The sequence below is a fragment of the Camelus ferus genome, chromosome 5, assembly GCF_009834535.1.
Source record: "Camelus ferus isolate YT-003-E chromosome 5, BCGSAC_Cfer_1.0, whole genome shotgun sequence".
NCBI classification, from domain to species: Eukaryota; Metazoa; Chordata; class Mammalia; order Artiodactyla; family Camelidae; genus Camelus; species Camelus ferus.
The window spans coordinates 95,198,669-95,479,161 of NC_045700.1; the positions used below are offsets into that span (position 1 = coordinate 95,198,669).

Genomic DNA, 280,493 nt, shown 5'->3' on the forward strand with positions numbered 1-280,493 from the left:
GCTATTTTGTGATAAAAAATTATTTTAATAGAACACAGACCCAACAAAGGGCAAGATGTAGATTTTAGAGAATCTATTTTGCATGATGGCCAAAGATTCTTTCAAAGACCTTTTATAAAAGCCATTGTAATGGCAAGTAAATTCACTATGAGTGGGTTATTTATACCAAACAATTGTCTTTTTCATGTATATTTTCCACAATAATACAACAGAACAGAATTTTTTCAACCATAAAAAAGGGTTCAAATATTAAAAAAAAATTTAAACAGAATCTGTAACCTTGAAAATTTGATGTATCATTGTGATGTTCTCTAAAGTGAAGGTGTTTTTAAAAAATATTCAAGCTGACATTTTAATAGGTGATGCTTTGCAGATGATAAAATCAAAGAAACAAAAATGAGAATATTTTGAGTGATTTTAGGTGTTACACTTTGAACAAAAATAAAAGTATCTTAGATATCTTAGAGAATCACAAGAAATTATTGGAAGTCCATGTGTCTTACCTAATAAAATTCAAAACAAATGCATAATGCTACAAGCAAATCACACCAGATCTGAAATACTATTAATAAAGGAAGCAAATACTTTTTACTTGTTGATTGTACACCAGATGTAGTCCACTGTGAACAAGTGTGTCAGACTATTAGGTCTGCTCACATTAAGAACAATGTCGTAACAACAAAATAAGTTTTATTGACTTTATTGACATGAAAGAAAAAACTTCCCAGGTCTAGCTTATGAAATTAGAGGTTGGGAAAAAATATTGACATAAAAAATGCTTGTGGCCAGGGATATACTAATGGAGGAAATATGGCAGGTTATACAAGAGTGTGTAAAAGACACTATTTTTCCCCAAATATAATTATGCCAAATTTGTGCCTTCCTCCGCTCATAATCTTAATATGCAAAAATGCTGCTTCTGTGAAATGAAATTTGATAACCTATTTTTAGCATTCTACAAAGGACATATGTATATACATTTTTGTGTGTGCGTGAATTTTTAAAAATGGGTGAGCAGATGGATATTCTTATGTCTGATCTAAAACCTATATTAAAAACACACCCGTACCACAATAAAGGTGTTTAAAAAAAAATCCAGACACCCCATGAGGATCAAAATTAAATGCAGTCAAGGCACTTCACATAGAAAGACATTTATAAATATTGAAATGTATATATATATCAAATGAAAAATATGCTAACATCAAAAGCTTCTTGATGTAAATAGATTACATAATTTTATGTAATCTGTGTGGGATGACCTTCCAAACCAAGTAGAAAAAATAATGCTATACAATTAAAAAAATGACTAGGCATAAAACTATATACTTAACAGGTTTTATTTGCTTACAACAATTAATAGTAACTTTGGAAGTATGCTTGATGAATGTAAAATTTTAGCAAAAGATATGAATATATTGCTTGAATTTTAAAATGAAAGTATAGAAATTGGAAATGAATCACTCGATGAGTGTCAATTATGAGAAACATGCATATCAAATGGAAACTAAGATTATAGATGCCAGATGCCCTGATTTCACATTTGAAATAAATATATGGAAAATTAAAGTGTCTTTAGATTTTGAATTTTTAACCACAGAAGTTATTTTCTATGGATACATTTGATTTACACAAAGCAGCCACTTATTTGATGCAAATATTCTGATTTAAGTCCTTTAGAAATGTCATCTGATATAGTTTAAAACAGCATTCAGTATCAGTAATTTATAACGTAAAATTAACACTGTGTTTGGATCTTCTAAAGCTGATTCAAAAGTTTGCTTAGCGCAATCCTAATTTGGAAGCGATCTTGAGAAGGTAGTTAGCACTGCCAGTCACATGGCATCTTACGTTTGTCTGCAGTTAATGAAAGGTTATTTAAGATTACTTGGTCAAAAGAAATTAACACAGCAATTCTCTCCATTAAAAACGACTAGTAGACTTTGGAAACACTGATGAGTTTGTTTTCATTAAAACCAGGAGGCAAAATTATCAATTTTTTAATATAAAATAAACAAAATATTTTTAATAAATCTTTTCATTTTTCAGTGGGTTTTCACCTACTTTAATGTTGTTAAAACGAAACCCTTAAAAATATTTTTTTTCCCTTTGCTTTAGGCTGTAGTATCACTAGGCAGGGCACTGAGTGGTTCTCTCTCAGTGGGGGTAGGACTGAGTGGGGGACAAGAACTTTCTGGGGTGATGGGAACGCTCAGTATCTTTTTTGATAAGGGTCTGAGTTACAAAAACGTATAATTTGTCAAAACTCAGCAAATACTCACTTACAGGCAGGGCATTTCAGTGTACGTTTTACATTAAAAGAAAAGGACTGTGAATAATGAACTCTACTTGGTGAACACACTGAAGTAATTAGCGGAAAGCACACTGAAGGCTAAAACTGACTCTAAATGCATCAAAAATAAAATGGACAGATGGATGGCTGCCCAGACGTGACAAAGTGATAATCTAGTAAAATGTAAGCGGTACAGTTGGTGGTGGGTATGCATACAGCTGTGCAAAATCCTTCGTTGCCATGTGTTTGCAAATTTCCCTAATAAGGTGTTGGGGAAAAGGGAGCTGTTGTCCTCTATTTCGCTCCAAATGCTGGTCCCCTGAGGGCTGGCATGGTCCTGGAGAGGTTCCCACTCACTGAAGTCTCTCCAGGGGGCGTGGCGGGGACAGATCTGGGCTCAAGATCGTGGGGGAGAAGTGTTCAAGCCTTAAGGGGCTGGATCAAGCCTTGGAGGGCAGGGCTAGCAAGCATTATCTGGCACCGGGCAGGGGTAGATGTGGAGAAACCAGGTGGCCTGGGCCTCCCCTCACTTCCATTCTCTTCAGCCAAGGCCGACAGATTTGCTGGTAAAGAAAGAGCGAGTCCTTTTTAGATTCCGTTTATTACACAGCTTATAAAAGGAAGAGCAGCCAAGTGCCAGCCCCCTGTGACCCTGCACAGGTGACACCAGAAAGTGACCAGATGACTGCAGCATCAATGGCGGGGCGCCCTGGTGCTGGGGGCAAGCGCCCTGGGGTCGCTAAGCTCTTCCCGCACAGCCCCAGGCCACGTCACAACCCCGAGGCTACGGGCAAGGGGGTCAGCCCAGCCTCCCGGGAGATGAGGGGGCTCAGACTTGGAGCAGCTGCTCCCACACTCCTGAGTTCCAGGAGGACCGAGAGGCGTTCGGCCAAGACACAGATTTTGCTGTGGTTCAAGCTTTGCCTGTGTGGCCTGTGTGGGTTCGTGTGAGAGTGTCACGGCCCCTGCACCTCTGCCTGGGACTTTCCTTGATGCACCGTCAGGGTCCTCGGGAAGGATAGATTGGGGGCCCAACCTCGCTCTGAGGAAAGTTCAAATAATTGGTAAGCTTAAGAAAAGATGCTCTATGTCACTCAGGGAGTGGGAATTACAAGTCAGCAGAGGCCTTGGAAAGGCTTAAGTAGGGAAGGATGTAGACAGAACGCTGTGGATGAGCGCCCGTCTGTCGCGGCCTGTGCTCTCTGGGTGCATCTATCTCACGAGGTAACAATTCCACGCACTGTATTCTAAAACAGGGAAACACAAAAACAACACCCTGCGCACAGCGTTCCCAGCTCCAGGGAGACCCACTCCTGCAGGCCCGGGGGCAGCAGGAAGAGCACAGCAGTGGGGTGGGGGTGGCCCACGATGATCCCGTCTCCTGGTATTACTCCCCAGCGCCGCGCAGTCCGCGACCCCTGCCGAAGTGACAGGGTGCTGCTTCTGAAATGAGGCTACAGGAGCCGCCTCCCGCCGCGGCGGTCCTCCCGTTTGCTCCCTCAGACGGGAGCCGCCTGCCCCGTTGTGAGCTGCCCTGTGAAGAGGCCCACATGGCAAAGAACGGAGTAAGGCCTCCAGCCAAAAAGCAGAGAAGAACGAGGCGCCCCGTGTAGTAGCCCGCGAGGACCCGAATCCTGCCGACAACCTGGTGAATAAGCTCGGATGCGGACCCGGCGGGGGGCTTCCGCACAGGGCCACGGTCCCAGCTGACACCCCGACTGCAGGCTTGTAAGACACCTTGAGGCAGAAGCACACCCCAGCTGTGCCTGGGTCCCTGACCCACAGAGACTGTGAGATAATAAAGGTTTGTGTTAAGCCGCTAAGTTGCGGGGTGATTTGTTACACAGCAACAGACAACTTTCCCGTTATCCACTTTTGCGATTTTTCTTCTCTGGGGTACGGAGTCCAGGGAGCTCCGGTCCTGGCAGCTCTGGCTCTGCACACCCCTGGGGGGCGCCCAACTGGCCCTCCCTACTCTGGCTCTGCCCCCCAGAGTCCAGGGAGGGCAGGGAGCGTGGCTGGACCGCTTGGAGCCCGATCATCCTTCTGGTTCCAACTGCCAGGAGGCTGCTGCCCCGAAGCTGCTGAAGAAGATGAGATGCCAGGGGGTGGGGATGGGGGTGGCGGGAGGCTGGGGATGGGGATGGGAGTTGGGGTAGTGGGAGTGGGGGGGTGGGGGGTGGGGGGTGGGAGGGTAGGAGCTGAGTGCAGGCTCTGCCCTGATGGGAAGGAGGGGAGAGGAGAGACAGGAGCCCCAGAGGCAGCACCTCCCCAGGCTGATCCCCGGCCATCCCCCGGCCATCCCCTGCCACCCAGGCCCCTTGTGCTTTTACTCCTGCCCTGTCAGACCCTCCTGGTTTCCCCGTCCAGATGTGGTAGACAACTTTATTTCCAGAACCAGGGCTTTCCACAGGAAATTCTTAAGTCAAAGCTGGGAGCATGGTGACCCTTGGGGCCTGAAAGGCAAGTCCTCCTCCTCTGCTCAACCTCCTGCCTCCACTGGTCAAGAGCACCCCTCCCTGTCCTGCGGGGCTCACAGGCCACCTCCTCCAGGAACCCTTGCTTCAGGAGCCTGCTTGAAGACCTGCTTGGGAGGTCACCTCACCTTTTCCTCAGCCCCCAGCCTATTTATTTTTCTCCTCTCGTGGCCTTTTTTTCTTACACATTAATGATGGGGGAAGTGCCTGTCTCCTCTAAAATTACATTTTCCTTAAGGTGGAGGCTCTGCTCCCCCAGGAGATGCTGAAATTCTCTGCTGGAACTCCTTCTGGTTACAGGGGTGCACACGCTATCCCCCGAGATTTGCTCTCTGCTTCCCAAAGGCAGGGTGTGCACCCCCCTCTGCCCTCTACTCCTGACCTCAGAGCTCATTCAGGACCCAGCAGAGGTGTCCGCACCCGGGCTGCGCTTGGAGAGCACTCAGGGATGGCCAAGCCTCAGGGATGAGATGCCAGGGGGTGGGGATGGGGGTGGTGGGAGGCTGGGGATGGGGATGGGAGTTGGGGTAGTGGGAGGGGCCCAGGGACACAGGGCCTTGGGACAGACTGGGTCTTAAGGCAAAGCCAGAAGACAAGAAACCAAGAGCTCGGACCTGCAGGACTCCTGGATGACGAACAACTGGCGGCCAGGCTCCTCTGAGAGGCCCAAGGTGTGCGAGGAGCTCCCCGCAGCCCCTGTGAGAAAACTAGAGCCTGGGCTCACAGCCTGGAGCCACCCCCTTACATGTCTCCTGGGCCGCTTCCTGGGAGAGGTCCGCTCCTCCCTCCCAGTTGCCCCAGCATCCCCAGCCGAGCCCACGGGCCTTTACTGAACACCCCTCCGCTGCGCTGGTCCTCAGCTGCGTCGACTGGGTTGCCCCTTTTTAACTAACAGGGTCAAGACCAGCAGGGGCTGTCTGTGGGCAGCAGAGGAAGAACAGAGGAAGGGGAGCTGGCCTCCCACCCTGGCCCGCCTTCCCTCTGTCAGCCTGCCTCCCCGAGGACTCACCTGGGCACAGCTGGCGCTTCCTCGCCCCGCAGCTAGCAGCTCTCTGGGCAGGAAGAATACGGAGCCCAGGTCCCGCCTGGAAGGTGAGGCGCTCAGAGCCTGCAGGGGAGTGACAGGGAGGAAGGGTCACCTGCCCTGCAGGAGCTGGACTGTCCCTATTCCACACCCACTGCCGGGAGGTTGGGGGGAAGTGGAATGGAGAAGAGGTGAGGAAAAGACAGACAAAGGGAGGCAGAGAGAGGGGCAGAGACAGAGAGGGGAACTGAGGAAGGGGAGAGATGAGCAAGCCAGCAGAGGAGGGAACGAGGCGGGGACAAGAAAGGGATTCGAACCAACACCAGGCGCTGAGAAGGGCTTTGCTCACACTGCCCCACCTCATGCTCTAAACAAGGCTGGTCCTGCTATCTTGAACATTTTACAGATGGAGAGACAAAGGTGTGCAGGTAACGGAGGCGGGAGAGAGGAAGTGGGTGGGAGGAGGCCAAAGGAGAGAGAAAGTAGAAGAGGCAGGAAAAGAGAAGGGACAGAAATTGCCTCTTCAAGGATGGAGACACACACACACGTGGCCTGGAAGACACGGGCAAACGTGGCGGAATGGGGTAGCAGCGCCAGGCCCCGGCGACTTCGAGGTGGATGCTTTCAGAACTTAAGGACCATACTCTCCTAGCGCCACTTCAGCTGTTCCGGAGCCCAGAGGAGCAGAAGCAAAGCTCCCATCTCTCCATAAAGGCAGCAAAACACGGGCACCCAAACCAGACAGCACATGGAAGAAAACTACACAACAGCGTCTCTCAGGAATTTTGATGAAAAAATCCTACACAACATTTTGGAAAAGGCAAAACTATGGAGATAGGAAAAAGATCAGGGATTGTCAGGGCTGCAGGGAGGGAGGAATGGGAGAGCACAGAGAATTTTTAAGGCGGTGAAACCACTGCGTATGAGCTAGTGAAGGACACTTGTTGTAGAGTTGTCCAAGTCCACAGAACACACAACAAACACCAAGAGTGAACCTTAATGTAAACTATAAACCCTGGGCGATGACGACTCTCAGTGCAGGTTCACTGACTGCAGCAAAGGCCCCACCCTGGCCGGGGGTGTTGATGCCATGGGAGGCTGTGCAGCTGCGCCCATGTTTGGACAGGGCCGGGGTGGCGGGATGGATGGGAAATGTCAGTGCCTTCTTCTCAGTTTTGCTGTGAACCTAAAACTGCTCTAAAAAAAAACCTATTATTAAAAATCCCACACAAAATGACAGACAAACCAAATTCAGCAGGACCTTGACCCCACCATGACCATTGGGGTTCATAACAAAAATACAAGCATGGCTCATTATTGAGAAATCCCAGTCACAAAATATCTCATGTTGATAGGCCAAAGGACAAACCTGTAATTACTCAAAAGCTGCCACAAGGCACCCCCTAAATTTAATCTCTTTCCCTTAAAAAACGTTTTAGTAGTAGTAAATCAGTGACCTAGGAATGCCTGCTACTAATGAGAGTTTGGAAAACCGCCACCCTCATCTGCTGAAGGTGGAAGTATAAAGCAAGACAATTTTTTAGGGCATCAATCTGATGTTATTTACAGATTCTTCAATAACATGCCATTTTCCCACCATTTTAATTCTAGAAATTCACGTGGCGTCTTAATATAGCACACGGGATGCTGGCCCGGTATTGACCTCAGCAAAGCCCTGGACGCCCTCTCTCCGTGCTTTCTGCATGCTGGGGCGGGGGGTGAGGGGACACCCTGTAGGGTGAGATGCATGAGGAGGGTCTGCGTGTACTGACGTGGTGCGCGGGCAGCACCCATCAGGGAGGGGCTTTTCTTCATCAACACTGTCCCTGGTGCCTGAGACAGTGCTTGGCGTGCAGCAGGTACACGATCTATACTGCTGAATAAGCAATTCTATTGTTGGGTTAAAAAAAAAAACCCTGCAGAATGGTATGTACAAAATGATCCTATCTGCAGAAAAAGAAAGACATTTACCTACATAGATTTGCTTCTAAGTGCATGGAAAGCACCACAGCCGACACCTAAGAAATTGTCAACTGTGGAGACTCCCGGAGAGAGGGACAAAGGTGTGGAGCAAGCGAGGGGAGGACCTGGACCTTCCTCTGCAGGTCCTCTGTGATGCCTGGCTTTTCCTGGGAGTGTGTGCTCCTTTTTTAACCAAACTCTAGTTTAAGAAAAGGTTACTTAACCTATCCGAGCCTCAGTTTCCTCATTTGTGAAATTAAGAATAGTAATACCGATCTTAGAGGGACATTGTGGCGTTGAAGGAAGAGGCAAGATCACATGACTAGAGGGTTTTACATGCAGTCCTTTGGTACCTGGTACATGTCAACAAATACAGAAAACACAATACTTTTTAAGAGACTCCAGGGACCGAGGTGCAGTCCTTGAACAGGCCCCGCATGGTCCTCCCTCCAGGCCTGTGCAGTTAGTCCTCTACCTGGAACACTCCCTCCCAGGAGAGCAGCTTGCTTGGTCCCTCAGCTGTTCTCTGCTCAAAGAAAACCTACCGGACAAATCATCTCCATAAACAACTTACTTAAGCCTGCACCCTGCTTCCGCACCACCACTCCCTGTCCCCTTGACCTGATTCTCCTTTCTTCAGGGCACGTCAATACCGTCTGCCACTGCATATATTTATTGTCTGTTCCCCTCATTACAGTAAAAGCTTGAGAAGAAACTATCTCCAGCAACTAGAATAGTGCACGACAAAGAGCAAGCATGCAATAAATGTTGTAGAATGAGTGAATGAATGAACAGTCTGAAATACAGCATCCGAGAGAGGCAAGAGAGAAACCTTGGACGTTGCATAAAACCAGGGGTGACCAGGAAATGCTTCCCACAGAAGGTGGCATCTCAGCCGACCTTGATAGTGAGCAGAGAGGAGAGCAGTGAGCCCGCAGTGCAGGGGGACAAACACTCGGCAAGGGGATGGGAACAGGAGAGGCGCTCAGAGGCGAAGCTCTGAAGTTCTGAGCTGACCCACAGGACTTATGGGCCTACCACACCTGCTAATCTGCAGTGTCCGGCTTTTGGAGGACGTAAGTTCAGGAGATAATACTAGATGTAGAGAATTTTCTTAATGACCACTGTCATTCTCCAGGTGAGTGATGAGAACCTGAACTAAGAATGTAGAAGCAGGGACAAAGGGAAAGGGACACGGTGTAAACTGTAAACCCATTCCCTCATTCCTTCATTCTGCCTGTTAAAGAGGTGGAAATGACAGCTCCTGGACACTGCCTGCAGGGAGGGGCTGAAGGGGAAGGGGGTGTCTCCCTGTCGAGTCTCTGCCCTGAGAGGCTGACAATGGCCGTGCTGCTCTCGGATTCAGAACAGGAAAGGAGGTGCAGGCTTTGCAGGAAAGCTAAGTTAAGCTTTGAGTTTGCTGCATGTGAAGACCCCGTGGGGTATCTGAGAGGCAACAACCAGGGTCATTTGGATAAACGCAACTAGTGCCCCAGACAGGACTGGGCTGGAGGTCCTTTTGGAGTCAGGGACGCGGTGGGCGAAGCCATGGAGGTCATCTAGGCTGTAGTGTAGAGGAAGAAGTCCAAGGAAAGAAACGTGGGACACAGCGATATTTCTACGGTGGGCTGAGGAGAGGAGCCCTGTCTAGAATCTAGAAGGAAAGGCTGAAGAAGCAGCAAGAAAACTAGACAGAGAACAGCATTTTAAGAAGCACAAAATTACTGACAATGTAAGATGCCGTAGCACTTAGGTAAGATGAAACCTAAAGGGTCTACCTGGCATCGGGACTTCATCGGAGACAAGCTTTCAGGAGGATGGTGGGAAACAGGTGGCCATACTGAAACTTGTGATGAACAAGCAGATGAGGAAATGAAGAATGGAGACTATTCTCGAGAAACTTGACTGTGAAGGCAACGGGAGGACAATGACTAGGAGACCCCGAAGAGGTCTGAACAAGGTTCCTGGGACAGGGTGGACAGGAGGCAGGAGCTTAAGGTTTGGCAGCTCGTTCAGCTGTCAGGGCTGACAAAGCCCATGATACAGGTACTGCCTTAGGTGTCTAAGGTGCCCACGAGATTTTCCCAGGCCGAGGTGGGGCGGGATCTGGAGGGGAGAGGAAGATGGACGGCGGAGGGCCAGCATGCCAACAACTGGGAACGGAACAGCAACAGCCAGAGTGCACAGTCTTCAGGGAGGGCAATTTTCTACACGAGGGTGTTGGAGCAAAACTCCGGGGAGCTCTCGTGAAGGCCTAGAAGGTGCTGGGTCATAGGTTTAACCTTATCCCTCCTCCCTTCAGACCCATGCAAACCCAAGGACTGTCTTTAACAACCTAATAAACTCCGGGCTTCTCTGACTACTCTCTACCGAGCGCGGCCTTGGTCACCCTCCGGGCAGTCTGTGGTGGCCTATGGCTCTCTGCAGGCTCTTGAGCGTCTTAAGAGAAGGCAAGTTCCACGACAGCAAGCGTCTGGTCAGTCTCGTCTCTGTGCTCCCAGCACAGAACAGGTGCTCACCGCGTTTGTAGAGTGAATGCCGAGCAAAGCCCAGGCGTGCTCTCCGGAACGGTCAGTGAGGTCAGCAAGGCTCGTGTTCCCTCCTGGAGAAACCAACTTCCATTCCACAGCCTGAAACAACCCCCTCCTTCCTCGACGCCAGTCGCTGTTAGCTTTGGCTGCGCTTTCGAACCGTCGGGGGAGCGTCTAGTCTCCCCGACGTCCAGGCTTCCTGGTGACCCGAGGTGGTCAGCGGCCCTGCAACGCCCGGCCGGCCGGGGAGCGCTCTAGCCTTCGCTTCCACACGGAAGGCGGGCGCCCCAGCGGCGGAGGGCCCAAGCGCCTTCCTCGCTTCCTCTCCCGCTCCCAGGGACGTCGGAGAGACCGAAGCCCGGCCTCGGCCGGCCGCAGAGCCGCTCAACGGACGGCGCGTGGCCCAGGGAGCCGTCGGACTCCGCTGGGTTCCCTCGGGCTAGGGCGGGGCCTCCGGGCCGGGGAGGCCTCTGGGAAAGGAAGCTCAAAGGACGGGGACTACATTTCCCAGGACTCACCGCGGCTCCCCTTTGGCCGGGGCGAGGGCGTGGCCAAGGCCTCGGCAACTCCCAACGCTCCGAGAGCCTCCGAGCGCCTCCGGGCGTCTCTGGGTGCTTCCCGAATGCCTCCGAGGATCTCTGAGCGTCTCCAGCGCCCGAGCGCAGGGCGCCTCCAGACGCCTTTCAGGGGAGAATCAGTTTGTGCTTTGCCTGTCGTTTGTGATGCCCATCTCACTTCTAAATGAAGACACTGAGCAGACAGAAGGCTCTAGGGAGGCCAACGAGGATGGAGGTGGGCAAATTTAGCTCGAGGGCACGTGGATGTAACAAGCCAAATGGACCAAATGGGGTTACTGGGCAGGGGTGACAGGAAAGGGCCGAGCCCAGAGCCTGCCCACATTCGGAGGCTGGCAGGAGAGGAGCCTCTAACAAGAGACTGAAGACAGTCAGTAAGGTAGGACAACCCGGAAAGTGGGCGTTCTTGAGGGGGAGCTGGAGGGCATTCCAGGAGGGAGAGTGATGACCCCTGAGGAGTGCGTCACTGGAAGGCTGAGTAAATCGAAACAGAGACACAACCACTGGGTTTGGAGACATGGACGTCACTGGAGATCTTGACAAGGGCAGTTTCAGTGCAGGGCGGGGACAATAGCCTGACTAGAGAGAAGGAAGGGGACGGAAAGGTGCAGGAGTGGAGACAGTAAGTACAGACCATGCTTTCAGGTAATTTTGCTTTAAAGCAGAGAAAGGCAGAGGCTGTTAGGTACCTCGGGCCCAGGGAGATTTTCTCTCTCCTCTTTCCAAATGGAGATATTACAGCTTGTTTGTAGGTCGGTGAGAATGATCCAGAAGGGAGGAGAGATTAATGATGCAGCGGAGAGAGCAAGGTCAGCGAGCAAGTCAGAGGGTACGGAACACCGTGCCCACGTGGAGTCTGGCACCACTGCGTTGCCATGGAAGGCAGAATGCCTGGGCAGAGGCACAGGTGTAGTTGGCAGAGTGATGGCCCCCGAAGATGGCCCTGTCCTCATTTCCACAACCTGAGACTATGTTACCTTACATGGCAAAAGAGGCTTTGCAAATCTCATTGAGGCTTAAGGACCTTGAGGTAGGGAGATTATCCTGGATTATCCAGGTGGCCTCAAAGTCATCACAAGGGTCCTTAAAAGTAGAAAGAAGAGGGAAGCAGAAGAGGAGGATGAGAAGGAGATGTGACTATGGAAAAGACGGTCAGATAGATGCAACATTGCTTACTTTGAAGATGGAGGCAGGGTACCACCAGCCAAGGAATGTGGGGAGACTTCTGTAGTAGGAAATAGAAAAGAAATGCATTCACCCTCAAGCCCCCAGAAAGGAACGCATCTGTGCCTTGACTTGAGCCCAGCGAATCATGTCAGACATCTAACTTAACGGAACTGCAAGATAATACATTTGTGTTGCTTTGAGACACCGAGTTTGTAGCAATTTTTGGCATTCAGAGAAGACTAATACAGTGGGCCTGGGATTTGAAGTGCAAAGGAGGCAATTCTCAGGCAGTGATGAAGCGAGGCTATTAAATGCCTAGAGGAAGGTTTGCGAGGATGCCTAGGGAATTTTGGAGAGAGGAGGTGGTGCGAGGTAGTTGTCTGCAGGCAGGAAACTCGTGGTCCCAGGCTGCAAAACAGGCAAAAGCAGCTCTCTCCCCATGGAGGCAGACAGTGGTCTCTGTTCTGGGAGCCATTTACATTTGTGAGAAAGAAGAGAGGCTGCTCTGAGGGATTCTGGAGAAGCTGGCTCATAGGTGGGAGGGGGCACCGGACCAGAGCTTAGGGTTAGTGGCTTCTGACCGAGGGAGGGTCCCGGACCCAGCAACATCTGTCCCCCCAGGTCAGCCTCCTGCACCTCAAAATCCTGTGTCCTGGGTTCCACTTGGCCCCTTTCTAGGGCCTCTGGGAGGACGTGACATGTGTGGATATGAGAGGAACGAGTGGGTCTTTCTGACAGGTCAGCAAGCAAGTCAGAGGGTATGGAACCTCTGGCTGATGCTCCCCACCTGGCAGCAGAGCTCATCGCAGTGGCCTTGAAGTGCTACTGGGAGCCACATGGGACAGAGGTCTTACAGGTGGGTGCCCTCCATCTGCGTCCCTGTGGACACATCCTACATCAATCTGTCTGGGGCAATTAAAAGAATCCCAGGAAACGTATCAATCTCTCTTGAGCTCTCCTTTATGGGCCTGTCTCTCCCACCCCAACTCCTCAATAACTCATCCCCAGTGGCTAAAATTAAGCTGCATCAGGTTACAGCCCGGTTGCTGAGGTGTAAGACTGAATCACAGGGGAGCCAGGGTGAAGTAACCCTGGTGACCAGGACCTGCCTGGGGGGCTTTTGTAAAAGGGCTCCTGGGAGAGATGTTGTTCATGCAGAGGCACCCACTGGAGAGGAGACCCAGGTGTCAACCCTCAATTGTCACACCTTGACCTGGCCTGGGCACTGCAACCCAAAGTGAGAACCAGAACAAGCTGCATGGGGTCCTGGAGCAGGAGATGCGTGGCTGGCTCCCCGTGGCAGTGACTGCTGTCACCTGACCACATGCTGTCATCTGCAGGCCCTGACCCAGCCTAGAAGGGCAGTCTCCCTATATTCCAGCTGCCCATCCTGTCACCCTCCTTCCAGGGTTTCTGACCTCCTGGGCCCACTCTGCTCTCAAGTCCAGGCTGCCTGGACCATGAACTGGGTGGGCTCCATGTCCCTGAGGTCACTGGCAATGGGGAAGCTCCCTCTTCAGTCAAGAAAAGTGACGACCTAAGTAGACCGACATCTGCCTTGCACTCATGGCCCCCTAAAACAGATTTTTGAAAGAAACTTCCAAACCACATGGCTAGCAATCAGGCATTAGTTTTATTTCCTGAAGCTCACAAACAAGAGAATGGTCCAGGGACAGGCCATTTCCCTATTGCTTGTTTACTTGGGAGACAACCTCCATCCAGGGGTATCCATCTCCAGGATGCACACAATTCCTAGGGAGAGCAGGCTGGGCCCGAGGATCTGAAGGGCAAACCCATGTGGAGCCACCTGGCAATAGGGAGGTGGAACCAGTGTTCCCCGTGAGATGTGCCATGGGGTATCCCGTCTCCACTGCCATGACACTACTCACTCTGCGGACAAAGAGTGGCAAGTTTTAAAAAACACTCACAGCACTACATACAGGAAAAAATGTGCTTGCTTTAGTACTTATGCACAGCATTTGGCAAAACTTCAGAAGGGTGGCTAACTCTCCAAAATCCTTTATTTAACAGAATTGGAACATCTGACGGCAACATAATACACAAACTCGTGTGTTAACCGCAAGACATACAGAGAGCCTTGCTTCTGCAGCCAAGGCTGCAGAAAGCCTCCCCTGAGTCCTGGCCAAAGGGCAAGTAGGCGCTTCTGCTCAGGCCAGGGCTGCCAGGGCCTGAGGTGTCCTTCTGCCTGACACTAGTGCCCAGCACGGAGAAGAGGCTCAGCACCACTGTCACCTCTGCCCCTACACCCACACAGTGCCTGAGAAGTGTGGCACAGGTGAACCCCAGAAAGCCTGGTAGGCCTGCGTGATTCTTCCTCCTGCCTGGAGCTCCCTCCACCTCCCAGGGAGTTGTGGGCGGTGGGATGTCCATAAAAATTACTTCCTTAAGAAGAAGGGCTAGGGTCCTTGCTGGGCTGATTATCTGGAACTGCCCTGCAAACCATCCACTGGAGGAGGGCGGGAGAACTGGGAGACCCCGCCACATCTGGACGCCAGGGAGGAGGGAACAAAGGGAAGTGCGACCCCAGGCTGGCGTTGGTCACCAAGGCCTCCAGATACTCTGGGCTATGCGGGCAGCAGTCAGGCTGCCCAAGGCTGCGGTCACCAAGTCCGGCCCCTCGGAAGGCGCCCGGCTCAGTTCAGTCTCGGGGGCCTCCTCGAGGTCGGAGGACTGGTCGTCCCCTGAGCCCCGGGGGCTGGGCAGCGGGGACCCCAGGGCGCCTCCTACTGGCCAGTTGCTCCGCGCATGGGCTCCCGGCGGTCCGGACAGGGCGTCCCCCAACAGATCCCGGAAGCTGCTGCCCTCGCGTAGTGGCATGGACTCAAGCAGGTGGTTCAAAAGCTCGGCGGCGACGGTGGCGTCGATTGCCTGGCATGTGGACACGAACGTATGCACCTCGTGCATGCACTGGATGTAGCCGGCGGCGAAGCGCTCGCTCGCTTCCGCTTGCAGCTGTTCGCGCTCTGCGCTCAGGGGTAAAGGGGAGAGAGCCGCGCCAGGCCGGGTGAGCGGCGACTGCCGTGACCCGGTCCGCCAGGCCCGCGGGTACGAGGCTCACCCAGGAGACGCGCGGGGAGCGCCCTGCCCCGGGCGGGGAAGTCATCGGTCCCGGGCAGGTCCAGGCCTGGCGAACGCAACCCCGCGACCCCGCCCGCGCGCCCCGCCGCCACTCACCGCGTGCCCGGCTCCGCAGCGCGCCCTGCACGCGCCGCACCGTCAGCTCCAGCACCTCGGCGTTCTCCAGCTTGGCCTGCACCTGCGCCGGCGGGAGCGCCCGGTGGGGAGGAGGGGGGATGAGGCGAGACCCGACCGGGACCCCCGCCCGCCCACCCGCCCGCAGCTCCTGGGAGCCCTCCCACCTCACCTCGGCGCCCGCCAACAGCAGCCGCAGCTCCTGCAGGCTCTCGTTGATCCGCGCGCGCCGTTTCTTCTCCACCAGGGGCTTCCGCGCCTGCGGGAAGCGAGCAACTGAGCCCCCGCGCTGCGCGGCCCCAGCCCACCCGCCCACCCGCGGCTACAGCCAGCACCTTGCGGTTGCCCCGCGCCTCACAGCCGTCCTCAGCCTCCCGGCCCGCACGGTCCCGGCTGGGCGCCAGGAGCGGAGCCATCACCCGCACCTCCCCGAGCGCGGTGAGCGCAAGAAGCGCCCGCGCCCCTCGCAGCGCAGCGGCCCCCAGCCGCCGCCCACCCGCCCGCGCGTCTTACGCCGCTTCCCTAAGCCTGCAGAGCGCCCGCCCCTTTTATGGAGCCTTATTTGCATCTCAATACGCCGATTGGCCGTGCGGGCCAATGGAAGCGGCCCGCTTTGTCTGGCCCCGCCGCCGGGGTCGGCCGGCAGCTGGCGAGGCGTGGCCTGCTGGCGGTGGGAGGAGGACAGCCCCGCCTCCGCGCGACCCAGCGCTGGGGGGCACCCGAAGGCTCGATGCCCCGGAGAGCTGTGGCCCGGGGTGCACTTGTTTCTCTTCCTCCCCTGAGTAAGGCGCCCAGGTCGGCTGTGCGTGCGAGCAGGAGCTTATCAATCTATTCGTACATTCGCGCTTGACTTCGTTCACCGAAGGTGCAGCAGGACAGCGACGCTCCTGCGCGAGTGCCAGGGTCCTGGGGGCCAGAGCCATAGCAAAGGCTGCGGTCTCCTGACCTGGAGGGGTCGACGGGTCTAGGCGGCGGTGGCTTCAGCGTCCCAGGGAAGTGGGGGCCCATGGGGCAGCGGGGGTGGGAGCGGGCCTGCGGCCTCCTGCGTTTCTTGCGGACTCGTGGGTCCTGACACCATACCCTCGACGCCGCCTTCCGTCGGCTCAGGGATTTCAGTGGGGCGGGGTCCTCCGGCCTGCCGGCACTGCTCGTTTTCTAGGCTCTCCGTCTCTGGTCATTCCCCCATCGCCGCTTGTCCTTCCCTCGTCCGCCCCACCCCCCACCCCTCTCCGCAGACCGTCTTTTCTTTCCTGGTCATCATCGCCCTCACCTGAGCCCATCTCCTTCCAGTTCCCTTCGCTCCCCTGATCCCGCTTTTACCTCCCTTTCCCCCTCAGCACCCACCGCCGCCCGCCTTTCCCTGGTCCCTGCCCTCCCTGCCCACCCTTCCCTGGTCCGCCCCCCACCTCGCGTCTTTCCCTAGTCCCCCACGCCTGTTCATTCGCTCCGGCCCCCCTCCCCGCCTGTCCCCTTCGTCCTCCTCCCTGTCGCCCCTCGGCTCCCTTTACCCCCAGCCCTCCCCCGCGCCCAGCTGGCGGAGGCCGCCGTCTGGTCCCCGTAACTTGATGCCCGTGACAGTTGGCAGCTGCAGCCGTTTCGGCAGAGAAAAGAGGAGGCCTAGCCAAGAGCGACAGGTGTTGGCCGCGTCTTTGTCTCCTCCGGCTTTGTCCCTCGGGCGGGCGGGCGGGCGGGCACGGGCGGTGGGTGCGCTTATGTCCGCCAGACGACCGCTACCCATGGCGGGCCGCCCATCTGCCCGCCCAGCCTCCCCGAGGGTGGGATGCATGGGCGGTGGGGCCGCGTCCTGGGGACCCCAGCCTGGTCCCTGCTTCACGGGCCTTGGTTTATGCCACCTTCCAGCAGAACCAGAAGACCCATTTGCCTTCTGGCCACCAGGCCTTTACACACATAGAGCCTTACACCTGAAACAAGCTGGCAACCCTCTTAAATGGCTGTTTCTTCACTGTTCAGGGACAGCTTCCGTATCCGTCTACCCGGTGGGAGCACACCTGCCCTGCAGCAGCACTGCACCCTCACCCAGTCCTCTGCTTCTCTCCCGGGACCTGGATTGTCAGGGTCTGGTCTGTGCCCCTCCAGGCTACAAGCATCCCTGGTCAGGGGTACAGTCTGACCTAGGGCCCCTTCTCTAGCCCCAGCACAGAGCCTGGCCTAGCAGAAGCACTGGGTAGGTAGGGAAGGTGAGAAGTTGCCCTAAGCCGAGTGGGAAGGCAGCAGGTGATAGAAAAATCCAGGGACTGCAGTGTGGTGGGGTACTGGGACTAGATCAGAGACACCCACACGTGCCCCCAGCTGCCTGAAGATGACTATTTCACTTCAGGCTCCCCTAAGAGGGACCTCTGAAGGTAGGGAAAGTTCAGTGAAAGGCTTGATGGTTCCCAAAGTCACCTCACGGACCTCTGTAACTGCCTGGGAACCCCTTCTGCTGACCCTCCCCTGCTGTCTCTTTGCTTTTCTGTGCACAGGGTGCTGAGATGTCCCAGGCCTGCATTGCTCACCCAGGAATGAACCTGGTCCTCTCCTTCAATCACACCCTGTTTTCCTCAGTCTCCCCCACAAACCAGAAAGCTCAGCTCTCCTCTTCCTCCCGTCCTCTGCCTGGTGCAAGACCCAACTGCCCTTCCCCCTCTACTAGTGGTGAGGCCTATAGAGAGGGAGAGGGGCTTGAGTGGTGGACCCCAAGAGAGCCAATAGCTGGCCATTGATTTTACTTTTCTTCACCATTTAGATGTCACCCCAGGGAAGGAGATCTCCATCCACCCCCAAGTTTCCACTATTTGAGAAACTCAGATATGGAAAAATAAACTCAGTGTTGTTTCTTGTGCTCTCATTCATACCCGTCCATTATTGATTGCATTTGAATAAGATCCAACAAGTATTTTAGAATGATCTCTGTGAAAGGCAGTTCACATTAGAACAGGGCCCTGGGGGAGGCCTCTGGGAAAAGATTATTGCTCTTTTCCTGATTGGATGGGGAACTGAATGTGGGAAGGGAGGAAGAATAATATAGGCAAATAATGTGAGCAAAAAATGAAAGGCAACTAGGAACTCCAGGAAAAACAAAAAGCAACTCAAGAAGAGAAATGTAATCTTAGCTCATTACTTCGCCCACTAGCCAATCCTTTCAGAGTCACAACAATGTAACACTGTTCATAGGGTTTCAACGTTTAGACTCAATCTATAGAAAAGGCAAGGAAGGCTTAATTATGGTTACAGGATATAAAGTTGACTTGGTAAAAACAAAAGGACAGGTGACAGTTGCCAGGAGAAGGGAGGAGGCTGAAGCAAGGGTTAGGGACCTCAAAAGCCTTGTCTTACATAGGGTAGGGAGATTGAGGAATGTTGTCTAGAACTGAAGGAAGGAGACATTAAGTCTGGGATACGCCTCGGTGTGACCAAGCACCCCTGGGAAAAGAAGCATAAGGACAGAGCAGGGTGTGTGAGTCAGCAAAACCCTCCTTGGTTAGACTGGGAGTTGCCCAGGGTCCCACCCTGAAGTCAGTCGCTGTAAGATTTCCTTTAGTGGGCCCGTTGGCTGGCTGGCTTGGCCTTTTCCTCCTAGAAGACTGGCTACTCTATCTCAGGGCCACCCATCCTCCCTCCCCTAGTGGACCCACTTCCTGCCATTTGTCCCTTGGACTGATCCCACCTTCAAAGTTTGCCTGAACACAGACTTCCTGAGCATTTGGGCTCTTTGATCGCCTCATATCCAAAAACAGAGGCCAGCAGAAGCTGGGAAGGGCTGCAGTGGCCGCAGGGAGACCAGTTATCAGCAGGGGTGGCAGGCCATAAATCCCCAGGAAACAAAGGCAGTGGCCAACCTATGGGTGTCCAGGATCCTTGTAAGCAATCAGCCCACAGGCTTGCAGAAGCTCCTTTTGGTTTGGAAATAAAGGGGAGGGGGTGACTTTGGGGATGTATGGTGAATAAAAATGCAGTTAAGAGCCCCTAAAGGCATTCAGAAGTTCAGCTATATATATGAAACAGCTGTATTTGGCCATTTAGGAAGTTCGCAGAGGACTCCATGGTCACTGGGAGGACTTTGCCTTTTGTGTGCCCCACCGTCACCCCACCCCCAATCACTACTTGAATTTAGGTGGCCAGGCCAGGAGGCAGTCGAGCCCTCCCTCCTGCTCAGGGAACTTCTGGAGGACTGGGCACTGGGTTCAGGATCCATTCATCTCCCTGCTCCGACCCTCATGGTCCTGGTGTGAAAAGTGGTCCCCTGCATGGCTTCATCACTGAGGAAGGAGAGGGGGTGGGAGGAGGCTGCGCCATACTCCCTGTATTGCCTCAGGGACACGAGGCTCTTCTGGCCCCGGATCCTTCAGACCTCTCTGCCTTCAGCCCTGTGACCAGCACACAGGCAGCCAGCCCAGGTGGGACAGACTGCCCTGGATGGGGTGGGAACGGAATGGAGTAGTGCCCGGAATCACCGCAGAGTGGACAGGAGCGAGGGGGCGGAGCTGAGTGGCCTCACTCTCCATCGGTGAGTGACAGACTGTGGGAGGACTGGACTCGAGGATTAGATCTGCATCACAGAGAGCTCACTGGGCTGGGGGCTGCATGTCAGAGCACACACGCAGACAGGAAGGGGCCGGTGAGAAGCCGCTTGGGCAAAGGAAGAGGTGATGGGGGCCTTTGCGACAGAAGAGTCCTGAGCCTGGAATTTCTAGGGTTCTTAAAAAAATCTTTTGATAATCTTTGATCTCTATTCAGTTTTCTTCTGTGTTATAATAAAAATCCACACAAATAAAAATAAAAATATACTTGCTTTATTTACCAATTTTCTAAAAGGCAAAAAAGTCATAAAAAGACACAAGCAGTCCAACCAACACATTGCACTGGGTGAAGAAAGGGGTTTGCGCGTGAACAAACCACTTGTCCGGCAAGGCTTCACACGTCGTTACACAGACTCTGAGAGCTTATTTACATATCTTTTTAGGAATATATTAAAAAGAAGGCTCAGTTTAAAATCGAGAAAAAGTCTTTATAACACCCGTGTAAGCACACGTACTAAAGAAAACGTAAGACTCGATGCGTGGCACCGTGTAAACAACTTCACAAAATGCTCCTATTGGCAACGTCTCGGCACACGTTGCAGCTACGCAGTTAACAACCAACGAGTAGACATAACTAGTAAGACGATGCTGATGGTAAACATTCAGAACATAGAGAAGGTTTTGGCAGTTTTCTTTAGGTAACGTAAATGCAACTTCGACTACCTACAGTCTACCCCCTTAATGCTCTGACTTTAGAGGCAGGAAGCAGTAATTGCCACACAGACGCACAGACTACATACACCTCAGACGCACAGACTACATACACCTTGTCTTGAGTATCTGAAGGTGATGTTACTTTGTAAATTAAAAAAAAAATTAAACACTGTTTTTGTGCTTGAATTTATGAGAAATAGGATTGATATTCAGGCATAAAATGGTTTTACTCTGAAAATCAACTGGATTGCAGGGAGACTTCACCTATTCCAGCAGCCGCTTCTCCACCAAAGAGCAAGGGAAAAGCTGCATGCTTTGAAGCTTCTATAGACTCAGCCCAATTGTGAGTCAACCGTTCCATCGCTGGTACCTTCTCACACACTCCAGGGGCCAATGTAACATTTTCCCAAACAATCTTTGGCATATAGGACGCAATGTCAGGTTTTGCAAAAAGTTGGGCAGTCTGGTCTCACTCTTTTCCAAGTGTCCCATTCGCCTGAAGGTGCCAGTGACACTAGCGGACATCACTGCAGAGACCGGACAGCTGCCCCGATGCGGTCGGGCTCATGAAAAGGACCAGGGTCAGTGTCTCAGCCCAGGGTGCGGGGAGAGGGGTGAGCTTACAGCCCCCTGGAAAACACAGACTCAGCCACCAGCTCAGCAGCTGCTGTCTGCCAGGAGAACGCACCGGGAGGTGCCAACTCAAGAAGAAACACGAGTGGGTCCCAAATGCAACAATCAAAGCCTGGTTTGTGGAGAGAAGACACCATCAGAGGATGACAGCAACCTATTTTTATCTACATTTTGGCTGACCCGGTCTGAACAGGATACGAGAGTGATGTAGAAATATACCGAGGGGTCTGTATACTTCTGACGGTGCGTATTTCTATGCTGCAGTTGGTCACACAGAACACCAGGCTTCTTCAGTCCAGAGCGAGCATTTCAACCTTGTTCACCTCAAACTTAAGCTACATCAAGTTGAAATGTTTGCCACGTACGTGAAGCTGAAGCTGCTGGTTGGCTGAACTATGCTTCACACTATTTAATGCAAAAGACTTTGAAAGAAAACTGGGAGACCCCATGGTCTCCACTTGGCATGTTTTCAAAACGCCTAGTCTGACTAAATGATTTAGATAAAAAGCAGCCCCCTGGCAAAGACAGAATTTGATCTGATCCAAACACACCCTGGGGAAGTTCTGGAAGGCTGGTCCCTCAGCTCGGAGTCACCTGCAGCATCCGAGCTGTTAGGCACAGCCTCATGCGATGCCCCCAGACAGCCCACGGGGAAGCCCGCGGACACCGGGCACCGGACAGAGGCCCCCGGAGCACGCGCAGCCCCTCCCTGACGCTTCCGGAGGGGGGCCAGTCTTTCTCAAGTTAAACAACGATGAATATCTCTTCCCTGTCCCAGAAAACTCCATCTTTACATTATAAATATATAAAAAAATTCTTCTCAAACCTTTCCTACCCTCCATAGTTTTAAGTCACCCCTTCAGAAAAGTAAGGGTTTTTTTTTCTAAAGCAAAAAAAGCCATTGTAAGTGTATGTGTCCATTTGATTAGAAAACGGGGTGAAGACCCTTCCTCTCTTCAGAGCACCATCCAGGGTGGACCGCTGGCTGTCGGGCTGGGGGTTTACGTCTGCTCTCTGTTCCTGTGACTCGGGGCAGGGCCAGTTTCCTCTTCTTTGGTGTCTCCTGTCTCGCCGAGCCCCAGCGCAGGGACACCCTCCTCATACGGTGCACACTTTGGTGTCTGCCGTCTCGCCGAGCCCCAGCGTGGGGACACCCTCCTCACACGGCACACAGATACTGCCCTGTCCCTGGTTTTCACAGTAAACACATTCCTTAAAAGAAAAAAAATGTAAATCAGTAACAAAAAATGAGATCTTTGGCACAAAAACGTAGCTCAATTTGAGTGGGGTGCAGGTGTTCAGGTGTCGGCCGTGAGGCTCCTGGAGGAGGAAGAGGAGGGCCGCAGGCCCCCCCCCCCGCTCTCCCTGGAGGGGTGCCCACTCCCAGCTTCTGGGGCCAGGCGAGGGGTCAGTGTCCACCAGATGCTCAGTTTCCCATCCCTGCTCCTCCTCTTTCTGCCTGTGGGACCTGGAGTTGCTACCTACCCTCTCTAACTTCAGTTTTCTCATCTGTAAAATGCGATATCAACAATGTGCTATCCCATTCATTCATTCCTCAGCTGTCCATTAAGCACCGGGCATGTTCCAGGCATGTTCCAAGTGCTGGGATGCAGCAGTGAGCGAGGGAGAAAACCCATGTCCCAGGGGAGGTGACATCCTAGTAGAGGGAGGGATGACAAGCTGAATGAGGAGTGGTCCACAGTGTATCAGAAGATGAAAAGTGCGAGGCTGACGTGGAAGGAGGCGTGCGAAGACGTTCAGAAAAGGCCACAGAGAGAGTGACTGCAGTGGTTCTGAAGTACACCCACCGATTCTTTGGCACTCCTTTCTCAAGGGTGGAGGCCTGGACTTAGGGACTGGCCTCTAGCAAAGAGGATGCAATGGAGGTGACTCAGTGACTTCTGAGACTGAGACGTGACAGACACTGCAGCTCCTCTAGCTCTCTCTGGGGAAGCTGCCATCATGTCATGAGGACACCCAAGCAGCCTATGGGGGGACGCACATGGCCAGGAACTGAGGCCTCGCGCCCGCAGCCAGTACCAGCCCGACAGGCGTGCGAGAGCTCCTCCTTGGACGCGGATCCTCCAGCCTCAGTCCTGCCTTCCATGGCGGAAGCCCCACCAGAATCTCTTCAACTTTGGGGGAGACCCGAACAGAACCACGTGGCTAAGGTGTTTTTCAATTCCCAACCCAAAGAAACAGTAGGGGGCGATACGTATTCATCATCTTAAGCCACTAATCTCTGGCCCTGTTTGCCAGGCGGCAGCAGGCAACCACCGCAGCAGCGTGTGCGAGAAGACTCGACGGAAGCCGGGGGGAGTCGTGCGTCTGTCTGAGGGAAGAGGATGCCACGCAGAGGGAAGGGCAGGCGCAGAGGCCCTGGGCAGACGCCTGCCTGCTGGGTTCAGGGGCCAGCCAAGAGGCCAGCACAGCTGGAAAGGAGAGAGTGAGGGGAGACGGGAGCTGTGGGGAAGGAGTGTCACATTTTTATGGCTTTGCAGCAATTTATTCTGAGTGAGACGGGGCACCACTGGGAGGGATCAGAGCTGAGGGCTGATGTGATCTGACTGTAGGGGACAAGGGTGACAGAGTGCAGCTGGGAGGCTACTGTGATAATCCAGGTGAGGCAGCATCATGGCTGGGACCAGGGTGGCGGTACTGGAGGGGATGGGAAGTGGCTGTCTATTCACCTTGAAGGTCAAACCAGCATGACTTGCCAGTGGACAGGCTAGGGTGAGAGGGGAGGGTCGTCCACACCGACGCCCATGTTTGTGTCCTGAGCAGGCTGGGCAGTGGAGTCACCCTGAGCGGTGGGAAGGGTGGCTGGGCAGGTTCCCTCTGAGGATAATCAGGACTGCAGATGAAGTTCAAGGGGGTGGACGTCAGGGAGTCTAGGCACGCAGAAGCTATTTCCAGTCGGGAGGCAGGAGCAGACAGCACGGAGGGAGGGCAGACAGGGAAGCAGGCTGCCAACCCTGGGCCTGGGGCACTTCAACACTGGGCATGGAGAAGGGAGGGGGACCAGGAGCCGAGCAGACAACCCTTGACGGAGCAGCCTCCTGGGTCGTGGGGCTCAGAGGGAGTGGGAGAGAGGAGCTGGAGACATCTCTGGAACCCTCGGAGGGACCGGAGACAGGAGGGGCAGCTGGGGGGGTGCACAGACTGATGAAATGGCGGGGGGTGGGGGGACTTGCTGCTCCCACCTTCTCTTAATGGTCTCCGTGGGTGCTGAGGGTTTAAGACAGGAGAGATCTTTTTTTAAATTTTCAATTGGAAACAAAATTGAAAGAAAAAAGATTCAAATTCCAGCATATGGTTGAGGTTATTTAGGAGACCTTTGGGGAAACAATGCTGAAAAGCCACTGGAAGAAAGATCTTTAAAGGAGACCTAACGGTGTCAAGGTATCTTTTTTTTCTTAAATGAACTTTTAATTTGAGCAGTTTTAAATTTAGAAAACAGCTGCAAAGGTAGTACCCAGCATTCTCATCACAGCACCTTCAGCGTCGGAAAAACAAGTTCCATGAGCTCACCGCCACGTCGAGGGCCGCGGGGAGGCCGCCTGACCGCATCCATGGGTGGACGTCCTGCAGCTCCTGCCTCTGCCCCTCCGTGAACCGGGGCTGGAACCTCTGCAGCGCCTTCAGCCTCGCCCTGTCCTCCTGCAGAACTGCTTCGAAGTTTCTTCACAAAGTATTCAGAAAACACAGGGAAGAGTGAGCATGTCTCAAGGGCTTTCGATCTTAGAGACGACGCTCATTCTCTACCAGCACCTCCTGTATTAACCACGTAATGTTACATGATTTTGTTTAATGTAAGTTTCCTTCTCATTTAGATAAATTACCCTATTTAAGCGAACTTAATCTCCTTAGTAAATAACCTGTAGTCTTTCTGTTAAAATGATAGACCAAGTTGCAATTTTAATTTTAGATTAGCTGTGGGAGCTGGGTATCTGTGGGCAGTTGGTTCTGGACCGGGTGGTTAATCTGGGAGATTCTCACTGGCGTGGTGGTTGGTGGAAAACCCTCCCTGACACCTGCCAACAGTGGTCTGACTCGCAGCTGCCCCAGGGAAGGAGGCCTGTCTGTTTGGAACCTTGGGGTCTCATTAGTCCTTCCTCCTCTTACTCCAGCTCCCCCCACCAAGGGGTCACTCTGCAGAGGCGGGGACCACGATGGGTTCCAGGTTCCCTGGAGCAGTCAGAGCTGAGGCACAGACCCCGGGTCCCTACTGAGTAGCTGGTGGCCTTGGGCTGGTAACCCACCTCAACTGTTGGTTTCTGCATCTCTAAGACACACACAAACACACACACACACCATTTACCCCCCAGGGTTGTTGAATAACTGAGTAAAAGAGAAGGCGTTGGCACACGTGATTCATAAATGTCAAGTGTGACACCTGGGGGGTTGTCAGGAGCCTGCCCCCTCTCCAGGCCTGTAGCAGGTTACTCCGCAGGGCCCCGGGCCACCCCGTCCACACTGCAGGACTCTGCGAGGCCAGCGGAACCACTGAGAGGGGCCCTGCACTCGACTTAATCTGAGATATGACTCCCTGAGGGAGGTCCTCTGGCCCTGCTGCTTGGGGGAATCCTGAGCCCCAGCCCCTCACGCGTCCCTAGGGAGAGGCCGAGCGGTTACCGGGAGGGCATCTGGTATGTCATCATGACGCTGTCGTCGGTGTTGGCCATCAGGAGCCAGACAGGGTCCTGGAGGACGTACTTGGTGAAGTGCTGACTTCCTTCCAAGTCTGCCTTCACTTCCACTTTGTGGTTATTCTCTGAAGAGTCAATGCTTCCAAAATATTTGCTGGTGTGACTTGTGTCACTGCTGCCTTTAAAACACAGAATGTGGCAGGTCAAAACCTTTCATGCTAAGTTAACCCTTGCACCGTGTGCTTGTGTAAAGGACTGGCAGTTTTTGGAGCTGAAGAGTTTTGTTTGGTAACAAGAGCCTGTGTTGGTGGATTTTCCCTTCTCTTTCCAAGTCTTGAATTGCCTGGATAATATAAAAATAGGGTACCAGCTAGTACCATGGAGGGGATCCTCTCCTGGGGAGGCCCCGAGGAGTCCAGGTGGGGCCGCATCTTAAGAAGTGTGGTCTTCTTTCCCAAGCTCACCATCTCCTGACGAAGCCAAACCACAGGCAGGTGGCTTTGTAAGTAGGAGGCAGCTGGCCCGAGAGAGGCCTGCTCACTTCAGGGGAGGAGGGGGTCTCCCAGTTTTGGGAGAGTGGGTGCATTTCCCGTTATGGTGGTTCCAGGTCACATCTGAACAATCCTTGTTGGTGAAGCACGTAGTCCACACACTAGGTTCTCACAACAGGGAACTAACTCGGGAAGGTGAACCACCACCTCCTGGCACACCTACCTCCTGGCACACCTGGCGAGCTCAAGGGACAGTCCAACCAGGGCCAGCTGGGGTGTGGGGCCTGCGGTCCAGTGACATCAAAAGTGACAGGTGAGGAAACCTGCACTGGCCAGGGCCTGCTGTCCACACAGGCCGAGCCCGGGCAGGAACAGCCCTGCCCGCCTGTCTGCACTGCTGGGGGCTCTGAGCAGCCGGTTAGGCTGCTGGATGCCTGGCGGGACCCAGTCTGCCCCTGATGCTGGACACCGAACACCTGTCAGCCTGCGGCTCTGGTGCAGCTGGTTCCCCAGGTGCGGAAAAGTCACGGAGACCCAGGTACCTTATGTGAGAATCTTCCAAACACACACCTCCCAGGACGCGGGTGCTCCTAGTGCCCTCAACATACCTGTCCCACTACCGGACGCATCGCAGCCCAGCGAGCCGGAGCCCAGGGAGCAGGAGGTGGCGGAAGCCCCACTTCCGGACAGAGCTGAGCCGGTGGCGGAGCAGAGGTCCTCGTGCAGCAGGAGGTGAAGCAGGCCGCTGGACGTGGACAGGGCGTCACTGTTCTGGGCGTCCGCGGGCTCGTCGCCCTTTGGGAACAGGGAGGAGACGCAGTCAAGTCTCATCACACAGAGTGAGGTGGGGGTGCGGGGTCAGAGAGGCTGGTCTGCACGGACCCCCCAGGACACAGCAAGCGTGTCCGTCCTGGGGTCGCTGGCCCCTCCCTCATGTGCCAACAAAGAAGGTCCAATGCACAGACCACTGCGTGGTTACTGGGGCTACAGCGAGAATCTCGGAGGTGGTGTGAATGCCATCTAATTACATTTAACTCTGGGAGGGTCCCACTAAAGGTGGCACTACTTGGATTCTTGGGGAAGACTCTTATGCGTGCTCTTCCACCAAAGTGGACACGGGAAGCGCCCGCCCCCCCACTGTTTCCACGTCCTCTCCCAGGAGCACAGGCAGGGGCGCCGTGCAGCTCCCTCCCCAGAGCGCCTACTGGGCGGCACCGCCTCAGGTGATGCTCCCACGGGCCTGAGCTCCCAGAGCACAGATGCATTTCAGTGGAAATCAAACTACAACTGCATTAACCACGTAGGAGTACACACTAGCGTCCCTTAAGAGCGGTAGGGTGGGAACCCACGGTGCTGGGCTCACGCTCCCTCCTGGCCCCGCCCCTCCCCCGTGAGGGCCTGCGCTGCCAGCGTCCCTCCCAGGAGCCTTCCACCTGGCACGTAAGTAACCCCGCCTCCATCCTTGAAGTACGCAGTTCAACTTCCGAGGGGCTGTTCCACCCGCATTTACCCTCAGACAAGCAGCTTCTCTTTCTTCCTTCAGATCCCAAGACAACGAAAACTCTGGCTTGTGTACTCTGACAGGGTCTTTTAACTGGGAAACATTCATTTCTAGCACGTGTTTATGTCAGAATCAAATGGTTTGGTAGTAACCTCAGGGTGGGAACTACCCACGTCTCAGATGAGGATGTGCGCGTGACCCGCCCGAGGCCGTGCTGCTGCGGCCCTAGAGAAAGAGCATCCGGGAGCCTTTACCGTGGGCAGTGCCGGCAGTGGCTGGTCCCAGGACGCGCCAGGCTTGCAGTCCGGCCCCGCACTCATTGTCCCTGGGGTCCCTGTGGTCCCTGTGGTCCCTGCAGCCACAGTGCTGCCCTCGGGGGCCTCCTCCAGCTGCAGCAGGTTGAGCTGCAGGGGTGAACTTCCACGGGATTGGAAGAGGGGCGGGGAGGTCCTGCCCGTGGGCCCAGCAGCTGATGGTGGGGTGGCCACGCGGGACGCTGGTGGCCCACACTCTGCCCGAGGACAAGGGTACGGTTGTTTGAGGGGTGAGGTCCGACCAGGGAAGTCAGGCTGTGAGGCAGGGGTCATCCCGGAGGGAAAGTTAGGCTGGCCAGGGAAGAAAGCCTGGGGCGGGTTCGGGGTCACCGGGGGCAAGGAGTAACTGGGTAACACCAAGGCCATGATGGGGGCCAAGGGGCTGGCGAGCGGCGGGGGCTGGACCACAAACTCGTGCTGGGCATCCATGGGCACCGTGAAGCCGGCGTGGGGAGCCACGGGCACTGCTGCGACGGTCCCGGGTGCTGGCACTATTCCTGGGGCGGGGAACAGGGGCAGGGAGTAAGCTGGCACTGGGGCAGGGAAGGGCACCACGGGGCAGCTGGACTGGGACGTGTCTGACGGCGACCAGGCTGTGGCGCTGAGGCCCACCAGTGGGGGCCGGTGCGGCGCGGGGCCCCCAGACCCGGTGCTCTCTGAGGAGTCTCGAGGCTTGACCCGTTTGGACTTCAGTTTTCTGTTCTTCCCGGTTTTTTTCCAAGAGGAATCTATTCCAGAGGTATTTCTTAGTCCGGGAGCAGCTAAAATAATGGGAAAATGACAAGAGTTGAGATATAAAAATTATGTGACTCCTGTTATGTCAATTCTCAGACTTGTCGAACCGCAGAAACTTGAAAAACCTCAGAAACTCCCAGTTCAACAGTCCCCTGCTCCCAATGCCAGCCTGGGGCTCGTCTGGCCACCATCCTGTCTTCCTGGATCCTCAGGAAGGTGAGAAAAATCAGGGAAAATGTTAGGTTTGCATAAAACTAGATTCAATCAATTTAAAGCACTGCCCTTCACTGCAAGATAACATTCCTTGTTTGCTTCTGATATTAAAATGTCCTTTCTTTTATGAAGTAATAGTGATAAGTGGTATTACAGAGGTTTTATTTATCCAAAGCAATAAGCAAGCTGGCGAGTTGGCACTGCTCCCCGATGGTGGTTTGTGAAATCCGAAAGGCAGAACCACTATCTCATCTAACCTTGTTCGTAGTTTTACAAGCTTTATTACTACCATTTCATAAAAAGAGATGGTTGCTGCTTCACTGGCCAAATAAGCCTTTGATTCCATCCCACTGAGTCACAGGGTTAAAGGAGCACTCATCCTTGGACCAAGTTCCTCCTCTCCGATGACAAGCGGGCTTTCTTCAGGAGGCTGGAGGAGCTCAGCAGGGACATAAGGGGCTTTGGGCATGTCCCCTCGCCCCCCATCCTGGGCATCAGCCAGCATTGGAGGTACTGTGCGCTGGAGGGTCATGCTGAGCCTGGGATGGGATGGGCACTGGGATGGGTCCCAGGAACCTCAGTCTTTCCTCTGACATCACTGAGGGTGACTTGGAGCTCTCGTGGCAGGTGTGTGGGGATGTCCCCTGCCAGTTGTGCTACATTCAGGAAGAGGGGCCAGCCCAAGGCCAACTGCTAAGTGGGTGGAGATTTTGCAATTCAGCCTCTCTGTCTGGTGTTCTTCCTACAGGAAATCTGTCCCCTGGTGGGACTAGTGGCAAGGCACTGGGCTCCTGGGATACCACATCAGGGTCTGGGCAGGGCTGCTGTGGACAGCTGTGCAGTTTGTGCACTGCACAAACTGCTGGGCCAAGGGGGCAGGAGGGGGCTGGAATTCTGTACTAAGTCAGGCCTATGGTCGGGGTGGGGCACCTTTTTCTAATTTCCACAGAGGTTCCCTATGTACTGGCAGTAACCCTGAGTCTGGGGAGGAAGGAGAAAAGGAGAAGGGAAAAGATATGATCCTTAGGGAGAGTGTCAGCCTCTTGCTTCCTAGACATCTGTTTCAGTGTGCCGCCCAGAGACCCAGGGGAGCCAGGTCCTCATGCTGTGTCTGTCTCGGGCTCACTAGCTCTTAGCTCTGACCCCTGTGTCAGAGCCTGGGAGCCAGGGAAGAGGTGGTACCTCTGATCAGCTCAGCCTTGTCCATGGGGTCTGGGAAGGTGGCTGGGGGTCGGGAGCCAGGCTCCTGGACCAGAAAAGGGAGAAGGAAGCTAGTCTACCCCACTTAATCCCTTACCCTTTGACCACCTAGTGGCTCTCAGCCTAAAGGGCAGCTTCCTGCACCCATGGGCTCTGTCTGGCTTTGGAGTCTACAGCCCAGCCCCGAGGCCACCCCGGCAGGAGGGCACATGGTCTGGGGAGAACGGTGCCATTCCCTCCTGTGGTGTCATCCGGGGCTCCCTCCTTCCTCAGGAGCCTGACACCAAATGCTCCGGCGCCACTGGCTCATTCTCTGTGGGGACAATCAGCCCACCTGGTTCACTGAGGGTCCTGACTGGGTGGGCAGGTCAGGGGGGTCTGCTGCCCCTCGAAGTCACCCAGGCAAGAAATGTCCAACATGGCAGCTGCGACTGCCCCTGCCCCGCATCCCACAGGGGGCTGGGCCGGACTGTCACCACTATTTACAACACTGCTCCCTTGGGAGCATGAGGCGGTGTCTTTGCACGTGTCCTGGCACAGAGGGCATAACTGGTGAAGTCCCCACAGCTCTCCTGCAAGCGTGTGCGCCCTAAACTGGGGGCCTCCGGCACTCTGGAGCCCGGGGCTCAGTGCTGCTCAGACTGAGTTTAAAAACACCCCCGCTCAGTTCAGGTACTGCCACTTACTTCTTTCACTCGACGGCCCCTTGCATCTTTCTTGTAAGTAATGATGGCAGCGAGACTGGAAAATATGGAGTTTCCTCATTTCTTTGAACTTCAGCAGGAAGCTCTGCTCCTCCTTCTGGGTGTGAGCGGCCAGCACCTCCTTGGTGAGGCCCAGCTTCCTGAAGGGCTCCTTGTCCTGGCCGAGGCTGCAGGGCACAGCAGGGCCCGCCCGGCAATCCAGAGACTCGGGCCCGCTTGCAGCATCTTCAGCTGTCTCTGCAACGGAAGAGCAGACCTCTCATCGACTGAGAAACGCAGACTGCACCCAGGACAAGAGATCCCCGCAAGGGAGATCCCCACACAGTGCTCCCAGCGCGGGGGTGAAACTCACGATGTATCTGTTCAGCTTTCGGAGAAAGTCAACAATAAAGGGCAGTGGCAGAAAGCCCCATCACACGGGGGCCTGGGGGTCAGTGTTCTGAGCAGGGGAACTTTGGGGCACCTCGGGGTTTCAGCCTCTGACATTAAAGAGACTGTGGGCTGTCCTGCTTCCGGAGCACAACAGGTGCCCGGCCCCCGTTCTGGTTCAGGACCATGGTTCCAGACAGTGTGGTCAGTGGAACTACGGGTGCAGACAGGAGTGGTCGGCGGGGCCCGCAGACCATCCTGAAAGAGGGGTTTGGACCCTGACTCTCTGACCTGGGCTTTTCCCCTCATCATCTCCCTCTTCCCAGCAAGGAACACATTCAGGATCGTTTTCCTCCTGGGTGTCTGAAGAACCACTCAGCCCGACCCCCTTGGTCAAACAGCAGAGGGCAAGGCAGGCAGGGAAAGGCTCGCAGCCCCATCTATGGAAACGGGAGGAGGGGGCCCTTGTGCTCTGGTTCTCTTGGCACCAACCAAGGGGAGTCCTGAGACCCTTGCTCTGTCCCAGGAGGCCCCCTCCGTATTGACACCTGAGCAGACACCTGTCACAGGTGAAGCCAGAGAGCAGCGGGGATCAGGACAGGTGTGGGCACCCCCACTCTGCATTTCCTGGGCCTGGATTCCCTGGACCCCTCTGACTGGGCCATGGTAGGTTCTTCCGCACTTGGATAAACTTAAAACAAAACCCCCAGACAGCAGTCCAAACTTCTCAGTTCTATGGCTACAATCAGCTTGCTCTCAGCATCTTCCAAGAAGCGACAAGCGCACCTAGCTCGGGCTGGGGCTTCTTGTCGCCCACGTGGACGATCGTGCTGCTGTAGCTGCACTGGCTGGTGAGGGACACCACGCTCTCCGCCTTGCCGGGCAGCGTCAGCGAGGTCAAGTGTGCGCTGACGTCCGTGTGGCTGTTCACCTTGGAGGGCGACGCCGTCTCTTTATAAGAGAAAATGGGAGCAAACACAAAAAGGTGATAAAAAAGAGCTGTTTGGTTAAGAAGTACAGATGCCTAGGTTCGCTCCAGGACCCGAGGGACTGCATTGTCTGGGCACATCCTGGCAGGTGACGTTGTGTCCTCTGGTGTGTGTTCACAGGCGGGAACAGTGGAGAAGAGGAAATTCTGAAATGGGAACAACACACTCTCCCAACCTGAGGCCCCTGGGAAGAGGCAGGTGCCCTGGGTCAGGGCCTCTGCCTCAGGCTGGAGCCCAGAACCCTTCTGTAGGCTCATGGGGAGGTGCCCGGGGGGGCCAGAAGCCCACATGGTGAGTGTAGGCATGCCCCTGGCTCTCCCTCCCTGTGGGCGGGACGCAGATTCCACCGCAGAGACTGTCCAATTGTCTGTGCTTCCGTCACCCATGGGAGACCCTATTTCTGATCCTGGGGGTGACCACTAGGAACACACACACGTTTGAGGGGCCTGAGATTTCACCCGACCTGCAGGCTGCTAACACTCAGAAGCCAGTCCTCCTCTGAGATCCCATGGAAACAGGCCTGCCCAAGCATGCCACCTGACTGGCCCCAGGCCTCCAGCTGCCCCAAGGGATCCTGTCCTCAGAGTCCAGAATCACCTTTACCTTCAGTGAGGAAGGACATTTTGAGCTACTTTGGTCATTTAAATACAGCCCACACCACCACACTGTGTCCCTGAGGCCACTCAGAATTCACATGGGAGGAAGAAGGGGGCTGCAGGCCTTCAAATGATGCCTGATCCCAGCAGAGAGGATCTCAGTGTGCACAGTTCACAGCTCAGACCAACAAGGCACCTGCAGAACGTGGCCCGGGGCTGGCGGTGGCCTTCCGCTTGTCGCTGGCCTTTGGGGTGGGGAGGTTGGCCGGGAACTCACACTTGCGCTTCAGGGTGGTGGCCTCGCTGCAGCTCTCCAGGTACCTGCGGGGGTCAGAAAGGGCTCCGTGTAACAGAGGAAGCGGGTGGCAGGAACAGAACAGTGGGGAGGGAGGCCAGAAGGGCCGCACCTGATGACGCTGTCCAAGCAGCTGATCTGCTGGTAGGAGCCAGCGGGCTGGTTTCTGCAGGCCAGCTCCTCGGGCAGGCCAGCCTCGGGCAGGCTGGCACCAGAGCTGTCCTTTTCCACAGCCGGGACAGCTTTTATCTGAGCCGGGGAACTGCTCTGCATTTCTGGAAAAATGACAACATTGTTCCTTCAGTTAATATTTGTTGTCCCCAGAGAACACTTCTATATTAATATAAAGCATTTTAATTCTACCTAAAGATCAGACTGGGGGTTCAGAATATGCTTCACAGATATGGAAACCCAGTGACAGCTGGTGCTCAGGCAGCCCTGCTGGGCCAATGCGGCTGTGCCATCCTCAGGGGTGGCTGGAGGGAGCCTCTCTCTGCAGGTTCTGTGGTGCTCTGGCCAGGTTGTTCCCAAGGTCAGGGACTCAGCACTGGGAAAGGCCAGTTCTTATTTGAACTCCTGAAACTTTCAGGGCCAGTGAGCTCACAGGTGCTTTCTGGTCAACCAGTACTCCCTACCTCGGAGAGGGTGGGTCTCTTCAAACGTGACTTAGTGGTGATAACAATTGTAACAAGTGCCTTGGCACAGCCTGCTGCGGGCATTTCTGTTCTGCCCTCACCACACGCCACGTGCCGCTCCCCTGAGGGGCCCTCAAGGGCAGAGCCACGTCCTGCTCATTAATGTCCCCAACACCCAGCACAGTGTGTCAGGCAGCGCGTCTCCCAGGCAATGTGCATGCCCACGTGTCCTGATGGCCAAGACGTGGGGTAGCCCACTGGAGGCTTCCTGGAGGAGGTGAGGGCTGCGGCCAAGGAGGAGCGAGGGTGCATGTGCACATGTGCATACTTGCACAGGGCAGCGTGAGGGTGTGAAGCCACAGCGTGGTGAGTGGGAGCAGGCTGGGGGGAGGAGTGGGGTTGACGATGGCCCAGGAGCAAAGCTGGCACCTCCCACCTCAGCCAGTTCAGCCTGGACTCTCTGAGGACAGCTGGGCAGCCCCTGAGGCCGGCGTGTGCTCACGTGACCAACTGCCACTCTGCACAGTGGGAACAAAGCGCAGAGACCCTCGCCTGGCCACACCGTGGCGGGCCTGCAGGGCCAGGGGCCTGCTGGGAAACGAGGGCCTGCAGGGTGGACCGAGGGCCCTGCATCCGCACAGAAGTGCACGGCCCAGCACAGAGGGGAAATTCCCTGCATCCAGAGTTAAAGTTGCACCCCGTCCCCCCACCTCGCCGCACTGAAGGCTCATTAAGGAAATGCTGGATCATCTGTTACCTGAAGCAGACTTGCTCGTTTGTCCTCCTGGTTCATCAGGATAATGACTTTTGGTTTTGACCTTGTTACCATTTTTACTGATTTTCTTGGAGAAAAACAAAATGAACACGTTATTTACCCTGGGAGACCCTCCAGGAACGGTAGCCTGTCCCCCACAGCAGGAAGAGAAAGCTGAATTAATCCCAGTAAGTTCTGAATAAGACCTGAGAGGCAGAACTAGATAAAACAGACTTGGGATGACTCTGAAGAAAATAAGAAATAAAGTGAACGGCAAGGTACTTTTTCTTCTTTCTAACGCTAACACTAAATGTTCACTTTTGCTTAATTTGCCAGCTTTAAATAATTTTCACCCAAACCTTTAGCCACAGTTTGTAGCTGCTCCCACCCTTTTGAGATTACAGTCCCAAGTGAGCAGAGTTCAGAGCAACCAGAAGCAGCTGAGGTCGGAAAGGCTGGGTTCTGGGAGGGCAGTAACTTCCACGTCACAGCAGATGGACAGAGGGGGACAGAGAGAGACAGAGGGACAGAAGAGGATGGGAGGACAGAGAGGGTTGGAGGGATGGGGAACAGAAGGGGATGAAGGGGGACTGAGGGGGGCAGAGAGGGATGGAGGGGGACAGGGAGGGACAGAGGGGGACGGAAGGGGATGGGGGACGCACAGCTCTCCTGTGGCGGGAGTCCTCCTGGCCGTTGCTGTCGCTGGAGGAGGTCTGGCTCATGAGGTGCTCGTGGGACCCGTTGCTGCCCAGGCTCCCGTAGCCACTGGAGCCGCTGTGGGGGATGGGCTGGGGAGACAGTGGACAGGAGGACTAGGGACAGGCCAGGGGCATGGCCTCCTACATGCTGTTTCTCTGAGTGGCTGTGACCTGCCCAGGGCCCTCGGTGAGGACCAGGTAGGGCTGGGGTCAGGCTGCGGTGGGCTCCCAGCCTCCACCCCCAGGACTGGTCTTCGGATCCCAGTCGCCAGGAGACTCCACCAACAGGGAATTCACTCAACCCTCCCCTCAGCTCACAGGGCCAGGGGTTCAGAAAGAGAACGAGGTGTGAGTTTCCTACAGTCCCTGGAGGCAGAAAAGCAGGAAGCCGCTCCTCATGGGGCCCCTGGGCTCATCGAGTGCTGTGTCCCCAAGGACGGGGGCGCCCTTCTCCAGTCCCCGCGGGGCCAGTGTGGCATCCTGGATTGGAGGGACATCCCACTGCCTCCTACCCCCAGGGCCACCCTGGGACTCGGGGGCTGAGTTGGGGTGCAGGGGTCTGGCTGCATCCTTCAGCCGCTCGCCCAGGGCTGACGCCCGACTGTGTGAGGCTGGGGCTGTCCCCGCTTGGGCTAGCTGCAGGTGCGCCCGACTGTCTGAGCCTGGCGCAGGCTCCACCCAAACCAGCCCATGTGCGTGGTACCGAGAGTGCACCACGGGGGCCAGGGTGCAGGGCGGAGCGAAGGAGCAAGAAGAGCTTGAGACAGAAGGATGGTGGCCCCAGGACTCAGGGGTTTCCGAGCTGCTAGCGGGGGGTGGGGGACGAGCAGGCCATGCACCCACCTGCAGCAGCAGCCGGTGGATCTGCTCCGTGAGCTCCTGAATGCTGGGGTGCACGGCCTTCTCCTCCATGCGTGGCGGGGCTGAGAATACATCCTCGTTCAAAGGCCCCCTGCATGGTTTTCATTTGTCTCTGTGAGTCGGGGCCCCACGCAGCATGCCATACCAGGCCCCACCTCCTCCCTGCAGACCCCCAGGCTGCCACCTGCCTGCTCACCACCTCCCCCCTCCCCGTCACCACTCTGCCTGAATGAGGCCCTGGAACAAGGCCCCTGACACCTGGGGGCAGGGGGCAGCCATCACAGGTATGTGGTGGGAGGTGACTTGGGTCCTGGTCTCCCAGCCATGCCCTCTGTCACCATGGGTGGGGACACGAGGACCCCTGGCCCCCAGGCACTGAGAGTACTCACACCCTGACTCTGTGTCTCCCGATGATGAAGGAGATCTTCCGGCTCCACGGGTTGACAAAGCTGGACCAGCTGGTGTCCAGGGTGACGTACTCCCCGTTGCGGGTGCGGAACCGAATCGGGGAGCAGTCGAAAGGCTGTCCGCCGGACTGCACGACTAGGAGGGAGAAAGCAGAGCTCAAGGCGCGGGGTGTCATCGGTGCTCATGGCCGGAGGGAAGACCCTTCGGGGTGCCCTTGACGTTGGAGTCATGTGAAAACTTAAGAGATGCTGATAGCCCCTCAAAGCCACCACTTCCAATCCCACTTTGCTTTTGACTGTGACAAGGGATGCTCTTGGTGGTGTCACTACACGTGTTAGGACACACATCTCTGTTAGCCTCACTGCTCTCCACCCGCGGGATGCCTGGAGTCGCCTGTGTCTGTGAGGCCTGGGCTTGGTAGGGACACGTGCCGTCCACTCCCCTGGCCTGGGCAGACTGCCAACCCACCGCAGCTGACCCTGTCCCCCCTCTCCTGCCTGCTGGCATAGCCAACAGGAAAAATGAGATACCAAGGACTCAGGCCATGGGCCACTCTCGACCGACTGACAGGACTCAGGCAGGGAGGGGCATCCCTCCCAGACACGTTGTTAGTCCATCCGACCTGTCCCAGTGGGCGCTGGGAAGACACCCCCGGAACGTGCTAGCTTTGGCCAAGCCCCCAGGATGGACCGTGAGGAGGCAACCTACTCTTTTTGTGGACGGCCAGCATCAGGGGCCTGTCACTGGGATGCAGCTGCAACAGTACGGGGGTATCGACCAGGTCCTGAGGCAGGTGGCCCAGGAGGGGGACTGCCCTGCAAGACAAGCACACACAGGGGCATGGCCGAGCTCAGGACGCCTGCCAGGACACAGCCTCCAGGAACAAGTCAGGCTCCAAATTCCCCGAAGAGCAGAGCTGGGAACCACGCTAACAGAAAGTCACTCTATTAACTAACAAACAACAGATGACAACATTGCCAAAGGTCCGCGACAGGGGGCAAGGCCCAGCCAGGCCCCGGTTACAGGCTCCGTGTTTCAGCTCTGTGCCTGATTTCCTGAAAGGGCAAATAGTGACAATGGTTTTGTTTTCCTCTTGTAAGGTCTCTCTGTGTGTGTGTGGTGTGTGTGTGTGTGTGTGTGTGTGGTGTGTGTGTGGTGTGTGTGTGTGTGTGTGTGGTGTGTGTGGTGTGTGTGGTGTGTGTGTGTGTGTGGTGTGTGTGTGTGTGTGGTGTGTGTGTGGTGTGTGTGTGTGTGGTGTGTGTGTGTGTGTGGTGTGTGTGTGTGGTGTGTGTGTGTGGTGTGTGTGTGGTGTGTGTGTGGTGTGTGTGTGTGTGTGGTGTGTGTGTGTGTGTGTGTGTGTGTGTGTGTGTGTGTGTGTGTGGTGTGTGTGTGTGTGTGTGGTGTGTGTGTGTGTGTGTGTGTGTGTGTGTGTGGGTGTGTGTGTGTGTGTGTGTGGTGTGTGTGTGTGGTGTGTGTGTGTGTGTGTGTGGTGTGTGTGTGGTGTGGTGTGTGTGTGGTGTGTGGTGTGTGTGTGGTGTGTGTGTGTGTGTGGTGTGTGTGGTGTGTGTGTGTGTGTGTGTGTGTGTGTGTGTGTGTGTGATTCGTAAGTTTGGCTAGATGGGCTTTTTTTTTAACAAGTCTTCCTGGACCAGGAAAACTGCCTATGTGTGTCTTTTCCAGCTCCAGGTGGTCTCCTCTGTGCTCACTCGGCCACTGTGTCTGGTCCTGTTTGTTGTGGCTCCCGGAGTCGCCATCGTTGGCTGGGACAGTTGCTCTGCCCATCAGGTCCTCTCTGGGAGCTGTCATTTTGCTTTTCCGGGAAACGTTCTGCATTGAACTCTGTAGTGCCCCTTCCGCCTCTGTTGTATCTGGTCCCCTCTGTTGTGTCCAGTGCCCTCTGTGGTGTCCAGCACCCTCGGCTGGCTCAGGCCAGTCTTCTCACATCCCAACGGATGTTTTCTCAAACTCCTGCTCGGGGGGAGGAAGTCGTCCTTAGAGCCTTTACAGAGAAGCCTCCCTGCTCTGCAAGGGGCAGAGCTTCCTCGGGGCCTGGCGCCACTTGGGTTTTCTCCTCCTTGTCTGAGGCCCACTCCTTCTGGGCACTGTGTTTCCCTCTGGACAGGATGTACAGGATGGCCCTGGCCAAGGCCTGGCCAGAGGAAGAGGAAGAGGAGGAATGGAGGCAGGGAGTGGGGGAGGGGAGGCTGGAGCCCCAGCCCCTGCCCTGGCGCACCCGGGCTTCACGGGCCGGGCTGCCCGCCAGCCGCTGCTAAGGATCTGCAGGATACCGGCCCATAACCGCCAGCTCAGCAGTTCTCCTGCTCACAGACGTGTGGGCACCTGGGGTGGCTGTGGACAAAAGTTCTTATGCCTTTGGAGGAATAAAAATTATCCTGGGGTTGCTTCACGAATGCTGCTTCCAGGCTCCACCTAGGACAGGGCTGGGTGGGGCCCAGAACCCGTACTTTGAAGCTGTCTCCATGGAGATTCTGCCATAGGTGGTCGGCAGCGCACATCTGAGCGGCCTGGGGCCGGATGGAGGCTGGTGGTCCGGGGCTGCCCACGAGCAGAACTTTCCCAGCAGGCCCTGTGGCCTGCACCTGCTATCCCCGGGCCAGGTGAAGGCTGTGGGGAGGTCCTGATCATAGGTCCACTTCCCGTGTGTCTTCCGAGGAGACCTCTCCCCGACCACTGCCAGCAGCCTGTCACATTTTCTGCGTCTTCAGGCACCTGTGCAGGAAGAGCTGGAGAAGTCACACTGGGTCCCTGACCCAACGCCAGCTAACCCAGAGCCCTCAGAATGGTCAGTGCTCCCAACTCCAGCAAGGCCATTTGCACCAGCTACAGCCCCCTGGGTGGGAGACCCAGGAGGGGTGTGGGAGTGGCCCCGGGCAGAGGTAGGGAGGTGACCCCACCCTGCGGCAGCCTGTGGCATGGCGGGGGGCAGAGGCACTTCTGCTGGGATCTTGCTGACGGCGTCTTCAGGTCCACTTCCAGCGCTGTCCCAGGCACGCAGCCTGGGCTTGGCCATCCTTCACTCGTGGGCCCAATTTTTGAAGTAAGTTTAAACAAGGTAATAAAGACAGGCTCAATTAGAACGACCGCCAGGCCCCGAGTGTCCCATCTGCATGGTGTTCGTAGCTTCGGAGGTTTCAGTGTGATTCCATAGTCATTTCACTGTCTATGTTCAGGTAAACGTTTTGTTGATCATCACACGTAACGTTCACTCTTAGCTTTAGCCAAACAGCTTCAGTGTCAAAGACATGAAAATCCACGGAGCTTCATTTAGTTATTAAGTAACTACCAAGATAATGATGAAACACAAACTATCTGGTGGGGAGTCTGCTGATGAGAAGGACACAGGATTGACTCCAGGACCGCGAGTGCGAGGCGGGAGCCAGCGGAGGGGCGGTGCTACACCACTTACCTTTCATCCACGTCCTGGAACAAACAGTTTGGCGAATGTGTGGTGGTAAAAATCCTCTTTTCAGGAGGGATTCTAGGGGCTGAAAGAAAAGAATTTCACACATATTTCTGATTCTGACATACATAAGAAGGCTGCAGTGCCCCTGCACCCCAGAGGCCCCAGGGGCACGAGAGTGGGAGGGACATGGGCCCCGGGCCCATCAGAGCAGGTCTCACCACGTGGACAGAAGGTGTGGCCAGGGAAATGGGACGGCATCCCTGGGCTAGCGACGGTCTGGACACAGGTGGGAGAGGGCGGTGCCCAGTGCCTTTAACTGACAAAGGGAGATGCTGTGGATGGAGCCACAGGGAGTGCCAGGCGACAAAGGTGGGTGCTGAGTCTGGAGGGGGACGGGGACTCAGCCAAGGGCTGGGGAGGGGCCGGGGCCAGAAGCTACCCTCACAGACACGCCTGGGCTGCGGGCGGCGGGGAGGGGCGAGCGGGTGGGCTGCTACCTTCGTAGCCCGAGTGCACTCTCTCGGCCAGCAGCACGCAGCACAGCTGGCCCTCGGCGCCCTGCGGGCCCCGCACCCTGACCAGGTAGGGCGTCATGCGGAATGGGTGGTAGCGGACCTCAGTCTCATGGTTTTTCCCGGCGCTGCGGAGGAGGATGAGACAAGAGGCTTGGAATTACGATAGAAGGACTCATCCTTTGCTGCTGGTCACCTCACCCCAGCAGTGGCCGTGATGGCTCAGCAGTCCTCTTCTGTACGGACATCCGCAGAGCCAGGCGCCTCACTTGGGGACCCACACCAAGCTGGACGCACTCCCTCGGCCTGCGGTCTGTCCTCTGCCCTGCCCGTGGGTTGGGGACCCACCACCCTGCTCCTCTGTCCCCAGTGGACGTCTGGTGACAGTGAAGGTAAATCAGAGTCACCAGCCTGAGCGACAGGGGCTCATCCTGGGGCTTCTCTAGAGCAGTTGGTGTTTTAACTGGGGAAAGGGTTGCTGCTCCAACAGTGGAGTCCCAGCCCCAACTCCTGAGGGCGCCAGTGTCTGGCCAGGGATCACTCCTGACACCGCAGCTGGATGCTCAATCCGTCACTCTATTTTGGGCCAAAAACCTGTTGGGAAAGCTATGGGGCTTTCCCCGAAAAAATGAACACAAACCAGAGGCTGCATGTGCTCCCGGGGTCCTCACAGACCCTGGACACACACCTTGCCCAGCAGGGGCACGCCGGCCAGTTTTCCTGGTGACAGACGGCAAGCCCGGCTCCCCAGGCTGACTCTTCCAGGAGGAGCGGGTAGGTCACTCCAGGGCTGACCTGCCGTCTCAACTCCTTGTGCATGTACCAGACACAGCCCCCAGAAGTGTGTCTCCCCGCAGACGTTCAGGAATCTGTGCGGCAGGGCTGCTGCTGCTGCAGAGCCTCCAGCCCCAGGGAACAGGGCAGGAGCGCTTAGGATGAAACGCCTGCGCCACCAAATTCAGGAAAACCAGGAGCTGGGCTTACCTGACGCGGCAGAAGAAAGATTTCTCCTCCATGTATTCTTGAGTAAAAGAATCTGAAAGAAAAAGCCCCCAGTCACTCCTCCAGGTGAACCACGACCGCGGGCAGCGCTCCTGCACAGGCCAGGCACAGGCAGCGGGGTCAGCAGCCCAGGTGTGCGTGTAAACGGGCCCGGGCGCCGGCGGAGCCCTGAGCTCAGACTCCTTTCATCACAGTTCTGACTAAAGCAAAATATCCCACGAGCGCGGCGCACACCAGGTTACGCAGTGCTAGGGGTGGCAGCCCGGAGCTGAGTGCTTCTGAAATGGCGTGTGACACGGCCAGACGCACCAGCCAGGAACAACCTGACTCTGGAAGACACACTGATGTGCACAATTCTTGCATATAAAGCCTGAACGTTTCACCCTCTGTATTTTGGGGAATAGTCAATTCTTACAGAAGCAATTTAAGGCACTGCAAAGTTACATTAATCCTTTTGCTAAATATTAACTTAGTTTAAAATAAGCGACAACATGAGGTCAATGGGGTGACCTCACCAGAGATGATGGACCGGTGGTTGCATAATAAACTCATTTAGAAGAAAAAATCTTAGACTTTGGTCTTTCACATAAAGTTTCCTCCACTTGAAAGAAGCGAGGAAAGGTGGACAATGACTGGTTGGGGAAAATGATATAAAGTGACCGGCCTGGAAAGGCCTCTGAGAAGCCATTCGGTCCTTTTGTATTCAGCCAAAGATGAATCACACCGTCCTGGGAGAGAGTGCCAGCCTGTTCACGCAGAGGGAGCTCCCTCCCAGGCCTGGACTGAGCGCTGAGCGGCCCTCGTAACGTCCGCTGCAGACTTCAGTGCCCTGACTGCCCGGTCCTCGGGCTGGGGCTCTGGGAGAATCCTGCAGCCCAAGCGAGCATCTCCTCCTTTTATGCGTCAATCCTAAAGCAAACTGCGCCTCTGGCCCTTGTTGGTTGTTGTTGGGGAGGGACAGCTGTGGGACAGTGGCTGTGACAGAGTGACGCCCCCGCTGCCCGAGCGCAGGGGAGGCGGGAAGCACCATGGACGTGAGGGACCTGGGATCCGGGAGGTGGCGCGGTGGGCTGAGGAGCGTTTGGATGTGAGCAGGTAGGCGGACCGAGGAGCCAAGGATGAACCAGAGTCGGTGTTGGGTGACGTGGCCGGGGCGGCTCTCAGTCAAGTTCATGACTGAGGTTTGTCTGGTGTGACTCCCAGCCCCGTCTGCTTCCTTCCTGCCTGCCTCTCCTGGCTCCTTCGTGCTTCTCTTCAGCTCCATCTCAGCTCCAAGCAGTCAGAGCCCACGAGGGGCTCACGACCGTCCAGGTGCAGGGAGACAGATGCTGTAGGACTTATGCTGTTGGCCGCCCTGGTCACTGAGAGGCCTGATCTGGTTGGGACCCTGCCCTCTCCACTGCCTTCTGCAGGACCCTGAGCTGCATTTCCACTGGGACTGTCTTGTCAACTAGGCCCCTCCTGCACCCACTTTTGTGAAGGTCTGTGCGGGTCACGAGAGAGCTTCCAAGCCTCCCAGACTCAGTCTCCCCAACCACGCTGGAGGAGGACAAGGACACACTGCAAGAGCCCTGTGGCCAGGAGCAGGGGGCGGGGGCGCTGCAGATCAGACGGCAGACACACCCCACATGCCCCACGCCCCAGGAGGCAGCTGCCTGGGCGCAGATGGGAGCCTGAAGTGCCTGGAAAGCCCGCAGTCTGAGCCCAGGAGGACACGTGGTTGGCATTCCCGCAGCTGCCTCCCCTTCCCGCTGACATCCTCCCACCCCCACGGGAGGTGGGCACCTCGCCTGTGCCCCGACTGCCTTTCAGATGCGCCCCTGTCCTTACCCAGGCCCTGCAGGCTCATGTCTAGGCTTCGGCTTCTCAGATCAACTTCTTTTCTAAAGTGCCTAACATTTCTTAAAATCATCTGAAACAGTTTTCCCTCTTGGAAATTCGTGAGAAGAATTTTCTCGCTAAATTGACTCTGAACAAGCAATGTTTTTCTTTCATCTGGGACACAGAGGCAACACTGGCCCCTCTGGGTGGGTCCACTGCGGGTCTCCTCTGGGGGGGTCCCACCTGGCCCTCACCTGGAAGGGAGGAGTCCCTGTCCCCTGCTGCCTGTGCAGAGGGACCCTCACCTGCTCCACGGCTGACACTCCAGGGCGGCAGCTTGCAGGGTGTGGTGGAGCTGTGGAACACGCTGACGTCGTGGGGCGCCAGGAACTCCACAAATTTGGCGTCGTGAAAGGTGTCCCTCTTGCAGTGAAAGATGCAGGCGACCTGGTCAGAGATGTACAGGATCTTCCCAGTAACCAGGGACACAGCCGCAGCAAACATATCCTGGAAGGGAGGACGCCGCCCTGGTGAGGCCAGGCAGGAGGGGCTGGGAGTTGGGTAGGTGGGTGTGGGGGGAGCTGGATGAGTGGAGGGTCCGGGAGGCTGTGGGCCCCTCTCCTCAGTCCTGACCAGAATAACTCTACTTTACTCTCCTACATATATTTGTGTCCAAATGGGATATTATTTGAAAAAACACATTGGGGTTCCACTGCCAAGAGGAACCCCAGCTGTGCTGGTTCCCTACATGTGTTGCTGCTCAGCCTTCTTGGGCACGGAGCTCCCTGGTGCCTGGCCTGGGTAATTCAGGAGGTGGCAGGGGCCTCTCCCTCTCTCTCTGTCGACCAAGAACCTTGCCAGCCCTTCACTCTCTGAGGATGCAGGGGCTTCCCGGGGAGCTGGAGGCCTCGGGTCCCTCTGGCCTAGCACAGGCTCTCTCCCTGCTGGCTGGCCGTCGGGGTCCAGGGCCGGGGCTCCCGGGGGTTAGGCTGCAGTGGGGGCACTGGAAGGAGGAGATGGGAAGGGGAAGGGAGCCCCATTCTCTGGGCCAGCTTTGCTGTGACTCCGGCCCCTTTGGACCCCCACTGCCCTTACATCTGCTCTCACTAATTGAGAACTGGGGGCAACTCACGCAGCCCCCCAGACCTCCGGGGGCCCCACTTTTACGGGTTACTTAAAAACGCATGAGTTTTTGGCGTCTCACGAAGCTGAGTCAAGCCCAGGCGCCTTGACCGCAAGTGAATTGACAGCCACCTAGTGCGTCCCTCCCCGTGCTGGCATCGCACGTGGTCAGGGCGGGGCTCGCTCCTACACACTGGGCGCGGGGGGTGGGCTGCAGCACGCCCACCTCTTCTGAATCACCAACTTTACATTCTTTTTTTTTTTTTTTTTAAGGGAAGGAACTAATTTCCTGAAACTCCAATCTCCGCTGCTATGAAGCTGCTGGCTGCGGGGCTCAGCCGGCTCACCTGGATGAAGACCTCGGTCACTGGAAATAAGCTTCCTGGGTGAAGACATCACTCGTGTAAGACACTCACCACATTGTTCGCTGTGAACTCAGAGGTGACACCCTCGATCTCTTCCACGGTGCAGGAGGGCACGTCGGCGCCGCAGGCGTGGCTCTCGCTGGCCCTCAGCAGCTGGTAATACTCCTCGGTGGCTGCGGGGAGACGGGGCAGGGACTGAAGGTGCTTCCTAACTGACGTGTGGGGGCACGACTTTTCTCATGAAAAGTGGGCAATGGAGACCCCCTCCTGGGACACTGAGAGCACAGGACACAGACTGTGAAGGCTAAACAAACAGACATTGGGATTTCTTTCCTGGAAAATCAGAAGGTCTTTGACTACAGAACTGTTTAAATGATAAAAACACATTATTTTAAATAATACGGCCACAGAGTTCTACCCAACCCTCACTCTCCCCACAAGGCCTGTAAACGTGATGCAGTAGCAGCGTTTCCACGGAGGACGGCTGTGGCAACCCCTGCTCCTGCCCTGCTGGTGGCCGGATACTCCCGTCCGGGCAGAATCGGCTCTTAGAAACGCTCGGCACAAGAAACAGCCCTGGGAACAAACTGAAGACGAGGGCCACTCGTTGTAGGACATCTTGCGCCGGTGACAAGGCCGGGGCTGAGCTGGCCCCAGCAGAGGTGAGGGGTGAGGGGAGCCCAGGCTGACGGACTCCTGCGGCTAAACTGTCCTGAGAGACCCCAGGCGCAGGGGCCCTGGGCCTGAACTCCTGGAGATGGGCTATTTGCAGAAGAGTTCGCTAGGAGCGCCAGTGCCTCTTCCAGGGCAGGAGGCTCCTTGCCTGTCCTGGAGACAGAGGCCCCTGCGGCCACCTGAGACCCAGGAGGGGGCGCCAGCTCTGCGGAGGGCGCAGTCACAGTAGCAACTGAAGGCAGACTAGACGCTACCGGACGTTACTGAAGCGTAAAGCACCCGAGCTTGGCGGTGCAACCACTTTGGAAGCTGCAGGGTTTGTTCGGATTCCCGCGGCACGCCTAGCAAGTTCTGCACGTGAATCTCAGGGAACAGCCTTAGCCTGGCCCACCGACCCGTTCTAGGACGCTTACGTGGTCTTCCCTCTAACAACAAAACCCAGACGTACTCACAGTTGGAAGCTGAATCTGGGTCACGGAGGTCCCGTTAGGGCGTGCCTGGGGTGGAGGGGGTGCCCGGCCCTGCCTGCCTGCCTGCCTGGTGGAAAGACTTCCAGGACGGACATTCACACATTTTTAGAAAAATAAGAAATGAAGCGCCCGGCGTCTGGAGCAGATCTAAAATACTGCCCCTGAGGGATACAGTGTGCTAACGCTCTCCTCGAATCTCCTCATGTTGCTCTTACAGGAGGGCCCAGCCCTCAGGGGCTGTCTCGGTTCAACTCTACCAAGCCGCTCGTGCCCCAGCCCCGCCGCATCACAGCTCTCGGGCCAGAGCCTGGAAGATGCTGGACATCCCCGGGGGCGCATGGCCTGACCCCAGCCCAGAGCACAGACCTCCACATTGTTGATAGCTTTCTCTTATCAGCTGGCTTTCCACTTGCTTTTTTTCCTCTAGAAGTACGATAGAAGATTCCAATGAACTGAGGTTTCCAACCAACTGAGATTTCATCAGACTTCTAGAATTTCCTTCCGCTATTCAGGGTTGAATTCTAGAAAATCAGCACACCCCAAGCTCTGACTTGGGGAGGCCTGAAACCCACTCCTCCAGGCGGGAGCGAGCGCGGGGACGCACCTTTCACCTGCCGCACGCTCCTCAGGGCGTGCTTCAGGGTCGCCAGGGTGCTGGCCTTCCCCTTGGCCTTCTTGTCCGCAGGGAGGTGGACCTTCAGCTCCCGCAGGGTTTTGATCAGCTCTCTGTGGGCGTCCGCCTTGGTGGACTGCTCGCTGCTGCGGAGTGAAAGACAGAGACACCTGATGGCAGGGCCCCAAGTGCCCTTTTCTGAAGGAACGTGTCTCTGGCCCAGTTTCTTCACCAGGTCACTAGGACACCTGAGTCCCCGTGTTCTTGGTGGGACACGCAGGACAGTCAGCAGCTCCCCTGCCAGTTGTGACAACCAAAAGTGTCTCCAGACACTGCCTGGCGTCTGTTGCAGGGAGAAGAGCCACCCGGCGAGAACCGGGGCTCTGCCCAGGTGGCTGCTGCAGGCGCCCCTCCAGCTATAGGCTCTTCTCCCTCCAGGGCGAGAGCTGGCTTCGCCCAGCAAGGCCAGCTGGCCCACCCGCAGTCTGGGGACTGCACTGCTGGGCCGCGCCTTCCTTCCCCATCTCACATACAGAAGGGCTGACGTGGAGACCCTGGAGGACAGCAGAATGGCTTCCTGGGGCAAGGACGTGAACAACGCAGGAAGACCTCGGAGGGGAAAGAAGATTTCTAAGAAGGATCTTCAAACTCAAGGATACAGAGATGGGAGGAAGGCAGGACAGTGGGCACTTGAAGATGGAGGTGTGCCTGCTTAGAGCAAAGGACACAGAGAGACGGATGGGGCTGGTCTCTGGGGTGGTGGCCAGGTGCCCACATGCCCAGGACTAAGACCTGGATTTTGTTATGAAAGTGTCTGTGGATATGAAATTAAGGATACGTTTGTTACAAGCACCCAAGGAAAAGTAAGGAATGTTCCAGATGCATGTCTAAGATGCAGGCTTACAGTTAACGCACAACTATACGTATCATACGTCATGGACAGTATAATATCCACGTACAAATGCATGTGGGAATATATAAAGTGCAGGATTCACAGCCATTTTGATGAAAGGGTGCAATTCTAACGCTTAGACAGTACCAGAGGGCTGTGTAAACGTCCCGTAACAAAAACTCAGGGAATAGTTAGGCAGAACCTCAGCTTTGGGTGCTGAGGATGGGGCTGAAGGTTCTTCCTTGAATCTCCTTTTCTGGTTTTCCATTTACTACCAGGGTAACAAACACACTACACAGACGCTTTGAGTCAGGAGACTGTTTTCGATAATGCTTGCTGCTGGTATTGGCACTGCCATTAAGAGGAAGTGTAAGACAGATGCTGTCTGATGAAAATAAACAGGTGTCCGCGGGCTGTCCTCCACTGCCGGGTGGTGTCAGCAAACCTGCTACGAGTGCTCAGAACCGGCGCTGGCTGAGGTCGAAATGCCATGCTTCGCCGTCTAGACATGTGAAGAGCTGGAATGAACACCAGGACTGAAAAGGAAAGGATGAGGGCCAGCACGCCTCCCAGTCTGCTGGGGCCCAAGCGTAGCCTGCACGTGCAAATAGGAAATACAACTGTGGGTTAATATGGGGGGCTGTGTTCAGGGGACTGGCTGGGGTGTAGCTATCTGGGCCTCCCAGCAGACTGAGCGAGGAGGACAGAACTAACATTAATAAGACCAGAACTAGTAATAAAGCACCCAAGGTGCCTTTAATTGTGTAATATGGATGGAAGGGGACCTTATCCACGTCAGATGAGATCCCTATAGGGTCATCAGACCAGTTTCGTGAAGGAACAATGGGCGGACAGCTGCTCGCGCTGCAATCATGAAAGGGAGGACAAAGTGGAAGACGAGGAGTCGTGTGAGGGCCGCTGTATGTGCTGAAAAGCCGCCCCAGACGCATTCGACTAGAGAGGTACCAATGGACGGGGCTGCTGAGAGGAGGCTGGTGATGGCTGTCGCTCCCCCGACACGAGGGACATCTGTCCTCCGGGTAACACACAACCTATGAGTGAGGGAGCTATCACTGTAGATGACAGCTGATTCCGATGTTCCGTGTCTCTAGAAACACACAGGACCTGTAATGGGAGCCTCGTCCTATGGGGGCGAACAGGCAGATAGAGAACACGGAAGCTCTGTCTGCGTGTAGCTGTTGAATGATTCACCCGTAACTTACACCTCGGCAAATACACGTTACAGGTGAGAAGGCAGTTACGGCATCTGATGCACTATGTTTCGCTAGGAATAATCCTGCCAAGCTTTGTAGAACTAAACAAATGCCCAACGAGGAGCCGGGATGTCACCAGGATGAGATGTTTGATGGGCTGGGAGACTGATGAGGGCACTGTCAATAAATTTAATCAACTGGTGTGGTTTCCGGATGTTGGTTATTAGTGTTCTTACAGTTGAAATACAATGATGATTTTTCATGTCGCTGGCCGTGGTTAGCTTCCACGTGAGAAGAATGATGACATGCATGGCATGTATTGTATTATTTTTGTAATTTGTTTCATAGATTTCTCTTCAAAACCTCCGCCTGTTTACGGTGTGCCTGGGCTGGCTGTAAGCGGTGGCGCTGGCTGTGGACCTGTGATGGGTTTTGGTGGCTCACTTGGGGGGCAACAGCACTTTCATTTATTTGGGGGCATCGGTAGGGCTTGGTTCCACAGCAGCTGTGGCCGCTGGGCAGCATCATGAGGTTTGGGTTTCTGCTAGGACTGCGTTATGCGCACATTTTTTCAGGGCTAATGGCGAGGTCTGAGTCGTGTTTTATGCTCTGAAGGATGACGAGGTGGAGACTGTTCAGTGGAGCAGGGGGCTGGGTAGTTTATGACACTGGGGACGCTGGCTTTTCGGTGGGGAGCCACGGGAGCACTGCGAAGGCACCTGGCTGGTGCCTGCTGCCGGCTGGCCCTGCTGGCCGCTGCAGCGGTTATTGCATTGCGGAGGTTACTGTGGTAACTAAGCAGTTGTGCCTGGGGCAAAGGTGATGCGGAACGAGAGGAAGCAATCTGATCAGGCCTTTCTGGTCTGAGGCTAGTGTAGAGAATGTTACTTGAATCTGGGCAGTAGACTTTGGTAAGACATTTTCTAGTCGAGTTGTGTCTGGTAATAATGCTGCTGATTTCAGGCTGCTGGTGAGTTTAAACCTGGGGAGAGACGGCGTATGATGGGGGGAAGTCATCCTAGGAAGTGAGAGAATCAGGAGAGGTTTGAAGGGTAACTGAGTTTTAGGTTCTGTGTGGTAAGGTGGATTTCCAGGGCCAGAAGGAAGCCTGAAATGGTCACGGCGAGAGCTGTTAGTTTCAAATAACGGGCAGTTACTAGTGGGACTCTTGCTGGGGGAATGCTGCTGGAGACGAGAAACCCCGCAAAAACACCTCCTGCTAACAGGTGTTTGATGGAGCCAGTTAGGACTGGGCTGCTCTCATTGATGAGGATTAGCGTGGAAAGCGAGCTGGTCCCGGGAGTGCAGGGAGCATAATGCAAGCAGCACGACAGCTGAGGGAGGCAGGGAGTCGGGCTCCGCTGCTGGTATACGGCGCGGACGCGGCTTCCCTGATAAGACCTTTGGAATAAGAGCCTGTGCAAGGCCTGCTCGGGGAGGCCGGGGGCGCTGCCGGCCCAGGGCCGCATCAGGGGCGCTGAGCAGCCTGCCGGGACTGTCATCTGAAAGGGTGCGGCCGGGTCCACGAGGGGGACAGCTGCGCGGACTAACGGGTTCCAGCAGGAGATTGAAAAAAAGGCACATGGTCCCCCAAAACTTATCTCCACGACTCCAACTCTTTCCATCTCTCTAAACGCTCTAGATCAAGGGCGCTCTGGTGGCCTCACCTGCAGCCGCTCGTGGACGCGTTGTGGTCAGACTTTGCCGTCATCAGGCTGAAGGCATCCGGACTAAAAGGACAAAAAGTACAGGCAAAACTCAGAAGAGTGTTCATTCCATCCACTTCTCCCCACTCCATCCAACCAGTGGTGACAGGCTGGATTACACCAGAGTAAGTCAATTAAGGAAAAATCCAAGCTAAGAGAATCAGGCATAAAAACCTTTGGATACCAGGAGAAGCTAAGCGCTGGGGCACGCAAACCCAAGGCCGGGGCGAGTTCGTTTTCTCGTGGGGGGTGGGGGGAGTAGCTAGGTTTCCACTTCTCTCTGAGGAAGGTACTGGGGATTGAACCCAGTGTTAGGCACGCACTCTACCAGTGAGCTACCCCTCCCCTGGCCAGCTTGCTTTCTATATAAATCACTCAGCATCCGTGTCAGCAGCGGCGGGCTGGGTTACCCGGCTCTCCTGTCCCCCAACATCTCGTGATTCTCCCTAAGTATCTACGGGCAATCTGACATCCACAATCACTCTTACAAGGAAGGACAGACCCTTGCAAATTTTAGTTATTCTGAGTTAATAAGATTTTCAAAAATCTTGAAAACCTTGGTAATCATGATTTAAAGACCACAAAAGCAACCAAATTACTACGGACTGAGACTGAGTAAGAGAGTGCCCGGCCCACCTGGTGGGGCCCAGGCTGCACCCACCCCTGGCCAGTGGCGGGCGGCTCCACCAGCATCCCCAGCTCCTTGCTGCTGTCGTCACAGTCGCTGCCCTGTGAGTCCCGCCCCGTCGAGCAGTTCTCCTGGGTCTCATTGCCGCTCATGTCCACGTCCTCCTGAAGCGGGGCTGGGCTGGGCCTGGGCTCCGGGGGCTCCTTGGAGGGGTTCCCAGGGCTGGGTGGGTAGCCCGCATAGCCGTTCATGCTGGCTCCCGAACAAAGCTGGCAAAGGAGAGAGTGTTGTCAGGCAGTAGGGGAGCAGGTGCCCTGCAGCCCTCAGGTGGGGCGCCCCATCCAAATCTTTCCCCACGTTTCGCCGAAAGAGCCGGCAGGAGGCAGGGTCAGTCGTGGGTCTCCTTTGCTCGTATTCACTGGGCTCCTACCTGCCGTGAACTATGAAGGCGGAGGGGTGAGGCAGCCCCAGCCCCAGCCCCAGACAACAACGTGCTGATGGCTTAGTCAGAAGGTGTTCAGTGTCGGTCGTCACCACCCAGCGCGCGGGGAGCTTTGGGGGAAACACAGATTTCCACTGAATAGCTGGCAGGGCCTAGGAACCCACATCTTACAGATCTCCCCAGGTGGTGTGGGGGAACAGCGGGGTTCAGAAAGCTTGGCCATCACAAGTTACAGGAGACTCCAAAACCAGGCTGCAGGTGAGGGAGACTTCAGGATGGTGCTCTGGGGAGCAGGTGGGGGGCCCTCCCAGCAGCACAGGGGCTCCAGGTCCAGGCATTCCCAGTGCTCGGTGGCTGAGGCACGTGTGAGTGGGGTGTGGAGGGGAGGGACCAGTACGAGGCCAGTGTGGAGTTTACACTTTATCCGGATCTATGAGAGGCTGGTGAAGCACTGTAAATAGCAGACTCACGTGACTTGGTTTGTGTTTGGACGAGAACTTTAACTTTGGTGCTTTGAGGGTAGGTGGGTGGAGGGGAGCTGAAATCCTGACCAGGCACAGGCTGGGACAGCGAGTGCCCGGGGCAGGAGGGGTTGACCAGAAGCCTAAGGACGGGGAGCCTCAGGTCGCAGGGTGAAGGCAGCACCGAGGACGCTGCTTCCCTGGAAGTCCTGGCAGGAGGTGGGCGCCCACTCAGACCCGGGGAGCTATCAGCGAAGGCGCTGCGCGGAAGGGTGCAGTCAGGGCTAAGGAAACTACAAAAGATGTGCAGTCCTGGGGGCCACCAGGGAGGCGGAGGGAGCTGCTATCACCCCCCGGGCCTGGGGGGACAGGAAGCGGATGCCTACTGAAACTGGGGGACCCCCGATGACCTGCGGCCTGGGGGACAGCACTGGGACATAAACCCTGGCTTCTCTCTCCTCCTGACCTTGGAGGTCAGGAAGCCAGAAGGCAAGAGGACCCACTGACACAGTCCCAAAACGCCACCCTTGGACACTAAGCCGTGGGGGAGTTCTGGAGGGCCCAAGTAGTGGTGCCTTCACCCAAAGGACCCCCAGAAGTGCCCCCACAGCGTTCCTGAGCTCAGGAACCTGGACCAGCCGCCAGGAGGAGGCTCTGGTGGATGGTGGTGACTGCGGACACTGCTGAAGACGTGACCGCACTGCCTCATGTCACGTTCACCGTCCGTGGTGCATGTAGGATCCCACTTCAGGGACGGGAAAACAGGCTGGTGACTTGCCCAAGGCCACAGCAGGCCCACCTGCCCCTGAAGACGGGACCCGTGGAGAATACAACCATGTTACTCTCCAGAAGACAGCAGGTCTGATCACATCTTGTCTTGTTCATGAACCACTAAACTAAACAGCACCAAAGTGCAGCTTTGGAAAAGGAGTGCAACTCAGACAAGGTGAACACAGCCTCCATGGCGTGAGGAAACCCACACCTACTCCATATCGTAAGTAAAAATCCAGAAATGATGGGTTCCGGGAAACACAATGAAGGATGCGCTCAAGCTGCAGACTGAGAGGAAAATGTCACATCAGAACAGAGACTCAGAGCGCGGAGGGTGCAGCTCAGTGGTAGAGCACGTGCTTAGCATACACGAGGTCCTGGGTTCAGTCCCCGGTAGCTCCATTAAAATAAATAAGTAAATAAACAAACCTAATTACCTCGCTCCTAAAAAATTAAAAAATAAATAAAATATTAAAAAGTAATTTAAAAAAAGAACAGAGGATCAGAAAGATCAGTGAGGAGGAGGAGGAGCACGAGAAACTTTCTAAACAAGCCGAGGGGAAGGGCTGACGCTGCGCTGCACCTTTACCTGCCGACGACAGCTCTGTCAGAAAAAGACACCGCAACCATGGAACAAACTGCACGGAAAGGGATACACGAAGGAAACCGTCCTGAAGACAGATTTGCCTCTGCCTGGCCACCTGTGCACGAGGCAGAGGTTTGTGAGCTACGTCCTGATGAAAATGATGTTTTCAGGAAAAGAGAAAATTCTACCTGCATCCAAACAGGACAACAAACAGCTTCCCTGCAAAGGGCGTTAGGTCGGGCTACTCTTCATGTCTCCGCTGTAATATTATACTTTCAGAAGATGAAGTCTGCACACAGCTCTGGGCCGAAAAGCTCATTGTCTCGGGGAGGAAGTCTCAGTTAGAGGATCTTACTGTGAGCCTGGACAGCTGCCATCAGTCCGCCCCGAATCACAGAGGACCCAAAACTCCAGTGCCTTCCAGGGAAAGTCAGGAATAAAACAGGCAAGTCTTCGACACGTCAGGGACGTCCTAGCTAATCTGACGAAAGAATGAAAGGTGCAAACACTTGCAAAGAGAGAGCCCGAAGACCAAGCACAGGCTGTCCCCACAAAGAGAAACACCAGGTGAGATCTACACACCTGGGAAGATGCGCGACCTCGTAAGACAGGAGGGAAGTGCAAAGGATGAGGTTTCCAAAGGTCAACAGGACCAACCGCATCCTGGGCTGGCCGGGTGGAGGCCTACAGAGGCTCTCTGGGGGGCTCTGGGCGTGTGCGGCAGCGCTCAGGCCCGGCCCCTTCCCACCCCTCGGAAGCTGCTCCCTGGGAAGGCTCGTGCTCGGACGAAGAGGCACGAGCATGGTGTGGGGGAATTAAAAACCAGGAAAGAGCCACCGGCAAGGAGGCTATCAGCGTCCTGTCCCAGGCATCCTGCCCACCACAGCCACCCCGGCCAGGCGCCAGCCTCAACACACAAACCGGGCCCCGTGCCTCATCTGGCCCCACTGGGGTCCACATGGGGCAAGTGAGATCCTCTCTCCCCGGGGCTCGGAGCACAGTCCTGCCCTGCATTGGGGTCGTGCCCCACGCAGCCTCCCGGGAACTCCTGTGCGGCCACCCCCGTGGCCCGGCCGCTGTGCTCAGACCTCAGGCCCTCGCACTTGCTGCTCCCTGGTGTCCCCAGCACTCGTTGGGCAGAGAGCCTGACCATCCTGCACAAACAGCACAGCCTTCTCCCCTCCCCCTCCCCCTGGCAGCTCTGCGTCCCCTGCTTGGCTTTCCGTCCCAAGGCACTGACGCCCAAGGCACTGACGCTGCACACTGACGCGCCGAAGCTCTGAGCTGCTCCCGCTGTACCCCAGGGCCTGGAGCAGGCTGTGGAGGCATAAAACCGGGGACATCTGCACTGTGGAATACTATGTACCCCATTAAATAGAAAGGCATCAGAGACACTGATGTGGGAAGACTCCAGGGCATAAATGGACAAATCACAGAACAGCAAGTAACAATAAAAATGCCAGGCAGTGCGAGTGCGGCGCTCAGCACGCGCCGGCATGGCCCCAGGCCTGTTTCTGTGGATTTGCTTGCTCTCACTGTGCACAGCACTGGGGGCTGGTGCTGTGGCCAAGGACAGGACGGACATTGTTCCTGTCTTCATTGGAGAGGGGAAAACAGACTATCGACAAGGGAGTGGCATTGGAGTAGCGTCTAGCTCAGTAGGAGAACACGTCCTTAGCGTGCACGGGGTTCTGGGTTCAAGCCCCAGTCTCCCCACTAAAAAACTAAGTTGCAAGAAGGTGGTGGCACGTGTAGCAGGCTAACAGTGAATGCTATGAGAAGAAGGCAGAACACAGTCTCAGAGGTGTGAGAGTGGCTGGGCGTGACCTTTCGGGAAGGGTGGCCGCTGTGCAGATGACTCTTGACCTTGTACCTGAGCCCATAAGGGGTGCTGACTCAGAGCCCCTTGCCCTCACTCTCCCCCAGGCTGGCAGCCCCCTGACCCTCCACAGCCGCCACCGGGCGCATGCCCATGTGGTCCTCCTGGCTAACACCTGAGGCTGTCTGGAGTTGCTGGCTCTGCCCGCCACATGTGACCCTGGATGAAGTACCACATCACAGGGTGGGTCCTGGCTTCCCCAGCCGCTGTAAAGGGCCTGGGGAGGCAGGGGTCCCAGTGTACCCCATGAGCTGGTGAGCTTTGATCATGGCACCTGGAAGGAGGGCAGGCCCCTCTCCACCCCTCCCTGGAAGGGACTGTTCTGGAGTTTTGTTTTTTTTTTTTTTTGTCCTTCCTTCCTTTTTCTGTATGGTTTTTTTTGATGAGGTCCCAAGGGCCTGGGTGTCTGTGAAGCAGAGCGTCATCGCGTGGGTCCCAGCCTTCTCTTCCACACCTTCCTGTCCTTCACTCCAGCTGCCCTGGGAGCACACCTCCCAGTAAAGCACTAGCATTTAAGCCTTGGTCCACACTCTGCTTTTAAGAGAACCCAAACCAAGATAGATGAAGAGAGTGAGAGAACAGGCCAGGAGGATGCCGGAGGAATATTCCAGGCAGGAGGACAGCAAGTGCAAAGGTCCAGAGGCAGGCAGGTTTGAGGAAAATGGACAAGTCTGGAGCAGAGAGGGCGAGCCAGAGGCAGGAGGGTGATATGAGGGCAGAGCCAGGCCATGTGGCATGTCGCAGGGAAGAGCCAGGACTTGGGCTTTTTTCTGAGTGGGATGGGAAGGCTGCAGAGTTCCCTGCAGCAAGACTTGACTTACACTTTAGCGGGGTGACAGGGTCCAGGCAAGGTGGAGACTAGGAGGCCTCTCAGGGGCTCCTCTATGGTTTGCTAGAGCTGCCAAGGGGGCTGCCCAGGGTGCTGGGGACACACCCTCACTCCTGTCCCCCAGCTCCCTGGACACCACCCGTCTCATCCCACAGTCCTCCCCAGACCAGCAGCCGGGCTGGTCCTTTCTGCTGAGTAAATTATGAAGGTGACAGGGCAGCGGCAGTGGCCAGAGGTCTGCTCAGACCCTGGACGGCGGGGGCTTTGGCAGGTTCTACCACTTCCTGACCGGGTGATCTTGGGCGAGTTCCTGCACTTCCTGGTGCCTTGTTTCCTCATCTGTAAGATGGGGCTAGAGCAGTACTCGCCTCCTCCTCGTTGCTAGGAGGGTTAAGTGTCTGGAATGCAGCAAGCATCCAGCAAAGGCTAGCTTTTACCATCACTGCCAATCACTAGAGGTAAACAGACAGGGTGACAAAAGGCAATTTTATTTATTTTCAAAAAGGAGATATTTCATTGTCATGAGAGCTGTCCCTGGCGGCCCCAGGCAATAAAGACATCCTGTGGAAGGAGGCATCACACTTTGCTTCCACGCACGCCTGGGGCTTGGGCTCAGCTCCCCGCAGGAGCTCCTGGTTTCTACCTGTCCTGGCCCCTGGGAGCCTGAGTAGGAGTCACCGAGCTGGGGTCACAAGATACCTTAGGTGGAAGGCAATTCTTTTTGCTAAGAGAGTAAAGCAATCATGGCAGAAACAGAAAAACCATCTGAACTTCATTATTCCAGAGACTGCGCCGACAGCTCTAATTGACCGACCTCATTTCGCCAAGTTGGCAAAATCAACGTGCCTGTCAAAGCAGACTTTGACTCCTGCCTTCCAGAAATGTTCACTGAGTGCCCACTCATGCCAGCACTGCCAGGGTCCTGCGGAAGCCTGGGGAACCTGGGTTTCCACCCAGGGGGTGGAGGTCCCTGTGAGCCCGAGGTCTGGGGCCCCTGGAGGGAAAGGTCAGCCCTACTGCAAAGGGGCTGCCGGGGAAGCCGGCGGCGGGGGGGGGGGGGGGGGCTCTGGGTGTGAGCTTGTGTGCCTGCTGCCGGAGGCCCCATCTCAGCCACGTCTAAGACGTCCACACACTGGCCCTGCCCCCGGAAAATGGTCAGGAAGGGAGCTGAGCTCAGACTCTTGACTCCGGGCCCCTGACCACACCCTCGGTAGCGAGGGTTGCCCCGGCTGGACAGAGGAACACTTGGAAAGCGCGGTCCTGGATGAGCTCAGCGTCTGGGGTGGCTTCTCAACACTTTGGGAGGGGGAGGAAGTGAGTGGGGATGCGGAAGGAGAGGGACCAAGAGCAAAAACCATTTGAAGCTGGCTGATGGGTTTGTGACGTTGTCCTCTCTACTTTCACATATATTCATGGTTTTTATAATAAATGGTTAAAAAAAATTCAGAACAAAAACACAGCCACAGCCAGGACTGGTAAAGACTTCCCGCACTCAGTGCCCCTGAGTCCAAGATGGATGTACATTTCTCTGTGGAAAACAGTAATCAGTGTATGGTTCAATTACTTACGCAATCAATTTTTGGAAACAGAAGATAAGATACTTGCAAAAGTCCCAAATGGTAAAGTCTTAATGTACATCCGCAGACTGAACACACCCAGGTACTCAGCACCCAGCTTGGGAGGCAGAACACTGCCAGCCCCCAGGACCCTGGTGGTCTTCCCTGGCACCTCGCCACCCCCTGGGCACCGTCAGCCTGGCTTCTCACAGTCTAGTTAGTTCTGCCTGTTTCCAAACTTTATGTAACAGGATCTCACAGCGTGTACTTTGTTTCTGCAAGCCCTGGGTATCTTATCCCAAATATTATAACAGGGTTGCTAGTTCCTGGTAGGAGCCAATCCCCTGAGGCCAGCCTGCTGTAATCTGGAGAAAATGTTTGTCCTGCTAAATAAACACTGGCACTCTCCATGGAAACGGTTGGGTAACCGAGGAAAATGTGACTGCAGCCGTCCAAATATGGAAGGGAAGGTGGCTGGGGAGGGCGCGTCTCCGCCTCACCAAGGCCCGTTCAAGCACCCGCAACTCTGCCTTTAAAAACCTCGACTCTGGAAAAGCACAAGATTTAAAACAACGACAATGTGAAAACGTCAGCTTTCTGGCTTCAGCATCTGGGTGCCTGGGAGGAGCCCAGCTGTCATTCTTTTGTCATCCTGGGAAGAGCATGGGGGCTCTCAAGGCCTCCAGGGGCTGGCAGGGGTCCAGCCCTTGGCCTGGAGTCTGCTCCACCTTCAGAGCTGCCCACCTCTGATAACACAGCGGCCTTGCCCCTGGCCATGACCCATCCCCGTGACCCGTCCCTGCTCACCTGCTCACTTACTGCTTCTGGCTTGTCTAGACTTAGAAATACAGTAACAAACGTGTTACAGATGTGCCTACAAAGAGCACAGAGTTGAAATGAGGGTTTAAGGGAAAAGCTCAGGGGGCCACCCATTAGGGGCCCCTGTCCAGACTTCCTGGTTCTGTGGGTTGGCAGGGGGGCCAGCTTTCCACAGAGCAGGGGCACAGAGCCTCAGCAGAGCTGCCAGGTTGTGTGTTTGAAGTTAGCTTTGCCGAATACGGTAGTTTTCAGCGTCACTCTTTCTTCTGACTAAATGCTGAGCAGTCCCGCCAGCCACTCAGTGACCTGCCAGAGCCTCTGATTTGCTGAGGTCTGGGGAGGTTACATCATCATTTAAAAACAGGCGTGCCCACCAGCATTTTTCTGAGAGTTAAGCGTGCATGAGAAATAGTACAAATGAGAGAAACTTTTCCTGTTTCCTTCTAAGTGTGGCAGACATGCCTCACAGGGTGACGCTGTGTGATCCAGAGGCAACTCGGAAACTTCTGTCTCCTGCGAAGGGGCCTGATCTGTAGAGTAACAGGAATCCAAAAAGATACGGACTGAAAGAGACCTCACAGAGCGCCTAACCCGAGCCCCCTGTACAGACAAGCCCAGGGTGGGAGCTGAGTCACCCAGCAGCAGCCTGCTGGCTGGTGACAGGCTTCCCCCTCCTCACCAGCACCCCAGCCCCCACAGAAAGCCAGGGCTGCGTTAGCTCTGCACCAGTGAATCACACCAAGATGACAGTGACAGATAACTGCGAACACCTACGGTACCACCCCTGTTGGCATAACACGTAGTTTCCTTTAAAAAAAAAAAAAAAAAGTCCCTTTCCTCATTTTACTCAGACGCCTTATAGAAAGTGACTAGCCTTGGATTTAAAAACTCAGTTTCCAGTTAAAGCCTTCAGCTGGAGTCCTGTTCCCTTCCCAGCCAAAGCAGCCCCGGGCCGGAAACTCCGGATAAGGGATGGGTATCTCCCCCTGGCAGCCAGAGAGAAGGCCAGTGGCCCTGCTGCATTAAAAGCGGGAGGCGAGAGGTATTCATGGAGCGGCTTCTGCCATGGTGCTGGTGCTCTTAACGTTTGGGGGACCTGAGGACCCTCCCCTCAAATTCCAGCCCGCTCAAGATTCAGCAGCATCCCATTTCAGACCTTAATAGAACCTCTGAAGCCCATCCAGACCCAGATCAAGACCTTCAGGATGATAGAAAGACCCTGAGGTACCCTGAGCCTGGGCCTGGCCCTGCCATGGGGTGTGCCCAGCAGGTGTCTGGGCCTCAGTTTCCTCATCTGTCAAGCTAAGCGGTTACCCTGGATGATTTCCAGGATACCTTCTGGCTCCCTATTTTCCTGTGAGTATGAATCAGCTTTCCAAACTGGTCTCTTTTGTGCAGGTTCCAGAAACCCTAGCAATTGAGTTGTCATCCCTTACTCTGGCCTTCCTGGAGGGGTTACTTGGCCACCACCCACCTCCTGGTTCTGTCCAGGACTGGCAGCCAAAGTACACCCCAGAAGGATAATCTGATTGCTGTATCACAAAGTTGGACCCCTTACCCCACAACTACTTCCACCCAACCTGGGGAGAGAGAATAAACACAGAGAGGTCCAGGGTCCAGGGTGGGCAAATGGACATCACGTTCTCAGGCCTGGCTTGGCCCTGCAGCTGTCTTGTCTCTCTGCTCACCCACTCTGGTGGACCCAAGGGCTGTCCAGGTAGGGCTCCTAGACCAGAGCCCAGCAGCAGCCCTTCCACGGCCGGAGACTTGGCTCTCTGGACTCAGAGCAGGACGCCAGCCCCCAAGGGGCCCTCCATGTTCTCAGGGACTGTGGCACTGACCCTCGGTTGCCTTGGCCTTTCCAGCCTTCCCCCGTGGGGGTGGGGGAAAAGGAGGGAGAAGAGGAAGGGTTCATAAAAGAAAATTATCTAAAGGACAGTCCAGTGTGGTGGTCACTTAATAGCTCTGTGATTTTAGACATGTGGCCTAATCTCTCTGGACCTCAGTTTCTTAGTCTGCAAAATGGGAGTAACAGTACCCCCCACCTCGCCCCCGCCCCAGCCCCAGGCCGGTGTCAAGACTAGAAGTCAAATGGTCCAGGAAGCTCTCGGAGAGCGCCTTCGAGGGCTAGAGGATCCACCGTCGCTGTCTGGAGCCCGTCCGCCGAGACTCCAGACTGCCCACCCGAGGACCGGGCCGGTGGGCGGCAGTTACGTAACCAGCCAGCCGGCGGCCGGACGCGGGTCCGCGCCCAGGCCGGCCCGCCCTGCCCGCCGCGCAGCGCCGCGCACTCACCGGAGCTGCGTCCTCGCCGGTCCGCCCGACCATCCGCGTGTAGCCCGCTGACCCCACGCCCGCCGCTTCGGCCGCCAAAAGCAGCGCGTAGCCGGCTGGGCCGCCCACCTCCGCCGCCGCCGCGGACTCGCCGCTGTCACATAGTGGAAAACGTGACCGCTCGCCGCGCCCGCCCCCAGCGCCCGCTATTGGCCGTGGTGCTGCCTCATCTGCATACCAAGGGGGCCGGGCCTGCAAGCGCCGCGCGTCCATTGGCTGCGGCGCCCATCGCTCTCTTTACATAAGACGCACATGGAACTCCATGTTCACTGCGTTGGTTTTTCAATGAAGAAGCGGCGCGGTCACCCCCCCCCCTCCTTGTCCCCCCGAGTGGTCCCTTCCACTTCCGGCCTCGGCGCCTTCCATTCAAGACAGCGCCCGTCTGCCGGTTCAGGGAGCGCGGAGTGGCGCGTACCACCGCGGGGCGGGGGAGCTGAGCGCGGGACGGGTAGTGCACCTCGGCCGGCCGGCCGCCGGGAAGCCGAACCCCCGCTGAAGCCGCGGCCCCGAGAGGCTGCCACTTGAGCAACCCGCCAGAGGCGGGCCCCCTACGGCCAAGGCCGCGGGGAACTCCCTGCAGACATCTTTCATTCATTCACTCGTTCACACTCATTCATTTACTCATTCTCATTCATTCATCCCTAGGCGCTGAAGCTGCTCAGGGCAACTAGACCAGGAGGCTCTTTAGGAGCTCCTGGTGCACGCCCACGCAGACCACCGAGATGGACACTTGACCCAGATCTGCCGGGACAGTTAGCTTCCAAGTGGCCTTTCTTATTTTTCAGACCTTATGTCTGAAAGTGTTGGTTCAGCAAATAGAGTCCTTGTTACTATGAGGATGTACAAAAGAAATAAATGATGTTGTCCCCTCCCCCAACCACATCATTAGGCAGAAAGAACCGTCTCATGAAAAGAGAACTTAGTCAAGTACTAAATTGGGCGGTGTGGATCATAAATTAACCAGGGCTAGAGTTATGCCCAGATGCTCCATGGAGGAGGCAGAACGTGAAGGGTGGGAAAGGCGTTTGGAAAAGGAGGGTTTGGAAAAAGAGGAGCCACAGAGACACATGAGCCAGATGTGGGGGTTCTGGGAGAGTGTTGTTCTCTGAGCACCTTGGCTGTGGCCAAATGTTCTTTCAGTAAGCATTGACTGGGGCATGTGAAGCCCCTGCCTTCTGTCTCAAGTGTCAGGAAAGAGTAGAACTTCCTCTCAGACCAGGTAGAGGGCCAAGACTTTCCTGTGGGCCACAGAACAGCCGGCAGGCTCCGAGGCAGCTCAGCTGCAGCGGGCTGAGACTGCGGGTCCGACAGGGGAGGTGAGACTGGTAGGGCTCTGAAGGGCTGAAGGGGTCTGTAGCATCTCCCTCCACTTGTCCATTCTCCCTGGGCTGTCCTGGGGGCTGAGGATGGGAGGGAAGGAAGACTTCCGATCTGGTGGCCTGCAGCAAACTAAGCTGCTAGTTTCCAAAGCCAAACCCACATTCAGGAATTCCTCTGTGCAAGACACTTCTTTCCCTCTCCTTGGCAAGGTGTGTGCAACATCGTGAGACACAGGTGCAAAGCGAGGCAATGCCATGTTCATCAGGACAGTCCTCACCACGTTGGTCCTGGCAGGCCTGCTTCTGGGCTCACACTTCTGGGTGAGAGGGGCCCCTCCCCCTGTTTCTCTGACATTGACACTCCCCGCCCCACTCCCTAATACACACATATACAAATGCCAAGCAAATCCAGGCCCAGCTGCACCCTGCACACACCCAAAGGCCTTTGTTTCTTCACATACATTGACGTCAATGGTGAACTCCATTGTTCTGGAAATGAGAGAAATCAGACAGTTCATTCACACCACTAAGAGGTTCTCCTCCTGCTCAACTTTTCTTTGGTCTGGCTCCATATTCAGCCTTCAACCATATATCACATTTCCTCCCTAAATTTAGCCTTTCTATTTCCACCCATGAATCTGGTTAAAAAAAAATAGTGAAATCCATTATTTTAGAAATTATCAAATACTGTGGACCACTAGAACTCTCCGGAATCAAATCTATTTTCAGGGTCCCACGGCTGGTTTCTTCATTCTTGTTGTTGGAAACTTTCACTCAGTCCGCAAACATTTGTTGACCCGAGTGTTGGAGGGGAGGGTGCAAAAATGCATCTCGTTGGATCCTGCTCTTGTAAGGAGTTTGCAGTGCAGAAGAGGGTGATGAGGCAGGTCTGGAGACCATTTCATCTAAGATGGGTTGTAAGTCCCAGGACAGCAGGACAGACTTGGGCAGAAGCCTCCACCCCAGCTCCAGCAGGAGCAAACCCCTAGAACCAGGCCAAGCCCGTGATGACATCCTCACTGAGCCAAGGTGGTGGGTGAGCACGTGTGTGCATTAGTGCCTTCAGGTTGGAAGGAGAGGAACGAATCCTTTCCTGGTCAGTCTACACTGACCTGGAAATGTGTTGGGATTAGCTGTCACCTCTGGCACAGAACTCTTGGCACTGGGGAAGGCAGTTGTGGGGATGGTAAGCCAGGCAGGGCCCCCAGCTGCCTGGGGAAGGCTGTCTGTGGAAGGAGCTGGTCTCTGGTCTCAGCCTTCACCCCGCCTCCCAGCCAAGGCTGCTCTGCCTCAGCCCCCAGCCTGTTTCCTCCAATGGGCCTGACCCAGGTCGGCCCTGCCCACTCATGTCTTTGCCCTGCCCACTCATGTCTGGGCCCTGCCCCAGGGTTCCCCTCTGCACCTTGGCTGCCGTGCCCTTGCCAGGACACCCTCTGGCTCTCTTGTTCGCCCTTGCACTTGGTCAGCCAGCTGTTTACTGGGCAGCTATCATGTGCCAGCACCGTGCTGGCCACTGCGTTGTCCTCCCCTCATGGATCACGTGGTTGGTGAGTCTGCAAGCTGGGACCAGCTGGGAAGGCAAAGGGCAGGGGGCCAGGAGGAGACTTAGGTCTGTAAATGGGGAGAGGGCCATCGTGTCCTCTCTAAGGAGATGGTGGGGACACTGTCAATCTTTCTGGCTGCAGAGCCCCTTCCTGGGTCCAGGTACACTGGGGTTGCGGACGCCTGACTCTGACCCTGACCCTCCCTCTCCAGCCTCCCTTATGCCGGACGCTGGGCAGGGAGGCAGCTCCTGTCAGGGACAGCCGGCTCCCAGAGGTGGACCCAAGGGCCTGGGCAGCTGTCCAGGGTCTGAAGACACGGGTGAGGCAAGGCCCACCTGCCCCTCATGCTTGGGAAGTTCCCTGAACTGGGCAGTGCCAAGAGGGCTGGTGTTTTTCTCTGACTGTGAGATGGTCTGGGGACCAGTGTACAGTAGGTATCTTTATTGTGCTAGCCACCTACCGAGAGGGTTTTTTTTTGGGGGGGGGGGTAAATTTTTAAAATTGAAGTATTGATTTGTGGGGAGGGCGTTGTTTTTTAAACTAAATATAGATCCAGGGAAGGTTGTCCTTTGCTTTGGGGAGACCTGTTTGGGTTGTGTGTGTACACGCACATGTGTGCGCATGGCTGGGTTCACACCTCTGCCCCCAGGAAGTCATAGATAAGCCACACACGAGGGGAGCGCAGCCTCCATCTTTTTCACCTCATCCTGGAGAAGAGACCCCAGAAAGGAACTGAGGGCATCTGCACAGTGCGGCTTGGTCTGGAGCATTCGCCTCTGCATCTCCGTTGCCCCTTCACAAAAGACATCCTCATCATCACAGTCCTGATGGCGCAGGCGGCGAGGACCTCCAGTACAGTGTCAAACAGAAGTGACAGTGGACATCTTTGCCCAGTTCCCAACTGGAGAGAAAGTGCTCTCAAAATTTCACCATGAAGTATGATGTAAGCCTTAAATATTTAGTTTTTTATAGATGTCCTTTGTCATAGAAAGTGTCATATTATATTATTATTAATATCATTATTATTATCTATTGTATTATTACTATAAATAGTATTATTTATTATAGTTTGCTGAGAGTTTATCATACATAGGTGCAATGATTTTTAATCATAGCAATTATTATTTAAAATACCTCCTCTCAAAAAAGAACATGAGAAGGAACATGTGTATGTATATGGATGACTGAAACATGCTGTGCAACAGAAACGGATGCGGCATTGGAAACTGACTAAACTTTAATTAAAAAAAATTTTATAAATCTCTTCCCAAATAAATTGAATCTATTTTTGCAGATCTGCAAATAATTTAAATCACCATAACCTTGTCTCTATTATAAAATACTCTGTATAGACTTGATCACTGTGTTATTGTATCTTAAAACAAAAAATATAAATGAATAAAAACATTAGTGCCCAAGACTCTGCCTTTTTTATGTCATAAGTGTCCTCTTTGTTGCTGTAGGAATCCAATGGTTAAATGCGTACCCAACTGAATTCTCTTATTATCAGTTTTGCAAATAAAAGGCATGGTTTCAAGTGAAGCCAAAAAAGCTGTTTGCTGTTGTGTCACTTGAGAAAGGATTAGAACCTCAGACTTCCTGGTCACGAGGCCATTAGAAGGTAACCCAAGGATTAACTGAGACGAAAACTGTATGTTGCCGAGGAAGAGGGAGGTGCCAGTGGGTCGGTTGAGTTTCCCTATCAGATTTTTGCCTTGGGACTTTGAGGGCTGATTTATGAGTCAGATGTTCTGGTCTCTGGAAGCTGGAGCCCCCTTCTAGAGCTTCTGGGCCACTAATTCCCCTCACTCTCCTGGAGAGGCCCAAAGAAAGACAGCTTGCCAGCAAGGTCCCTCATGTCCAAGGTGACCCTGATGTCCGAGCTGCCTCCTTGGCTGGCCTGCTGTCCAGCTGGTCTTCACGGCTGTGGACCTGGACCATGCCCTTGTCATCCCCTGCCTGGTGTGTGTCCCCCAGGCAGTCATCCAAGCATGGTTCTGCTAGCATCCCTGGGGTTGGTGCTCAGGGGTAGCCCAGCTGACACCCCCCCAAACATGGATATCCTGGGGCAGTGTCTGGAATGGGGGCCCTGCATGCTTTGGCCAAGAAGGCCCCTTCCTGTCAGGGTGTGTGATCCCTCAGGAGGCTGAGGTGGGCTCCACAAGCATGGATGGGCCTGGACCTCAGGATGCCCCTCACCCTGTGGACCAGCTACAATTTACACGCTCTTACTGTGTTGGCATCAGCCCTTTGCAGGCCTTCTCTTATTTAATCCTTATGACTCTGTGAGGCCCATATCCAGAGCCCTATGGGCCCTTTGCCAAAGGCACCCTGGACGTCATGACACATTAAGGAGCTGTGCAGGGCTGTGTCTGGCATCATCGAGGACAGACAAGCTTGTCTGCAGAGTGATCCTAGTGCCCCATCCCTGCAGAGCCTGGGAACGAGGCGACCGGAGTCCAAACCCCAATGTCCCTCTTGTCCCCAGAGCATCCTCCCCACCCCAACCCCCCGCTGTGCTGCGGCTGGCCAGGCACTCCCTGCGCCCTCTTGACCCCCCTCTAAATATCTAGATAGAGGCTCATGGGAGCAGGGATGGCTGGGGCGTGGGTCCCTCTCGCGGAACACCACCCGCCACTGGTCCACGCCGCTGTGACCCCGCGGCACCTCTTCTGGGTGGTGGCAGGGCCCTGCATCCCCTGGGCCTCTGCCTGTATGTTTTCCCTCCTGGAAGCTGGGTTTTATGTTTCAGCAGGTGTTTCAGCCATGCTGGTCCTTGCTCAGAGGCTTCTCCTTGGTGCCCATCATGAAAAACCGCCCCGTGTGCCTGGACCAAACCTGTATGGAAGCACAGAGGGCTTTGACTTCACTACTCTCAGGGTGGGCAGCAGCCCTTCTGACGTCATATGTGTGTCATAGATGCCGGGAAGGGGAGGGATGCTAGGCCTGGGGGCCCACGTGGTGCCCAGGAAAGGTTGCCATGGTAACATCTTTCCAGGTTCTTCCCATGTCCCTCGGTGGGACCTCTGAGCAGAACTTACACTCATCAGTGGGTGGCTGGAGGCAGGAAAGAGCCAGCTCATCAGTTCCCCACCTTTGCCCCCTGGGAGTCAAAAATCCCAGGCCAGAGGAGTCCACAGGCCGAGCACGTGAGCCTGCTGACCGTCTTGTGTGTCTCACGAGCTTCATCGGGAAGCAGGGGTCACCATAGAAATGCCTCATCTTGCATTTTCTTCCCCCTGGCCTTTCTTCACTCCCTCTGCTCTGCTCTGCTCCAGGATTGTGTCGCCTGATGAAGTGTTAGTTCTTAAAGCCCTTTCCTCAGGCTCTGTTTCCTGGGGAACCTAAAGGAAGACCCTGGAGACTGAAATTGTTCTAGAAAGCGGACCCTCAGGGTTTCATTCTGGGATGGAACTGCCCGCCCATCTTAAAGACACAGACACCCCGTTCCTGATGGTAAGTGGGATTGAAACAACCAGGGCCCAGCCATGACCTGTTTTGTATGGCCCTTGAGCTAAGATTGGGTTTTATGTTTTTTCAAAGGGAAAAAGGAAGAAAAAAAGGTGTGTATATTTTTAAAGGGAAAAAGGAGGGGAAAAAAGCCAAAGAATATGCTACAGAGATCACATGAGGCCCACAGAGCTTAGATGCCTTGTTATCTGGCCTTGTACAGAGGCTTGCTGAGCACTGGTAACAACCTACAGGCAGCGACATTGCACCTGCGTGGGCTTTTACCTGTGGTCAGTTACCATGGGGCACAGGCAGGGGGCAAGGCAGTGGGAGATGGAGCAGACGTGGGGGACAGCGGTGACGGTACCGACTGTGGGAAAGGGTGGCTCCTGATGTGATGCTGGAGACCTTGGAAAAACAAAATGTAGGCTTAGGGCAGTTCACTGTCAAATTAAGGCAATCTCTGTGAGCCTGAGGGCCTCTTGGCAGCCCAGCAGATTCAACTCCCACAGCCACTGGGTAGACTGGTGGAAATCAGGCCTCAACTCTGACTATAAGGTCCCCAGAGCTACAAAGTTGGCCAAAGTCACAGCCCTGACAGGTCCCCTATGTCAAGGTCAGGAGTTCCGGGAAAGGGAGTGGTCCTGGGCCCCAGATGCAGGCAACTGGGTGGATGAGCTGAGAATTTCAAAGCGCCAAGTTTCCAGGAGTCTCCAAGTTGGCAAAAGCCATCCCTTCCCCCTTCCAGAGAGCAGATCCTCCCCTGGAGCAGGTGCCCTGCAAGGTGACGCCTGTTCTCCTCCAGTCCTGCTCTCCCCACGCCTCTTTGAGTCCAGGTCTGCAAGGAGGACCAGCTATCAGAGCTGGAGCAGGGAAGCCAAACTCGCCCCGGGAAGAACCAGCCCAGACACTGAAGGAGTGGCAGGCTGGGCTGACACGTGCCAGAGGGACCAGAAGGGACACATGTGGCAGTGGGTCTTCAGAGTGTTGGGGGAGGGGGAGGGGGTGGTGACCACAAGACTAGATTGGTGTTTAGAGAAGAATTCACTGGCCTGGGGCACTCGTCTGTGATTTAGAGCTTACTGTTTTGGCAAGAACACCAGGAACTGGTCTAAGCCTTCCTTGGGACGAGTCCAGGGGTGTACCAGTCAAAGTCTAACGGCGGCTCTCCGGGGGCTGGGGCGCTGTCGCGGCGTGACTCTCCCCACTGCGGCCAGTTTCAAGCTAGCAATGTGACTCTCTTGTGAAAGTGGCAATGCCTACCAAGGCCGAGCCGGGGAGGGAAAAGCGCCCCCCCATCCCGGACGCAGTCCAGCTGAGGGGCCAACATAGCCATTTCTTCAGAAAAAAGAGTTCGGATTTGCTCAGTTACGAGAAGTGGGCCTTCTGAAGTTCAACACCCAAAAGACTATTTTTCAGAGCTCTTCATTTAGAAGAGTTAAAAAGAGACAGTGGTTACTGAATAATCTCAATAAAGTGTCCACTGTGAAGGTATTTCTCAGGTGGTTAAACCCTCTGGCTTCCTGTGAGGAGTCTGCTGGAGGTCGGCTGGACTTGAACCGTGCCTCTTCAGACACTGTCGGCGGCAGGGACAGGCCAGTCCTCAGCCAGGCACTCCTGCTCTTCATGGCCATAAAACCCACTGTCAGCAGAAAGGAGGCTGCAAACGTTCCCGTCCCCTGAGGGAGGGCCCAAGCACTGTCGTCAGTCAGCAGGGCTCCAGGGAAGGCGAGCTGGCTGCTGGGTACCGTGTTCACCGCCGGGAGTGAGCGCTGTCCTCTGGGACGCCTCCTCCTGCCCCCGCCTCTCACATCTGAGTCTGGACAGCCAGAAGTCTGGGCTGACCTTGGTGTTCCAGCCTCAAATCTATTCCAGCCCTCAGGGTCAAAGATCAAGAGGAGGTCACTCGAAAGTCTCAGTGTCCCTGCCAGATCGTTCCTCTGTGGCGGGGGTAGCCATGGCCGGCAGGGGATGAGCTGTGCCCAAGCCCCCCACGCTTGATGTCGAGTATTGGCCTGAGAGATGTAGACTTCCAAACTATTGGGATAAAAAATGTTTCACATTACAGATGAGGTGCATACGTTAATAGCCTACGTCTTAAGGGACGTGTATTTCTGTGAATGCATATGTAGAAGAAAAACAAAAGGAACATCAAAACTTTCACAGTGATTTTTCTCTGGGTTGTGCAATATGGAGGAATTTTTCCCTCATATTTTTCAGTGTTCTTCATATACTCTAAAAAAATTATTTATTACATGTTATATATAAATGTATACATAAATTCTAAATTCTATGTAACCTACATTTATATATTCTAATAAACATTTTTATAATTAGAAAAATAGATATAGTTTTAAATGTTATAAACTACTAAATAAAAATAAAAAATTAATTTTGAATAGGATTTTTAGTGTCAGTTTAAAATGACTTATTTATTTGGAAGTTTGAGATTTGCTAATGTTAGCCTTAAAAATAGATTTAAAAACCCCCAAGTTTCTTCTGTAGAGCACAGGGATCTATATTCAATATCGTGTAATAACCTTTAATGAAAAGGAATATGAAAACGAATATGCGTACGTATATGCATGACTGGGACATTGTGCTGTGCCCCAGAAATTGACACATTATAACTGACTATACTTTAATTTAAAAATATTGTAAAGAACCACTTAAATCAGAGGATCAACAATCAAAAAATAAAAAATAAATAAATTAAATAAAATGGCTTGTTTTGTAACCCTAGCAGAGATGAAGAATTGGGACCAGAGCAGTAAAAAGCAGAGACGCTGAATTCTTTACACTGTGAAGTTATTTTTAATCTGACTTCTATTCATTTCCCAGTTTTTGTCTTCAATAATTACACCCATAGGCGTTTCACGCAGTGTTGAACAACCACTGCTGGAGATTTACCAAGCTTCTATGTATCGTCCAAACCTTTTCAGAAATGATAAACAAATGAAAGAGCCTACAGAGCAACAGTCAGATGACAAAACAGAAACAAACACGGGAGGCTGGCGAACAGACACTGGGCAGGTGCAGCTCCAGTGCGGCAAACAAACAGCGGAGAAAGGAGCTGGGGGCTCTCGGGGGAGGCTGGACACACCTCATACGTTGGCGCTTCTAAGAGTCAGGCTGAGACACACAGGCTACAGAAAGGTCAAGAAAATAGAACGGTGAGCACGGCTACAGCGGTGAGCCCACAGGAAGCTGATGTGGCAGCACCGCGGGAAGCTGGTGCAGAGTTGGTGCTGGGGGGGTGTCTTATATGCACAACCGTATAAAACGCACATGCTGGTGGGGAGCGCGGGAGGGGAAGGGTGCAAGGAATATAATTCTGTATATGCAGAGTGAAAGTGGCTTCCTCTCTTGTTTTCCAAGTTCTGTTTTGCATGTACAGACAAATGGGGTGCTGACTCCTGTGCTGTCTTTCTCATCTAGATAAAAAAAAAAAAACCACTTGTAAGCATATTTAAAGACTAGCACTGTTTACAACAGCCAGGACAAGGAAGCAACCTAAGTGTCCATTGACAAATGATTGGATAAAGAAGATGTGGCAAATACATACAATGGAATACTACTCAGCCATAAAAAATAATGAAATAATGCAATTTGCTGCAACATGGATGGACCTGGAGATTATCATACTAAGTGTAGTCAGACAGAGAAAGACAAATATCATGTGATATTGCTTATATATGGAATCTAAAAAATAACACAAATGAACTTATTTACAAAATAGAAACAAACTCACAGACACAGAAAATAAACTTATGGTTACCAAAGGGAAAGGGGGGTATAAATTAGGAGTTTGGGATTAACAGATACATGCTACTATATATAAAATAAACAACAAGGACCTACTGTATAGTAAAGCTATATTCAAAATCTTCTAATAATGTAGAATGAAAAAGAATCCGAATAAGAACATATATACATGTATAACTGCATCACTTTTCTGTACACCTGAAACTAACACAACATTGTAAGTCAACTATACTTCAGTTAAAAAAGACCATGCACCTCTCATGAGCTGGATTTTGGACAGCTAAGTCAGAGATTTGGCGAGAGGCTCTTCCTGGAGCAGGGTGAGGGAGTGTGGGGGAGCCCTCGGGGTGGGAAGGTGGGTGGGGGCTCACCCCTGCTCTTGCCAACCGCCTGCTTATGGCTGGACCCCCCCGAGGCTTCAGCATGCCTCTGGGTCACTTTGCAGCCCCTTCCTCCTCCTTGAACCTGGGCTGCCTGCTCGTGCTCGTCCATCCGTGAAGACTAGGCATGGCCCCGGTGTATCTGGGTGAGAACATTGGCCCCAAAACAATGACGTCAGTCAGCGCGGGGCGCAGGCTGAACAGTATCTGTGGTCGCCTCCTGCAGAAAGTCCCCACCTGCCCCCAGCTCTCTCTTTCTGCGGGTTCCCGAGCCTCCCGCTCCAGTCCCCAACGTCCCCGCTCTGGTGCTCCTCTCCAGACTCACCACTCAGGACTCCAGAGTTCTTCGAAATTCAGAACTCACTGTCCAACTGCCCCTCCCGGGAAACGTTGGATGGTGTCCCTGCCTGGGATTAAGGAAGCATTTTTTTTTACTCTGAAGGACTAAAGTCTTGTTCCTTACCTTGGGCTCTAGGTTTAAGAGTGCTCTCAAGATCTGCTTGGAACTCATGCCCCTTTTTGCCAAGGATGAACTTCACCTCATCCCATCCAAGGGTTTTTGCTTTGGTTTTGTTTTACTCTTTTGTCCCCTACCCCCCCCCCCCCAATATCCTCCTCCCTCCCCCTCACTGTCCAGGTCACCAAGATTTCAGGTCACATCTGCACAACTCCAGAGATGCCCATCCTCGAAGACACCCTTCACGGGCCAGTAAAGGATCTCACCGCAGGCTTGCAGGTGGAGCTTCTGCTACTAGGATTGTCCCTCCAGGTCTGGAGGGTGCTCAGGCTGAGGCTGTGTGACACCTGCAAGAGCCAAGTCTGTCCTCGGTGGCCCTGGGCCCCAGCTGCATGGCCCAGGGTGACTGTGATTGTGTGTGTGTGTGTGTGTGTGTGTGCGCACGCGTGCACATGCGCCTGCATATACACTTACCTTCAGGGACTAGCATCTTTCACCAGCATCAAAAGACTGACCCATTTTCGGTAACTGCCTTCTTGCCATCGATGAAGCCTTTGTTTGGTTTGTATGGGAGACCTGACACGCGTCTCCAGCTGGGCTGGGCTGTGTTTAAGAGAAGTGGTGAGGGCCTAGCAGGAGGGAAGGAAGCTCGGCCACGGCTCTCCTGTGAAATCTCTCCTCCTTTCTTTCTGGGAAATTTACGAGACTCCTGGTTTCCTTTTCCTCAGGCATCATGTGAACCTCTCTTTAGACATAAAGTCAACAGTGGACAAAGGAAACAGCCTGAAAGCACAACCCCCTGTCGGCTACTGGGAGCTGAGGCCTGTGAAAGCCCGCGTTCCCGGCCGGGGCGGGCGCCATGCAGGTACCAGCCTCAGTTCTTGCACACGGCCCGGCCCTGCATTGACAGGGAGCTTCGAGGAAAGACAAGTTGGGTGCACTCAGCACTTGCCTAGAGCCTACTAAGTCCCAGGAGGGAGAATTGTTTTCCGTTTGTTTGTAAAATTTCATTGCATGCACAATAAAAACAATTGCCTTAACTCAGGCTATTCCATGCTCCTTGTGCACTGGACCTCGATCTCAAGAGTAAGCCTGGCCGCATTTAATGGCTCCACTCGTTGATGCAGCCCTGCTTTCTTCCAGACGCCGGCACTGTGCCTGGAATTACCCGCCCTAAATTTATAACAGTTGTTGGGCACATATAACATTCATCTATTTGGATTGAACAAAGTGAATGGACCAGACTAACGTCTACATTGTTAGCCAAATATTGCCTGTCTGGAGAAACACATCCTGCCTGGACCTCTGTCTCAGTTTTTTGTTTGCCTTACAAGGAACATTGGTGGAATTGATATAAATGTTATCTTCCTGTTTCTCTGGCTTGTGCTATTTTTTTTTATGGTGTTAATTTGATTTGAAGGCATATGCATCCGAGGGAAGGGAATACCAAGTCCTGTTCAGAGGGTGGTAAACAGGCTTGTTTGGAGGGACCAACTCGATGGACAAACTAAAGGAAAAAGAGAGGGTTGGTGGAGAGGGGGCAGTACAGACCAGGGGTTCAGCCTTTGGGGACGTGGTAGGAGAGGGTCAAAGGCACATCTGGGGTCTGAAGATCAAAATTTGTGGCCTGAGAAAGGGGCTGGGTGGGTGGGCTGTGGGGGCCGGCTGAGGGGGATGTTGGAGATCTCTCAGGGGACGTGACCCTGGGATCCTTTTTTTTTTTTCCACCTTATCCAAAAAAAGAAAAAACTGTTGTATATACTGTGCAGAACAGTGGCTAGAACTTCATAATTCATGTAGCCCAATTTATAGCATGTTTAAAAGGTTATTTAAGGGGGAAGGGTATATATAGCTCAGGGGTAGAGTGTGTGCTTAGCATGCACAAGGTCCTAGGTTCAATCCCCAGTATCTCCATTAGATAAAAACAAACATAAATGAATAAATCTAATTATCTACCCCCAAAACCCAGAAACATAATTTAAAAATTAAACAAAAAGGATTTTTTTAAAAAGTTTATTTAAAAAAAATTCAATAATGTTTCCAAAAGTTCCCAATCGTTTCTGCTTGGGGAGGTTAGACATCACATCGGGACCCACCTCCTGCTGGTCACTCCTTTTCTTTCCTGCTGGTCTTCTGGCACAGAGAGCCCGAAGTGACTGGTAACAGGCATGACTTACAGTTTTACTGTGCACCCTGGTGGAAGTGGTCTCCATCTGGAGACCTTTCAAATGCTGGATGGAGATAGTGCCCCCTGCTGGACTCCCACCCCTCTTCACCACTGGGGAAAGTCTTCCCAGTTGGACTAATCACTTCTGCACCAGGCCCTCAGTTCTCCCTTGGACACCAATCAGAGGGATTTCCGTTCAGGGGGCTGTGGGTGACTCAGCTTCAAAATCTCAGACCACTCTTGATAGCAATTACGTTAGGTGGAGGTCCCTGAGAAAGTGGGTTTATATCCCCAATTCGACCTGTCCTTGACCGTGGACCTAGGGAGGAGGGTGTGATGTAGGCCCCCTTGGTTGCATCTCCCCAGAGAGGAACTTAGCAAGAAGCCAACAAGGATGATACTCCTTGTGGAGCCGGCTTTGGTTCGAGAAACATCCGGGTGGCCGACCAAAGCATCCACTACGGTGGTCTAAGTCTTTGGCTCATTCAGCTGAGATTCAGCGTGTGCCTCAAGGAGACAGCAGAATTGGCTCCTGTCTTCCTGGATCTTGCGTGCTAGTGGGGAGGAGACATTGTAAAACCGGTTAGACAATTCTCATTTAAGTGCGACCAGGAGGAAGCTAACGGGGAGCCATGCGTGGGCTGCCTGACGAGGCATCACGAGGTGCAGGTCAGGGGAAACCCCCGGGGAGGGACCCATGTGTCAGTGGGGGTGGACTACAGGGCTCAGGGCGGGTCGGCTGGCATTGTTCAGGTGGGAGACTCAGTTACTGTGCAATTCAAACAGAGGCTGTGCTTAAACTCCTCTCTGAGGCCTGGTTGGTGTGGCTTTGGCTGCAAGCTTTCTGGAGGGGCTGGGCACAGAGGTGGGGCAGATGGAGAGGAGGGCTGAACTTTCTCAGGACTTGGCACCTGCCCGCCTGCCCTCCTGCTGACACTTACTCCAGCGGAAAGCTCTAAGTCCATGTGTGCACCTTGTCCTCACTTTCTGGAAAACAGTGACTGACTCTGGACTCTGGAGTTAACCAGACTTTTCTGGAAAGGGCTTGCTTGGTAACAGCAGGTGATTCTTGCCCTTTATTTGAGAACCAGCCCCTCTGTTCAAATAAGACAAAAGCCACGGACTCCCTGCTCCAGGAAAGTGCTATTAAACACTTTCATGTTTTCATGATTTAAGGGCACTCCATCAGACGCCCGGGTCCCGGGAGACCCTGGTTTAAGGGAACACTGGCGAAACGGGGCCCCGCCCTGACTCTTCTGCGGGGGCTTGTCCTTGAGGACAGGCACCGGACAGGCTTTGAGCTCATTTAGTCCAAAGCCCTCACTTTCCTGGCGAAACAGACGAGACTATAAAGGCCAGAACTGATCAAGGGCATGCAGTTGGTTACAGGTGAAGCCTGCGCACGGGGACAGCTCGCTGCTGATTCGGGGAACTCACCGCAGCGCCAGTAAACTTGTACATGATCCTGATAGAGGCGGTTATACGTGAATGGGGTGCACAGGGGCGTGCAGGACGTCTACCCGCCAGGCACCGGTATTGTGGCTTTGCCTAAGTGGGGGTGTCCTCTGACAACTTTTAACTTGTTTTTGATTGACACGTTGTTATTTATTGAGAAGTAAATCTAAATTGCGACGAGGCGTACACAAACAGGAGACCTTCCTGCACTGTTGGCAGGAGTGTAAATGGGAGCAGCCACTATGGAGAACAGCACAGAGGTTCTTTAAAAAATGAAAAATAGAGTTACTATATGGCCCAGCAATCTCACCCTGGGCATATATTTGGAGATAAATCTAAATTTGAAAAGATAAACGCACTCCAATGTTTATTGCAGCACATTTTACAATAACCAAGACGTGGAAGCAACCTAAATGTCCATTGACAGATGACTGGATAAAGAAGTTGTGGTATATATATATACAATGGGATACTACTCAGCCAGCAAAAGGAATGAAATAATGTCATTTGCAGCAACATGGATGGACCTAGAGATTATCACACTAAGTGAAGTCAGACAGAGAAAGACAAATATATGGTATCACTTATATGCAGAATCTAAAAAAGTGACACAAACTTATTTACAAAACAGAAAGAGACTCACAGACACAGAAAACAAACTTATGGTTCCCGGGGTGGGAAGGGGGAAAGGAGGGATAAAGTGAGTATTTGGGATTGGTAAATACAAACTACTATGTACAGAATAGATACACAACACGTCCTACTGTACAGCACAGGGAGCTGTGTTCAAGGGCTTGTAGCACCCTACAATGAGAAAGATGTGAAAAGAATATGTGTGTATGTGTGTATCTGCACCACCATGCTGTACACCAGAAACTAGCACAATGTGGTAGATCAGCTCTCCTTCAATTTAAAACTAGGGGGAAAAATAAGCAGAAGAAAAGCCTCCTCATCCTGACTCCAAGGGCATCTCTGAAAGCTTGAAGCTGCTGGGCTCACTCACACACTCAGACGCACCTGCATAAGTAGACGTGTAACATCCATGGGCCATATTTTCTACAGAACGTTATAGTTTGAGTTTTTAAATTTAAACCTGTGGTAGAAGCAAACCATATTATTAAGAGCCCTTAGGAAAGAGCGATTTTTATAAGAGCACAATCTATTCAGCATTCGGCAAGAAGCTATGGAGCGTCGTAAGCGTCTGGCAATGTTGATGGTACAAGGGAATTGGGGGCGAGCAAATCAACCAGGCCCCTGTGCTCATGGAATTCACCTTCTGGGGGTGACCGGGGTTGGGAGAGGAGACAGAAAACAAAAAGGCAAATATGAATAAAAATTACTTCCAGAGAGTGGTAAGTACTTCGAAGAAGATACAGATAACAGACTGGAGAATTCAGATGTGATTTGCTTTTGACATCTCTGAGGCTGTCACATGTGAGCTGAGACCCAAATGATGGCAAGGATGCCGCCAAATGGAGATCTGAGGGACCAGTGTTATTCAGCTGAAGGGACCAGCAAGTGCAAGGGTTCTGAGGCAGAAATAATCGTAGCAAGTTTATGTAGAAGATAGAAGGCTTTGTCTTCTTTTTCTCCAGGCTCGCATGGAGAGGAGGGGACGAGGCCTTCTAGGCAGGACCCTCAGGTTTCGCAGAACGATGTCAATTACCTTGTGGCATATAGCAAGGTGCTTGGCTGGCCAGAGATTGATGCCTGCCCTTCGGGCCTGTTGGAGAGCCTGGGCTGTTGGGGACAGAGGCTGTCCTCAGGCTCTGGCCACTTCTCTATCCCCCAGTACTTGCCTCCCCGTCCTTCCCTCAGGCTGACCTACATCCTGGGCTCCTCGCAGATGTGAGCTCAGGCTGGGCCACTGCAGCCTCTCTGCGCCTTTGTCTCTAGGAATGTTTGCCTCTCAGGCAAGGGGAGTAGGGCCTGGAAGCCACCTGGCTTTGTGGACTTTCTCTCCTGGGGTGAGTCATGGCCACGGTTCTATCATCCATTCATTCAGAAACTGCTGATTTCAAAAGCATCTCCTGCCAGGCTTTTATGTTTCCAATACTTTCTTCTCTGTGCTTTTCTCTAGTTATTTAATCAATCATCTTTTTTTATGTGAATGACTCTTTTTTGTGTGTTCTCTGCCTTTTCCTCTTATTCTTTCATGACTCTGGGGAGCTTAGGGGGAATTCAGGCTACAGACTCCCCACCTCCGGCAGCCAGCTCCCCAGAACTAGAGGCTGCAGGCTGGCCTCTTCGCCACCCTACCCAGGGCCCCCTGCCCCCCTTCTCCTGAGGACCTGGTTCCAGGTCTTGCAGTCAGGAATCCTCAGCTGCATCTGCTGGTTCTGCTCTCCCAGGCCCCAGAATGCCTGCCTACCCACCCTCCGTGTCGAGGCTGTGGATTTGCTTAGGGGCAGCGGTATGGATGTGACCTGCAGGGACTCATGTCCCAGACTGGTCCTCAATGGGGTCCGGCGACTCTGCTTCCTTGTCCCCTATCTTCCCAGATCTCAGACCCTCTCTCATGGCCCTGCGGTCCCCTCAGGCCTCCACTGGGCCTCTTCAGTCTAGAAGGCCCCCTGCTCTCCCCAGGTTGCGGGAGAAACTGGAGCCAGGATTCTCCCTCGTGTGGCACTGGCTGGGTCCTTGCTGGAACCTCAGGGCCAGAGGGCTCTTTACAGCCATGCCTACATCCGCCACCACTCACGGACAACCCAGTCACTGGCCACAGCTACTCTGGCTGCGCTGGGCCCAGAGGAGGATTCCGCTTGGTGTGACCTTTCTGGGCAGGAAACTGGGGAGTGTCTGTTGAGAAGGCAGGGTCCTTGGGGTCAGAGGCCAGGGGCAGTGACCTCCCCGAGTTCCTCCTCCACCCCTGCTCAGGTCAACCCCAGCCTGTGTTCAAAGCTCAGAACAGGGTGTTCCTATTGGGAGCTGCTGGGCCCCCGGTTGGCCACGTGAACACTTGGAGGAAGAGGTCTCGGTGGGACACTCCAGCTCTTGGACACCACAGCAGCCTCGGCATCAGTGCAGCCCCTGAGGGGCCTTCTTGGCCACCTTATGCCAGTAAAGTCCCCTTCCCTCTCTCCCTAACACCTGGAGGGCAGGGAGCTGGTGCCTCCTTGTCTAAGGGCTTAATCACCTCAGAGCTTTGGGTCAAACTTCATGCACGAAGGGCCCACCATGAAGAAGTACACAGTCTCACTATGGCCCCCTTTTTAAAAGACTTTTGAGGGGCCTGAGGTGGGGTCGGGTGGTGGGCGGAAGGGGAAGGAAAGGAGTTAACATCGCTCGCCATTGCAAATGTGAAGTATTACTTTCAACGTGGGTGGGGATGCTCAGAAACAACAAGGCAGCTGGGAAACTATTTAAATCTTCTTTATGGGGTTTGATGAACTGTTTAAGAATTAATGTTTATTTTTGGGAAGCAGGATATGTGGGTGATAAAGATAAGTGTAGGGGCGACCAGGAGAGTAACAGGAGCCTGGGAGCCCTGGAAGGAGCCTGTTTCACAGTGTCCACCATCACCCTGGACTGTTCCAAGGGACCAAAGTGCCGAAGGCCACAGTGGGCTGTCCTGCCAAGGTCCTGAGTTGTGAATCTGGACAGGAGAACCCAGATTCTGGGAGAAAAAGGGGATGGATGGGAAGACGAACGCTCCCATGGGTAGAGAGTGGGATTTCCAGAAAGGAAGATTTGATAAGTCAGTGGTCAGAAGATGGAAGTGCGCTGGCTGAGGGGTGGACCTGGATGCTCAGAAGCAGGGTTACTAACTGAGGCCCACGCAGGAGGGGATCTCTCTTAGGGTACAAGTTTCTGGGGGCTTTCTTCCCCAAGGACCATGGAATAGGTCTATACAGGGAGTGTTGTCAGATTCCTTCCCTCATTGATTGTCACCTCCAGACTTCTCCCAGCCTCTCAGTAAAGTCTCTCACAGCCAGCCCACCTGCACGGCAGAGTGCAGAAAGAAGTGAGGTTGACACTGCTGAAAGGAGGTGGCCCTGGCTGTTCACCTGGCCTCTGGCTAGGTACCCAATGCTCACATGGTCCCAGATGCAGTTAGCAGCAGAGAGAGTGATGGTCCCAGGAGCACTGAACAGCAGTGGATGCTGGGGAGGTTGCCTTCTAGAAGGTACGTAGTCCTGCATGAAATCCCCAGAGCCCAGATGGTTCTCAGCACATAGCAGTGATTCAATAAATGCCTGAATGATACCTTATGGGCTATCTTCACCAAATATATATGAATGTCCAAAAAGTACAAATGCTCAAGAAAAATATTCAACATCAGTAATCAACAGAGAAATGCAAATTCAAACCATAATAAGATATCAATACATACCTACTAGAATGACTAAAATTAAAAAGACTGACATCTCAGGTGTTGGCAGGGATATGGAGCCACTGGGAATCTCATATACTGTTGGTGGGAATGAAAAATGGTGCAGACACTTTAAAAACAGTATGGTAGTATCCTGTAAAGTTACGTATATTCTTATCATACAAGCAGCAATCCTATCCCTAGGTATTTATCCAAGGGAAATGAAAACTTACGTTCATCCAGAGACTTGTATGTGAATGGTCTTAGTAGTGTTATTCATAAATAATAAAAAAAAAAAAACCCAAAAGCAGGTCCAATGTCCATCAACTGGTGAACAGACAACAAAATTGTACTAGAGAATACTACTCAGCTCCAAAAAGGGAGGACACATGGAGGAATCTCTAAACATTACAAGAGAAAGAATTACACACAAAAGACGATGCACTGTATGATTCCACTTACATGAAACTCTAGAAAAGGCATGATTATAAAGACAGAAGGCATATCAGTAGTTGCCTGGGGCTGGGGTGGGGGAGGAGCTGAATTGCAAATGAACAGGAAAAATGTTTTAGGGTACAAGAACTGTTCTGTATCTTAACTGTGGTGGTGGTGGTAACATAATTGTATATTATCACCAAAATGCATCAGGCTGTGCACTTAAAATGGCTGAATTTTACTGTATGTCAATAATAATGAAATACAAGTCTTAAGTTAAAAACCCTTCACATCTAGATACATCATGGGAAAAAACACACAAAGAATAAGAGCATTGAAAACGATAAAAATGAATGTACATAAAAGTTATAAAGGTACCCATTAGAAGAACTAAAGCTTCAACATTGCCAGAAGGATCTGCAGTGAGCCTGTGCCTGGCGGCTGGAAGGCCTGTGGGACAGAACCACAGACGCCTGGCTGCACAAGGGCGCGGCGTCGTCCTGGTTACACAGCCCCGGCGCATCACTTGGTCCTCATCGCCCTGGGAGTTAGGGCGGCTGACACGTATTATCCCTGTTTTACAGGAACCGAAACAGAGTATTAGAGAAAAGGCGTTACTCGCCCAAGAAGCCATATTAAGTTACACACAGGATAGGTTTCTAGTCCGCGTCTTTCGAAAAAACTTAGTTCGGTCCCTTGACATCTGTGAGCCAGGCGGCAAGAATCTGGGAAGCTGCGCTGCTGCGAGCCAGCCCTCGGGCGCCGTCCTCCAGCGCGGGCGCACATCCTTCTCCCGCGGCTGCAGCGAGGGGAAGGAACCGGGCGCCGTCCTTCCGCGGGGAGGCGGAGGCAGCGCCGCCACAGACGCGCCCGTGTGCGCGCGCAGCCGGGCAGGGGGCGGGCGCCGCGGCGCGTCCGTTGCTAAGGCCGCGCCGCCCTGGCGACCGGGGGCCGCGGCCCCGCGCACGCGCCTTGGCGCACTCCGGTGCACTGTGGGATGGAAACGCGAGCGGCGCGTCGAGGCCGGAGCGGGCGGCGGCGGCGAGGCCGGCGGCGGCCGGGGAGCGGGGCTTAGGCTCGGGGGCCGGCCGGGCTCGGGCGGCGCCGCCATGAACGCGGCGGTGGTGAAGCGGACTCAGGAGGCTCTGGGGAAGGTGATTCGGAAGCCGCCGCTGACGGAGAAGCTGCTGAACAAGCCCCCGTTCCGCTACCTGCACGACATCATCACGGAGGTGGGCGCCGGGCCGGGGCAGGGGTCCGGGTGCGGGTCGCGGGCCCCGGCCGAGTACGGATCGGGACCAGGGTGTGGGCCAGGGTCCTGGTGTGCGGTCCGGGTGCGGGCTGAGGTGAGGGCCTCGGTCGGGGTGCGGGCCCAGGGGTCAGGGCCCATGTGGCGTTGGGGTGCGGGCCAGGGATTAGGGCCCATGTGGGGTCGGGGTGCCGGGCGGGGTTCGGGTGTGGGTCGCGATAAGGTTGTGGGCGACAGTCCGGGTGCCGGCTGTAGTGCGGGTCCAGGTCCGGGTCGGGGGTCAGTGTCGCTGTGGGAGTCGAGGGCCCCGGTGGGGGTCGGGGGTCGGGGGTCGGCAGTCAAGATCAGGTCTGGCGTCAGGGTCTGACCTAGCGTGGCTGAGCGCGGCCCCTGCCCTAGGAGCTTGGCCTGGCGGGACCGATGACCCGGCCAGATTCTGCGGTGCCACTGCTCACACTCCTGCGCTCACCTTCTCACCATATGCATGGGCTGTTTCTCCCAGGGAGTCGCCCAGTCCCTTAGGGAACATTCTTATTTCTTTCCAGCCTACCCATTTATCTCTTAGAGATCTTCTATTCTGCTTGGCAGAGCTGTTTCTGTGATTTTTTCCCCCCTGCAGTGTCTTGCAGATGAAGAGTGCTAGGAAATCCTGGAAGAATGAAATTATTCTTTTTTAATACCACCCCACCACCCGCCAAATTTCCTGCCACTTGTTCCTCATAGTGGTCACCACATATTGGATGCTTAATATACTTGGGGGTGAATTTATTGAAGGTGTTTGTACAGGGACCTGAAAAAGAAAAAAACTATAAAAAAGCAGGTTAGTGTTTGCTGATGAACAGCAGAGCCTGCCTTGAGATTGGTGGTAACTTTCCCCCACGGGATGGTGAGTTCCTGAGTGATGCAGAGCATCACTTGTTTGTTGGCATATCCTAGGTGAGCCGCACTGGGCACGTCCACAGAGGGTGCACAGCAAACATTCATTGTTGAGCGGACTTTGCCAAGGCTCCTGTAACTCAGGGTGGCAGCAGCCATTTCCATGGTGTGCCTGAGTGCGATGTTGACCTTGGGAGCTCAGCCATGCTCTGTGGGAATTAGGAATCAGTTTGAACTTGCAGGTGTTTGGGGCTCCTACTCTCGCCCCATGTTGGTCCTTAAATTTCACTTCTCACTCTTTCCAACAGGTTCGGCGTCTTACTCTCCCTCACAAACTTTGCTTTACTCGTTTTTTTTGCCATCTCAGCTTGTAACGTGTGTCTCTCTGTGTTAAAAACCCTGGTGGTGCTTACAGATCTCTAGAATCCCGCCCACATCCCAAGGGCTGTCTTGACTGGCCTCCTCCTCCTAGGCCAGTGCAGCACCTACACCTCCCTGGGCAGTGTTTGGGGAAGAGACTGCTGTGTGGAGAGCCTGCTGGGAGCTGGGCCTTGAGCTGCAGCGCCTCGGCCCTGTGCAGCAGGCAGGTAGCATCCTCCCAGGAGGATCAAGTCACTTAGCTAGGAGGTGAGTGGCCGACTACCATGATTGCTGCCCCAGCCTCATACTTTTATTCCCTGTGTGAGTCTTGTCTCCTCACTGAAAGGGAGAGCCAGGAAGGAGGCGGGAGGGGCATACCTCATCCTGTGGGTCTTGGTGTGGCCTTGAGCTCATGGTGGCTGCTGTTCCCACCTCCTGAAGGGTCAGAAGGAAGAGGAACATTCAGGCAGGAATGATTTGGTTGGCCAGGCAGCCAGGTTATGGAGAAGGAGTTTGGGTTCTCAACCAGGATCCACTGTTCTGCTCTTCCCCCCACAGGTTTTTCCTAATCTAATGTCAAAATTAATTATTCTACCTGTGTAAAGATCAGCGCAGTAATTGCCGCGCACCTGGTAAAGGTGTTAGGGTGACTGCCGTATTGGAGAGCACTTCCAGGTAATCTGTGAAGATCCGCTTGTGAACATTCTCTGCTGCCTGAGTAGTGTGCTCAGATCGCCGTGTTAGTATTTTAGCTACTGCTAAACCAACTCGGCCTCTTTCATAAATTGAAGAATTGATTCTGTGAAATTAATGTCTCTTGTTGCTTAAAATTATTGCTCACAGCTTTAACTGCCAGCACACTGGAAAAATGTTAAAAGGAGCAAAATGAAAAAGTTTCAGGAATGTTAAATGAAGGATACTGTTAATATTCCTCCTGTTTTATCAGAAAAAATAATACCACAGCTGTTAAGTAGTTTGTTGAGGAATGAAATCTAGCTTAATTGATAGCTAGCCGTATCTTGGTCTCAGAGGAGAAGCCCAATATAAGGGCGATACTGTCTTTTCTTTTTTTCTTTTAATGCATCTTATGGTAACAAATACTCTTTACATCTGACCCAGGACACACATATAGGAATAGTCAGCCTTACTGCATACAGTGCAGTGTAATATTTTCTTTTCTGTTTCATGAAAAAAAAAAGCTTATTGCTACCGATTACATGGAGTTTATAGTGACCTACCACATTTTGAAAGCCTCTGGTCCGAGAGAACCCAGGGCCCTGGCCGTGTCTAGGGGTGGCGAGGAGCAGAGAACATCACCCCAAAAGCTGGACCGAGGGGTATTGGAAGATCCAGGTTGATGGAGGAGAGGGAGAGATCGGGGGAGGACAGAAGTGATGCAGCCAGAGCACCCCCCAGTCCCAGGAAGTGAGCAGCACCGAGGTGGGGAGAAGCCCAGGCTGAGAAGCCCCTCCTCCCCAGATGCATGCCCTGCACTGCCCTGAGTGCCCCTGTAAGCCGCCGCTCCTGCTTTCGGACCTCTCGGGGCCTCCTCGTGGTCCTTAGGCTAAGTCCTTACTCCTGAATGGCTTCGAAGGCCATCTGGGTTGGGCCCTACTGACTCTCTGGTCTCAGGCTCTTGTCCAGACTTGTTCTGGTCCCTTGACAAGGACCGTCTTGGCCCCAGACCTTGTGGGGACTGATTCTTTTGTTGGCATGTGCTTCCTCGAAACCTGCCCCCCTGATTCCCCCTCTCCTGTGAGCTTCTGGTCTCAGTTTAGGTACGGTTTCTCCCGGGAAGTGCTCCCTGACACCCCCAGGCCCCTCCTGCACTTGGGTTAGGGGTGATCCTGTGCTCCCTCAGCGCCTGTCGGGGCCATAGCGTTGACCTGTCCTCACTGCCGGACTGCCTTCTGTGAGGACTAGGCGGGGCTTTGCACGGGACGATGCCTCGCATGCGGTATAGACACTCAGTTGTTCGTTGAGTGAGTGAGTGGCATCCTGGGTGTGGACAGAGGCTGACAGCCCTTCGTGTGGGGCGGTGGTGAGCAAGCTGTCCCGTGGGGTGCTGACCACGGTGTTGCTTTGTCTCTTGAAGGTGATTAGGACGACCGGTTTCATGAAGGGCCTCTACACGGATGCGGAGATGAAGTCCGATAACGTTAAGGTAGGTGTAAGCGTCCTCCCCTCGGGGGCGGGGTTTTGTGAGCTGTGCTCTGTGGCAGCGCGGGTGGCAGCGCAGGTCGGCTGGTGTGTGGCTGGAACACCAGGCTGGTTACCCCTGGAATCTCTGTGCCCCTCCCTCATTTCCTGTTCTCATTTGCAGCAACTGCATATCATGCTAATCTCATCCTGGAGGAATGGAACTAACGTTTCAAAGGTTAATGCTAGCCCAGCACCTAAAATTAAAAGCCTTATTGAACTTTTTTTTCTAAGTTGTTTTAAAAAGAGTCAGTATTTCTAAATTTGTCCTACATCTAAAAATAGCTGTTTATCTAGACAGGAACTGTGCCTGTTGAACATACTGAGGATAACGCAAACTCTTTTGCAAGTATTTTAGTATTTGTGTTTTAAATGGAAATCTTTCAGGATAAAGATGCAAAAATTAGCTTCCTTCAGAAGGCCATAGACGTGGTGGTAATGGTCTCTGGAGAGCCACTGTCGGCAAAGCCAGCTCGGATTGTGGCGGGGCACGAGCCTGAAAGAACCAACGAGCTGCTGCAGAGAATCGGGAAGTGCTGTCTCGGCAAGGTAGCGCCCCCGCCCGCCCGGGGCTGGGAACTGCCGGCTGCAGGGGGAGGACCGCCAGACCGGGAGGGCGGGCCCCCTAACGTGGCGGGAGGGGTTTAAGGACGGGGTTCTAACCCTGGGCTTGGAGTCGGCTCCCACCTCTTCTGGAGCCTCGTAGTTTAAAACCGTAAAGTGAAGCAGCTGAGGGTCGTTATGCACAAGATCTGCAGACTGTGAGTATAAAGCAGGGGCCCCATGGCGCCTTGCCTGGTCTGGGAGGCTGGAGGCCGCGTGCCCGGCCTTCCAAGCCCTTGTTCCTTCTCCTTTTGGGCCTCCTTTCAGGGCAGGCCTCCAGCAGGGCCCGGGTGGCCGGAGGAGCTGCTTTTCTTCATCTTTGGGCTTCTGGGATGTCCCTCTTTTCTGCCTGCCTTTCCAGCCTCGGGGTCGCTTCCCTCCCTCCTCCCCTCCCTCCTCCCTCCCCCCCCATTCCTCCCTCCCCAGCTGCTTGTTTGCAGAGCTGGGCCGCCTCCAAAGAAATCCAGTTTCACTTGTGCGGGGACCGGTTTTATTGCTTCCCAAGACGCTCACCGTGGGCTAGAATCTTGGCTTCTCTGGCCTCACAGCCCAGCCAGGGCCATTGGAGAGGGTTGTCCCAGAGCCTGCTTTCTCTGTGGGCTGGGAGCAGCACCCTAGGGGAGCAGAGCTGGACATTTATCAAGGCATACAGCCCTATGGCCCTGACCAGTGGTGGGCTGGGGGCTCACCTTCGATGTTACCAAAATGGCAAACGTGGGTTTCAACTCGCATGGCAGCCGTGGGAGGTGGGGAGTGGAGTCGGACTGGCTCCCAGGAGGCCTCGAGAGCACCTCGCCTTGGGCTGGGTCCAAGCTTTGGTTACGCTGAAGCTGATTTTGCCACTGTGCTGGCCTCTGTCCCCAGCCCCCACCCCCGGGTCCTTCCCGTTGCTCATCTTTCTAAAAAGCTAATCTGACTTGTCTTCCTGCAGATTCCTTTGCCCCCAGGCCTGTAGCGGCTCACGAGGCCCCTGGAGGCCGGCTGCTGCCTCCTGTGCTCTCTCCTCTGGCCCCTCCTCTGGCCCCTCCTCCGGCCCCTCCTCCGGCCCCTCCTCTGGTCCTCTCCTCTGTCCTCTCCTCTGGTCCTCTCCTCTGTCCTCTCCTCTGGTCCTCTCCTCTGGTCCTCTCCTCTGTCCCCTCCTCTGGTCCTCTCCTCTGGTCCTCTCCTCTGTCCCCTCCTCTGGTCCTCTCCTCCGGCCCCTCCTCTTTCCCCTCCTCCGGCCCCTCCTCCGGCCCCTCCTCTGGTCCTCTCCTCTGTCCTCTCCTCTGTCCCCTCCTCTGGTCCTCTCCTCTGGTCCTCTCCTCCGGCCCCTCCTCTTTCCCCTCCTCCGGCCCCTCCTCCGGCCCCTCCTCTGTCCCCTCCTCTGGTCCTTTTCCCTCATCTCCCACGTGCACCCGCACCGCGAGCGCTCCCTCCCAGTCCTGCTTCCAAACTCATGGGTCGAGCTGCCACCTCTGCAGCCCTGTGGGACTGGCTGCTCTTCCTGGAGCCCCTTCATGACAGCACACTGGCTTTTGATGGTTGTATTTGGGCGTCTTGCCCGGTGTGCGGCGTGTCCTTGGCCCGCAGTCTGGTGCCTGGCGTGTAGCGGTCACTCGGCGCGTGCTCACAGGATGAGTGACTGAGTGGACAAGGGAGATTCCTGACCAGAGGTGTTCGGAGGCCCGGATGGCAGTCAGGGAGGCTGCAGAAGGGACTTCTGCTTGTGATGGGACCTGAGTGAGATCATTCCATGAGGCTTTTTCAGTGCTGGGCCTCTGTGACCCTGTGCAAAATGTCAGGCATTTGTAGGGTTGTGTGGGTCAGCTTTGGTGTCCTTTAACAACACATAGCCACACTTGACAACTTGAGGGAGATCGAAGCAGGCTGCGTGAAACTTGGGTGGACTCTGCTGCTAATGACTGGAGTGCAGAGGGGGCAGTTACAGGAGATGCTGTGACAACATTTCCTTTTAACGTTTTATCCTTTGAATTTCATCGATAGACAATGAACCCATTTAATGAGCTGTCTTTGATTATTGACACTCGTATTTGTTAACTGTACCAATTTCATCATCATCTTGCATTTTATTTTCTCACGTTGGGACAAGCTCTCCAGTGACGATGCGGTGAAGAGAGTGTTAGCCAGAGAGAAGGGGGACACGAAACGAAGGCCCTCCCTCACATCGAAACCTCAAGAATTGGATAATAAGAACGCAAGGGAAGAAGAGCCCAGAGTCCGTAAAGACAAAGAGGTGAATGCAAGTTACACGCGTCCGAAAATGAAATAACGAGGCTTTTTGCGGTTCAGGTAGATGTTTATTAGTGATATTATTATTTGGCTTTCTTTCCCCCCAGGATAGAAGAAATTCTGAAGTCAACGAGAGAAGTACCAGCAGAGAGGGAAAACAGAAGGAGGAAGTGGGAGGAGAGAGCAAGCCGAGAGAGAGGGACCGGGACAAGGAGAAGGCCAGGGAGAGTGACCGGGAGCGACAGAGGGAACCCGAGAGAGACAAGATTCGCGAAGGGGAGAGAGAGAGAGCCAAGACCCGGGCCAGGCCGGAGAGGGACAGGGACCGGGACAGAGGCAACAGAGACCGGGACAAGGACGCGGACCGGGAGAGGGAGCGGAAGAATGAGGCAGGAAGGGAGAAAGAGCGGTGGAAAGACCGGGAGAGAGAGCGTGAGCGAGACAAGGGCAGGGACCGGGACAGGGACCGGGACCGGGACCAGCGGAGGGTGAGAAATGGGGAGCACGCCCGGGACCCCGACAGGGAGAAGAGCCACGAGCGTGAGAAACCAGAGAAAAAGGTGAGTCCTGTTTGAAAACCTGGCCTGTAACGAGGAAGAGCTTGTGTTGTGCCGGAAAATGACTTTGGTCCTCGTTGTGTGATCAGGGAACTGAATTTCTTTGTCACCAATTTAAAGCTATGACAGTCTTGGATTCCTGGCAGAAACCCAGAGAGAGATAGCAGCTTCTGCCGGGTCCCGTGAGCGCTCCCGCATTTCCTGCCTGTGCCGCGCACGTGTCTCGGGTGTGTTTCTGAGGACGGGGAGCGGTGTTAACAGGCAGCCCCGGTGGGGGTGGCTCTCAGGGCCTGGGCCTGGCTGTGTTTATTAAGGATTGGGGCTGCTTTTGAAGTCTCTGAGGCCTTAGCAGAAAAGTACAATAAGACCTCAGTTAACTGAATTTTGTTTAATTAAATTTTCAAGTAAGTTTAGGATTGTCCAAGAAATCCTTTTGGTTTCCGACAGCGTTTTCTAAATGTGCAGGTTATTTTGGACTCGCATAGATAGGATAAGTCTCTTGTCAGGGCTGGCACTACAGACACCCGGTCTCGTGGGACATCATGTAACTGTAAAGTGTCCTGGGAAGGTCACAGAAATCTGCTGGTCTCTAGCTGCTGGAAAGGAGGACGCCGAGGTCTGGAAAGGTTCACGGTCTGCCCCCGTGAGGCGGCCAGACGGTGAGGGGCCAGGCCTGGGCCCTTCCCTGCTGCCCAGGCAGCCCGCTCGTTCTGTGGCCTTGCGTGGCAGGTGTGCGGCCCCAGGAGGTGAGTGGGCCCGCTCCAGGGCGTTCCTGGGGGATGCCGGGGTTCCGAGTAGTGATGCTGACCCAGCCCGGTACCTTCATGGTTAAGTCATGAGGACACTGAGTCGCTGGACTGTGGAGCAGGTGCCTCTGCTTTTCAGTCCTCACGGAGGAGGAGCTCAGTGCTTGTAGCTCTTCTGCTCCTTGCATCGAGAGGTGTCTGAGTTAAGGTGTGAGGCTTTCTAACGGGCTGACTTAACGTGTTCACACTTTCCGCTTGGCTTGTTTTGAGAGCGCTTTCCTGATGCAGCGTCTGAAGCCTTTGCTCATGAGGAACCACTCCATCCAGAAGTTGCCCCACGCTCAGAAGCTGGGGGCAGGGCGTTTTCTCTGGGTGTCGGAGGGTTCTTTTCCCGCCTTCCCTCATTTCCAGGCTCCCTGCGTGTCACCGGAATGGGTCGGAGGAGTCTGGCCTGGCCTGGCGTAGGCGTCCCGTGTGCCTGGGAAACACTCTCCCCAGGGTTTCCTGCGAGGCCCCGCCTCTGCCGCCCTTGACCCCCTAGTCTGCCCTGAGGGGATGCGGCCTTGGAAGGGCCTTTGGGGTCCAGGCAGCGTAGCAACCACAGGGGTTGGGGCTGGAGTGGGATGTGCTCCTGCAGGGGGTGTTGTCCTCTTGTTGGTCACTGTCAGAGAACGTGGCTTGATGTGTTTTCAGACTTGAGTAATTCTAGAGTTTGAAAAAAAATTTTTTTTTTCTTCCTTATAGTCATCAAGTGCAGGAGAGATGTCTAAAAAGTTGTCAGATGGATCTTTTAAAGACTCCAAAGTTGAACCAGAGGTAAACTTTATAATTTTAAGAGAAGTAGCTGGGATAGTAACTGGTGTCCACGGAGACAGGGAGGAGCGCGTGCGTGGGTCCGTCTCTGTTGTGCCGTGAAAGTGATGATTTAAATGGGTTACTGCCTATGAAATAGACGGGTGTGTTTATCCTCTGTTTCTGTGGTGGTTCCCTGGTCTCCTTGTGCCTTTATCTGACAAGTCTGCGTGGTGTAGAGATGGAGGGTGCAGGTGGCACTTAGGATGAGTCTGGGAGGGGATTAAGTCACCAGGCAGGCCGGGAAGGGAGGGCCAGCTGGAGCGACCCCTGCAAGCTCTGCCTGGCCTGGGTGGGACCCTCAGGGTGTCTTCTGTGGCTGGGCCCTGCTGGGGAGGTTAGACTCACCCCAGCTTCATCCGGCTTGCATTTCAGAAAGCGAAGACGGGCAAGGAGTGGAGCGGAGGCTGGCGGCTGTTTGGGGACCCTCGTGGCTGCTGCGAGGTGTCGGGGTGGCAGCTGCGCCCTGGTGGGGGGCGGGGCCTGCTGTTTTCTCTGATTTTTGCGCTGTTTAAGCACATTGTGTGCGTTTTCACTCTCGGAGCTGTTTGCAAACGCACGTAAGTAATTAAGGCCCTTGCAGTGGACCTTGTTGAGTCCTTACAAACGTGTCCGAGAGAACAGCGATTCTCAAGGTATGGCCGGTGGGTTGCTGGCCTTTGCTGGGCTGTACAGAAAAGCGGAAATCTAAATTTAGAAAGAAAGAGGCTTTAGATTTCTTCTAATTCGCTCTCAGGTCTTGAGTGCTTAGCTGCACCAGGTTGGTAACAGTCACCCCGTTTGAAGGTGGATGTGAATGTGTTTCCTGCTTATTCTTCCTATAGCAGAGCTTGGATAATAAATCTGCTCATGGTATTGCTTGTGGTGCATCAATTGATTTTTTTTCATTCTCTTTTCTTTAAGACTGAGGTTTCCACTAGAGCATCCAGGTCAGTGACAACAAAGACATCAAAACGGCGATCCAAAAATTCAGTGGAAGGTACTGGAAAATCTATCATATAAGTAGCTGAAAGTGTAGATATTAGATTCTTTGCCTTAATCACAATATCTGGTAGGAAAAAGCTTCTGTGGCTCCGAAACAGATTTGCCGTGGGAAGGAGTGAACGAAGGCTGTGTGAAAATGACGATGTGTGGCTCACACACATGTGCACACGCCTGCACACGTGTGTGTGCTCACAACACCAGGGCCAGAGTAGCCCCTCTTTTAGATCTGTGTTACAACCTAAAAGATGTGACTGAATTCTGACTTTCCAGCAGCATTTATCAGCTGTCCGTGTTTCACTGACTTTCTTCTGACTGGGTAGCTAAATTCAACGCTGCTGCAGGGTGGGCCCATCAGGAGCGTCAGGCTCTTAGACGGATGGTGTTTATTTAAGATGCAGCACAAGTTATCACTGGGAATCTGAATTCAAACGGGCCTGGCCTGGGGCTCGCCCAGGGCTGGCCCCTCATGCTTACAGATCAGTAAGTGGGGAAAGGGTGTCGGCCCACCGCGGGGCAGGACAGCTGGAGGCTCTCCGTGGGAGCAGGGAGTTGCTGTGAATGGGCAGTAGGGGGTTCTGAAAAATTTTCCTTCTCCTAAATTGTACCTGTTAAAGAAGTAGTTGGAATTCTTCATTTGAAAGTTTAACCTAGATGGTTAAGTTCCACGCTTTGACAACAATAAATGCTGTAATGAACATTTTTTGTGCCAGAAACTCTCTCTTTTGGGCGATCTCTTGGAATAGGTCCCCAGAAGTGTAGTTACTGGCACAAAGGGCACAGCCGTGTTCAGGGGTTAGCTGCAGAGCACCACCACCTGTCCCCTGTCCCCCACACCCTCTCCCGGGATTTGTTTTAAAGGCTTGCTGATTTTGACAGATGGAAAACACTAGGAGTCTGAGTCCTTAAACTGCACTAGGTCCCTCTACATTAAGGGCATCTGCCAACTTTAAAATAAGTGTTTGTTTCTTATATTTTTTCCGTTTTTTTCTTACTGTATTTGGTTTCTGGCTTGCCTAGGTGTTTAATTTTTATGGACTGTAAGGTGCCAGTCTTTTACATATATATATATTTTTGGCAGTTTGTCCAGAGATTTGAGAGATGAAGATTTGTGTTTTCTCAAGCGTTTTTATATTTAATCTTTTTGGTTATCTCTCATTTTAATTCATGGTGTAAAACGAGGCTCTGAGTTTATTCATGGTTTCAGGATAGCCCACCATCCCCCCCAAGTCAGCTGCTGGTGGCTCCCTTCCCTCCTGCCCTGTGACCCCCCCCCGTGCCTTTTGGAGTCTGGAGTCTGGTTTGTTTGTTTTTGTCTTTATTTCACTGTTCCTGTTTTACTGCTTGTTCTCTGTCATTTTTCTTTTCAAAAAAACTTCTAAGCCATTTTTTTTGCTTACTCTTCCATATATATTTTACAGTCACTTCATGAGCCCACGAATCCCACCTCCCACAGAGCAAACAGACTTACTGGGGTGCGCTTGGACTTGGGTTAAACTTAGGCGTTTGTTGTTCTGGGAAGTCGGGTTCCCCTACTTTCAGGTTACACAGGGGTCCCCTCCTCTCCCGGGAGGACGTGTGTGCTGGTGCTGGGGAGTGTCTCTCAGTCAAGGGTTGCTCAGGTGTTTGTTTTGTTTTTTGGAAATGGTGTCTTTCTTCCACTCATTTATTTTTAGTGATTATTGTTGGAATGTAGAAGCTGTATTGATTTTTGTAGCTGTACCTTAAATCTAGCATTATTTTGAATCTTAAACCATAATAGTTCTGCTGATTTTTTTTTTCTAAGCCAACAGTTGTATCATCTGCTTTTGTTTTCTAATAACTCGGGATGTTCGCGTCTGAGTTACTGGTGAGCCTGTGCTGTAGCATTCCTTTTGTACAGTCTTGAAGAGCTCTGATTATTGCAGATTGCTAGATTTGTGACATTAAGATTTACTGAGCTGTCAACAAACTGGTGAACTCTTTTCTCCCCTGCTGCTCATTGAGCACTGACCTCACCCCGGGTCCCCCACCCTGTCACGCTGCCCTGCTTCAGTGGGTGGCATCTGGGGACATGTCCAGTGCCCGGGAGGTGTGAGAGATGCAGGCCTTTGTGTTCCCACCACAGAGATAAGCCTGTGTTCACCAGAGAGGGGGGTGCCACGTTTGTTAGACGTGCTTAGACTCTTAAAGCCCTTCTAGAATCTCTGTGGGATCCACAAAACATTCTACACGAGAATATGGTAATTTGTGCTCATTCTTAACTAGTGTGCTGTAGCAGAACTAAAGCACTTCGAGTCAGTGAGTGATTTTAATTTCACGTGTTTGATGCTATGCAGCGTTACAGATTAAGTTTAATGCGTATTTTCATTGTGCAATTTCATGTCAGGAAGAAGGGACTCTAGAACCAGTGAAAATAGTCTCTCCCCTGAAAAAGAGCTTGACTCTTCCTCCAGTAAAGCTAAGAAGGAACGCGCGGCAAAGCAGCTCGGTAAGACTGAGCAGCCCCGCTGGGGGCCGCGAGTGAGTGTTACACGAGGGTTGGGCCCTTGAGCTGCCAGGTCCTTTGCTTCCGTTTGATCCCTGCATGGATGGAGCTGTGGGGCGGGGCGGCCAAGACGCGGCCCTCCCGGATGCGGGGCCCAGGCTCTCGGGCTCTAGGGGAGCAGGGGCCCTGTGGTCCCAGCTGCAGGGCTGCTGTCCCCAGCCGTGTGCAGACTTAAGTCCGACATGGCCCATCTGAACTTTCTTCCCTTTGTCCTGCACATGTTTGTGGAGCCCCCGCCCCACGGAGAGGTGGTCTAGAGGGAGCACCTGGCCGACACGTTAGTTAGCGATGAGGCTTTTGAAAGAAAATGAAGCCAAGAGAAGTGGTGGGTGGGTTGCAGGCAGGGAGGGGATGTCTGGACAGAGTTGACTGGGATCAAGGAGCACGTGACCTGCGGGTGTGCAGGAGCAGCCAGAGGCCCTGTGCTGGGGACAGGCTTGCCTGTTCAAGTGACGGGAAGCCCGGTGGTGAGGCTGGAGCAGGGAGGGGGGAGGGAGAGGAGAGGGGGTTACAGGAGGGGGCAGCTGGACTTGCGGTGCCCCGTCTGCCGGGCATCTTTTGCAGTAAGTGAAGTCCCTGGAGTAAGTGAAGTTAAAACTGGAGGGGCAGGGATGGAGGCCAGAGAGCGGTTAGGTGGCTGGTGTGGCATCAGTTGAGAGGCCCTGACGGCTGGGACCCAGGTGTCACTGGTGAGACGATTGGGGGTAGGATGTTTTTTTGGAAGGGATGACAGGTGTGCTGATGGATTGGCTGGCACCAGTTAGAGAGGGGAGGAATCAAAAGTAGGATTAGTTTTGGGGCAGGATCTGATGCTTCTGTGGTGTCATTTATTGAAGTGCGGATGGCTTCAGGAGGTTGTTGATTGGGTGGCAGTGCCAGGAATTCTGTTGTAGATGCACTAATTTCAAGATGCCTGTGAAACAATCAAGTAGAGGTGTTGGGACAACAGGCTGGTTTGTGGGCCTGGAGTTCAGGGAGAGAGTTGGGGAGACTGAAGTTAAAAATGAAAAAATTGGGAGTTCTCAGCATACGACTTTCATACAGTAATTAATCTGGGGGAGCATGGAGCCCAGGATTTGAGGGCCGGACAGGAGGAGGCTCTGGCAAAGGAGACAGAAGCCAACATGTGGGAGGAGAGTTTGGGGTACAGGTGTTCCAAGCGCCAACAGAAGAGGGAGGGGTCTTGTCTTTTGAGAAGGGGTCCCGTGGAGGCTGAGAATTGACTGTTGAATTGACAGAACAGTTAGTTGATGACGCTGGTATCAACCCTGGTTAATCCCAACCAAAGCAACCAAATGCAAAAACTTCGGCAATATTTAACCTGTTGTTAACTATTTTATGTCAGGAAAAAAGGAGGATAATATTGCAACTAAAATTTTAGACTCCATAGTGTCTGGATTAAGTAATGAACCAGATCAGGAAACTACAGCTTCAGAAATAGGTAAGAAAAATATATTCTTTAGTTTAAATTCCTCACCACTTTGATACGAAACATGTACGTCTCAGTGTGGTCATAGTTGTTTTTTGTTATTCTAAGCACTGTAATGTTCATCAGAATTTTTTTGTACTGAAGAGCAAAAATGACTTGATGTTCTGTTTGCTTTAATTTGCTAAGTTTTATGATAAAGACGATTAACTCAGCTTTAAGTGAACTTTTATAGGCCTTTCTATGTGTAATGTTTTTGTGTCGAAATCAAAATGCTTTATTTATCTTGCTACTGGAATTTTCCAAGTGATGTGGATAGTTAGAGAAATTATCTTTCAGTTCTCTAGCCTGCTCTGCTGTGTTCTACTAAGAAGATGCACCACGTAAGGGTTTTCAGGTGCTTGCTCGTGGTGCCGGGGGACGTTGTCCCTGAGCACACCCTTTTACACGTGCGGCTGCAGTGTTACGTATGGGCATGTCCCTGCCCTGGGACACCGTGCGGTTAGATGTGTGTTTGCAATTTCAGTGGGATAATCCGAGATTGTAGCTGTAGTCTTCTGTGATGTCTGACTAAGTCCTTCAGAACGATTGCAATTCTTGAGTGACGCTTAAGGGAAAATATAGTGTAAATCTTGACTTCAGGGAAAGATAAAGCTTTTCCAGGCTGAAGTTGCCACATGTCTATCTGGTTTTTAAAAATGGTGTAAGCGCAGCTGGAATGACAAGCACATCTCAGCGTGTGGGGGGTGATCAGGGTTATTAGCTGATTTATTAATTAATCACAGAGGCGCTGGGATTGCGCCCAGGACCTCGTGCACGCTAAGCGCGTGCTCTGCCGCTGAGCCACGCCCCCCCAGCACGGCTTCTGTGCTCAGGTCTTCCCTTCACCGGTTTCCGCTTTTCTGAGGGGTGAGTTTGCGAGCCTTCTGCTCCGCCGTTGATTGGGCCAGCGCCGTCTGAAGGGTGACCCGTGGCGCTGCTGCTGCAGGCGGGTCAGCTCGGCGCCTGCTCTAGGTCCGCGCGGGCTGGGGCGGCCGCGCGCGGGCTGCCTGGGCTGGAGCCGGGTGGCTTCTTGCCTCCGGAACCTCTCTTCTCCGAGGCCGCGCACATCGCCGTTCAGCCACATCTTGAGATCGTTCGTTCATTTCTGCGGGAGCTTTTCTCAGGCCTTGGCAGGCTCCTGTCGGGGGGCGGCGGGGCAGCCCTGGGCTGCAGGAGACGGGTGGGCGCTGGTGAAGGCTCGGGCGAGGGGCGCCCGGGGGACGCGCCGCCCCTTGCTCCCCAGACCCGCTCGCCGTGCTGTGTTGTCTGAGCCGGCGGAGATTCCTGCCTTGACGGTAAATGAGACGGTGTCGGTGAAGTGGCTGGTTTGTCACCGGTCATTTTAGTTTACGGCGGGGTGAGTGGGCGCTCATTCTGAGATGGTGCGATGAATTTAAAATGAATTGAGATAGTTCTTTGGACGTGTTAGCACTTTCTAGATCTTTGTCTACAAGTCTGAAAATGACAGAAGCTGTGATCCTCAGGGGGGCTCTGCAGAGTGAGTCGGACGCCTCGTGCCAGCTGGTGGCCTTGAGCAGAGTCCTTTAGGCTGGCTGTCCCTGGGTGCCCAAGTGACCCCGGCCCTCCTTTCCCTCTCCGCAGACCCTGCTTCCTGAGTCCTGTCACTGCACGCACCCTAGGTCCCTGTCACCGCAGATGTCCTCTTTCCTGCAGTCACTGAACTTCTGGAATTCAGGGCTTGCCGGCACCTGTTGGGGCCCCTTAACTTCTCAGATTGATTGTGATTCCCGATCCAGTGCCGTCGTGCCTGGTGGACGAGCCTTCCCGGCCGGCCCGCGACGCTGTCAGGAGGACTTGCCGTTTCAGGTGTACTGAAGAATTCAACGAGGAATTTCTTTCTTTTTCAAAACGTGAATTCTGTCTTGCCCCGCTCGCACTGTAAGGCAGGCTGTCAGAAGTCCCGTTCTTTCTGCCGCTGCCAGGTTTCCTGGAACACGACACTGTCCCTCTGTTCGGCTTGGGTTCCCTCATTTCATTTTTATTGTTTAGACATTTTTATTGTGAAAAATATGGAAGAGCAGAAAGAACAGAATGACTAACACTCGTGTACCTTTCACCGAGTTTCAGTGGTTCTAGTATCTTCTTGTATTTGCTTCATCTGTAGTGATACACTTTTATGAACAATTTCACAGTATGTTAGAAACATCTTAATACTTGACCTCTAAATAATTCTATCTAAATAGTTCATGCAGCTGAAAAAAATAAAAAAGATACTATTGTTGTACTGAACAGAATTATCTTTCCCTGAGAGCGTCTGAAACCCAGGCTGTGTTCTAATTGTCCCCAAAATGTAGTTTTTTTAAAAACCAAGATCTGGTTAAGATGAACACATTGTATGTTTATTATTATTATTATTCTTTTTGTCCTTTTAGCTTCTTTGAATGTGGACCCCCCCCCCTTTGCTCTAGCACGGTGACGCTCTTCAGAGGTGAGGTCGCTGGTCTTGTGCAGTGTTACCTCTTCTCTGCCAATTGTTTCCTTGTGGTGTCATTTAATTTATGACACCCCTCTACCCCACCCCAGCCCCGCATTTCCATTAGCTCTAAAGCCCTGATGGGATTCAGGTTGAAGAGGTGGCTTTGCCTTCACCCCTGCGTTGGTGCTCCTGGCCCTGCGGCTTGTGCCCCTCAGGGTGCACTTGGTGTCTCTGTGTCCCATGGTGTGATGCGAGGGTCCATCACCAGGCCAGGGAGACCCCTCATTTTAACCCCGGTTATTTGCATTTACACTTAGATGCGGTCAGCAACTCTGCGCGGCTGAACTTTGCACAGAACCCCAGCGGAATGGCCAGGTGCTTGTGCTGCGCCCAGGGCCTGTTTCAGGGGTAGTAACAAATGTTCAAACGACCGTCACAGGCCTCTCAAAAAAAAATAAAGAACTTTGAGGAGATAGACTTGTGCAGAGTGTCACCGGTCTCCTTGAGCCATAGAAGCGATGTGCCTGTGACTCACTGTGCTGATGGGTCCTGCGTGGCATAGGAGATGTCTGACACTTCCAAGCGCTGTGTGACAACTGACAGCTACTGGGGCACTTCCTTCTAACCTTGCACACCTGCGGCTGCTGGGCTTGTGCTTGCTTGTCGGTCTGTTTGTCTGAGAACCTGACGGTGTTTCAGACGGGAACTTGGGCTGCTGTCTGTGGGATATCCTAAGTAATTAACTGCTTCAGTCGGGCTGTTTAAGTTGGCATCATTTTTATAGATCGAAAAAAATTTCCCTAGAAGATAACGTTGTCTGTTTTATGTGGCTCCATTACATAAAATAAAGCAGTTCTTTGACAGTTAATGACAGTTTAATTCTGACGTAAACTAGTTCTTTGAGTACTTTTAAGAAATTGTAAGATTGTGTTTCAGGAAGGGGAACATTTTCCCAATTTTATTTTAGTTTTGTCTCCCGACTCATTTTAGAGAGTTGCAGGGTGGGGGGGGGTCCTTAAGTCACAGGTCAAGTTTCCACCCTGGGTCCTGCCACAGTTCAAAATCTGTTCGTCCACCATCCTTCCTCTTGTTTTTCATAGGAAAAATATTCTATTTCTCAGGCATTAGAATTTTTTCTATTTTTATAAACATTTGCAGTTCAGTCAGTAATCGACATGCAAGGCTTTGGGAGCTTTCACCATGTCTCCGACTGTGTCCTAAGCCAGAAATCTTTTTCCTTTTCCTCCTGCTTTCCTGAGGTTGTAACCTGCTTGCAGCTCATCAGCTCCCAGGCCAGGCTGTCATGGGGAGACGAGGGGAGGCTGGCAGTGTCGATGGTTCTGGGAATGCGGGGCCAGTCTGCCTTGGCTGAGTGGGCCGGGGCCTGCTCACTGGGCGCCCCTTCCCTCTCCTGATCCCAAAGCCACGCCTGGGAGGAATGTTCTGGATGCCTGGTCACCTGGGTTGGGGGGAGCAGAGATAAGCCAGTGCTTGAGTTAACACAGCCTGCAGTGTCCGTCTTAATGACCCATTTTAACTGTCTTACGTCAGGAACGAAAGAAGCTAAAACTAACTCAGCTAGTGTTTCAGACGATAATTCGACTAGTCTGTGGCGTGACAGCACTGAGCCGGAACCCGCAGTGAAGCCCAGAGGTAAGAAGGCCCCGCCGGCCTCTCCCTTCCCGGGGGGTGACCCACAGCCCCCACCGGCACCTCTTGCCCGAAGGCCTGGCGTGGCTGCAGGTCCCAGGGTCTTTGACCCATGTGGAGTCTGGCCCCTCGTTCTTCGCGCCTTCAGGACTGAACGTGGCAGATGGCGCTCTTCTTACACAAACCAGAGTAGAACGTTCTTGTCACTGCCTGGTGGCAGCAGGCGCCCGTGTCCCCGGTGTGCTCCCTGAGACCAGGCAGCAGAGCCCCAGAAGTCGGAGCTGACCCAAAACCAGTTGCAGGCCCTACTGGGGTCCTGGAGGCCGAACTGAACACCCCCTAGATTTCATGTTCAAAGAGGACTTTTAAGCAGCTCAAAGTGCTGTCATGACCATGACTTTTCTGTCTGTAATGTTCTGTGAGGTCTTAAATCGTACCTCAGTGGGATTCTGCTTTCAGCATAATTTCCCCAGCATTCTAAAAAAATCGTGGTTAACATATACATCCAGCCTTTGCTTTTTAAGGCCCTGGAGCTCCTACCAGGCTTGGCGGGGTGCCAGCGCCTCCTGGCTGGCTCAGTATCTTGCACCCCAGCCCCACGGCTGGTGCCAGTGGCCACAGCTGGACCCAGCCTGGGGTGATGGGACTGGGGCAACAGGGCGTGTGGCCCGGTGAGGGCCAAGGTTTGTCCGTTTGTTCAAACAGGAAATATTTGTTGAAGGCCTACTGTGTGCGGGGCCCTAAGGCAGCGAGGGCATCAATGAGCAGAGGCCAAGCTGGAGAGCGGTACCATGTCTGGGATGGAGGATGATGCACCTGGGGGCACCTGGAGAGCCCTGGTGTAGGTGGAGGGGTGGGAGTTGGGGCCGGTGGCCATGTTTAGGAAGTTTAGCAGCAGGAAGCTGGTGACATTTTTAGGATAAGTGTCTTAATCATATATTTAGATCCTGTTAATTTGGGCGGCTTAGCAAGCGGAGAGGAGTGGCCTGGACTGCAGTGGAGTGCTGGGCAGGGGAGGAGCTTCGACAGTTGAGGCTGAGCTTGGAGAGGGGGTTGCTGGCACTGACTGATGGCAGGTGGGGAGCCTGGCTGTGGGTGCGCTCCCCTGGACGAGGGAAGAGGGTGAAGAGGGTGAAGAGCGCCTTGGCTCCAGGGTGTGGGAGGAGTCTGAGCTGGTGAAGGGTCTGAGGTGCAGAGCTAGAGGGCCGAGCATCCGTGAGGAAGGAGTCGGTCGTGCGGGGGGCCCGAGGGGCTGGGGACCGATCGGTGAAGTGTGTGGCTACTGTGGGCACTGGCCCTGGGCATCTGCCTTGGGACTCGGTTCCCCCATCTCTCAGTAAACTTTCTGAGCTCTGCCTGCACCCCTCATCTGGCCCCAGCACGGATGGTGTGGGCTTTGAAGGGAGATCGGGGGTTTGGAGCCCAGGGCCCCTGGCCGCACAGTGACTCGCATGCGCTGTAGGGGAGGGTCTCTCTTCCTCCTGGGCAACTGCCCCGCATCTTCTCGCCGTCCCTCCAGGGATGCTGCCCGGAGCCACGTCCTCCAGGCCTGTTCTCTGCTGTGTCCCTCTGGGGATGCCTATGTTCCCTACAGACAGGGTCCTGGAGGGCCTGTTGGCTCCTAAGCATGGCCCACTTTAGTGCAGTGTTTGTGGCTGACTGTAGCATCCCATAGGCCACAGGAAACTCTCAGGGTCCTCCTGCCTACAGGCAGACTCGGGTGTTGGAGGGGCGCTCTTTACCGAGCCCACAGGTGCGTCCTCAGGGCCACTGGGCCCATCCCTATAGGCGTGTCTGGAGGTGGCCAGGGCGACCCCCAACAGTCCTGGGCTCTGACCTGAATCCATGGAGTCTTGGCCAGTCTGCAGGTGTAACACTCAGACTGTCCACCCCACCCCATCAGTGCACCCGCCTGTCTATGTGGCCATGTTGGTCACTTTGGTGCCACAGAGCAGCCCGGGAGAGAAGGGCCCGGGGAGGAATGCCAGGGCAGCCCAGTGCGGCTTGAGAAGCTTTCTTCCTGTTTAGGAGCCGATGGAAAAATACTGCCGAGTCACGTGAGCTGGGCTGTCGTTGGTTTTGCAGTCTTAGCAACGCTGGAGGCCTGTGCGTGGTTCCCTCGCTCGACCCTCGCGCTCAGGTCCCTGCTGCTGCCTGTCTGCGCCCTTCCTCCTCCTCTGTGCTGTGCGCTCTTCTCATCCCGTTTCCTGTCCTCATGTAACAGCCTTCCACGATTCAGTGTTGTCTGTTCTTTGTCTTTTTCTCTTTGAAGCGATGATGGTAGGAAATGAGAAAAAAGCCTGTGAGGGAGTGAGCGTTTTCCCTTACAGGCATCCACAATGATTGAATGTGTGTTTTCCTCTGATCCTCTTGTGCTCATTTAATATGCTGAGCTTTACTAACCCAGAGGTTGATTTTCTGATGTACCTTTTTTTTTTTTAAGGTGACTCCCCTAGTGATGCAGGTAAGGGTGACTTCAAGTAAGTGTGTTTGGTATAAACTGTGTGGGTATAGGTAGTAACAGGCACGCTCAGAATTATGTTTTACAAATTGTATCAGTGAAGGTAACTTAAGGAAACATAAGTACGCCAATTTAAAATTTGTCATACTTTGTTTCAAAAGAATACATTTCTGGTTTTTCTCCAGAGTATAAAATATTTCCGATAATCAAATTCTGATTTATTTTCACTGTTTTTTTAAGGTATAAAGCCCTTTTACTTAGTAAATTTAATTTTCTTAATAGTTTGGGCTTACTATTTAGTGATTAAATCTTTTTATCAAAATGGAGAAAACTTTAGTCAGGTTATAAAAAGAATATGGTACAGAGCCAAAGCAAAAAACTTTAAAAATGCAGAAAAATATGAAGAAGAAAGTGCAAAGCACTGGTAATCCCACTGCTCGTGACTTGAGTGAATGTCCTCCTGGAGCCCATCGGTGTGCACGTAATTACTAGATGTAATACTTGTAGGCTATACATATATTAGAAGGATGGCATTGTTTAGACAAGGGTCTCACAGGCGACGACGCTGCAGTTTGCTGAAGCTTCGTCATGTGTCGCTGTTGTGACCATGGCAGGCGAGCATCTTGACACGTGTTTACACGTGGTAGTTTCTTTCCTTAGGCTGTATTTCCTTCAAGTTAGTTTGCCGACTTGCTAGACCTGCCTTTTCAATTCTGTTTCTTAAGAAGTTGAGCCAGTTTGTATTTCTAGGATGTGAGTGTGCCCTTTCCCCCAAATCTCCCCCAAATTTAGATATTAAGTGTCTGTTCTATTTTCATCAGAATAATAGAGGAAAACAGGCTCATGTGTGTCTGCAGTGATTTGACTGTTGTCTTCTCAGATGTTTACTAGCTGTCTGTTTCTTTCTTTGCAAATTGCTGATTGGCCCGTCCTTGGTGCAGAAGGAGAAGCTGGACCTCCTGGCCAGGAGAATTGTGAGGGGTTGGAGAGCTCGGAGCCAGCCGGCGAGCTCCCGTCTGCGGCCAGGTCCGTGTGCTCTCATCCTGCGCCCTGCCCCGCTCTGTGCCCGCCTCAGCTTACGTGATGCTAGAGCGTAATCGTGAGGAGACATTTGTGCAAAGAGAGCAAAAATGCTTTATTTAATTTTCTTGTACCTGAGGTATAACTAACCACACGAAGAATGTTTTAGGGATTATGGGAAATTTATAATGAAGGCTAAATTTTTTCGTGGTTTGAGTCCTGATGGTTACATTATTACACTTTTGCACCGTAACGTTAATGAGAATGTAAGATTAAAAGATGTGTCAGGCTGCTGGAACGTTCTTAATATTCTGTAGACTACATCCTAACTGGCATATTGATGGTGGCCTGGAAATTAGTGTTAACATTAACCTGGGTTTTCTTCTGTCCACTTTGAAATGTGCAAGTGTTTTATATCCCTTTTTTGGTTTTTGAATATATGGGTTTAGACGAATACCTCGGCCTGGGAGCGCAAGGCCAGCACCTCCCCGGGTGAGACGGCAGGAGAGCTCAGAGGCGCTGACGACAGACAGGTGAGGCCCTCGCATCGCTGTGCCCCGAGGGGCGGGGCTTCCCCTGTGCAGGTGCAGTAGGAGTTAGTACCTTGGCAGAGGGCAGCTGGCAGTGGTAGGGGGATGCTCTGCGGTGGGTGACAGTAGGCAGGGCAGTTCCCTCAGGTGGCCACTGGAGGCATGAGAGAGTTTTGGATGGAGACGGTCACCTGGGGCACCAGGACAGGGGAAGAGGAGGTGAGGGTGAGGGGGCTGGGCAGGAATGTCGGTCGATGACAGTGACTAGCAGCCAGGTGAGGGGCCTTGAGGGGGCTGCTGTGTTCCTCAGAGAGACCAAGGCACAGGGGTCTGGGCAGCCCTGGCCAGCAGGGCCACCAGTGCTACTCTTGCCCTGAGGTTTGCCACTTAGGAGACTGGGTCCCCCCTAGTGAGGGGCTGCAGGTGAACGACTGGTCTCCCAGGGAGCCCAGCGGGGAGGAGGATCAGCTCAGAGGGTGTTTGTCAGGTAGAGGCGTGGGGCTGGGGGTTGGGGCTGGGGTCTCGGGCAGAGGGCAGGGCTCACAAAGACCCAGGCTTGGGGGCCTTCAGCAGGCTTCATGATTCCAGACTTCACCTCAGCTCTGGCCTGTATTCTGAGTGGTCCTAGAGATGGTTTATGGTTAGACTTCTCTCATGTAGCTTCAGACGCAGTCCCAGGTGCGTGGGGTTGATGAGAACGTGTGGCCAGTGGAGCACTTCTCACTTAATCCAGTTTCTTTTTATTTAGGGCAGGGAGCGGTAAAACCGTGTCAAATGTGATTATAGATTCACAGAACTCTGACAACGAGGACGATGATCAGTTTGTGGTGGAGGCCGTCCCCCAGCTTTCTGAGATGTCAGAACCAGAAACGGTTAGTTAGCTGGGGGGTATGCTTTTACGATTACACTCAAACAGCATTGGAATGAATACTCCGACTTTCAGATTTATGTAGACAAAAATTTCCTCTAATTTTCCACTTAGTTTTCTGCCCTCTTTAATTTTGTCATTCCTCTGATGAGATCCAGGCAAGCATGATTTTGAGAATTCAACAGACCTGAATCTCCTTTTTCTCCTTTGGTCCTGCTCAGGTACAAGCAGTGGAATTAGAAGAAGATGAGAAGCATGGTGAGTTGCGGGCCTGTGTGCACGCATGTGTCTGCTCTGTGTGTTCTAAAAGGGTCTGGTGAGATGAGCTTTGTGTGCCGGGCTTTGGCCAGGGGTCCGAGGAGCATGAGTAGGACGGCAGGGCCTGGCTCCTCCTGGGTGTGTGGGCTTATTCTAGGGGCCGAGGGTGCTTCTGGGGCCCAGGACCCTGTGGTCAGCTGTGAGCAGCTGTGTGGATGACGTTACATCTTATCTGCGCGACCAGGTTGTGGGATTGGGTGAAAGTTCTGCAATGTTGTTTTCTTCCCAAGCACAGTGTCTTCTTTTATTTTAAACATTTATAAAAGCAGAGAGAGTGGTGTCAGGAACCCCTGCCCTCCCTGTAGCTTCTGCAGCGATCGGTCGTCTTGTTTTATCTAAGTCTCCACCCCCGTGACCCCATCTCCCCAGATGGCTTTCAAGCCCTGCAGAGCATCATTTCTTCTGTAAAGACGTTCTTTTTAAAAAACATAACCATAATTCCATTGTTTGTAAAAAAAAGCAGCCATTCCTTAATATCATCAAATGCCTGTATTTTTCTATTTTTTTTTAAACTGAAGTGTAGTTGATTCACGTTTTGTAAATTTCTGGTGTACAGCAAAGTGATTCAGTTATATATTTATATATATATTCTTTTTCAGGTTCTTTTCCGTTATAGGTTATTTTGTGTGTTTTTTTCTAGTTTGAGTCAGAATCCAAATACGGTCCCTGCATTTGCAGTTGGTTGGTTTACCTCTGAATGCTCTTCTACCTGTAGGCCCCCTCCCATCCCTTACGCCCTATAATTTACTTGTTGGAGAGGCTGGTCAGTTGTCCTGTAGAGTTTCTCAGGTTGGGTCCTGCTTATCACACCCAGTGTTCCTGTAAATTGGCTCTAGGGGCTTGATCAGGTGTTTTGGGCAAGAACACTTGGCAGGTGGGGTTGGTGCCTCATCGCACCTGCTTGTCTGTGTGCGTGGACGGCAGCCTCGGTCTGTTATTTCACGGGGCTTGTGGGACGGTGACATTCCCGTTCCGCCCCCTCCCCCAGCACATTCTGGTTGGCAGTCTCCAAGGGGTGAAGCTTCCCCTCCCAGGTGTTTCCCATTCCAGGGCGCAGCTCCACGCCTCCCCTTTGTTGATCAGTTTTCACAGTAGTGCGTTAGTTTCCCCGCACCTCTGCCCTCCCAGGTGACTGATGAGGGCGGCGGCATGGCGGTGGTGGTTTTGATGTCTGTGATGTCATGGTTGTAACACACTTGATGTGTCCCATTTCAGTCCACCTCAGTTTAATCGTTAATGGTCTGCTGTCCAGTATTTGACCGCGGGAGCCGTGCTCGTGCTACCTTCTGGGGGCCTTTAGACACATCCCAGTAGCTTCCTTGTCTCTGCTCTGACAGGTGTTTCAGGCTCGTTTCGTGTGTTTCCTGCCCCAGATCTCCAGGGAGGCTGGCTGCACCTTGCTTCTGGGTTAGTCATTGTTTCTAGGGGTTTTAGTTTTTCATAAGAAAGTAGATCCTGAGTTCGTACTGGTATTTCCAATTCAGATTTACATTGTGGAGTTCTTCCTAAGTTCCTTGATTTTTACACGTTCAGCTCTGTCTCATGCCAAAAATCTTTTCCCAGCAACATCAGCCTTTGTTTCTTCATCCTACGTTGTGCACACACAGCAGTTTCAGAGCTGTACTACCCGTGATTAACAGCAATGTGATTACTGAAAACACGTCAGGGAGTTTGTGGTAGGCCTGCTTGCCTTCCTGTTCTCAGCGTATGTCCCACTGGGGATGCAGAGCCAGTGACTCTTTTACAGTTGTGAAAAAAGTCTCTTCCATTAGGTTATGCATGCCAGTGTGATATTGCTAAGTGTATAGCTTCATTTTGTTTTCAATTTTTAGGCTTTGAAATTTTGATTTAATTTTATTTTATTTATGTAAAATATTCACGTGATTCCAGGGTCAGATGTATGAAAGTCTGTTCTGAGATGCAGGGCTCCCACCCGATTCCACTCTACACTCCGTCCCTCCATAGGTATCAGTAAAAACATGTCTTAAACTTCCATTTAAAAAAATACAAGTGAATACGTGTGAACTTGTGTGCACACATGTGAGCGCGCATGTATGAGCGTGTGTGTGAGCATTTACCAGTATCTGCACTTGTCTCCGTCTTGCCTTTTTAACTTGGCAGTGTGTGCCGGTATTCCTGCCGTAGCACGGCGGGGACAGAGTCTTGCTCCCTGTCCGTGGCTGCGTCCTCTTCTGCACGTGGACTGTACCGTAGTCAGGCAGCCAGTTTCATAGTGACGCATACATGCGTAAAATAGTATTTTAAAGAAAATAGTTTTTCATATGCTGTTTACCCTCTGGGTAATCCTTTTTTTAAAAAAAATGTTGATGAATCTTGCCCCAATATAGAAAAAGTATTAATACTTAGTCTACAATAGATTGAAAAAATTACTTCAGTCTTATATGAAGTAAAGATTACTTGGAGCTATTTCAGAATAGAAAGAGGAAGAATAAGAACTGAGTGTTCCTTCCCCACCCTCACCCCCCACCCCCGCCACATTTAGAAGAGGATGGCTTCTTAGGGCAGAGAACTGCTTTAATATAAACCACTGATTTCCAACAGGAGGACTTGTCAAAAAAATTCTGGAGACTAAGAAGGACTATGAGAAGTTGCAGCAGTCACCCCAACCTGGAGAGAAGGTAACAGCACAATTTCTGTGAACACAGGCGTTTAGCAGTCGGCTTCACACTTACTTTTAAAGATGAGAAGTGTCTTTCAAATGTTGTGATAATCAGTAATGTCTGTTCACATATTTACCAGCCTCCCCCACTGCCCATCCCGCCCCTTGGTTGGGAGGATAGAGGACTCGGGGCTTTTTCTGTGTTTGTTGCTGCCTGACACCCACGTCCAGTCCTGTCCTGCGTGGGCAGTGGCCTCATTTGGGGGCTTAGGGGTCAGGGCCAAAGGCCTGTTCTGCTCTGACCCCATGCTGACCCCTTCCTCCTGGTCTGCCCCTTCTCCCTGCTTGCAGAGAGGCAGGCTGTCTGCATGGGTCTGGGGAAGTTGTAAATACCTGTGCCGTCAGACCTGGGCCCCTAGCCATCCTCCTCACAGGTGTGTGATGTGCTTTGTGGGGACCCACGGCCTGCACCAGCCACCACCCTTGGGCACGTGACCTGCTGGCCAGGTAGTGAGACTCAGATGCCGCCGCTAGGTTTTTGTTTTAGCCGCCTGGAAAAAAGACTACATCTGTATTTTTTGGTTTTTGAACAGAACTTTCTTGGTTAGTTAACTAACCAAGAATTTATCAATAACCAACAGTTCCAATAAGTTTTGTATACACACTCTCACACAAATATCTTTTTTCCCCCAGTTGAGTTAATGGTTGTTTATTTTCCATAATTCTGCTTAAAATATCCTGGTTTGTCCTGAAACGTCTTCAGGACCGAAATCCCTCCTGATGAGAGCTGTATGAGAAAGGACCGCTAGAGGGAGCCCTTTCACAGCAGTGACAGGAGAACGGTGTTGCTGAGGCTCTGCTCACAGCACCACCACCGCTCTGCTGAGAGGAGAAAATGCTTTTCTGGTCTGTTGTGTGTTGCTGTGGAATTTTAATATGTTATAGTCCTTTTCATTTGCCTGAGGAGTTGTCCCAGTGTCCCTGGAAATGTTTCTGCGACTCTGTCGGAAACCTCTAGTGTGTGCCTCCCAGCTGTTACTATAGGTAACCTTTGAAGCTTCAGTTGGTTTAAATTTTACAGCTGTTTTTTATGCAGCGCGCACTAGGCCTGTGTTTCAAAGTTTCCTCTGAAGAGTAAATTTCAGATTAGTAGATGTTTTGACTTCAGAAGATAGAAGGGAAAAAAAGGTTCTTGTTTGGTGAACATTTACTGTTTTAAAAATGTATAGTTCGTGCTTTAAAATCAGGGTGATGTGTATTACAGTTGGGCAGGAAAAATGAGCAAGTTTCTCTGCTTTTTCTTCTTTAGTATGTTGTAAACATCAGATCTCTAACTTATTGGTCTTCTAAAAACCTTTTAATTACTTTTTTTAAATAAAAGAAATTCAAATGTATAGGAAAAGCTGTCCTCGCCCCAGTCCTGTTCTCACGGGGGCGACCACTGCGATGATACCATGTGGTCCTTACTTTCCTGTGTATTGAGCTTTGCTTTACAAGCTTGTAACCTTATCCTTTCGTTGGTACACTGCACGTTGCTTTCTTCAGGAAGTATTATATTCTTGAGACCCCCTGATTGATAGCTGTAGACCTAGTGTGTTCTAAAATTTTAATTGATGAATGATTTCCCATTGTTATTGATCAGATTCCTTTCCTGATGGACATTGAGGATCCTCAGCCTTCTGCTGTTATAAACAGCACTTCTGTGGGCTCTTGTACGTGTGTCTTGGCACAGATGTCTCTCTCAAGCAGCAGCCAGCAAACGCTTTCTGTACAAGTCCAAGTGCGGCAAGCTTCGGTGCTGTGGGTCTCTATGCTTCTCAGTCCTGCTGATGTGCCTGCGAGCGGCTGCAGCGTGGACGCTGGCCAGCCTCCTCTGAGCCGGTCACCCTCCTCTGAGCTGGTCACCCCACCTCCGTGCTGGCCAGCCCTCCTCTGAGCCGGTCACCCTCCTCTGTACCAGTCACCCCTCCCTCCTCTGTGCCGGTCACCCCACCTCTATGCTGGTCACCCCTTCTCTGTCTCTCTCGCTGGTTCTGCCTCTCCTTGCTCTTTTTTTAGTATTAGAGCCTCTGTGTTGCTGGCTTTTCTGTTCTCTCAGCTGGTCCTTTCTGTTTGTTTATTTCACCAAGGCACTTTCCTTAGTGAGTATATTTCATTTTTTTATTTCTTTTTGAGTTCATTATGGTAATTAATATTTGAATCAGTTAGTATTAGGCATACTTGTGGGTGGGGGGAAAATCTGAAATAATAGTGACTTAAATGCTGTAGAAAGTGCTTTAATTAGCTCTTGAGTCTGGAGGTGGTAGCAATCCAGACCCTTCTGCCTCATCCTCCCGGTGCATGACTTCCATTCCTCAGGGCACCACATGGGCCACGAAGGCTGTCAGCTCCAGCCTTCACGACTTGTGTTCCAGTCAGCAGGAAGGAGGAAAGGGGAAGTAGGGGAAGGGTACAGCCCTTCTCTTTTAGGCTATTTAATGGGAGTGGTGCACACCACTCTGCTTACATTATATTGGCCAGATCTTTGTCGCTAAGGGGACTCTGATGTTACATCTTTATTCCAGGCATCCATTTGCTCAGCTAACAATCAGAGGTTCCATTAATACAGACTAGAACTTGCCAAGCTTTCTCACTGCCTGGTACGGTCACAAAATGGTATTTGCAAGGCACACAGGTAAGTGGTGGAGGCCTCCTGGCTGGCTAGGGGTCGAGGTTTCTGGAGCCAGCACACCTACCACATGTGGGCTGTGCATGGTGGCAGGCAGCGTTGCTCTGGGAAGGGAGAGCGGAAGCAGGGGCGACCAGCAGTAGCTTCCGCAAGGCTTCCCTAGGAAATTGTTCATTTCATTTTACATTTTACGAAGTCATGGCAAAAAGATGCTTCAAGATACTTTTGTGATTTACAAAGTATATCTCTAGTTATAGTTGTCCTTTTCTTCCAAAAATTTTGTCTTTTTCCCCTTGATAAATCTCTGAAAAAAATCTATTGAAACAGATGCTCCCAGCAAACAGGCAGCGTTTAGTTTTGTAGATCCTCACTTTTGTTTCCATCTCACAGATCTGTGTGCTTCATTTTTCTTCATTTCTTTGAGTGTTTACTTTTTCTAGCCTCTTGAGTAAAAAACACTTAGCTCATTTATTTTTAGTGTTTATCATTTTAAACAAATATATTTAAGACTATACAGCTCTCTTTAGGCATGCTTCATCCTTAAATTTAAATTTTTTAATATTAAAAATTCCTTGAGTTTTAATATAAATTACTTGGTTGTTATTTCTTCTGTAACTTGTGGGCTATTTAGGAGTCTAGCTTTTTAGCTTTCAAACGTAAGAGTTTTTTTTTTTTTAATTTATCAAATTTATTTTTTATTACGGATATTGTTACAGCAGAATATAAAAATTAAATGATAAAAATTTCTTCTAAGAGTACAATTTAACTTCATCTTTAAAAGGTCATCTATTTTTTAAAAAACTATACATACTCAGGTAAAAAAAGACTCTAAACTTATGACTTAGAATTAAACTCTAGAAATAAATGCTATGGCCATCTTAAAGTTTATATTGACAAACTGCATACATTTTCAAATTATAATGCAATATTTGTACACATCATAACTATATATACACTTCACTTACATTGCTGATATATGATAGTTACCCAAACTGTCTTGAGAAATGAGGCTTAATATAGATTCAAACTAAGTGGAAGATCAGTCTCAATTACAATATTTCTTTCACAACTAATAAGAGATAATCCAGACATTGACTGAATATAAAAAAAGCCCCATGCTTCGTGGTGTGTTCTGGGAGTTCCAATATATTTTAGATGAGAGATGTTGACCACGAAGGAGCTCACTGCTGTGCTCACTGGTGAAGCTGGAGGGACTCTGGTCCAGAGGAGGGGACTGCCCTCCATCCACTGGCCTCGGTGCAGCTCAGGCGGAGACCTGACTGAGTGAGAGAAGGCAGCCTGACCGCTTGGGAGGCCTGCGTGGAGGGGAGGGAACAACTCGGCTTTAACACTAGGGCCCACTCCTGGGAAAGGGGCCATCCGGACTTGGTGCTCGGTCCCCTGGCTGGTGTGTAAAACCCCTTGTGATGTGCTGGTTCTCGTGACCTCCTCCAGGAACATGAGCACGTTCAGCGTCTCCGCCATCTCTTCTCGTATAGACTGCAGGGGTCTCTCTCTCTTCAGTTCTTGGGTGAGAAAACTGATTTCCTTCCTCGAGCCAGGTTGGCCGTCATCAGCTCTCTGTAGGTGTCAGCGAGGCTGGGTGTGTTTCGTGGCTCCTTCTTTAGCCCGGTGTCCTTTATAGTTGTCTCCATCCTGGCACACTCCTGTTTAGCCACACGAAGCTTGTCGATGTGGTGGCATTTCTCCTCAGTCTGTGCAGCTAGTGTTTTTGCCAGTTGCTTTTCATGTCTTCCATTAAGTTGACTTCTAACAGACTGAATAAGTCTGAAAGTAAGACATCAAGCAATAAATAAGCTGAGGACAGGTGGACTCAGTACTGCCTCCCATTGGAGGCTCTGGAACATGAGCTGAAAACACAGGCCTCTGGGCAGCAGCAACACCAGGACCGCACTGAGCGTCCTAAGGATCAGCCCAAAGCCAAGCTCCACAGAGGACAGCAGCCCCTCCATGGCACTGGCCCACCCTGGGCTCTGCCCAGTTACCGTGGAGCCACCAGCCACGCCCTGGGGGACACCCCAACATTCCACCTGAAACCCAACCAGCGGCTGACATCCTGGATTGGTCAGTTATCTGGTCAGTGTCAGTGGAGAGAAGGGGGAGTTGTCAGAGAAGAGGGTTGTAACTAAAATGTCATTTCCTCCATTATTGTCTAATGGTAATTTTTTCTTTCCTCTTCATTTTATTTTGTTTTATTTTATTGAGCTATAGTCAGTTTACAGTGTCGTGTCAATTTCATACCTCTTTTTGTGTTTGTATCTGTATACAATAAAAATATAGTGAAATGTGTCAATGTAAAGTTTATGATTTCACAAATCTTTCAAATTCCTAACCCTCGACAGTATCGGAAAAGTCCATGTATGAACCATATGTTTGAATCACATCCATTAACACAGAATGTATGCCCTCTGTCACATTTCAGTTGAAATACACACACTCTCACGACAGCATCCATCAGTTTGATGGTGGCTGAACTTGATAAAAGTGAAAAAAAATCACAATTTATGCTTTGATGTCTCTTTTGCTCTAAGTCATGTTTTTAGAGCTACATGTTTTTGTTTGAATATGCCATTCGTTCTGTTTGTAGGGCTGAATAATTTGACCTGGTAAGATTATATCCATATCCAAATATTAATCCATTCTCTTAATAATGGCCATTTGGGTGAGTTCAAGGGTAGGCTATTATGAATAAATGTATGTGTAAATATAAATATATATATATATATGCATGCATCTTTTTTTTAAATATCTGTTTTCATGTACCCTGTGAGACGAATGCCTGGGAGCAGCTCTGTGGGGTAGACCTGTGCTAAATACTCGTTTTGAAAGAGGTTTCTTGAGGTATAATTTACATGCCATAAATTTACTCATTTAAATACAAAATTCTTTGATGTTTGTGTGTGTGAATGTGGAAAGTTGTGTCTCCCTCACAATCCCATTTTAGAACATTTCTATCACGGGAAAGAAAGGTTTCTCAATCCACACTTTTCTTTATCGGCCTCATTTGACACAGTCAGTCTCTCGTTCCCTCTGACATGCTTCCGTGGTGTGGACTGCAGTTCACGGCGTTCTACCATTTTTATAATTGTTTCTGTTGTTGGTTTCTGTGTTTTTGTGGACTCACTGGCCTTTCCTTCTGTGACTGCTGATGGTTTCTACTTTTCTTCCAAACCCTTTAGCATTAGTTTGACTCGGGAATTAGTTCTTCTTTTTTTTTTTTTCATAGTTTGCATTAGGGTTCACTCTTGATGTTGTAGGTTTTGACAAACACATAATGACATGTAGCTACTATAGTATCATACAGAATAATTTCAATGCCCTAAAAGTCCTTTGTGCTCAATCTATTCATTCCTCCCTCCCTCCCCACCCCTCCAAACCCCTGGAACCATGATCTTTTTATTGTTTCTGTAGCGGTACCTTTTCCAGAATGCCATTTGGTTGGAATTGTGCAGTTTGTAGCCTCTTCAGACTGGCTCCTTTCATTTAGTAATGTCTTTTAAGTTTCTTCCATGTCTTTCATGGCTTGATAGATTTTTTTTTTTTTTGGCTGCACATATATCTTTTAACTTACATATATGTACCGTTCATTGTTTCTAAGAATGTTTAGAGATTTAGCTTTTTAAACTTATATAGTTATCAAAGGAATAAAGCCAACCACAAAATAAGAATTAACTCAAAAAGATACCTACACCCTGCTATTAACAGCAACATTATTTATAATTGCCAAGATATGGAAGCATCCTAAGTGCACATCAGTAGTTGAATAGATAATGGAGATGCAGCATATGTGTAATGGAACACAGCTCACCCATAAAAAAGGATATTTGCGGCCCTTCATTTACTTTTTATTTTCACTTCAAAAACCAGAATTTTATAATTGGCAGAGACATTTCCATTACCTCAAAAACAACAAAATACCTAGAAATAAACCTAACCAAGGAGGTTACCTATATTCTGAAAACTGAAATGACACAAAGAAATGGAAAGCTTTCTTGTGCTCTGGGACTGGAAGAATCAGCACTATCACAGTGGCCACGCTGCCCAGAGCAACCCACAGCTCCACTGCAGCCCCCAGCAAAGTGCTCGCGACGCTCCTCACAGAACCAGGACAAACAAGTCCACAGTTTATAAGGAGCCACAGAAGACCCCGAACAGCCAAAACAATTTTTTGTAGGTCTCTCTTTTTTTCCCTTCTTTTTGTTCTCTTGCGGTTTGGTGACTAGAGGAGGTCCTTTAACATTTGTTGTAAAGCTGGTTTGGTGGTGCTGAAATCTTTTAGCTCTTGTTTATCTGTGAAGCTTTTGATTTCTCCGTCGAGTCTGAACGAGAGCCTGGCTGTTAGAGTGTTCTTGGTTGTAAGTTTCCCCCTTGCATCACTTTAAATATATCGTGCCGCTCCCTTCTGGCCTGCAGAGTTTCTGCTGAAAAGTCAGCTGAAAACCTTGTGGGAGCTCCCTTGTATGTTATTCGTTGCTTTTCTCCTGCTAATTTTAATATTTTCTCTTTATCCTTAATGGTTGTCAGTTTGGTGACTGTGTGCCTTGGTGTGCTCCTCTTTGGGTTGGTCCTGTGTGGAAATCTCTGCGCTTCCAGGACTTGGGCGACTGTGTCCTCTCCCAAGTTGGGGAAGTTTTTGGTGATTATCTCTCCAAAAGTTCTCTCAGGTCCTTTCTCTTTCTTCTCTTTCTGGGACCCCTGTAATGTGAATATTAGAGCGCTTCATGTTGTCCCAGAGTTCTCTTAAACTATCCTCGTTCCTTTTTATTCGTTTTTCTGTTTTCTGTTCTGAAGTAGTGATTTCCACTAATCTGTCTTCCAGCTCACTGATCTGTTCTTCTGCCTCGTTCAGTCTATTCTTGGTTCCTTCTAGTGGACTGTTCATTTCAGTGAGTTTATTCTTCAGCTCTGTTTGAGTATTCTTTACATTTTCCAACTCTGCTAAAAACTTCACCCTGTGCATCTATACTGCTCTCGAGTTCCCTGAACATCTTGGCCATCATTACTTTAAACTCTGTCTCAGATAAATTGCCTGTCTCCTCATCACTTATTTCTTCTTCTGGGATTTTAGCTCGTGCTTTGGCCTGGGAGATACTCCTCCCCCAGGATACACCTCATATCGTCTGTCATTCAATGTGTGTGTGGACTCCTTCCACAGGCTTTGGGACTGTTGTTTTCTTTCTGGTATCTGCCCCTGGTGGGTGAGGCTGGACTAGAGGCTTATGCAGGTTTCCTGGAGGAGGTGCCAGTGCCTGCCCACTGCTGGGTGCAGCTTGGTCCTGGACCTCTGGTGAGTAGGGCTGTGTCTAGAGAGAGGCCTTTGTGGCTTAAGTCTGCTGATGGGTGGGGCTAGGTCTTGGTGCTAATGATCCCATCAAGATGTCAGCCTCCAGGAAAGCTCATGTAGATGAACACTCCTGGAATGTCCGCCACCAGCTTTTATGTCCCCCGGGTGAGCCACAGCCACCCCCCACGTCCCCAGGTGACCCTCCAGATCCAGCAGGCAGGCCTGGCCCAGGTTCCTATGAAATCACTGCCTCTGTCCTTGGACCTGGTGCACGTGAGTTTCCGTGTATGCTTCTCAAGTGAATGGAGTCTCCGTTTCACCCAGTCCCATGGGGCTCCCGGAGCCAAGCCCCCCTGGCCTTCAAAACCAGATGTCCTGGGGTCTCCTCTTCCCAATGCCAGGACCTCAGCTGGGGAGCCTGACGTGGGGCTCAAAGCTTCACTCCTGTGGGAGGGCCTCTGCGACTGAACAAATCTTTATCTTGTGGGTCACCCACCCAGGGAGGTATGGGAGGTATGGGGCCCAGTTATATCACGAGCACGCCCCTCCTACCGTCCTGCTATGGTTCCCTCTGTATGTTTCCAGTTGCAGAAGATCTGTTTTGCTAGGTTCCAGTCTTTTTTCGATGGTTGTTTAGCATTCAGTTGTGGTTTCATTGCAGTCGCAAGGAGAGGCCCAAACGTAAGAGTTTCTTAAAAAGGTTTTTTTTTTAAACAATAGCTAATATAATTGCATGGTCAAAGAATATGGTCTGTGTGATGTTGCTTCTTTGGAATTGAGACTTTGTTTGTGGCCTGGTTTGTGGTCATTTTTTATAAATGTTTCAGAGTGCTCGCAGAGTACGTCTTCTTTCTGTGTTTGGGGTCCAGGCTTCAGCGCACCCTGCCGATCTCACGGACGGGCGACTGGAAGACTGTGCGCTCAAAGCATGTCGGCCGTACCTGTCTGTGGGCGTTCTTGATTTACACATACTAATCATAATAGTAATGGTTTCTCTTCTCTTTAGAGATTCAAACGGCAGATGTTTGCTCTGCTCTCACGTAAACTGTCGTGTGCCCTTAGTTGCAGTGCTGTTTATTTTTTTGGAGGGAAGCATTTTTGCCAGTGCTAAGGAGATACATATTTGTAATCTGGGCATCTCTCCAGCTTGTCTTTGAAGTTGTGTTGGAAGAAAGGCCATTTCTCATTGTGCTAATGGACTTGAGGAATACATTATGGAATAAATATGTGAGTCAGATTGCTCTGAGCGCTTTCTTCATCCTCCTGACCGACTTGCTCTCTTTTCAAGAGGAAATATAAACTTTGTTAATAGTAAGATATAACTCCTGCCAAGCATTTTTTCCTTCATATTTATGAAATTTTTAAAACAACCAGAAAAGCAGTTTTATTACAGTGTTTCTTATGCTTTAAAAATACTTGCCTTTTAAGCTTTTAAATGAAAATGCTTTGGAGTAATAGCCAGCAGTGTCAAAGATGGTTCACGCACTTTAAAGATTTCTCACTCCTGATTTTTCTGTCTCCTTTTATATAGTCTTCTCTTGTTTTTTTTTTTTTTTATCCATTTTGCGTCTGTGCTAAGTGAATGTAAATGTCAGTGCTTTTTCTTTTCATTCGAATTCTTTATTTTGAAGTAGGCTCTCTCAGAGTATTTCTCTTTGTAGACTCCTTTCTCTTCGTTTATTTAAAGTTTCTGTGACTTCGCTCTCTTCATCTTCTCGGTCATGTAAACTGCGCTTTCCCTGGGACGGCTAGAGGTCATACATCTGTCCAGGTGACAGCCTGGGCGTGTGTGGAACTTGACCTGCAGGTGTGTGTTTTGCTGCCCTGCTGAAGGGACGCTGCCACAGGGGCCAGCGTAGCAGCCACACATCATGCGATGAGAGGTTGTGTCTTAAATTATGAAGCCCTTACTGGGGAATATGAGAAACTTTTGTATCTTGGAATGCCTCTTGGTGGATAAAAGGACCTTATCACAAACATGTTAGGTGCTAATTATGGTAAATGGAATACAGCTGATAGTGACTGGCTGCGTGCTTACGCGAGAGGGATCTCGGCTGTAGTCTCTCTTCCTTTGGTGATCTGAATAGAGCTTTGAGTTATTTCTTACTTTGGTGGCTAGATGGTGCAATTTCATCACAAAGTCCTTAACCCCGTTAGAAAAATGCTATTGCAAACCCCCGCTTCACTTAAATCCTGTACCTGGCAGATGCGTTTGTCGTTCAGACGTTTGTGGTCCCAGTATTATTAGATGCTCTGTCACTAGGAATATTGTTCCCGTTTAAATTGCTGTGAAAAAAATGGGACAGGACATGTGCTGTGGCGTTTCTCCTCTGGTGAGACTTCAGTAGCTGAACTCAGGGACCACGTGACTGATTTAATCACGAGGAGCTCTGGGGGGAGTTATTTGTTTTTATTTTTGTTTATTTTTAGGAAATAAGGTGATAGTTTTATGTTCCCAAGAAGTGCAGTGCTTTCCGGCACGCAGGCTGGGGATTTTAGGTTTTGGATGTAACATTAAATTTGTCCCCACCAAATTATCAACAATGTCAGTTAAAAATATTTACAGATCACTTAAAAATATTTGCAGATATATTGCACGGATATATTATAGCCCACAAAAATGGTTTGGAAACCATCAAAGCATTGTGTGTAGTGATGAGGACATAGGCCTTGTCTGTGTGGCCTGCGGTGTGGTTTGCGATGTGGATCCGGGAACTTCACCTGAAACCATACATGCGGCTTAGGAATTTGGATTATAAGAATGTGATCAGCTATGGGCTTATAAACATTTGCACACTGAATAGCTATCTTCTATTGAACACGTCTGTTCAGCGAATGTTGATGGGACAAACAAGCATTTTATTTTTATTCGAAGAGTCGACATTCGTATCGTCTTCATCACTTTCCTAGGTTTTAGTCGGTTTTGTCCTGCGAAGTAATTTTGGCCTTAATTCCATCAATACCCTGTTCTGTGCTTTGCATAAAAAATATCTTTATTTATTTTGATGATTTTGACAGCCTAGGTCTGTAGGTGTAAACTCAGTTACCAGGTAGCATGGACCCTGGTGTTTAAATCATGCTGACTGTGGCACATTATGCGGGTTGGAGGGGACCACAGGTGGATGTCAACTGATAAGAATTAGGATTCGGATTGAATTTAATCAGACGTGCAGGAGGTGGTCTGGAGAGCAGGAAGTAGAAGAATACGGGGCTTTGTCACAAGTTACAGGAGCGCAGCTGCCAGCGGCGGTGGCCTCCATCAGCAGGGGTGCGGTCTCCGGCTGCCCGTGGCTGGGGGGTAATTCTCACGAGTTGGAGGGGGCACAAGGACTGGAGAGCATCCATGGGACATCACAAAATTGTTTACTGAGAAAAAAGAACATTGGAAATCAAGGCTCGCCAGGAGTGGCGGGGAATGACCTGTCTGAGCGCCTTGGCCGGCCTGCCGGGCAAGTCCAGCTTGTCCTCCCGGCACAGAGCAGTGTAGCCGGGCGGGTCCTTGGGGGTCCGTCTCCCAGGGGGACCGGGGCTCCGTGGGGACAGGCAAGGGGAGCCACGTGCTCCGCACCGCCTCCCGCAGTCTCGCCACGTGCTCGAGCACAGCCCTCTGGACCTGTGGGTTCTGAATCCGTGGAGTCAGCCAACCTCAGAGGGATGGTATCTGGAGGGAAAAAATTCCAGAAAATTCCAGAAAGCAAAACTTGAATTTCCTGCACTGGCTGCTGTTAACATGGCATTTACACCGTATCGCGTATTATAAATGATCCTGAGATGATTTAGAGTCTACAGGATGATGTGCCTCAGTTATATGCAAATACCTGGCCTCCTTATGTAAGGGATTTGAGTGCCCGCAGATTTTGGTGTCCGTGGGGATCTGGACCCACCCCCCAGATACGGCGGGGTGACGGTACTGCTTTTGTGTAGTGCACTCCAGATTACAAACAAAATGTGATATGAAAGTTTTACTTGTTAGGTTTTGAAGCTGAGGAGGAATTTCTGTGTGTTATTATTTTGGGTGCCAATTAGGTTTCCAGGGAGCTTGAGAAAGTTTTATTGTATTTACTGTTACAAGTAGAGTCACTGTGGTGAAAAATGATAATTAGGTTGTAATAGTGACGGCTAAACAAAGCAAAGCAAATACTTCTAAACAATCTTAAAAGTTACTTTTGAAGAAGAGCAGGTTTGGAAGCAGATCAAACATTCAAAGTCGGGAGGGCCCCCTGTGAGGACTTTCAGGTACCTCAGAGATCGCTGATTGGACTGTTCCACGTGAGAAGGAGTGTGTGTCCTGGTCTCCCTGCCAGGGCCCCTCCGCTCTGCCCCTCCGGTTGGCCTTGGCTCACTGGGCAGCCCTCGAGGGGTGAAGCCGGCTCAGGTTCCAGGAGGAAGGCCTTCTCGAAGCCTGCCCTAGGGGGGCAGCAGTAGGAGCCACGTCCCTGAGTTCGGGCGCGTCTGTGTGTGCCAGGCCCCGAGCCACGTGCCTGGGTGTGTGGCATTGGTCTTACACTTACCGAAAGTTGTGTGTCCAGCACAAAGAGGCTTCCCCCACACACTTTGAGAACAAGTCATCAACATCACTTCTGAATACTTGCCTGAGTAATTTCTGCGCACAAAGACATTCTCCGTCACTGTGACAGGGCCACCCGACTTGGGAAGGAGCTCGGGGACACTGTCCCCCTCGTTACCGTCTTGGGTGGGAGTCGCCCAGAACTGAGGCCGTGCTCTTTTCCTGCGCCCTGTCATGTGACACATACTGTAACTCGCCCCTTTTCCGCTGGTGCTCCTGGGACCTCTTGGTTAGGGTGGTGCCTGCCAGGCTTCTTCGCTGCAGGCTGCTCCTGCTCTCTCTGTGATGAATACTGCTTTGTGGGGAAGTGCTTTGAAGCCACGTAAGCATCCTGTTCTTCGCTGATGTCACCTTAATCCTTTATGTATGTCACTACAGGCTGTTGGATTCCAGTTTCATTCTGTCACTGTTTTAATGCTCAAATTGCCTCTGATGTGGCCAGTGGGCTCCTTGAAATTGGCTTCTGTGTCCTTTCTATCTGCCTCTGTCATCCTTTGAGCTCTTCCTTCCTCTCTTGCTCACCAAGATGTTGCAGGTCTCTTGTGTACCTTCCGTGCCTCAGCCCTGGCATGAGCCATTTCTCCTGGGTCCTTTCAGTGGAGAATGGTGTTGAGAAACCAAGATCTGCTCACTGGATGTGCTCACTGCTTTTGAAGTGTTTCCGCTTTGAGGCCCTTCCAGTGCTCAGACCTCGGAAAGAAGCCACGTGTGTGTGTGCACGTGTGAACACTGCAGGGTTCATTTCAGTCTTGTGTGTGTGTCCAACAAAGTGAAACCTGGCTTGCTTATCCTTTACAGGTGAACTTATAACATGAATCCCCCAGGGGTGTCACCAGTCTCCCGTTGCTGCTGTTACCCTGGCCTGCGTGGGCGCCCTCTTCACCGACCTTGGGCTGCAGCAGCCCTCGCCAGAGCACTGGGGTGACCCCCCCTGCAGCCGAGCTCCCGCCCCTCTGGGACCAGGCTGTTTCCCTGCATGGGCGCCCCCTGCACCCTGCACTGGCTGCTGCCCCTTCCCCTCTGACCCCCCCACCCGGGTGCAGGTGCTTTCCCTGCTCCACCCACCTCACGGCTTCGGGGCCTGAGGACCCCTTGCTGACTTGCCCTTGGGAGGGAATTTCAGAAGGTGAAGACCAGTCTCATTTCCCGCTCCTGTGGCCTGATGTGTGTAGTACATGGCGTAACTGATCGTTAGCTGTTGACTGACTGAATTTCAGACCTCACTGAACAAAAGTTGGAAGAGAAGGAGGGAGACGGGAGGGAGGAGTGATAAACCAGGAGGAGCACTTTGGGTGGCGCTTCAGCCCCTCCTCTGAAGCCCCCGGTGCAGAGGCCTGGGCGGGCACAGCCCTGTCTCTCTGTGGTTTTCTGCCACAGCTTGGAAATTTGTAGTTTGGCCAGTAATACAGATTTCCAAGTACAGTGTGATAGGACTGAAGCTTAAATAGCTTTCTGACCTAGATTAATGTAATGCTGAATATAAAAATATGCTTTTTTAGAGGTGCTTTGGTATTTTCACGAAAGCAAGAAGCTTAACCTGCGGTGAGCCTGCACTTAAAAGGGCTTCTATGTTCTGGGTAAAGAGAGAACTCATAATATTGGCAGTATTGCTGGGATCAAGCTTTAAAAAAAAAACCAAAAAACTGGAAAAGTATTCTATAGGTACATTGTAGGGCGAGAAACAGTAGGTTCTTTTCAAAGGAACCAGAGTCAGATTTCCCTTTCCACTTCTCAGCAGCCGTGTGTGCCTGGAGAAAATGGAGTGGTAGCTACGGCGCTTGGAGAGAAGCAGACTGACCCAAGATTTTCATTATTTAGTCAGGATGGTGTCTCATATGTGGAAATATTTAAAGACATACCCGGATAATGCAGATAATAAAAAAAAATGCTACTCTTGGATCCTTCTTGGAAAAAAAAGATTACCTACAGTCTGTCTGGACAACTAAGGGGTCAAAAAGCCGACAGCAGCAAGCAGCCCCAGCCTACACCCGGGGGGCGGGGGACGGGGGACCCGGCCAGCGCAGGGGCCGCTCGTGGGACGTGCGTCTGGGCGACTGCGGTGCGCTGCGCGTGTGAAACGCACAGTGGGCTAGAAGCCTGGAAGGAAAAGAAGACACAAAATACCCTGTTAGTAGTTTTTATAAAGACTACCTGTTGAAACACTATTTTGGATATGTTGAGTTAAGTAAAACTTACTGAAATTAACTTCACCTATTTCTTTTTCCTTTTTTAATGAAACTAGTTAAATTGAAAATGTTAAATTATATATGTGGCTCACATGTTTCTATTGGGCAGTATTAGTATGAACAAAATAAATTAAAATTGAGCATTAAAACCAGTTAAGCAAACAGAATTTGGTATAACTGTCACTACAGAGTTGAATGCAAAAGTCCTAAACCAGTTTTCAAAAAATCAGTTTTATAGAAAAATAACACAGTAATAGATCATAGGGGTAGAGGGCTCAGGGGAGGTAAAACCACATTAAAATCATCATTTATTCAAAACTTTTTCTCTTGTCTTTCTCTAAGGTGTCTTTTGATTACTTATGCTTAATTTTAATCTAGTCAGATTTCTCAGTCTTTTACCATTAGAGCTTTTTGTGTCTTAGTTAAATTCTTCTCTATTCTAAGGTCAGAAAGATAATTTATTCTTTTTAAAAATGTAAAGCTTTGTTTTGACATTTGAGCCCTCATCCACCTGGAGCTGATTTTCCTGTGTTGTGCCGAGCTGCGTCTCCCGCCGGTTTTTCCTCCCCTCCACACTGCTCTGCGACGCTGCCTCTGCCAGGTGGGGAGGACCTTGTGCGTGGGGCCCTCGCTGGGTTCCCTGCAGCGGAGGTTAGCACACCTTTCCTGTGAAGGGCCAGGTGGGAGATGCTTGGGGCTGGGACAGCCATGGGCCAGTACTCACTGCGGCCCTTGTGGTGCGGGAGCCGCGTAGACAACACGCAGGTGTGTGTGGCTGGTCTCCAGCACACCTTTATTTATGGACACCGAAATGTGAGCTTTATAGGACTTTCGTGTGTGTCACAAAATATTATTCTCTAAATATTTTCTCAACTATTTAAAAAAGTAAAAACTATTCTTAGCTCAGGGGCTGTAGGAAAAACAGGCGATGGGCCAGCCTGCAGGCTGGAGGCTGCAGTCTCACCGGCCCTGTCTTTTGGGCAATGGTTGAGGCGACCATATATTAATAGAATTCCTAATGTTGAGCAATTCTTACTTTCCTAAAATAACCTTTGTTTGGTCATAGACTATTATTTATCCAATGCAAAATTATATTCAATTTACTAACATTTAAAAATAGCTTATATCTATGCTCAGGTGACATTAACCTGGAGTTTTCGTGCACATGTGAGTGTCTGCGTGTTGTCATTACGTGTTGGAGTCAAGATTCTGTTGGTTTTATAAAATTTACTTTTTCCTGTGCCCTAGAACAGTGTAACAGAGGAGTGATCTGGTTGCAGGAGGTCTGACGGAAACTTGAGGCTGGGTGCCCTTCCTCCCTCTTGGACAGAGGTCGGTCCCTTCTGGGGGCTCGCCTCCCCAGGGCTGCTGGTCAGAAGCAGGCAGTGTCCTCACTTCTTATTGGAGGACAACTTGAGAACCAGTGGCTGGGAGCTCACAGGGTTCCGGGGTCGGTGGCCACTGACATCCTGGGTTCCTGTGCTCTTGCCTGCAGGGCACGTAGTAGGAGGCCTGGGTGGTGGGTCCTCCTCCTCCACACAGGACTCAGCTTGCTGCTTCCGCCTGGGAAGCCCTGGGGCCAAGGCTGGGTGCAGCTGCCCTGCGGGGGGCTCGGCGGGACCCAGAGCCGTGGCTTCTCTGCACTCGCTCCTCGGCGGCTATCCATGGAGAAGAGGTCAGCAGCGCTTGTTGGTGCAAATTTAGGGGCTTGTTTCCCCCTGGCTCAGCCTCCCCGCCCTCCCCCTCCCCCGTCTGTGCGGGGGCCACAGTTAGCCGGGGCCCGGTGGGCCCCAGCGGACCCGTCACAGACAACCCCATGGCACACAGTCCGAGACCTTGCTTGTCCCTACTCAGGTTGCCTCTTCAGAGGGGACTTCCCGGCTACACTGGTCCTCCATCCAACCACCACCCGTCTGACCCGACTTTATTTTCTTCATGGCATCAACCGCTAACTGAAGTTGTAGATGTACTTGCAGCCTGAATTGGACACGGAGGAGCCCAGCTGAAGCACAGCCTCCTGGCGTCTGCCTCGGTGTGTGTGGGGCGCCCCCTGCAGGCTCTTCCCTCAGCCTCACCCCTCTAGGGCGTCTGGGACCCGACTGCCCTTTGTTTGAATTTCCCTTTGCACTTCCTTGGGCACACTCCTTACGTTCATCATTCATTCTGAGAAATTTATTTTCTGCTGAAGACCTCTGATATCCTGGCTACTTCTACTTACAGGTTCGAGTGTTTATTTTTTCTCCAGTTCACGTGCCAACCATGGAATTCAGTGGGTTTCATATTGCCCATTGACTGTCTTTTAGGATTAATGGTTAACTTGGGTGTGATTATTTTATCTGGTATTTCTAGAGCTATTAAATATGGTAAGAATTTAGAAGGCTAAATACTTAAAAAAAAAAAACTCGAGCTAGAATTATAGGGAAATTTTAGAGCAATAGACTCAATAGAAAATGATAAGTATTTTAGCAAGGCATTAAAAATAGCAAATTCAGTTAGTTAAGAGAGGGATGGAAAGGAAAAGCAAAACAATTTAATAGTCCTAATGGTCATTTCCAGAGATGATAGTGACAAGAGAAAATCACTTGTAAGGTGTATTATTAAACTCAGGCTCGTGTGCTCCGGTGCCTACAGCATGGAAGGTGATTAGAAAATGCAAGGCAAGTGAACTTTAGAACCTCGTGTCCTTCGAAATTTGCTCAAGGTCCACCTGCCCAGAGCAGTCTGTGCATGAGACCCGTCCAGAGAGTTTCTGTTAAATATCCGTGCTGGGCTTGCCCCAGATCCATAGGTTGATCTTTGGGCAGGATCCCGGCATGGGTATGTTTAAAAAGTTCCCCAGGTGACTCCAGTGCACAGCCAGCAGTGAGATGGTTCCTTAGAGCTTCTGCTCCAGGTTGTCGCTGTTCTTGGGAGAACGAAGCAGGAAGCTGCTTAACTTGTACTGCTGGTTCCTACGCACAAGGACGGATCATATCAAACCCTCAGAAGAGCTGGGTCTTAATGCCTGGGGAGGAGGGAGCCTGTCTGCTCCCCGCCCCTGGGTGGCAGCAGTGTCCTCTTGGACCTGGTTCATTTGTGCAGGGAGCTGTGGAGCAGTGGGGTTGGGCAGATCTGGAAGCGTCTTCCTAACCAATAGGAAACACGCACAGTTGCCTGCCCGGTGGCCTGCAAGCGCGCCAGCTAGAGCTTCCTCCTCTTGCTGACGTGCGAGGCGTGGGCCTGTTCACGGGGTGCGTCTGCCCAGGTGCTGTGTCAGGAGCAAGGACTGTTGCTTGTTGGCGCCGACTCCGAGTTTACCCTCTTACCTCGTGGCTCTGCCCCCTGCCCCAAGGTGAGATCATCCTAAGAGTGTATTATAAGAAATGCCTGGACATACCTTTGTAATCTTTGAGCTCCTGAAAAATCCAAGTGACAAGCAGAGAATGGTAAGGAGACTAGAGAAATGTGAGGAGTAATGAAAATGACATAAGAGGATGTTAATAACTTTGAAATTCATTGAGATTTATTAGTTGATGCTTCAATGTGCGTGCTGGAGCCTTGGAGATGCATGCATGGAGCAGGGGCCCTTCCTGGGGTGTCTTCCCTGGATTTGAGTTCCCCGGACTGCTTGATGCCGGTTTTCTCAGTCTGATGAGCCTGGTGCCTCTGGCTCTCTGAGGGAACTCCCAGAGTCGTTGGTCCTGTTTACAAAGTGGTCACTGGTTTTCTCACCACAGTGCCAGGACTCAGCAGGATGCTTGGTATGTTTTCGGAATTCTGTTGCTGTGGAACTTCTGGGCCAGGTGGGGCATCTTGAGCCCAGGAGTTTCTCTCCTTCTGTCCTGTTAGTACTTGCTTACTATATTTAGGTGCCCAGTGTTGGGGCATATGTATTTATGATTGTTATCATCGCTTGATGAATTGACCCCTTTATCATTATATAATGCTCTTTTTTGGTCTCTTACAGGGTTTGACTTAAAGTCTGTTTTGTCTGATAACAAGCATAGATCCCCCTGGTCTCTTTTGCTTCCTATTTCTGTGAAATATCTTTTCCCACCCCTTCGCTTAGAGGCTCTGTGCTTTTAAAGCTGGAGTGAGGTTCTTGTCAACAGCAGATACTTGAGCCTTGTTTTTCAGTCTACTCGGCTGCTCTGGGCCTGCCCCCCTGGCTTTATTGAGATGTAGCTGACACACAGCCCTGTGTGCTTCTAAGGGGCACCACACAGTGATTTGGCTGAAATATATTGTGAGACCATTACCAGAGGGAGTTCACACCGTCACTTCACAAAGACGCAGAAAAGGAAGACATTTTCCCCTGTGATGGGAACTCTTAGGATCGTCTGTCCTGACAACTTCCATGTACTCTGTACAGCAGTGTTAGCTGTAGTTGTCATGTGGCGCATCCCGTTCCTTGTGCTCACCTGTCTTGCAACTGGAAGTCCATGTCGTCGGACCACCTTCCTCCCAGATCCTCTTCCCTCACCCCCCCACCTCTGGTAACCACAAGTCTGACCTCTTTTTATGAGGTTTTTTTTTGAGGTTCCAGATATACGTGATAGCATATATAATATTTGTCTTTCTCTGTCTGTCATATTTCACTTAACATAATTACCACAGGGTCCATCTGTGTTGTTGCAAATGGCAGGGTTTCTTCCTTTTACATGGCTGAGTAATGTTCCACTGTCTATATATGTGTGTGTGTGTGTGTGTGTATGTGTGTATCACAACATCTTTATCCATTTGTCTGTCGATGGACACTCAGATTGTTTCTGTGTCTTGGCTGTTGTAAATAGTGCTGCTGTAAACATCGAAGTGCATGTATCTTTTCAAACTAGAATTTTTGTCTTTTCCAGATATATGCCCAGGAGTGGGATTGCTGGATCCACTCTGTGTCTTTTGATTGGGGAATTTAATCCATTTACATGTAGAGTAATTATTGATAGGCAAGGACTGTTGTTTCTGGCTGTCTTGTCGCTCCTGTTTCCACCTGCCGTTGTGAATTCATGGTTTTCCATAGTGGAATGCCTAGATTCTCTTCACTTTATTTTGTCTCTTTACTGAAGGTCTTTGCTTCATGGTTGTGAGGCTTGCATAAAACATCTTGCAGGTGTAACAGTCTGGTTTGCACTGATAACAGCTTACCTTCAATTGCATACAAATACTCTGTCCTTTTGCTCCCCGTTTTTATGTTTTTGATTTTATGATCTACCTCTTTTACGTGATGTACCATCATATTACAGTATTAGAATGTTTTGAACTTGACTGTATTCTTCCTTTACCAGTGTGTTGTAATGTTCTTATGTTTTCATGTTACTAATTAGCATCCTGAAGAACTCCTTTCAGCATTTCTTGTGAGGCAGGTCTAGTGGTGATGAACTCCCTCAGCTTTTGCGTGTCTGGGAAGTCTCAGTCTCTCCTTCATTTCTGAAGGACAGCTCTGCTGGATAGAGTGTTCTTGGTTGGCAGTTTTTTCTCCAAGCTCTTTGAACGTTTTGCCCCACTCTTTCTTGGCCTGTGAGGTTTTTGCTGATAAATCTGCTGATTGCTTTATGGGAAAGCTGGAAGTTATAAGCTGCTTTTCTCTCTTTGTCTTTGATTTTTGACAGTTTTATTATACTGTGTCTTAGAGAAGATCCCCTTAGGTTGAGTTTGTGAGGTGAGCGATGAGCTTCATGCACGTGGATGTCCAGGTCGCGTCCAGACTTGGGGCGTCCTCAGCCATTTTTTCTGTAAATAAGCTTTCTGCCCCTTCTCTTTCTTTTCTCCTGGGAGCCCAGTAACTCGTAGGCTGCTTCTCCTGATGGTTTCCAGTGGTCGCGGGGGCTTTCTTCACTTTCTCACTCTCTTCCCCCCGGGCTGGGTAATTTCTGAGGTCTTGTCGTCCTCTTTGCAGATTCTTCTCCCGCTTGAGCCGCTCTGCTGTTGACGCTCTGTCCTAGTTTTCATTTCATTCATTGTAGCCTTCAGCTGCAGAACCTGTCTGGTTCTTTTTAAAAAATGACTTCTGTCTCTGTCGCACTTCTCATTGTTCCATGTGTTATTTTCCTGATTCGTTGAGTTGTGTTTTCTTGCAGCTCATCGAACTTTAAAATCGCTTTTCTGGCTTCTTCAGCAGGTAAATCGCAGATCCCCCTGTCTTTGGAGTCGGTCACTGGAAGGCTTTTGTGATCCTTTGGTAATGTCGTGCTTTCTTGATTTTTCATGCACCTTGAGTCTTATGTTGCTGAATTCACATTTGAGGTTGCAGTCGCTTCCTCCAGTCTTTACTGACTGATTTGGGAGAGAAATGTCTCCGTCAGCCCTGCTAGGGCTTCCAAGGCTTCCGCACATGTCCTGAGGCGACGCCTGGCCCGGGCTTCTCGCTCCCTCTTGGGGCAGAATTCCTGAGCTCAGATGCCTTCTCTGGCTCCTGCAGGTGCCAGGCTGGCTGCTGACAGCCTCCCTATCTTTTCCCGAGGGCAGAGCTAATGCTGAAGGTTGTGGTCTCTCCCTGCCTGCAGACTCAGGCTGGCTTTCTGCTCACCGGCCGTCTGTCAGAACTCCCTCTGACCACCGTGGGCATTGCACACGGGGAGCCAGCCACAGGCTGGGAGTGTGCGTGGGTGAGGCACGCTGAGTGACGGGGCGCCCGTGGGCCAGCCGGAGGATCCGTGGGTGGCAGTCTTACAAATAAAATATCTTATCTCAAATAATCTAATTTTTTTGAAAGCATGTATTTTATTAAATGATTAATAGTGAAATAGAGTACACCCTAGGGTTGAAAACTCTGTCCCGGGTTGATGAGTATGTATTTATCTATTTCTGTAATCGTCAGTGTTTCTCCTTCATTTGTGCTGCCACATCCAGAAAGAGCCAGTTGTTTCAGTTAAAGAAAAAACTCGAATCAGTTGTTGTAGCATCCTGTAAACTTAGCTTGCTTACCTTATGCTTAACCAAGAAATTGTTCTTGAACCAAATAAACCACTGGTAAGTGTTACCTCTTAAGAATAAATGGTACCTATAAAATTCAGCATCCATTGTGACTAAAACCTGGCACTGAACTAGGGACACACTGGTGCTTCCTGACCACAGGAGGGGCCGCCAGAGCGCGGCGGCGGCGGCGGCGGCGGCGGCGGCAGTGGCGGCGGCGGCAAGGGGCTGTGGGCATCTCCCCGGGACTCAGGAGCAAGGACGAGAAATGGAGCCCTGCTCAGCTCCTTGGGCGGGCCCAGCCAGTGCAGGAGAAAATGAGGCTTACTTCCAGAAAGGAGGAGGCGGGGTCGTCATCATTTGAAGGTGACAGCAGTCTATCAAGTGAATCAACCCCCTAAAGGTTAAAACTATTAAAAAAATTTATGAGATGGTTAGTGACAAAGCCAATACACCAAAGTGGGTGTTCTCCCTGTGTGTCAGCAATAGCCAGTTGGAGACAGTGTGTCTCAAGTTCCCCCTCAGACCCGGAAACAAAAGCGTGCATTTAACAAGAATTTACAGTAAGTGTATTGAGAAGCCACAGAATTTTACCAAGAAATATAAAAGGCCTGGGAAAAGTCTAGAGAGACATTGTCTTTCTGGATCGAAACTCAATGAGAGAGAAAATTTCTCTCAAATTGTAAATTTAATGCAATTGCAATAAACGTTCAGTGGTTGTTTTGGAATTTGGCAAAGAATATTCTGAAGTTTATCTGAAAGAATAGATGTGTGAGAATAGTCTTTTATAAAAATGTTGGAAGGGACTAGCTCTAGGCCTGTGATGCTGAGTTCTTATTTACTTTCGTGCTCTAAGTAGAGAAGGGATCATTTTAGCAGAGAATTGAGTCTTGCATTTCCCTGTCGCTTGCTTTGATAGTGCCCAGATGATCAGTTCTCTGTGTGATGAGCTTAAAATTATCTCCGTTTTTCAGGTCGGTCAGAATGGCCAGTGCGAAGGTGTGTCTCCTCTGCTCTGTTCACTGGCCTTTGGGCCCAGCTGCAGGGACGCCACGGGGCCTCATGCCGAGCCTCCTCACTCTTCCTTGACACACGGTTCCCGGGAGTCCCTTGTTCCTTTCCGGGGACGCGAATGTTCGTAGAAGTAGCTAACATTGAATGATCTTTTGATTTCCTCTGCGCCGGGTGCTAAGTCGCTCCTTGTATGCTCTGTTTCTCCTACAGAAGTTACCCGTCGGGTATCCTTCCCCGTGGACAATGTGATAATTATAACAACAGCTGACATGAGAGAGCGCGTGTTGTCACTGAGGAGCTGCAGGCGTCACTTTATTTAACCCTCCCGATAATTTATGAGAGAGGTGTTATCCCCATTCCCTAGGTCAGGAGACTGAGGCACAAGAGTTGCTTTGTCCAAGGTTACGGAGACAGTGAGTCCCAGCGGCGGGGTGTCGCCCCTCATCTGTCTGGCCCCAGGCTGGGCAGTTAACCTCACAGTATGTAGTTTCTCACATGGACTTTCTCAGAGCTTCCTGCTCTGTTTATGTCTTATCTGTAGTTGCTGCACGAGCAGATTTTACCATCAGGAAGGTTTCCTTCTAACAGGATGCCCCTGACTTGGGGCAGCGGTTTTCTTTCTGCTGCCAGGGTTCAGCGGGTGTGACCTGCGCTTGTCGGATGGTAGAAATGCCGTGGGAGTCGGTGTTATAACTGAGACGTAAAATACTGGCTGATGAAGATTATTTGATGTAGTCGGTACAAAGCATTCTGCAAACGCGCGTGACACGTGTCACGGTTGGAGGCGCTGTGCCGTTGGACGCAGCGGTGCCACCACTTGTTGCCCACCTGGAGGAGCCTGAGCCTGGTGCCCTGGGACAGATGCGTGAGGCGATTCAAGGTTGCACTGTTTGTGGTAGCCCCAGACCAGGAGTGCCCGTGCCCGTCAGCGGCGTGAAATACCCGTCCAGCAGCGCGAACGAGCCGACACACGTGCCTGTAACCACTGCCGATTCCTGAGCACGGTGCTGAGCCGACGGGGCAGACCCGCGGCCGTGCCCCCCGCGATCCCAGCGTCCCCTGTCGGCGGGACGGGCACGCGGGTCGGCCAGCAGCGGAGCCCGTCACGCTCACCTGGACTCGGTCACCGAGGTCGGCAGCCTGACTGCGACCTCGGGCGCTGGGGACCCGGGCGCGGTTTGCTTTCCTGACCCAGGTGATGGCTGCAGTTGTCACTTCATCAGTTTGTTAAACTGTCCACTCCTGTCTTAGGTGCTTTTTTGTTATGTGTGTAAACCGTTCAAGTGCTTGGTTACAGACCGTTTCACTGTGTGTTCAGGACGCCCAGGGTGACCCACACTGGAGACGCACGCGTGGGTTACTGAGAGGTTTGACGGCGGAGTCTTCCCGGGTGAACAGGCCCCTCAGAGATCCTGTCGGCCTCTGCTCTGCCCGTGTAGCCTGGACGCGGGCGTTCCTGGGCTTCTGGCAGCGGGTCTATAGATCGCTTCCTGAGGCCGCAGGAGAGGGTGCTGTTTACAGCAGATACTCGCACTCTTGGATTTACTGTCCACCCTCCCAGGGAACCAGGCTTCTGTTTACTGGGTTTGCTGCTGGAGGCTGGGGCCCCGCATGGGGGTGTTCGTGCCCCGAGGACCTGCGGCAGGTGCGGCTGTGGGCAGGTGCCACCAGCTCCCTGTGGAACCTGAGTCCTGCTTCTGAGAGGCTGCTGGCAGTTACTGAGGGTCAGTCAGGCTTTTCAACATTATTTTAATAAAAGGAATAGTCCCTTTTCCTCCCAAAGCATTGCAATTGAAACATAAAGAAACAGACCTCTCAGGTCAATAGTTTTTATGTGTATGTGTTGTAATGAATAATTATACATTTAGAAGTCACTGTGAACATCAGCGCCCACGTTTCTGGAGACAAGTGTGTGTGTGGTAAATGTGAATAATTCAGGTCCCCCAAGTAAGTCGCTGCTCACCTGGAAAATCTTGGGAAATCGCTGCTTCTGAAGCGCACGTGAGAGGCGGCCAGCCCAATGCCAGCCCAATGCTGAAGCTCATGCCTGAGGCCTTCCCGCCGGAAACCAGCTGAGTCAATGGCCTGCAGCCTCAGGGGGAAGGCCAGCCGGGTAGGAGGCAGGAGGCGCAGGAGGGCGAACCTGTGTCCCTGTGACGCACACACAGCTGCCACCCCCTGGGTCACCTGCAGGAACTGACGTCGTGGCCAGGGTCCCCAGCGTGACCTAGTGATTTCAGATCTAGTTTCGTGGACGCACCTCCGCGTGCTTCTGCCCGTGCGCCGGATGCCCAGCGCGCCTGCCGGGCGGGGCCGTTTATGGAGGGTCACTGTGTGCGAGGTGCGGAGGTGCTTATTTTGTATTATCCCATTTAATCTCACCTGCAGGATAAATATTATTATTTCCACTTTACTGTGAGGAAGCCGAGGTGCACAGAGGTCGAGCTGAGCTCCTGAGGCTGTGAAGTGAGGAGGCGGTGAGGCTGGGCTGGCGGGCTTGTCCCTGCGGAGCACGCGTTCCCGACCGCAGGTGCTCCGGGTTCTGGGGGGTTGGGTGCGGTTTTCTATAGTGACGTAGTTTCGTTACTTTTCGGTCTTCTGTTTTCAGAAATTAAGCCTATTTCATGGGACTGAGTCCTGTGTGGTGAGCATGGTGGTAGATTCTCAAATTTTGCTGTACATACTAAGTTTGTAAAATGAGGGTTTATGATGGCTGTGTTTGCAGGGAAGTCGCTGGCGCGCAGGACGAGCTGTGCGTAAAGCGGAGCCTGCTGTCATGGGGTGCGCTCTCTAAAGCACACGGTCAGAGCTTGACTTCCCACCCCACCCGCTGCTCCAGTTTAAATGAAAGTCTGAAAAATGCCAGAATTTAGGTAATTTTGCAGCAGCGTGTTTGCAGCAACACTAAAAGCTTCTCCTGACTATCATAATCTTAGCCCAAATGTATCTTGTTTTAAATTCTTAGCCTCTTAAAAGTAAAATGAAAAACTTTAAGATTAGTGTTCCAGATTCTATGTGGTTCTGTGGCACAGAAATATGAAGGGGTTTGGCAGATGACACCTTAGTGTCTTCATCCACATTGTGACTTGCCAATTTTATAAGACATTTATGTATGTTAGTCTCCACCCTAAGTTCTATACCCTAAACAGTTTTGTGTTAGAGTCAACACGATACCAAATACATATGAATTACTTAATCATTGTGAATGGGTTTAAACAGAATTTAAAATTTATCAACTAAGTCAGTCAACATTATAAAGACAATACAGTTTTTCCTGGAAAGTAGTTTATTATTATACCAATTCTTTTAGTTATTTAGCATTTTATTTTAAAGGCATTTTTATAGCCACTACCTTTTTTTCTCTAATTAAACTTATTTTAAGATAATGGTAGATTCTGATGCAGTTGTAAGAAATAATAGAGAGATCCCAGGGACATTTGACTCAGTTTTCCCACTGCTAACATCCTGCAGAACCGAGTACGGTATCACAGCCAGAATATGACCTTGACACAGTCAAGATACAGAACTTCTCCATCATCACAAGGGTCCCTCTTGTTGCCCTTCTATAACCACACCCACTGCCTGTCTGCCAGCCCACTTCGTCCTGAACCCCTGACAGCCACTAATCTGTTCTCTGTTTTTATAATTTTATCATTTTAAGAACGTTATAAATGGAATCATGCAGCACATAAAGTTTGAGATTGGTAGCTGTCACTCAGCAAAGCTCTCTGGAGGTCTGTCCGGGTTGCTGTGTGACTCGGCAGTCCATTCCTTTTCGTCACCAAGTAGTATTCCACAATATGAAGGTAGTCTCGTTTATTTAGCTCTTCACCTGTTAAAGGGCACCTGGTTGTCGAGCTTTTGGCCGCTTTGAATAAAGATTGTACAAGCAAACCTATGCAGGTTCTTACGTGAGCGTGGCTTCACTGCTCTGGAATAAGCGCCCAGCAATGCGACTACTTGGTTGTATGACAGTTGCGCGTTTAGTTTTTAAAGAAACAGCCAAACTAGTTTCCAGAGCACCTGTGCCATTTTACATTCCCACCAGCCACAAGTGAGGGGTACAGTTTCCCTGCATCCTTACCAGCATTTGGTGTGGTCACTGCTTTTTGTTTTAGCCATTCTGATAGGTGTGGAGTGATATCTCACGTGGTTCTAGTTTGCATTTCCTTAGTAGGTAGTGATTTTGAACATCTTTTCATGTGACTGTTGGCCATCTATGTATCTTTGGTGAAATGTCTTTTTTTGGCCAATTTTCTAATTTTTTTGAATTTATTATTTTTTAATTGAAGTATAGTTGATTTACAGTGTTCTGCTAGTTGCAGGTGTACAGTAAACTGATTCCGTCTTATACACACACACACATATTCTTTTTTCAGATTTTTTTCCATTGTAGGTTATTAGAAGATACTGAATATTGTTCCCTGTGCTATATGGTAGGTCCTTATTGTTTATCTGTTTTGTGTATAGTAGTTTGTATCTGCTAATCCTGAGCTCCTAATTTATCCCTCTCCACCCCTTTCCCCTTTGGTAACCAAAATTATGTTTTCTATTTCTGAGTATGTTTCTATTTTATAAATAAGTTCATTTGTATCATTTTTTTTAGATTCTACATATAAGTGATATCATATGATATTTATCTTTTTCTCTCTGACTTACTTCACTTAGTATGATCATCTCTAGATCCATCCACGTTGCTGCAAATTACAGTATTTCGTTCTTTTTTATGGCCAAGTAGTATTCCATTGTATATACATTGCCACATCTTTATCCAGTCATCTGTTGATGGACATTTAGGCTGTTTCCATGTCTTGGCTATTGTAAATAGTGCTGCTATGAGCATTGGGGTGCAGGTGTCTTTTCAAATGACGGCATGGGAGTCGTATCTTCTCCAGATATATGCCCGGGAGTGGGACTGCTGGGTCATATGGTACCTCTATTTTTAGTTTTTAAAGGAACTTCCGTACTGTTTTCCATAGGGGCTGCACCAATTACACCCCCACCAGCAGTGCAGGAGGGCGCCCTTCTCTCCACACCCTCTCCAGCATTTGTCCTTTGCACACTTTTTGATGATGGCCATTCTGACTGCTGTGAGGTGATGCCTCACTGTAGTTTTGATTTGCATTTCTCTGATAATTAGCTGTGTAGAGCATCTTTTCATGTGCCTGTTGGCCATCTGTGTGTCTTCCTTGGAGAAATGTCTGTTTAGGTCTTCTGCTCACTTTTTGATTGGGTTTTATTTTTTATATTAAGCTGTATGAGTTGTTTGTATGTTTTGGAAATTAAGCCTTTGTATGTCGCTTCATTTGCAAATATCTTCTCCCATTTCATAGGTTATCTTTTCATTTTCTTTATGATTCCCTTTGCTGTGCAAAACCTTGCAAGTTTGATTAGGTCCCATTTGTTTATTTTTGCTTTTATGCCTTTTGCTTTGGGAGGCCGGGCTAAGAAGTCTTCACTGTGATTTATGTCAGAGAATGTTTTGCCCGTGTTCTCTGCTGGGAGTTTTATGGTGTCGTGTCTTACGTGTAAGGCTTTAAGCCACTTGGAGCTTGTTTCTGTGTGTGGTCTCATTTTCTGATCGGATTATTTGCCGTTTTGCCGTTTACCGTTGGCTTTTGAGAGTTTTGATATTCTAGACACCGGCCCTTTGTCCGATCTGTGTTTTGAGCATGCGTTCTCTCACTCTCTAGTTTGTCTTCCGCCCACTCAGCAGGGTCTCTTGTGCAGCGGACTTAATTGTGAAAGAGTCCACTTACAGTTTTCCCTTTAGGGGATCACGCTTTTGATGTCAAATCTGAGAAATCTTTGGCCCCAGATCCCAAGGATTTTCTTCCAACTTCTTTTCCTAAAAGTTTTATAGTTCTATGCTTTATATTTAAGTCTGTGATCCATTCTGAGTTGATTTTTGTATGAGGTGTGGGACATAGGTCAAGCAAGGTTCATTTTCTCCCCCCGTGGCCGTCCAGGGGCTCCCACGCCGTGTATGCTGAAAGGCTGTGTTTCCTCGGCTGGATCGCTTGGTACCTGTGTCAGAAGCCAGGGGGCGTGTTTGTGAGGATCTGTTTCTGGATTCTCTGTTCTGTTCCACTGGCCTGGGCGTCCACCCTGCCAGCGCCACTGTCTTGATTACTGTAGCCGAATGATAAGACCTGGAAGTGGGTAGCCTGATTCCGCCCTCTCATTTCTTCTTTTTCAGAGTGTTTTAGCCATGCTGGTTCCTTTGCCTTTCTGTATACATTTTAGTCTAATCGTGTCCATATCTGCAGTTTGGGATTTGGGCAGGAGTTGTGTTAAACTTGTACATCAATTTGGGCAGAAGTGACGTCTTTACTACGTTGAATCTTGCAGTGGACAAGCACGGTTTGGCTCTCGTTTAGACCCTCCTTGACTTATTTCATCCGCTTTGTGTGGTTTTCAGTGTACAAGTTACATACATATTTTGTTAGATTTACACCTAGCATTTCTCTTTTTTTAAGCAACTATAAATGGCATTGTATTTTTAATTTTTGTATTTATGTGTTTGTTGCCAGCAAATGGAAACAAAATTGGTTTTTGTAGGTTTACCTTGTATCCCGCAGCCTTGCAGCACTCACTCACTAGTTCTGTGAGTTCTGCCTGTTACTTCTAGTCCTGTTTGACACTGTGTGTCAGGCATTATGTTAAGGCTTCCCATGTGTTTGCCAAAGGCCAGGAGGTGGTGGAACTATGATCTTGACACATAAATTACTAATTCACTTCATCTGTTCATTTGGGAGATACTTACGGTGTCTACAGTCTGAAATATTCCTGCCCTCCTGGGGTCTGCAGTCTGAAACTGGAATTAGACATGACACAAGTGGTTATGCAACGTAATAAAGCAAGTGTAAAAATAAAACAAGAAGTTGATTAATTATGACTTAGCGCATCTGACTCATGCTGTAAGTGGGTAAAACAGGGGCATTCAGCCAGCCCGTGTGGCGTGGGTGCGCCGGGGGAGCTTCTGACACGGTGTTTATCCTCCCAGGAAAGGTTTCCCAGTTGAAACTGCTTGTTGATTCTGACATCAATTTTTGAAACTCAAGAGATGTCTGTATCAAAATCTCACATGAAGAGAACTCTAAATATTGCTTGTCAAGGAGCCCTGGAGCTCCTGGCCGAAACTGGATGAGGTTCCCACCTCTGTATCCTCATCGCCTTCACCTGCTGCTGTGTGCGCCCCTCCCCCGTGGCCCTGCGCCGCAGCCCCCGGCCAGCCCTCACCAGCCTGGCTGCTGCCCCGGGGGTCTGCCAGCCACGCCCTCTGCACCCTCCGCGTCCACCTCCCCAGCCCCTGCTTCTAGTGCGGGTTGCTTTCCTCCTTGGCAAACTGGGTTTCAGCGTTTGAGGTGGAAAAGGTGGGGTATTCAGGGAGCGAAGTGCAGGGTCAGGGCCCCTTTCTGCCAGGCTGCTGGGGAAAGTCATCATGGTCCTTGAGCTTCTGTAGTAACAACCGCGGTAAGTGGTCAGTTGGGAAATAACATCCTGCCGTAGAGAAGTGTGGCCCTCGGACAGCCCTCCAGGAGCAGCCTCTGGCCGGCACTGCTGACCTGCGCACCCGGCTGGGCCCCACGGCCACAGAGCTGAGACAGCGTCCTGGCCCGGGGGTCCTGAGCCGGCTCTGTCCCCACCCCTGCGCCGTCCTGCCTTAGAGTGAGGGAGTTTCTCTCTCTTCGTCCCTCCCCACTGACTATAGGACAAGTTGCTGGTCTTTGAGTCGGCGTGGAAGAAGGAGAAGGACATAGTCTCCAAGGAGATAGAGAGGCTCCGTGTGTCCACCCAGACCCTGTGCCGCAGCGCGCTCCCCCTGGGCAAGATCATGGACTACATCCAGGAGGACGTGGACGCCATGCAGAACGAGCTGCAGCTGTGGCGCGCCGAGAACACGCAGCACGCTGAGGCCCTGAAGAAGGAGCAGAGGTAGGGGGGGTGCGGGGGGCGGGGCGCGGGGCCTGGGGAGAGAGCTCCCTGGAAACCACTCCCTCTCGGCCCTCTCTTACCTCCTCCCTGGAAGGAAGCACGCTTCTTTTTCATTCAGATCATATCGTGCATTTCTTCGTAGCAATTAGAAAAGATCTGCAGTCATTGTTCAAAAACAAAATAGGGGAGGGTGTCGCTTGGTGGTAGAGCGTGTGCTTAGCATGCGCAAGGCCCTAGGTTCAATCCTCAGCACCTCCATTAAAAATAAATTAAATAAAAACCTAATTACCTCCCCCACACCCCCCAAAGAAGACTGATTAAATAAAAAACAAAGTAGATTTAGACATTTAAAAAGATAGGAACCTTTGCAGTTTGGATACCATAGTTTCTCTCAGTCTTATCGAAATCGCCCAAATTTTGTAAGTGTTTGTAATTTGAAAGTATTTTAATTTTGTGCTCTAAAAGAAATGCTGGTGAACCCATTTTAAAGAGGATGCCATAACAGAAATGTGATGGCCCCTAAAAAGAGATTTATTTTAGGAAAGTGTTTGATATTCTCTATTTTTAATCAGTGAATCTGTGGCGCATGTAACTATATCACCTGTTAACAGTTTGTTTTAGAAAACACTCGATTGGACTCAATGATACAGCTCTAAGTCCATATAATTAAAAGCACATTATGGTGAAGGTCTACTCTTTATTATTAGTCTGCTTATTCTTAAAAAGTCCCCTAAATAAGTGTTAAAATATACAGCTTGACAGAAGTAGAAAGTCACAGAGAGCTTTCGGTGCCTCTTCTGGCATGATCGTTTGTTAGCACTTCTTAAATTTTGATTTAAGGTGTTAAAAAATGCCACCGCAGACGTTTCTTCCTTACGAAACCTGATTTTGCTTTATGGTATGATGGTTGGAAACTATCTCTGTTTTTTGCTGTATTTTATTCTGTATTTATATGCTTTATGAACCCTAAAGGGAGAGGTTACTTCTGGCCTCAGCTTTCCCAAGTAATTTCTAGACTTTTCCTAGCATTTAACGCAGGAACTGAAGGGCCTCCTGACTTGTCTTGAACACGTGAGGCAGAGGGGCCTCAGCTGGAAGCCCCTGGAGCTGGTGAGCCTCTCCTGGAGGCCGGGTTCCTGCGAGGAAAGTGGGGGCCCTGCGAGGAAGGCGGGGCTCGTGGTGTCGATGGCCCCCGGGCTCTCGGCAGCATACGTGAACTAGGGACTTTCAGCCCCTCCTTTAAGAGTGTTAACCTCCTTTGTATACATTTCATGTTCGACTTGACTTTTGCTTGTGGCAGGGATTGTGAAAATAAACAGATTTTTCCCAGGTGTGAAGATTTTTCCCCTTTGTATCATTATCCTGGTATGTTTATGTTCTTACCCTTGTTCTTTGGATGCAATGAATGATTTACTCTCATTGTCTTTCACCGTTTTATTAAGAAGCAAATCTAAACAGAAAGACCCTTACGCACCCCTGCTTTTGTCTCCCGCCAGCATCACAGACGCTGCGGTGGAGCCGTTGAAGGCGGAGCTGGCGGAGCTGGAGCAGCTGGTTAGAGACCAGCAGGACAGGATCTGCGCTGTGAAGGCCAACGTTCTAAAGAATGAAGAGAAAATTCAGAAAATGGTGTACAGTATCAATTTGAGTTCCAGAAGGTGAAAGCTCCAGGTTGCAAAGACTAACGATCGTCCTCAGTCGGAAAGTGCCAGGAGCCGGGGACGCCGTGACTCCTCGAGTTCCCGTCTGAGGAGGACGAACCGTTGACGACGTTCCCCAGCGAGCTGCAGAGCTTCCCAGCGCCAGGCGTATTCGGTGTGCGAGAGGCCGCGTCTCCTCCCGTCCTCCAGCTGGAGCCCTCGCTAGTTATAAATAGCTCTTCAAAATGCCCGTGTGAGGAGTTTCTTTACAACTTGCCTGTTCTTTGTGTTTCTGCGGAGGCCTGTTCTGTTCATTCTGAACCAGAATTCTCTCGCAGGTAAGTGGTGCTGGCACGCCAAGGCAGGAGTCCTCGATTTCAGTCTCTGGCCGGGGGACAGGACTTCCGGAAGCCAAGCACTGAGTGAAGGATGGCTGTCCTTTCTGATGCGAACGTCGTAAATAGAACGAGGCCTGAAAAGGAATGAGTTGTATTTTTAGCTCCTTCCCACTTGAGAAGGGTTGATATCAGCCCATATAAGGTACATGTGAACTCTTAATCTCTTTGTAATTGCAGACACTTCTTTATGTAATTTTCTTACTGGTCCCTATTATCTTTTGCTTATGTTTCCAGCCCTTAAAGTTCATGAATTTCAAAAGGAGGTTTCATAATGGCCTTCATGGACATTGGGCATGAGATTGTCGCAGGCTGTATCCTCACTGTCTTCAGCATTTTGCCCATGGGTCTCCCCCGGGCCTATGAGTGTAGCTGGCGGGCGTCCTGGTTCCCGCGGGAGGAGGGGCTTGCTCGCCGGGGGCGTCGGCATCATGCCTTTCCCTTGCGCAGGCGTAAGCACCTGTGCACCTGAGAGACAGGTAGCTTAGGGGAAACCGCAAAGGAAGACTTAAAAGAATGCACCGATTTACAAAGTTTTTTGATGTTACTATTTTTTTGGAAGTTGTTTTTTAAAGCAGAAGTTTTTTTGTTAATTGTTTATATTTAGTTTTTCACTACGTATGATACTGTAAATACTTACTAAAATCTTAAATTTGTGTATAAAGGATTTCACAGTTTGGAGACATACTTACGGGTCTTAAGGTCTGGTTCCTGATACTTTTATTGCTAGATACCGTATTTATTATGTAACCCAAGGTGTGCCATCTTAAGTGTTAGAATTGCCTGAGAACGTGTTGTTTCCTCAAAAGACAAGCACAGGAGGCATGGTTAGGTTTTTCTTAGAGTAATTTCCAAAACAAATCCCTTACAAAGATAGTTGTAGGGTTTTCTAGGCTGAGTACGTTCAAGACCAGATCGTAAGATCTGCCGTGTTGAAGCGCTGGCTTTCCCGCCTTCCTGTGGTGCCCACGACGGTCTGTCTGGTCAGATGATCCCAAATGCACTTCAGGGGGAGAGGAGGACCCAGCCCTCTGCGCACCTTTTCGTGTCTGTGTCTCTTTTCTCCTGGCTGGAATGACTTCGCTGCAGCCCCACAGGGAGCCTGTTTCACTTCAGGTTAAGATGTCTGCCTTTTATAAATTTGTACATAAGACTAGAATTTTTATGTTGCAAAAAAATTGCATACATTGTATGTGAGTAAAATTTTGTATGAAGTAGTCTATCAAATTGTATCATAAAATTTATTTTTCTTTTATATATAAATCATTAAAAATAATCACATATTTTTTCTATTAAGTGTATGGGTTGTACAGTTCAGTTCACACCTGGAAAAAAGCATTTATAAGCATTTGGATTTTTTGTATTTTCAAATGTGTGCAGTTTGTTTTCCTTCGAAGAAAGTTCAGGGAAATTTATCTTCGCTCATATTGTGACACCCCTTTTCTGTTTGAAGGTTTATAAGACAGGCAAGCATTTGTCAGAAGTTTTAGGATCATTCATGAAGCTTTAGAAAGTCTCCGTGTGGTCACTGCTGTGTCTCATCAGAGATGCATCAAGTCCTGATGGTATTGTTTTGATAAAATACACAAATGGGATTATTCAGTTTTCCCCTCTACTTTGGTTTATATGTTTTCAGGAAGTACTGAAGTCATACTTTAGAAATTTCAGTTTAAAAGTTGAGCTGATGCTAATTTATATTTAAAAGAAATGGCATCAACCTTTGAAAACACTGACATTTCAGACTAGCATTTGTGCTTCCCACCTTGACAGTCACACTTGTTTTCTAGCGATGTTAAAAATCAGTACTAACTGGAATCTGTGAAGAGAGATGATGTTTTCTACTGACACTGAGTGCAATTCAGGATTTTGAGGGTCTGGAACTTTTCTGTTGACAAGTGCGCCTAAAATGCACCCGCCTTCTTCCCCGAGCCTCCCTGAGCGGCCCACGCTGTGTCTGCTGGCGTGGCGGCGGTGCGCGGTGCACGAGTGGGAGGGCAGGCGGTGGGACCTTTGACAGATTTTGAATAAGCGGCTTGAGGTCAGCAGTCTCGGGCTTGGACTGACCAGCTGGCTTGAGCTTCCAGCAGCATCGGGCTCCAGGGAGGCACGTGCCAGGTGCCACCGTGCAGGAGGGATTCCCACTCCCGGCTCAGGGTGCTCTGGTCCACACCCTGAGAAGCAGAGGTTGTTCCCCACCCCCGCCGTCCTGCCTCCCTGGGGCCCACCTCTGTCCGCCCTGTGCGCCTCCCGCAGAGGCTGGTGCAGAACAGCAGGCGCGGGAGGGCGAGTCCCAGAGCCGGCACCCCCACGGCACCCCCACCCGTCCGGTGCCCGGCGTGAGCCCTTGCCCCGGGGCGCTGAGCGCAGCTCTGTCCTGTGATGCACTTTGTTAATAGAAGCTCTTGTGCTTGTCTGCACAGTGTCTGGTAAGAGCAGTCATGCCGGCTTTACAGGAGGGTGGCCGGAGCCCCTGGAGGCCCCCTTGCTCCTTGTACGCGTTTTCACAGAGGGAGCGTGGGAGGGCTGGTTTTCAATTGAGAGGGAACAGGCATTTAAATGGCTTTTTAAACTGTAACACTGGTCTTCAAGTCCACATTTAAAGCTGAGTTCCAGATTGATTATCAGCTTCTTAAACCATGCAAGGTGGTCTTTCTGGTAAGAAAATGGGGTTCAGGAGAAAGTGAAGTCTATAAATCAGGGGAGGCTGCCCCGGCCAGACGGGCTTTGTGATCAAGTGTGCGGTCGAGGTGCCTACTCCCCCCGCGAGGCTCCCGGCGCCCTGGCCCTGCCCCTACTGCTGCCGGCACAGCACTCCCCGCGGTTGTGGGGTCCCCTTGCCACCGCCCCCAGTGAGTCGGGCACCTCGGGGGGCATCCTGCCTGCACCAGTTTTCTGCCGCGGACTGTCAGCTCATTCACAGCATCTGCTGTGTTCTCCGCTGCCCTCTCAGGTTTCCTGTTCTATTCTCAGGAAAACTTTTCGCATGACTATCACCACAACTTAACAAACCAAAAAACCCACCTAAGTCTGCCATTTAAAATCATCATCAAAGCCAGTGTTTTGCTAGGTGACGCCAGCAGGTGCACGCTGGGGCTCACTTGCTAGACTCCGCCGTGACCGCTGGTGTGCGGGGCTTATTGCCTCCTGTATGCGGGGCTGCGTCTCTCTCGGAAGAGGCCTCGGGTCCTGATCCGCTCAGGACAGTGGCGGCCGTGCCTTTTTATGAGGCATGATTATTAATTCACCCCCCACCCCCCACCACACACACACACACACACACACACACACACACACACACTTGCAGTCATATCCTGGTTTGGATGACAAACAACTGGGTCCCTCTCCCTATTTGACACCTATGAGTGGTGGCACGTGGCTGTGAAGGGACAATGGGGCCCCTCTGAACGAGAGGAGAGCTGTGTGGGCCCCACCGCCGCCTCAGCTCCGCCACCACGGCGAGGTGAGAGAGCCCGGCGGGGGCTTGCAGGGTGCGTCCAGCACCACGAGAAGGTTTCTGTTTCCCCGGGGCGAGACGTGGAAGCGTGTCTTGGATTTGCGTTGGAGGACCTTCCCCAAGGCTCCTCTGAACTGGCGTTGCCCGGAAGGGAACCCCAGCTGGGCCTGTTGGACATCATTCCAGCGGTTTGGATGGAGCTGCAGGAAGTGGGTCTGTGCAGTGTGCAGCGGGTGTGAACACGGCTGGGCAGGCAGAGGCACTGAAGGATTTTCTCAGGACATGGAAAGATGAAGCCAGGCTGGTCCCCACTTGAGAGGAGCAGGAGGAGGAACCCCAATGGTGCGCGTGCGTGCAGCCCAACACCTGGGTCAGGACGCGACAGGCACCTGGGCGGTCTCCGGTGAAGTGGGCCCAACGCCACCCTTCCCTCCAAAGCCGAGCGGAGGCCCCGAGGACACTCCTTGTTTGGGTGGCCCTGCTCCCTGTTGCTGGCCCCAGTGGTTCCCAGCCTTGTGCAGTCACTGACCAGTTTGCATCGTTTCCTACGTGTGCAAGTGTGTCTGGGGATGGCCGCCCAGGAGTGAGGTTGTGGGGTCGCTGGGTGAACGCGGGCACCTCAGCTGCGAGGCGCTGGTGGTGGGCTGTGTGCGGTTGGGTCTCCCACCAGCAAACGGGCCTTGTTGCCAGATGCTTGTAGCCTGGCTTTGGGGGGCACTGTCTGTGGTTTGATTCACCCCGTCTCCTGTGGCGCTGTCCTGGGGCGTGGGCGTCTCGGCGCATCCCTGCAGAGCCCCGAGGGCAGGATATCTTTGTCTCGCAGGGAATGGGGGAGAAGCTTCCCAGAGGAGGTGTTGCCCTCCCGCTACACAGCGGCTGCTGCTCTGTCTCGGGTCCACACCGCGAGGGACACTTGCTGAAAACCTGCCCAGTGCCTTCATGGGAGGTTGTGGAGAACCCCCACGGGAGGGCGGCCCCGGGCGGCCCTCTCTCTCTGCCGGGACGGCCTGCCCGCTGGGTTCTGGGCCAGTGGTTGTCCTGTGGCCCCAGCCCACTGCTCAAGAAAAGGCTCAGGCCTGTGCAGCTTTTTCCTGGTGAGAGTGAGTCCCAGGTGAAGCAGGCGCTCTCCCTCTGCCCCTCCCGACGGCTGGCTCCTGGGCCTCCCTCGAACTGCAGGCGGAAAGGCCCCTGAGGACAAAGTTGGGCCCAGGCGCTGACGGGCGTCCATCACCAGTCTCCCTGGTGTCCCCGGACTGCACCACGGCGTTTCGAAGGTCCCGCAGCAGCAGTGAGGGGCAGGTGGGCTGTAGCTGACGCCCGCGGGTGGCGTGCTGGCCTGGGGGGCACACCCCACTGACCGTGGGGTTGTGGGTGGGACGCGCTCCACGACTCTGACCTCTCACCTCGGGGAAGCAGGGGGCGGGGGCTCGAGCCTGTTCTCATCCCCGCTGGCGGAGGAGGGCCGGGGCGCAGGGCCAGACCCCACCTCCCTGGTGACCTCTGCCCTGGTCTCACCTGGTGACAGGTTCTGTTCCTTCCCTTAAACCCGCAGGTGAAGGCAAGAAACCTGGCGGGAAGGAGGCCACGAGGCCTGGGGAGAGCTCGGAGTCTGGGTCGGTGTGGCCTGACACCAGCCCCACCTCTGGGCGTCAGGTTCACCGTGGATGGGGTCACCCCTCAGCATCGGGGGCTTCTCAAGAGTGTTCTCGCTCACGTGGGGGGTCCTGGGGCCCTTGTTCACCTCCCTTAATTCTTCAGGGCTGGTTGATGTGTCCCCATCTTGGCGGAGGGCCTCACATCTCATTCCCGACTCATGGATAGAAGCCACTTACTGAATGTGCCGCAGACACACAGTTAAGTCCAGAGACGCTTCCTCCTCCGTGTTTGGATGGCTCTCATCTTCCTGTGAGAGAAACCCCTGCGGGGAGGTCTTATGGAAAGGTGCGCCCAGGCCTCGGTCCTGAGGACAGACAGGACTGGACACGAAAGGCATGGCTTTGCCTGGGCCTGCTGGCCACTGCGGGGAGGCCCTGAGAGATACCCGCCAGGGGCTTGTGGTTCCAAAGCCAGGTGTGGGACCTCTTAGGGCTCAGGGGCCTGACAGTTCTAGGAAGTACTGTTTGTTTTCACAAAGTGCATAAAAGCCTCCTGGCCTGGGCAGGGAGAAGGCAGCGCCACCCTCGCAAGCTCCGGGCTTCCCCAAGCAGAGAAGTGCCCACCTTGCCTGGTGGGCAGACACGGGGCCAGGCGGGCCCTGGTCTCCCTGGGCCCTGGCGGTTTTCCTGGTCCTGAGCCACAGGGAGTGTGGAGGAGTGGGTCACAGGCAAGGATGGGTGCTGGGCCCCCGCCCCGACCTGGGACCAGACTCCAGTGAGGATGGTGGGGTGCGTGTGTCCAGTTCTGCTTGGGGACCCTTAGCTACCCCTGCCCGGGAGATGGAGGACCGGTGCCCAGGAGGGTGGGCGAGAGTGCAGCACGGAGAAGCCCTGCCGGAGACCCCGCAGAGCCAGGGCGGTGGGCCGGACTCCCAGACCGCCCCTCTGCAGGGCCGGGGAGGAGGCAGGCTGGGAGCATGGTGGGGGCAGAGCACGTGGGACGGTGCAGACCTCAGGGACGTAAGTTGACCTTTCTCCCCCAAATCTGTAAAGTGAACAGTAAAAAAAAAAAAAAAAAAAAAAGTCCAAATGACATTACTGAAGAAATTGAAGCTGATAATATGCTGTGAAGCTACAGCAATGAAAACAAAGTGGCGCTGGTGTAGGAAACAGAAATTAGCCAACGAAACAGCACGGGAGCCCCCGTCAGAGGCACACACACACATCTGGGAGTTCTAATTCCCGATAAATGTGATGTTTCACAGCAGAAGTATTTCAGATCGTTGTCCCAGTAAGTGGCACTGGAACGCACGGTCAGCCGTACGGCTGAAATACCACGTACAGAAGTAAATCCCAGAACGAAAGGAGTTCAGAAGATACGAGGAAACTAGAAGAAAATAATTGAAGACGCTTTCATATTTACAATATTTATAAATATGTCTATATTACTGATTGACAGACTTATTATGCTATTTATACATTTGTTGTCTATGATAATTCCATTTTGTGAGAGGCAACGTTTTGTGTAGGAATATATTCCTATAAATGCATTCATACATTTGAATATATTTTAGCACTGACCATGCCCTAGTGCTTTATTCCTATACAATAGGTTGCCTCTCACAAAATAAGACTATTTTGGATGAAGAACAACTTCCTAAAAAAGACATTTTCAGAAGCCAGAAGTGAAAAGAAAAATTACAGTTAGCTCTACAAAAAATAAAATTCCCCATATAGCCAAGCAAAAGCAAATGCCTCTCTGGGAGAAATATTTGCCCTGTCTCAAACAGAGTTAATGTTCAAAAGAGGCAAAGGCTTTTTAATTAATAAGAAAAATACTTAATAAGAAAAATAGACAAGTAAGATGATGGAAAATAAAGTCAGTTCGTGGAAGATACCAGTGATCAGGTAGCCAAAAACCAATGTTTGACGTTGTCATCAGGGGATTATGGGGCAGAGAGCTTAGGAGTCCAGGCTGGAGAGCACCACCTAGGCTGGAACCCCAGCAAGTCGGGGTATCCTGCCCTCAGCCCGAGGATGGCTCATTTATTAGCTGGTGTCTTTGGGCAAGTGACCTCAAATTTCTGCCTTACTTTCCCATGTGTTTATTGGGTTAATCCACATGGGAGCTACCAATAATTGGCACATGGTGTGCTCTGTGTAAGTGTTGACTAGTATTCATGTAATTAAGTCAGTATCCCAGGGGCAAGTTTTCGACTGGCAAAAGCTGAAAAGATTAATAATACACAGTGTGGTTGAGGATGTGGTGGGTAAATTGCTCAATATTTTTAGAGAGGGTTTTGGAAGCGCTTCTCAAAATGAAAGCAGGAGTATTTTGCTAACAGAGAAAGCTGGAGCAGGGAGATGACCACTGTCTTCAAGTAAAAGGTCTGGAGAGGGGAGGAACCTTCAAATAAAAGGTTCTCTGTGTCCCTAGGACAGAGCTGTGGGTGGGACATACAGGGAGATGAGACTTTGGCCCCGTATAAGGAGGGAGTCTCCATGCAGACAGAGCGGTCTGTGGGTGATGTGGGTAGAGAGCCCCCTGTCTCAGGAGGTATGCAAGCAGAGGCTGGTTGACCACTTCTCAGGGATGCCGTGGAGGGTTTCACTGGATGCTCCCTCTGCTCCTTCAGACCTTGCCTACTCCCAACAAGGAATGAACTGTCCCATTACCCCAGATCTCACCCCACCCTCTACCTGCTGACTCCTCCAGCCTAGGCAGGGGTGACCTTCAGGAGCCCCCTGCAGGCTGAGCCGAGCTGTGGTTCCTGCTCACCTGATGGGCCCCCAGGCCCCTCTCATTGCTCAAAGTTTGCCTGGAGAAGCCTCACCTTGCCTCCCCCATCCCATGCCCCTGGCCAGGAGGTGAATGTCACCGTTCTCTCCTGAAAAGAAAGTGCCCTAGAAAATGGGGTGGGAGGTGGCGTGCAGGCAGCCTCAGTGGGATGTGACATCTCTCAGGACAGGTACCAGGGCAGCTGCATTTGCCACTTCTTCTCCTTCACTGTCCAGCAGCCCGAGACCTTTCCAAGGTTTTCCAAAATTTTCCCTTAAACCCCAGGCAGAGCTGCTGCGATCGGTGCCTGGCGCCGGCCCTCTGGGTCGGCTGCAGCTGCCCTGCGGCTTTCCAGGGCTTGGCATTCCCTCTGTTACGGAATCCCCTTCCACTCTTCTGCCAGAGCGTCAGGCAAAAAGAGCCCTCTCAGCGTGAAATTGTTTACAAAGATCCTTCGCTCCCGCCTTCCCACCTGAGCCTCTGTGGGGCCAGGAGTCAGGCCTTAGCTACCCATTCTACAGCTGAGAAAGCTGAGGCTGTGAGAGCAGGTCACAGGCCTCTGCCAGGTCTCAGTTCCAGGCACGCCGTCCAGCTGCCTTCGGGGGCACCAGATTGAGGTCGAGTTTCGGAGCGTGAGGCCGGCCCGAGGGTCAAAGGGAGCGGGCAGCTCAGGGCGGGGCCGCTGACCGCTGGGCGGAGGACACGTCGCCGCCAGTGCCTGGGGTGGGTTCCCGCTTGCTCGTTCTGTCGTCTGGGCGGGCACACAGCCAGGAAAAGGGGAGTCAGTGAGTTCTAGGAACCCCCGTTTGCTCGGGCTGGTGCCCAGGTCTGCAGGGCGAGGTCCTCTAGCTGGCTGCAGTGGCTGCAGGTCCCCTGCCCTGCCTCTGAGACCGTGGAACCTTGTCCAGCGCCCGAGGATACCGGCCCGCAGGACACCCCCCCGCACCCCCACCTCAATCCCCCCACACCGCAGGTGCAGAGCCAGGGCCCTCGGCACTTTCAGGCGCCCGCAAAAGTGTTTTACTCTCTTTTATAATGAAAAGAAAAAAAAATTAACTTTCAGATCAGAGTAAACGTTCGAATGTGTAATGTCGCTACACGGCCTCTTCAGCAGTGTGGCTGCAAAATGTGATTGTTAATATGTTTTTGTGAGAGAAGGGCCCACAAAGGCACAAGGGCCGCTTGCCGCTGGGGCTCACACCCGTCCTGTCCCTGGGGGGGGGGGGGGCTGGACCCACCACCAAGGTGACCTCACTCCCCACCCCACCTGGACGGCCCGGGAGCCGAGCCCGAGGCCTTCCGGTGGGTTTTCCATTTCCAGGGATTACAGCTCTTTAGGGAAAGCGTCTTTGGGGCAGTTTCAATGTAAACACCGGGATGCATTTAAAAATAGAACTTGCAAATAGAAACTCTTAAAGCATGGCTTTTAGGCAGGCATTAAAGGCATTCGGAGAGCTGCAAATCCAGACCTCGTATCAGCACGGGGACCCCGTAAGGAGGCTTCCCACCCCAGCGGCTGCTCCTGCCCCAATGACAGCACAGACCCCGGGCAGGACCTGTGGGCCAGCCTGCATCCCTGCACAAGCCTCCCTCCCATCACCTGTAAAACTGCACACCCACCTCAGTGTTCCCCCCATTTTCACACCTGCCAAAACAACCATTTGTGGCTTTAAAATAAAACTCCTAGACTTCTTAGCAACGGAATGAGAAGGTCACAGTTTATAAACAGCGGAGCGGTCTCTGGAGTGAGCTGGCCGGTGTTGCCCTCACTGTCCCCCCAGGGGCCCTGCCTGTGGGCACCTCCCGGCCTCCAAAGCCCCCTCCCGGACACGGGCGCCTGAGGGCACAGGCTGAGAGGGCAGGGCGGCCTGGAGCTGCTCGCACCAGCGATCGATCGATTGCTGCGCCTTTGGGAGCTCTGAGCCCTTGTATCAAAAACAAAGGTAGTGGCTCCCGGAAACTCACCCCTTCTTAAGTGTTTTATCACTTTCTACTTTCATCCGAGCCTGGGAGGCCGTCTGAGCTGTGGAAACACGATCGTGTGCTAAATCTCTTCCCGACTCAATTCGGTTCAATCACTGCTGGCCGAGGTTGGAGTATTTACCCCAGGGGAAACTGGCCAATTTGACAGAGTGAAAGTGCTAACAAAGTACATGTATCTGCAGCCGTGACATCGTGAATAACTCAAAAAATTGAGGACATTCCTTCCAGGATTCAAAAACGGCTGTTCAGTTCAGCAAAACAACCACTCGTCTCATTGCCAGACACCCGCTGCTCCTCTGCAGCAACCTGTGGTCCCTCTTTCCTCCTCTTTGCTAAAATAAGTGAGAGGATTAACCAAAGTTCAGGTCAGAACTGTGCTTGTTTGTCAGTTGCAACCGTGGGTTGTCTGTGAGTACAAGAGTTCAGCAAAAATCAGCGAAAGCGTTCTGTGAGAGTCAGTTACCTACGTATGGAGTTGGTAACAAAGGGTACTGTCTGTCTTGTTGTTTGTCAGTTGTGTGCTGCAGTATTTATATCACTAATAGTTTGAGAACCCATCGTTCTGTTTTGTATCACCGTTAGTATTTGTAACTCCCCTCCCTCAGAGCCAGGGAGGAGGTGTCTTTCAGCTGGGCCTCTGGTTCTGACTGGCAGCCGGGGCCCGCGGGCCCCCTTGAAGTTCTGGGCCTCATTCCTGCGGGGGGCAGAGGGATTTGGGCCCCTGGAAAAGTAAGAGGCCTCCACCGCAGGGCGGGTCTAGAAATCCCTTCTCAGCACCAGCAACAGGGGTGGGGGGCTGGGGGTGTCCTTCCTTCCCAGATCCTTCCAGCCCAGGGTCCGCAGGTCCTGTTCCTGCGGGTCCCCAGGCCCTTGTGAGGGGCGGTTGGCTGGCTCGGGGGCTGCGGCAGGAGCGCCCGGGAGGCGTGTCGATTGCTTTCTAAATGACTGCACCTGCCCGGCTTCCTGACAAAATAACCTCTTGAGGTTACAGCTCCTTCGGGCTCTGTTTTCTGGAACAGGCACACACAGGGGCTTTTGACGTAGCCTCCTCCGTCTTGATTTTGTGGGTTCCGGGGCACGTAGGTGCTTCCCCAGGTCTGGCACAGTCGGCTGGGGCTCCGGCATCAGAGAAGGGCCAGAGGACTGGGCGAACGTTGCAGACAGAGCAGAATTCACCTCATCACCTCCAGGGGCAGACCCAGGCTGCCCCTACCTGGGGTCCCGCCCGTGGCATCCGTCACCTGGGAGGCAGGGCGTGGAGGGAGGGGTCCTTCCCTGGCCACACAGTGCCCTGCAGTTCCTCCTGCAGCAGCAGAGTGGACCCAAAGGTGGGTGCTGGGGGTCTGGGGCTCCCTGTGCCCCGCCCACACAGCTCCCGCTGCCTTCGTCTCAACGACCTTCATTGTTTTAAACTTCCACTTACTTAGTTCACATTCGTTCAGTTAGAAAACTGCATCAAGAAGGAAATTAGCACGACGTATGAGCCCGCCTCCCAAGGCGCGGCTCAGACGCTGGTTGCTGGCGTGTGTCTGCTTTGTCATCTTGACAATTTGTTTTTACAATCTCCCCTCTTTTTCATGTGTAGGTAACACACGCACAGCCGCACGCATGTTCACGCTGTTGGGACTACGTGGCTTCCTTGGTGCGCGGTGTCGACCTCTTACTTTCAGTAAATGACGCAACTGTACTTCCCCCTTGTCACTGTGCTCCCTTAACCCGAGATTTAATAGCTGACGACTATTTCATTGAATAGACGCTTCACTTCGGTTCAGTTGCAAATGTCCTCATTCCAGACTGATTTATTCTTTGGCCTGCCGCCAAGTATGTGCCCCCCCCCTTTATCTTTTTGATCTTGGTTTGACTGCATCACGGGAGGGGAAGGGACCGCCGAGTCGGCCTTGAGCTGTGGAGGCTGCCTTATGACCTAGCATGTGACCAATTTCGTAAAATTTCAGAGAATTTTTTTCACAATTTATCTCTTTATTGAGCTTAACAAACAGCATTTTGACACATCATCATCCCCACCTTTTTTCTTATTGTGGCAAAATACACGTAATGTAAAATTTACCACGTTAACCATTTTTAAGTGCACATTTCTGTGGCCTTAAGCACATTCGCACTGCTGTGCAGCCGTCCCCACCATCTGTCTCCAGATCTTCTTCATCTTCCCAAATGGAGACCCTGTCCCCGTCAAACGCTTTCCCCGGTGCCCCTCCCCGAGCCCCTGGCAACGCCCAGCCTGCTTTCTGTCTCCATGAATTGGACGGCTCTAGGGACCTCACGTAGGTGGAGTCACACAATATTTGTCTTTCTGTGGCTGGCTTATTTCACTGAGAACCATGCCCTCAAGGGTCATCCATGCATGAGCACGGGTCAGCATCTCACTTATTTTTAAGGCTGAATAGTATTCTGCTCTAAGGATGGGCCACATTTTGTTTACCCGTTTGCCTTGTCAGTGGACACCTGGGCTGCTTTCGCCTTTTGGCTACTGTGAATAGTGCTGCCATGAACGTGGGTGTGCAAATACCTATTTGCATACTTGCTTTCCGTTCTTTTGGATACACACACAGCATCGGAACTGCTGGGCCACGTGGCAGTCCCGCCACGCTGTTTTCTGCGCCAGCTGCATCGTGCCACCTTCCCACCAGCAGTGCACAGGGCTCCAGAATTTCCCCGCAACCTCGCCCACACTTGTTATTTTCATGTTATTTTGAAAGGACTCTGTACTTTCAAATTGTTGAGTGCAATGTTATATCTATGTATGCTCATTCTGTCAAACGTATTGAGTATTTTGTCCAAATCCGTACCCTTATGGGTGTTTTTCCTACCTGATTCATCACTTACTGAGAGAGGTGTTTTGTCTGAAGTCTCCCACTCACTGTGATGACTAATTGATTTCTCCTTGATACATTTTTTCATCCTTTGCTTTTAAATCTATCTGAATTCTTGTATTTCAACTGTGTCTCTTGTAAACATTCAGTTGCGTAGCCTTTGTTTTTATCTGGGGAATTTATTCCATTTAGATTTATTATTCTATCTTATTAAGTGGTCTCTATTTTCCCCACTTTTGGGTGGTTTTTTTTTTTTTTTTTTGGCCTAATTTTAGAAAAAGAAAAATGTTTATTCTCTTTTTCTTAGAGCTGTGTGGGTCGGAAGTTCTGCATTATATGGATCTTATTTTAATTTACTAGCTTAACTACTTTAATACTTACAGTTCACAAAGTCTAAGATTGATCAGTATCTTTACTTTCTTCCAATAATACAAGGACGACTCCAACGTAAGTGCTATATCATCTGGCATTTTATTTTCATCCTGGTTTTTAGCTCACAAAGCAAATGTTTTGTTGCTGTTTAGGCAGCCAAGGTTTGTCAAAATTATTCACATATTTACCAGTATCTGCTCACCATTACTTCTTGCATCTCAGACCTTCCGTCTGGGATCATTTCCTTCTTTCTAAAACTGGTCTTTGAGAATTTCCTTTAAGGGGCCCGTGATGCAGCAGGCAGAATTGTGTGGAAATAACCCTGCAAACTCACGAAAGCTGGTCTGGAGAGGGAGTCAGTGGGAATGACCCCGCCCCCACCCGCCCTGCCTTCTTTCCACGGGGGGCGGGCTGCATGCCCACTCTCCCCCAGCGTCCCAGGCCACGACATCGCCATCTCCAGGGCTCTTGGCAGCCTTCTTGGGACCCCTGTCTTTGTAAAAAGTTGTGCTCAAAGTGGGACTTAAACTAAACAGACTTCCTCTAGGAAACACACACAATCACACTGCTGCGAAAGTTGCTTTTATGGACATTTCCCTGAGAAATATTTCTCTCTGGAAAAATAAATTTACAGGATGTAATTAAAGCCATTATGTGTGTATGTTGGCCTGGGCACTTCTTAAGTGCTTCACCAAATGGGCCACCGAATAAAGAAATGAAGGCGGGCTTTGTTCATGTCTAGTAACAATGACCTTTATTAATTGTAACCCAGGGTGTTCTTCTGGTACTTTATGGATTCAGAAGTAGCCTGTCATTGGGCCCTTGTGCAGGGCAGGCCCCCTTGGTCCTGACCCTGGTGTGACCGACCGCTGCAGGGAAAAGCAGAGAGGGCGACGTTGGTGTCACCTGGATGAAGCTGACCATCTCAGTGTCCACAGACGGTTGAATGGCATGTGTTTTCTGGCTTTCGACTTCTGAGAAAATAAAAGAAATTCACTTGTCTTCAAACATCGGGGAAATTAATTTCTGAAAACGAAAGTGACCAAAGCAATGTGCTTCTCCGAGCAGCGCGGCTAAGACGAGCTGTGTGCTTGGTTGTCTGCTTTGGCCACCTTCCCGCTCTCCTTTTTCCAGTTCTTCAGGGAACTCCTCCTTCACTCCAGGCCCTGGCAGAGGACCCAGCCATGGGCTTGCACCAGTCCTTGTGGTGGGCACATGGCCCAGCAGGACAGTGAGAGTATACTCCGGGATCGATAGGTGATGTGGACTGGGAGGTTTGTCCTGCAGTTACTAAGCTAGGAGCTTGAAGGCCTGTGGTGACGCAACACAGAAGAAACTGTCATGGTGGAGGCTGCACACAGAGGAAAGCAAGTCTGGAGATGGATGATACCTAGGGCCAGACTTTGAGCTCCTGGATCCAGCTGTTCCTGAAGACCATCCCATCCGTGACATCTCATTCTCTAGATGTCTTGGTGAGTGTGATGGTTCACTTTTATATGTCATCTTGGCTAGGTCGTGGTGCAGGTTATTGGATCAAACACCCATCTGAGTCTTGCTGTGAAGGTATTTTATAAATGGAATTAGCATCCATAATCAGTTGACTTTAATCAGTCGAAGACCTCAAACCAAAAACAGGTTTCCCTGAGAAAAAGGAATTCTGCCTCAAGACTGCAGTGTAGAAACCTTGTCTGAGTTTCCAGGTTGCTAGCCTGCCCTCCAAATTTTGGACTCAAGACTAGAGTAGAGCACCAACTCTTGCCTGAGTTTCTGGGCTGACAGCCTGGGTTTCAGGCTTGCCAGCCTTCACAATCATGGGAACCAACTCCTTGTTCCCAGAGCAGACTCGAAGGCAAGGATGTGTGTGCAAGTGATTTATTAAGGCAGTGCTCTGGGGAGAGGAGCAGGGAGTGGCTGCAGGACATGGAAGGGGCCCTGGAGCGTGAATCCCACCTCAGCTTGCCCTGCATCAGGCAAGGGACAGAACTCGCAGGCTCTTCTGTCTCACCTCCCGGCCCAGAGCCGCCGGGCGCCCGCAGCGTCTGCTCCCACAGGCCCACAGGCTCTTTTTTTTTTCTTACTGATTTGAGTAGAGCCTCTTCTGACAAACCATCCACTCACTGTGTGCGTGAGGGGAACCTCCTTATCTACAGACCATGGTCAAGGCTTTTAATTACCCCAGTGGCCAGACTCTGCCGGTCAGTGCGGCCGTTAGAGTGCAGCCTTGGAGCAGGGGCTCCTGGGCCAGAGGAACCTGCCTGCGGCCGACTGGCTGGCCAGGGCTCTGTCCCCAGGATGTGACCTGAGAGACCCAAGGGGGAGGCGGATGCCTGAGCTGGTCACTGGTCATGCAGGGTCAGGCTGGAATTTCTAACGCAGTGAGACTGATGGCCGAGGCAGAAGCTGAGAGAGAGCCAAGGATGTCCCTCTGGTCCCTCTGCAGAGAGAGGGATGGGCAAACGCACAGGGACAGGCCAAGGGGAGAGACTGGTGAGAGGAGGGGGGCAGAGAGGGAGAGGCAGGGTCAGAGAAGCACCGAGGTCCAGGGGAAAGGGTGGGAGACAGGGAAGGGGGAGAGAGAGAAAGAGAGAGCGAGAGGGAATTACCCCAAAATAGCTGCAGCAAAGGTATCTGGCCTCCATCTCACAGCCTTTCTGTGACTGGGACCTTGACAATCCTCTGCAGAGAGACGTGTGGGGCCCTCGTTGGCCCTTTGAACCCGAGCAGACCTTTGTAACTTCTTTGACCATAGAATGCAGTAGGGGTTACGTTCACAGCTTCCAAGTGTCATAGGACACGCATCCCCCTGACTCTCTCCCCCATCCCGGTGCTCCCACTGGAATCCAGCCGCTAGGTTGTGAGGAACACAGACCACATGGGGAGGCCACGTATGGGTGTCTTACTGGCAGCGCCAGCGAGGCCTCCAGCATCACCTGTGAGCATGTCCCTTCATACGACCCCGCCCCAGCCTTGGGGCTCCTGGCAGAGGTCTTGACGCTGTGAAGCAGACAAGCTGTCCTGCTGCGCCCGTCCAGACTCCTGCCGCACAGAAACGGGGGGTGACAGGAGGACACCTGAGGACTGTTGTCTGAAGCTCCTGTTGGCTTGCCTGGCCATAGGTGCCCGGGGTGGGGGTGGGGCGCAGAGGAAGAGGTGGCATCAGAGAGAGACACAGGGACAGGCTCGGCACAGCAGGTCGAGGAGAGAAGCAGAGAGTCAGAGAGGCTTCCAGTTCAGGCTGGCCTTTCTAGGTCGGCTCCACCTGATGCTCTGGCCACCCCGTGTCCCCAGACCAAACCAAAGCCTCCCTGGGCCTGAACCAGCTTCCCTGGACGTCTGGTCTGGGTTCGCCTTGCCACCTGACCACCTCTTGCAGGACCAACTCTTACCTCCCAGGGATGCAGGCACCGTCCAGGGCTGGACGTGGCAGCTGCAGCCCCACGAAGGCCGGTGTCTTCTATCTTTTCGGCTGGTGTGGTGGACTGAGGTCACCTGGGTCTCCCTGGAGTCCCCCATCCTTCCCCTCTACTAGCTCCTGCACAGAGCGGCCAGCGTGGCCCTGTCCAAACCCAGGGCTGATCACCGCGCTGCCTGCTGAAAGCCTGTGGGGTGCCTGACACAGGACAGGGCCTCACCTCCGGGGACTGTCCGGTCCCTTGGCTATGATGCCTCTGCTCTCTTTGTGGTTAGCATCTTGAGTCCAGCAGAAGCCGCCCCTCCCTGGCCCCACCCTGTCCTTCCGGGCCCAGTACTCAGTGTGACTGCATGAGAAACAGTTACAAACTGGGAGGCTTAAAACACCAGAAATGTATTCTTGCTCAGTTTGGGAGCAGAAGCCTGAAATCAAGGTGTCAGCAGGGCCACGCTCCCTCTGGAGGCTCTCGAGAAGGTCCCTCTTGTCTCTTCCAGCTTCTGGTGGCCCCAGGTCCTTAGCTTGTGGCCCTGTTCCTCCCAGGCCCTGTCTCCCCACATGACCTTCTCCCTGTGTCGGAGTCTCAGATCTCCTTCCTTTCAAATCCAGAAATACCTGTCCTTGGATTTAGGGCCACTCTGATCCAGGATGGTTGAGACCATTAGCTTAATGACATCTGCAAAAGCCCTTTTCCCAGATCAGGTCCTGCTCACAGGCTGCAGGGACTAGGAGGTGGGGCTCCCTTCTGAGGGAGCCATTCACCCCACTCCCTGGACCCCAGGCTCCACGGGCCGAGTCCGTCTGCCTCAGCCTGTGCCCTGCCCCAGGCGCCATGCTTGGCCTGGTGGCTGTCACTTCCGGCTGATGAGTGACTCGAGCCATTTGTTCAGTATCAAGGCCCGGCGAGCTGCTGTGAGCAACTTGAAATATCCGTCCGAGCAGACGCGGCTTTCGAGGAAGCGCCGTGTCTGCCAGGACAGATAAGAGCGCCTTGCGCAGCTGCGAGGTGAGAAAAGCTGGAAGCCCGGGGTGCGCGGGTGGCGGCTGGCGGGGGGGGGGGCCCAGGTGCCCGGCTGGCCTGGTGAGCTGAGGGTGGGGACGGAGGTGCCTGGTGTGCAGACGCTGGCTTCGGAGGGAGCCTTGGTTGCTTCAAGAGGAGGGGAGGTTGGCACATGTGCTGTAAAGGGCCCCAGACTCCCAGCTCAGGACCAGACAGGGGTTTCTCAGTCCGAGGTGCAGGGCGGGAGGGAGGGAAGGGGAAGCAGGGAGGCGTGGAGCAATCCCCAGGGGTGGGGAGGGTCCCGCTCACTCTCATTTTAAAACTGAGGTCTTGCGTCCTGGAACAAACTGAGGCAAACTGGGATGGCTGGCCTAGGGAGGAGGCACGACTCTCTAAGAACCTGCTGCTTCTGCTGTGAGTCACTGCTCCCCGGGGACACAGATTCAGGCCTCTCCCACCTCTGGGGGCCTGGGGCCCAGATTCCCTGCCCTGAGCCCCCTCGCCCCCGTGACGGGTGCACAGCAGGTGCCCTGTGTGGGTCTCGGATGGAGGACGGAGCAGGCCCCGGTGGAGGACACCTGGTGTCATCAGGGCTGTGGCTTCCTGACACACACCCAGAGCTCAGACGTGTGCGGGGACCCGCATGAGAGAGGGCTCCCCAAGTCCCAGCCGGCGTGCAGGATGGAGGCGAGCTCCCCTCCAGGATGGGGTGTGGGGGCGGGCCTGGCCACTGTCTGGCTCCTGGCCCCCTCAGCAGAGCGGTGCTGTCCTGGGAGCAGGCAGCTGAGTCTGTTTTGTTCCGAGGCTCTCTCCGCATGGGAAGTGCCTGGCACTTTCTGAGGAATCTTGTATCTTTACAATAACCCTGCAAGCCAGGTGTCCTCAGCCCCATTTTACAGGAGACCACGGCCTGGAGAAGCTGACCCTGGAGCTGATCACTTGGCCGGAAGGACATGGCCTCCGGGACCCCAGGCTCTGCTCCCTTTCTCAGAGGACAGACAGCTCTGCTGATACCAACCCCATGGAGAGGGGGCGGGGTCTGCAGAGCAGGGCTGGTCAAGCGTTTCCAGGGTGATGCGGGAGTGAGGGCTGCCCTTGGAAGGTAAACATGAGTCGTGGCCCTACATCAACCTTGGAGGCCAAGGGCAGGGAGAGGAGGGGGCAGAGGAGGGCAAAGGAGATCTCCAAATGAGGAGTGAGGCCGGAGGTGCCTGGGAGGAGATACCCAAACACAGGCCCACGGGGCGCAGGACCTGGAGCATGGCTCATTTCCCACCCTGTGGGGTGGCTGTCTCTGGCCTCTTCCCGGAGCTGGGCTGTGGGGGTCAAGCTGCCAGCAGCACCAGGACCCCCAAGCTAGGGCAGGAGCCCCCACCATCTGCAGCTGTGGGGCTCAGGCTTCTAGCCCTGCCAAGACCTGCAGTGTTTCCAGAGGAGGCCCCCGGCTCCCTGCAGAGGGCAGGGAACGAGGGGCTGGTTAAGAGGAGGCTTCCCAGCCCCTTCGCAGACCTCCTGAGCCAGAAAGCTACTGCTGGACATTTTTTTTGCTACAAAAATTATGCTTAATGGGCAGCACTGTAGCTAAGTCTCTCACACATCTGATTATTTCCCTAGAATACATGCTCAGCAGAGGAATTTCTGGTCAAGGATGATGAACATCTTAACCCAAACTATCCTCCAGAAAGATGAGGCTATAATCACTCCAAGGAAGGCTCTTGTGGGGACACTGGGGTTTTATTTTGGGGACACAGATGGGTGGGCTCCTGGTGGGCTGGCCTGAGCTGTCAGATGGCAACAGGAGAGGATGAGGGATTTTGGGGTGGGAGGAAGTGATGGGGGTGGGAAAATGCCAGGGTGCCCCTGGGACTTGGAGGGGGCCAGAGACAGCTCCCCGCTCTGCCTGAGGTGGCACTGGCCATGTGTCCATCCAGAGCTGGTGTGCCCCGAGACAGAGACTGGCGTGTGGGTTATGTGATCTGAATGAATTCTGTCTCTAGCATTCACTCGCTTCCCTCTGTTGGCGGGTGTTCTGTGCTTAAAGGGCCCCGGGGAGAAGGTGAAGCCTGAGGAACACAGCTGCAGGGCTGGGTGGTCCTGGGTTTGAGTCCTCGGGGGCCCCTGTGTCTGGTGGGCACCGAACTAAGCCTCCCTGATCTCAGGGTCCTGAAAAACGGGGTGAGGTCTAGTGCCACTTCTGCTGGTGTTGGGGGCACTGCCCCCCACCGAGAGCAACTAGGAGGAGGGCGTGGGGTGCCGCTGACCTAGATGTGCTTCAGGTCCTTCTAGAGAAGAGACAGGATCCCCAGGGCAACATGAGAGCCAGGCGCAGGCAGGGAGTGGCCCTCTGCTCAGGCCACTTAACCCCTTGCACTGCAGCCAAAGCCAGCTGGGACCAGGGCTCTCAACCGGCTATATTAGAACTGCTTGGAAGCCCCCAAATCCTGATGTGCAGCCCACACCCTAGACCAGCTGCATCAGCATCTCTGGAGTGGGGGTGGGGTCAGGCTTGCGGTTTTTTTTTTTTTTTTTTATAATTATGGTTAGATATCCCTAATAACTTTACCATTTTAATCTTACGCGTACAGTTCAGCAGTAAGTACATTAGCATCATCGTGCAACCATTCTCCAACTTTATCATCTTCCCAAACTGAAACTCCGTGCCCGTCAAACAACTAACTCCTCACTTTCAGTCCCCGACCCATGCGCCGCCATCTACTTTCTGTCTCTATGAATGTGACTATTCTAGGAGCCTCATGAGCAGAATCAGTGTTAGTCTTTCTGTGACTGGCTTCCTTCAGTGAGCGTAACACCCCAAGGGTCAGGCATGCTGTAGTACACGTCAGAATTTCCTTCCCCTTTAAGGCTGAATAATGTCCCACCATATGGCTAGACCACACTGTTTAGCCGTTCATCGCTGATGCACACCTGGGTTGTTTCCCGGTGTCTGTGTGTTTCAGGCTCCCAGGCCCCACGTGCAGGTCTGGTGCAGGTGGGCGGGGCACGTCCCCGGCTCCGGGCACTGCAGCGCTGGGGGCGGCACTCCGCTCCTTCAGGCCAGTGGTGCTCTCTGCCCTTATCAAATCCAAACAGAGCTGCAGGAGGCCCCTCCCCCCCACGCTCCACCTCCACGCCCGCGGGCCCGCCTGCCCTGCAGCCCAGCTGGTGCCCCCAGTGCATCTGAGCATCCTCCTGGGGACACCAGTTCCCGTCAGCGTGGCTCTCCTTACTCCAGCCTAGTCCTTACAACACAAGGCAGGCCTGCGGGTCACGCACATGATTGTTGGGGTGGGGGTGGGGTCCCATGCTGTAGCTTTAATTCCTCTACCTCGAAAGCTTGGAACCCGCTCTTCACCTGTTCTCAGTGTCCCCTCCCTGCCCGTCTGCTGGAGCCCTCCTTCACCTCGTGCAAAAGCCTTCTCTCTACTGCGTGGGGCGCATGGAAGGAGCCAAAGGAATCCATGCTTACAAACCAAAACTCAGTACAAGTGGTTTGACAACATTTTAACGAGTGTGCAAGTTATTCCTTTGTTCACGAATTTATTCAATAAACGCTTTGTGTTTTGACAGATCTTCATGGAAGGAATTTTGGGGGAGCCGTCACCTAATACCACAGTAATATACGCCCAGCCCGGCAGTGCCTCTCCAACAGAACTTGTTGCAAGGAACAGAGCTGTAAGTCCGCGCACCTTCGCGGCCACGCTCTCCCGGGGCTGCTCCTGGAAAACACCAGAGCTGAGCCATTGCTGCCGGGTGCGGGCCTCCTTTCGCCGGCACTCCCACCAGACGCCCGCCCCATCAGCCTGGATCTCCCGGGATTCGAACCCGCATGCCAACCTCCGGCGGCCCCGCCGGCGTACTCCAGGCAGAAGGCCACGCCCTTTCAGCGGGGGCGGGGCCGGCCCGCCAACCAGAGTCCTCAGGGCATGCAAATTAGGCCCCGCCCTCCAGGTGAGCGAGTTTTTCCAGACTTCTCAGTTTCTTCTGCGGAGAAAAACAGCCTTGGCGGGGGCCCGACGGCGCGCGCCCCCGAGAGCCTGCACCCTCTGCCCCCGAGCACGCGACCCCGACAGCGCGCGACCCGGCGCGGGCGTGGGTTCGTCCTCCCGCCGGGAGGAGAACCGTGAGGTGGAGGCCCGGGCGCCCGGCAAGAGACACCAGCAGCCCCTGAGGGAAGCGCGCCCGCCGGAAGCCGCGCCCCCGACGCAGCCCACCTGCCGAAGGCGCCGGAAGTGGTTGCGGCCGCGCTGCTTCCGGTCGGCGCCGCCGGGGAGGGGGCGGGCTGCTGACGGGCCGAAGGCCGGAGCGCCCATGGCGGAGGGCGGCGGGCGGGCCGGACCGGGGTCCGCAGGTAACGTGCGCTTGGCCGCCGGGCCATGGGGCCGTGAGGGGCGGGGGCCGAGGCGGCTGTGCCCGGGCCGGGCCCTGCGTCTGGGCCCGCGGCCGGCCAGGCCCGGAGCCGCGCCCCGCTGCCGCGGGTCGGGTCGGCGCGGCTCGCCGTGTTCCTCTCGGCTTCGCGCCGATTTCCTCTCCTGTGGAACTTGCACTGTGACTGCCCGCCCGTTAGCCTGTAGGGGTTCGCTGGGCCCCGAACTGTGGAAACAGGACCTCCGCCAGCTCCGAGCACACCCGTCCGGAAGGCCCCCGGAGGGCCGCCCTCGGGAGGGCGGGTGCCTTTGCTGCGGCCGGTGCATCCCCTCCCCCAGGCATAGGCGAGGGACGCGATAACGCCTCCCCAGCGAGCTGTCGGTGACACAGCATGTCCAGCGGCCCTTGCCCCCCGGCGGAGGAGGCAGTCCTGACATAGTTTGGTTTAGGCGGCTGGAAAGGCTCACAGCCGCTGCCCACAGCAGCCTTCTGACTAAGGGTCTCCACCTTGAGGTAGTCCTACTACGCAAATGTGAGTTTGCGGGGAAAGTGCGTTTGCCCGCGTTCGGGAGAGGCTTCCTCTTAACGTGTGTGTGTGTGAATTTGCCCTGTTACACTCACATCTGTGTCTCTGGAGAAGAGATACCCCACCAAAGTTAATTACTCTAACTCTTAAATATGCCATAATTTAAGCTGTAAGGTTGACTTGGAGACCCGTGCAAGTAGCGTTTTTTCATCTATCCATCCAGCCCTCCCTCCATCTATTCATTCAGCAAACATTTACTGAGGACCTACCATTGGCTGAACCTTACTGGGGCTGGAGATACCCCAGTGAACAAAAATAAGCCAGACAAAGCCCCTTCCATCCTGGGCTTTGGTTGGTATTGACTTTCATCCCAGGGACAGCCAGGACCTTGGGTCCAGGCCATCATTTCATGTGAGACTGAGAGGTGTTCAGTGGCAGAAGGAGGACTGACAGCTGCTTCTCAGTATGGAGGAGAGTCTTGTGGCAGGAAGACTGAGTCTGCCTTACATCCAGGTGCTCTTTTTAACACCCAGGCAATAGTGGTTATTTAGCAAGTTGCAGGCCTGGGAGTAGAGGAGCCACAATTAAAGCTTAAGTGCTATGTTGGGAAGTTGTGTTGTTGGAGAAGCTGGTCAGAAAAATGCAAACTTGAAATTGTCTTGGATCTGGAGCTGGGGGAGAGGAGGCTGTGCTGAGCTGGGCCAGGTGGTGGGTTGAAGAGGGGCCAGCAAAGGGAGGCCTCGAGGGCTACTTAGCAAAAGTTTCACGGCTCCCGCTTTTCTGGCAGTCTCCTTCCACCTTCTGAATCTTACTCACTCCTACTTGGAACTTTTGCACTCTGTGGAGTGAAACTGTAGGGTAGCCACAGTGGAGGCTCACTACCGAAGGCAGATTGGCATAGTGGCCCTGCCCTGTGGATCTGCTGCAGGTCTGGTTGTGGGGTTAGCTCGAGTCACCCATGTGTTTCTGAACTCTTGTTCCCCTGCTCATCTGCCTGTGGCCCTTGTGTCTTACCTCTATCAAGGAACTGTAAATCCCAGAGTCTGGGGAAGCTTACTTACCACCTCGGTTGTACTGTGGCTCAGCTTTGTTTGTATACAGTAGGCACTCAAAAGAGATTTGATTTGAATGTAAAAAACAGCTTCAGCGTTGACAAGAGTCCACCCGTGGAAGGGTGTGTTTTAAACTGTGCTTGGTCACACTCGAGGGCGGTGTGTTTCCATGGGGACTGAATGAATGCAGTCTAAGCTCCTGCTCTTCCCTGTGTCCCTGTGTGCTTGGTTATGTCTGTAAAACTCTTAATTATCTTGAGCTATTTTGGGCTCTAGTGTGAGGTGGGGAACTCAATTACAGCTGACCCTCGAGCAACACAGGGTTATGGGTGCCGACCCTCCGCACAGTCACAGGTCCCTGTCCTTGGAGTTGTCCCTCCGTGTTCACAGCTCTGTGTCAAAGGACTCAGCGAACTGCAGGTTGTGTAGGACTGTCGTGTGTACTTAGTGAGAAACATCTGTGTGTAAACGGACCTCGTAGTTTGGACCATGTTACTCAGGGGTCAGCTGTAGTTATCTCATTGTACACATTTGTTGACCACAGGTGACCCTTAAACAACTCGGGGTCGATCTGCACGTAAGTTTTCGGCAGTCCTCCACATCTGAAGTCCCTGGGCATCCACGGATTGAACCAGCCACAGGCTGTGCAGCATTGTAGTGTTTATTATTGAAAAGTATCTGCATATGAGTGTCTCCTGCAGATCAAACCTGCATTGTTCAGGGGTCACCAGTACTTGCTGTAGTCCATTCAGGATACTGAACAGAATTCCACAGACCGGGCGGCTCGTCTACAGCAGAAACGTACTTCTCATGGCTCTGGTGGCTGAGAAGTCTGAGACCAGGGCGCCAGCACATTCAGCGTCCGGTGGGGACCTGCTTCCTGCTTCACAGGCTGCCGCCTTCTTGCTCTGTCCTCATGTGGTGGAGGGGCCGGGGAGCTATCCAGGGTCTCTTCTGTTAAGGGCTCTAATCCCATTCACGGAGGCTCCAGTCTCATGACCTAATCACCTACTCAGGTCCTGCCTCTTAACACATCGCCTTGGGCTTAGGACTCCAACATTCTTGGCACACAGACATTCAGCTTATAGCAGCTGCTCCTGCCCTTCCTCGCTGATTTCCATGCCCCTTTCTGGAATGTTGAGCTATTTATAATAAGCTCTTTTCTGGGCAGTTAATTGTTTGATTTATTTATCTTTTTATTCTGAAGAGAGATAATAATGTCTATTTTCTAGTAAGGTAGCCTCTTCTCATAGATGTACTAAAAAAAAGTTACTCTTATTTATATTTCCAAATAAACTTTTAGAATATTTTTGTCACACTTCATGTAAAAACCTGAAAGAGATTTGTTAAACATCTTAATTTATTTGGTATCATTTAGCATTTTTCTAGCGTGGATTCTCATCCCAGCACATGGTGTGGTTTTCATCATTTATTTATTTATTTTTACTTTCTTTTCTTTGTTTTCCAGTTTTCCAGTCTTCATCATATAGGGCTGGCTTTCTATTTGTATGCAGATATTTAAATTTTTTTCCTTTTTACTGAGGTGCAGCTTGTATTCAGTAAAGTGCACCTACCTTAGCTTACAGTCAGATGTGTCCCTCTCGCAGACTCCCCCGTGGCGTGGCCATTACCCAGATCAGCACGGTAGAGTCATTCACGTTGCCAGTAGTAGTGTTATTTTGGCTGTTGAATTCTGCCAAATTCGTGTCTTTTTGTAATGTAGGAGATGGTTATATGGTTTTTCCCAGTATTAAAACATTTTTGCAATAGAATGATTTTATGGTGATTTTTTGATACGTATTTAAAATTTCACTTTGCTAATATTTTATTTAGAATCTTTTTTATTCTTAAGTAGTTTTGGCTCGTTATTCCCTACCCCACCAACGTTTTTATAGTTGTCAGATTTGGTGTCAGTAATGTGCTGTCTTCATTAAGGCAGACTTCCTGTATTTTTCTGTGCTCTGGAAGTTTCTGGAGCATGGGAATGATTTGTTCTTGAGAGTAGCTGTGAGAGGAAGGGCTCGCTGCCAATGGCGCCCCTTTCGTTAGGCATTGGTGAGGTTTGCCTGAGCTGACAGGTGCCCCTCTCTTCAGCGCAGGTCCTAATCTGAAGGAGTGGCTGAGGGAGCAGTTTTGTGACCATCCGCTGGAGCACTGTGAGGACACGCGGCTCCATGACGCGGCCTACGTGGGGGACCTCCAGACCCTCAGGACCCTGCTGCAAGAGGAAAGCTACCGGAGGTGAGCAGCGCGGCCCTGGACCGGCCCTGTGCTTGGTCCCCTGTGGGTCTGCACGAAGCTAAGACTGATCCGGGAGGGAGGCATGGCCGTCTCGGGTTCACTGGTGAAGACCCCGATGCTTCCCAGTGTTAGAGGACAGGGCAGAGGTGACTGAGGGACTCATGCTCAGACTTGTAGGAGATCGCCAGGTAGTGCGGGCGGGAGACCCGAGTTCAAGTCCATCCTGTCATTGAAGTTTACATTCTCCAGCAACTCCTGCTGCTCTCTGGGTGTCATCTTCCGTGATGGGTACCTCTTCTGGCTCTTTATCCTAAGCTGTATCCGTAAATTCTCCTTCCTTAATTATCTTCGTTGTCATCCCCCTGTGGGTCCAGATGTCCTGACATACCAAACCTGTACACTGTCCCTGACACACTCTCCTCTGGCTTCTCGGGTTCTCAGTCACCTGCCTCCAGGGCTTGGGGCTCAGGCCAGCTGTCTCATCCCCATGGGAGAAGCTGGGTGCCCACCTTCTTGTTCCTTTTGTTGACGATGCCCTGCCTGTCGCCTTGCCAGATCCTGCGAGTTGCTCCAAACTGGCTCAAGCGTTGGAATCTTTTACTTCTCCCCACTTGAGACACCTGCGGGAGCACAGAGAGCCTTCCTGCTCCCTGTGTGTCTAGGATGGGCACCCCAAACAGATGTGGAGCTCACCTGGAACCAGAAACTCCTCTGGGCTTTTTCTGTTTCTGTTTCCCCTTCAGGGTTGGCTGGCAGTGAGCTGATAGAAGAAATGCCTGTGTATTGACACTAAAACTAATGCCACTTTTGTGGATAGTTCCCAAAAGAAGTACTTCTAACACTACAGGAATAGATTTCTTTCTTCTTTCCCTTCTAGTGTTTTAGCACTGTTTCATCAGAACAGCTATTCCTGTTTAAATTCCAGAAAGGATTGTCATACAGAGAAATTAAAATTAGATAGATTGTGTGTGAATATTTATTTATTTATTTTAAATTGAGTTACAGTCAGTTTACAATGTTGTGTCAATTTCTGGTGTCCACAATTTTTCAGTCATACATGAACATACATATATTCATTTTCATATTCTTTTTCACCGTGAGCTACTACAAGATGTTGAATATATTTCCCTGTGCTGTACAGTATAAACTTGTTTATCTATTCTATATATACCTGTCAGTATCTGCAAATCTCGAACTCTCAGTCTGTCCTTTCCCACCCCCATCGCCAACCACAAATCTGTATTCTATGTCTGTGAGTCTGTTTCTGTTTTATATATAAGTTCATTTGTCTTTTTTTTTTTTTTCAGTTCTACATATGAATGATATCATATGGTATTTTTCTTTTTCTTTCCTGCTTACTTCACTTAGAATAACATTCTCCAGGGACATCCATGTTGCTGCAAATGGCATTATGTTGTCATTTTTTAATGACTGAGTAGTATTCCACTGTCTGAATATACCACAACTTCTTTATCCAGTCATCTGTCGGACATTTAGGTTGTTTCCATGCCTTGGCTATTGTAAATAGTGCTGCTATGAACATTGGGGTGCAGGTATCTTTTTGAAGTAGGGTTCCTTCTGGATATATGCCCAGGAGTGGGATTGCTGGATTATATGGTAAGTCTATTTTTAGTCTTTTGAGGAATCTCCATACTGCTTTCCACAATGGCTGCACCAAACTATATTCCCACTAACAGTGTAGAAGGGTTCCCTTTTCTCCACAGCCTCTCCAGCATTTTTCGTTTGTGGACTTTTGAATAATGGCCATTCTGACTGGTATGAGGTGATACCTCACTGTAGTTTTGATTTGTGTTTCTCTGATAAATAGTGATATTGAGCATTTTTTCATGTGCGTATTTGTCATTCATATGTCTTCATTGGAGAATTGCTTGTTTAGGTCTTCTGCCTGTGTGTAAATATTTAATATGAATGACTCAAGTTTAAAGGAAACCTTAAGTTTTCAGTTATAACAGTAGAACAAAGTAGAGCTCAGCTAGGTCTTAGACCAAGTATTTTCCTATAGCTGTTTCAGGTACTTTTTTTCTTCTTATCCTTGGGTTCAGTGAATCTCTGGTTTCTTAATATTTTTCTGTTGCTCTGTTTCTTTGGTGTTGAGTCCTTGGAGCGTTCCTTGGCCTCCTTGGCCAGTGGAAGCAAGTTCACAGCTGAAGGAGGAACCGGGACCCACTGTGTATTTCAGGCAGTTCGAGATCTTAGCCCTAGTGCTCAGCAGTCTACCTGTGCCTCGAGTTTCCTCATCTGTAGCGCGGGGCTCTCACTTTATCTCTTGCTTGCGGCAGGCATGGATCCAGCAGGGTAAGTATGTGAAAGCAGTTCAGGAAACAGAGCACACTGGATGCGTTAGTAAAGCAGAGGTTGCCCTCCGACTCTGTGCTTCAAAGCCCCCGCGTGGGGGGAGGCAGAGCAGCTGGTGGGTCCCCGGCACCCCCCACAGCCTGGCTCCCCGGTGTTCTCTCCTAGCCGCATCAACGAGAAGTCTGTCTGGTGCTGTGGCTGGCTCCCCTGCACACCCCTGCGCATTGCAGCCACTGCAGGCCACGGGAACTGCGTGGACTTCCTGATCCGGAAGGGGGCCGAGGTGGATCTGGTGGACGTGAAGGGACAGACGGCTCTGTACGTAGCTGTAGTGAATGGGCACCTGGAGAGTGCCCAGATCCTCCTCGAGGCTGGTGCCGACCCCAATGGAAGCCGGCACCATCGCAGCACCCCTGTGTACCACGCCTCTCGCGTGGGCAGGGCGGACATCCTGAAGGCCCTCATCAGGTCAGTACTGCACAGGCTGGCCACCATCGCCCTGAGAGGGCCACCACCGGGGACGTGCCAGGTCTGCTGGTTCCCCAGCCCCGTTCTTATTCCTTACTCTCTGTATTTGCTTTTCCCTCTCTCTCTCCAATTAGACTTGTTAGAGGATTTGTCTGGTTTCTTAGTCTTTTCAAAGAGCTGCTGCTTAGCTTTATCAGTTCTCTTATTTTTCTGCTTACTGAAGAATTTCTATTTTCATCTTGATTTTTTCCCGTTTTTCTCAATTTTATCTCCCCCCCCCCCCCCAACTTTTTGAGTTGAACGCTTACTCATTTTTTTCTTGATCGGTAACGTAAACTTTCAAGGTTGCTGATTTCTGTGCCCGTAGCTTTGGCTATGTCTGCTGAGCTTTTTCCTCATTTTTAAATAGGTATGATTGAAACTGATTTCCTCCTACAGTTATGGAGGAAAAAGTTTTAATAAGAACTTCTGTGACCTTCTAATTTTACTGTACTGTGCTCAGATAATACGAACCGTATAATTTCCATGTTGAAGTTTCTTTGATTAAAAAAAAATCTTTTTTAAAATGTCAGACTACATTGTTGTGGGTGCTTGTAACAAAGTACACGACCATGGGTGTTTTGTTTGCATATTACAAACCTCACTTAACGTTTTGCAGATTCCCTCTCTTGTTTTTTACATTTTTAACCGTTGGATCTGCCCAAAATTCAGAGAAATCTATAAATCTCCAGTCTCTGCTGTGATTTATCAGTTTCCCCTTGTATTTCTAATAATTTTGCTTAACACGTTTTGATGCTAATTTGGCTCATAGAAGTTCTTGCTTGGGGATTATGCCCTTTATCAAAACAAAAGGGAACCATTGGTTTCACTGAGGGCTCTTTGATGCAGCATTCTGTAACGTTTAGTTTTAATCTTAATGGGTCGACGTAATTCTTCACTTTTACTGTTTGACTGTCTGGGAGTTTTTTTAATACAGTTAGCTTCATCGCCATAGCTGATGTCAGATCTATTTTTGTTTTCTTTGTTTCTTGACTGTACCTTTATTTTTTGTCTGTGTTCTATGATCTGCGTTTTCTTTGCTTTCCCTTTTTATTATTTTAGATGGTTTATCGTCTTATTTTAATGGTCCTAATGGTTACCTTTTAAAAAATTTGAACCAGATTGCATTTTCATTCCCGTGTCTGCAATGACTTTTTTCTACCAAAGATGCTTTTTCCCTCCCTTCCTCTCTGGAGGCTGTCGGTTCTGCGGTTGGACCGAGTGCAGTTTAGGTAGCTGATTGTCAGTGCTGGGAAGGATCATAGCCGTTGAGGTGGTCTGACAAGCCCGGACCTGGCATTTCCCCCTGCCCAGTGCAGAACATAGATTTTAAATTAGGTGCTGAGGATGAATTTACTACATCAAAAGGTTTTATGGAATGGCTATGGACTTGGCTATTGGAAAGATAGGTGAAGGTTAATATGGTGGTTTTATTAGAGGGTGATAAAGATGTGATGCTTTTTTCCCCTTCTTTTTAAGGATTTTTAGCCTGATAATCTATGCCACCTTAGTCTTGTATCTTTGCATCTTGGAGATTGTAAGTCATCAGTTTGGAAATGGTTTTCAGTAGGGTCAATCCATGAAATTTCATCTTGGTCCAGAAATCCCATTGGGCATTTCAGTCAATTCATGATGCACAACTGCTTTGAATTAACTGCAGGCTTGACTTTCAGAAGTACACATACAGATGCCCTTCTTGAGAAAACATTAGTGAGGCTTCTTATTCTCCCGCTGGAGCACAGGACATTACTTTTATAATGAGGTACCAAGAACATATATTATTCTATTGAAAGGTTTTCTGTATTCTAAATTACCAGATAATTGACTTTTGGAAAATAGGGTTAAATTACTGAACAGATAATATAATCTAAATATAATCTAAACTCAACTCTTGCCTTCCCTAAGTCATTGACCCCTGTAGGCAGGGCTCTGCTTTGTTGTGATTTGCTGTTCCTCTGCAGGTAACCTCCACTTTGTTACTTCTGATTTCCCTTGATATATATTGCTGATTTTTTTTTAAACAGTGAGGAGTGGTATTTCTGTATGTGCAAAAGTTATACTGATTTATGGAGTTGTCCCAGTGGTTCCTTGCCAGTGATGTTAAAAGCAGTAGGGGAATTTTGGAAAATATTCAGGATTAAAATTAACTGGACCCCATCCAGTAGATTTTTATGAGTGGTTGAAGGGCTGTCTTTCCCACAGCTCAGCTAATACCAGATTGTCATTCCGCCCAAAATTACAAACATTTTGGAAGACACATTGCTAAGAATAAAGAGGGGAAAAAAAAATCACTGCTTGAAATCTAGTTCTTTTAATTGGTTGAGTGTATGAAGTGAAATACTAGTTTCTGCTTGGTTTGGTATGAGTTTTAGAATGTTCCTCTCGTCACTCCTGGAGTATCTTGGAGAATGGGTGATACTTGTATTTGCCGTGTGTGGTGATGCTGTGTGGCATCGGCGGGGAAGCAGGTTGTTGTGTGAGCTCCCTGGTTGGTGTGCCCATCCTTCCTCTTCTTCAGGTCTGTGCTGCTGGGAGGCAGGGTGTCAGTTCTAGGGGGAAGTTCCTTTGGATACTTGGAACAGTGCTGAAGAGACAGGTGATATAACGTGATTGCTGGCTGTGAGTGTTGGCCAGCCATTTTTATTAAGGCCTGGAAAACAATGCTCTTCCCTCTGCCTGGACGCCTGCATGTCAGGCCCCATCATCACTTGCTACGCGTTGTCATTTCCTAGTCCAGATGAAGTATGTGATGACAAGATTTGTGAGGCATTTCAGGTTGTAGGGCAGTGGGCACTCAAGTAAACAGGTGCCGGCTGTCTGATGTTTACTTAGACTGGAGTCAGGTAACGCACCTTGGGCCGTGGCCTCACGGAAGTGAGGCTGTGCTGTTCTCGTTACAGCCTATCAGGTTGCACAGGATTTCAGTTGGTCCCAATGCTGTTGATGTTCACTCTGATCTTTTGATTAAGATGGTGTCTGCTAGGTTTCTCTCTTACAAAGCTCTTCTTTTTCCTTCTGTAATTAGTAAATATTTGGTGGATAGGTACTTTGCAACCATGTATATCTCCTATTCCTCATCAGGATTTTAATTTATCCATTTATGTATGTTAGACTCATAGTTTCCTGTGGAGTTACAATCCATTATTATTGTTACTTATTTTGATGCTCAAACCATCTCAGATTTGGCTAGAGGGAGCCCCATCACGCCAGCTCTGTGCCCGTTTGCTGCGTCCCCATCATTCTCTGAGTGGTTCCTTTATCAAGATATTCTAGACTCATATGCACTTTACCTGATTCAGCCCTGGAATTAGTCATTCCTCCAGTGACTTTCCACGGAAAGTGGTGTTTGAAGACCAAGATCTGGACACGAGGGTGCTTATGGCTTATGAGACGCCGCTGTTCTCAGGCCCTGCTGTTGGGCGGAGCTGAGGCCGCGTGCACATGTTGCTGGCTACGTTTCTGTATCAGTTGTACGGTGACAGTTGAAGCGTTCGCCCCGATGCCTCTAATCCAGCCCAACACCACAGGGGTCATCCTATTTTCTCTCTTTCCTAATTTATTATTCTTTTCCGACATTGAGAGACGTGGTTCCCCTTACTTTTAATGTACTCATTTTGCCAACCCTCCGTGTGTAAGCAGCCTCCTGTGCTGCCGCCCCTGTGCAGGCGGCGTCCTTCGCAGGCACCCTCTTTTGGCCAGGACTCGGATACCCTGGGCCAGGCTGCCCTCCCTGCTGTGGTCAGGGGCCCTGCTTAGAGTAAAATGACCCAATGAGTAGTGTGTGCTTGGCCTGGGAGAACTCTAAATGCCTGATAGAAAGCCATATATTTGGGCGTCCCTGAGGGCAGTGACAAGAGCAGGTCCCTTGAGGGACGCCGCAGGTTGTCATTTAGTGATTGGCTCTGGTGGAGAATGAGGCTTCCTGGTCAGGCGGCTCCTGCACCCGCCCCGTGTGAGAGTCAGCCTCACTCCTGGGCTGTCTCTGGGAGTCAGAAGGCGAGCAGTCCGGGACCACTGTGGAGGTTAGCTCAGGGGCCCGGGGGAGTGCCCCCACCCCAGGGGGCTGCATGGAGCTGCCCTGCTGTGCTTCCTGTCTTAGTCTTTCTAGATGACTCTGATGCAGGGAGTGGTCTGGCTACTCTGGAGGTTCTGTTCAGTCTGCCTGAAAAGAAGAGCCATCCTGGCCGGCAGAGCACGACGGCACCAGCTGGACACACAGCTGGGTTGCACTGTTTTTTCCTTTCACTTTTTAGGGATTGCTATTTATTTAATTTTTACAATGTATATTTACATGGTTCCGAAGCCCAATCTATAAAACAAAGTATATAAAAAGAAGTCTTGCTTCTGTCCTTGACTGCTCGTCCTTGCCCTATAGATAACGACTTAAAAACTTCTGTGGTTTATCCTCCCGTTGTTAGAAAGTGAGCAGAACTGTGTATGTATCTAGGTGCGTGTCATGTACATATTCATGTTGCAGCCTCCTCCCCAGGAGAAACACTAGCGTACTTCATGCTCATGGTCCTGCTTTTCTCACTTAAACGGTGGGTCCTGGAGGTCACTCCAGAGCACTGCTAGCACTGCGCCCGTTCCTTCTCAGTGGTACCGGGCACCTTCATGTGGATGGACCACAGTTCATTCAGCCAGTCCCCTCTTGATGAACCTGGGGGTTGTCTCCTGCCTTCAGCTGTTACGAAAATGTTTTAATGAATTGCCTTGCATATGCATCTTTTCAGAGTTTTGCAGGTGTATCTTGGGAATAGATTCCAAGAAGTGTGACTGATGAGTCAGAGGTAAATGCTGTCGCCAGATTTCCCTCTGCGGGGATTGCTCCATTTTGCATGGCCCCCAGAAATGAATAACACTTCCTCTTTCTTTAAAGCCTGGTCAATAAACTTTCGGATTTTCCCCAATCTGATAGGTGAGAAGTGGTATCTCCCTGCAGTTTTAATTTGTATTTCTGTTATGAGTGAGGCTGAGCCTCCTTCCGTGTGGTTAAGAGCCCCTTGCCTGTGTCTGTATCCATCCCTGGCTCACTTGTCTGTAGGGCTACTGATCTTTTCCTTTTAGGAGATCTTTATGTATTAAGGATATTAACCCTATGTAATATTTCCCCCAATTTTTCACTTATTGTTTTACTTTACTTAAGCTGTTTTTTTTTTTTTTTTTTTTTTTTGCTGTGCCAAGGTTTTTCTTTAATTTTCATGTTAAAAATTTTTGCTTTTACATCTTTTCCTGTCTGATCTTACAAATGAACTTCATAATCAACTCATGGTAGCTCCACAGTATTTTTACTTATTTGTATTTATAATCAACTCATCTAGTTTTAGGAAAAGTTTTTTCATTTATATAATAAACTTAGGGAAAAGTGACATCTTAAGGATGTTGAGTCTTCATATCCAAGACTGTGGTGTGTGTCCTTCTATGTTCGTAGGTCTACTTTTGTAACTTTAAGTGGGGTTTTATAATTCTCCTCTTGCAGATGTTTACATTTACTGTTAAGCTTATGCTTAGATATCTCACTTTAAAATTTATTTTGCTATCAGAAATGAGGTCTTTTCATTTTTATTTTTGAATTTGTTTCTGTTTGTATACATGTAGGCTGTTGGTTTCACAAATTGCTACTTTAATAAATTGATTGCTTGTTAATTGTATTTTCATTAATTATTTAGGGCTTTCCAGACATAGTCATATGCTCTGAAAATAGGAAAAGTTTTACCTCTTCCTTTCCAGTCTTAATCAGCTAATTGCTTTCTCTTGTCTATTTGCACTAATACTTTAGAAAGAAAAAAAAAATGCCTTTAAAAGTAGTGGGCCTGCGAGTGGGAGAGTGTGTCTTGCTCCTGGCGGAGTTGCTAGCCTTTCCCCCCTCGCAGGTGAGCTCCTAACTTCTGGGTTGAGGAAATATTTTTTATCATGTTAAGGAAATATCCATCACTTTCTGTTTTATTAAATATTTTAAAATATGCATAAGTGTTGAGTTTTGTCCTAGGCCTTTTTTGCATCTGTAGAGATAATCATGGATTTTCCCCTTAGTTCTATGAATATGATGGATTATGTTAATAGTTTCTAATACAGACACTACCCTTGCATCCTTGGAGCACCCCCATGAGGTCATTGTATAGTGCTTTCTTAATGTTTTGGGATTCTCTTTGCTAACATTTTATTGAAGGTTGTTAAGTTAATACTCATAAGTGTAATTACTTGGTGGTTTTTCTTTACGATGTGGCCTCTCTCAGGTTTTGGGATTATTGTTTTGTCAATTTCATTAGATGAATTTGGAAGTTTTCCTTCTTTTTCTTTGCTCTGAAATGGTTGAAATACCCGTGGAATTATCGGATCTTCAAAGGTTTGCAAGAAATCCCCGATGAGTTACTTGTTGTGAGCACATTCCAAGCTTCCGTGGAGTTCAGACCTGTCTCCTTAGGGTGCTGCAGGGATCTGTTGCCTGCGGTTAGCCTCCGGCAAGGTCTGACTGTCCGTGTCTCCCCGCAGGTATGGGGCCGATGTAGATGTCAACCACCACCTGACTCCCGACATTCAGCCCCCCTTCTCCCGGCGCCTCACCTCCTTGGTGGTCTGCCCCTTGTACATCAGCGCGGCCTACCACAACCTCCAGTGCTTCAAGCTGCTCCTCCAGGCTGGGGCAAACCCTGACTTCAACTGCAACGGTCCTGTCAACACGCAGGGCTTCTGCAGGGGCTCCCCCGGGTGCGTCATGGATGCGGTCCTGCGTCACGGCTGCGAGGCGGCCTTCGTTAGCCTGCTCGTAGAGTTCGGAGCCAACCTGAACCTGGTGAAGTGGGAATCCTTGGGCCCAGAGTCGAGAGGCAGAAGGAAGGTGGACCCCGAGGCACTGCAGGTCTTCAAAGAGGCCAGAAGTAAGTGGCCTTAGTTCAGCTCTGATTGACGGTCTCTTTAGGTCAGTTGAATGAACCAAGTTGTAACAGTTAAGAAAAAAAAAATCTCCCGCTAAGTGCTTGGTCAAAACCTTCAGTTAGGACTAAGAATTTTCTAGAATGGTCTTCCAGATTAGTCTTCTCTTTTTAAATTCCTAGACACTAAGCGTTGATACCAAGAAATATATAAAAGTACATGTTCTCAAAGTTCCTAGAATTGTATTATCTTTACCCCTTAGCTCTGCTTTGTAATCCCAGATTCTTTCACTCATATATTTATGGCTTTTAAGTATTGGCTTTACAACAAATTGCAAGCCCTTCCTTCTCGAGGGCTCCTCACTTCCCTTTCTTGAGTTCCACTCAAATACCGTCATTTTGGATTGCGTGCTAAGTCTCATTTTTGTTAGAATAAAGCCTACAGCTTGCTTGTTTATAAAGAACGATTCTGGAAATGAATGAAATTGATGGCTGGGGGTTTGTGGTGATCCATGCCTTGGTCTTGTTGTTGTCCTCTCTCTGGGACTCAGAAGCCAACCGTGGGCCCTCTCTGTGACCTGCCCTCACCCGGCTCCAGTACCGCCTGGGTCTGAGGGCATCTGAGTGCCAGCCTTTTCCCCAGTCCCTTACCTCTTGCAGAACTTCTGTTTGTTGTGTTCTTGTTCCTGGATTTCCGTAACCCCATCAGTAGACTTGCCCCTGCTGAGCTTTCCCAGAAGAGCTGGTTAGTGTCAGTGGAGCCATGCAGGTGGAGGTAAGCTGCCTGCATCCATGCCTTTTGCACGAGGCAGAGTTGTGGCTGGGCTTTTTTGACCCAGAGCAAAATTGTCAGCCTGCCCTCTCATGTATTGCTCGGCCCGTCTCCCCAGACCCTCTTGGAGCTTCTGGGATTACCAAGAGCAGAGGCTGACAGAGCGTAAGGGTCTGTGTTTCACACTTGTCGGGGTCAGCTCTTATCTCCCTGTCAAGGGAATTAAACATAGTCAAGGACGTGCTGTTACAGTGAGCAGATGCCCCAGAAAATGAAGATCTCAGCCTTCCTGCAGCCGGGGGTGCCGCTGAGGCCTCTCCTACCAGAGCCCGCTCTCCTCTAACGTGGGGAAGTTGGCAGCGAGCAGCAGTGCAGGGCCACCTGTTGTCAGAGCCAGCTTCGGTCCTTCCAGTCGGGAGAGGAACTCAGTTAACCACCTTCCTCTGTCTCTCCCTTTCCTCCCACGGCTTCCAGGTGTCCCCAGGACCTTGTTGAGTCTGTGCCGTGTGGCCGTGAGAAGAGCGCTCGGCAAGTACCGGCTCCACCTGATCCCCTCACTGCCTCTGCCGGACGCTGTCAAGAGGTTTCTGCTCTACGAGTAGAGGAGTAGAGCGCAGGGGCGGCGGTGAGGACGAGGGCGCCGCTGCGGAGAGCATGGACTCCGACTCGTGCCCCTGGGAGCCGCATCCTGGGCTGCTGGCTAGGTCCTGTTCGGCTTTGGTAAAGCAGAATCAGCCTTGTTCTCGTGGACTGTAATCCCATCTCAGGTGCTTGGGGCTTTGGATGGTCCTTGGGTCAGTACCAGCTGAGAGGCTCCTACAAAACTTAATTTTGTTCTTCCTCAATATCTGTGTTTTGGATTTGCGCTGTTGAGCATTAATGAAATGGGCCTTGAAACGAGGGCAAGTTCGGGCTGAGGTTGGAGGCCTGCTGATACCCTAGCGGGGAGAACTAGCACTTTCCAGAACTGTGCTTCTGTGTTTGCCTCTCAATTTAATGGTTGGATTAAAGGGAGTTTGGTATAAAAGTACAGTACAGAGATGCAGCTTGTGAACTTGCTAGTCTGTTCCCCCTGCTCCTGGGGTAGACATTTGACTTTTATCATATACACAGGCTTTCCTCGCCACTTCAGTGTTACTCTCCTTGTGGTGGGAGTGTCAAATTGTCTTCATTCAGGGATGGTTTCCTACCCACGTGGGTTGGCCTTATTATCCCAAAGTCAAGGCCTGCGTTTCTTCACAGTCTCTTTAGGTAACGCTCAGAGTTCGGCAGCGCTGCACCTGTTCTGACTCCTACCTGTGCCTAGCATCACGCCAGCGGGTCTCATGAGTCCTCTGCCATCTCACTTTGCGGAGCTTCCAGACGGGTGGTTGGTTTTAGGAGGCCCACACTGAACTAGCCAGTAATTGACTGCCTACATTTGGACCAAGGACCGTCCATCAGCATTCACTGCCAGCTCTAACCAGTCCCTGCACGTCCCAGACAGGGGAAGAGTGAGCCCTCTTCTGGATGGTTCTAAGCTCTCAGTCGCTTGGTGTCCGGTGGACAAAACATCTGGTGTTTGGTTGATTGCTCTTCACTCTTTTGGACCAGATGTCTGGATAGCTGGTCCTGGAACCTAAGGAAGGGGATAGCAGTGAGGTCAGAAGTCTTCCCTGGGCCTGCTGGGGGTGGTGGTGAGTGAGAGAACTGAGCTCTGGCGACCCGGGCTGTGGGCAGGGCTCCCTCCCTCCCTGGGCTGTGCAGCCAGGTGTGGGCTGTGTCTGCAGGTGGGCCAGCAGCTGCCTCTTTAGAGCTCCTGTTTCCAGGGAAACCACGTTTGGGGTTTGAGGCCTCAGGATCGTTGTGTTGGATCCATGGTGATTCTGACCTTTAGAAGTGTTTAGAAATGGGCAGATTACAAATCTATGTTTAAATTTTCTTCAGTGAGAGAAATCTAATTTGTAACAGTTGTACTAATTATATGGGTTTATTTATTAACATCATTATGTGTCTTTGCCGACCAGACAGGCAGTGTCTGGTCACCATCTTCTGTGACTTCAGGATGGCATTCTAAACCCCACCTCATGTGTCATGTGGACTTGTGCTGGAAAGCCAGGCTGCCCGGTATATGCACGTTTGAGATCCGAGGAGAGAAGAGTCATTGGTGATTCAGGGGAAGATGCAGCCGCTGGAGGCCGCGGTGTGGGTGTGGGACAGCTTCTGAGGCCCAGGGTTGGAGAACGGGGAGCCTGGGGTGCGGCCCTGAGGTGGTCGGGAGGGGCTCCCCACACTAGGAGGGGAGTTGGGGCTGGCCGATGTGCGCCATTGCAGCCAGAGCCAGTGCTGCAGGGGCTTCTGCCCAGAGGGGGTTCAGTGTGTTCCCTGTGGCACTCGTGGTGGGACCAGACCCACAGCGAGGAGGGGGGCTGTGGCTGGGGCAGGAGCTGCAGGGAGGCAGGGCTCTCCCTGGATGTAGGGAAGGTTCGAGCCACTCATAGGTGGACTGGGCCACTGGAGGGGCTTCGGGTCCCTGGAGGTGTGTAAGTGGTGGCTTGTCACCTTGGTCGGGCTGGGAGAGGAGGGTGGGGAGTGGTGGTTAGTTCACCGTAATTCCTGTACCTCTTCTGCTGCCCTTTGTCTTCGGTTCCTTTCAGGGGAGCCAAGCTGTAGACTCGTAGGATGCTTTGGGTGTGCACTGCTGGGTATTTTCTGTAGGAGCCTGGGTAGGAGAGCGGCTCTCTTCTCAGACTTTGTGGAGAGCAGCATCTGGGAATGCTGGCGGTGCAGGGGGCCCAGCCCTGTCAGGGCCGCCCTGGGCGGTGCAGAGGCGAGGACGCCAGGCTGGTCCAGCAGAGCAGCCGTCAGGCTCCTCCGCCCAGCGAAGCAGGGCTTGTTTCCCGGGGATGGGACCCTCTTTCCAGGGTCTCTCTGGAAGGAACGGCCTGAGCTCGTCCTCACTGTGGGGCTTTGCCCAGGGCTGGCCGCGAGGTGGTGGGACTGGCGAGAGGGTGAGCCGGGGACTGGGGCCCCTTGGTGTGTCCCCAGAGCATGCTGTGCTCGGGGCCGGTCTGCAGGGGCCGGGCCTCAGCTCTCCCTTAGCAGAGACAGGTTGGCTTTCTCCTTGTCCAGCCAGCCGTAGGGATTGTTTTTCAGAATCCCAGCGACTTTGAGGTTCAGCCTCTAGTTTGAAATTTCATAGCTGCCAAACATGAATCTGAAAATAGAATAGATAGCTGCTTAGGGCCGTTCTTGTTCTGAGTGACTTCACTGTGGCTCCCTTTTCCTTTTGTTGCAGAGATGGGGTTCAGAATAGGAAGGAGTAACTCTCTCCATCAGAGCACTTTATAAAAATCATGTTTCTCAGCTGCGGGCTGCCGACGTCTCATGTGGCAAGGAAATGTGGTACCTGGTGAGGCTGTCGCCCCAGAGCACTCCCCAGGGAGGGGCATGATGGACCAGTGGGAAGGAACCCGCGTGTCCCCCCAGCCGGCTCCCATGAGTGTCCTGACTGTTGCCACTGCTGGGGTGCCTGCCAGCTGTTGAACAGAGTCCTGTGCTCTGGGCCTTGGCTGCTGTGCACAGGTGGGCGGGGGTTGGCGTGCAGTGGGGGCGGCGTTGATACCTCTGAGAATTCAGCTTTGGCATCCTGGGTGGGGTTTTTTGAGTATGTTTCCACAGCCCATCAATGTCCTACATATCTGTGCCTTCTCATGTGACTTACGTTATTGGCATATCTGCTTATTTATGCCCTGCCTTGTCACAGAAAGGCTTTAAGGCCGCGATGCTTAGTTTTGATGCTCTCTTTTACCATTTGGTAAGTTTAGTCAATGTGCACTGGTAAACAGGTAATTTTAAGAAGAAAGGACAATGAGCAGTTTTCTGCTGTTGACTGCATTTCTGTTATCAGGCCTAAGTGCTGTCATTCGTTTCTTCCCGTTTCCTCCATGAATTAATTCTTCAAATAGAAGGTTCCTGCAGAGGTAGAGAGCAGGGAACAGGTTAGGACTGAGCAAAGGGAGACCGGCCTTAGAGGTCAGCGCGCTCTGCTCCGCGTGCTTCGAGCAGGGCCCGTGGGCAGTGGGGGCTGCCCTCCTCGTCAGGGCGGGGTCCGGCCCTGCCTTTCCCACGGGGCTTTTCTGAGGACACTGGAGAACGTCTGTGAAAGCACTCTGCACTCGAGCCGTCCCTGTGACATGTAAACTGCTGTCCTGTGACTGTCATCCCTCGTCTAAGTGGATGTGCCTTCAAGGCCATGATGGTGCTGGAACAGCCCATGCCCTTGGTGGTCCGCGTGGCCTCGTGCCCAGGGGCAGCAGGAGTCACGGGGACCAAGGGCGTGCACCTTCTGTGCACGTCAGAAGTGTGAGGACATGTGTGAGATAATACAGGAAGTCAAGTCTGTTCAATTTAAAGGGTTGCCTTTTGTTCTGAGATTATGGCCTTCCTAGTTGAGGTGATAAAATGTCCTTTTCTGTAAGGAAGGTGGTAATAGAGGGCAATATTTTTATTTTTAAAAATGCTCTTGGTTGCAGAATAAAATGTTGGCTGCCCTTTGTTAAACCCCAGAATTTCTTTTTAAGTTTGCCAGTCTCTAAAATCCAGCCTCGGGGACCCACAGTCTAGCCATAGGGTACGTTTATTTGCTGAGAAGTCCCTCTCGGAGCCGTAAAGTAGCCTGTACACTGCTGAAGGGTATCCCAGACTTTGCTCTGCCTGGTGGTCCAAGAACAGCACTGAGAGCAGTGTGTGAGGTGTGGGAAGTGTGTGCTTGTGTCCCAGAGACCGCAGAGCAAATGTCCCCGTGGCAGTGGGCCTCCGGCCACCCCGAAACCTTGAGGGACACTCTTGGGAAGTTAGTGCAGCCTTCCCAGTGAGACTGCCCCTGCCTTCAGGCCTGGGCACCCGAGGCGCCCCGAATGTTGGCGATGGCGCTAGTGCTGGGTCTCCTGGCGCAGGGGCTGCAGCCTTCTGCTTCTGTGCCCTTGGCCACCTGCTCAGCACTCAGTGACCAGTCCTGAGTGGTCTGGGTTCCCCGCCAGCCCCGATACCCCTCCTGGAGGTGCCTCATTTGGCCACTGACCCCCCTCTCCCTCGCTCACCGTGTCTCACCTCCCTTGTCGCCCCCACCCCCAGCCTGACTCACTTGATGTGGAATAAAGTAACTGACATGCACACCCAAATGGTGAGTGGGATCATGTCCTAGGAGAATTCCATGGGAAGGACACGTGGATTTTGAAGTACAGTGATGTTCGGAATACACACCATGAATTCTAGGGAGACAGTCAGGTGGAGAAGGGAGTTAGGGAGACGAGTGACTTCTGTTGCCTTCACGTGTAATTGCTTAGTATTTGAAATGCCTGGGGAGTGTTTTTTTTTTTTTATTTCTTGGATTTCAGATCTCTACCAAGGACCATTCGCGTGTGCTTAAGTCCATTTGAGTGTGGTACTTGTGAACATGGCTGTCCTGTGTGTGTAAAATCAGTGTGCTGCTGTAATTCAGCCAGCAGTGCCCCACTCTGCCCCGCGGTGTTTGCACAGCTCCCGCTGCTTCTCCTTGGTGTTGGGCACGTGAGGTGTGACACGCACCAGGGCCCATGTGCCTGCACATGTGCTGAAGGGAATGCTGACCGTCAGCCCTCAGTTTTTCCTTTCTCCTTTGGTAACGACCGCGTGCTTGCCTGCAGCTGCCGGGACCGTGACTGTTCCCACACTCGTGCCTGGTTAAGAGCTTTCAAAAATACGATGGACATCTTTGATATGCTATTGTAACTTTAATAAATGCTTTTCCCTCTGTAATTCCCCCCAGTTGCCTTACTTTTGTGGACTGTTTATCGCAATGGATAGAGGTCGGTCATGTGAAATCTTTGCATGTGCATTCAGGTAGAGGCCGCTAGCTCGCTGGAAGGTTTCTAATGATTTGGAGAGAAGGGCTTATCTAAAACAGGGGTTTTAAATGCTCTAAGGAGGCACCCAAAATGTTGCACAGGTTTAAATGGATGGGTGAGCCTGTTTCACTTAGTGGGGTTTCTAGTTTGAAAAGAATGTGCCCCTAAATGTGTTTGAAATACATGGCTTTCACTCAAAGTGACGTGTCCCTCCAGTGCTGTGTCTGGTGGGGAGGTGGTGGAGACTGGGCGGGACCACTGTTTCTGGGCCCCTGCTATATGCGACTTATTTTGACAGGGGGAGGGGGAGGTGTGAAGCTTTGGGATGAACTGAGGAATGAATGAACTAAATAAAGACATTTATCTCTCAGCAACTAGCAACTCCCTAGCATCTTCTGTATTTGCTATTTCAGATATTTTCTTCATTCTTCACACTGATTCCCAACTCCCTACTCCCATATGTACACCTCTCCTGCTCCACTGAAAAGTGGCCTCACCTTCTTGTACTTCAGAGCCAGCTGCATATGTATGGCAGAGATTGCTAGTTTTCCTTCACTCTCCGTCGTCTCTCTGTGTGATAATAGAACCCACAGCTTTAGCTGGAGACTGGAATTCCCTGAATAAGGTCTTCATTTCCCAGACTTCTTACAGCTACATGTGGTCGTTTACCACAGCTCCTCCCTGAAACCCCATTAAAATTAGGGGGAATTTTAATTTTTTTAAAAGTATAAATCCACTAAGGTGACTGTAAATAGCAACAAAATTTTGGAAACGCCAGAGGATAGGTAAATGGTTACTGACTTCGAAAGCACCTGAGACGCTGTAAGAAAGAAATGAAGACATCTGAGAATCTGGTTTTATCGCAAAGCTCCCAGAGGCTCTGGAACTGGCAGTTCCAGGTACCTCCATAAGTGGATGTGAAGAAGGCTGAAAGCAGGAGGACTGGCTGAGAGCCAGTTTAGGAAGCAGTTACAACTCCCCTCCGCCTGCTTGGGCCGTTGGCCCTGCCCCAGCCCAGTGGGAGCCTGAAAGGAGGCATGACGTCAGCCTTCAGTGTGTAAAATCCTCAGCTCAGGAAACAGGCTGAGTCCTCCTTCCTGGGGAGTCTCACCAGCCAGAAGGGAGTAAGGGTGCCAGTGCCAGATGTGCCAGAGAAGGTCACACACACGGAGCAGTGGATTCCAATAAATTAAGGAGAACTCTGAGAAGGACGGCTGTAAGTCTCCAGATTACAAGGATCAGCCTTGTACTAACACGCTGGAAGAAGAAAGACCCTTGCCATGGCACGTACTGTGTAATTTCAGAACCCTGGGGAGGAGAGGTTCTATAACTTCTGGAGAGAATAAACAGGACACATACACTGTATCAGCAATGAAAATGGCTTTGGAATTCTCAGATGCCACATGGGACAGTAGAGGAATTTGGACCTTTCAGAATTCTGAAGGAAATACATATAAAAGTCAAGCTAAAGATTTGTAGTTTCTCTTGGAATTTACGTTCCACACACCCTTTCTTAGGAAACTACTAGAGCATTGTACTCTTCCAGAGTGAGGGAGTAAACAAAGGAGAAAACCTGGTGTTCAGGAAATGTGGCTCCAACACAAAGGCAAGGTGACTCCCAGGAATGCAGTGAAAGCTTCCAGGGTGGCAGCTGTGCGTCAGGCCAGAAGACACAGGATTGAGATCAGATGGGAGGAGGCTGAGGCTCCAGAGAAGATGTCTCAATTATTAGAATACCTGTTGTCTCTGAGCATACTTAGGAGTTGGGGTTGATTTATTGGCAAGTGCTTAGGAACCAAGGGACACAACTCCAAGGAAAACGAAAGGCTGAGCAAGAAAGAAAAAGTTACCACAGTGACACTAGATGTCTCAGCTACGACTAGTATTTACATCAGTGAACCACCTTAAAGCGCTTTTGGGGATGGAGGGTGGGGAGGTGTGTGTGAGTGAAAGCGAAATAACGAACAGAATTCATTACAAGCAACGGAGGGCGGCAACAAAGCCAGAAGTTGCTTCTTTCAAAACAAAATTTATAACACCTCCAGAGAGACAAGACGAAAAGGGCATAGGAATCACACTAAAAGGGCAATTTCACAGGTCATGTAAAAAAAAGGCTATATTAGAAACAACTTCAAGGTAGTAAATGTGCAAGTTTAGAGGGAATGGATACATTCCTAGGAAAATAGAACTTACCTAATTTAAAAGGAGGTGCTCAGACAGCCACCAGGGCAGCCAATGCCCTTCAGGAAGTGGAAGTTGAGTACTTGTCCGGAATCTTGGCGCGTCTCCTTTAAGGAACTGAAGTCCCGCCCCGGGTGGAAACGCAATTCCTCTGCGGCCATTCTGTTTACGTCACAACGGTGTCGGGCCAATGAAGACCCAGGAGTTGGGTGTTCTTGTGCGTGTGGACGACGTGGGGGCGGGACTTCCGGAGCTGTCTGCCTGGGATCTCGGCGGTTCTGGGGTCAGTCCTGATCTGCCGGCGCGGAGAGCTGGGTGGGGCCCGAGCAGGATTCCGGGCTGGGGCTCCCGGGGGCAGGGCCGCGCGCTCTCTGAGGAGGTGGCCACGTGCTTATCCTGGAGGAGTGGCTCGTGGATGAGGCTCGGGCCCTGCTGTGTGGAGACTGACGCGGGCGCACTTCGCACTTGCGGCCCCCGGGGTGGTGGACATGGAGCGGAGGGCGAGGCACCTTCCGAGCAGGGCGTTTTCGTAAGAGTCTCAGGGTAGGGCTCCGGTGCAGGTCTGTGCAGCCAGAGGCCCATTCCGTGGCATGTGTGGCTCAGGCTCGAAGACGTTTTGGTCCTGGCTGAGAACAGGGAGCCATCGCGGGCAGAAACTACAGTGGAGAGGGGTGTGGGAGAGGCTTCGGCTTCAGCTTTCCCCAGCTCCGAAGCAGCACAGCCGAGAGAAACCCTGCAGAAGTGGGCGGGGCAGGGCCTTGTGAAGCGCCATGGAGCCCACGTAGGAGTTGGGGTTGATTTATTGACAAGTACAGCCACGCCCTTAGTGTGCAGGGAGGACCGGTTCCTCGCCGGCCCGGGCCTCCTCCAGCACCGGGCCATTCACAGTGGGCCGCAGGCGGAGAGACCTTTCACACGGGGGAGTACAGCAGATGTGAAGGAGCCGCGGGCAGCCACACTGGAGGAAGGCCTGAGTGCAGTTAACGTGGGAAATTCTTTGCCACAACGCCGACCTCATTCAGCACCAGAGAATCAACCGTGGAGGTGGAGAAGAGCCTTACGGGTGCAGCCACCGTTGGAAGGGTGCATTCAGCAAAGGACACACATTTGTTTGGCATCAGAAGCTTCACAACACAAAGGCCTAGTGTGTGCAGTAAATATCAGACAACCTTTGGCCATACCTGTGAGCTCATTCAGCATCAGAAAGTTTATACTTTGAATGCATGGAATGAAAACATTTTGACAAAGCTCTGCCCTGATTTGGCACTGGAAGGGCTGCAACCCAGAAATACGAGTACAGCAAACACGGGAAACCTGCCAAAACCTCCAACTGGTGTTGCACAAAAGCCCGTTAAGTATGACCAGTGTGAGAAAGCCTTAAGCTTCAGGGCCATCCTCGTTCAGCCCTAGCAGATTCACACTCAAGAGGAAGACTTTCCACCAAAGAGACTTCCTCGTTCGGCACCAGAAGGTTCACTGTAGAGAAAGGCCTAAGAGTGCAGCCAAAGTGAGAAAACCTCCAGTCAGAGGCCTCACCTTGTAAGGCATCAGAGAAAGGCTTTAAGTGTGTGGGGAACGTGCATTCTCCCTGTTCAGCATAACAGATGGTGTGCCGGAGACCAGCTCTGAGAGTAGCCTCTGTTGAGGATGCTGTCGGCTGAAGTTGGACTTCATACGATCAGGCACCCACACGGGATATTCCTAATGAGTACTAGGTGTGTGAGGAGCTTTCGGGAGCCACATGGCACTTTCTGACCTGCCCAGGGCCTTTGCCAGAATTCTCTCTCTGCCAATGCCAGTGGTAGAAGTCATCTCACCATTCTGCCAGCTGGGAGGGACTCGTAAACTGCTTATTCCAGTCCCTGGTGGGACCCACGGGCAGCCGGGGCCCATTGATGGGCCTTCATCGCTTCCTGATGAGTTAGGGTGTAGGTATGACCCAGCTGTGGCTAGGAGGATCGCTGGGGTCTTTCTGTGGCTTTCAGAGATGGTTTACCTTTTTTTAAGGGACCTTGTTGGCCTCGTGTGACTCTTGATGGATTTGTCCAGCTTCCAAGTCAAACTTCCAAGGGGACTGCCTGCTGTGCTCCTCTGGAGCCCCATCGTCTCCCTTGAAATCAGAGAGCCCATCCCAGGGGTGGCACCTCCACCATCATACCTGCCCGCCAAGGACAGCAGTCCTGAGGCTGTTCCTGGATGTGAATGCTCCTCTGACTAATGAGTTCTCAGTGCCCAGGTGAAAGGAATGTCTTCCAGGACTTCGTGAAGTGTGTGGCCGGGAGGTAGGTGTGCAGGGCACACATGGTAAATCCACTCCGACCTTACCTCCCTGTGCCTTGGGATGCCCTCCTCCGTGCGTCTCAGCCTTGTTAAGTATAGACTGTTTTCGAGTATAAGTTTCAGACAATTAGATGTGTTGCTTAGAAACACCTCTAGCTGCTCAGTGAGTACAGTAAATCTGGAGTCTGGAAACTTCTCCATCATATAATAAATTTGGTCTGATCTAGTGGTATGTTCCACCCTCCTTGGTCTAACACCCTTAGAATCCGCTTCACACATGTTTCCCATATTTCTTATGTATACTCCTGATATATATTAGAGAAGTCTTTCTCATTTTCTAGGTGTGTAAGCTCTTCTTCCTGAAGTGTGGTGCAACTCCTGTCCCTCTGGAGCATGCTGTGATTCGACCTTAGTCATGTGGTTGTGGTGGGTCTTGAGAGAGGGTATCCCCTTTCAAGGCATCTTCCCTTGGCGAGGTTGTCACAGGATTTTCAAGCAAAGAAAGAATAATTTTCCAAGACACTGTGGCCAAGATGCTTCTACTGGTGAGAGAGGCTTAGAATGACTTCGCACTTCAAGATGATCGGTTTCCCTGGGTCTAACCAAATGTTCCCGCTCCAGGTTTCATGCTCCCACCTTTCCCAGCCAATGCCTGACTTTCCCCTGAGATACTGGTGAGACTGTGAACTCCACGTTGTTGTTCACCAGCAATACAATTAACTTTTCTGTATGATTTTTAGGAATATCAATCCTGTGACTGCAAGAAAAGAGCTTCATTTAGGGCTGTCATTGAAGTATTCTGGTTCTCACTTGTCCTGAGTTGAGTCACCACGACTTGTCATTTTCTCTCTGTATGCACTCTAGTGCACTCAAGAGACTATCCCATACTGTGTCCCTGTAGTCATCCTTATCACCATAAAAAAAAAAGTTCATTAGCCACTGGGGCTCGAGGTCACTGGCTTCAGACAGCACTTCATCACAAGCAACCGAAGGCGAGTGTGATTAGTTCTGATGCCGGTGTGCCCGCAGGCCACGGGTACTGAGCGTTTCCCGCTGGCCATGAGCACAGCACTTGTTAAGCTTGAGATTCCAACAGATCAGTTCCCAAACGCCATCTTTGCAAGTCTGTCTCCTGTGGGCATTCCTGTTACCAGTTCTGTATCAGTCAGGGTCCAGTCCAACAGGCAGTAACCACACAATAATTTGAGCAAGGAAGATTTGATGTAAAGAATTATTAACTACTTCCAGGGAGAAAGAAGAGGATTCTAAGGGATACCCTGAGGGGGAGTACCCAAGGAAGACTAAATAAGGAAGGGAGGAGGCCTCCTTAAGGCTGGACTGAGACCTGGTTGGAGATGCTGCTGTTCTAGCTCAACAGACAGACGGCGGAGAAGTTTTCCAGGTTGATCTGGACCAGAGATGGTCCATGTTTGTTCATCCAAGACTGATGGGTAAGAACGCTGAGCTGGCGGAAGGTGGGACCCCCATCCCCGGAACCCACACCCCTGGCAGTGGGATGCCCACGGAAGTGGGATGGCTACTTAATTCACCTGGGAGCTGCCCGGGGTGAAGGGAGGTGCTGTCAACTTTGCTTAGAAGCCCACTGGGGTGTGGCTGGGCTTGCTGGTGAGCTGCTGAGAGCCCCTTGATGGGGGTGCCCTTGAACTCCCTGGAGGCTGGCTGGGGTACCTGCAGAACTTGCGGGAAGCTGCTCACAGGGGTGCCATGGACCGCTCCACCAGGAAGTCATCTCAGGTGCCCTGAAGCTCACTGGGCTCCACTGGCTGCACAGCACTCCAGTCAAGCACCGTGGGAACCAGAGGAAGGAAGGCGCCCAGGACCAGGGAGAGAGGCTTCCTCCTCCAGCATCCCTCCAGCTCCCCCACCAGCAGAGCCTGGCGCCACGGCGGCTGGCCGGGAAGAACCCGTCTGGCTTCCGAAGCAGGACAGTGAAAAGCGGAGTCAGGGCTGAGAGGCGACACGTTCACAACTGGCACGGCTAAACTCCTTTTATGAAGTTAAAACAACCTTGATGACAAAACCCAGCAAAGACGGTGGGAGAAAAATAGTTCTGGCCTGCCTCACATATGCATGGATGCGGAATCCTAAAGAAAAGTCAGAAAACTGGATTTAGCGACTTACAAACTCTAATGCGGTAAGACCAGCTTGGGCTTGTACCGGGAGGCTCTCCACCGGAATTTGTTGTTTTCTTTGTTGATGTGGGGCTGTCACCAGGCTGTGACCAGGTGACCTTCTCATCAATGAAATGCAGCCTCCAGGTGAAAACTTCCAAGGAGAGAGCTCGCAGGCCTCCTCCTGTTCGCTTTCCCCTCTGCTTTCTGTGCAGACGACCTGCCCCTTAGGGAACGGGAAGTTACCGGGTAGACGGTCAGCGTGTCGGGAGAAGAGCTGCTTGCCAGTCAGACTTCCATCCTGGGCTGTTAAACAGGCGATAAAACGTTTTGAGCTGGTGCACACTTTGGGATATGTGTGTGTGTTTTAGTCTTCTCTAATGATATCTGCGTTATAAGATAAATTTTATAGTTAATCGTATTTATGGATTAAGGGATAAAAATTCTATGATCATATTAACAGATGGAGAAAAAACTGTTTAATTAAAAATCCCTGCCAGCGAGGAGTGGGAGGGACTGCCTTGACTCTGATACAGGTTATTTACAAAGAGCCCACAGCAGGCATTGCAACTACTGGCGAAAAATGTAATGCTTTGCTTTTGAGTTGGGTCCACTAAGGTAATTAACAACAAAAAAAAAATCATTTGATATAAGGATTAGAAAGGTGGAAACAACTTGTTATTTGACAACAGAAATGTAGAAAATCTAGAAGTATTTACAGATACGTTTTTAGATTAATAAATTTATAAAGTTGTTGAACACATGGTCAGCTATAATACCAATTGCGTTCTGTGGGCCAAAACCAGAAAATTAGAATATTCCAAGTGTTCCTTGGAACATCCCTGCTGTTTCAGAAGGAGCGAGAGCCAAGCTGTGGTGAGAGGTGGGGTGAGGCGGCTGAGCACTGAGGGGCCCGGGGCCTGGGAGCTCAAGCCTCCCGGTGTGTAAAACCCAAATGGAGCTCCAGGCGTGTGGGATAGAACCGCACTTGGCGTGCGAGTGACGGCCTGGGTGGGCAGCTGGAGGACAGACCTTGAAAAGCCTGGGGGTGACCCTGCTGACTTCAGCTGGCTCCCACCCCGCTACCCGTGGCTGTGGAAATACAGGGAAGACTGCAGCCCCGTGCCCTGTACACGGCAGGGGCTCAGAGAGCGTTGTGGAGGAAGGAAAGAACCTGCTACACAGGACGTGGGTGGGAGCCCCTCCGTCCCTCGCATCACCTCCTGCCCTCCCTCGCCTCTGCTCTCCCCATGTCCACCTCCGGGCGCTCCTGCACCAGCGGGACGGCGGCCTGGCTCATGTCCTGCCTCCAGTCTGCTCTGCTTCGTCCTCCCCCTCGGCTGGCTGGAAGGAGCTTCCCTGAATGTGGCTCCACCTCCCACCTGCCGTGTACATTTCGTCACCTCCAGCTCTTGGTGGCCCCGCTGCCTGTCCCCCTCCCCCATGCCCCTTCCCTCAGACTGTGCTGGAAACCCTCAGGGCTGCCCCCATCCCCTTTCAGATGCCACTTCTGCTGGGAAGCCTTCCCTTCCCTCCCAGCCAAGTGGTACCCCCACCCTGTGCTCCGCAAGGCCTACGCTCCCGCCCCCAAACATTTGTTGTAAGGGTCTGAGTACAGGTTTGTGGTCTGCATGTCCCCGGGGGTTGGAATGCCTGCTCTGAATGTGGGTAGACCAGGGTGGGGGTGAGTGTGCTACCAACCCCCAGCTGCTCTCTGCCTCGCAGTGGCTCTAAAGCTTTCCATTTCTTCTGTCGGGCCCCTAGGAGCAGGTAATTTTTACCCTTATGAATGAAAGCATAAAACAGTCCCCAGACTTCCTAATCTATGGAAATGAGGCATTTCTGAGCAAGGATGTTATTTACTGTTCAAGATGTGACAGTGTGAGCTGGTGGGCCCCGCGGCGGGTTCTTGCCAAGAGGGACGAGGTTCCAGGGTAGGTATGGTCTGCTCTGGGGGTGGGGGGAGCCTCTGTGCTGTAGACGCTGACGGTCAAGCCCCACGGGGCTGCCCGACAGCACAGGACGCCCCGTGGATCTTGAACTTTAGATAAACAATGAATGGTTTTTAGTATAACAATGTCCCATGTAATGTTTAAATTTACCTGGGCACCCTGTAGTTTTAGTTGTTAAATCCGGATTTGTTAATTCTATTTGGAATAAACTTGGGGATAAAATTAGTTTTTATGAATCTGTAATTCTGTCAGTGGGAAATCTGACTTACAAAACAGGGATGGTGAATATTTTGAGAAGCAGGTCAAGTAATCAGAGAGACATTGTTTTTTATTTATGAAACCTGAATGAAACTCTTCTAAATTAGCTTCAAAAAAATCAAAAAGTATCAGCTATTTCCAGGTGCTCACCATCCACGCATATGATGATGGTAACTGTTGAAAAGGCCTGAAATAACATGCATGTTTCACAAAACGTTTTCCTAAAGCCCGGTATATTGTGTCTGCCCATATTTTCACCTTTTCTGTTGTGGGGTTTTCCCTCCTGATGTTCCAAGATCCTTCTTTTATCATTTCCTTTCCATTTCAAGATCTTCTTTTAGTCATTTCTTCAGGGCAGGTCTGCTGGCGACAGATTCGCTTAGTTTTCCTTCATCTAAGAGTGTCTTGGTTTCTCCTTCATTTTTGAAGGGTGTTTTTCACTGATGGTTTTGTTCAGCTCTGGACACATGCTGTCCCACTTCCTCTGGCCTCTGTGGTCTCTGATGAGAAGTCACGTCGCTCAGAGCTGCCTTTTCTCGTCTCTGTAAGGTGTTCCTCTCTTGCCACCTTCAAGATTTTTCCTTTGTCCTTGGTTTTCAGGAGTTTCATTATGGTGTGTCTTGGTGCAGATTTCTTTGGGTTAATCCTTTTTGGTGTTTGCTTGGCTTCTTGAATCTGTACCTGTGTGCTCCTTGGCCCAGTTTGGGGCAAGTTTCAGCCATGGTGTCTCTGAGGCGCTGCCAGCCCTGCCCTGTGTCCAGGGCCACGGCGACACGAGTGCTGCGCCTTTTGCTGTAGTCCCGCAGGCCCTGAGGCTCCGTGATTTTTTTTCCTGTTGATAAGCTTGGTGATTTCCATTGTTCTCTCTTCCAGTTCACCAGTTACACCCTCTGCCTTCTCTGTTCTGCTGTGGAGCCATCCAGTGAGTTAAAAAAACGAGAAACAAAAACCTTTGGTTATATTTTTCAGTGCTAAAGTTTCCATAAGTTTCTTCTTTGTATCTTCTGCTTCTTTGGTTTGTATCTTCTGCTTCTTTTCATTTATTTCAAGGGCGTTTACGATCCCTTGTTTAAGCGTTGTGATGGCTGCTGTAAAATCCTTGTCTGGGAATTCCAGCACATGTATCGTTGGTGTTGGCATCTGTTGACCATCTTTTCTCATTTGAGTTGGGATTTTCCTGCTTTGTGGCATGACTAGTGATTTTCAGTTATATCTCACACATTTCAGGTGTTCAGGATTTTACCTAAATCTGTTTTAGCAGGCAACCTCTGACACGTCATCACTGGGAGAAGGAAGTGTGGCATTATTACTGTCAGGTGCCGTGAAAGTCCAGGTTCCCCTCTTGGCCCCTGTTGAGACCCTGAGGGATGGAGAGGATGTCTTCCTCTCAGCCGCAGGGGGCTGGGGCACAGGGTACTTCCCTCATTAACACCGGGCAGTGCAGGGAGTCCTGACTCTCCACTAGCCCCCCTCTGACCCCACCCTGGCGGATGTGGGTTGTCGCTGATTTCCACTAGACTAAGTCCATACCGTAGCTCAGCAGCCCTTCCAGGGGAGGCCCTAAAGCCAGTGTTCCCTTGTCACTGACACTTAGAAAGACCTTAGACTTCAAGCATTATCTTAACCTTCATAGAAAATGAAATGAAAAACAAAAGCTGTAGCTTTCCAGAGCCAGGATGGACAAGCAGAGGCCACTGGGGGCCAGTCACAGTGCCTGGGTCCTGTGCGGTCTTCACGGAGGAGACAAACACGCCTGCCCTGAGGTGAGTCTTCCTGTGGGCGGAGAGCCTGCAGGGAGGTGCTGGGGGCTCTGGGTCTGGCGCCAGCTGGGACTCGAGTCTTGGGGGGGTTGTGGTCTGGGGCTGGTTTTCCTCATTTGTGAGCCAGGAGGAGGGACCGTCTCTGGTGAATGGCATTCCCCATTCTTGTCTGTGATGACAAAAATCAAAATTGTGGAGGGAGGGCTCACAGAAGTGGGGAAACTGAATTGACTGGCGGTCAGCACATGGGGAGTTTGTGGGGCAGTTTGTGTGGGAGTCTGAATCCAGTTTTCACGAGTAACGGGACAGAATGAAATTGTGGGGATCAGCCCATCACAGGGACATTGCCAGCGTCGAAATAATTAGCATTTCCCCTCACAGGCCCTTAAAATCGAAATCAACTTTACATGTCATCCAGCTGTGACACTGGCCTGTCACGGGGCGCCTTGGGGCAGGGGTCCCTGGGGAGGGCTCGCACCTTGTCCTCTGGGCGGGGCCCTGACTTTGTCCCAGGCAGGCCCAGAGGGGACGCAGTCTCCCTGCGTCTTCACACACCAGAGCCGGTGCTGAGCACTCAGAGCCTCTCTGGGAACTGTAAGATCACAAAAGCCCAGGAAAGACAGTGCTGGTCACCCACGGGGGAAGAAGGTGCAACTGGTGTGGGTGGACGGAGGGTTTTCAGGTACTTTGGTGAAAGGAGACTTTGAGTCCTTTCACCTGAGTAAGAAAGTTCAGAAACAAAGAGCCGTCAGTGGGGAGCAGGAGTGAGTGCTTCCCTAATGAAGGAGTCAGCAGTGATGACAGCTCAGTCACTTCCCTGTCCCTTGGGCGGGGCGTTCGGGGGCTGGGCCAGCGCTGCCAACCTGGCTTCCAGCAGGCTTTTTTTTTTTTAAATGGAGTTACTGGGGATTGAACCCAGGACCCCGTGCATGCTAAGCGCAGGTTCTACCACTGAGCTCTGCCCTCCTCCTCCAGGCTCACTCTTTAGGCAAGAAAAAAAAAATTTCTCAGCAATCAGTCCCCCCAAAATTCATCAGTCTCTCTAGGATTTGAATCAGCTCTGGCAGCCGGGCGAGGTGTGGGCTGGGGAGGAGGTCGGGGAGGGGCCAAGCAGATTTGGGCCCATGTGTGAAATACCCTGGAGAAGGACAACTTCAGCCCCAGCGCCTGCTCCAGTTGTAATCCAGACCGCAGCCAAGGTTCTGACAAGTTAAAGGTGGCTTTTATCCTGAGTTTTATTGTTCAGATGTTGGTCCTTTAATATGTAATTTGGCCTGATGTAGGACTGAGAAAATGCATTGTCTTATTTCACCCTTGACATTTTTATTGCAGGGAATTTTCAAATCTGTGGGAAAGACTGTTGAGGCTGCTTCCTTGGGAAGTAGTTAAAGGGAGACAGGTCAGCTACTGAACACAGGGAAGGAGGAGAAAAGCGAGGGGAAGGGAGAAAGAAAACGCAGGACAAGGGACTTAAGCGTGAGGAACCCCTGTCACAGCGTTTTACTTCCCCGCTTGTTTTTAGGTAGTTCTTTTCCCTCCATTAGTCAGACGTGGACTGAGCCTCCCGTTCCTTCGGTGAGAGGGACCTGTCCCCAGCTCGGTGACCTTGGCCATTTCTCTTCAGTTCTCTGGGCCCGTGTCTCTTCATGTGCAGGTGCAGAGGGGGACCAAGAACGTCGTCCACTGCTTTTGGCTCATTTCAAGCGTTCAGTGGACCAAGTACGGCATGCTGAAGGAGCCCTGTTTAATGAGGCGTGCATTAGAGCGGGCTGTGGGCAGGGGAAGGGGCTCCCCACAGGAAGCCGCACTTAGCAGAGATCTGACATTAGGGAGATGGGCAGGCCTGCGCCTGGAGGAGGAGGGGACCTGGTGCAGAGCCCCGTGGTGCCCCTGGGGGAAGGGCACCAGCACCCTTGTTCTTCCCTCCTTCCAGCTTTGCGGTCCTGCCTCCCCTCAGCTGCTCAGGTTGCAGGGGAGACCATGGGGCCAGGTGAGCGAGAAGCCACTTACTGGCTTAAGCAGGGAGAGTCACAAGGGGACTGGCATTTTGAAAGGAGCAGAGTGGCTGTGGGCGCCAGCCTTGTGGTCCAGGGCAGGCCAACGATCCGGCCATTTCCCAAGGCCAGCTTTGATCCTGGCGGCCTGGACTGTGGGGCTGGAGGTGGGTGGAGAGAAGTGAGCTGATCCTAGAGCAGCTAAGGAGGTAAGAGCTTCTGATCTGGGTGGCTGGTTGGGTAATGAATGGTGAGGGGTGGGAGGGGATCACGCTCCATCCCGAGCTGTCTACCCCGTGCAGCTGGGTAGATTCATGGAGATGTAAGCTACCAGACAAGGCGTGGTCTTGGAAAGATTGAATCTGAGGTACTTTTGAGATGTTCAGTGGAAAGTGTGGAATACAATTCAGAGTTCAAAGTTGAGGTCTGTCTGTATGTTTTCACCCTTTCTTGTATCCACACCACTTACCATGTAGCGTTCCAGTTCCTCCCTTGAGAGGGAGAATAAACTTTCCCAACCCTTGACTGGAGGCTCAACTCTCTTCGATTAAAAAATCCCACATCTTTCTCAGCCCTTCCTCCCCTCCCACGCATGGTCGGCTCCTCCAAGTTGCTGCCCCCTCGGTGAGGCTCTTCAAGGACAGTTCCTTTAGTACAGCTCCTTGAGTACAGTTCCTTTCCATCTTTGGGTCTGTGAAACTAAAGAGTTGGTTATCTGCTTCCTATAACCAGCATACAGTGGTGGGGTAGGCACAAGATAACCATGATGCATATTCCTCTTTAAAAAAGGGGGGAACGGGAGGCACCAAGGAGTCAGTGGTCCACGGCAGTTCTGACATCCAGCAGGACACATGTTGGAAGTTCCTTGATGAGGTTTTGAGGCTTGGAAATAATTCTTCACAGTGTTTGGCTCTACCCTCTGGCCTCTTGTTTCCACCCTCTGAGTCATCCTGTCTTTTTTGGTGAAGGAGAATGTGTGTTTGCAGCAGAGTAGTTTTCACAGCCTGATTCCTGCTGGTAGAATTTAGGGGGTCAACCTGGCTCCTTTAATTTAAGGCCACCTTTGTTTTTTAGTTTAGGCTGACAATGTTTTTGCTGATGTAATTCTCTCATATAATTGTGAGTCACATATGAATCTCATTGTGGTTTACCCCGTTAGACAGAAGCTGCATTTCCCAAATCTCTTCTAGATAAGTCTTTAAGCTCTGTTTCTTCCTTCTTTGGGTTTAGTTTGCTGTTCTTTTTACATTTCTCAAAATAGAGACTTTGATAATTAATTTTTAGCCTTTCTTTTCTTCTATGTACATTTAAACTTATAAAATTTCCCTCAGCATAGCTTTAATCTCATAAATTTTGTTGTTATATTTTCATTTGCATTCATTTCAAAATACTTCTAATTTCCATTATGAATTCTTTTTAACTCATAGGCTATTTAGAAGAGTATTTAGAATTTAAACTTCTTCCTCAGCTGTAGCTTAACTCCATTGTAGTCAGAAAATAGAGAATATAATCTGTATATTTTCAATTCTTTGAAATTCATGAGATTTCAACATGTTGCTCAAATCTTCTGTACGTGTACTGATTTTTTCATTCTATCCATAGATATTTGTTAAAATATTCCATTTTGATTGCAGATGAGTCTGTTTTTACTTCCATTTGTGTAAACATCTGCTTTATGTATTTTAAGCCTGTATTATTAGGGGCATGATGATTGGGATTGTCATGTCTTCTTGGTAGACTGACCCTTTTCTTATTATGAAGTATCTATTTATTAATGCTTCTTCCTCTTGAATTTAATTTGGTATTAGTATAACTTCACTGACTTTCATTTGGTTAGTGTTTGCATCGTATATCTTTTTAAAAGATATGTATAGCTTTTACTTTCACATTCTCTGTATCCTTTTATTTTATTTGTTTATTTTTTATTGAAGTGTTGTTGATTAACAATGTTAGTTTCAGGTGTACAGCAAAGTGATTCAGTTATGCGTATACCTGCATGTATATATTTTCTTCTCAGATTCTTTCCCATTATATATTATTATGAGAAACTGAATATATTTCTCTGTGCTGTACAGTAGTCCTTGTTGTTTATCTATGTATCCTTATATTTTAGATATGACTCTTATAAGTGTCATAGTTGAACTTTGTATTTTTATCCAGTCTGATAATATGTCTTTTAATTGGTATATTTAATAAATTAACGTTTATTATAATTACTAATATATTTAGGCTTAAATCTGCCTACCAACTTGTCATTTTTCCTTTGTTCACATGTCAAATATTTCTTGTTCCAAATTTCTCTCAAAATGATTTTCTGTATTTTTCATCTGTAATTTTTTTCTGTATTTAACTTCCAACTGACTTGTCTTTTAATTCTCTAATTTTCTCTTCAGCTATGTATGATCTGCTTTTAAAGTCCTATGCAGTTGACTCTTAAAGAACATGGGTTTGAACTGCACATTCCACTTGTACATGAATTTTTTTTCATCAGCTACATACTGCAGTACTACACGATCCATGGTTGGTTAAATCTGTGGATGTGGAATCATGAATATGGAGGGCTGACTGTAAAGTTACACACAAATTTTCAGCTGTGTGGCGGGTTACCATGCCAGCCTCCGTGTTGTTCAAAGGTCAACTGTATTGAGTTCTACTTATTTATTTTCAAAGGTTGATTTTTTTCTTCTTTTTTCAATGAAGTATTTTTATATGGTAAAGTGCACAAATCCTAAGTATTTAGCCTGATGAATTGTTACACACACACACACACACACACACACACACACCCCTTATGTCTATATCTGTCTCCATATCCAAATAGTTATCACCCATATCAGGATTTTTAACATTCCAAGTACCCCAATGTCTCCCTTATGTTCCTTGCATTTGGTATTTCCCTCAAAGATAACCAATTTTTGAATCTCTATTACCATGAATTAGTATATAGACATGGATCCTCTAGTACGTATTCTTTTGTATCTGACATGTTTACTCAACATTATGTCTCAGATATGGCCATGCTTTTTTGCATGGCAATTTTTTTTGACTGCTATGTAGCAATCCATAATATGAATATACTACATTTTATTTATTCATTCTACTGTTGATGGGCATTTGAATTTTTTCCACAATATTCTCTTGAGACTCTTTTCTCTTGGTCCTATGTCCAGTGTATCTGGTAATTTTTGAATGAGTGTTGGACATTGTGATCATAAATTATTGTGACTCTGAATCATGCTATCTTCCTGTAGAGAGAGTTTACTTTTGCTTATGACAATTAAATTAGGGGCAGACTCATTTAATATAATCAGGTAGTAAGCAGGTTTGAGGCACTTTTCAGTTTTTGTAAGGCTCAGTGTATTTCTGGGTCGTCCTTGTTCACAGGGAACGCCCCTGAACTCCAGTTATGCTGCGGCACGGTGAGAGAGACCAGAGCCCTGCTGGGCTTTTCCAGCTGTTGGCTTTTGTTTTCTCCAGGGCCTGTCAGCCTCTGGCTTGCTGTTTGCGAATCAGCGATCTCTTTGCAAAGACAAGTCGTTCAGGGTGTCAGGCTTGCTTCTAAGCATTTACCTTCTCTCTCAGGGTCTTCAGATGTGGCTGCCTTGGTAGCCTTGAGCCCCAGGCTTTGTTCCCCCTCATCCCTGTGGGAATGATGGAGCTGCTTAACGTCGCTCACTCGTGGCGCCCACTTTCTGCCTGGCTGTTAGCCCCCGAGACCAGTGCTGCTCATGGACTTTTACATACCTGTGGGGAGGCCGCAATGCCTCACGTCAGGCCCGCCTCGGCCAGTTCTTTCCTCCCGGGGATCTTTGTGTTTTGTCCAGCTTTCCTTGCTATTTTTGGCAGGCGGTCTGGTCCGATACAACCTATTCTGTCATGCCAGAAGCACGTTGATGAAATAATTCCAGACCGCTTGTTTGAGCAGTAGCTTGCACTTTTTCAGATGATTTTAAACTAGATTTTCACAATTGTCCTGTGAAGTAGTTGGCAGAGTTAATTGCCCCTACGTTAAAGATGGGGAGCACCGGGCTCAGAGCGGCAAAGTGGTTGACGGGGCTCCCATAGCTAGCGTGTAGCGGGCCATCTCCTGCAAGCCTTACTCAATGCGGAAGCCCACTTGCACTGTACGTGACACCATCTGATGGAGTCCAAACTGTGCTCGGGGAACGGGGAACAGCAGTAACCGAAGAAGAGGGACCTGGTGGGTGGCAGTTCAGTCACTGCGTTAAAAGGAAGGCGCTCAGTGCAACATGAGTGAAATTCTCTTCAAAACAAATGCCATGTGGGTGCAATTGTTTCCCTCTAAGTGACTGGGAAGTCCAGCAGCAAATAAACCTGCTCCCCTTGCAGACATGCCAGCCAGCACTGACCAGAGGTTTGGGGTCTCTGGGGTGCCCTCTAGGGGTCGGCTGCTTTGGGATGGCCTCTTCACATTGCAGTGGGCAGCATCATGGGGTTAATCGCGGGCTCTTCTTGGCTGTTGTTGACAGTTGGCAAACTGATGTCACAAGCAGAATACCACCTGGGGCGCCTGTTGCGAGAGCAGTGCCAACACCTCCCCACAGGTGAGGGAGTCCAGGCTCTGCAAGGCTGTGACACCCCCAAGACTCAGAACCTGGGCTGCGTGGAGGTTTATTCTCCTGTGCCCAGCTCCCTCTCGGGAAGGGCAGCCGAGGGGAAGGACCCCTTCCTTGTCACTGTGCCTCTGAGGGGAGGTGGCCATCCTCTGGTGCTTCCTCAGTCTAGCTTGTTCCAGGGTGGTGTGCAGAATGGTCTGGAGGGTCTGAAGGCTGATGCAGAGCTGGCCCCAGGGGTGTTTGAGGAAAGCACGGGAGACAGGGTGGATGGCTCGTGTCTGGGGTGACTGCCCAGTGGGACCCAGGGTCCTCTGACATCTGGTGCATTTGCTGCCTATGGGGTAATCATCACAGAACAGGTGGCATTAGACCCCCATCGTCAAACCTCACCTGGAGATCCTGCAGCCCTGGGCTTCCTGAATCTGTGTGATCTCCTGGGAGCCCCTCCGTCAGCGCCCTCGGCACGTGGTCCAAGTCTGTGAGGGAGGCTAGGCTGGCCCTGTTCCTCCCAGATGCTCACTCTGCATGCCCCTCATGCCAGCGCTCCGGGCCGGCCGGGGAGCCAGGGAGCTCCGGCTTCTCCTGCCCGTGTGGGTCCAGGGGCCCCACCTCACAGCCTCCCCTCACGGGCACCCACACCTCCTGCCTCAGACCTCGGGCTCCTGGAGGGCTGTGCCATGTTCTGGATACTTTAGCACCACTGAGGAGGCCTTCCTCCTCAGTGCTGTGTCCTTTTTAATAGAGGCGTGACATTGACATCTTTCCTCAAATCTTGTTACAGACTGAATTGTTCCCGCCACCCCCAAGTCGCATGTTGAAGCCCTGACCTCAGTGTGACTGTATCTGGGGCCTCTGGGAGGTGATTAAGGCTAAACGAGGGCGGTGAGGACGGGGCCCCAGCCCAGCAGGACCGCTGCTCATGTAAGAAGGGGAGGAGACGCCGACCTCCCTCCCTGTGTGCGGAAGGAGGGCCGTCAGGGCCAGTGAGAGGGTGGCCTTCTGCACTCCGGGGAGGGAGGCCTCACCAGACGCCACCCTGCCTCGACCTTGGGTTTCTGGTCTCCAGAGCAGCGAGCAGTCGATTCCTGTTGTTGAAGCCGCCCTGTCTGTGGTGCTCTGTTACCGCCCCCAGGCCCCCGGGCCGGCTGACCAGCGCCCTTCGTTACTGACTCCAGCTGGAGGATGCGCCCCCCACCCCCGCCCCGTGCTGGGGGCGTGTTCATGGTTCTTAGCGACGTTCTTCATCTTAGGAAGCACATCACGCCCGCTGAGCGCACTCCCGAGGTGGGCAGGACGGGGCAGAGCATCAGCTGTCACGCGCGCGCGCCCACACACACACACACACCCCAAACACAAACCACACGTCTCACCCCTTGCATGCCGTATCCCACACTCGCACGCGTGTCCGACCCCATGTACGTATGCCCACTGCCGCGGCTTGGTGTGCATGTTTGGGTTGTGGTTGTGATTAGTGACTGGGGATTTGGTTCCGTGTTTGGAATCCCTGGTTTGGGGACGGCGTGGGGAAGGCTTCCTCATAGGGCACCACCGACAGCCACCCGCCTCACGCACCCGCCTCTCTCAGCGCAGAAAGTGCTTGTCGCCGTAGACCCTGGCAAAGTCGGGAGAGTGGGTTCCTTCCTGGGCTGGGGACATTCATCCTCCCCTCATTCAGTCGTTCCTGTAGGGGTTGAATTGCACCCCGAAAAGGGTATGCTGAGGTCTTAGCCGCAGGACCTGTGAATGCGGCCTTATTTGCAAGTAGGGTCTTTGCAGATACAAACAAGTTAAGATGAGGTCACACTGGAGTGGGATGGGCCCTAAATCCAGTGACTGGTGTCCTTAAAGGAGGAAGGAGAGTGGGTATCGGACATAGAGACTCAGAGGAAGGGCGCGGGCGGAGGCTGGCTGGCTGCAGCTGCAGGAGACACTGAGGACGGCCGGCAGCCCCCAGCAGCCGGAGAGAGAGGCCTGGAATGGGTTCTCCCCGAGAGCCTCAGACGGGCGCAGCTCTGCCAGGGCCTTGATTGGGGGCTTCTGGCCTCCTGAGTGGTGACAGAATACATTTCCGTTATTTTAAGCTACCAGGCTCTGGCATGTGGTCTTGGCAGCCCTAGGAAGTGAACCCCTTGAGTGTCTCTTGAACCCCAGCGAAGCAGCAGCCACTGTTCGGTGCCACGAGACCGGACAGACCTGGTCTTGCCCTCCTGGGACTCTGAGCTGGTGACCCCCAAAGAGGTGCCGAGGTGGGATGTGGGGGCGTCCTGCTGGTTGTCCTGTGGCCCCAGAGGAGGGGCTCTGCCACGTGCCACCAGCACTCTGGCCACGGGGCCTATGGATCTCATGAGGAGAGGATTTTTCCAGAACCATCTGGAAGATTAGGTGTGGGGGGGCGTACACAGATGGTGGTGAAAGGGCATGGTCTGAAGTTTGGGTTCGATGATAGCATCCTGGCTGTGGTCCGAATCAGCCTTCAAAGCCACCGGCTCCCCAGGCGCCCCTCAGGGGCTGTTATGTTCACAGGCCCCGGCCTGGCCCCCAACCCCCCCAGCTGCATCCTGCCTTGTGTCTCGACCCACACATGTCGGCGTCCTTCCAAAAGTTGCTTCTAATTAGCCTCACCTTTGGCCTCTGTGGCCGCAGGCCTGAGGTGGCGCCCACATTCCTGCGAAGTGTTTAGAATTTGTTCCACAGCGGGGAGGCCCCCCTGGCCCCTTGATTGCATCCTGGCAGTCCTCAGTTTGACAGACGCCCCCAGCCCCGGCCCCGCCCTCGCCCCTCACCCAGCCCTGGGTGGAGGGAGGGGGCGCTCTGGCCCACGTGGCTCCTGGCACAGGCCTCACCAGGCCCTGGCGACTGTGCGAGATCACTCACTGTCGTCAAGAGAATATGAATTTCCACTTGCTCTGACTTCCCCTTGGCAGGGCCTGGCCCCCGGAGGTCACTCTGGAACGGCTCTGCTTCCCCTCAAAGGAAGAACGCACCAACTCCCAGCAGCACTTTATGGAAGGACTTCGGAACGAGGAATCCTCTGTCCCCGGGGTGCCGCCCGTCGAGCGGCCTGACCTCGCCCCCCGGCCAGGCCGGGTGGGTGGGAGCTGTGCAGAACTGTGGGCTCTGCCTGTGCTTACCTGATGCTGTCATCTCTTTGCTTCAGAAATCTTGTCTTCAGTCTGTGTCAGCCTGGGATGCTTCAAGATTTTGTGTCCTCTCTCAACTTGTCTCTAAAAGTTCAGATTCATTTTGTCCCCTGGCCCCTATTTGCTGTCTGAATTCCAGAGTTTTGGAAACTAGTCACCTTTCTGATGGCAAGTCAGTCATTTTGTTTTGTACATAAGCAGCTGGTGGTTGGGGGAACCACCGACTGGGCTCACACAAGACCCTGGGCCCTCTTTCTTTCCCACAGAGAAGGCCCCAGGCCCTCCAGCTGCCCATGTCCCAAGGTCCTCTCTCCTCATGATTGCCCTTGAATCCCTTTAGGACACATGTCCCCCTTCCTACTCTTACTGTTCCCTTATCCTACTCTAGTTTATTTCCCCTTTCTTGTTCTTCTTTTGGACTATGATTCTGCCTCCCCACCACAGCAGTGCCTGCACAGGGAATCCTAACTGCTCACGCCTTCACCTCTTATCCTGGCCTCTCAACTGAGGGATTCATGAACTTAACAGTGTAAGTTTGGCTCCAACAAGGCCAGAGAGGGACTGCTACTAGTGATGGGTTAATTCGAGGCTCAGGCAGGTAGAGATGATGCTATGGAGCCCCACGTCCCCTTTGCATGGTTGCTAGTCATTCCCCATCCAGACTCAGCAACTTAGAGCAGGGAGCAATCTCAGGTCGCCCCAGTCTCATGTTTCCCAGGTGACATTCAGCAAGAGGCATATGGTTTCCCATCTGGTTGCAAGAGGTGGTGGAAAGGACAGCCCTCTGCCCAGAAAGAGAGGTCAGCCCAGCAATGTGGGCTGCTCCCCTGGTGGAGAGGGACCAGTGAGCCCCTGTAGTGCAGATTTTGACCCTTGTGCAGTGTGGGTGAGGGCACTGCTGTCCTGGGTGCAACATTTCGGTGGGGCTGACCAAACCCCTCCCTGCTAAACTGAATGAAGTATACAAACCTTACCTCTCTTTATGTCCCTTTACTTACCCCATTTATAACATCAGTGTTTTAAATATTACTTGTGCGTATATTTGGAACTACATCACGTGGTGTTATAATTTTGTTTCAAACGTCAAATATAATTTAGAAAACTCAAGCAGAGAAGGAATGCCTACTGTAATTCTCCATATCCTTGTCTCATATGTGTTTTTCTTCCTTTCTGCCATTCCAAAGTTCCTTATTTTACTGTTTCCTTTCTGTTTAGGGCATTTCCTTAGTCAGTCTTCAGAATAGGTCTGCTCTGGCATTCTGGGCACAGGGGTGTGTGTGTGTGTGTGTGTGTGTGTGAGAGACATACTACGCTGCCTCTTTCTGGACTCCTGCAGAAATCTACAGTCCTTCAAGTTGTTTTTCCTCTGTGGTAAGATGTCGTTTTTCTCTGGGTTCTTTCAAGATCTCTTCTTTGTCTTGAGTTTTCAGGCATTTAATTTTGGTGTTTCTTAGCATGGATTTCTTTAGGTTTATCCTGTTCGGTGTTTGCACAGCTTCTTGAATCTAGAGGTTTATGTCTTTTTCCCAACTGACGGCGTTTTCAACCATTATATACTTGAATATTTTTCAGCCTCTTCCTCTTTCTCCTCTCCTCCGGGGACTCAGATGGTGTGGACATTTGATCTCTTGTTATATTCCCACAGGTCCCTGAGAGCCTTTATTATTATCGTTCCCAGAGCATTTTCTCTCAGCGTTCAGTCTGGATGGTGTCTGTTGCTCTGTCTCCTGGTTCACTGAGTCTTTCCTCTGTCTTCTCCATTCTGCTGCTGAGCTGCTCACCCGTGCTTTATATTTCAGTTACTGAACTTTTTAGTTTTTAAATTTCCACTTAAAAATATACTGTAGTTCTTAGTTGAGACTTTCTATTTCTTTGCTGAGGCTTTCCATTTTTTTTCATTTGTTTCAATCATATTCATAATTGCTTGTTGAAACATTTTTTTTATCACAGTTGCCTTAACATATTTGTCAGATACCCCTAATGTCTGCCATCTCACTATTGACATCAGGGTGCCTTTTTTCACTCAGTTTGAGGTCTTCCTGGTTCTTGGTGTGATAAGTGATTTTCAGTTGAAGCCTGTGGCACTACTCTGGTGGAGGAGGGAGTCCTGCCTTATTCCTGCCTGGTGGAAATAGGGGTCTGGGCTCCCTGGCAAAGAAATCTTTGCTGTTTTGGGTGAAGGGGCCACAGTCTTCTCTGTGGTGTTTGGCTGGAGCAGGGCAGTTACTCTTTAGAAGTTTTCTGTCCTGCCAGGCTGCCTCTGTTCTGATCTGTTAGCTAGAGAGAGCAGGCTTTTGTTGGGGCTTTTGGGGGTCTTTGTCCATTGACAGTTCTGGGTTGCAGACAGGTTCATATCCACGTCTGGAATATTTAGGCGGAAGAAAAGCAGGGCACCACCCTCCCCGCACTGTGCTCTCCCTTGGGTCCTGAGACACCAGCTGGTCTACCACCTTCCCTCCATCTTTCCAGATGCTCTCTGTGGTTTTAGGTGTAACGTTCAGGGCTGTTAGCCGCACTTAGTGGGGGAAGTAGGGAAAAGTGGGTTACTTCATCCCAGAAGCAGAAGAAACATGAATTCCTTTTATAACCAGGAAAAACAGAGGGCAGTAATGTTTCATCACATGTTGTATGTTAATTGGGTTGAGGAGATTAGAGAATGAACAGGAGACTGCCTTCAAGCTAAAATAAACCTGAGGGAAAACTCAAGGGGCTGGTTGTAACAGAGCTGAATAATAAAAGCAGCTCTTTTGCTCATAAACTTTCCTGTTTAAATATTTTGACCAGAATTGCCAGCGAGGTTCTGCGTGTTTACGTTCGTCCGTGACAAAGGAGGGTTGATGCAAGGAACCACTGCAACCCCGTGTAGTTCATAAAATTAATCACTCAGAAATTGGACTTTTGCTTCCTCATTCTTATTTTGCTCTGGCTTTTAGCTGAGCCAATCATTATTTTTCACACGAGAAGTCCTTCCCAAAAGGTCTGCTTAAGTGTTCCAGCAGGATGGGAAAGCAGCAGAGAGGGAGTGCGCGGGCGGTCCAGCCCCCAGCCGACCTGCGGGCTCCTCTCCGGGCTGCAGGCTCCCCCATCCCTGCTCCTCCAAACCAAACTGCTTCCTCCATCAGAAAGGGGAGCAGGGATGTGGTTTCCAGATTTAAAAGGAGGCTGAAAATGACTTGTGGGTACTCTCTGCGGGATTTGGCTTCTCAACCTCAGACAGAGGAGGAAGGTCTCCAGGAGGTTTGGAAGATCCAACGTGTGCTCGGTCATAACCCCCATCCCGTGGAGGGGAGAGCATGTGTGGAGAGGAGTGAGGAGTCTGTCCCCACACCCATCCTCTGCCTCATGCACTGTTGTCCTGGGCTCTCGTGTGGTCATCGCGGCTTTCAGGGTGACATGACCTCCTGGCATCTTGTGAGGGTGATGCTGGTCCAGGGACCCCGCAGAGTGGCTGGGCCGCCCATCCGTGAGGACCGATTGTCAGGAGCAGCTGAGAGGAAGGGAGTATGGGGCAGGGTTTGAAATATCTGCTGACCTCAGACCTCTGTCCCTTAAGCTCACTCTGATGTGCTCACCCCAGTTCCGGTTTGCTCTTTCCTGTTGGAAACACTCCTTGATATACTGGCGATTTAAACTGCGATATGATTGAGGGCACCAGAGCAGAGCACGTGGAGCTGGAGGGGAGGCGGGGAGGTACGGGAGCCTGTTAGCAGGTGCAGTCAGGCCTCGGGCCCTGCTCCAAGGGAGGGATGACCCTACGAGGCCTGGGGACGGTCCAGGCGAGGGCGGGGATGCTGGCAGCTCATGCTCTTCTGATTAAGTGGGAGACGAGAGATGAGGGAGGTGGGAGCTGGGGCAGGGGCCTGAGGAGCATTGGGGGTGTTCTAGCAAAGTGAGTGCCAGCACTGTCCCAACGACTGTCCGGCCGTAGCCTTGCTGGACCAGGGCCCTGGGGGCCGGGCCCCCACGGAGGATGTCTAGTTAAGGGCGGTTTCTGGCGCCTGGACCAAGTCACTGGTCAAGGCAGGCTCTCCGTGGAGGTGGTGGTGAGGCCACGGCTGGGGAGAATGGCGCTGAGCCGCCGGGACGATGGACACCACACCTGTGACGTGGGCTCCATGTCTGTTAGCTAATTCTAGCTGTTTCCTTTTGCTGTTTAAAAAAGGGGCTGTAAGGAGACAGCATCCCATCTATGCCACTGCCGAAACAGGGGGCAGGCGACATTCATGTTGATAATTTATTTAATGCACGCTCTTCAAATATTACTCTTTCAATCTGTGATCTGTACACAAATCATCAGTGGGACATTGCACGTTCTTTTTTTGTGCTGAGTCTTCGACACCTTCCGCGTGCTTCAGTGACCCCAGTGGCCGGGGGCAGCTCTAAGGGGCGAGGCGGGGCTGGGGCAGGGAGCCTGGAGTGTGGGTGGCCTGAGGGAGGGTCAGACCCCCATGACGGGTGGGGTGTCCTCCTTGGGTCAGGGGATCCCACTCTCTGGGAGCAGTTGGTGGGTGAATGGAGGTGACTGGGAGGGACTCCTCCTGGCCTGGAGATGCCCTCAGTGTCTGGGGGTGGGGGAGTCGGCAGGGGCCCCAAGGTCAGCTCACCTGGGGCAGGGCAGAGGCCGTGGCTGGAGGCCCAGGGCTGGGGGGTGGGGACCATCCTGCCGAGGCCCCCAGGGCACGGTGAATGGGCTGTTTGTGCGTTATGAACAGGCCAGTATCACAGGAATGCAGCCGGGTCCCACAGCAGGGAGAGAACCAAGCTGAGAGCCGAGAAATCATAATAAAACACCACTCCCGGGAAACCACTTAAATGAATCACTGCTAAGGTAATAATAACCCTTTTGGCAAATGCATTCTCACTGCCCCAAGCCAAAATATATTCAGCCCTACAAAGGGCCCTGTGACGGGCGGTGGGGCAGCCCCCACCAAGTGGACGTTCTCGCGGCTCTTAAATTCTGTTCTTTCCGCGGGACAGGGCCTGACGAGAAATTTAGAGGACTCTGATGCTTAATGAAACATTCTGGGGCTGTATTTATTTAACAGATACGTGCATTTATTGGGGCCCCAGACAGAGCAAAATAAGCTTTTAAAAATATCTTTATATCAATCTCATTTATAGTTTCATATTAAGCAATTTTTGGGGGGTTGGTCAAGAGGACTGAAAGGACTCTGCAGAGCGCTGCGTTGGCAGGCTCAGGATGTGGGAAGAGCGACTGATCATTTCCTCTCTGTTAAACTCACCCCCACGCACCGTGGTTAAGAAGCGGCCCGTGGAAAGACCAAGGACGAACAAAATCAATTCACCTCTTTTGCACGTGGCCGTCTCAGGTTGGAGGGGCCTGTAGCAGCCTGGGGTGGGCTGCGGCGCTCCCCCCACAGCTGCCAACTCTTGCTACAGGGGGACCTCCCAGAAAGTGGTTCTGGGGACCCAGGTTGGGGGTTGCACACCCCCCACCTCTCCTGACAAACCAACCTGGGGTCACCTGGAGGACCTCACTCTCCTCTTAGGCTTCAGTTTGCTTATCTTTAAAATGAGGGGAAAGAGCTATCTAAGCCAGCCAGTGGGAAGCCCCTCCCGCCACCAGCACCGCCAGGCCCAGAAGACACACCACGCCTCCATCGGGGGCACCGTCTTCATGGAGGACAGACGTGGCCTCGGGGTCGCCCTCTGCAGACAGCCTGCACGCTGCCGCTCTGCTGGTCAGGAAGCCAGTCCTGTCAGGCAGCAGGACACCAGGTCACTCGGTCGCTGTAGGGGTGGAGTCACACCGTTTCCAGCCTCAGGTTGTCTGTTAAGCTGGAGGGCATTAGGAGTCAGACGGACATACCTAAAGAAAACTCAGGTCAGCAAAGTGTGCCATCATGGGGCAGGGCCAGGATCCGGGGGCTTACCATCAGGAGGAATAAACAATGACGTTCATTTATTTGCTTAACAGATATCTATTGCTTGCCTATGACAGGCACGGGCTGGGTCTGGGCTTTGTGAGAAACACATTTTCCTGGATTAGGTGTGTGCATCTGTGTGTGTGTGTGTGTGTGTGTGTGTGTTTGCGCGTGCACGCTGGGGGTACAGACAGAGGAGCGGGCCACATAGGAAGCCCCATTGGGACACCAGGAGCCTTCCCAGAAATCCTGCACGAACTCTTAACAAAATTTTTCACCACTTCTTACACTGATTGGTGTTTGTCAATGGCTGCTTAAAAAGAACAGGTGGCCAAACTCTTCAACTATGTTATAAAATATCCGAGTATACACTCAGGTGCCAGTGTAGACTTTTGTGGCATGCACATGCATGCAATTGTGTCCTGCAGAGGCCCTGTGGTCCAGGTGCTGGCACTGCCCCCCAAGCTCGAGGGCCCAGGGGCCCCCAAGATGGTGGGTGGTCCCCTCAGGAGATCTGCAAATGGCCAGTCGTGCAGGAGCACATCACTGTTCTCACACAGCCCTTGGGCTGTTGAGGCCACTTCAGACCTTTTTCCCTTGGCCTGGCACCCTTTTTAATGGAACCTAACTCTCCTGCTGTGCAGCAAAGCCAACCTGCTGACACTGGGCTGTGGTGAAGGAGAGCACAGCATTCATCTGCAGGGCGCCCAGCGAGGAGAATGGGCAGCTCATGCTCAAAAGACCCAAACTCCCCAGTGGTTTTTAGGGCAACATTTGGGGTGAGTATTGCAGCTCATGGACTTTCTTCTGATTGGTTGGTGGTGAGGTAACAGGGTGATGTTTTGGAAATCTTAACCATCAACCTTTTGGTCCCACCTGGTCTGGGATCTGTGTCCTTGTGGTCAGCACGTAGTCACCGTCCTCCTCCTGGGTTGGGGGTGGTGGCGGTGGGTCTTAGTTTCTGCAGAGCAGCTCAGAGATACAGGTCAGACTGTTATGCACGTGCCTCGAGGAGGAGCCAGGGTTCTGTTTATTGGTTAGGCCACCATCTTCTTGCTTAACTGCTTTCCCTTTGTTTCTGTGTTCCTTCACTTCCCAGCTTAGTAACTGCTTGAGTCTGTTCTTTGGAACCAGGAGAAGGCCTAGGAGATTAGAGCCTTTGTCTTACAAATAAGAAATGGGGGACATGCAGGGGCTTTTGTTCCCAGGAGGGCCCCACAGGGTCCTGCTCAGTTTCAATCCTCAGGGGAGTGGGGGCGGGACAAGAAGGGGAATAGACTTTTGGATAAGGTGGTTCATCACAAACTCAGCGGAGGATCTCGGTTTTAGGGGGATCTGGTTTCACTTTTGCCCTGGTGTCCTTGGCTGGCTTTACGCCCACCCCCCATGCCCTCCTTTCTCAGCCTGCTGGACCGGATGCCCCTGCCCCCCACAGAGGTGAATTTTCTCTGCATCCAGGGTGGACCCCGGGTCGCTGAGCTTGGCCAGCTCTATAACTTGCAGGCCTCAGTGCCAAACGAAAACACAGGGCCCCTTGTTCAAAAAGCAGGAAAAAAGCTTTTCCTGTGGTTTCTCTCTTGACCTGTCACGGTGTTTTCTTTATTTGCTGTTTAACGTCGTGCAAGTGCAGACCCTCATGGGAGCCGGGCCCACCCTGTGACTTGGCATCTGTCCCCCACCCTGCCCCCGCCTGCCCCCAGCCCTCCCAGGCAGGTCACTGGGCTGAGGGGCAGCAAGCTCCTTAGTCCCACTGGACTTCATTCACCAAACACAAGTTCAGGGGGAATTATGAAGAATCTTAGGCAGTGCTGGCAGAGCTCTGACCACCACACGCAGGGCTCCCTCCCGAGCATGGGGCGCTGTGTGACTGTGGTCACATGCCCGGGAGCTGGCCCAGAAGCTGAGGAGGGATGCAGCCCTGAGGAACTCAGGCCATGGGAGTGACACCGTGTACCATGGGAATGTTGGCGTGGGCTCAGGCCGGGACCTGGGGGGATGACTGCTGAGGCCCCTCCCTGGCAATCAGCAGTCACTGGCCTGAGGCAAGGCCCTGCTCTTACAGGGCCCCTGAGCAAAAGCAATTTCTGGAAAGCAGGTGGGTTTACCTGCTAATCATTGTATTCTGCTATTCTGACCTTTTATTACCTCTTTTTTTTTTTTTTTTTTAAATCACTTTTGCAAAACTGTAGGATGAATTCTGGAGCACAGGCAAGGCAAGGTGGACTGGGGGCCCGCTCACCTCGTCGCAGGCCTCAGGTCACCCCTGCTCTTCACTGCAGCGGGACTCGGGAAGTTGCAAACGGTTAACTCTGGGGTTCAGACAATTTATGTGACAGGTGAGCCCTCCTGCTCACTCTGCTGTATTTAAAAGACCCAGACCCAAGAGAGGGCTGCCCCAGGGGGCGTCCAGCTGGGCCCAGACTGCGCATTTATCACAAAGCTGTTTAAAAGAAAATGCCTCGGGGCACACCCAGCTCCTCGGGGATGCGGCTGGTGCAGAGGCGGGATACCCAGATAGGAAACACCTGTCCCGCGCCTCGAGCTGGCCAGGCATTGTTTTATATTTGTGTTTTCAGTTCATTCAGACTCAGTATCGAGGTGAAATTAAGTACACCATCAGCCTGAAGCTACCAAACCAAACACAGACACAGCCGGATTGAGAAGCCGCGCAGCAGCGGGGCTCGGCTGGCCCCCGCCAGCCTGGCTCCGCACAAAGGCGCACTGTGCGCCCCCAGACCGCAGGCACCCCGGGTGGCCCGGCCCGGCCCGCGCCCGGCGGGGCGAGGGAGCAGGAGGCTCTGAGCTGCAGACGCGGGCCCCGAAGCCGCCTGTCGTCGCGGGGCCGTGGGCTGAGCCATGCGGAGCGGGGAGCGGGGCTGCCCGGCCTGGAGGGGAAGGTGTGGAAATCCGACACAAACGCCAATGTTTTACCTTCTAAATCACCTTGGTCTTTGCAGTTGAAATTCATCCTGAACTTCCCACCCCAAATGTCTCAGGGCCGGGGGGAGCCCGGGCTGCTTCTCGCTTTCCAAACTCACAAGTCGTAATTCTCTCTTCCCGGGCAGCCGGTCACACTGCTGAGATGGTGTGAAACCCCCCGAGAGTATCGTGGGACCCTCCGCTCCCCCCACCCACAACCCGACCCTCACTCTCCACGGGAGGGACTGACCTCGGTGACTTTTCCAGAGCAGTCCTGTTTGGGGTTTGGCTTTTACAGGGTTCACTTCAGGCTGCAAGAGCCCCAGGTGTGATCCTCAGGTGTGACCCGTCAACTCTCCTTCACCCCAGCAGATTGGCCCATCACCCCTGCCCTCTGGTGTGGCGCCCTGTCCAAGCCTGGGGGGCCGTGGCTTCTAGGGAGCCAGTCTCAATCCCAGACGCCTGGATGCTCCCACTGGACTCTGGGACTGGACGTGTGACCCCGCTCTGCAGCACCCACTGGGGCGGCCTCCGGTCTCCAGGGACTCGGGAATCAGGACCATCCACAGGCCCCAGGCCAGCCCCTCTCCAGGTCTCTCTTTGCTCTCGGTCCTCTTCGAAGTCCGTGCCACCTGCAGGAAGGCAGCTGCCCAGGGTGGTGTCCTGGGCTGCTGGACACATAGTGTTACTTATGTATTATTCATCACAGCCACTTCTGTACTGGCTCTTGAACGCCTGTTCTTCCCAGCCCGTCCGTGCATCTGCTGAATCACAGGCCCAGACTCACGACCCACGTGGTTTACATCTTCACTACAGACTCGCCTTCTTGGGCCCCCGGTTGTTGTGCAGCAGTTCCCCGACCACTGACCCGGCGGGGACGTCATCCCGCCACCACAGTCATGGGGGGGGGGCCTGGCTCCTCTGTTCGTCTTTTTCCCCACCCCTGAGCGTGGCGGGCAGTGTGTCCCAGCGAGGAGCTTGGAGGACTAAAAATCTTTCAACGGCATAAGCCTTTCCATGTCATCACTTGGTCCCCGTTAGAAATTAAGACCTGGCCACAGTACATGAATTACCACAAATACAGTGGCTTAAAACAACACAGCTCTCTTTACAGCTCTGGAGGTCAGAAGTCTGGTGTGAGTCCTTCTCAGGGCTCTGAGGGGAAGACACATTGTCTTGCCCTTTCCAGCTTCTCAAGGCAGCCTGCGTTCCTTGGCTGGTGGCCTCTTCCTCCTGCCGCACTGGCCTCTCGCTTAGGTGGTCACATCTACCAGCAGACTTCAGGGCTGAATGTGGTCCCAAAGATGTCCACACCCTGATCCCCAGGACCTGCGAGGGTGAACTGACATGGCAGGAGGGTCTCTGCAGATGTGATCAGGTTAAGCACCCTGGGATGCAGAGAGGGTCCTGGGTTTTCCTGAGTCGGGTGGCCTCTGGACTTGGGAAGCGGCAGGGAAACGGGTTCTCCCAGTGCCTCAGGCAGGAACGCAGCCTGGCCAACACCTTAATTTTAGCCCCCTGAGTCTGATCTTGGATTTCGGAGCTCCAGGCTGTAAGGTAATCACTTGGTGTTGTTTTTAAGCCACACAGCAGCAGGAGGAGACTAATACGGGTGCCCAGGATTTCGGGTGGGCAATTTAGTTAAAAGGGGTGAAGGCAGAGGGGGCTTGGCTTGAAGCTGCCGCTGCCGAGCACACAGACAGTTCTCACCCAGGCTGGATGCTCATCCGGGCTTAATGTGCACAGGCCACGTGCGCGTGGGACAAGATTCGGGGGCTTCGCCCCCACCGCGTATCCCTCCCCCGCCGCCTGGCTCACATCTCCGTGCCAGGCGTTTAGGAGCAGTTGCTGGAAACCCTCAGCCTCTTCTCTGGCTTTAGCTTGGGAAGCTTCCTTAGATGAAAAAACTCTTTATTTCTCAAAGGACTTAGCTGTGCTTTCTACCTGTTACACATGCAGGGCATTTAAAGAGCCGGCATGGCCCCTTCCCGGGCCCCTCCCACGCGGCCCCTCCCTGGAGCCCGCTGGCTGCTCCCCCAGCCGGCTCTGTGCTGCCCACCCAGATGCCGACGAGCCACATGCTTACGTGGCTACGTGCTGAGTTTTCAGATCACACGACTTTCCACCGTGCAGGGTTCCAGCTCTGTCTGAACCCTTAACTCACACTCACACACACACACACACACACACATTCACTCACACCCCTCCATTCCCCCTGTCCCTCTAACGTGGTCGCAGAGGCTCATTGAGATGACCAGCCCATGCTTACTGCTCACAGCCAGGCCAGCGGAACAACAAGATTAACTGCCCTCTGTTTTCTCTGGGGTCAACGATTACTGTTTTTTTTGTGTTTTTTTTTTTTTTTTTTTTTTTTTACCACCAGCACAGTCTGAGACTCTCCCCAAGCCGTAGGTCCCCAAAACGTCACCTCGCAATTTTGTCTTCCTGGAGAAGGCCCTGTTGGGCCGGGGCCCTGCTTGCAGGGGAGGCAGCTGCGGGCAGTGGTCCGGGGCCTCTGCGCACACCCGTGGGCTTCTCAGCACGTGATTCGGCCAGCGTGACCTCTGTCCCCTGTCCCGCTCCACAGCCTCCCCTTGGCACGTCCACGTGGAGCACGTGCTCTGGGAACTCTTGAGCAAGGGTGTGCAGGTGGTGACCTGGGAAGACCTGGAGCTTCTGAAAATGTCTTTATTTGACATCGTTTGATAGTTTGGGCTTCAAACTCTAGGTTGGACTTCGTTTTCCTCAGAATTCTGACATGGCCACTCCCTTCCTCCCCGCCCCTGAGGTTGTGGTTGAGAAGCCCTGGTGCCAAGCTAATTCTCCATCCTTTGTATGAAACCTTGTTTTCTCTCTAGAAACTTCTAGGACTTTCTCTTTGCCCCCAGTGTACTGCCTTGTCACACGTTTTTCTCTGTGTGGGTCTCCTTCCATGCCAGCACTGTGCATGGATCGGGCCCTTTTATGCTAAAAACTCAATTTCCTCAGCTTCATCTTCCAGCCCTCTCTTTCTTCTGAGATGCACCCCCCCACTCCCTGTTCCCTCTCAGAGTCCTTCCTCCAAAGTTTGTCGATCTTTGAATGTTACGTCTAAGATGGAGATATTAAAAAACCACTTGCAAGCTCTGTGTGTGTGTGTGTGTGTGTGTTGGAGAGTGGGTAAAGTGTGTACAAATAAAAGTTACATGTGGGTTTCAGGTAAACAAAGGAGAGTAAGTGTACCCCTAACACTGTGTGGGGTATACTTATGCTAAAAATTATTTGTTGTTTATCTGCAAGCCCAGTGTAACTGGGCTTCCCGTGTTTTACCTAGCAGCCCGAGGTGGGGGTGCTTTCCTACAGGTTTCAGGGCAGAGTGTTTTGGCTGGCCCGGTGCCAGGGATGCCCATGTGGGGTCTCCAGGTCTCTCTGTTCAGGCTTCAAGTTGGAGCGGTCAGTCTGGCCCCAGCACGCGGGAGCCCACTGGGGAGAGATGCAGGTGTCTGCAGCCAGAGCTCCTGTTCACAGTGCCCAGCATGGGCCTTCTCCCTCTGCACCGTCCCTCAGCCCAAGACCCTGGCTCGCTCTCTCCAGGGAATACAAAGCCTTGTCTGCTGGGGCAGCGGAGGGGGCATGAGAGCCTGGGGCTTCTTACCCAGACCTGGAACCACTTCTCACAGTCGTGGCCCTTCCCTCCCTCCAGGCGCTCCTGCAGCTTTGCCTGCAGGGCGTGCCGTGGGGCGGGCTGGTTTGCTTCCTGGGTGTCCCAGCTCCTGGCTGAGGATTCGGTTCTTGGATCTGCTCCGTGGGTCACACGCGTCCACCCCTTGTTACCTCTGTCCCCGCTGTTGCCTCTCCTGGTTATGTCTTTGTTAATTTATGCCATTAAAAAAACCCTCTCCTGACATCTATGCTGGGCTTCCAGAGGGGTGGATGACACGAATTTTGATGGTCACGTTGTCTTTGACAGGGGCTCGCCCCGACTTCATTTCTAACCTGATCTTCCTCTTCCTGTCGGTGAGTTTGGTCAGCCGTGGGTCCTCCAAACAGTTGGGTAGTTATTCATCATGTGATGACTGCCACGTGGTGCTGGGCTCTGTCCTGGGCACACAGCACACCCTCCAGCTGCCTTTGCTCCACTCAGCCCCGCTGGAAGGTGGGGAGGGGGCTAGACCCCCAGATTTTAGATGAGAAAAGGAAGAGTTAGGCTGCACCCCAGGTCCCACGGCAGGTGGGTGGGTGGAGCTGGGTGCCGGACCCCTGCGGGAGGCCTCCGACAGGCCCCGCCCTGGGTTCTCGATTTAGCCCGCCCTGGTCGGAGAGGCGGAGTCTCCTCTTTTAACCCGGCCGCTGGAGCTGGGCGTGCTCGCAGGCCGCCGCCCCGCCCAGGGTTTCGCTTGCTGGGAGTGTCGTGGGCTGGGAGCGCCCACCTGACCAACGAGGGAGGGTCCCCGGGGTGGGGGGAGCAGAGGGCCGTGTCGCCTGCCCACCTCCGGCCACTCCGTGCGGGGCCACTCAGAAGCTGCCCCCACTTGGCTGCCCTCTTGTGTATTTTCTCTTTTTAATTTTTTTTTCAGTGGGAACTCCAGATACTTTAAGAAACACATGGTTTGTATCTTCTCACTCTTTGGATGCCGCAATGTAAGTAGAGCATTAAAAAAAAAAAAAACCAAAAAACCCCAAAAAACCAAAACCCACCCCTCCAAACGACAGCTTTCACACACACGACAGAGGAGACTCGTTTTAAGAGGTGAGTAGGTGTTTTTGTGTTTTGTGCACTTATGCAAACAAGCCGCGCCGTCCCAGCAAACCTGGGCGCACTTTTGTTCTGGATTTATGTCTAGTGCTGACGGTTTTGTGGAAATGCTACGTTTTTACGAGGCTGAAGTACCTGTGTCTCTCCCCTGTGTAAAATGTAATTGCGTCTTATTTATTGCACTGGGTATTAACACTCATAGTTCATTAAGAAATTTTCTCCAGGGCTTGTCGAACTCGCGGGGCTGGTGCCTGGAAGGAGGTCGTGTCCAAGTTCAGCTCCGGAGGGCAGGGAGCAAAGATGACTCTGTGTTCTGGGGACACATTAGCCCCGGCCCCACAGTCCCCATGCAGATGCTCTCAGCCCTGGGTGTCTGGGTCCCGAGATCACCGCTCTCACTACCTAGCTTGAAGGTGCGCTGAGCACTCAGAGCTGCTGCTTTTCTGACCTTGGCCTTGCCTTGCAGGAGCCGGACGCAGGCTCCGCGCAGCTCAGGCCCAGACAGAGGGAAGGCCACTGGGCCACGCTCCAAAGTGAAGCACCTTGAAAGAGGGAGAGCTGACCCGGCCCCAGGGGTGGGAAACCTGTGAGGGGTCAGCTCCACCTTTGTGGTTGAGTTTTTTTTTTAATGGAGGTGCTGGGGATTGAACCCAGGGCCCCCGGCACGCTAAGCACGCGCTCCACCCCTGAGCTCTACCCTCCCCTCCACCCTCATTGTAATGCCCAGCGTCTCAGGCCGGTGAGGCCCTCGCAGGGGCCTGGCAGGTACTGGGACATCTGGTGACTGCTGTGTCGGCCAGCCCCCAGGAAAGTGGGCAGGACCCCAGTCCAGGGCAGGTGTGAGCGTGGGCCTAGCATGGCAGCTGTTTCAGGGGTAGAAGACCCTGAGCAGGGGGATGCTGTCCGTCCGGTGGGGGCGTGGCTGGGTCCCAGGTGCATCTGGAAAGAGACCCCAGGTGGCAGCAGGGGTGTAGTGGGGGCCAGGCAGGCGCTCTCTGTCTGGAGCCCCCATGGGGGTCGTGCTGCTGACCCCGCTGGAGCAGGGTGGGCCCTGGTCCCTGGGCACTTCTGGGCTTGGAGGACACTGGGGCTGGCTCTCAGGTGGCTTTGGCACTTTTCTGGCAACGCCAGCACAGGCAAGCCAGGCGGGGCAGGCTTGGCTGCAGAACTCTTCTAGGATGTCCCGATGACCATCTTGGAGAAGGTCTCCTTGTCCAGGTCGGTGGCCCCCTGTATCCGATGTCAGGGCCGTGGTGCTCACCTTGGCTGGGCACTGAGCGGGCAACTGCTTCGGGTAGTGGTGAGTGAGTTGTGGACCAAGGGACTTCATCTTGTCCTCCATTCTGGTCCAACTGCTGTACACACACTGCTGAGCTGTGCACAGACAACCCTAGTGTGTGACCCTCATACCTGAGACGTGAGACCATAACGCTGGAAAAAGGGTCTCTTCTGTGTGTAATTTAGTTAACGTTCCTCTGATGAGATCATCCTGGATTATTGGGGGCCTTAATCCAATGACGAGTGTCCTTGTAAGAGACAATCACAGACACAAGGAGGAGGAAGTAACACGAGATTGGAGAGATACAGCCACGGCCCAGGAACGCCAGCCACCACCAGACGCTGGGAGAGACGAGGAAGGACCATTCACCTGAGCCCCTGGGGCAGCGGGACCCTGCCTCCAGGACCAGGAGAGGATGGATTTCTGTTGTTTTAAGCTGCCCTGTTTTGGTACTTTGTTCTGACAGCTCTGGACACTAACACTACAGGCTAGAGAGGAATCAGGATGATCCATGTTGGGGCCACATGGGGGCTGTGGTGGTGGGGATGTGTGTGTGCTTATGTGTGTGTGTGCACACATGAGTGTGTATATGTATGTGTGATCATGTATGCACACAAGTGCATATGTGTGTATGTGTGCATGCACGTGTGAGTGTGTGCATGCACATGTGTGTGCTCACACACATGCACGTGCAGGGACTGAAGATCCAGGTTCCTGGGTGTCTGGGAGGTTTGCAGGAAGGGTGACCCCCTGCAGTGGGCTTGGTTTCAGAAGCCTTGGCTGTGGCTGCTGTCAGGATGTCCAGGAGCAGGAGACGGACCCCAGCCCACGACCCACTGGAGCTTCCTATGGCCATGGCGCTCCAGTCCGGGAGGCTTCCTCCTGCCCCTCGGTCCCTTCTCTGGGCAGCCACATCTCTCAGCCCAAATGACAGCATTTCTCTCACATCAAAGCTCTGGCTTCACTGAACTGTCCATCCATGATATTGCAGCAAAGTATGCTACAGCTCAGTGTTACAGCTCAGTGTGACAGCAACCTGGGTCCGGGCGACAGACCAAGCAGCACTCGGAGAGTTACTACGCCAGGAGGCCCAGAGGCGTTAACACACCAAGCTCTGGACTCCATCTGTAGGTTTACACTGGCTCTTATAGGCTACCAGTCTAGACTTTGAAACATTTTGTAACATCATATGCAAATAAGGTGTAACAAAAGGTGACTAATTAGGAAGAAGCTTTGTAGAAATGGACCAATCAGGAGTGAGGGAAATGAACCAATCAGGAGTGAGCTCAGGGAACCAATAGAATCTGAGGGATAAGTTCCGCTTTCCTAGAAGTAAGCTGTTTCAGAGTTTAAAAAGCGAGAGAACGCTGCTGGGCCAGGGAACCAAATGGTGCTGGTGGGAGGGTAGTGGCCCTGCCTGGGGCCCCCGCTGTCTTCTTCGTGGGGCTCCCCACCTCACTGACAGAGGTTCAGGAAGGACTGACGTGAATCGAGAGACTGTTTCTCAGGATCCGACAGGATTTCAATGGTTTTCATGGAGCTGAACCCCCTCTGAGACTTGGGAGGCTGCAAATGGAAACACACAGTGTTCGTGGTTCGTACTTGACGGGATGATGGCTGGCTCCTCCTGAAAACGCACCAAGCCTGCAGAAGCGGCTGCGAATCTGCAGGGCCACCCAGGTCCCCCGTAAGGGGTGGGCAGGAGGCTTGCTTTAATTAGACTTGGACTCTCCTCTGACACGGAGCTGCGTCTGATTTGCACTCTGAGGGCTTCCGCCTCCCAAGGCAAACGGAGGGGCCCTCACTTGATGTTTGAACACATTTCACACACACGTCAATGTATTTACTGACACAGACACGCACTCACACACACGCAGACCCACAAGCGTTCCCGGCCTCGCCATGTGCGGGGCAGATTTCGGCCCCATCCCCAGCCCCCCTGGGGGTCGAAGCAGAGCTCGGTCTTCTCTCTGCTTATTTTCACACGGAGGGATTTATCAAGTAAACATCCAGCTTTGAGACCTGGCCTCCCAGGAGCTGTTCCTGCAATGCCAGCTCGTCGCTTTCATCTCCGTTAGCTCGTCTTCAATCAGCAGTGTTTGGACAAGGATCCTGAGCCTTTCTTACCTGGAGGGAGCAAAGTAAAATTTGGGGTGTTCTCACCATTCTTCAGGAGTCCCCCACTGGCTCTGGGGCTGCATCTGCTCTCTGGGGACTCCCCCCCCCCCAGTGGCTGAGCATTGCCTCTAGAGGTTCTTGTTCAATTTTCAGTGCTGGGCCCCAGGGGCGTGTGCTGAAGGTAACAGGGCCTCTTCCTGACATACCTGCAGCCCTGTCCAGTCTGGTCCTGGAGGTGACCCAAGCACCAGGTACTGCTTTTTCCGCAGTCCCTACTCCTCCCATGTCCTGGGGGAAGGACTTTTTAAAGAAGGAGGTTTAGTGTGTGTGTTACTGATGTGGTACATGAAAAAGGCAGGTAACAAGATAAATCGTACACTATGGTTGGTAAATATGGATATATTTTTTATATATAATATAGAAAAATAGAAAAATGAAAACAGTAAGTAATTATCTCTAAGAGATGGGATTTACAAGTAATCGTGTCTCTTTAGGGGGCTTAGCTCTTTTTTCTAAACTCTTTACTATGAACATGTACTAACTTCATAAATAAAATGTTATTTAAACATAAAATGGAATGGTGGAAGGAGCTCTTTAGTCTGAAATAAAAAGGACTTGGGAATATACAATGATTGTCTTAAAAGATTTGAAGAAATGTTGCATGAAAGAGGTATGCTGGGTTTTTTTTTTTCTGATGGGGATGGAGAGGCTGAAAACAAGTGGAACAAACAGAAAGGCAAAGGACTTTTTATTAGCAAAATTGTCCATGAATAGGTTGGGCTGACTTTGACAGCTGTGTGTTCTCTGTCAGAGGAAGACCTCTTGGCAGGATGGGGTGGCGGCAGGACTTCAAGTGCAGGACTGATGATGATGATGGTGGTGATGTTTATGATAATGATGCTGGTGCTGATGGTGGTGCTGATGGTGGTGATGATCATAGTGGTGATGATGGTGACAATGATGATGGTGGTGATGGTGGTGATGATGGTGATGGTGGTGATGACAGTGATGTAATGATGGTGACGGTGGTGGTGATGATGGTGATGGTGGTGATGATGGTGATGGTGACGTAATGATGGTGATGGTGGTGATGATGGTGACAGTGATGGTGGTGATGTGATGATGGTGGTGGTGATGGTGATGGTGGTGATGATGGTGGTGGTGATGTGATGATGGTGATGTGATGATGGTGATGTGATGATGGTGATGGTGGTGATGATGGTGACAGTGATGACAGTGGTGACAGTGTTAGTGATAATGATATAATCTTTTTTGTTCATGTTATGCTGACAATGCACAAAACATTCCTTTTCATACCCAGCTGATGCCTGCCCGACCCTCTGGGGAGGCTGTCAGGCATTATAGCCATCACCCCGTGGAGTGAATGAGGCCAAGAGAAGATATCACTGCTGACCCAGAGGCAGAGCTGAAATCTGACCCAGCCCTTTCACTCCCCAGCCCAATACCTGGCTGCTCTGCTCTTTGATCTGAAGTTGGTGGCACCTTGTTCAAAACAAAGGCATCTGGAAAGAAAGGTATTTTCTGTCAGACTCAAAGAAACATGGCCTCAGCCTGACCCCCCAGGACCGGGGGAACGGGGGATGAAGAGCAGGTTTGCAGGGACCATGGTGGGAAGGAGGGTATCTGGGGGGACTCAGCCTACGATGACAGTGGAGCCCGCACCTGCATGTCTTGGGACCTTCCCCTCCTCTGGCAATGGGAGGCTTGGGCAGGTGACTGTGTTTCCTGGGGTGGGCCATACCATACTGGACCCTGACCTGTCATCCCGCCCACATTTCCACTTCTCAGCCTGGCCCCTGGACTCGGACGCTGCCCTGGATTCTCTCCATCCTCAGCCTCTGCTTCTCCAGAGTTGTGTGGCTTCAGGTCCCTGCTGTCCTCTCGCCCAGACCACCCTCCTGCTGCCCTGACGCTGCTGCTCTCTGCCTGGCACCCTGCCCCCTGCTTCAGTCCCGTCACCCTGAGGGTGGCCAAGCTGGTCCCTCTCCCACCCCCGCTCCATAACTTGCCTTGGGCGGAGCTGGTGGAGTGGCTGTCACTTGTCCTTGTCTGCTCCCAAGTCCCATTTGTTCTTTCCTAGTAGCTCTCAGAGTCACCTCCTCCTGCCGTCCCAGGTGTGGCAGCCTCTGCACTGGCCCCTGCCGGCAGCCGCCCTGTCTAGTCTGTGGGCCCCTTTCCAGCTGGGTCACACCCCTTGCTGTACGCCCTGTGTCCATCCTGGGCCTTGCCGACCCTTCATCACACCTTCGTTTCTGCCCGTTGGCAGGGTTTGCTCTAAGCACATGGGACTGAGTCCCCATAGGTCCCTGGTGGCCCCACTCTGTGTTCCAGGTACCCACAGTCTCCGTCCTCCACCTGGACTGGTCTTCCCTCCTCCTTCACTTGAGACACTTCTCTCCATCCTCCAGGCTCAGCTTGGTTTGGGTGTCAGCCTGCAAGAAGCCCGCCCTGCTCCGGGGTCGGGGTGAGACGCCCCCATGACCTGCCAGCAGAGCCCACTGCAGCCTTTGTTACCTAATTGCAGGCCATGGAGCCGCTCTCAGCATGCTTGTTGGCTGCCTGAATAAATGAGGAAGTGAATGAATGAATGAGTGGGATGTCCAGAGCCGCTCGGGCTCCCAGTGGCAGAGCTGGGATTTCCACCACTCATGGTATCTGTGTGCCCCAGACTGGAGCCAGCCCTGCGGTCAGAGCCAGGATCACGGAGGCCCTGCCCTCCTGGAGGTTGAACGCAGGCCCGTGGACTCTCAGTTCAGTGCTCCTCCCAGCGCGCCGCGGAGGAGTTAGGGGCCAATGCGGATGGCACCTGGGGCATCCTGCACCTTCAGCTGGAGTGATCGAAGTGGAGTGGCAGCCTCGGGTGCTCAGGGCACACACCCTGCTCCCACTGTCACCGACCCCAGAAGCCTCATCCTTATTTCTGCCTCGCTTTCAGGAGGCCACTGCAGGAAGGAAGACATCAGAGGGCTGGCCAGCTCCCTCCAGGGAGCCGGATGCGCGTGGCGACAGGAGAGGGCGCTGCTGAGCGCTGGCTGGCGTGGGGGTGAGCACTGGCCAGAGCGGGACAGCCGGCCTCGCTGTTGAGCAAGAGCACCAGACCTCCTTGTTTCTCAGCTGCTTCCAAAGGGGCAAAGGATCAAGGCCCTGGACTTGAAATAACAGAAGGGAAATCGCTTGCAGGCCCGCATCTGGAGGCCAGAAGGGGTTTAATAGCCCTGCTTGGGAGGGGGCGGGGCTGGGGCGGGGGGGGGCGGGGCTGGGCGCCAGTTCCCCAGCTCTTCGCCACGGCTTCCCGCAGCCAGGAAGAGATGCACCCGGCTGGCACCCACCTGGCGGCAGCCCCTCCTTTGTCACCTGGGAGGGTGGCGGTCTTCACCTCTACGGCGGCCTGCTGGGTCCTCACTGGGGGTTCTTGGCCTCGAAGCTCTTGCAGTGCTTGGTCCCTGATGCGTCAGCTCAGACCTCCTCAGGCACAGCTCTCGGCTGGCTGAGCCGCTGGGCCGGGGGTTAATTGGGGTCTACAGCAGGGCCGTGGCAGTCTGGCTGTGGTCACGTGCCAACACCGGGCTGTAATCACTCCAGGCTGAGGGGACCCGGCCCCAGAGCACCGCAGACCTCTCTTGCAGGCGGTCAAGTTGCGCCTTCTCCCTGGGGATGTCACCCTGCAGCCTGAGTCAGCTGGAGGGGGGCGTGGTGGCACCTTACTTCTGAGAAGGGAGGCATCTCATTTGACCTAGATGGACAACCTCTGGAAGGCTTGGCAGGGATGGCTTTGTACAGCACGTGATTCCTTGGGCTGATGCCTTCTCCTTAAAAGCAGTGAGGAGGAGCCCTGGGGTTCCTGGGAAGCTGGGACGTGGAGAGCGCCTCGGCTTCCTGCGCCAGCTGCCGCCAGAGCAGCCCCTTGGCAACTCGGTCACGCGGAGCTTCCACGCTGGGCTGCCTGCGGCTCACACCCGCACACACGGTGCCACGTCGGAGCATCCACTGCACGTCCGGCGTGGCCCACTCGAGATCACATCTCTGTCCGACCGGGCCACGGTCCAGGAGACGCTGGTTTTGGGGGAAGGCTGGCAAGTTGTTCCAGGTCACACAGCTTGTCAGAGTCAGAGCTGAATTTCGAATCCAAACCTTCCTGACAACCAACGCTTGGACTTTCCAAGCCCCTTGTCTCTCAAGATTTCAAGCAAATGAATCGCCCAGCCTGGTCCAAGCCCTGTCTCAGAGACCGTGTTTCTGTGAATGCAGCTTGGATCTCATCACTTCCCACCTCCAGCACTGGCAGTGGCTCCCCTCTCCGGGCGGCTCTCTTGGATGGCTGTAGTGACAGATGACCTGGGACGCTGAGGCTGCTCGCAGGCCCAGCCCTCGGCAGGAAGGCTACGTGGCAGAGAGAGGCAGATGGACGGGCCCCATGTGTCCTCAGCTCTGAGCGGGCGGGCGAACCCAGGCCCCCAGCTGTCCAGGTCTCTGGGCTGTGCTGACTGGGGGCTCAGGCCACTGACAGGCCTTGACTGGTTGGGTGCTAATGATCAAGGCGTCCTGTTGCGGACAAGCCAACCGGCAGAAGGTGCTGTAGCCAGGAGGAGAGAAGTGGCATGGCCCCAAACCGGACCCCATCAGCACCTCGGGGCTGCGTGGGCCGGGGTCGGCCCGGGGTTCAGCCGAGCCAAGTGCCCTGCAGGAGGGCCTGAGGTGGAATGGAGGAGGCCAGGCTCCCGGCAGGGTGCTCTGCAGGAACGCGAGAGAGGAGGAAACCCCAGGGCGTGGTGGGAGCCAGGAGAGCGCCCCCCCGGGCACGTAGTAAACGCGAGAAAGGGAGAGGAAGTGATTTGTGGTAGAAGATGGGAATCCCGTAGCCTGCCATTTTGAACTACAAGTACAAAGTAAAATTCAAGTGAATTTTGAAATCAGAAACAAAGGATAAAACCCAAGGAATCTCACAAGTGCAGATTCTGTTAGACTGTGAAGCTCACTGTGGCTCAGTAACACTTTGAAGCGTGAACGGACTGTATCTGTCTGATTCTCGGCTGCCTCCTTCCAGCTGCACCTCTTCCATCAGAAGGAGTCGAGCCCAAGAAGGAGCAGACACTGCAAAGAGCCAGGTAGTCTGTCCTCGACGTCTTGAGCGCTGGGTGAGGGGTCCTCTGGATACAGGACAACCACCTGCAGTTGTGGGGGAGGCACCCGAGAGCCGAGGGGTCTGATCTGGCATTTTCTGCCTCAACGATCTCAAGGGCTCTTCTGGCTTCAGGCAATGTTGCCTCCAAGACGCTGCTTCCCCATCCTGGAGCTGGAGACCTTGGGCCGGGGGCTCCAGGGATGCCTGACACCACCCTCGTCGGCCTCGCCGCTGGGAAGCCCCACCATTTGTTCTTCAGGGGGGTTTGGCACCTCCCCGTGGCCTTCCCCAGGAAAACTCTCGCTCCGTGTTAGTCCTGAAGCCCGGTGCCTGCTCTTTGCAAAGTTTCCGGTCCCTTTGTTCTTCCTGCACACCTGTGCCCTGGGTGAGCTCCTACAGGTATCATGTGTGTGTGTCCAGGGGGGACATGACTCAAGGGTGACGGGTGATGGGCCAAACATACTGGCATTTACAACAGCCTATAAATTTGGTCAGTACAGAGTTCCCAGCACAGCGATTCCAGACGTAGATTCCATGGCATGGAGGAATTTATCACTTGATTAGGGTGGTGTTTCAGATACACAGGGAAACTTGAATACAAGATTTTGGACAATTGGCCAGCCATAGGGGAAAAAAGTTACCTAAAGAGTGACCTTTCCTTCCAGGTCATACCTAAACTAGATTCCAGCTGGATTAAAGATTAGTTGTAAGAAAAGAAGACTGAAAAATTGCAGAAGCAGACATAGTGGAGTGATTTTGTATTTTGAAGGAGGAGAGGATCTCAGGAACGAGGCAGAACCAATGATGGTGTCTCAGAGCTTTAAAGCCACACAGGTCTATGTCTTCCTCAGCAACACGTCCAGCCTGGGTGGGTAGGGGCTCTGCTCCGCCAGACACTCAGGGCCCCAGGCTGACTGAGACGCTGCCGTCTGGGTGTAATAGCAGGGAAGAAATACTGAGAGTCACACGCTGGCTCTTCTATGTTTTGGCCCAGAAGTGACAGGTGTTACAGCTGCTCAAAGCTTATTGGTCAGAAGCAGTCATGTGACCCTGCAAGGCAGGGGGGCAACATGGGGGTGGGTGGAATTCTTATGGAAGCTGCTGTTCCCACCACAAACTCTCTCCTAACACGTTAAAGCATCAGAGGAAGTGGATGATGTCCTTGGGCAGTGTAAATTAGCAGACTTAATCCGAGAAGTCAGAGGTTGAAAGAGACGCACAGGGAGAAATGTAACAAGATTTTAAGAATTACCTTCAGGAACTGGGTCCCCTCCCAGGTGGTTTTATTGCAAGAATATCGAATATTGTTGGGGGAGAGGTGAGATGCTCCCTGCACCTGTCCTTAGTTACTCCAGCTCCAGTGAGGGTGACCTCAGGACCCTGCTGCTTCTGCAAGTGGAAGCTCATTACCTGGAATTAGCCCGTGGTGGCTAATTTTATGTATTAACATGGCTGGGCCACAGTGTCCAGATATTGTGTCAAATATTATTCTAGATGTTTCCATGAAGGTGTTTTTGGATGACATTAGCATTTAAATTGGTGGATTTAATATGGGTGGGCCTCACCCAATCAGTTGAAGGCCTACATAGAACAAAGATTGACTCCTCTCTTCCTGGGCAAGAAGGACTTCCACCAATACATCTCCCAACAGACCATGGGCAACAAGAGAGTGATGTTTCCCCACCAGGAAACTTGGGTGCTGTTCCGGGGGGACAGCGGGTACTTGGCAGCCACATCTGAAGACAGCGAAGAGAAAGACAGATGCCCCTGTAGGACCATGTGCGGGGACTTTGTCAGAGGCGTGGCCGGCTTGCAGTTCATTGTATAATGCTATTGGAATCACAGAAAATATTAGACATTATTTGTAAATGTATATATTTGAAGCTAAGGAGTCTTTTTGTTAATCATTGAACGTGGACACGATGCAAAGCCTTTAGCACTTAGGCACCTGCTGTGCATGAGGCCAAGAGGAGGAATGTCACTGCTGACCCAGAGGCAGAGCTGAAATTTGACCCAGACCTTTCGGGGCTTTCATCATCTTGGCCCCGCTGAAGCTTCGTCCTCAGGCTGGGGCCAATGGCCCTGAGGCTGTCACAGCTGTGCCCTACAGTGAGGGAGCAGAGCCCATGTGGGTGTCTCCCAAAGGTAGAAACAGACCGGATGTTCCCTTGGAGGGGAGGGGAGGGTTCCAGGTTCTAGTGACTCCTGAGCCACGTGGCTGATGGCGGGGGGAGCAAGGTCTGCGGAGAAAGGCTTTGACAGGGAAGAGCTTCATTTCAGAGCCTTCCTCCCAGGTGCCTGGAGCACAGAGGAGGCAGGTGCCGGTGGACGGCGCTCCCCAGACTCTGAGCTCAGTGCGCCGCCAGGCTGGGTGCTGGTTGCTCTTTTGATCGAAGTCCTGGGCTCGCTTCTCACGTCCCCTGTACCTGCTCTCAGGATGCCGTGACCTCTGTCCTGTGTAGTTAAAGACAGGTAGAAAGGAGGGCCGGTGAGTCCCAAAGAAGTCCCTGTTCAGCCTGGCTGGCTGGGAAAGGGAAGACTGCAGATAAGGGCAGGGAAGACAGATGGTGATGACGACCACTGGCCCGTGTGCCAGCTCCCTCCGCGGCCGTCCCTGAGTCAGGGGTCCTTAACATCAAGTCAAAGCTGGGGAAACACTGCCGCTCTTTGCTGCCAGAGCTAGCTGCCCGCAGGAGTGTTAGGAAATCCTGGCAGCTGCATTACAAATGTGTGTGCTGCCTTCGGGTTTATTTATTTGTCTCAATTTTTTCCAGTTGCATTCGAGCCTGGCGCGATTACACACCTCACGCTGACGGAAGACCACGGCCTGTGTGCTGGGCGGGGGCGGGGGCCGGGGAGGGTTTCCTAGCTCCGTCTAATTTAAAGCACCTTTCGCTGACTGACAACGTGAGAAGGATGTGGCTAAAACAAACAAAAATCCTAGCAGGATCAAAGTACACGCACAAATCTACTCCTTCTGGAAGCAGCGTCTCCCGCCCTTCCCCTCTCTCCCTGGCCCTGCTTTTTACCCCTCATCCGAGTGCCAGTGATTCCTTTGTGGCAAAGCTCCAGGACGTCCTCGTCTCCTCCCAGCGTGACCTGCCTCATGTCTGACTGATGGGGCCGGGGCAGCGGCCCTGCGGGCTGAAGGCGGTCTGAGGGCGCTCCTGACTTCGCAGCGGGCCTGTGACGCGTGGCGTGAGTCCGCGGTCTTTCCGAGCAGCTCAAAGGCTCACAGAGACGCTGGGGAGGCGCCTGTTTGAAGCACAGGCTCCGAGGGTTCCGTGATGTGAGCCGCGACCTGCGGCCTCCCCCCACCCCCCGCCCCCCCAGCGCAGCTTCAGCGGGATCACGGTGGTGGGGGGGGGGGGGCTCCGCACGCCAGCCCGGGGCCCAGGGAGGGACGTTCCCACACGGGGTCACACGGGGGGGGGGCACATCTGATCTGGACACAGGGGCTCAGACTCCCTGGTTGCCTGTGACACAGGGAAGCCACACACAAAAGGGGTGCTTAGCCCTCCCCTCACCCCCCCACCCCCCACAGACCCCCCCCACCACACACCACACACACACAAACCCGACACACACCATACACACATACACACACACACCCACACACACCACACACATACACATATACACACGCCACATACACACCATACACACATACACACACACACAAACCACACATACACACCACACGCACACACCAGACACATATACAAACCACGTCTACACCATACACACACCCCTACTACATATACACACACACACCCCACGCACACCTTTCCCTCAGCCTGCCTGCTGGTGCTCCTCCTTGCCGGGTCTGCGGTCAGGAGGAGGCCATGCCATAGCTCACGGGCTAAGAGAGAGACCCTCGCGGGGTCCCATGTGCCTACTCTCAGGGCAGGACCTGATTGGCCCTGCTTGGTCACATGCCCAGCCCTGGACGAAGCACTGCACACAGACGGAGTTCTGCGGTCGGCCCTGGGGATCACACGCTCCCCCCAGCCTGCTGCGATGAGAGGCGTGTGATTGACAGCACAACTGTGAGCGTGAATGTGTGTGTCTGCAGTGTTTGTGTGTGTGTGTGAGGGTGCTTGTGGTGTGTGTGTGGTGTGTTTCTCTAGTTTGGTGAAGGGCCCTGGGCGGGACACAGCCGTGGCCGAGTGTCGGGCGGGCCCTCTCCTGCAGTGCTGTCACGGGCGGCTGGAGCCCTGGGGGGGACGTCACGCGGGGGCTGGAGAGAGGGGCCTGGGGCTGAGGCGCTGGGGAGCAGCTCGTGTGCGCATGTGCGTTTTTGAATCCCCGAGACAGGGAGACCCAAGGGTGCTTCCGGCACTTCTGGCCCGAGAAGACCTGTCTTCCCTCTGGGACACTGGGAAGGGAAGTGAGGCGTTAGCATAAAAAACTTACCCTGGAAGAGATTTCAGGAAGCCCTGTAGTCTTACAGATCCAAATCAGTAATCTGGCTGGGAATTTGAGGGCAGATTCCTTCCCCAACACGTATCCTGGCTGGCCGGTTCTGACCCAGCACCCACCCTGACCCTGAGTTGGGAGCCCGCCACCACTGTGACTTCACCTGTGTGTCTCCTCTGCCTGAAATGCCATCTCTATAACTCCACTGACCACTTTTCTGAGTGACTCTGGCCTCTGAAACTGGGATGAATTCTCTGCCTGCTCATACCACAGTGGGGAGGTGAACCTTGTGCACCAGGGGGATCCCTGTGCTCGAGCACCACTGTGTGCGGAGCACCCCCACATCCTCCGTCACCACTGTGCGCAGAACACCCCCACATCCTCCGTCACCACTGTGTGCAGAGCACCCCCACATCCTCCGTCACCACTGTGTGCAGAGCACCCCCACATCCTCCGTCACCACTGTGTGCAGAGCACCCCCACATCCTCCGTCACCACTGTGTGCAGAGCACCCCCCACATCCTCCGTCACCACTCATTTCCCGTGTGGGTTTGTCACAGGGTGGCAATTCTGCTGCTCCTGCCACCCACCTGAGAGATGAATCAAGATGACACCTGAAAATAGGGATCGGGGAAGGAAAGGGGAGGTGGTGAGCACAGACTCCATTAAAATTTTTTTTCCATTTTTTTATTGATGTATAGTTGATTTACAATGTTTCAGGTGGACAGCAAAGTGATTCAGTTACACATATACATATAAATCTATTCTTTTTCAGATTCTTTTCCATTATAGGTTATTACCTATATTGGAATATAGTTCCCTGGGCTTTACAGAAGGACCTTGCTGTTTCTCTGTTTTATATACAGTAGTGGTATCTGTTAATCCGAAACTCCTACTATATCCTTCCCCTCCTTTTCCTTTGGTAACCGTAAGTCTGTTTTCTATGAGCACGGACTCCATTTAAACATCAAATTAGGTGTGAGTAACAGTAGTGAGTTTGCTTACACATCAGAGCATAAATGTTGCCCTGACTCCTGATGCAGCCAGGTCTCCACGTGGCTACTGGAGACGGTCAGATGCCACCAAGTGTCAGGTACATTCTGGTCTCAGAGAGGCCAAGAAAGAAAACAGAGCATTTCAGAATGGAAACTGCCCACCCGTCTGTTTGTCGGGTTAGTCAGTCGCCTGGCAGCCTCTTCCCGTCCAGGCTGCAGTCTTCCTGGGCTCAGGTAGAACAATACCAATCATCTTTAGGACGTAAACATGATGTCTTCACGCAAACGGCTAGGTAAAATTCTCAGAGCCCACCGCCCAAAAAGGGTAAATGGGGACCTGGGGAGAGTGTGGGGACGCCAATTTCCTCATGTGATTTTGTTTCAGAAGATCACACATCCAGAAATACAGGCTGAGGTGGCCTTTTTAAAGGTGTGGAAACAATGATACCTAAACAGCCACACTAGGTGGGATTCTTGCAAACTGAGAGAGGACAGAAGGCAGGAAAAAGCGAGCAATGCGGCAAAAAATAACACCCGCGGGGGCGACCAGGAAGCCTGTAAAACAGGAGGTCTAAACGCATCCCGTCCCCTAAGGCAAGGCCAAGCGTGTCCGTTACAGTTACACATGCAAATGGGGTAAACGTCTCCTTTTTAAGAACACAAGCCTCTAAGTGGCACATAAAACAAACCAGTTGTGTATTAACGCTAAGAAAACCGGACACACATTAAAAAGGATGTTTGGAAGTAAATGAAAAAGAAAAACAAACATAAAGCATGGGTCCCACTGTACACACCAGAAGAACGGAGTCCAAGCAAGAATATTAAACTGCATGAAGTGTCTTTTTATTGATGAAATGATCAGCCCACAGTCAAGGTGCAGACTGTCGTACCGTTACTCCACACCTGTAACGCACTGTCAGCGCCTCCCTGACAGAGGATCGGAACTACAAGGGGGGCTCGCCGTGCATGCAGTTGTAGGAGATGCTACCGGTCGCCTCTCGGTTGTGACGCATTATTTGCACAAAAGGGAAGTGGGCTCCACGGGCGGTAATTACAGCACACCATTCAGGGTGCAGGTAATGACACAGAGAGGTCTAACCCCCCAAATCAAGTTAAATTCATCTGGAACATCCACCGGCCAAGAGAGGCGGCAAATCTGTTATCAGATTAAAAAAAAAAAAGCCTCACCCTGCCTTGAACCTTACATGGGAACCCCTTTAGGTCACGGGGAGAGGCCCTCCCTGATCCCCTGTCCCTGGGCCCCCGCAGCTGTGTCCTGCCCAGGCGGGTTCGTCCTCCCAAAGTCTGGCGGCTCTAGTGATGTGTCTGAAGCCTCGTGCCAAGCATGCCCCGGGCAGCTGTGGCCCGTCCGGTTCCTCTGCCTCAGGGCGCAGGTGCAGACCTGTCTGACCGTGCGGGCTGGCAGCAGTGCCCCGCTTTTCCCTCTGAAGCAAAGCCTGCCTCCTCCCTGCCGTTCACAGCAGGGCTGATGGCTCAGCGGGAATTCTGCGGTCTAGGTAGCCAGGCCAGAACCCAGACCCACCCAAATGCCATTTAGGGGGCTCGATGTTCAGAAAGGCAATGTCTGGGTTTCCCTTCCCCACGACGGGCAGTGGTCCTGCTAACTGGAGGGAAGTCCTTCCTGCTGACACCTCCAACCCTGCGCTGATTTCTTAACAAATCAGCCACCGCCAGCAAATAAGGTAGGACTGATCTAAGAGTCTACCTTGTAACTGTACTCAGCAGACATAGAATGACCCGTATTCCACGTGTCTGTGGCTCTGTGATAAACCCTATGTGGCAGAAACAGTGCGGACGGTGCTCTCCCACTGCAGAGACTGAAAAGACAAAGAGCAGATTAGAAACAGCACACCCACTTCTTGCAGTATGTAAATAACCATCTTGCGGGTAAAAGAGAAAGATCAAGTCAGCACTAACGAAATATTTAGAAACGAACGGAAGAGGGAACCTCTGTTAGACCTTACTGGATGTAGCTGGAGCTGTACTGAGAAAATAAGTCCATAGTTTAAAAATTATTGAAGGAAATTATTTAAGAAATTATTCAAAAGGAAAAAGCAAACCTCAGGAAAGCAGAAGAAAGGACTACAGGTAAAAGCAGGAGAAAGTAATTAGAAAACAGAAACAACAGAATTGACAAGTGAAGATCAAGAGCTCACGCTGCAGAAAAAGAAAACAGAATAAACTGCTAACTACTTAGTCAAGAACAATGTAAGAAAACATGAATATATTATGTGAAACAGCCTGAGAAACCAGCATTTGAAGCGAATAACTCCTACAGGTCTATGCTAAAAGAGTTTGAAAATGTGGCTGAAGAGATTAATTTTCTAGAAAAGCAATAATTGTTAAAATGAATTGAAGCAGTGCTGGGATGTGTAAATGTGCCAACATCCATAGGAGAGGTCTGAGAGGGCTGGAAGAGTTGCAGTGACTAGTGTGGCTTGTGTGTGTGTGTGTGTGTGTGTGTGTGTGAGTGTGTGTGGTGTGTAAGAGGAATGAGTATGTTTGTGTGAGTGGATGTGCTTTAGCCTCCTGTAATCTCCCTCAGGCTTCCCAAGCTCCTTCAAGTGATGATGATGACGAGGACGATGATGGTGGCGGTGCTGCTGATGGTGATGGTGATGATGGTGATGGTGATGATGATGGTGACGATGGTGGTTGTGATGGTGATGATGGTGATGGTGGTGGTGCTGATGGTGGTGATGGTGATGATGGTGACAATGGTGGTTGTGATGGTGGTGGTGATGATGATGATGGTGATGATGATGGTGATGATGGTGGTGGTGATGGTGATGATGATGGTGGTGGTGATGGTGATGATGGTGGTGATGGTGATGATGGTGGTGGTGATGGTGATGATGGTGGTGGTGATGATGGTGATAGTGATGATGATGATGGTGATGGTAATGTTGATGATGGTGGTGATGTTGATTGTGATGGTGATGATGGTGGTGGTGATAATGTTGGTAATGATGATGATGGTGGTGATGATGGTGATGACAATGATGATGGTGGTGGTGGTGATGGAGGAGGTGAAGCTCTAGGCTTTTTGGGGACAGCCATGCTTTGTTGGTGGCTGAACTGGCTAACTGCCTCTGGTGCCCTTAGACCCAGCTCCACCCTCTCCACCTCGCAGGGTGGAGCTGGGTTGCAGTGTTGCAGGAGCAGTGCAGGAGGCTGCCCTGCGGGATGCCAGGGCTTCCTGCTGTCTGGCTTTGGGCAGGGTTGACAGTCAGAGGGAGAGCAGAAGAGGCGGGAGGTGAGGGAGGCCACCTGGCTCCCCTACCCCGTGTGCTGCTGTCGTCTGGCTCCCCCTCGTACTGACATCCAACTCGGCTTTTCCTCTTCCTGGAAGGACTGCTGCTCGGCAGCAGGGTGTGGTCAGCAGCCTTCAGGGTCTGTTTGTGATGGAGACCCAACTTGTCTGGTCAAGCTCTTGGTGACTGAGAGGCTGGCACAGAGGCCTGGCCCATGGTCACCCCTTGTCCCTGAGCTCCCTGCAGGACTGGCTGAAGCTTGAGGGGCTGCAGCGCAGTTGGAATTCACCTCCACCAACCCCCTTCCTTAACAAACACCTGGCACTTGAACTTCAGCTAAGCTTCTGCTCCTGCAGACCCCAACCTGACAGCCAGCTCCCTCTCCAGGGCCCATGAGCTACCCCCACTCCCCTTTCAGGACTAGGGTGGCATCTCCCAGTGGTTGTTAGAATCCTGCAGAATGCTGTGCAGTCTCTTACTGCTTCCTTTTGACGTTCTGCTTGTCGGGGGAGGGTCGAGCTCAGCGGCAGAGCACGTGCTTAGCATGAACGAGGTCCTGGGTTCAAGCCCCAGTCCCTCCATTAAAATAAAAAAAAACCTAATTACCTCCCCCACCAAAAAAAGAAAAAAAAAAAAGAAAATTGTAAAAAAACCTGTAAGATATAAAAAGTTCTGCTTGTATTCTTGTAAATAGTTCCTTTAAAATGCCCCTCAAATTACTCAATCTGAGATGTCCTTTGTCACTTGCTAGGACCTTGACTGGCATACAATCTAAATAAAGCATATATATTAAAAAAATAAAAAGTCCGCTTGCTGTGTAAACGCTTCTTTCAGACCCTTGCCCCAGGCAGCCTCTTCCCCACCCCAAGGACTGCGCCTCAGACCGCCCTCCCCTCCGTGGGAATCTGCAGTCGTCCCTGCTGACGGAGGACTTCTGGTTAAAGGGGCGGGACTGAACACAAGGCTTCCTGCAGCCCTTCTGAAATCCCACTACGCGAGGACGGGTGAGGACAGAAGAGAGGACAAGGGACACTAATCAGCACACGGATGATGTTAGTCTTGAAGCTGGAAGTGGACGGACCAGTGGTGAGTGGTCAGCAGAGGGGAAATGATCAGTTTGTGCTTCTGCTGGGAGGGAAGCAAGTCCATTCAGGTGGCTGAGCCTCAGGGCCCAGGGTGCGGAAGGCTGCTGGCCCGAGATGGGTTGGAAGGGGCCTGGGTGATGGTGGCACAGGAGCAGCGAGAAGGCCCTTGCCCAGCCCTCCACCCTCGGCTGCAGCGAGGAGGGTCACACCAGGACCGGGGAATTCTGTGAAGTTTGCAAAGTGGGCGGTGAGAGACCCCAGCCCCTTTATCTGTTCAGTCTGATGCCGGTGGCCAGGCTTTGGCCCACATACGGCTGCAATGCCCTGGAAGTCCCGCCAACCACCCAGGGTGGCCGTAAACTCCACTCTCCAGGAGAGTCAGCATCTCTCACTGCGTGCGTCCTGGGCCCCCATGCCCCACTGTCAGGTGGGTCCAGGGATGGTTGGCCCTTGGGGGAGGCCCCCAAGCAGGAGTCAAGCATTGGCCAGTGCTTTCTTCTTTTCTCTTTTTTGTTCCCCACCACTCTGCCTTCTTTCCTTTTTCAAAAAGAGGCAGGTGGGGAGCGGTCCAAGCGAGAAAAGGAGATGGTCACCCCCCAGTGTCCTAGAGAAAAGGACCCCGTGTGCGCTCCCCGCGCCTGGTGCTGCCATGGCCTCCATGCTGCCCCGCAGCAGGAACGGGGGTAAGAAGCGGCCTCTGGACAAGGATCTCTCCTGGAGCGTTTGGGGAAGGGAGGCCATTTAAGCTCTCCTGGCTCAGGCTGGCAGCTCTGGCCAGGCTGTGGTTTATGTCCTTAGACAGTGTCTTCACTTACTGTGACCCTGGATGGCTGACTCAGCTCCAGGTGCTCACAGAACCGGAGGATCCTTGGAACCCTGCCATCATACGTTGACTTCCTAAAGCTGGCTTGGTGGTGGGGGCAGTAGGATGGTGGGTGGGAGGAGACCCCAGATGAATGCACGCTTGACAAACCGCTTCTCCGTGGGGCTTGGCTGATTGCTGCTTTGTGACACGCTGAACCGGCACCCTGCAGGGAGACGGGACCCTGACTCTGTGCCCCGGCTTGGCCTCAGGGCTGCCGTGCATCGGTGGCCCTGGGTCAGGAGGAAGGTGGTCAGTAGCAGGGAGGCCCCCAGTGCAGGGAGGGGGCTTCCTGAAGGGGCAGGGGTAGCCCTTGGCCGCAGGGACCCTGAGAAGGGAGCTGGGTCACCATCTTGTCCCGTGTGTCAGGAACTTCACTGGTCTTAGACTGAAAGTCTTGCACTTGGGGGAAGCCCACTCCCGGGCCATGGGACGAGGTGGTCGCCCTGGAGCTGGTGGGGGTGACAGAGGAGTGGCTTCTCCGGGCTGTGTGTGGGGTGAGGGCTGGGCTGTGCTTCCGGGGGTGGGGGGGAGGGCAGCTTCAGGACGGGTGGAGGCGGGGCGCTGAGGGCTCCCGCTTGGGCTCGGCCTCATCAGACTCCCAGCGTGCAGGGCTCCGGGTGCCCTGGCGGCTTGGTGCTGTTAGCGCTCTGCTGTGTGCATTTAAAGTTGCACGTTAAGGTAATGGTTTATTTTGTTTTTAAACTTGTCCAGCTTTGCATAGCTTGCCGTGGGGTGGGCTGTGTCTTGGGGTGCGGGGGTCAGCACATGCCCAGCTCTCTGTGAGAGTGGGGGCGGGGCTTCACCTCTGTGGACCCCGGTTTCCTCCTGTGTGAAGTGTGGCTGGAGTCTGCACTCGAAGGTGCCGTCCAGACCAGCCCCGCCTGTCACCTGGTCCCCTCTCAGGCCCCGGCTGGGGTCCCTGGGCCCACACAGGCAGGGCTCCCTCGTCTGGGGCCGGGCCTCCCGCCCGCCCGCCCGCCTCCCTCTCTCTCTGTCCAAGCTGCTCCCTCAACACTCCGTCCAAGAACTGGCGGAACTAGTCTCCTTCTTCTTGCCTCTGGTCCCACTGGCCTCGGACCCTAATTGTCCCCTCGCTGAGGAGAGCCTTCCTGGGACCCCCGTGCTCCCAGGGCCGGGGGTCCTGCCCGACCTCCCACTCCTAAGGCCCACCCCTGCGCCGGGCAGCGGTCCTTCCCTGCTCCTGTGGGCTTCCTCTCCACTCCTGTGGCCTGTCATCTCGGGGGGCGCCCGTTCCCTTTGCAGGTGAGCCAAGCACATTTTTCTCAAGAGCTCTTAACCTACAGAGGAAAAAATAGTTGAGGCTGGCGGAAACAAGGTGAGGTTAATTTAGGGTTTAGCTGTGCTTTTAGAGATTATCTCAAGTGTTTTCTCATCTGTTTTTCAAATTAAGAACAGGAGGTATTAAAATACTCTCCAGTGTTATCCAGGGGTGTGGACCAGGCCTGCTTTGTAAGCTCCGTGGCGGCTTTGCAGAAGCACCATGGAAACGGCCCGCAATGAGGGGTCTTTGCGTTTCAGTTCTGGCTGCGGTGGGGGGGGTGGGGGTGAGGAGGAGCCCAGCCCTTGCCCTGGGCGCCCGGGCTGCTGGGAAACAAGCCGGAGCAGAACGGAGAGCATCTCTGCATCTGCGCCTTCAGCGGGGGGGGGGGGGGGGGGGGGGGGTGTCGCGTGGCGCCCGCCTGTTGGCGCTTAAATCCATTACGCTAAGTGCTTCGGGCTTTATATGCTGTGGGACTCTCAGTCCGGCAAAAAAACCTTTTAATAACTCATTATTAAAACCATTTGGCTTTCGACTGTTTGCATATATGATTCCTGAAATATCTCCTCGCTAATTGTCCAGGAGAGTGATATTCAGCAGAGCTCTCTCCCCTTCGAGGCCCCCCGCCCCGTCATAAAGCTGCCGTGGTGGGCATGCAGTGGCTGGTGCAGGTGGAGGGCTGTGGGCTCACCCCACGTCCGCTGTTCAGGGACCACCTGGGGGGAGCGAGGCCATTCCAGCCCCGTGCAAACCAGGAGGCCCAGGGGCCTCAAAGTATCCACATGAAGTTGTAGGGAGAGTTCCCAGAATGTCCCCCACTCCATCGTGAGCCTGACAGCAGATGCCACCCACTGAGACCTTCCTGCTCCTGGGGCTGCAGGCGGGGCCCCCATCATCGCAGTGGGACAGGTGTCATCAGGCCTGGGTACGCAATTTATGGTGCTCAAGGCAAAATGAAAGTGTGAACCTTTGTTCAAAATGTTTCCAGGCTCTCAGGACAGGGACAACAGGGTGTCACACCGAGTGAGGGCCTTCCGAGTGAGGGGCTCTGGGTGACTGCCCAGGTGGCACACCCGTGTGACTGTCCTGCTCCTCCTCCCCTCCCCTGCCTGTTTTTTAGGTTCAGAAACAGGCATGGAGAAGTCCTGGTCCCACTGCAGTTGGTGTCAGAGCTGGGCCTGGAACCCAGACAGCTGAATCTGTAGGTCAGCTCTGTAAACATATATTTTGTACATTTCTTCTTTTCTATTTTTAAGGTGTCTTTTCCCATGTAAATGTTTTCTTATTTTATTTTATTTTTTGAGAATATAATCAATATTTTAATAACTATAAATGGAGTATACTTTCAAAAATTGTGAATCACTATTTTTTACATCTGAAACTTGCATAATATTGTACATCAACTATACCTCAACTATTTTTTTAAAAGGTGATCTTGCTGGATATAACTTTTTGGTTTATATTGCAGCAAAAGAAGTTCAGATTTGTAAAACAAACTTCATATTATAGAATTAAATACTCTATCTTTGACGTATACACCCGTCAGCTGTTACAGTTCACCCCACTGGTGGTGCCTTTTATGGAGGCACCAGCGATTGAGCCCAGGACCTTGTGCATGCCAAGCACGCACTCTACCACTGAGCTACACCAACCTCCCAAATGTTTTTTCAAAGTAAACTTAAAGTCCACATAAATACAGAAAAGTGCAGACATTGCAAATGTTCAGCTTGGTGAGTTAGACAAAGCGAACGGGCCTGTGTAATCACCACCACATCAGGGCTCAGACGGGCTGGCAGAGCACAGCGCCCCCCTCCCCACCTGCGGGGCGAGCCCCGAAGCCCGCACCGCCCGTGCTGGGGCTTCGTATAAATGGACCCGCACATCGAGCTCTTTTCTGATAATGAAAATAGCTTAGTCATTTAAAAAATTTAGAAAATACAGTGAACTATAAAAAAGAAGATATTGGTGGCTGTGGTTTAATATGTATTAATGTAATTTGGGGGCATTTCTGTGTTTTTCTTCAGTGAATTTGCTGTGAGGTCTTTGCCTCTTTTTTCTATTGGAAGCTTCCCTCTTAGGAAATAATTATGTTAAAACGTCCTTTCTAGAGTAAGGTATTAGCTCCCCATCACCTTCGTCTCCCGCGGTGTTTCCTTGACTTGTCATTTGCTGACTTTCACCGCCTGAGGTTCAGAGACGTGCACGTTTTGGGTAAGTGTCTCCCTTGCTGTTTGATTGTTTCCGCACTTGGTAAGATCTTGCTTCACTTACCAGTGAAGTCAGTTAAATATTCAACTATATTTCAGTTAGAAATTGTTATGGTTTCTTTCTATGTTTAGCTTTTCCGTCTATTTGGAATTTATTTTGGAATATGGTTTGGAGTGAGGCTCTAACTTAAATTTTTTCCCAAAAAGCCAATTTTCAGATGCCATTAGCTGAACATTCCGCCTCCCGCCAGCACATGCAAGGCTTCGCTCTCACATAGTAAGCTTCGCTAGTGGTGTCTTTTTCAGGCAGCTTGAACCCGCCGTCGGTCTGCTAATTTTCACACCATTAAGTTACAGTTTTTATTGCTGTAACTTTCTCATGATTTTTAATACCCCAATCGGCAAATAGCCCTCGCCACCCCTCTTTTCCAAAAGTCTTAGTTCTTCTTGTCAGTTTATTCTTTCAGATAATCTTTGGAATCCTTTAGTCAAATTTTTTGGAGTGGCACACAACTCATGAAAATTTGGGAAAAATCTTAATTATTTACAACACAGTTTGTCAGAGGCACGGTGCACCTCTCCGTATTTTTTCTTCGCCTTCGTTTCTTACTAAGTGAAGCACAACTTTTGGTTCCTGCTCCCTCCCTCCCACTGGAGGCTTGTCGGTGCTCTGGGTGCAAAGGCAAGACCACATGAGGTGTTTTTATGCTCGGAACGGGGCGCAGCACTGGTGTGGGGCTGGGCTCACGCAGACCCCTCCTGAGGATGCACGTGGGCGCGTACCGGGAGCTGGTGCCCCACTGGAGTTAAGTTTCTAAATTAGGTTGCTGAGTAAGATTTCATTTTACACGTGATTCTTATGCTTATAAATGTTTGAAAGCGCCTAACTTGGTATGAGACGGAAGCTTTAGTAGTGTGATTGAGACCCCAGCCCCCGCGCCCACCGTGTGGGTGGCCCAGGCCCCCCTTCCCCGTAAAACCTAAGCGCGCAGGGCTCTTTGAGAGGGGGCGGGAGTGGTGGAAGTGGAGGTGACCACACTGTGTCCCTCGCTCCCCCGGAACATTCCAGTCACGTGGTCTCCCGTCCTTGGGAAAGAGGGCGGGGCCGCTCTGCTGGACTCAGGCTCTGGGCAACGCGAGGCCACCCAGAGGGCTCCCCCGGTGACGGCGGGGTGGGAGCTGTCTTCATCCCCCCCAGGAGCAGGAAGCACGAACCCCCTCTTTTTCTGCCGGCTTCAGAGAGCACTGCGCGTCTCCCGGAGGGAGGGGCGGCTCCCGGCCCGGGGCCATCCTTGCTCCTTCCGCCCAAGGAGCTTCCCTCCTCTCTCTGCCCCGGGGCAGAGGTCACCGCAGGCAACCCGCTTCCTGAGAAGCAAGGTCGGCCCGTCCAGGGGTCTCCGACGGTCTTGCTCTGGACCCTTTCCTCTGCCTTTCCTTCAGCCTTCCCTGCTCCCTCTATGAATTCTCCAGAGAAATTGAAATAGCAGCTCAGAGTCTTAAAACAACGTCCTTTGATCTAAACGTTCCAGGAAATAAAACACCTTTGCTGCTATGGCGTCCAGACAGGGATGCGTTTTCAGGGGGTCCCTGAGCTGTGCTCGTGCCCTCACTTGTCCAGAACTGCACCCCCAGTCCTGGCCAAGGCGGCGAGTCCTCCTGTGCAGCCTGGCTCTGCTCCCTGGTCACAGACATCTGTGACCGAGTCCCTGGGCGATGGGCACCCCTGTGGCTCCGGCCATGTGTTTGTCCTAATTCCCTATCGCCAGGACTACTGCAGCAGCCTCGGGGTGCCTCCCCTACGCCGGCCTCTTCCTGCTCAAATCCATCCTCTCCCACATGACAGACCCGTTGTCTGAAATCTGTGGGAAGTGTAGACACAGCCAGGGTCAGCTGTGTCAAGGCAGCTGGAGCAGGGGCTGCTCGCTGGGGCTGGTCCTCCGGGTCGTGGAAGCCGGGCTGACTCTGGTTAGGGCTCATCCAGGATCAGGGTCTATCTCTGTGAAGACGAGGTTCTGTACAGGAAGTCCCCCAGACCAGCGCCAGGTGTCTCTGCTGGCCAGGCAGGAGGGGCCTGGCCGGTGTGGGCTGAGCTGCGTCCCCCCAGGTCCACGTGTAGAGGTCCTAACCCCGACCTCAGAATGTGCCTCATTTGGAGGCCGGGTCCTTGCACAGGATACGTTAGTGAGGTCATCAGGGAGGGTATCCTCGGAAGTGGAGGCTGAGACCCAGGCACACAGAGGGAGTGCCACGCGAAGACACAGGGAGAAGTCGGCCGTCTGCAGGCTGCGGAGGGAGGCCTCAGGAGAAGCCGCCCTGCTGACCCCCTGACCTTGACTCCCGCCTCCAGAGCTGGGAGGAGCTAAACGTCCGTTCTTTAAGCTGCCTGGTTTGAGGTGCTTTGTCATGATGGCTTGAGCTGATCCATGCGCCGGCCAACCAGCCCCCGAGAGGTGCTTTGACTTTCTGAATATGACACAAGGATTCACTGAGGTTTTGTGAACCCACCCAGTGGGAGGGGAGCTGGGGACTATGTATGTACAGTAGTTTTACACGGATTATGGCGCCAACTCCAGCCCGTGGTCCTCCAGCTGGCGCGGATGGAGCCTCCCGGGCGGCTGCAACACGGGATCGGGAGGGCCCACCTCGGAGGGTCTGATGAGCTGGGCTGGGGTGCAGCCGGGGCTTCAGGCTTTTACAAGCTCCCAGGTGACTCTGATGAACATGGAGGATGCTCTGGAGAACACGGGGTGTGTCTGTGTCAGCTCCCAGGTCTCCCCATCAAGGACCCGCTGTCCCTGTAGAGGTGACCAGGACCTCTCCGCTGGCTGGACGCTGTCCTCACAGTGGCCGGACCTCCCTGGGCGGCATGTGTCTGTGAGGGGCTCTGCAGGGGGATTTAAAACCCTTGTTGGCAGGAAGACTCATTTCCTGTGCAGTGGGAACAATGTTCTCACAGGCCACACACGCAAAGTTTAAAAAGTAACTGCTTTATTGGGTGTCTCCAGTTCGTGAAAAATTCATTGAGCTCCACACTTAGAGAACAGGCGCCGTTTGTGTCTGTATAGTGCACTTCAATAAAAGGTTTCAAAAGGTAATTATTATTTTCCTATAACCACACTTATTTTTGGAATCAAGGCCCCATGAAGCCTGATAACCGAAATGCAGCGTAATGTCTTCCAGATTGTCCCTGTTGTTTAAACTGTCAGTGCAGGGGTTCTCCTCCCATCTCTGCAGGCCGGGTGGAGGCTGGGCGGGGGCAGGGGTGGGTCTGCCTGGCAGCGGTGGAGGGCGGTGTCCCATCCGACTCCTTGTCTCTGCCGGGCTCCCTCCGCTGGCGGGCATCCATCCTGCTGGGTTGTAATCCTGCTGATAGCCGGGTCCGGTACCACCTATAAACCCCAGCCTGGGGGCAGGGCTCTGCGTCCCTGTCTGGGATGAGACAAAGCTGCGGAGTGGGCGCCTCGGAGCAGCACTGGGCTTCAACTGGTCTGAAAGGAGGCAGGAAAGACGTGATGGCCGGAACAGCTGGAGCAGGAGCTGAGGGCCACAGTGGTGGCAGCACAGCACAGGGACAGCAGTGCCTGGGACAACTGTGCGAGTGGACAACTGTCAGGGGAAGGCACCGGTGCAGGTTTCCGCGCCCCCTGCCCGGAGAACTGCGGCTGCAGGCGCTGGGGGCGGGCAGTGGAGGACACCCCTGAGGGACACTGGGGAGCAGGCCACCCCCTCTGCTCTTGGCTGGTGGGAGGCCTTTGAGGGTCAGGCCTGAGCTAGGAGTGGGGAGAGCTTTAAACAGGATGAGAAGTTCAAGTTTTTTTTAAATTATTTTTATTTTTAATTTTTTTTCCTTAATGGAAGCACTGGGGATTGAACCCAGGGCCTCGGGCACACGAATCACATGCTCCACCGCTGAGCTCTACCCCCAGCCCCCTCAGATTTTAGTTTGGACCAGACTGGAGGTTGAGTGGGGAAGGGGAAGCCACGGCACAGGTGTGAGGACAGCAGGGCCACCCGCTGTCCCTTCCCTGTCACTCATGCAGGACCCAGGGGCACCCACACATCCACGTCGATGTCGCCTGGGGGCCCTGCCACGTGGGAACCAGGACTCAGAGACCTCTGCTGACCTCTCAGCCCAGGACGTCCAGAGAGGACTCCTGGGGTCCCTGTGGGCTCTCCTCTCAGCCCGCTTGGCACACTGAACCCTGACATCCTCACCGAACCCCGGGCGTGCTGCCTGGGCCCTGGTGGCTGCACCCAGCGCAGCGTGAGCAGACAGACCCTCCTGAGACCCGAGGAGGGCCTCCTCCCCAGCAGCCTACGAGCGAGGGTCCCTGTTAGCATCCCCTTCTGTCTCGATGCTCCTATGTGTCCGGACCCTGGTTGTCTTGCTGACATCAAGGTGAGGACACCATGGGACCCCCCGGGTGCCCAGAAGCTCTGACTTCTGGGCGGGTGCTGCTCAGTGTGTGGGGGTGGAGTCGGGGTCCCCCTCTCCCCCCAGGCTGGGCGGTCCAAGGCTCAGTTTGTCCAGGTGCCCTGTGCCATCTGCTGCAGGACCCCTCGCGCTCCCGTCTCTGCTCCTCTGGTCCCCAGCTCCTGTTGGGGGATTATACCCCAGCACAAGCCAGCCGGACGAGCTCTCTGCCCTGCACGTGACTCTCACTGGAACCTGGTTTGAGTCCTGCTTGGCGCTGGTCTTGAATGAGCCAGTACCGGGCAGCAGGTCTGTGGCCTGGAGGCTGCCCTGGGCCTGGGTTCCCTGCTGTCCCCCAGGCATCACGGGACCCAGGGGGCCTGGAATGGCTGATCTGCTCATCTGGGCCCCCACGGGCTGCAGCTGCACCCCCCTCCCATTCTGTTCTAGCTTCCAAGGCCTTACTGGGAACCCCTGGGGGCTGCCTGGGCCCTGCCTTCTGCCCTGATCTAACAGGTGGGGAGGGGCTCCAAGGGGCTAGAGAACTCCTGGGGGGTGGGGCAGATAGAAAGTGCTGACTCCCAACACGAGCTGCACATTTTGGATTCAAATTACTTAAAAGCCAGTCCACTCCTCAGTGCAGAGCGGAAGTGAAACAGACTGCAGAACTGAAGGCTGAACTAGGAGCCCCACTTGCCCTCTCTCCAGCTGTGGTGCCCGGCACAGGTCTCCTGGCCTCTCTGAGCCTCCCTCTGCATTTGTAGGAGACAATGACGTGTCTCAGGGCGTAGCTGTGAGGATGAATTAGATCACATGTCCCGAGCGCTGCACACAAGCGCGGGCTGCGTGCTGGGGTGTTATCTGCTCAGGAATCCTGCGTTCTCAGCCAGAGTCAGGGGCTTAAGCACAAGTGCTGGGCTGCTCTCGGGGGCTAAGGAATATAAAGATGTGGGGGCATTTAGTCCTCTACGGATAATTTCTTCTGAACAGAGTGTGTGAAGCCAAAGAGAGGGAGACCTCCCTTTCCAGAAGCATGGGACTGAACCCAAGCCTGGTTTAGGCAGCACGGCCCCCCATGGAGTGCCCCCGCAGGGCCAGCCTTGCCCCCACTTCTCCATCGACCTTGACCTGCCCGCTGGGGAGGGAGGCGGTGCGGTTGTAAGGCTTGCTTTTTGGAAAAATAAGAATTATGGGGAATGACATTAATTTAAAAGCTTTTAAAGAGCCAGCTCACCTGTGGAAGTGCTCCCCAGGTGAGAGCCTTCCTGTGTGGAAAACGGCCCGGTCTTTAAAAGGGTTTTAATTAATGTTGCTGAGAAACGTACCAACGGCATTCAAGGCTGGAAGCTCAGGAGCAAAGGTGCCAGCCAAGAGTTTTACGACAGGCGCTAGTTTTCTCAAAGGCGGTTGAAATAATATTCCCATGCACTTGGCCTCAGCGCTCACCTCTGATCGCGGCCAAGAATAAGCGCTGGAGCCATTGGCGGCCTGACCCCAGCCCTCCGGGCGGATGCGGCTGCCTCTGCCAGGGCCCCTCGGCTGAATTCCAGAGGTAGTTTCAGGAACTCGTCGCCTCCTCGCCCGTCGGGGGAACACACCTCGCTGGGTGGCGCCCCGCTCCCCCGGAGGCTGGCCCTGCACGGCTCACATCTGCACGGGATCTGACCTGTCATCAAGCTGGTGCCAAAGCGGGAAGAGGAGGGACGGAGAGTGAGGGATGCCCGTCGGACGGACAGTGGGCTTGGAACTACAGACGGTGGAGTCATCATGGCTGGAGACCTAGGGGGCCTGGCGGTCGGGGAGGCGCTGTGACCACAGCCACTGGGCCTGATGGCTGTGCGGAGCCGTGAGACGTGACATGTGGCTCCGGCTGCCCCAGCTGGGATGCGTGGCTGAGGCAGGTAGATCTGAGCAGACCTGGGGATCTCTCGTCCCTGAGCCGGGCGGATGGGAGAGACGATCCTGGCCGCGACCTTCTGGGCGGTGTTAGGATCCGAGCCGACCAGCAGAGGCCTCCTGCTTTCTGACGGCAGGGCCTTCAGGACTGGCCCCGGGCCCGGCCTGCAAAAGGTGCTCCTATTTATTCAGTGGATAAACAAGCACTTTTTATTGTTTCCTGGAGAACTTTCCCCAGAATGAAATTATAAAAATGTCTTCCTTCCAATAAATTGTTAACCACCAGCGTTTGCTTCCCAAGGGAACAGCTTGGTGAACAAAAGCACGTGGCCAGAGGCCCAGATCTGGGCCGCGCCCCTGACTAGCTGGGCCGCCTGGGGTGAGTTCGTTCACCTCCTTGCCTCAGTTCCTCCATCTTTAACATGAAGACAAGAACAGTAACCCCTTCATGGGGTTGTGATGAGAAGTGAGTCAATATAAGTGAAGCCCTTAAACCAGCGCCAGAGCTGGTTCTGGAGAAACGGGAAATGTGACGGCTCCAGCAGCCCAAGGCACCCATCTGTGGCAGGTGACGGAGGGGGTGTATCAGTTAGGGACAGGCAGTTCCAGTGCGGTAACAAACACGTCTCAGATGTCAGTGGCTTAAGCAACAGAATTTGCCATTCACTCTGCTGGCCAGTTGGCGAGGGGCTCAGGCTGTCTGGACACTTGTGGGTTGTGGTCTCACTGGAGAGGAGAAGTGGACTCACTGGCTCTTCAGTGCTTCCTCTGGAGGTGACCCAGGGCACTCCAGCCACATCTAATTGGTCAAAGTGAGCCATGTGGCCCCTCCCACCATCCAGATGCAGGGAGGGGCCATCCTGCTGTGTGGCCAGGAGGAGGAGGACCAGAGATGCTAAAGAGCTAGTTCCCCAAGCTCCCTCCCCTCAGCTGACTGCGGACCCGGGAGCCTCATTTAGCTCTGACCGGTGATGGCCCCTGTGCTGGAAGTCATGCCGGGGGCTCGGTGGGTCCCACCTGCCCACCGCTCTCAGTCCCACCCGCCCTGCTCCTTCCTCCTGGCCTGTTGCCTGGCTCAGGTGCCCTCGCCTCTCACCATCTTCCTGCCTGCCAGCCCCCCTTCTGATTCAGTGTGTAAGTTGCCCTTTTGCTATGCGCATCTGGTCCTGTCACTTCTGCTGTGAGCTGAATGTTTGCGCCCCCCCCCCCCAGTTCTATGCTGAAACCCTAATTCCCAGTGTGATGGTGTGAGGAGGTGGGGCCCTGGGAGGTGATGGGGCGTGGCTGAGGCCCTGAGGGCAGGCCGTGGTCTAGGCCTCGCTGGGGGGGGGGGCTCCCTCTCTCTGCTTGTGAGGGGCGAGGGAAGGCCCCGAGAAGCTGGGTCCAGGAGGAGGGCTCTCTCCGGAAGCGGGCCTCACTGGACCTCACTCGTGGGAAGCCTTCCTGACCGACCAAATCTGAACTTGGCTCTACTGCTTCCCTGCCTCCCCCACCTCCACTGGCAGCCCCACCCACTGGCAGCTTCCACTCTGCACTGGCATCCCAAGCGGATGGAGGCCTGTGTGCTGGCCCGCTCTGAACCCGGGGCCTGCGCGGTGCGGGCCGGCGGGAGGCCCTCCGCCGGCGCTGGCTGCTGACCTCCTGGTCTTCCCAAACCCTGGGGCCTGTGGGAGGCCTTTTTGCTCCCTGAATATGTGCCCTGAGTATTTTGGGGGGAGTACTAGAGTTTTCTCTCTTGAAAATTTCCCTCCCCTGTGCTCCACCAAGACCCCAGGCCTTCTCAGTCTGGGTGGTGGGGTCCTTCCAAACCCACGTCCCGAAGTTCCCCCAGAGCCTGGCTCTCTCAGGATTATGCGGGTGGTTTGGGCACCAGAGCCCAGAGCCCCAGCCAAGCCCCTTTTCTCACCTGAAGATTTACACCTTAGGGGGTCCAGCAGGATGTCCTTTCTTCTTCCCCCAACTTTTATTTTGAAAAGTTTCAATCCTGCAGAAAGTTAGGAAGGAGAGAAGAAATGAAGACTGAGACTCACCAATTGCTAGCGTTTGCGGCAGACTTCAGTGTCGAAGCACAGAATTTTTGATTCCACCTTTTCTCCTGGGCAGCAGATACCCCTTCTCCCCTCTTCCAGGTCATGGCCTGGCTCTCTGAGGGGAGACGTAGTACCAGGCCCTGCTCATCCTGACGGCGCTGGTGACTTTCTAGCTGGCATTTGCTGCCTGCTCACCACCTCCAACTCGATGTCTAATTGGCACCTCATATTTAAATATCCAACCTTGAACTCTCGATTTCCAACACTGGGTGAAGTCCTAGCCTTTCCCCTGGGCTCCGACCACACACCGACATTCACCCAGTGCTCAGGCCAAGGACCTTGAAGCTGATCTTGACTCCTCTCCCCCCTCACACTTCAATCACCCGTTGCTGTGTAACAAACTCACACAAAGCTTTGTGGCTTAAAGCATGGCTGCCATTTACTACTATCTCTTGAATTCTGTGGGCTGACTGGGCCCAGCTGGGCAGTTCTTTAGTTCTGTCAGGCCCGGGCTGGGGCTTCAGTCAACGGGAGGGTCGAGTCAGCTGGCATCTCTGAGACGGCTCGCCCTGAGCTGGGCAGGGTGGGGTTGGGGGCTGTCAGTCAGCGATGCTTGGCGGTCCTCCACGTGGCCTTTCCCCGAGGCCTGGCTTCTGCGTGGGAGGAGCAGCAGCGCACGTGGGGCCACTTTCCAACCCGCACGGCCTCCTGCACAGCCACAAGGTATTCACGTTTGTCTCATAAACAAAGTACTTCCACCCTGTCCATTCTGGCAGCAGACTCAGGCTCAAAGGCCAGGAGCGCTTCTCTAAGTCAGGTCAAGGTGTGGCCGGGCTCCTCGGCTGAAGCTCCTCTGAAGCAGTGAACTATAAAGATGATGCTTGACGTACTGAAGCCACAACCAGGCTGTTTGTCTTCCCTCACGGTTTTCTGGGTTGCCTGGGCGCAGCTGGCCTGTTCTTCCGCTCCTGCTGGTGCTGGGGGCCCTAGTCTCTGAGGGCCAGGACCTCCAGGGCGGCCCCTCGCTCTGTGGGCAGTTGTGCTGGCGGGTGGCTGGGAGGGGCCAAGCGGAGCGCCCCGGTCCTCCCCGCAGCGGCCTCTCCAGGTGGAAGGGGCTTCTCCCATCTCAGTGGCTGGATTCTGCCAGCAAAAGCGGGAAGGTCCAGCCTTGGGCCTCACTCAGGGTCACTTCTGTCAAAGAAGGGAGCCAGCCCAGACTCCAGGGGGAGGGAGAAGACCCCGTCTCTTGACTGAAGGGTCTGCGGTCACTTTAAACGCACCACACTGGTCTGCCAGGAAACCTGATCAGTTTCACATCCAAAAAATATATGTTTAATTATAACACACTTACCGATACTAGTGCCGTAACCCAAGTCGCTGCCCACTCAAGCTTAGACGTGGCAGTGGCCTCCTGGCCTTCCGCCTGCCCCCCGCCCCCTGACACAGTCCCCACACAGCACACACCCGGGATGGCCGGGGCTCTGCTGAGGTCACTGGGCTTGCTCTGGGCTGAGGGCTGGCCCATTTGGGGACCCCTGGGTCTGCAGGGCACACGGCTCTCACGGTGGGGGGCAGACGTGCAGGACCCCTTCGCCGCCTCTGCTTCCGCCGGGCCTGCTCACATCCCATTGGCCAAACCCGGCCCGATGGGGGCGGGGGGCGGAGAAGAGGAGCTTGTGCAGGGATGGGAGGGGTCACGGAAGGGGGCAAACAGTCCAGCCTGCCCCAGACCCGGGTGTGGGCCTGTGCGTCACAGCCATCGGTGCCGGCGTAACAGTGCGCGCTGCGCCGACACCTCTCTCTCTGTGTTTTCTTCTTTTAAGTCTCTGTCTCTTCCTCTAATACGGATGTCACCTAGTGTCCACGGGGTGAGGGGGACAGATACACTTTTATCGACTGACAGTTTTCTAGAAGGCAATGTACACATAAAACCTTGAGAATGTTTATACCATTTGACTCAGAAATTCCATTTCCTGCTACTTATTTTTAAAGAATAACCAGTGACACACAAACATTTCCATGCCCCGGGGGTTCTTGGCAGCGCTGTCTGCAGTAGGAAAAGCCTGGAAGCAGCCCCCGTCCCTGCGGCCCTCCGCTGGCCCTTGTCCACCTCTGTGTGCCTGGGCTTTCTTGCAAAGCCCAACCAGCTGAGAGTCCCCGCGATGCCAGGTTTCCTTGATCTGTTCATTCATTCATTCACTCAGTCAAGGCATTTTATTGAGCACTTGCTCTGGAGCATATTCTGGAATCTCATGGAGTTACAGCTTCGAGACGTTACCTAAATGGGTAAACAGACTGTAAAACACATCCTTGGAATTTATGATACGTGCTGTAAAAGGAAGAAATAACGTGCACTGACAGGAAACCACGGGCATGTTACCTAGATTGTGTGGTCAGGGCAGGCCCCCTGGAGGAGGAGGTAACGTTTATGTTAACTGCAACTTAAGTTGCTCCAGCCATGATAAGCCCAGGAAAGTGTTCCAGGCAGAGGGACACCAGGTGTGGGAAGGCTCCAAGGGGGCAAAGACCTGGGTGCCCGTGTGCTGGAGACACTGAGAGGGACTGGAAGGGGGTGCTGGGCTGGATCATAGGGGCTTCAAGCCTCGTAAAGCTGCTGTGTTTCATCTAATGTACCATGGAGAACCTCTGAAGGCTTTCAGTGCAGCCCAGCATAATGTCGAGAAAGACTACTCTGTCCAGCAGTGGAGAGAGACTGGACGTTGGGTGGGAGGAAGGGGAGAGGGGCAGGGGGAGTCCCAGTGGGAGCCGCCAGTGGAGCTGAGGTGAGGTGAGAGATGCAGGGGCTGGATCAGCACTGAGGAGGGGGCGTGGTGGCCCCCCCAGGGGCAGGTTGCAGAGTGCTGTTCATTCTGGGCACAACCTCTATCACACAGCCCTTCCCTCAAAACTCTCCAGCCGCCCGCGTTGTCTGAGACCCGTATCTCAAAGGATGGAAGCCCCCACATAACACTGGAGAGCCAAGGGGACCAATTTCAGCTTTTGAGTTTCAAAAGAAACATTCAAAATTTCCCAGATGAGGCTGTACGTTGAGAAAAGGTCTTTGTAATCTTGAAGAGGTTAAATTTTTGTGCATCCAATGTTATAAACACATTTATGCTGTAAACAACAGATCTGGGAAGAATGCAGAATGAGTGAGAAACAGTTTTTCCACCCTCAGTTGATAACTACTCCAGAGGCTGGAGGAGGGGGAGTCCGAGGAAGAGCATGTGAATGAGGAGGTGAAGACAGGACACTCCCACCGGAGGCCGTGGACACAGACGCCCCTGTCCGGAGGAGCTGTGGGCCACCGCAGAGGGCTTGCAAGGAAGTGGGAGACGGACAGTGGTCCACCCCCCTCTTCAGAAGAGCTGGAGCAGCCAGGGACGGGATCACGGGAGCCTGGAGGGGCTTTGCTTGGGGGAGAGCTGGCTCGGGAGCCCTGCCCTGGAGGGAAGGGGGTGAGGGCCATCTCCTACTGGCCCTGGGCTTGGTGACAGCCGCTTCTGGGATGCTGCTGGGGAGACCTGCTGTGGTTCTCTGGGCGTGGGAGACCTTGATTCCCCTGGGGTGAGAGGCTGTATGAGGGGGGCTGTAGCAGCAGAGCCGGGGGTTTTGTCTGCAAACAGCCACACTCCCACGGTGCTTTGGGGCTGATTCCAAGAGCTCGGTGGGTCCCACACCTTAGACGGCCGGCCGGGGTCAACCGCACAGGGAGGGACCGCTGGGGGGCCAACCACGGAGAGCTGGCCAGGGGTCAGCCTAGATCCTGTCCCCGAGGGCCACCTGGAGGGGTGGAAATCCTTGGCAGACCAGAGCTAGAGGTGGCCCCATCATCCCAGTGTGAGGGAGGGGTGAGTAACACTTGCCTTTGCCAAGACCCCGAGGTGGGAAATTCAGTGATGTGATCTGAGGGCGTCTCCAGGGAACTCCCTAAACATGAGGAGTCAGCTGTAAGCCCCAGGCGCGCTGACCTGAGGTCAGCGGGACGGACCAGCCAGGGCAGCCCTTCCCGGGCTCCCGTGTCTCCTCCCGCCCCGCCCCTCCCCCGACGCGGACCCAGCAGGGGTCGAGGGGAGACAGTGCTGGGAGGCGGCCCCTCTCCGCTTTCATCCGGCTCCTCATCCTTGCACACCACCTCGTCCTGCAGAATCTGTACTCATCCTCTGGGACTTAGCTTGCCTGTCACTTCTTCCAGAAACCTCTTCTGATCTCCCAGGAGTCACGTGTCTCCTCTGAAGCCCCAGACCCTGTACGTGCCCCAGTATCTCTCTGTACTGTCGTCGCCCGCAGACTCGTGTGTCCCTCGCGAGATCACAGCCTTCGGGGCCAGGGCTGTGTTTGCGGCTGGAATATTTCCCTTTTTCTTTTTAAAGAGTGAGTAGTTAAAGGGGAAGCAGTTAACCGCATTATGGTTCATTTATACCGATAAGAATATGCAGCCAATTAAAATCACGCCTTCAATGTATTTGGCAAAATAAGTCTGCTTATGTATAAATATGTTAAAAGTGTGGCTACTTTCTGTACCAGCACACGCTTACCATAAGGATTAAAATTAAAAAGACTGATAACACCAAATCTTGTCAAGGTCGGGGCGCGGGCGACCAGAATACACTGAGAGTGCACGTGGCAGAACAGCTCGGGGAAAGTTCCGGCCGCGTCTTCCCCTGTGACCCAACTGTTCTCTTCCAGGTGTTGATCTGAGAGAAGTAACAGCATGTGCTCACAAAAAGGCTCGTACACACGTGTCCACAGTCATCTCGTGAATAATCACCCCAAATGGGAAACAGCCCAGCGGTACATCAGTGAGGGGCTGGACTAACACACTGTGGCACAGTCACAGGATGACTTACTCCTGGGCAGAAAAAGGAAGAAACTTCTGACACATACAGGGGTGGAAAATTCTAAATTATGCTGAATTTCTTTTTTAAAAATTAAAATATAGTTGATTTACAATGTTGTGTTAGTTTCAGGTGTATAGCAAAGTGATTTAGGTACATGTGTGTATATATATAAATATATATATGTATTAGATTCTTTTCCATTATAGGTTATTACAAGATATTGAATATAGTTCCCTGTGCTGTACAGTAGTCCTTGTTCATCTATTTTATACATAGCAGTGTATTATGTTAATCCCAAACTCCTAATTTAACCCTTCCCCCTCTTCTCCTTTGGTAAAAAAGTTTGTTTTCTACGTCTCTGAGTCTATTTCTGGTTTGTAAATAAGTGTGTTTATATCATTTTTTTTTTTAGATTCCACATGTAAGTGATATATGATATTTGTCCTTGACTGACTTCACTTAGTATGACATCTCTAGGTCCATCCATGTTGCTGCAAATGGCATTGTTTCGTTCTTTTCTTATGGCTGAGTAGTATTCCATTGTGTATAGATCTACCACACCTTCTTTATCCAGTCATCTGTCAATGGACATTTAGGTTGCTTCCATGTTTTGGCTACTGTAAATAGTGCTGCTATGAACACGGTGGGGTGTATGTATCTTTTTGAATTAGATTTTCATCCAGATATAAGCCCAGGAGTGGGACTGCTGGGTAATATGGTAAGTCTATTGAGTCTCCATACTGTTTTCCATAATGGCTGCAACAAACTACATTCCCACCAGCAATGTAGGAGGGTTCCCTTTTTCAGGGTAATGCCCCTTTCCTCCCCATCGCAAGATCTTTAACTTAATCATAGCTGCAAGAAGCCTTCTTCCAAATAAGGTAAGATTTACAGGGATCCAGGGATTAGGACCTGATATCTTGAGGGGCCACTATTCAGCCTAATACACAATGCAAACTTCTTTCAGTTTTGCTGTATCTTTAAATTTTTTTCAGTAAAGTATTGGGAAAAAAAGTGTTTATCTCTGGATGAGAAATTGCTAATGACATTAGTTTTAAATAGAATTTATTTCTTTGAGAAGTTTTAGGTTCACAGCAAGATTGAGGGGAAGGTACAGAGATTTCCCATATACCCCTGCCTCCACATACCCACAGCCTCCCCCACTATCAAAATCCTGCTCCAGAGGGCACGTTTGTTACAACCGACGGACCAACACTGACATGTCATGGTCACCCAAAGTTCACAGTTTATATTAGGCTTCAGCCTTGGTGTTGTGCATTCTGTGGGTTTTGATAAACATATGATGACATATATCCACCATTGCAGCATAAACAGAATAGTTTCACTTCCTTAAAAACCCTCTGTTCTCTGCCTGTTTGTCTCCCCTTGGCAACCACTGATACTTTTACCGTCCCTGCTGTTTTGCCTTTCCCAGAAGGAAACAGTTTTAGGAGGATCCAGTCTTATTCTTTTGCTTTTTCCTGTCCAGTTTTCCCAACACCATTTATTGACGAGACTATCCTTTCCTCATCGGGTATTCTTGGCTCCCTTGTCAAATATTGGTTGACTGTAGGTGCGTGGGTTTGTTTCTGGACTCTTGATTCTGCTCCATTGATCTATGTGTATGGATCTGTTTTTATGCTGATGCTATACTGTTGTGATTACTATAGCTTTGTAAAATGCTTTGAAATCAGGACGTGTGATGCCTCCAAGATTGCTTTGGCTATCTGGGATCTTCTGTGGTTCCATGAGTTTTAGAATTGTTTTTCCTATTTCTGTGAAAAATGCCATTAGAATTTTGATAGAGATTGCATTGAATTTATAGACGGCTTTGGGTATTATGGAGACTTTAAAAATATTATTCTTCCAATCCATGAACGTGGGATGTTTCCACTTCTTTGCATCTTGTTCAATTTCTTTTATCATTTTATTGTTTATGCTGCTTGTAAATGGGATCGTTTTCTTTATTTCTTTTCCAGATAGCTCATTGTCAGTGTGTAGAAATGTAACTGATTTTTGTATGTTGATTTTGTATCCTGCAACTCTGCTGAATTAGCTTTATTAGTTCCAGCAGATTTTTGGTGGAGCGTTTAGGATTTTCTATATGTAAGATAATGTCATCTGCAAACAGAGGCAATTTTCCTTTTTCCAACAAATTGGACAGCCTAGAAGAAGTGGATAAATTCCTAGATACATATAACCTACCAAGACTGAATCATGAAGAAGTAGAAAATCTAAACAGACCACAATGAGTAAGGAAACTGAATCAGTAATGAATAATCTCCCCGCAAAGAAAATCCCAGGACCAGCTGGCTTCTTGGTGAATTCTAACGAACATTAAAGAAGAGCTGATGCCAGTTCTTCAAACTCTTCCAGAGGAGGGAACATTCCCAAACTCATCTTACAAGGCCAGAATTACCCTGATACCAAAGCCATATGGGGACACGGCAGGGAAAGAAAACTACAGACTATTATCCCTGATGAATATAGCTGCAAAAATTCTCAAAAAAAAAAAAAAAACAACACTAGAAAACTGAATTCAACAGCACATTAAAGTGATCAATCATACATCATAATGAAGTGGGATTTACCCCTGGAATGCAAGAATAGTTCAACATACACAAATCAATAAACGTGACACAACACATTAATAGGGTGAAAGATAAAAATCATGTAATCTGTTGCAGGGAGGGGAGTATATACGTGTGGGTGGGGAGGGCTATGTGTGAACTCTGCATTTTCTGCTCAATTCTGTTGTGAACCTGAAACTGCTCGAAAAGAATAAAGTCTATTAAAAATATAAAAATCATATAATCATCTCAATAGATGCAGAAAGACATTTGACAAAATTCAACATCCTTTCATGATAAAAACTTTCAACAAAGTGGGTATAGAAGAAACATACCTCAACATAAACAAAAGCCATATATGGCAAGTCCACAGCTAACATCATGCTAAATGCTGCAAAGTTGAAAGCTTTTCCTCTAAGATTAAGAACACTAGGATGTCGGCTCTCATCACTCCTATTCTGCACAGTGCTGCAAATCTTAGCCAGGGCAATTAGGCAGGAAAAAAGAAAAAAGGCTTCCAAATTGGAAAGGAGGAAGTATGTGTCTATACATAAGGTGGGTTTCTTGTCGGCAGCAAACAGTTGGGTCTTGTTTTTTGATCCATTCTGACAATCTCTATCTTTTAATTGGTGAATAACCCAGACTTTCTGCTCTATCTTCAGTTTCAGTCTTTTTTTTCCCCTTTACTTTTCTGTTTCGGAAATGTTGACTTAAAAAATTCACAAACTGAAAGTTGAGAATTATGCTGTATTCAGTGGGCTTTTTGAGGAAATCAAGCCTGGGAGGCAGCTTCTCAGATAGCTCTGAGGGACTGCTCTGAAGGGGTCAGGGAGGAGCCAGGACGTATGGGGACTTTGCAACAAAGACCAAGTAGTTGGAGCATTGAAAGATGCCTGTTAAATAAAGAAGCCAGACACCTCAAGTTAATGAATTTGGAGCAGGAGTCTGGGCTCACTGAACTCGTTCCTTGATGTGCACTTAGCTGTCCAGGGCCAGTGCACTGTTCTTTCCCACCCTGAGTGCCCTCATGGGGCACCGCTGCGAGCAGCTGCAGAGGCTGAGGTCTTGACAGCTGGTTCGTCTCCATCCTGAGTTCCCTCACGGCTCGCCACTGGGTGGCAGTAGCGCGGGCGGCTTGCCGGCCGCAGCTCCCTTCTCCGCTGATGCGGCAGGCACCATTCGCACTGACTTATCCTCAAGCTCAGACAGTCTTTCTTCTGCTGTGTCTAGTCTACCAGTCGGTGCATCACAGGCATTTTTCATTTCCGTCACAGTGGTTTTGATCCCTAGCATTTGTTTGATTCCCTCTGAGGCTTCTGTCTCTCTGCTTATGTTGCTCATCTGCTCCTGGGTGCTGTCCATCCACCCATGAGAATCCTTAACGTATGAATCATAGTTGCCTTAAATTCCCAGGCTGGTAAGTGTCGTATCTGAGTCTAGTTCTGATGCTTGCTCTGTCTCTTCAAACTATGGTTTTTGATTTTTTTGTCTGTCTCATAATCTTTCCTCGATAGCCAGACATGCTGCACCGGGTTAAAAGAACTGCTGTAAACGAGCCCTTCGTGATGTGGTGGTTGGGGATGGAAGCGTCCTGCGGTCCTAAGGTCAGGGCTCATTCTTCTCATTCTTTTTCTCATTCTTTGTGTTTCTGGACTGTGAACTTCACGAGTGTTTCTCAGTTTTTTCTCCTCCCTCAGGTGGGAGAGGAAGGAGTTGGGTATTTCCCTTCCTCCATGGTAAAACCAGTAGGTTGGGCTCTGGCTAACCAGCTTCTCCGGAGGACAAACCTCTCGCCTGTTGCAAAATGGCTTCTTCTCACCTCCCACTGCCAGGAGCTCAAGGGCATTCTTCTCCAGCATTTACTGAGAGAACCTGGTTGAGCTCCCGGAGGTACAACTCATAAAAGCACGGGGCCGCCTCCGACGGGACCCCCTTGGAGTTTTAGCTCTCGGACCTGTCCCCACTGAGCGTCCCGCAGTTAGTCAACTGCAGTTCGGGTCCCCCCCACCCCCGGCCCTGGTTTCTGCCGGAAGATTTCTGTCCTGGCGACTGTGAGTCTCTGTGCCCAGCTGCTGGTCTCTCCAGTTTTGGGAGCAGTGGTTTGCTCTGTGACCTCACCTCTCTCGGATCCAAGAAAAACCGTTAATTTTTCAGTTTGTTCAGGTTTTTGTTTCTGGTTAGGACAAAGCTCCGACTTCCAAGTTCCTACATGCTGGCGTGGAAGCTGGAAGTCCAATGCTACCTTTTTATTTGAATATTTTTTCTATAACAAAATTGTTATTTGAAATATTAAATTTAAAGGTGGGGGGGTCATAACCTTGACACAGTACTTACGCTTCTGGATAAAGGGAGACAAGCTGTATAAACAAAGACGTCCGTGGTGATCATCCAGAATCATCTGGAAATAGCACAAGTGCCTGAGGGTGGGAGAATGCGCGCATAAATGACGCTGTGGCACAAAGGCGGCCTGCAAACCTGAGAAGTAGGTTTAAAAGGCGTTCTAAAGCAACATGAAAAGGCGTGACCTGAGCTTGTAAATTTAATCAGGGTTTCAAAAGTTTTATAGATTCCAAATTTTCCATAATATAAATACTTGTTACTTTATATTTAGAAAAAATGTTATAAAATGGCACTCCTTGGAAGGCTCTCCTAGTCTTTCTGCCCTCCCCCGGGTCCCCCAGGGGATGACTGTGGCCAGACCTCCCTGCCTGGAGGTCCCCACTGGCCCGACGCTCCCGGGGAAGGGTGCGTTTGTGCACTCCCAGCTGAGCCGCATGTAGCTGGCAGCAGAATTTTCGGTCAGGTCCACCTACTTGGAGGAAATTGGTTTCCGTGGCTGCTGAGTCTAAGTGCCAGGTTCCACTGTTCAGTTCAGCAAATTTCCTCCTTTCCTGTCACCATGCTGTCAACCCAGCTTCTGTCTGATCCACGGCTTTTACATCCTTCCAACAAGAAACTGAAGACAGCCATGAGCTGGTTTTCAGGACGACTGAAAAGTTGTGAGGCTCTCTGGGCCAAGACAAACAGGCTGATGGAGATCTCAGTCCAGGCAGGGGGGTTCAGAAGGCAGGGCTAGGCGCAGCCGTCCAGGTGCAGGGCCAGCAGACAGCGGCGTGGTGGCCCCCAGGGAAGGGAGCAGGCTCAGGGGAGGCACGGCTGGCCCCGGAGGCTCTGTCTCCTGGCATGCGTGTCCCCTCCCACATGTGGGTCCAAGGCACTCCGCAGCATTCCTGCTTTGATGACGCGTTTCCCAGCTGGAAGGAAATCAATCCTGGAAAATCTCTGCCTCCAGCTGCCCGTTCTCTGCCCACGTGCGGCAGCCGCAGAGCAAGCCCCGCCCCGGGCGGGCCACAGACCGTGAGCTGTCCGTGCGAAAACTTCCAAGCATGAAAAGGAGGCACACTGGCCTCTGGCTTGTGTCTCAAGCCTTTGAATTAGCAACTCACCCGCCAAGAATGTGTTTCGAATGGCTGTTTTGCGTGGCAGGGGCCAGCGCTTTGCAGATTCAGAACCTAGATTACTACCAGAGAGAGCAGAGTGTCTGGTGATCTGGGAAGGAGAGCTTTCCAGACTTAATTGAGGACCCATGTGGTTCCCTGAGTTACAAAGAGCACATGTTACTGTCGGGTGGGAGGGGCTCACGCAGAGCCGCTGCCTCGTGTCACTTGGGGCGCCCCTGCAGACAGCCCCTCCGAGGAAGATGGGTGCGAGTGGTTGATTTGGGAGGGGACCCAGGTGAGGCGTGGGGGCAGGGAGGAAGCTGAGGAGGGGCCACTGGTGACACGTCCTGTGCAGACCGTGGGGCTCAGCCCCCAAGTCCTCGGAGGACCCGCTCGCTGTCCCCTTGAGAGTCTCGGAAGTTGGGGGTGTCAGTTCATGGGCTCCCGTCTTTCGCCAGCCTGGCTGCAAGTCCCTGGTGCTTCTGGGCTGTGCTGCCTCGGACTAAGCCAGCTCCCGTGGCCAGAAGAGCTCCCAGCAGAGACGCAGAGAGATGGGGCACTGAGTGACACGTGTGGGGACCGTCCCGGCTGAATGGGTGTAGTGTGTGTGGGGCATGTGTGTGCTGTGACACCCCTCTTCCTTTGGAAGGAGTGAGGCCCCCGAGATGCGGCAGGCACGTGACTTCTGGATGATTCCTTGACTTACGCTCAGCCCATCAACTCACAATGGCACACCAGCTGTGTGGGGCTGCGTCCCGGGGCTTGGGGGGCGATAGGGGACGAAAGAGACAAGACCGCACCCTCTCAGAGCTTCCAAGAATGTAAGTCACGTGTATGTGAGAGCCACAGAAACAGACAAAGCTAGGGCGGCAAGGGGACAGAAGCGTGCCCGAGGGAAGGGGGCTGCAGTGTCAGATGAGGGGTCACCTAAGCCTACACGTGACTGATCTGGGGGGCGTGGGCCGTGGCCATTGGCCACGAGAAGCACCGTCAGTGCAGTGTGTCTGGGGTAGCTCCGTGCCCTGGTCCCATCGCAGGACCACTGGTCACCAGGCGCTTCCTGCTCCAGTGGGGCCGGCAGCCCAGATGGCCCACCCTGTGCACGGTCCATGGAGCAAACTCCAGCATCTTCCCTGTTTCAGGGGGTCACGCACCCACTTCAGAGATGCACCCCTCATTTGCCCTTTTCTGGAAGCCTTACTACGACCGAGAGTTGGAGGGCAAAAACAGGTCAGAGTGCGGGAGGGCAGGGCCGCCGGCCAGTTAATTGGCGTGTCTCCCCCAGTGGGGCTCTCGGGTCTGTGCCGGTGGGCCGGCCCCTGGGGCTTCTGTAACAAGCCATCACAAACTCGGTGGCTGAAAACGACAGAAGTGTGTTGTCTCACGGGTCTGGAGGCCAGAGGTCTGAAATCAAGTCTCTGAAGCTTCCAGGGGCGAGTCGCTGCGGACCTCCCCTCCCGTTCTGGGCGCTGCCGGCCGTCCTTGGCGTTCTCTGGTGGGGGGGGGGGCACCCGTCCAGCCCGGCCTCTGCCTTCACATCACCTTCCCTGCTGTTACTCCTCTCCCCTTCTCTTCCCTTGTAAAAGCACCCGCCAGCAGACTGAGGCCCCACCCTCCGTGACGCCGCGGAGGTCTCGTCTCGAGAGCCTTGACCTAACTGCGTCTGCAAAGACTCTTTTGCCAAATAAGGTCACAGTTACAGGTGATGGGCGGGCATATCTTTTGGGGGCCACCGTTCAACCCACAGCAGCTTGCATGGGAAACTGAGAAATAAAAGGTCTTGAAAAATTATTTGCTACTTTTTAACCAATCAATATGAAGTAGGTCTCAAGGCAGCCCCAGGTGCAAACGCAGAGGCATGCAGAGGCCAGCCGGCTGGCCAGGAGGGCCGTGGGGCTGCCTTTCTACCCACCTCCGGGAATCCCCACCCATTTCCCCATCTCCACCACCCTATGCCAGAGTTTCTAACTGCTTCATTTCTCCCCAGCTGTCAAACAGCCAGGTGGTATAGTGAAGTAAAGAAGCAAGATTTCAAGCTCCAGCTACATCTGTGAGATTTGTGAACTCAGGCAAACGGTCTCTAAACCTCTTTGTGCCTCGTTTTCCCTGTCTGTGAAATGGAGGCAATGTCTGCATGATCTCCTTCATCCACAGTCAGGGATGCAATAGAAGTGGTTTGGAAATGATAAGGTGCCACAAAGCGTTATCTGTTTAGAGACCAACTCTGGCTTTCAGCTGTAACGTGGGAAATCTTCGTATCATCAGTCCTTCGATGACTCGATAGGGTAAGCTGTGCGGGAACAGCTGACGCGTTGCCCACGCTAAAGTGATGTCAGCTACAGGAACGGTGCTGAGAAAACGGCGTCGCCCTCCCGGATAATGCCTTGGCTTGTAAACTTTCCTAGAACACAGTTATAGGAAAAGAGACAGAAAATACAGATTAAGCAAAATTAAGAAAAATTTACATGAATCAGAGAACTCTATAAGTAGCATTTTATAGATCTTTGCGGACTTTTCCATGTATAGGAATCTATAATTATTTTACAAAAATTGGATCAGCAATATGTTTTCATACCACTACTTTCAAAGCTTGTCCAGAATTCTAATGAGCTCTTTATTACTGAATATTCAGGTCAGTTTTCTTCTCTTTTTTGCTATAATAATGCTGATGAAAACATGCTTGTAGCCAAATCCTTGTAACTGAAGGTTAATCACGTGGAAGAACAAACTACAAGTGGAAATATCAGGTCAAATCACACCCGTATATATTTAAAAAATTGTGGTAAAATGCACACACAATCTACCATCTCAGCCATTTTCAAACGTGCAGTGCAGCGGAGCTAAGTGCCCTCACCTTGCTGTGCGACCATCCCCACCATCTCCAGGACACTTTCGCCCTGCAAAACAGAAACTTGCGATTAAACACTCCCCGCCACCGCCTGCCCCACGGCCACCGTCTGCATTCTGTCTCCATGAATGTGGCCGCTCTAGGCCCCTCACAAAAGGGAGTCACACTGTCTCTGTCCCTCTGTGGCTGGCTTCTTCCACGCGGCATAACATCCTCAAGGCTCATCTGTATCAGAATTCGCTTCATTTTTAAGGCTGAATAAAGGCTAGACTGCATTTTGCGGGTTCGTCTGTCAGTCAGCGGACACTTGGGTTGTTTCCACATTTTGGATTAAGCTGCTATGAACACGCGTGTGCAACTATCACTTTGAATTCGTCATTTGAATTCTTTTGGGCATCTACTCAGAAGTGGAATCCCTGGGTCATCTGATACTTCTGTTTTTAACCTTTTGAGGAGCCGCCACACTGGTTTCCATAGTGGTTGCACCATTTCACATTCCCACCAACAGCACACAAGAGCTTCCATTTCTCACCTTTGCCAGTGTTCGTGGTTTTCTGATTTTTCTCGTAGTAGCCTTCCTGAGGGGTATGAAGGAGGATGCACATATTTTTAAGGCTTTGGAGCGAATTGCCAAACTATTCAGCGGAAAAGTAACACTCTGCTTCCCGGCCGTGGATAGAGCAGCCGCTCCCGCCATCCTCGGGGATGCATCCCTGCTAAGGTTTTGACGGGCATTTGCAAAAGAAAGTGTGGGTGTGGTGAGCCCGGAGGATGGCGCCTGCCTGCCCAAGAGAAAGAACGCGTGGCCAAGACCACACCCCAGCTTTCTGAGGGTGAGCAGGGCAATCAGCCCTTTCTAGGGTAAAAATCCTCTCTGTCAGCTTCATGAATTACGTCTTCAGAGTTCAGAGTTCCCTGCCTCCCCCCTTCCCTCCCTCTCTTTCTTTTTTCTTTCTTCGCTTTTTTTTTTCTCCCTCTTTCCTTTTCAAAGAGGAGGGAGGAGGGAGGGCTTCGGGCTTCGTCTTTTTCTTCTGTGACGCGCTTGGAGGAGGGAGGAGATTGGTCTTCTTCTCTCTTTCTCTCTTTCTCTCTTATCTTTCTTTTTCTTTCTTTCTTTCTGCTTTCTTTCTTTCTTTCTCCTTCTTTCTCTTCCTTCCTTCTCATTCCTTCCTTCCTTACTTCCTTCCTTCCTTCCTTCCTTCCTCCTTCCTTGCCTTCTTTCCTTCTTTCTTGTGAGCCCTCACAAGACTACTCCCTTAATGACTTCCCTGTGTGTCACACAGCGGTGCTAATCATAATCGCCGCTTGCACATCACGCCCTGGTACTTGTTCATCTTGTAACTGGAAGTCTGTACCTTTTGACCACCTTCCTCCGACTCCCCCTTCCCCACCCTTGGCCCCTGGTAACCACAGGTCTGATTGATTTCTTTTTATTGTAAGTTTGCTTTTTTCCCCCCTTTTTCAGATTCCACATATAAGTGAGATCGATTTTTCTTTCTGATGTGCACCCTGAAACCTTTACAAGTCGCAAGAGAAGCTTGCAGGACCAGAAGAGAAGCTGACTGGCCCTAGGAAACAGCCCTGCACCCCAAATCCGGAGTTAGTCAGCCTGTGAGGGGGACCGAGGTGAATCAGAGTGTTGCTTTCCCTTTGCTTCATTTTATAGTCTGAGTTGTGATTGCACGGCTCGCATTCCCCAAACCTCCGACCCCTTCACAACCCCAGACCAAGCAGGACACAGCGCTGTGTAACAGGACAGAGAGCCCCTCCTGCCCCCGGACCCTCCCTTCCCAGAAAGCCTGCTGGGAAGAGCGATGACAGTCTGTGCCTGCACCAGCACAGGCACCTCGGTGCACTTGGCCGCAGATGGCGCTCCCGTCGTCATTTCGATCTCGCTGAGTTGTGGGAACTGGTAGTCAACATCACGTGATGTGGAAATAAGTGGCTAATTAAGATGAAAGGTTAACTTGATGAAAAACACACAAGGGCTTATGCAGATCAGCCCTTTACCAATGACTCCCCGTGGCTTCCATTACCAGCTGGGCTGGGAGACTCTGAGCTTTTATCTGTGGTCACTGGATGGACCAGCTTGGTCTTCCCCAGGCCCGGAGGGCCCACAGGCCCCTGTGTGTACTCCACAGGAGTACTGTCCATGCTCCTTCTCCGCGGGTCCCGTATTTGCAGTCGTAACCCCCAAACCTGCACATGCGGTGCTTCCGGGCCGTTCGCGGACACACGCAGGGCAGCAGAAGCTTTCAGTTGCTCTTTGCCTCTTTCCCAGCTGAGGCCAAATAAGGAGACTCTCCCTTCTCGTTTCAGCTCTGACCCTGTCAACGCGTCCTTTTTGTGGCCTATTTAGTGCTATGCTTTTTGCATTTTTGTGCTTCTTGGTTGGTGATTTTGCTGTTGGAAACAGCCCGCAGCTTAGTGCCGCAGGACTGTCTGTGTTCCTGATGGCAAGAAGGCTGTGGTTTGCCTCATGGGGAAAATACATCAAATATATGTTACGGAAGCTTTGTTGGGCTCTGAGTTCCACACTAACGAACCAACACCATCTATTAAGCAAGGCGTCTTTAACTAGAAACACAGAAGACAAGGTCACGTGTTGGTCAGCTGATGAAGGCGCTGGGGCCGAGCCTAGGGGGGCGCCCAGCGCTCTGCTGCAGCCTCGGGACTCATCTCGTCTGGTGGAAGTCTTAGTGCGTGTCCTCAGCGGTTGCTCAGCCACCCAGGACTTGCGGCGCCCCAACGCTCCGAGCACCGCTAGCATTTCTCCGACCAGCTTCCAAGTCTGCTCCATCCCAACTTCTTGTCCGTGGAGTCTCCCAGGGCACCCAGCCTGGGTTGGGTCCCAATCCCTTAACTAAATAGATCTCAGGATTTTTAACTAATTACATCTGCAAGACCCCATTTCTGAATGAAGTCACGTTCTGAGATTCTGGGTGGACATGAATTTTGAGGCGGACGCTATTCAACCACGGCGGCATTATCTAGAGATCTGTCTTTCTAACGGTAGCAGAGCGCACTGGCTGCCTGCCCCATGCCCACTCCCCTACGCCCCAGGCAAGGATCAGCCGAGGGCACCCGTGTGTCCTCGCCCCTGGCTTCCCAGGGTCCCTTTCACCTGGGGGAGGCCGTGTGACCCAGTCTGGCCAGTGAAGCCGTATGTGCTGAAGGGCTTTCTGGGAAAGTTTGTGTGCCTTCCTGTGAAAGGGGACGCATGTGGCTGCCACCATTCCCACCTCTTCCCTTTTCTTTCTGGCTAGAATGCAAATGTGATGTCTGGTTCAGCAGCAGCCCCTTGCAACCATGAAGAAACAGGCTTGAGAGCAGCAGCTGATTTGCTGGGACGGCCGGTGGAAATAACAGACAGAGCTTCGGTCTGTGGCCGTGTCACTGAGCACCCAAGTCTGCCTTTTGAGTTCTTCTTGTGTGAGGCAGTCCCTGAGCCAAGGTGGCTCCTCATTCACCAAAATCTTTCCCCCTTATTTCTGGACACACAGCTGGACTACATTTCTGGCTGCCAGTGCAGTCAGGCGTGGCTGTGGGATGGGGCTCGAGCCAAGGGGGCGCCAGCGCAGGGACGTGTGCTACTCCCAGGCCGGTCTGGCCCCTGGACGCCCCGTGGTACTTTCCAGCCTCTCTCTCCTGTCTCTGCTGGGGGGTGCGTATCATGGTGAGGCCCAAGGGGGATGGAGGTGGCTGGTCCCTGAGTTTCTGGAGGTGGGGGGGCAGACATCTGCTGACCAGGAACACTCGCCCCAGAAGTTGCGAGAACAAGTCAGTTTCTTTCATGTCAGAGCCGTCATGCCCGTGAGGTCCGTCCCCGTGCTTGAGGATGCGCTAACTAAACTGAGCTTTGTGTGTCCACGCCAGGGCGCTCTCTGCAGGCAGATGGTTTCTGATGGGGGTGCTTCCACGCGGGCAGAATCCCTTCCCTGCTGTTCCTGTCAACTCCCCCAGGTTGCCCCTGGCCTGGCCCCACTGGTGAGCCTGCCTGTGGTCTCACCTCTGCCCCCCGCCCCGGGCTGGCCGAGTCGCTCTCCTGCACCCCAGTAGTTGGCCAGGATGCCTTCTGCTCAGGCAGCGGACAGGCCCTGGCACCGTGCCACCTTGGCCAAGTCCTTCAACCCCTCTCCTCAACCTCCCACTGCCGCTGGAGGCCCTCCCTGGAGGGCTGGGGTCCGGGCCACAGGGACGGTGCTTGCTCAGGGCTCAGCACCTTGTAAGCATGCGATAGATGGGCGCCGTTCTCAATGGGGTGTTATTATTAAAGCCAGAGATGGGGGCTCGGGGAGGCCTCTGCATCCTTCTGCTGGGGTGCGGTTTGTCCCTGAGAACTGAATACGGCCTGTCAGCAGCAGAGGGACCATCGTGGGAGGTACTGACGGGACAGAGATGACGTGGAAAGAGATGCCAGGCAGGTCACCGTCCATACCTGTGGACAAGGAGGGATGGTGGCTCTCTGCTCTGCTCATTATTCTGCCCATTTCATAGACAGAGGGACTGAGATTCAGAGAGGGGAAGACGTCACACAGCCAGGAAAGCGCAGGGCAAAGCTGGGGGCTTGGGGTTCCTCACCCAACTCGCCTGGACGTCCTTCTCCTGCGATGTTGGGTAGTGGAGGGTCCCACTCCCTCGCTCCTGCTCTCTGGGTGACAGCATGCCTGCAGCTCCTGGAATCAAGTCCCAGGACTGGCCTGGGGGCAATACACCGAAAGGAAGTTGCGAGGGAAGGTGAGCACCCATCAATAAACATCGGGCTGCGGCGGCTGTGTGTTCCTGCTGATGATCTCGGCAAATCCAGCCGGAGCTGGTTCCCCACGTGGAGCCGACCGGCGCAGTGCGCACTGGCCAAGCCCCCACCCGCATGCAGCATGTCCTTTTTTCTGTTTAAAGAACCAGCTTTCAAATGTTCTTAATAAAACATTTATACATCTCATGCAAGATACAAATAAATACTTTAATGTGATTGGAAGAATGCGGAGAATTGTAAAAAGTTATGGAAGTTTTACTTCTGATTGGCCGAGACTCAATAAACCCCGGTTTGATGCACTCTAATTTATAGGCGTGCAAAGCCAGCTCTCTGGCATGGGGAGAGGCTGTTAATGCCCTAATGATGTTTAAACGCTGACAAATGAGCTGCCTGGGCTGCACCCTCGACACTGAGATGGGATTGCTAGGGCTGGAAGATCTGCCTCCTCCCGGCGGTCCTTCCTTCCTCTGTGTTGATCACACAGCTCAAGGCACGGAGGAGAGTCCCCGAGGGGGATGCAGGGTCCCCGGGGGTTGGGGGGCAAGGTGTGGGCACCGGGAGAAAGGCCGTGTTGCTTCTTTTTCACTCCTGCCCCTAATTACGGGCTTTCTCATTAAAATAACAGGGACCATGTCAGCTAGAAATGCCAGCACATGGTTTTACTTTTCTCCCCCGATGGAAACCACATGTAGGATAGAGCCTTCCTTTTTTTCCCCTCCAAAATGCAGATGGGGACGCTGGTCCAGGGCTCCGCTTCCCGCCCAGCGCCCAGTGGAGGCTGGGCAGCCCCTCGGGCCCCCTCCGCCAGGACGGGGACCGGGCTTCCCGCCGCCCCGCCGCCGGCCCTGCCCCGGGCGTCCGTCCGCGCGAGCGGCGGGCGGAGTCTCCCCGCGACGGACCGCGTCTGCTCGGGGCCGGTCCCCTCGCGGGCCGGGCGCGGCCCGGGCGGACCTGAGCGGTTGTTTATAAACTCTCCCGCGTGCCAAGCCCCGGGAAGGACCCACTCCCCCCGTCCGCAGGAGCATATTTTCAGCATAACTCATCACTTTGAAGATGGGTCCAAACTTTTGTTAACATTTATGGGAAGGAAGCTGCCTTTCAGAGCCGCCGCCGGCAGGCGGCCCGCGCCCGCGCGCGGCACCTCGGGCGCGGGGGCCCCTCCGCCCGGCGCCCGCGCCCCCCGCCGTCCTCGCGCCCGCCCCGGGCGCCTGCACGGTAGGCCGGGCGCTTTCCCTGTGCAATGGGGCTTCCTTTTTGAACTTTCTTTTTAAAAGGGAAAACCAGTTATTGGAAACGCGGGAGGGTCCTCCCCTCTCTGAGATTTCTCGGGGTTTGGGGGCGCTCCCAGGCTCCCCTGTCCAGCATGGGCTACCCTCAGGGCGCCTTCCCCAGGAGATTCCCTCCGGCCAAGCGGCTCCGCCACGCCCCTGGCTGGAGCAGCATCCGGACCCCTCGCGTGGGTCCTGCTGCCTAAGCGGCTGCGACATGTGGGGGTCAGGGGGACGCCCACCGAGGCCGTGGGCCGTGCACCCTCCCTGGAACCCTCACCCTTCAACCTCTAAACAGGACTTCCAGGGCAGGCTCCACGGCCTTGTAGGGGGCCTGGAGGAGGACCTGGCGCCGTGGGCTCTCCACGGCTGCTTCTGCACCGTGTACTCCCCCTGTGGGGCCAGCTGGATGTCCCTGACCCCGGGTCCCTCGAGCGCCAGACTTACATGCCCCATCCTCTGCAGGACAGCTCCCCCTGAGACCCAGCAAGTGCCCCCAAGTTGCCAGGCCCCCAACAGAATTCCTCATTTCTCCTTTAACTTTATTATTTTTCCTTTTTTTCTTTTGGAGGGGGAGTAATTAGGTTTATTTATTTTAGTGGAGGTACTGGGGATTGAACCCAGGACCTCCTGCATGCCAAGCATGTGCTCTACCCCTGAGCTGTACCCTCCCTGCCTTCATTTCTCCTTTAAATAAACTCCCACTGACCCACCTGGAAGCCGGAGTGGTCCAGACCCTCCCAGCATCCCTTCCCTACCTGGTCACCAAATGTCCCTGGGGTCTTGTCCCCATTCCCCGCCCTCCACTGCCGCCCGTTTCAGGCCCTCCTCACATCTGCTCTGGGTCATTCCCAGCCTCGCAGGTTGCACTCTGGGGCTCCCGGGCTCTGGAAGCTCTGGGTAAGGTGCCTGTGGCTATTTTCTCCAAGGCCTCTGTGTTGTTACCTTCTTCCTCCAGCCCAGTCTGTCCTCACACGGCCACCAAGAGGCTCCTTTAACCGCACACCTGATCCAGGGTACTGTGCGTCCTCCCCGTGGGGCTCCGTGCCCCGTCCTGGGCTCTGTGATCACGGAATGTGTGTGGATGGATAAGATGGGGGGAGAGGCTTGGCGCCCATGTGAATTAGGGACCGGGTGGTCTGCTCCCACGTGTCCCCTCTCCTGAGCCTTCTGATTCTGCCTAATGACGGGCCTACCCAGTTTTTTCTTATTTTAGCTTTGACTCTGGCCCAGACACCAAAGTACGCCAAAGTCTTTCTGTGTCGGTATGCCTCTAAACTTTGGAACTCAGACAGGCTGAAAGCTGACGTTTTTGCTGGAACTGGGGAAAAGGGGAGAAGGGGAACTGCTGGGAAAAGGTTAGTAGGTCCAATTTGCTTGGGAGACACAGGGAGTAACTGGCTCATGGAGGGTCCTCCACAGCGATCCTGGCGTGGGGGCCTGTGAGGCCGGGGCCCGGCGGACACCCGGAGGAGGTGTGGGTCCCCCTCTTGTGGCTCCGCCTAGGAAGCTCGCAGCCACTTGCTGCTGGTGGAGGGCAGTTTGGTTCTGGAGATGGTGGCCTCGGTGGGGCGCGGTGCTAGGCGTGGCCGAACTGGGAAGGCTGGACTCCTTCCTGCCGCCTCGTTCATTTTGTTTTTAGATATTAGCAATAGGACAGAAAGCCCTGGTCTGCTATGAGCCCTTGCTGAGCCTCTGAAGCTCAGGAAGGAAGAGCTGCTTGTGGCAGTGGGTCCCCCCGATTTAAGTCGGTCAGCGTCTACTCGCCCACTAGACGTGGCACAACCTGCCTGCGTTTCAGTTTGTTTGTCTTGAAGTGGCAGTTAGACTGGCTGGTCCCAGGCATATTCTGGGCAGGGCTCTGTTACTCGTTCTGCTCACCACACGACAGGCCAATAAATCGGGAGACGAGGTGCTGGAGAAGGAATAATGACTTTACTCAGAAAGCCAGCTTACCAGGAAGATGGGGGACTGGTGTCCTGGAGAACTGTCTTCCCCAGGTCAGAATTCAGGCTCCTTTTATACTAAAAGGGGAGGGGGTGTGGTTGGTTGTTGTAAACTTCCTGGTGTTGGAATCCTTTGTTCTTGCAGCTGCCCACATGGGTCAGGTCATGGTGTTCCTGTAAACCTCCAACAACAGCAACAAGTGTTATTCTCTGTTCTGCAACTTTCTGTCTCTGTGTGAATGGCAAAGCGTTACAGGTCAGAGCCTTGAGAAGGGGCTCTCCCGTATATTTCAGGCTGTAGTCAACGTTCTTTTACAAAAGGTGCAGAGCCAGCAGGACTCAGCCCAGGAAGCAGAGCACAGGGTTAGAGCTGAAGGAGCAGATCTAACATGGAGTCAGGTTTGCTCTTCCCTATTACAGCTCCACTCCCACTGCAGAGCCTGCTCCTGCCCCCACGAACATGGCCACTGATGTGGCGCCGTGGACGTGGTGGCAGCTGTGACCGTGACCTGGGGTCCTGAAGTCCGTCAACCTCCCTGGGGCCAGCCTCCTCATATCTGTGAACCTTGAGTGGCAGAGAAAGTGCCAGAGCCAGCCATGTGGCTGCGAGGGAGGGGTACAGCTGGTGCCCACACTCCTGTCACCACTGTCCCCGCTGCCAGCCTCTCGTTGGGGGCTCTCTGGGCTCAGCACCGGGTGGCTGCCTCTAGAGGGCTCTCCTGCCTTCCCACATCGCCCCCCCCACCCCCATTTCTCTCGGCAGGCCCAGTGCCCCGCTCTCTGGTCCCTTTCATCCTGTTGGGGGGTGCTCCCTTGCATTCCCAGGTGGAAGCGTTTAAGCCCAGCCCCAGCAGCCGCCCCTCGGAGCTCCCCGCCCCAGCGCCGCGCCCCCTGCCAAGGGGGCCCACACGCGCAGCAGCAGCAGCAGCAGCAGCAGCGCAGGATGAGACTGCGGCGCCGCCTGCCAAGAATGCGCCGCCGGAAGCGGCCCTGGGTTCGGGCGACGCTGCGGGAGGGAGCTGTGCGTGAGCCCACAGGGAAAGCCGCGTCTTCCTCCCACCCGGAAGCGCCCGGGGGGGGGGGCCTCACAGCGGGAGGGTCTGTCACGGCTGCCAGATGCTGCGAAGTGGTGCAGGGACAAGCAGGGGGTGACGGGAGGGGAGGGCAAGAGGCACAGTGCGCAGCCCCGCCCGGGCCGTGGAGCGGCCCCAGCCTGGTGGCCCAAACCGAGTCAGACTTGGTCTCCCCAGCCCCCAGCTCCCGGGCTGCAGGACCCTTGAGACTCTTTCCCGTGAGGTCCGGCGGCCCCCTGCCTCCCGGGGCCGCCACCGAGGGTCCACACCTGCCCTTGGACTCTCCTTCCTCTGGGTTTCTCTTGAAATCACTTTAGAAACACACAACCTTGAGACACGTTATAGTCACTTCCATCCGATCCCACGGTAACCCCAGAAAGTGAGTCCCATCGCCACGTACGGGGCTCGTGGGGGTTAAGTGACTTTCTTGAGTCCGCGGGGTCCTGACGGCGTGGAGGGACTGGAACCGGTCTCCTCAGCCCCCTGACGTTTTTCGTGCTCCCTGCCTGTCAGTGCCTCAGGGGCGGGGCCTGTGCCCTGCCTGTGCCACAGAGTCTCCCTTTTAAAAAAATCGGTGGTTGCAGATTTGGGGAGAGGTGGCAGGGGACTGGGGTGTGAAAATCGGCTGAGCTGGGCTTGAACGTGACCAGGACAGGGAGGCTGGGGGCTCTCCTATTGGACAACCAGCTGGTCCAATCTCAGGAGCTAGGTCAGCCCGCAGATGCACCCCTGTCCTTGGCTCAAGTGGTGCCTTGGGCATTAATACACGAAGTGGGGACGGATGGGCGAATTAATGTTTGAATGAGTATGGACGTTTCATGCTCAGCGAAGAGCCTGGGCTGGGCGGGGGCCTGCAGGGTCTCTGTGCCATCACCTTGGCCCCCTTTTGGGGAGCAGGAAATCCAGCCGGGAAGATGAGTGCAGAATTCCTTGGGAGGAAGACACATACATGTACCACAAGCTGCTCACTCTGGCTACTCCTGTGCCTCAGCGGCTGCCTGCTCATCCTTGACACGTTCTGCTTGGACCCACCACTCCTGCTTTGTGCCCCGAGATCCAAGGAAAACCAGCCAGCAGCCTCTGTGCCAGTTTGAGGGAACGTCCTGGATGCCCTCTGCAGGTTCCTGCCTCTCTTGTCTGCAGACCGCTGGCTCTGTCCCCCAGCCTGTCCATCTCCGCCAGCCCCTTGGTCTGACAGTCCTGGGCCTCTGTTCCTCGTCAGTTCTTGTCCTGCTGCTCTGCTACAGCTGGTCTCTGAGAGGGGGCCCCTGCCTGGGTCAGCCCCCGTCTCATGGCCAGTGAGGTATGACGAGGCTGGGGCTCAGTTCTCCATGGCTAACTCCCTGCACTAAGACTTCCAGTTCATGATGGGGAGAAGCCAGGAAGCTATGACTCAAGCAGTAAAACCTTTGATTGGAAGCTAGAATTAGCTCTTTCCCCTTGAGGAGCAATTTCAGTCAGCACATTGCACCAAACGGATGGGGTCATGCCGAGTTATGGTACAATGGAAATCATTCCTGCCAAGGAGGAAGTGCAGATGACAGACGGCGGCTCACACCAGCTCCCCACGTCCCTGGCAGCAGTGAGACCCCTCTCCCTGCACCCAGCAGCCCATGACACAGATGCTGGCCAGGCAGCTCTGGACCCCAGCACATCCCCCGAGATGACGGGACATCCAGTTCCTCCAACCTCACCTTCTAGGACCCGCTCCCCAACGCCTGCACACCTCTCGCCCTCTTCTTGTTTACTCCCAAGCTCCAGACAATCTTCCCTTGGCCTAGAATCACTTGGCTAGAAATCGCACAATTTCCATTTTAGGACAGGATTTTAAAAGCTGTTTGATGTAACTTTCAGCGTTGCCTGAGCTCCTATGGGTGGTGTCTGTGATGGTGTGACAGCTGAGGACGGAGTCTGGCTTCTACTCTTACTTACAGGAATCTACGGACACAATTTTCTTAATTCCCAAAATAGTCACCTGCTGGCACCGCCGACAGCACACTCATGAGGTTAGGCCCTGAGCCGCACCCTCTTCATTCCTGTGGTGGGGGCTCCCACGGGGTGAGGAGCGAGGACGCGCTCTTTGAACTGTGAAGATACTGCTGACTGAACACCACTGTTATGGCCAAGGTGTTGGCGAGACCTTTGGCTTGGAGGCAGTGCTCTGATGGGAACTAACCTCTCTGGTGTTTTGGAAACACCAAAAAGGGCAAAAGTCTCACATCGTGAAAGATCCGAGAGACCGCTACCTAATTAGCGGCTGTTTCCTCCCATTCTTGTTTTTGGCATCTCAGATGTTCGCGGAAATAAGTAGATGAGTTCTCCGTGTCCTCCATCTCTTTATCAGAAATTACAAGGACAGAAAAGTCTCACTGGCAAGCTTATGGGGCAAGGGCCCAGGAACGGGACGAGGAAGTTTCCTTAGGATATAGGAGACACTTTCCCCTAAGCTACACATTTTTTTCATGGTTAAACTCGGCATGAATTAACCTGGATGCTAAGAGTTCGCTTTATGATGTTTAAATAGTTCAGTGTTAACACATATTTTATACCTCTGATGAAATCTGATGCATCAGAGAACAGGAAAACCATCTTGATACAAAATGCCTGGGAACGTTGGCTAAAGTATAAAAAATAGACACTACTCACTTAAAGGTATGTTTTGTAAGGACCCAAGCCAAAAAGGGAATGGAAACCTGAAATCTATGGGAACGGATGCTGGAGTTCTGCTGGGGGCAGGCATGAGGGAGTTGAAGTTATTTCATTTAATTACTGAATTTTTTATTTTAATGGCAGTGCAGAAACAGGAGATGATTCTTTGAGCTCAAAAAAGGCTGGCGCTTAGAACTGAGATTCCTGTACAGGAGCCATTCTGCTCCCTTGAAAAGCTATTCTTTCAGTGAAAAGATGGACCAGAAAAAATCAAGCTGTTGGAACAGGGAGGTAACAGGTTTGTCAGCCTCGGTCTGGTTCTGAAGAGAAAAAAAGTTTGCCTTGGAGATTTGTAATCAGTGGCTGTCTTCAAGGGTGTCTGGGGTTTGAATTTATACTGAGTGGCAGGGACCCCAATCTGAGAGATAGGATAGAATGTATTTCCCCCCTGATCTTTATTATTGCTTTCCTTCTGCTGGCTTTAGGTTTTGTTTATTCTTCTTTTTCTAATTCTTTCAAGTGGTGGGTTAGGGTGTTTATTTGAGATTTTTCTTGTTTTTCTGAGGATGGCCTGTATTACTATGAACTTCCCTCTTAAGACTGCTTTTGCTGCATCCCATAGATTTTTTTTGTGGTTGTGTTTTCACTGTCATTTGTCTCAAGTTATTTTTAATTTTCTCTTTGATTTCAAGGATAAAATTAAGCCCAGGCTGGTAATATCCCTGGAGCACCTGGCAGGAGAAGACACAAAACCTCTGTGTTGGACACAAAGAAGTCTCACAGATAAACCCCAAAGCAAATGAGCTCAAAATGCACAGGTGCCAATCCAAGGAGAAACATAAACTCAGAGTAGGTTTGTAGACAGAACAAACAGTAGGATTAGATCCCTAAGAGCTTCAGGAAACAATAGAACAAAGTTGAGATTTAAAAATAGTTAAGTTAAAGATACAATGAAAAAAAAAAAAACCCATAACATGAGAAAGAACAAGCCACCAACAAAGGAAAACAAAGGACAAGGAAGATTTAAAAGACAAAAGAGAACTTCTAGGAATACAAAGTATAAAGAGTGAAATTTGACAAAACCCAGAATGGTTTAGACACAGCTAAACAGAGAGTTAGTGAAGTGGAAGATCGCTCTGAGCACATGGAGGTAAAGAGATGGCAGCAAGGTTAGCAGGCATGGGGGAGAGGCTAAGAGGGTCCAGCAGAACCACGACAGGGATCCACATGGAGTGATGAGGAGAAGGGGAGTGAGTCAGTACTCAGAGAGATGATGACTGAAATTTTTCCAAAATTGAGGATAGTCCTGAACTCTCTGATTCAGGGAAAAAATAATTCTAAGAAGACTAGATAGGAGGACATTTACATGTGGGTATATAACTGTAAGCTACGTAAGAACACCAAAGACAAAGAGAAAATCTTAAAAGTAGCCAGAAGTAAAGGGTTACCTAAAAAAGAACGCCAATCAGTTTGGCTGTCTCTTCTCAACAGTAACCAGAGGTCAGTGAAATCGTATCTTCCAAGTGTTGAGAGAAAATTGAAATCTTTACCTAACTAAGTTGTTGCACAAGTATTAGGAAGAAATGATGAAAAATAAAGCCTTAGGGAATTTATCACTAACAGGTTCTCACTAAGAGAACTTCTAGGGATGTACTTTCGCAAGGAGGTACATGAATCCAGAAGAAAGGGTTGAGCAGAAAGCAGAGTAGTGAGCAAATGAATTAGCAAACACACGGGTAAACCTAAACAAGATTGACAACGTAAACACTAATGATATCAATGACTTACTTTAAATGTATAAAAATACGCAGGATCTGAACTACTAGATTCAGTAATATGTAGGTGGGAGGAGAATGATCCAAGGATTCCAAAATCCTTGAGTGATGCCATGAACAAATGGAGGAACCACAGACTTTGTCGGGTCAAGTACACAAGTTACAGTTTTTGTTATGACACTAAGAGGACAGAAGTAGAATTTGCAACTTTCAAAATAATAAAGAAAAAATGAAAAAAAAAAAACTTCTCTAATCCTATAGGACGAGGGTCAGCAAACCTTTCTGTCAAGGGCCAGATGGTGACTGTTTTCGCCTTTGGGGGCTGTGTGGTCTCCGTGGCAATGACTCCACTGGCTGCTGCAGCGGGAAAACACGCCGCGGATTCAAACAGGTGGGCGTGGCTGGGTACCCACAGAGCTTTACTTACAAACCAGGACTCGGACTGGACTTGGACTCCAGGCTGCAGCCCGCCAGCCCCTGCTCTGCAGGACAAGACAAGAAGTAAAATCCAGGGAGATGAACAGTGTAAACCGCAGCGGCAGAAACCATTCAAAGAGCGCAGTACCCACGGGAAATGCAAATGAGTTGAATCTGCTGGATAAAGACAGAGACTGATAGATTAGATAAATTAAAAATATATATAATCTTATGATTTAAGGAGACTTAAGCCGTAAGGAAAGCAGGAAGGTGGAAAATGAAAGTGGAGAAATAGATACCACAGACAAATACTGGTGAAAAAAAGGTCTGTTAATTACATTAGCACACAAACTAGACCTAAAAGGAAAAAAGCATTGGTAGTGATGAGGAGAGTCATTATGAAATGGCAGAAGGGACATTTCACCAGGAGAAACTCATAAACTTACATACTCCCCGAAACAGAGCCTCAAGTTACGTAAAGCAAGATTTGACAAAATTACAAAGAGGGGTTTACAATCCACCCGTGTAGTACGACACAGTAAGGGCTCAGACTTTTAAGAGACAAATGAAGAAGTTTGATCTGACACGCACCCCGATGTTCACAGCAGCACTACATACAGCAGCCAAGGCACACTAGAAACCTAAGTGTCCACCGACAGACGGCTGGATAAAGAAGCTGTGGTATATTTACACCACAGAGTACTACTCAGCCATAAAACATAGTAAAATAAGGCCATTTGCAGCAACATGGATGGACCTGGAGATCGTCATTCTAAGTGAAGTAAGCCAGAAAGAGAAAGAAAAGTGCCATATGAGATCACTTATATGTGGAATCTAAAAAAAAAAGAAAAAGAAGACACTGACGAACTCATCTACAAAACAGAAACAGACCCACAGACATAGCAAACAATCTTATGGCTACCAGGGAAAGGGGCTGGGAATGGATAAATTTGGGAGTTTGAAATTTGCAAATATTAACTACTGTACATAAAAATAGATAAAAAACAAACCTCTCCTGTAGAGCATAGGAGCCATGTTCACTACCTTGTAGTAACCTATAATGAAAAAGAGTGTGAAAACAAGTATGTGTATCCGTATGTATGACTGAGACATTCTGCCATACACCAGAAACTGATACAACATCGTAAACTGACTATACTTCAATAAAAAAAATTGAAGAGACTCAAGAAGGCTTAACAGAAGACTTTCTAATTTTCCTTCATCTGCTAAATGCTTTTCATACTTCAAGACCTGCATCAAGCACACCGCCTCTCTGCGAAGCCTTCTCTAATGGTTTCTATGAGAATTAGCTGATAACATTGTGGCACTCATTTTGCAAATAATTTTACAGGTAACATATACCAGTTGGTATACGGCACATCTCGTTAAACTTTTCAGCATAAAGAAGTTTGACCTAGTTATATTGAATGTTCCACCTAAAAATGAACAACACATATCCTTTTCAAACACACGTGGTGGGGGAGGGTCTAGCTCTAGTAGAGTGTGTGCTTAGTATGCACGAGGTCATGGGTTCCATCCTGAGTACCTCCATTTAAAAAAATAAAAGCAATCTAACTACCTCCCCCCAAACAGACAAACAAATAAACACATCACATTAAAAAATAATTAAAAAACCCCTTATTAAAAAAGAACACACTTGGAACAGTTATAATGATCACATATTGGGTCATAAAATACGGTTCAACAAATATTAAAGCTGGGGTCATGCAAGCCATATTTTCTCCGCTCAATACAATTGTTTGAAGCTGATACACTTAATAAAGTGATACATCTAGATATTCTAAAGCACATTCTTAGAAATAAGTCATGATTCAAAGAAGAAATTATAACAGAAATAAGAATGTATTAAGAAGTGAGCGATAATGAGAACACCACATGTCTGGACTTGTGGAATGCTGGTAAAGCAGCATTCAGAACAGAATTCATAGCATTAAATACATTCATGAGAAAATAGAAAGACTTGAAATGACAAGAGCAGCCCAGAAACCTCCACTAACGGGAAGGAAGGAATACCGCGTGCGGGAGCAGGAGTCAGTGAGCTGCAGGAGGAGGCCACCACGGGGGCCGTGCAAGCCAGACCTGCTGCTCTGGGAAGACTTGTAGTTTAGAAAATTTTCTGGCTGCTCTGAGAGAGAGAGAGACAAAGCCAAATGAGTAACCACAGTGACAGAAATAAAAAAGGGCACAGAGACACAGACATAGATGAGTTTTTAAAAAAAGAATAAGATGATACTGTGCGTAACCAGGAAAATGTGTAACAAAACCGTCAGTCCCCTGGAGAACGATGAAGCACCCAAACTGCCTCAAGGAGTGGAAAACCTGCACACGCCCCGTAACGAAGGTGAAGCAACAGGTAAAAATCCACCCACCAAATCCCTTCCAGACCCAGGCAGCTGAGAGCTGGGTTCCACCAAGTGCTCAAGAACACGGTCGGCTCAGTCCACACAGACTGTCCCAGGGAACGAAGACACAGCGCCTGCTGCACCGTTTTATGCAAGTGTGTGACTTGGTGCCCAAACTAGGCTGAGGGCAGCATAAGAAAATCAAATTCTTGGTTAAAGGCGCTCATGATGGTGGACGCAAAAGCTTTAAACACAACAGCAGTAAGTGGAACCCAGCACGTATAGACAGAAGACAGATCAGGACACAGCTGGATCAGTCACTTCCCAAACCTGAATCTGTAGCCTTTGTTAAAAAAGTTCAGTTTTGGTGGCTTATTTCACTGCAAAGCCACGTAACCACAGCCAGAACAACTGTCTCCCCGTCCAGGCGGGCCTCACAGCTAGCGGACCGACGAAGAAGACGCCAGCAGTCTGCCCAAAGCAAGCGTCACCAGGCTGGCGGACGGTTTCCCAGCGTCAGGAGGGTGCGGGTCAGAGCTCCGGAGCCTGCCGGTGCCCACACGCGCCCACCCCAGCTTTCAGTTCCCTTAGGCGCAACTCCCACCGAGCTTCCCTGGCCTGCAAGGGTCTGAGCCACCTGAGCTCGTCGGCTCCCCCCTGACGCAAACTTCCCGTCATGTCAGGTTCTTGGATGCCTGCTTTTATCTTCACTGGAAAAACCAGCTAGATAAATATTCCATTGTTTTGTTACAGAATTCATGTTCATTATGTCCAGTGTAGACATCCTGGAGAACACAGAAGACAATCAAAGCTCCCTCTGATCCAATCACAGAGTGGCACCGCGAGTAACGTTTGTTATAACTGCCCTCTCTCTACACACACACACACACACACATACGCACACACCCCACGTTATAAAACAGTCTGTTTATTCTTTATATAATACATATGATATTATACATTCCTGCTATATTAATTCTCAATATTAATTTTATTTGTTTATCTCTCTGTATTAATACATAAATACTTGTACATATCTAGAAATGTATAGAGGTATTTGTTAAAATTGGCATTTTATGAACATACACTTTTCCAACCTTTTCCTCCCTAGATAACCTAATGGAACGTGTCTCCGAGGACACCCGCCCTCAGCGGCGTGCTCAGCGCCGGCCCGAGGCTCTGCCCGTCAGCGCGCGTCATACCCCCGTGGCGCCCTGCTCCTTGATTTCGTCAAGGGGGCTGGCACTTCAGTGTCATGTGCCTTCAGAGCTTTGTAGCCCAAGCGACAGGCTTGCTCTCCTCGAGGCTCATCCCCCGCACTTCCAGGTCCCTGTCATCGCCAGACTCCTGGGCAGGGACCCGCACGCCTGCAACTCGCCCTGTCCCTGGGGTTTGCCCCGGGCAAAGTGCGCCAGCAAGTCTGATGTGCGGTTCGTCCACGACACCAGGTAGATTAGATCTGCTCCGTTCACGCCCTCCCTTCCTCCCCATCCCTGCTCAAGTGTCACTTTGTCACATGCTCCCACCTGGCCACCTGAGGTACAATGTCTGATGTGAAATGAAGAAAAACAACTTCTTCCAGTTCCTGAGCTGGAAACCCTTATCGGTCATTCCACTCAAAGCTTTACACACACTTACCAAAACCTAACAGAATACATGTGTGTGTATGTAAGTGTGTGTTTCACTCTGTGTGTCTAATTGTGCATCTGTACACTTTGGTGCCTGCCTATTCCATCCATCCATCTGTCCATCCGTCCGTCCATCCATCCAACTAATCTGTGTGTGTACGCGCACGTGTATCTGTCCCACCCACCCATCTATGCACGTCACTACTGTGGGGTCCCAAGCACCAGGTGCACCGCCTGGCACATGTTTGGCAGATATTTGTGGAGAACGTAAGTGTCCAAACATCAATTTCCCTCTCTTATTTTCTGTTATCAAAACCAATTAAAGTGTCCCTGAAACTAATAGGACATGTCGATTACACCCCAATAAAAAAAACAGTGAAAGTTTGGTGTCAGCGTGGCTCTAACACACACACATGCAGGCACTGAGATCACACGCATCACATGCAAATTTTTCTAGAGTATCAGCCAAAAGAACAGCACAAAGCATTATTTTGAATAGGGCTGTAAATTTGCTCACACAATGCACTAACGTGCAAACAAAGCGTTTAGTCCCTCTGTAAGCTCCTCCCACTGCCATCCTGGGTTGCAGCGGAAGCAATGCAGCGCCTGACAACAGCGTCGGCAGCTCCTCAGCTCCTCCGTGGATGCCTCGGGCAGATGCTGCATTTTACAGCATCCTCCTCCCTGCCCTGCTGGCCTGGAGTCGGCGCGCGGGACTGGGGGCAGGATCCCTCTGGATCCTCAGCATCGTGCTGGCCTCTGCGGCAGAGTGGCCCCTCTGCCCCCGGCACTGGTCCCTGTGAGGCCTTGCTGGTGTGTGTTTCTGACCGCGGTGGCGGGGGTCCGTGCTGGTCTGCTTCTCGTGCTGGTCGTGTTCCTGTTGGTCCCTGCCATTGCCCTTTGCTACGTGGCCCACCCTGGCTGCTGCGTATTAGGGAGCCTCCTACACGTCTGCCCTGGCCTCCTTTGTAAACTTTGCCGTGGGGTCACGCAGCCCCCAGCCCACGCCCCAGGGGAAGCCACCAGCTCTGACTGCAGGACTCTCCCGTTGGCCTCCTCAAGGCACGCATGGGTTTGGGTGTCTGAGGGCACAGTCAGGATGGAAGCCGCCACGCCGTCACGATGCCTGGCTTACAAAGACGTAGCCACCTATGATGGTCAGCATGCCAGGGCTGCTGCTTCTGGGGCTCCGAGGAGGGAGGCAGGTGAAGCTCCTCACTGCTGGCACCGCCTCAGCCTCAGGCACGCTCCTCTTCGCGCTGGAGTTGCAGTCTGCCTGCTGCCCACCCATCTCCTCTCCTTCTGGCTTTGTTCTCCCACCTGCAGTTCTCCTCCTGACCGGCAGGGGGAATCTCCTTCTTTCTCCCGGCGGGGCAGGGTCTCGTTTATAGAGAACTATTACAAAACCCGACAGATTGCCCCTTGCGTAGCTAACCAGGAGATCAAATCAGGAAACCCCTCTTCTGCCTCAGCAAAGTCCTGCTTTCCTACTGCAGATACAAAATTCCTGTTTTTCAAGTAGAAGGTGAGTGCTAAGTCTTTTTAAACAGCTTCCTTTCCTACTACAGTAATGCGAGTCTGCTTCCCAGGGCAGGGGATGCCCCCCGACTAAGGAAGAGATGCGATATCTCCTTTCAGTGTACAGTCTCCTATTTCTCTTTTTTTTCTAACTGCATTGGCTAGCAATTCCAGAACCATATTTTAATAGTAATAGTGTATGTAGCTTTGTTTTATTTTTTATGACAATGGGAACAGCTCTGCTATCTCATCATCAGTCAAGACATTGGCTGTTGGGTTAAATGATGAGAAGATCTAATTTTTTCTCAGCTCACAAGTTGAATGGCAGCATGTATCTCAGTAACACCTTGGCCAGATTCTACAAACTCCTGGTCAGTTTTGGTTATTAAACTCTGTCCAATCTTAAGTCCTATTTAAAGCTGTCCCCATTCTTCATGCTGTGATCTGAAGGCCTTGAAGTGAGGAGGGGACCTGGCGTGACCTTTCACTCCGTGGTCCCCTCCCCCTGCCTCCATGAACTCTATGCTTTCAGGAGTGTGCAGGCAGTGACAGTAAGGTACGCGTGTTGCTTCTCTGCCCTGAGATCCGACTGCAATCTACCCTGTAGGCTGTGGCCGCCTCACTGGCTCACATTAGTCACAGATACCCTGTGGGACAGGTGAACAGATGCTGGCTTTTCTATTTGCAAGTTCTCGAGCGTCCTCTGGCCAGCTGTGCTGTGTGGTTCTCTGACACAGGAGTGCAGCTCTGGCTGTCAGTAGAACTGCTGGATTTCGCCAGTGAAAACACAGAACACCCAGTTAAATTCGGATTTCAGACAACTACTAATTTTTCAGTGTAAGTATGTCCTATGAAATATTTGCAACATACTTACAGGAAAAAAACTATTTGTTGTTTACTTAAAATTCAAATTTATCTGGGTGTCCCGTCCTTCTCTGGCAACCCCACCCTTCACCCCCCGGATGCGTCCTGGTAAGATGGCATCTGACTTGAGGGTTCACGTTCTGGCTGCACTGCTCCACCCCACCCCTCTCTCCCGCGGCCAGTTCCCTCCAGGCCCCCAGTTCCCAGACGGGGACAGACCAGAGCCTCATATTCTAAGAGCAGACTGACCAGGGGATAAGACGCAGCCTTCCCTGCTCGCAGGTAGCCCCGGTCTTGGCGTGTGCACGTGCGCGTACCCATAAAACGGAGAATGCATATTAACTTTCATCAGCAGCCTTTTTGGCATCTATTGAGACAGTCGTATGGTTTTTATCCTTTTACCAACTGATGTGATTTACATGCACAGATTTCTTACGTTGCACCCCTGGCGTCATCGCTACGTGGTGATGGTGTGTGTTTTTCTCTCTCTAGACCACTGGTCCTCCTTTCATGGTTCTTTACAAAGGAATTGGGTCTGTATGTTCATAAGAGAAATCTGAAGAAATAATTAAGCTTGGTTTTAAAGCGAACTGTCGACATTTCTACTTTAATTTTTTCTTACTATGTTCTGAAAGACTAGTTAACACAGGAATTACGTGTGATTTGAAACTTGAGATAATTTCCCAGTAAGATCATCTTC

The 280,493-nt window shown here is 52.2% G+C and overlaps 4 protein-coding genes and 4 long non-coding RNA genes across 17 annotated transcripts; 4 read left to right on the forward strand and 4 right to left on the reverse strand.

The window, feature by feature from the left end:
- Window positions 1-684: 684 nt before the first annotated feature.
- Window positions 685-10,741, reverse strand: LOC116663824. 2 transcript variants are annotated; one of them, XR_004320193.1, is made up of 3 exons: window positions 10,276-10,741; window positions 5,780-5,878; window positions 685-4,374 (listed from the first exon to the last, which is right to left on the reverse strand). It is a non-coding gene; the product is annotated as an uncharacterized LOC116663824 (long non-coding RNA). The 2 variants fall into 2 exon arrangements; XR_004320192.1 differs by having other exon boundaries at window positions 685-4,377.
- A 2,881-nt stretch (window positions 10,742-13,622) lies between these two features.
- Window positions 13,623-15,745, reverse strand: HES6 (hes family bHLH transcription factor 6). The gene is made up of 4 exons (XM_032480663.1): window positions 15,578-15,745; window positions 15,415-15,501; window positions 15,225-15,306; window positions 13,623-15,013 (listed from the first exon to the last, which is right to left on the reverse strand). Exons 1-4 carry the CDS (start codon window positions 15,656-15,658, stop codon window positions 14,589-14,591), a joined length of 675 nt encoding a protein of 224 aa, XP_032336554.1. The 5' UTR covers window positions 15,659-15,745; the 3' UTR covers window positions 13,623-14,588.
- Window positions 15,746-20,013: 4,268 nt separating this feature from the next.
- PER2 (period circadian regulator 2) lies at window positions 20,014-60,758 on the reverse strand. 2 transcript variants are annotated; one of them, XM_032480662.1, is made up of 23 exons: window positions 60,604-60,758; window positions 50,999-51,234; window positions 50,299-50,361; window positions 46,517-46,668; window positions 44,819-44,940; window positions 43,586-43,787; window positions 41,442-41,493; window positions 40,443-40,585; window positions 39,949-40,027; window positions 37,230-37,336; window positions 36,503-36,656; window positions 36,096-36,204; window positions 35,217-35,342; window positions 34,558-34,642; window positions 33,278-33,440; window positions 33,067-33,191; window positions 32,072-32,236; window positions 30,899-31,153; window positions 28,005-28,825; window positions 26,858-27,044; window positions 25,745-25,937; window positions 24,641-24,791; window positions 20,014-22,321 (listed from the first exon to the last, which is right to left on the reverse strand). In XM_032480662.1, exons 1-23 carry the CDS (start codon window positions 60,634-60,636, stop codon window positions 22,208-22,210), a joined length of 3,837 nt encoding a protein of 1,278 aa, XP_032336553.1. In that variant the 5' UTR covers window positions 60,637-60,758; the 3' UTR covers window positions 20,014-22,207. The 2 variants fall into 2 exon arrangements, with proteins under 2 accessions (XP_032336553.1, XP_032336551.1); XM_032480660.1 differs by having other exon boundaries at window positions 46,517-46,671.
- A 19,385-nt stretch (window positions 60,759-80,143) lies between these two features.
- Window positions 80,144-80,781, reverse strand: LOC116663825. Its single transcript, XR_004320195.1, has 2 exons — window positions 80,575-80,781; window positions 80,144-80,499 (listed from the first exon to the last, which is right to left on the reverse strand). It is a non-coding gene; the product is annotated as an uncharacterized LOC116663825 (long non-coding RNA).
- A 147-nt stretch (window positions 80,782-80,928) lies between these two features.
- TRAF3IP1 (TRAF3 interacting protein 1) lies at window positions 80,929-140,374 on the forward strand. Of its 7 annotated transcripts, XM_032480670.1 has the most exons (17): window positions 80,930-81,158; window positions 84,507-84,575; window positions 84,998-85,159; window positions 87,303-87,446; window positions 87,550-88,002; window positions 89,490-89,561; window positions 90,501-90,576; window positions 94,451-94,546; window positions 98,562-98,663; window positions 101,104-101,124; window positions 102,063-102,147; window positions 102,591-102,674; window positions 103,420-103,543; window positions 103,761-103,797; window positions 106,420-106,496; window positions 136,820-137,043; window positions 138,540-140,374. In XM_032480670.1, the coding sequence occupies exons 1-17, from the start codon at window positions 81,036-81,038 to the stop codon at window positions 138,703-138,705; spliced, it is 2,115 nt and encodes a 704-aa protein (XP_032336561.1). In that variant the 5' UTR covers window positions 80,930-81,035; the 3' UTR covers window positions 138,706-140,374. The 7 variants fall into 7 exon arrangements, 6 of the variants coding, with proteins under 6 accessions (XP_032336561.1, XP_032336555.1, XP_032336556.1 ...); XR_004320194.1 differs by lacking the exons at window positions 94,451-94,546; window positions 138,540-140,374 and adding an exon at window positions 131,494-131,635 and having other exon boundaries at window positions 80,929-81,158; window positions 136,820-136,946; XM_032480664.1 differs by lacking the exon at window positions 94,451-94,546.
- Window positions 140,375-160,504: 20,130 nt separating this feature from the next.
- On the forward strand, window positions 160,505-181,393 carry ASB1 (ankyrin repeat and SOCS box containing 1). Its single transcript, XM_032480671.1, has 5 exons — window positions 160,505-160,849; window positions 164,544-164,685; window positions 167,167-167,469; window positions 174,001-174,386; window positions 175,627-181,393. Exons 1-5 carry the CDS (start codon window positions 160,810-160,812, stop codon window positions 175,752-175,754), a joined length of 999 nt encoding a protein of 332 aa, XP_032336562.1. The 5' UTR covers window positions 160,505-160,809; the 3' UTR covers window positions 175,755-181,393.
- A 2,052-nt stretch (window positions 181,394-183,445) lies between these two features.
- Window positions 183,446-189,789, forward strand: LOC116663826. Its single transcript, XR_004320196.1, has 2 exons — window positions 183,446-185,482; window positions 185,822-189,789. It is a non-coding gene; the product is annotated as an uncharacterized LOC116663826 (long non-coding RNA).
- Window positions 189,790-214,657: 24,868 nt separating this feature from the next.
- LOC116663827 lies at window positions 214,658-226,122 on the forward strand. 2 transcript variants are annotated; one of them, XR_004320198.1, is made up of 3 exons: window positions 214,658-214,826; window positions 219,551-219,764; window positions 220,039-226,122. It is a non-coding gene; the product is annotated as an uncharacterized LOC116663827 (long non-coding RNA). The 2 variants fall into 2 exon arrangements; XR_004320197.1 differs by lacking the exon at window positions 214,658-214,826 and having other exon boundaries at window positions 219,384-219,764.
- Window positions 226,123-280,493: the final 54,371 nt, after the last annotated feature.

What these genes read in the sequence shown, in the direction of transcription:
- HES6 (XM_032480663.1), bottom strand. Translation starts at nt 15,658, where the DNA reads ATGGCTCCGCTCCTGGCGCCCAGCCGGGACCGTGCGGGCCGGGAGGCT. An exon ending in AGGCGCGGGGCAACCGCAAG is followed by an intron (nt 15,502 to 15,577) that starts GTGCTGGCTGTA and finishes CGCTTCCCGCAG; the next exon opens with GCGCGGAAGCCCCTGGTGGA. An exon ending in TGCTGTTGGCGGGCGCCGAG is followed by an intron (nt 15,307 to 15,414) that starts GTGAGGTGGGAG and finishes CCGCCGGCGCAG; the next exon opens with GTGCAGGCCAAGCTGGAGAA.
- PER2 (XM_032480660.1), bottom strand. Translation starts at nt 60,636, where the DNA reads ATGGTCGGGCGGACCGGCGAGGACGCAGCTCCG. An exon ending in AGTGCACTCGGGCTACGAAG is followed by an intron (nt 40,028 to 40,442) that starts GTAGCAGCCCAC and finishes CTTTTCTTTCAG; the next exon opens with CCCCTAGAATCCCTCCTGAA. An exon ending in TGCTTGGACAGCGTCATCAG is followed by an intron (nt 33,192 to 33,277) that starts GTGCGGCCCTTC and finishes TGACCCCCGCAG; the next exon opens with GTACCTGGAGAGCTGCAGCG.
- TRAF3IP1 (XM_032480670.1), top strand. Translation starts at nt 81,036, where the DNA reads ATGAACGCGGCGGTGGTGAAGCGGACTCAGGAGGCTCTGGGGAAGGTG. An exon ending in GAGTCCGTAAAGACAAAGAG is followed by an intron (nt 87,447 to 87,549) that starts GTGAATGCAAGT and finishes CTTTCCCCCCAG; the next exon opens with GATAGAAGAAATTCTGAAGT. An exon ending in AACTACAGCTTCAGAAATAG is followed by an intron (nt 94,547 to 98,561) that starts GTAAGAAAAATA and finishes GTCTTACGTCAG; the next exon opens with GAACGAAAGAAGCTAAAACT.
- ASB1 (XM_032480671.1), top strand. Translation starts at nt 160,810, where the DNA reads ATGGCGGAGGGCGGCGGGCGGGCCGGACCGGGGTCCGCAG. An exon ending in GGCCGGACCGGGGTCCGCAG is followed by an intron (nt 160,850 to 164,543) that starts GTAACGTGCGCT and finishes TCTTCAGCGCAG; the next exon opens with GTCCTAATCTGAAGGAGTGG. An exon ending in CAAGAGGAAAGCTACCGGAG is followed by an intron (nt 164,686 to 167,166) that starts GTGAGCAGCGCG and finishes GTTCTCTCCTAG; the next exon opens with CCGCATCAACGAGAAGTCTG.